General features: G+C 56.9%; 2 protein-coding genes and 1 long non-coding RNA gene across 4 annotated transcripts; 2 read left to right on the top strand and 1 right to left on the bottom strand.

Annotated features, from left to right (window-relative positions):
• The first annotated feature begins 62,602 nt into the window (after nt 1–62,602).
• On the top strand, nt 62,603–213,656 carry COL5A1 (collagen type V alpha 1 chain). Of its 2 annotated transcripts, none has more exons than XM_072778551.1 (66): nt 62,603–63,101; nt 98,416–98,583; nt 103,948–104,161; nt 105,200–105,362; nt 125,029–125,160; nt 125,929–126,066; nt 126,474–126,713; nt 127,666–127,824; nt 127,967–128,023; nt 131,538–131,579; nt 131,815–131,877; nt 138,173–138,247; nt 139,056–139,148; nt 140,502–140,558; nt 141,414–141,467; nt 141,813–141,866; nt 144,121–144,174; nt 145,389–145,442; nt 146,612–146,665; nt 148,515–148,559; nt 150,345–150,398; nt 150,878–150,922; nt 151,491–151,544; nt 151,770–151,814; nt 152,617–152,670; nt 156,791–156,835; nt 157,696–157,749; nt 160,916–160,960; nt 162,658–162,711; nt 165,031–165,138; nt 165,601–165,654; nt 167,583–167,636; nt 171,908–171,952; nt 172,078–172,131; nt 173,199–173,243; nt 173,722–173,775; nt 174,673–174,726; nt 177,892–177,945; nt 178,660–178,767; nt 180,022–180,111; nt 180,206–180,259; nt 181,544–181,651; nt 183,701–183,808; nt 184,669–184,722; nt 185,624–185,677; nt 185,783–185,890; nt 186,782–186,835; nt 186,925–187,032; nt 188,121–188,174; nt 189,028–189,135; nt 189,745–189,798; nt 190,059–190,112; nt 191,308–191,361; nt 191,957–192,010; nt 192,708–192,815; nt 192,917–192,970; nt 193,057–193,110; nt 194,025–194,132; nt 195,730–195,783; nt 196,545–196,580; nt 196,963–197,016; nt 197,661–197,916; nt 198,814–198,926; nt 201,731–201,799; nt 204,866–205,099; nt 211,287–213,656. In XM_072778551.1, the coding sequence occupies exons 1-66, from the start codon at nt 62,981–62,983 to the stop codon at nt 211,431–211,433; spliced, it is 5,520 nt and encodes a 1,839-aa protein (XP_072634652.1). In that variant the 5' UTR covers nt 62,603–62,980; the 3' UTR covers nt 211,434–213,656. The 2 variants fall into 2 exon arrangements, with proteins under 2 accessions (XP_072634652.1, XP_072634651.1); XM_072778550.1 differs by lacking the exon at nt 201,731–201,799 and adding an exon at nt 201,600–201,668.
• On the bottom strand, nt 156,159–162,676 carry LOC140605932 (uncharacterized). Its single transcript, XR_012008452.1, has 3 exons — nt 162,490–162,676; nt 161,242–161,399; nt 156,159–156,251 (listed from the first exon to the last, which is right to left on the bottom strand). It is a non-coding gene; the product is annotated as an uncharacterized lncRNA (long non-coding RNA).
• Nucleotides 213,657–226,190: 12,534 nt separating the features above from the next.
• Nucleotides 226,191–233,239, top strand: FCN2 (ficolin 2). Its single transcript, XM_072778549.1, has 9 exons — nt 226,191–226,349; nt 227,916–228,029; nt 228,971–229,024; nt 229,421–229,456; nt 230,193–230,225; nt 230,592–230,719; nt 231,186–231,315; nt 232,095–232,229; nt 232,728–233,239. Exons 1-9 carry the CDS (start codon nt 226,259–226,261, stop codon nt 232,973–232,975), a joined length of 969 nt encoding a protein of 322 aa, XP_072634650.1. The 5' UTR covers nt 226,191–226,258; the 3' UTR covers nt 232,976–233,239.
• Nucleotides 233,240–280,646: the final 47,407 nt, after the last annotated feature.

The raw sequence follows: 280,646 nt of genomic DNA, 5'->3' as shown, positions 1-280,646 counted from the left end.
GCCTGTGCTCAAGGGGGTGGGCAGCCACCTGGCAGAAGGTGGGGGTCACCGTGGGGAGCCGGGGGCAGGGGCACTTCCAGGGAAGCTGGGTCCGGATTCTGGCCCTGGGTGTCCTGGCCGCATACTTTGTGATCTCTCAGTGGGGACACTTTGTGGATTTGTGAAGGTTTCCATAATGCACGTCCCATAAAAAAAAAAAAAACAACAAGTTGTAAAACTTTCCAATGCATTTTTCTAAGATGCAAACCCTTAACCGGGGACCATCTGGATTTCTAGGTTGCAGGAAATTACAGGCCACGTTTGGAACATCCATGACATGACCGCCGCATCCATCAAACGCGGAAGTCAAGAATGGACACCTCTCTGCAACTGCAGGGCCGTTTCTTTTCCTTGAAAAGTCCCAAAAGTTTATTTTTAGCATCTGAAACTCATCTTTCCCTCCTAAAATTGAACTTCATGTTGCAAGGAAATGAGTGAGTGTGCTCCTTCCCCCAGAGAACCCAAGCTCAGCTGAAGTCACAAAGAAGTGCCTGAGGCCTCGCGGGCCAGAAGCAAGGCTCTCCCTCTGGGCCTCGCCCCCGGTGGGAGTCTTACTCTTACGAATGAGCGTGCTGTGTGGTTTGGCCTGATTACAGGCTGCAGACCATGCCTGGCACAGTCCACACACTTCTGTCCTGAGGAAGCTTTCCGGGAGGGAGAGCCCACAGGTTGCTCTGTGGAGACCCTCCCAGGGCGGTGAACCCACGGCCAAGGCAATCTCCACCTCCTCCACTTTTGGGGAGAGGCCTGGAGCCCCATCCATTAGTTCCTCCAAGGACTGGGGAGAGATTTGGTTGAATGAGAAATCTGCACCGTGTGCTCGTTCTGGTGGGTTCTGCATTCTTTCCTAGTGAAGTATTGTGCATGGAAAACCAGAATATATGGTCAGCATTCTTCCTATAAACAGAGCAATTGTACATTGTGGAGGAATTACTTTGCGATGACTGGGGGCGTTGCCATGGTTACCCTTCCCCCACCACTGTGGTCCTGAGTGCTGCCTACGTGGGACCCAGCAACCCGGTGCCCGGCTGACACGTGGCTCTGTAGGCACTGCCATCTTGCTCCTCTTTTTCTGACTGGGAATGTGCAGGAGTGTGGCTGTCCTATGTGACAGCCTGCCTTCGTGTGTCCTTGTGTCACCTGAGGTCATATGTAGAAGTCCAGGATGTGAAGCGGTCGGAGATGGGGATGCTTGAGGTGTGCCTGGGGCTGGCTGGCCTTCAGTGAGCCCCTCAGGGCTCCAGAGCACACGGTTGGGACCCTAGCAAACTCTCTGGTCCCTCCCCAGAGGGTCTGATTCTCACTCTAAATTGCATTTTAGTAAACTCATCTCGGGTCCATGCACATCCAGGTGGGCCTGACTTCACACACAGCGTCCACTTGTGCATGAAGGCTACCTGGAGTGCGTACATGGAGCGATTTTTTCACTGCTTTTCAGCAGAGTCTGGCTTGGGCCCATACTGCAAGTCACAGTCCAGAATCCCATACGTGCTCTGAGAAGCTGTACGTGCAGCTCTTTTTTCCAACGCCCCCTTGAAAGGGAGCCAGTGAACAGGCAATCCCCATGACTCTCTTGTACAACTGATTAAAAGCGTACTTGCCATATATCGAAATATGCCACGTAGACAAGCCCTCCTCTCCCGAGGAGTCACCTCAGAGACAGTGGACTTACCTAACTCCCCAGGGGTCCAAGTGGGGGTGTCAGAGCCTCTCCAGCCTCCAGGTCCTCCTCCCATTGTGGGCACAGTTGGGGCCCCATGTTCTCATCCCCCCTCACCCCTGTGAAGGCATGGACGGGGTCCCGTGTTCTACTTCTGCCATTGTGGGCACAGGTGGGGCCCTGCGTCCTTGTCTCCCCACCCTCCAACCCCCCCTACTATCCCCCCACCCCCGTACAGGCACAGACAGGGCCCTGTATCTTCTGTAGCTTGTCTTCTCTCTGGAACACCTGCTTGTGGCTCTGTACATGCTGGGTTTGGTTGTTCCTACTGAGATATGTCAAGATGCTACAAATGAAGAGGTGCTGATGGTTTGGGGGGTGTGCTTTTGGTTCCAACACCTTTGAGAGGGCAGAGAGAGAACTTGAGCCATGGTGCAGTCACGAAGGGAGTTGGGGCCCATCCCGCCAGCCCCAGGAGGGGCTCTGGAGGGGGATGACCATGGGAGGAGGGGGCTGGGTCTCACGTCCCTGTTTGATTGGTCATTAGATGTGAGCTGGCCCAGGGCGGGGTGTGACCTCACACAGTGAAGCTCCTTTGGTCCAGAGTGTGAGTGGTGACACTCCAGGTGGGTCTGCTCATGCAGAACAAGCGCCTTGGGCTGGAAGTGGGCATCTAGGGGTGCACTCTGGCATCCCCTCCAGGGCACCCCTTGTGCTGCTATTTACCCACTTGCTCCATAAGTCACATCCTTTCTGGGAAAAGAACTCAACTGGGGTTTGGGTTGAGCCCTTTTCTGGAAATACTTCACAGCAGCCTCCACCCTTGGTGGAGGGTCTTCCTCCATGTAGGCTAGTGACTCTGGCTGACAGGCCCGTGACCCCGCTGGTCTCTTGGCATGAGGAGCCTGAGGTGGTCATGGGTAAAGGTTGAGGCACTCCTGCTGTGTCTCTGGGAACCTGGCCTGGACCAGCTCCCTGGTAAATCACAGGGAGTCACAGGGGGTGGGGGCAGCCTTCCTTCGGCCCATTGGTTCTTAGACCCATGTGTAAGAACCTCCTCAGAGCAGGTTGTTGATTTGGGGTATGTGCTGTGCCCAAGGAGAGGGGCCCTTCCTCACTCACAAGGTGTCCTCTCCAAGCTGGGGCCTCCGTGGCATCTCCTGAAGGCCCTCTTATCACCCCCTCAGCCCACAGCTTTGGGCAGCGTGGCTGTGACTGGCCAGTGCACCCAGTGGTTTACACAGCCAGGGTGCTCATCTCTGCCTGGCTCTGCATTTGGAGACATCACATAGGAGCATGAAATCCAACAAGGTGGGAGTATTTACACCATGGAAACTGGCAAATGCTGTAACATGGGCCTGTCACCCTGTCCCCGACTGGTTGTTAAATACTCCCTAGCACAAAACAGCAGCGCCCACCCTGCACTTCCCGTGTTAAGTAGTGTGCACACTGGCATGCGTGTGTACGTGGATGTGCATGTTTCACAAAGTTGGCGTGCAGAGGTCAGGGATTTCCCAGATCGCCCTGTTTAGGCTGAGGTGGAGGGCCTGATTTGAACCAGGTGCACCTGAATCCAGAGCCTTCTCCCCCTCCCTGCCCCTGCATGTATATGGCTATGCTTCCCTCCCGCTGCTGGCACCACTACCTCTAGCCACGGAGGTTGATAGAGTTGGTTGCTCTGAGCCCTCCTCGCCTGGACAGTCTCTTTCATTTCTTGGAGGGAGTGCCCTGGGCACTGCAGAATGTCAGAAATTCTTGGGTTCTCACTGATTCCTGGCAGCCTTCCCATGTGTCCTGAAGCCTTGAGGCACAGCCCTGTACCTTGCTGAGCATTTCTGGGTCAGGGTCCTACTGGCCAGAGGGTACTGCTGGGGTGGGGCCGGCATGGAGGGACTGGGGACACTGGTCCCTTGGAGGAAGGGGGGGCGGGGTAGGCTCCAGCAGGATTGTTTGCCTCCAGAGTCCTTGGGGGTGGTTTGTGGGAGAAAGGCAGGCCCCCAGCCCCATGTTGGGCTGAAATAAAGTGGCAATAAAGTGGCAGATGTAGTATGTTCATGGGGCTAGCCAGGGATGCCAAAATGAATTCCTAAAATATAACATGATTCTTAATACTTCATGGAAAACATTGAAGTTGTCATTTGGGAGAAAATAAATATATTTTAAAAAGATTTTATTTGTTTATTCAGGGGAGACATACATAGGCTGAGACATAGAGGGAGAAGCAAGGTCCCTGCAGGTTGCTGAATGTGGGACTCGATCCTAGGACCCTGGGATCACGATCTGAGCCGAAGGCAGACGCTCATCCACTGAGCCACCCAGGGGCCCCAGAAAATAAATATTTTATTAGGCTCCTTTTTCCTTATTTTAGTGCACATACTTGCTTTACTTTTGACCATATCCTGGGGGATAGAGGTGAGCAGGTGCTTGCCCTGGGCAGGTGGGAGGCCTCTGAAGGCCCTGCCTGGCTGTGGGGGCTGCACTGGGGCTGGTGGATCCCACTGGCTCTTGCTAGGAGGCCTCGAGGGAGACCTCCCTGAACTGGCCTTCCCAGAAATGTTTCTGCAGGGACTCTGGCCGAAAGATTCTCTTCCTCTGCATCTTGCTGCTTATCGGATGTTTGGAAACATTCAAAGTGCCTGGGCCAAGTTTATATTCTTTTCCCACCATTACAAAAGAAGATTTCCTTTTTTTACGTTTTTTTTTTTTTTTTTAAGATTTATTCATTTGAGAGAGAGAGAGTGAGCGTGTGTGCACACATGAGCCAGAGGGCCAAAGGGGAAGAGAATCTGAAGCAGACTCCGCACAGAGAAAGGAGCCCAATGTGAGGCTTGCTCTCAGGGCCCTGAGGTCATGACCTGAGCCAAAACCAACAGTCGGGCGCTTAACTGACTGAGTTGCCCACGCACCCCTCAAAAAAGATTTTCTGTTGAATGACAATAAATAACATCCTCTGTAAACCACTGCTTCTCATCCCTGCTTTGTTTCAGGACCCTGCATCCTGGTGGCCTGAGGGGAGACCTTACCCCCTCAGCTTCTGATAGCAGCCCCTGCCCGCATTGCTGGCCCTCGGGACCTGGCCCTCAGTGAGCGGCACCTGTTGATCTTCCATTCAGTAAGCCTCGTGGGGTGGCTCCAGGCCAGTGCCGGGGTGGGGGGATGGGGGCCACGGAGAGGGCTCAGGTGTCGACATGTCCCTGGCCCCTCAGAAAACACAGTCTCCGCCACTGTTCGTGACACAAGTTCACTTTGCACCCCGGGACTGCGTGTGGCCCGTCCCCCAGGCAGGGAGCTCAGGGCCCACCAGCGCACACCTGCGCCCTCGACAGAACCTCGCTCTGCCTTGCATGGCTGTAGCTCCTATGTCCCTGGCACTGTCAATCTCTGCTTCTTGCGTGGAGGGAATGGATACCCTGCATGACCAGCAAAGCCACTTCTGTTTCCTGGGTGATGCCAGCAGCTGGCCAGGCCATGTCAAGCCGGCAGCAGACCCAGGCCAGGCCCTCTTCATGCTCACCTGACCTTCCTCCCAGGGCCTGGAGCCCCGGACCTTCAGGGAGGCATTTTCGGGCTGTACCGGGTCAGGTATGAGCACTGAGGGGCCGCCGAGTGACCAGGTGAGGGCCAGGTGCTCCACCCAGGCGCATTCTGCTCCATAGCTGCCCCGTCTGGTTCCAATTCGGGCACCTCCATCCTGCAGCCTCTGCCTCCCCAGACCTACTTTCCATTTCCACTGCTACCTTCCTGTCCTGGGCACCCGGAGCTCTGGGTCTGCACTTCTCTCAGTGCTGAGGGGCTTCACAGGTCCTCTCACCCATGGGAGCTTCTGTGCCCTGTGGTGCAGAGTGATGGCAGATGGATGGCTTTCAGGGCAATCCTGGCGATTACAGCAGTGGCCCCCGGGGCCTCTCCATGAGGGAGGGCTGTGGTGGACCAGCCATGTCTGTGGGGCACCTGGGGAGGGCAAGACCCCTGTCTGCTTTCTGTTGGCATCCCCAGGTCCCCCACTTCGTGTCCTTGATGAGGATGGCATGACGATGACCTTCGTGTTAGAGCTGAGGGACTGAGAGGAGTCACATGCCCTGGGGCTCTCAGCCCACGGTGGAAGGATCAGTCGTTGGGCCTGGGGGTGAATGTGGGTGGCGGGGCTTTCAGTGGAGACCCCTGGGGTCCTGGGAGTCGCCCCACAGGAGCCCCTGGTAGAGCACGCCAGCCCACGGCCAGTGAGTGTGTGCAGGGCCTAGCAGCTCGCCAGCCTCTCTCCTCCACCTGGCCCCGCTTCATAGGCTCCTAGAGGATGCATGCTCCTTATTTAGATCTGGAACCATCTTGTACACATTGCCTTTTCTGCATAAGGGGCTTATCTCCTTCATCCCATGAATACCCACAAGGCTTGGCATAGCCTCAGGACACAGGAAAACCATTTCTGTGGTTGATTTATCTTCCCTTATAAGTAGGAGCTGAGGTGACAGGGACACAAGCTGGTGTCCAGCTGGTAGAAAACTGAACTGTCCTAAGTGCTGCTAGGTCAGTGAGTCTGTCCTGCCTTTCATCTCAGGGAGCCCAGGCTCCTCATGGAGATGCACCTGGAGGCCTGTGGCTCTTCCTTGGACCCGTTCCCCCAGGAGCCAATGGCTGCTCTGGGTGCCCCTGCCGCCTGCCCTCCCCAAGCCTCCTTCAGACCGCCCCACTCCTGACGCTGCGGAGAAGAGCTCTAAGTCAGCCTTCCTTCTGGGGTGATTAAACAGATCGCTCTATTACCAGTTTGACTCACAGTCTAAAAATGTGCTCATGGCATAGTTGTGGCCACTGAGCCTGGTTTGGTGGGCCCGGCCCCAGCCTGCTGAGCCCCGACTCTGTGCAGAGGACAGCCTTTTCCCAGCACTCTGGGCCCCAGTGCCTTCCTGCCCACTCGCCACCCTCTTCTGTTTCTGCCCCGCTGTTAGCTGTGGGGTTTGGCCCGAGACCCTGGGTAGAGGGGGACAGAGGGAGGAAGCCATCTGGAGAGGAATCAGTGCTCAGACGAGAAAGGAAATTGCCCTGAGTGATTCAAATGACAAGCAGAAGGGGAACCTGGACGGCCAAGTTCAATAGAAGAGGCATGGGGGAGGAGCTGGGACCCATGCCCAGCCGGGCTCTGGGTCCTCCTGCCCCGGCCACACATGCCCTGCTCTGCTGACCCTGGGGGCCTGAAGGTCGGAGCTTGGCTGGGGGGAGTCCCATGTCTTCTGCCTCCTGGGATCAGTGGGCTGGGCAGGCATGGACGGGAACCCTGGAGATGGGGAGGGTCCTTCAAGAGCCGGAGGGGGAGGGCAAAGTGAATGTGACTAGGGTGCTCCTCCATGTCGGTGGGCTGCTGGCTGCCTCTCCTGGCTTGGCCAGCACCACCTCCTCCCAAGGGCCTTGGCTTTGTCTGCCCCATTAGCAGAGGCGAAAACAGGGGGCCCCCACCCTGCCCACATGCACATGCCCTGCCCCTACTGTGGCTTCCCGGAAGCCAGGGCTGGAGCCTTCACCAGGTCCGTACTGCTGGTCAGGGCCTACTGGCCATGCCTCGAGAGCTCAGTGACTATTCGGAGGGACGGACTCTGATCTTTGTAAGCTCTGCCTTTTAGGTTCTGATTTTGATGAGTCCTTCTGTCCATTTTCCTCTTGGGCCAGTGGAAGTGACTGGCTAGGGACTGGGAGTGCGTGGTAGGTGCAGTTGGCAGAGAGGATGACACGCCTTGCCTGCAGTCAATGGCCTGGCTCCATGGCCATCCTGGGCTCCCAGCTCAGCCCTGGGCCTAGCAACCTCTGCGGGCCCCCCTGGCATATGCAGACTGGATGGCTGTGAGGTCAGAGGCATACAGCCTTCCAGAGCCTCATCCTGTTCTAGAGTGGCTTCCCTGCTTTCAGAGCAGACAGGTACCTGCCTTTGATTTGGGGCAGAAGGAGATGTGGGGTCCTGCCCCTGGCACCACCCCACTGACCTTTGGGCAGAGTGTTGCCATGGCCCTGATTCTCATCCTAGCCCTGAGTGCAACAGATACTTCTTGGGTGCCTACCGAGGGCCACTCTGCAGAGTGTGGACCCAGTGTCCACATGGAGCCAGGGCAGGGAGAGCCGTGGATTCCCTTCTGCACTTTGCTCAGCTCCTCCTGGACTCCTGCCTCCTTGGCACCCCTCCTGGCATGTTCTAAGACATTTAGGGAGCCCCCTTGTAGCCAGGCCATGATGATGAAGATGGTGGGACTCTGGGACTTGTTGGACAGACACACAGCACAGTCTGTGTGTCCTTCTTTGTAAGATGCCGGGTTTCTGCAGCCCATTCCTGTGGGACCTCCCCCTCCCCCAGCTCATCCAGGGACAGATCAGAACTTTCTGGGCTGATGCAGTTCTGGAAGGTTCTAGACCCCTCGTCCTTATAGGAAAACATGCACACGGCAAATGCACTTGGTGATGATAGTGGTGTTTTGTTGTGACAGACGCTCTCCTAGCTTCACTCCAATGCGTTCATTTGCTGTGGAAATCTCTGTCTTCCATATGCGTTCTTGCTGAAAGCCATTCCAGGGAGAGGGGCACATGGGGGCAGAGAAGAGTCAGGAAGGGCCTTTTCTTCCCCAAAAATGCAGAGTGCCCTGGCAAGGAAGGGTATTCCTCCGGACTCGGGACAGGGGGGCAGGAGTGGAGGCCTGGAGGCTCGCAGGCCTGGTGGAGAGGGCCAGGTGCAGGTGATGGGATGTGCACGTCAGGTGACCCAGGGAACAGGTGGAGAAGGGGGGAGTGAGGGGATTCAGGTGAGGGTGGAGAGGGTTGGATAGGGTCTGAGGATGATGGCCACAGTGAGAACCACAGGTGGCCTAGGCCCAGCCCCAAGGAGGCAGGTGGGGTCCTGACAGAGATTGGAGTCCCAGCCAGCCTTGACTGCAGCCCAGCTCCCGGGGTTAGCTCTCATCTGCGACGGCAGCCACCTCCAGCTCTGCCCCTTGGCTGCCTACCGTTTAGCTGCTCCAGGGTCCAGCCTGTGTAGACTGGAAGCAGCTTCCATCAGGATGGCCACCGGAGTCTGCCTTGGGGAGGAGCATCACCCAGGCGGGGCATAGCAAGTCCCCGCCCCACCCGGAGCCAGCAGACAAACTGGAGGTGACTGATGCCCCAGGAGTCCGGGCGGCCTCCTTTTGTGGCCAGGGCAGACATCACCAATCCATGCTGGCTCATCCCTGCCCACGCTCCCTCTCCTGCCAGCCCGTGGAGCCACCCTGATGGCCAGTGAGGTGACATCCACTGGCTGTCCAGGCCGTGGATCCACCACAGTCCCGGCTGGTACAGCTACTTGGTGAGCACGGCACGCATGATGTGTGACCTTGGTCTCCGAGGACAAGCTGTGGAATGTGTGCTCTGGGGCAGGATCAGAGCATCGCCTGAGCAGGGAGCGGAGGTCTGGGATCCGGGCATCTGGAGAGCAGACGAGAGGTTGAGCTCATTCCCACGCTGGGCCAGCAGCTCCCCACGAGGCCACGGGAACGGGTGGGGCTAGAATTACCCAGAGGAGCCCAGAGGGCCAGTGGCCCTCGGGCAGTGAGTCCAACTATGGGGAGAGCATTCAGTGGCTGCAGAGGCTCCCACACGGTGCTTGCCTTCTTAGGTGCTCTGAGTACAAGAACTCTGGGACCTCAGGAAGGCTTCTCAGGTGTGTTGTGGGCAGAGGGAAAAGTCACTGTGTCCATCCCACTCACCACAACTGTGCTATGTGGCCTTGGCCAGGTCACTTGCTCTCTCTGGGCCATCGCTCCCCATTATGAATCTGCCATGTGCCTTGGTTCTTCCCTTAATGAGCTTCCAGTCTCACAAGGTAAACCAGAAGCCTGTGCAAGCAGAATGGTGGTCATTTGGGAGTCTCTCTTGGAGGACTTGCTGTGTGCTGGGCCCCTATCAGGAGCTTGGGAATAAGCCTAGCAGAGCCCACACTCTCTGGGGGTCCTGCCCACCCACCTGAATGGGTCAGTGACCTCACACTGTCTGGGCAGGGGCAGGGGTAGGGTTCGGGTGGAGTTTCCCCGATGTCTAGGATGGCAGGAGGTAAAGGGCATGGGGCCAGGAAACACTGCCCAGTGGCAGCTACTGTGCATTCACCACCCTCACAGCCTCACTGAGTCCTCCCAATAGGTTAGGTGACTTTTGTCACCCCACTTTATAGGCAAGGAAACCTAGGCCCATGTTGGGGGCATGACTACTTACCCAAAGTTGCACGGCTGGTGAGGGGCAGAGCACCTCTGAATCCAGGTTTGTGTAAGCCCAGCATGCCCTGGTGCTTTACCAGTGGGCCAAATATTTGGGGGTCCCTGGAGGGCTGGAAGTGGGGAGGGGGTCTCTCACCGATGGCGGCTGGATGGTGAGATGGAGGGAGAGCACGGCCTACGGTTGGGTGTGGGGCTAACGTTGCTTCTAGCACGGAACTATGTCAGCCCTGTGCTTGCAGAGACTCTGGCCCAGATGGCCTGGCAGTTTCTATATGTTATGTGTCTGCCTGAGAGCTGTGGCCTGCAATGAAACAGATTTACTCCCGAATGCTGGGGGCTCAGGAATCCCCCCGGGGGTACAATGTTCTCATGGGCAGGAAGTGAGCTGGAGCTGGGCTGTGCTCCTCACGCACCGTGATGAAGAGGTCTCCAGCCCAGCCAGCCTTCTGCGCAGCCACTTGGCTTGCAGATGTGAGCAGAAGACAGAACGAGGCCTGTGCTGGGGGCAGCGGGTTTGTCAAAGGCTAGATTCTTCTTCTCTTCTAGTCCCCTAAGCAAACCGCTCGTGAGCTGACACAGTGCAAGCTGGTCTTTAGCCGCCATATGCAGTCTGGCCCCTTGCATGTTTCTGAGATGATTTCTTCTCTATGCCACATTCCTGGGTGAGGACAGCGATTTCAGAGGCTTTGTGTGACCTGAAAGAACATGTTAGGAAAGGCTAAAAGTCAGAGAGCTTTTACAACCATAAGGTGGCTTCTCTGCCCTGGTTAGTGTGGCCTCCTGGCTGGGATCCTCCCACACAGAGCTGGCCCCTGGGTGTTGGCAAGTGAATGAAGCCCATGCTGGGGTGGGGGGGTGGGGCGACAGCACAGTGGGTGAGGTCCCAGTGATGGTGTGGGTGGCCTGGGTGTGTACCTCTACTGTTCAGAGGGTCATGGCCCTGGGCAACCAGAAGCCCTCTGGACTTTGGCTCCCACGCCCATATGGTTGTGGCGTAATGCTCGTCCAAGTCCAGAGCCTGACGTGGCTCAGTTGGGACTGAAACCAAGGCTGCAGCCTTGGGTTACACTCTATGCTCTTCCACGGGGGACCTCAGTGGTGGTGGCAGACCGTGCGATCCAGGGTTGGATCCCACCTGGGGACATGATGGAACCCTTGGAGATAGCAGTCCCAGGATTCTGGTGGGGGGCTCCTGTGGGGGCTGAGGGGCGCAGGAGCTGGCAAAAGAGGGTTAGCACCGTGACCTTGATAATAGCAAAGTTTTGTTCAGAAGCAGCCGGGGCAGACCCCGTTCTAGTGCATTTTGTGTCCTCTCACATGCTCCTCGTGCCAATCCACCAGCAAGTGGTGGTGTTGTCCTCACTTTGCATTGGAGTTGCTGAGATGCAGAGCTGTGGAAGCCACTTGGCCCAGTTGCACATCTGCCAGGGTTCAAACCTGGGCCATCTGGCTCCCGTGTCCCTGGCTGGGGAGGCCAGGGGGGTCTGATTCATATGGGATTTCAGATACTTCTGTTTTGCTTTGTTAGAAGTATGAGTTGAAGCTCATCTGCTTTTGCATATAAATGACCGATTCTCAGAGCACCAATTACTGAAAAGGTTCTACACTTCTCTGAATCGCCTGTACATCATGGTCAAAAATCAGATGAGTAGCACTAGAGAGCAATGAACTACTTGAGTATAAATCAAACAAAATATGTGCAGGATCTGTATGTGGAAAGGTGCAAAACAGGTGAAAGGTGTCAAAGATCTCGCCATAGGGAGATGAAAGAAAGAAGCCACAGACTGAGAAAAGTATTTGTGAATCTTTTTTTTTAATTTTTATTTATTTATGATAGTCACAGAGAGAGAGAGAGAGAGAGGCAGAGACACAGGCAGAGGGAGAAGCAGGCTCCATGCACCGGGAGCCCGACGTGGGATTCGATCCCGGGTCTCCAGGATCGCGCCCTGGGCCAAAGGCAGGCGCCAAACCGCTGCGCCACCCAGGGATCCCGTATTTGTGAATCTTATAGCTGATAAGGGACATCTCTAAAATATGTTGAGAAACTCCTACAACTCAACAACAAGGAAACAACCCAAAGAAAAACTGGGTGAGAGATCTGGAAAAACACTTCACTGGAGGAGGTGCCCAGCAAATTCACTCATGGAGAGCTGTGCACATTCTTGGTCAGCAGAGACTTGGTTCAGGCTATGACGGGACACCATGACACACCTATTTGAAAGGCTAAAATCCAAAACGCTGACAAGTGCCGGTGAGGATGTGGAACAGCAGGAGCCATCCCTCAGCTGCTGGTGGGAACAGCAGTGGTGCAGCTGCTGTAGAAGACACAAACTATGCTCTTCCCACGTGGTCCAGTACTCACACTCTGATTTGGTTGCAAAGTGGGTTGAAGGCTCATGTTCACCAAGAAACCAGCCTGTGAATGTTCACAGCGGCCTTCTTCATCAGCACCCAAACCCAGAAGCAACTGTGATGTCCATCAGTAGGGGGCTACACCAACCACAATGCAACCCGACAGCAGAATGTCATCGAGCAAGAAGGAATGTGCTATTAATTCATGCAACATCACAGATGAGTCTAAGTGCATTTTGCTAAGTGAAAGAAGCCAGACCAGAAAGGCTACATTTTGTCAGATTCCACTTACATGACATTCTGGAAAAGGCCAAGCTACAGAGATAGAAAACAGATTGGTGGTTGTCAGGGGCTGGAGTGGGGGAGCCACTCAACTGCACGGGAGAGGCATGGCGTGTATTGGGGTGATGGTGTGAACTCGTATGGCCCCCGAGTAGTGGATGCCACACTCCGCTTCTGTCAAAACTCATACAGCTTCACCACACTAGGAGGGAACCTTAATGTGTGAAGTTTTAAAAAAAATCAACCAAAAAGTGAGGGGATCCCTGGATGGAGGGGATCCTAACCATATTACAGATGCATGATAGAGCCTCTCTGAAGGGAAGGGGGGAAAGGCTCTGACCTAAGTAACTAGAAAATCAGAAACTATAGGGACCAAGGAGCCATGCGCAGACACTGCCCTAGCTGGTGAGGCTGTGTGTTATGGGGTGTGGGCACACGGTCCTGGAGAGCTGTATATACACAGTGGGAGTGAGCAAATCAGGGACTACAGTGGGCATGGGGCCTGGGCTTCTCCTGAGGGAGGAAATTGCAGACAAGCAAGGGGAAGAAGCCAGGGTAAAGTGCATGGTGCTAGATTGAAGTTGGGGCCATTGATACAAATTTATGTTAGCATAATGTACACGGGCACAGACAGACATAGACCTAATGATGGATGTGTGTATGTGTGCCCGCATGAGTGTGCAAGCGTGCATTCCCTGGCACTGTCAGCTGAGAAGATAGTGCCCAGCTCTGGTCTCTCACACCGCCTGCAGTGAGAGGAGCCAGGGCTCAGGCTGGGGCAAGGAGACATGAGATGAGCTGGGAGCATCATGCAGGGACAGAAGGTAAAGACATGCTCACAAAGCAAAAGTGGGGAGAGGGTATGTGTCAAAGGGACACAGGAGCCAACCTGAGACAGCTGGCAATGGCCAAACCTGGAACAGTTTGAGCCATGAAATAAAAAATGTAGAATTGCAGTCTAACCTGAATTATGAAATAAACATTAATGATTCCATACTGATATATGTAAATGGCTGAATAAATAAATGAGGAGGAGAGACGCATCTCCTGCATCAGAGAATTGCAGATTATTTCAGTAGAACTTCTATCTACCCCCACCCGCTGCAGCCTGAAATGTGGGCTGCATGGAGGGAGGATAGTCTGGAAAGGGAAGCGGTGGAAGGAGCAGGGCCACCAGCACCGGTGACAGCCATGGCGGTGGCATGCACCCCTGAAATGATGTGATGAGGACAGTGCCTGGCCTGTGTCTCCCTCCCAGATCCCACCACTCACCCAGCTGTGAGAGAAACCCAAGACAAATCTCAGTGGAAGGGGATTTTCTCAGATCCCTGACCAGTCCTCCCTGAAGCTGCCACATTCATCAAAAGCAAGGGAAGGCTGAGAAGCCGCCCCAGCTGGAGGATGTTAAGGAGGCATGACCACTACCTGTAATACGGTGACCTGGGCGGGATCTGGGGCAGAAGAAGGACATTAGAGAATCACTGCTGAACGGAGCACAGAGTGTGGGGTGTCGTTAATAGCACCCCATGTTGCAGTTTTGACCAATGGATGGGGTAATGAGTGTAAGATGTTCCCAAATGGGGACCCTGGAAGCCGAGCCTACCAAAACACTCTGTACTGTCTGCAACTTTTCTGGAAGTTCAAGACTATTTTAAAACTTAAAGTGCATCTTTGTAAAGTACTCAGGCATACCAGTGTGGCGCTCTTTCTCTCTCGCTCCATTATTCTTCAAGTCTACCCCTTTTGCCGTCACATGATCTCTGGCTCTGTACTGAATCCTGAAATCAAGCAGATGAGTCTCAGGAGGGCAGGGCCTGGAATGGCCTCTGGGTCCCCTGAGCACATGATGCTCTGCCTGCCACAGCCCTGCGCTTCTGTGTGCAGGCTCTGCACACACATTACCTGGGTCTGACTCCCAGCTGCCCTGCTGGTTAGCTTTGTGACCTTGGGCAAGTTACTCGGCCTCTCTGTGCCCTGGTGTTTCTGTCTGTCAAATGGGACAAGTATGGCACCTCTCTCAAGGTGCTACCTAAAGGTTAAAAGAGCTAACACGATAGAAATGCTGAGGATGGCACCTGGCATGTATGGCAAGGGCACCAGGATGCGCCAGCCCTTATTTTCAGGTTGGCACAAGATACAGGTGTGTTGGAGGAGTAACCAGACAGCATAGGATTTCTGCTTCCTCAGAACCACTTGCCACAGGATCTGGCCATCAAGCGGAGAGTTCTAGGGAGCGGGCCAGCCAGGTGCACGTGGATGGCGGCTCTCGTCCTTGCCCAGATCGGTGGTGCTGTGGCCACAGTCACCCTGCCTCGGGTATGAACCTCTTTGAGGCAGGGGCAGAGGGTTGTGGTCAAACACGCTCCCCCAGTTCTGTCACCTCATCAGAGAAGAAAGACAGGTGTTTTCATCTCTTGCTGAGCTTTTTGGTGATCCTTAAGAGTAATGGGAATAAAAATAGAACGATAAGGAGAAGGGGTACGGGAGCTCCACCAGGCTTCTAGATGCCAGAGAGGATCGTCCTTGGTGCGGCTTTCTCATTAATGGTGCCCTTAGAGTTGGCCTTACCGTGCTGTAGGGCATTGGGATCTTGAGGGATCCGGATGGAGCCACTAGATGGCCGGAAATGAGAATGCCTGTCAGTAAGCAGTGTTGGCAAGAACACAAGGCTTCAGGAACATTTAACCTCCCTGGGTGGGGGCAGACATGGGAAGGTGGGGGCTGCGATCCGGAGAAGCTGATGGTGTGCCTGCCCCATGCGCTGCACAGCCCGCCCGGAAGCGTGTCCTGGGAACTCATGCTCACGTATGCCGGGAGATTGGTGCCTGAGCTTCGCTGGAGCCCAGGCTCCCACCAGGAGAGTGTGGTGGGTTCACGCAGTGAAATGCCATACAGCAAAACAAGACCCACAAAACCCACACGCAGGCGCACGCGAATAAACTGAACTCCGTGAAACAGCACAGATAAACCTAAAAACCTAATTTTGAGGGGAAAAGGCCCAGACATAAAAGAACACTTACTGTGTGATTCCATTTATATAACATTAAAACATAGACAGAACTAAACTGTATTGTTAGGGCCACATAATTAGATAGTAAACCTAAGAGGAAAACACGGAAGCAGTAACCACAGGAGTCAGGGCGGTGGTTACCCGCCGAGGGTGCCGCGGCTGCTCGGCGGGCGTGGGGGAGGCGTCTGTGGCGTTGCTGCTTGTCTGTGTCTTGACATGGGTGGGGATACATGGATGCTCTTTTGCAGCTTGTGTCTCACAATTAAAGTAATTTAAGAAGTTAAGATATGGGAGGGCTGAGGCCGCTTGCGTTCCCTTGAACAAATGCCCTAGAACATAATTAGAGACCCTGGTGCCTCTCTTCAGAATGCGTCCCGAGGGGTAGAAGGGGTGAGGTCTCCGGAGCAGACGGAAGAGGGTCTGAATGCTGGCGCTGCTGCTTTGTATCACTAGGGCCTCCGGCAAGACCCTGAACCTCTCTGGATCTCGGTTTGCCGACCTCTTAAATGGGAACGAATATATGTACCAGAAAAATAATCAAAAGGACTGTACCTTGCCCAGTGTCTGGCACAGACTAAACCCTAACAGTGGCATGGATTAGCGTTGATGTTGCTATTTTGACAACTGTCTGAGGGGCCTAGATCCACGGATGGCCGCCACCGGTTCCTTCCTTCCTGTACATCGATGTCACCTCCCCGTCAAGAGTATATTCTGCTTCCCTCGAGTCTGGATGGCCTGTGAGTACGTGGGCCAGTAACGCCTGGCAGAAGTGATATCTAGGAACTCCTGAGTTCCTGCTGAGGGTGAGGCTGGAGGCTCCCTGGGGCTGCTGCAGAGGCTGGTCGCGGGAAGTGGCTCCCCGGCTCACACGGTGCCTTGCGCCTCGGGTGCATTGGGAGCCCAGGGAAGGTATTGATAGAAATAGGAACATCTCTGCCAAGTGTGAAGCCTGAGAGATGCCACAGCCGCCGGGCATGTTCTTAACCTAATTAGTTCACTAAAGGTTTCCTGAGCAGAGGCTCTGCAGCGGGCTGCTGCCGCCCTGGGGGTGCGGCATGCAGGCTGGGGCTCGGTCCCTGCACTTGCAGGTTACACCTTGCGGAAGAGCTCAGATAAGCTCCGTAGGCACAGGTGGGCGATGGGCCTCCTTCCAGGGCAGTGAGGAGCCACATGACCAGCCACTGTCCTGGGAGCCCCGTCAGTGTGAAGGGCAGAGAGACCAATGGGGTATGAACTCACAGCACGATGCCTCCACCTCTGCCAGCCTCAAGTGGGGTCAGGATGAATGAACACCCGTAGCCTTGAGCCCACCGTTCATGCACGAATGCTGGCTGCCTCACCATGCACAGTGCACCATGCACACCATACCCTTTTCGAAGGAAATTTGACACATTTTCCCAAACTCAGAGTGCTGGATTGTACTCATGCTATGGATGTCTTGTCACTCACCACCCAAGATCCATGCATGGAAGTGTTCACTTCAGTGTCGTTTATGACTGAAAGCCCCCAACTCCAGCTGCATGCCCATCAGTAGGGAGCTGCATCAGTAATTTCTGGTGCCTCCCCAGAACGAAATCCTGAACAGCTGGGAAGAAAGAATGAGGCAGTGCCCCAGGCTCATGAATGGGGAGACTCAGTATCCTAAAGACACCATGAGACTTACCTAATGTTTTGATTCAATAGGATGCCAATACAATCTCCTCAAGGTCTGCATTTGTTTCTGGTAGGCTGTGTCTTGCCGTGGGTGGGGATACATGCTAGGCTGCTTCTACCATGTGTTTTGCTGAGCGAGGGTCAGGGCAGGACTGTCACCAAAGCATGTTTGAAGAACAATATAGGGATCTTTTTGGCTTGGTACAAGCTATGACAGAAACAAGGACAGAGGAGCAGGTGAGTGGCTGGCTGCGCGAGGAGACTAGGCACACGGTGAGGACAGAGCCTGGCTAAAGCATCTGGGTGTTGGCATGGAAACGAGATAAACTGGCTTCTGACATCACTTTACTTGCCGGAGATGAGCCCCCACCAGTTGAACACCCGACCCAATGAGCACAACCTTAGCATCTCCAGGAGAGACAAAAAGGAAGTATTCGTTATGATCTAAGGGTAGGAAAAGATTTCTTACCCAAGATATGAAAAGGATGCACAGGCCAGGAAAATGTTCATAAATCAGCTGATATGTACAGTTTGAAACCTCTGGTAAAGGAATCCTGGGGGCAGGATGAAAAGGCTGGTCACAGAGCAGCAGAAGGTACTTCCCCATGCACATGATAGTGGGTTTGTGCCCAGGATGCACATGTACTTTCCATGTGTCAGTAACAACATGACCCTCCATCCAATAAGCAGGAAATGGGCAACATGTATGAACAGGAAAGTCGTGGCAGAGGAAATTAAAAAAAATCCATGAAAAGAAGTGCGACCTTCATATGAGTCTGAACCCTGTGAAATTGCCAAATCCAGTTAGTCTCCAGGACCAAATGTTGCCACTCCCCTTGGTCCTGTCACAGGAACCAGGCAGGCGTCAGGTCCAGGTCAGCAGTCGTGATGCACAGCCCGAGACGCTGCCACCTGCTGAGAATGGGGCACGGCAGAAGTGTTGATGCTCTGCCTTGTCATGGGGGCTGCGTGCCACACACTGTGAGGATGGTGGGTGTCTAGTTCACACCCACCGCAGATCCTTCTGGGAGAAGGTGGAATGTGGGAAGCAGCCGTGTAGCTCCTCAGATGATCATGCACGGAGTCCCCATGTGATGCTGCATTTCACTCCTGAAAGGAGGACGTTCCTTCCTGCACACACGTGTCTGTGAGTGCTCATGGCGGCATTGCCCATAGGAGCCGGGAGCTGGACACAACCCACATATCTATTAGCCGATTGATGGAGGAGGGGCTTGTGTCACATCCACATGATGCAACATTCCTGAGCTGTAAAAAGGAATGGAGCACCAGTGGGTGCTGTAACTTGAATGAGCCTGGAAGGCTAAGTCTCAGGAGGCCGTGTACTGGGTGATCCCACTATTACAGAAGTCCAGGATGGGAAATCTAGACAGGCAGAGGGCAGGTTAGTGGTTGCTGAGGGGTGGGGAGCAGGGGGCAGTCACAGCTAAGGACTGGGGGAGCTTCTTTCTGAGATCATGAGAATATTCCCAAACCAGCACTGGTGGTAGTCACATGTCTGTGAATACACTTAAACCCACTGGACTGGATGCTTTAAACAAACGACTCGTATGGTGTGTGAGTTACATCTCATTTTGTTTGTATTTGTTTTTTAAATATTTATTTATTCGAGAGAGAGACAGAGAGAGAGAGACAGAGACAGAGACATAGGCAGAGGGAGAAGCAGGCACCCTGCCAGGAGCCCGATGCAGGATTCAATCCTAGGACCTCGGGATCTCTCCCTGAACCAAAGGCAGACATTTAACCACTGAGCCAACCAAGTGTCCCTGTTTGGTTTTGTTTTTTAAACAGCCCCCAGGTGTATCACCCGCAAATGGCATAAGTAAATACCCACTCAGAGGGATGCTCTTAGGTGGTGGCCCTTTCAGTGGGCCACATGGATGAGTAACACAGCACTGAGCTTTCAAGTCGCAGACAACACACAGGTGGGCACGTGGAGCTGACCATGGTTGGCTGCCCCAGGTCTGGTTTGTGGGGAGTGTCCCCCCTGGCCTGCGTGGAGGAGACAGGGACACGGCATGGCTGGGGCCACCTCGTGGCCAGGTCCAACTCCTCCCAAAACCACCTGTGTGAGGCTTTGCACCACACAGCATGCGCATTTCTGGCAGCTTCTCACTTGGAAGCTGTATGGGATTATGAAGGTATCTGATCAGGGCTGATCAGACGCCGAGAGATCCCAGCTAGTAGAATGGGGATGAGTGTATTTGCTTGGTGGAAATAATCCTTCTTCTGAATTTTTAAACTCTGGATGACTTTAGAAAGAAAGACCTTAATCCCAGGTGTTCCGTGATTACTGCATGTAACTCACCAACCAAAACTTGGCGCAGCAAACCAATCCTGCGGTGGAGTCAGCGGATGGGACACGGTGGGCATGGCTGTCCCTGCTGCTTCTCACGTGGGGCCTCGCTGGGTGACTCGACAGTGGGTCTGGGGTAATTTAGAGGCATCTTGACTCCCAAACTGGTGGTCAGTGCTGGCAGACAACATCAGCTGGGACTTGACTAGGGCGCCTTCATGTGGCCTCTCCGTGCAGCTCTCCCAACGATGCCACCTCCAGAGAGTCAGCCTTGTCACCTGGGGGCTCGAGGCTCTGGGAGGTTCCAGCCTTGGGTGCCACATGGGTCACCCTCTCTACGCTCAGTTGGCTGCAGCTGTCTCGAGAGCACCCAGATTCACTGGGAGGGATGTAGGTGGCAAGTTCACACTTGAGAGGGTCTGTGGGGAAGGAGGTGTTCTTGTAGGCGTCCTCGATGAGGCCATCTGCTCATCCTGTTGGACACACAGAACCTCCAGGGCCCTGGCCCACGAGACGGATTATGGACTGGCTCTCTGTCCCTTCTTCTGCTGATGCTTCTGGGGAGCTATGCCATTCCCTGTCACACTCCTGGCCTCCATTCCCACAATTGAGCACATTAAAGGAGCAGGTTTCCAGAACCTACTGCTGCCCTGTTCTAGAAACTGTCAGAGGAAACACTAGTATGACTTCAAGATCAAGGATTTGCAGTAGTCACCAGGTGGGCGAGACAGCTGACAATTTGGATCTAAACGTTGGAACCATGGTGTTTGTGGGAGTCCCTGTGTTGCAGCCAGCTTCGGGCTCGCCTGGCTGGGTCCCCACTTGTGTGAATTTGAGAAGGTTCCAGTATGTCTCGTACCTGCCTTTTCTGTCCACAAGCAGCATTTGCACTGACATGCCCTTCCCTCTGCACACTTTCTTCTCACTGTTCAGATGGCTCGGTGGCAGTTCTATTGCCATTTCTAGCCCATGCCCCCACCTTCCTGGCAGGGGAGCCCCTGAATGCATAGCATCCCAAGTGTTTTCCACTGTCCCCGAGCCAGACGTCTGTGGAGCAGAGGAGGGAGCTCTGGACTGGCAGTCAGGGGATTGCTAGGGACTGCTATATGACCTAAGAAGTGCCTTCTCCTGGGCACTTCCTCACGTGTTCACTGAGGTCCTGGCCAGAGGCCTGCAGGACCAGCCCCCCACTGTTCCCATGGGCCATGGCTGTGGTCCTAGGCTGTCTTTCCTGGTACCTGAGATATGCTCCTCCTCTATCCACCCCCAGATTTTGGGGGGCGACTGGGTCATACGACCCTTGTCCCAGGGTCAGTGTGAGTGGGCACTGGCCCAGCTCCACTTTGTGTCAGGGAGTGAAAGAGGGTGGGACAAGTATGAAGGTTCCTGGTAGCCCTGGCAAGCCTATGTCCAAAACAAGGCATTTTATTATATTCTAATAAACATTGTTAGAGCCCTAGAGCCTCTGTGGCCCTGAGGATGTTACCCCAGCCAACCCTAAGACCGAGATGTGGGATTAGGCTGTTTGATAGAAATGTAAATAAATATAAACACCTACACACACTTCAAAATTGTCATTTGTAATCAGTGATCCCAATATTTGATAAAGATCCAATTTAGAAACCAAAGCTGACTCTGTTGATATTTTAAACATTCACTGTGAAGTCACGGGGGGCGTGTGAAGCAGCAATGAACTTGGAAGCAGGCAAATGTGCTTGTGCTAGAATCGGGCGTGGCGCTCTGTGCCCACGGCTCCTATCCTGTCCCCGAGTGCTGTCACCGACCTGTGTGAGGACCCCAGACCAAGTTCACTGTGAGACACTGTGGGGCCCAGGCCCGATTCTCACACGCACACACATGTCACAGGCTGCTCGAAGGCTTAGCAAGGAATTGTAGGCTCTTAAAACAATGTTTACTTTTGAAACATGAGTATATGGGAAATTCAGGGTATTTTGGCAAAAATCAATACCAAATAAAAAACCATCCAAAGGGTACTATTAACTCAAGAGACAATATATGAGGAAAAACAAAGGTGATTGAGGAATAAAGTCATCACTTGGATAAATGGCACACATGGAATACAAACCACAAGTGACCGAGACCTCGCGTTTTTAGATTCAAAGGTGGGTGACCAAGGGAAGCACGCTTGCCCGAAGTGAAATACCCATCTTCTCTGGCTGGACATCATAGCTGCATTTGGCAAAAGAGAAAAAGCTGTAAAAGAGGAGCCACAGGTGAGCGCCTGTGGAAACCCTGCAGCCAGCGGGGCCTGGGGTTGGGGCGGGTGGCACTCCGCGCTGCCCAAGGGGCTGCCCCTGTGCGCATCCGTGCAGCAAGCCATGTCAGCAGTGAGGACAGGCGCTCAGAGCGCGGGCCGCGGTGTTTCCTTCCTCCGAGCGCTTCTGTGGGTCAGGGAGGCAGACACGAGAGCAGTTCTGCCATGGATCTCTGGAGACCAGAGTCAGGAGCGGTCTAGCCCTCAGAACCACCAGCCCATGTGTCCCAAATGCGGGACGACGTTCCCACGAATCCACAACGGCATTAACCAGATGGACCACATGCCGAGGTTCTCAGAAAGCTCCATTAATTCTATGGCACTGTGGATGTGCCACATGCAGTGTCCTTCATTCTGAGCTCATGTCCTTGGCACTGTCATGAGATAGGAGTGATATCTGATGTGTTCTAAAGCTGGCAACCCTTAGGTGCCTTCTGATTTGAAAAAAAAAAAAAAAATCTCACTGAATGATAGGGTTCCTGAACCCAGCAACCCCTAAGCTAATTGGCTCCCATCTGGGTGCATAGGTGAGCACAGAGAGGCAGGGAGAAGGGTCAGGGAGTCAGCCAAGGACAGGTGGATACTGAGCTCAGAGCCACATGGCGGCAGTGTCCCTGTGCCTCCCCAGCTTTTCCCTGACTCCTCATTCTGAGCTGGGGGCATGAGTTCCGGGCAGGTCGATGTCAGCTCTCGGGTGGTCTCATCTGTTCATCTGGTGCCATCAGCACAGTGAGCAGGTGCAGGCTGCCCCCAAGAGGAGCCAGGGCAGCACCATCGTGGGCCAGGTTCCTCTTGGCTGCTCTCACTGCTGTGGACGCGGAGCTGTGGCCTCGGCCCCCGTGGCACCTAGGACTGTGGTCAGTACACGGAGAGGCTGCCTAGAGAGGTGGACGGGTGCAGAAGGATGAGCCATCTCCGACTTGAATTAACGAGGAGACTGGCCAATCTGAATTTTGGAGAAGGCTGAAAAAAACTACCGTAGCACAGTTTTATAGCTTGGAGTGTCTGCTGTCTGCCTGGGGAGGGTGTGTGCCAGTCATTGGAAGTTGTCCCCTGGAGAACTTGAAAGGAGCAGGCAAATAACTAGGGTGGATCTGTTCTTTGCCTCTGTATAAATAGTCAGGAGAGGTTTTGAGAGCATGTCAGTGTTTTCTCAGACTTTCTGAAGGCTTGCTTGGCGGCGGTGCTGGGGATGTGAATTCTCTGTGAGGAAAAGCTTTGTTCAGAAAGGCTCCAGCTTTGCAAAATCAGAATTCGTGAGCATTTGCAGTTTTTGTGGTGTTTGATCTTAAGTAATAAAGCTCTAGGGGATTAGAGCTGTAGCAAAGAGTCAGGGTTAAAAGTGATGGCTTTGGGGTCAGGACCACGCCCACTAGATTTCCTTGGGGGACTTGGCTGTGAGCAGGAGCAGCCAGGGGCTGCGGGGGGCTGTGGGGGTCATTCTGTCCTTAGGCGCTCTGTGTGGTGGCTGTCGTGGCTGGTGGTGTTGCTATGATTCCTCTTTCCTCTCGAACGGTGGCAGCTCATTAAGTATCAGAGTCCTCAAGCCTCACTTCATTTGGGTTCTGAGCCTGGGAGGAGGTGCATCTCTCAGGTCGAGCCACCTGACACGTTACGCCGCTTGGGAGGGGGGTCAGGGTCCTCACAGTCCAAACGAGCATCATCTTTGCCCTTAGCTGGTGCTCTCACTTGGGGCATGTCCTGAAGAGCCAGTTTAGATGGCCTCCTACATGGTTGTCTACACTGCATCTTGCTCCTGAGCCTCTTCAACTCCTGTCCTGTCCTTTTCCCCACCACGAGACTATCTCAGCGCTGCTATAAGAAATGACCACAAGCTCAGTGGCTTAAAACAGTTATTCCCTGATAGTCCTGGAGTCCAGACATCTCTTGGCTACGACCACTGGTGCTTTCTGGAGGTTCTGGGGAGAATATGCTTCCCTGCCTCTCAGCTTCTCCACATTTCTTGGCTCACGGCCCCTTCCTCCATCTTCAAATACATCCTCAGGTCCCTGCTTCCTGTGTCAGACCCTCCTCTGACTCTGACCTCCTGCTTCCCTCTTATCAAGACCGTTGTGATGACATGGGCCCACCTGGGCCACCCAGGCTAATTTCCCTTCTCAAATGGGAAGTCATATCTGCAGGATACAAGGTGACATCCACAGGTTTCAGTGATGAGAACGTGGGATTTGGGGGGCCGTTATTCAGCTGACCACACCCACCCATGGTTGTTCCCTTCCTCCAAGAAGTTCTCAGGACAGGTGGTGCGGTATGAAGGACATGCCCGTCCCCCCCACAACACCCCTGCATGTGCTGCTGGCTGAAAGTGAAGCCCTGGGGAGGTGGCCTTGAGGACCTCAGCATCCCTCCCTGTGTGCTATCTCCTTCATAGACATCTGCTTCCTGTTGGATCCTGTTGGATTCTCCTAGCTATTGCTGCAGCTGTGGAGTTGGGGAGCACAGCGCCCAGGGGCTGGCCATGTGCTTCTCCTCCATCCCTGCCTAGCTCCAGTGCACCTCACCACCAGACCCCTACCTGTTTGCAAGTGTAGATTGGAGGCTGATTTTCTACCTAGATGCATGGTGGTTATGCATAAAAGGCTTATTCAGCGGCATGGGATTGGTGGGGTCCTCTGGGCCCTCCCCCAGCTGTGGGCCTGGGGTTTGGGCTGTCTGTGGTCAGGCAGCTGATGGGAGTCCAAGAGATGACCCCGTAGTGAGCCTTCTTGGGACTTGGCAGTCAGGCACACTAGAGGAGCCAGGGAGGTGGTGGTGGGGGGAATGAGTCTCCTTAAGACTGTATAGAACCCAGGGCCCATCGGGGGGATCTCGAGTAGACCCCACAGCCATGGCTGTCTCTGTGCCTGAGCATGGGAATAGTGGATTGAAGCAGAAGGAAGGGATGAATAATAACAATATAAGTTGGACACAAGCCGGGAAGTGGAAGAAGTTATTTACAACACATAACTGACAAGGGGCTCAAATCCGAAACATACACAAACTCTGGCAAATCTGTGAGGAAAAACCTCAAGTCTCAGTAGAAAAATGGGCGAGAGACTTGAACAGGAACTTGAGAGAAGAGGGCATTTGGAAGGCCAATAAACGTCTGCAGAAGGGCTTCACCACACTGGCAGTCCCGAAGATGCCAGTTATGATCACAATGACAACTTACAGCCCATCCATACCATAGAATATGATTCAGGCATACAAAGGAAGGAAGTACTAGGTGTGGATGAATCTGGAAAACATGAGTAAGTGAAAGAAGCCAGACATAAGAGGTCACTCACTGTGGGATTCTGTCTCTAAGAACTATCTAGAGCACACCGTCTCTTCAGTCACAATGTCTTTGGTGGTTGCCAGGGGCAGGGGAGGGGGTGGGAAGGAACTGTGTGGAAGATGAGGGTGGTTCTCGGGAGCCACGGGGATGTCTGGAGTGATGAGAGCTAGACAGGGCTGGCAGTTGCCTAGCACTGTAGATGTGCCACATGCCGTGGGACCGTTCCCTGTTAAATGATTGGTTTTAGGTTATGTGCATGTCACTCAGTATATGGGTTTTCTTTAAGAACCACAATGACACAGTGCTCGCCCCACCCCCACCCCACCCGAGTAGCTCGAATTAAAAGTGACCAACATGCCATGTGCTGATGAGAGTGTGGAGCAACCGGAATGCCTGTACCCTGTGGGCAGGGCTGCAGACTGGTGCAGCCATGGCAACTCTGTCTCCTGAGGTCAACAATGTGCAAACCCGGGGACTTAGCACTTTGATACCCCAGGTACACCTGACGGAAGCGCATACACACACACAACAACACGCTTGTGCAAGAATGTTAATTGTAGCCTTTCCATGGTCGCTCAGTGCTGGAAAGACCCGGTGTCCATCCACATCAGAGTGAATTGGCACACAGCGCCCTTGGCATGGTCCGTAGTCCAAGTGAGCGCACCTGCTGTGGGGGCCATGTGCTTGGATCGCAAAGAGAATGTAGGGGAAGAAAGCTTCAGGCAGTGATAAAAAAAATCAAGAAAAAAAGCCCCCCAAAAGTGTTGTGTGATTCCATTTATACGTAGCTCAAAACAGGTATGTTTTAACTCATGGTGTTTGAAGTGAGGACAGTGTCACCCTTGGAGGGGGCAGGGGGACAGGGAGGACTTCTGAGACACTCCATGACATGTTATATAATAGGACCAGCAGACTCGTGGACGGCCACCGGTGACAGCAGGAGCCACAGCAGGAGCAGGCCGGAACCGAGCACCCTGTCCCTGCTGCGGTGGGGGGCTCATTTCCTTTCACCCGGCGCCTTTCTGCCTTCGTAAATCCTCACGGTAACTAGAGCCTGCTCCGTGGGCCGGGGGCTACAGGCGGGAACGCACGGCCCCTGTGCTCAGAGCTGAAGGCCCGCGGGGACAGCTGGACAAATAAATAACTAGGATATGTGTAAAAACGGTTTAAAGCTGACAGCTTCAGGGGAGCACCGGGTGGAATGGGCCAGACCTTCTGCATATGCCCAAGGATGGCTTCCATGGGCTTTATCCTTCAGCCCCACAGCTACCCTCTGGGGTGGATCTCCTTGGGGTCCTGCTGCCAAGGACAGGGCATGGGGTGGCAGGCGGGGCAGCTGTGGGCAGCATGGTCTCTAGGTCTCTGGGAGGACCTGCCCAGCCGCCCCCTCCTTCAAGCCCACAGCCATACCGAGTGTCCTGTGGGCAGAGCCCCATTTGCACTCAGCGGCCTCCCCTCCTTCCCAGGTCTGTGTATGGTTGGCCTTGTCTCGGGCAGCAAAGGCAGACGGAATCCGCGTCCAGCTGGAACACTGCCCAGCGCTGCCCTGGGGACTCCGAAGCTGTTTTTGGACTGTGGCCACACTTGGCCCCAGAGACACCTTCCATACCCCTGCCTGTCTCCCCGAGATCTCTGGGAAAAGGGCGATGGGGCCGAGAGGGTGGGGTACCCTCCTTCTCAGTGTGCTGAGAGGAGCCCTGGGGAGATAGAGGCATGCCATGGGGCCTGCGAGGGGTGCGCGCGGTCTTCCATGCACCGGCTGACAGCACCCCGTGGTCACCACTAGGATGAGGGGCTCTGAGGGGCCTGCCATGGACGTACTGACCCGGGTGAGGTTCCCATGTGGGTGTGCCACCTCCCCCAAGAACCCAGAAAGCCACACACAGTGACTTCCAAGGGACTGTGCCCTGCTTCCTGTGTGGCTGGCCTGGGACGTGGTGCTCCTCTGGGAGGTGAGGAGATGGGACGCCTCCCTGGTGGCAGGAAGCCGACTGTCCAGCAGGAGCGGCCCTGGGATCTCAGAGTGCAGGGCTGGGTTTCAGGGGCCCCGGGCACCCATGCTGTGTGCCCTTGGGCACTTGGTGTTTTTCTGGGGCAATGATCCCGAATGTTCACCAGCAGGTCGGGAGCCCAATGGGGGTGCCCTCTGTCCATCTCATAGGTGAGCTGAGCTGTCAGCACCTCGAGCCGAGCCTGTGCCATCAGCTGTGGAGGCCTGGAGCCCAGAAGGGTGGGTGGGAGGAGGGGTTAGTGGGTGCTGCGGTCAGGCCTTTCAGTTTCCCTCCTGGGGTGGAGACCCCACATGCTGCCCTCTGCTTGGAGACCACAGTCCCACTGAGTGTCCGTGGCTTCCCGTTTCCTCCACAACTCCTACGCAGGTCTCATTCTGTGGATTTTCCCATCAGAAATGACGTTGGAAGATGTTTCTAAAGCCCGACCTTCCACCAGGAGAGCAAACTTGCCAGATAGGAGCTGCCAGGCCTGGGTTCAACGTGGATTTAGTTCTGGCTGCCTGGGTCCTAGGTGCACCTAACCTTCCTGGCTGGCCACGGTCCCAGATCAGGTCTTGTCATCTCACCCGGGGTCTGCTTCCGACTGTGGTCAACCCGCGGGGTGAGTTGGAGTACAGGTTGGACATGTAGAGGAGCAGCAGGCTGCTGCACTTCGCTCCCTCTGCCCCCATACTGACGAGGCCTAGGAATGGGCTCGAGGTGGGGCAGACGAGGAGGGCAGCAGAGATGAGGTGGACCCTGGGGCTCTGGCTTGGGCCAGGAGAGGACAGAGGGCCCTCTGCCAGAGACAGACACCACAGGAGGGAATGGCACAGGGGAAGAGGCCCCGGGCACCCACAGGGTCTGTGAGAGGTGGGGCGGGCGCAGACTCAGGACAGGGGCTGGAGCAGGTGGACTGGGGACCCGAGCCTGTGCCTGCTCCCAGAGGTCACCCAGGGCATGGGATGAACGTCGATGAGCACCCAGGACCAGGCCTCGGGGAGTGTGCGGGGAGGAGACTCCCTGGAGCCCCAGGGCAGGTGGTTCCACAGGCCCAGGCGGGGCCCGTGTACTGGGCACTCTGGCCAGGGAAGCGTCCAGCTGACTGTATCAATCACGTTTTTAATTTCCCCTATTTTAGGATGCTTTCACATCTCTGGGGCCTTGCCGTCTGGGGAGAGAGCGTCCCTCCCCGGGGTGGGGAGATAGTTCCCTGGGACAGCAAACAACTCCCCTGCAAACACGCCTTTCACAGACCAACCAATCCGGAGCCCACACGCATGTCCACCTCCCTGTCTGGCTCCCACACCCGAGCCAGGACTCCCCCTGCCCTAAATCACCCGGGCCAGGGACCAGACAGCTAGGGACACCCGGGTGGCCCAGAGCCCGCTGGAATTATTCAGACCTGCCAGTGCTGAGCTTGCTGTGACTTGCGTCCTGGGTCTTGCCCATTCCTTCCCCGAGAAGCCACAGCGCAGGCTCTGGCCGTGCTCCCTCTGCTCCTTCTGCCTCAGGTCTGGTGCTTTGCCACGTGCCCTGCACCGTGTGGCCCCTCCTCTTAAAAACTGTAAGTAATAAACCTCCTTCGATGTCCTGAAGCCTCCACGTCATCACTTGGTCACCTCCATAGAGTCAGTCCTGGGTGGGTCACTGCAGGCCCCTGAGCCTGCCCCTCCTGGGCGTTGAGGTGCGGCCCCGTCCCTCGGCGGTCTCGCAGCTGCGGCCACGGCTGCCCCGCCCGTGAGCAAGTGCACCTGAACAGAGCAGCCCCGCGTCCACGTCCACGGTGGGAACACGGCCTCCCCGGCCTCCCTCCCACACCCCTGCTGGGCCTGCTGGGAGCCCAGACACTTACTGACTCTCGCCTGGTTTTGTCCTTAGTCTTTTGGCCAAAAAATGCCCCGGAATAATGAAGAAATCTATTTACAGTAGCGATATTCAGTCTGGTGCTTTCTGGAATGAATTAGCCACAGGAGAATTCAAGTGTTGTTGGTTTTTTCTACTCTCGACAGTACAGCGCGCTTGGCGGTGCGTTTGTGAATCTCTGAAGACATGCGAGGGCTCTGGCGGGAGCCCCCAGCACCGCGGCCCGGCCGAGCCCCGGCTCACGCCCTGCGTCCGGCGCGACCACAAAGCCGCCTGATGACCTTGAGATCACAGGGCGCCCGTCCCCAAGAGGCCGACTTTCAGGTCCCTTTAATTGTGACCTTCCCCTGCCGAACAATCCGCGTTCTGAGAGGGAGTTATTTATATCTGCTCCTCAAGGCAGGCGAGCAAGACGCCGGGCTGGCGGTAATCCTTGGGCCCTGATCTGCGGCCGACGCTTCAAACAGACTTGGGTTCTTAGAACAGAACAAAACTTTCTTGATTTCAGATGTTCACTAATTCGAACTGGCCTAGGGCCACGGGCGGTGCAGGGCCGCGGCCTTTGTCTGCAGCCGGCCTCCGCCCCCCATCCCAGGGCCTCCCTTTGGCGGGAGGGAGTGGGGGCGTCGGCCGCCGCAAGGCCTGCTCTCCTGCCTCCGTGGACGAGTGTGTAATGAGAGCCCCACATCTGTGCTGACTCACTGTGCAAACATCCTCCGCCTGCGGCCGGCAGCAAGGCCCCCTTGGGCTCCCGGGCCGGGGCCACACTGCAACACGGCCCAGGACGCGGCGCCCTGGGGTGGGGGGTCCCTCACAGAGGTGCTGGGCAAGGCCCTGAGCCCGCGGTCTCTGGTTCTGGAAGCCCCTCCTGCACTCTGCAGAGCCCCCGGGTTCCCTTGAGAGAGAGGGTCTCGAGGTCTGCCTTCAGGGTGTGTGTGGGCAGCCACGTTCCAGGCATGCCTTCCCCATCCTCACCGCACACTCCTGCTCTCCCAGGATGTCCCCCCGCCTCTGACGTGCCCACCCCTCCCTGCCCTGGCTGGCCCCCTGCACCCGGCACCACCCTGGGGTCCCCCACCATGGCTCCCTGCGATCCCGCCTTCCCTCTGCTCTAGCATCCTGCGGCTGCTGTCTGCCCCGCACCCCTGGCTCAGCTGCGGAACCCTGCCTTCTGCCTTCCAACGCCACATGCCTCCATCAGCTGGGCCACTGGCCTGGTCAGCGGGGAGAGAGGGCCTGGGCAGGGACTGTCCCTCCCCCTTTCCTCCTCCCTCCTTCCCTCCCTCCCTCCCTCCCTCCCTCCCTCCCTCCCTCCCTCCCTCCCTCCCTCCCCTCTTTCCTTCCTTCCTTCCTTCCTTCCTTCCTTCCTTCCTTCCTTCCTTCCTTCCTTCCCTCCCTCTGTCCTCCTTCCTTCTGCCCCTCTTCCTCCCTTTCCTCTGTCCCTTACCTCCTCCGTCCTTCCCTCCCTCCTTCCTCTTTGTCTCTTTCGTTTCTGGTTGGTCTCCCTAGTGTTTAGCATGAGGTTTAACATACAAAATGTGCTCCAAAATATTTGTCGAATGACTGAATCAGCGAAGGGATCCTGCAGGAGCTCCCTGAGGACTCTGCCCTGCATTCAGCAAATGTTGAGGACGCACTTCCTAACTGGCAGGTACGTGTGTTCTGTGCTTGGGAACATAGCAGCTCTGCCCCTCTCCAGGAACCCCAGCACTGCCCCATTCGGGCCACCTTACCCTCCTGGGTACCCCCTGCCTTGAGGTCATGCTCTGTGGCTTCCTTTTTCCCCAGAGTGAGAGTGAGTGTCCGGCTCTGATCACCTCATCACCCTGAATTTGGCTGAAATGTCACTTCCCAGGAAGCCCTCCCTTGCACCTGCCAGTTGGGTCCCCTTGCCATGCATCTCAGGGTATCCCGCGGCCTGGCTGTGAATGAACGGGCATCTAGAGCCTACCTGGTGCCCAGCATGGAGGCTCCCTGAGGGCCAGTGCATCTTAATTTCACCCACCCTTCTGTCCCACACCCTTCGTGCAGAAGACTGTGGCAAGCTGCTTGGCTCCCGGGAGGGCGCACAGTCCTGGGAACCTCCTGGGGTAGGCGGCCTAAATGATGGCACCTGAGAGCTGCCCCATGGCTAGCTCAGCGCCTGGGAGGCTGGATGAAGCTGAGATGATGCCCAGCCTGAGGCAGGCCTGGGGTCACATCCCTGGGCAGCCACATACCAGCCGTGTGACCTTGGCCAAGCTGCTTTGTCCTCTCTGGGTCTCTACCCCATGATCTGTAAGCTACAGGTAACCTCAGGACCTACCTGACTGGGGCTTGGGATGGCCCCAAGAACACATTCATGTGGGAGAACCCCAAACACACGGCCCCCAAAGTGATTGGTGTGTGCCTGACTCAGGTTCACTGTGGATGACTGTGCAGGTTGTGCACTGCACAACTCTGGGGATCTGTCCATAGACCCCCATGTGACTGGTGCCCCCTAGAGTTTACAGCGATCGTCTGCACCCCTCAGCGGTGACTGCTGAATCTTCCTGTTTCCATCCAGAGGCACCAGGGAGCCAAGCATGGTGCTATGGACCCAATGTCTGTGATGCTGCCAGCTTCACGTGCTGCAGCCCGAACCCCCAAGGTGATGGTCCTGGGGGGACTTTGGGAAGTGATCAGGTTCAGATGCGGTCGTGTGGGTGGAGTCCCTATGATGAGATTAGCATCCTTCTAAGCCAGGGAAGTGGACCGGCGCTCTCCGGCCACTGGTGAGGGCACAGTGAGGAGGCGACTGTCAGCTGGCCGGGAGGAGGGCTCTCACCAGAACCGAATCTGTGGGCACCCTGGTCTCAGGCTTCCAGCCTCCAGAACTGGGAGGAGTGATGCCAGGCCGGCTGCCCAGGCTGTGGTGTCCTGCAGCAACAACCTGAGCACACGGGTAGCGTGGCCGCGAGGGGCCCCCGTGCTGCCCGCTTGCCTCCACGTCCATGTCTGAAGGGAGCTGTGCACCTATTCCATAGCCCTTTGCTCTCTCCTCAGAGAAAGTCCTGGACAAAGATTGAGGAAATGGGACAGAGCTGGAGCCGTGTGCAGGTTGGCCCCCAGGGGTGCCTCAGTGTCCCCAACTGTAAGGTGAGACCAGACTCTCGCCAGGGTCTCCGTGTGTGGAAGCTCTGCCTCCGCCATCCCAGAGGAGTTGCGAGGGAGCACCCACCTTGCGGGCAGGGAGGGGACGCGGCCGTTGTCTGTCTCCCGGGACGCACCTGCCCCTCGGCCCCGTGCTCGAGCTCTCTGGGACAGACGGGGACGCCCTGGGGAGCTCAGCCTGACCTCGGACAAGCAAGTCCTCCCCTCTCTCTGCCTCCCCCTTGTCTCACCAGAGGAGGACCGCCTCCAACTCATTGGCTTGCCGGGATGATTCCACTCCATCTTCAAACTTCTCTGCCTTCGAAACCTATTCAAACAAAACCAAGATCCAAAGGAACGGACTTTTTCTGGCCTTTGATCCTGCTCCAGTCCGGGCTCCTGGGCTGCCCGCTGGTGATGCGGGAGCACAGGGCTTGGCCGTCTGGTCCCCGCGTGCTGGCAGCTGCTGCGTTGGGCGGCGGAAGCTCGGGTTAGGCCCACCGCCTGCCTTAGTGCCCCTCGCCGCGTAGGGAACCCGCGCTGTTCCTCCTGTGCCAGAGACGCTCCTCGTTGCACAGGATCGGCCAGTGCACTTGTTTGCTGTGGGATCGAGGGCGCAGCCGCTCAGTGTGCGTCACAGCCACGCCGGAGGTGAGCGGCCCGCCACATGTCTCCAGCTAGCAGAGCTGGACAGCAGCACCGCAAACATGATGGCCTGGAAGAGGGGACGTTGTCCTGTCTGTGCGCCCAGACCGGCGGTTCCAGCAGAGCCTGTGATTGTCATTAGTCTGCTGTCTCCAGTGGACGCTGCCAGCTTGTTCCCAGGTGGGGGAGAGAGTGCGGCCTCCAGGAGGCCGGGTGCCATGGGCAGGAGGGTCCCTGGGCACCAGGAGGTTTGGAGATCCCGGGGCACCCAGCCTGTAATTTCAGGGGTCTCCCTACTCAGGGGAGACGGTGAGCCCCCAGTTACAGTTCATTCTGTCCCATTCCCATGAGGAAGAGGGTGTAGCTGTTTTCTGAAACACCTAAAACATGTGGATTCTGCAGACACAAGTTGGCTGCTTGGACTGCGAGTTACATCATGCAGTTGTCTGGCTTGAGAGAGAGAACGGAAGAGACCGGGTGGGGGAGAGACAGAGACAGAGACACAGATCAAGAGACAGGGTGGGAGAGAGACAGGGGCAGAGACACAGTGAGAGACGGGGTGGGAGAGAGAGAGGGCAGAGACACAGAGTGAGAGACGGGATGGGAGAGAGACAGAGGCAGAGACACAGAGCAAGAGACAGGGTGGGAGAGACACGGGCAGAGACACAGAGTGAGAGACGGGGTGGGGGAGAGATGGGGCAGAGACACAAAGCGAGAGACGGGGTGAGAGAGAGACAAGGGCAGAGACACAGAGTGAGAGACGAGGTGGCAGAGAGAGGCAGAGACACAGCGAGAGATGGGGTGGGAGAGAGACAGGGGCAGAGACACAGAGTGAGAGACGGGGTGGGGGAGAGACAGGGCAGAGACACAGAGCAAGAGATGGGGTGGGAGAGACACAGGGGAAGAGACACAGAGTGAGAGATGGAGTGGGGGAGACACAGGGCAGAGACACAGAGCAAGAGATGAGGTAGGAGAGAGACAGAGGCAGAGACACAGAGCAAGAGACAGGGTGGGAGAGAGACGGGGCAGAGACACAGAGCGAGAGATGGGGTGGGAGAGACACAGAGGCAGAGACACAGAGCGAGAGATGGGGTGGGAGAGAGACAGGGGCAGAGACACAGAGCGAGAGATGGGGTGGGAGAGAGACAGAGGCAGAGACACAGAGTGAGAGACGGGGTAGAGACAGAGACTATAGTGAGAGAGACACTCAGGGAGACACAAACACGCACACACTCGCGCAGAGGGAGAGAGCGTGCATGTAAGGTTCTGGGGCCTTAGCAGGTTGCCCAAGATGCCACGTCCGGCTCCAGGGGTTTTCACTGGAAACCACCCTCCTGCCTGGGTCCTGTCCTATCTTGAGCTTCAGAGGACAAGACATTGTTTTAAAGATCAGAAGGAACCAGGATTTAGAAATCAGCCAGTCCCATCTGTGCCAGGTCTCAGGCTTCCATCCTGGGGGACTGTCCCTGGTGCCCCTGTGGTGGAGGAAGGCTCCTCCCTGGCCTGTGGAAGCAAAGGGAGATGGGAAGAGGAACCTCCCCGGGCGCCAGGCAGCCAACGGGAAAGAGGCCCGGCCATGCCGCCCACAGCTCTCCCTCCCACGCTGCTCCTTTGGGAGAGTGCGCTGGCCCGGCCAGCTCAGGTGCCACCATCCCGTCCTCTACCCTGGAGTTCCAAGCTGCAGACAGGTCCATCCCTCACCATCCAGGCTTCCTACCTCCCCGTGGAGGGTGACTGTGGGGTGGATTCTCTGAGGGAATCGTCTGGTGGCCATTTAGGGTGCCTGGCTATTGAGCCCGTCCATGCAGTGCCTCCCTGTCCCCAGCCCCATCTCTGGGGGGTCGTGGTGGTCCCATGTCTGAGCAGAGGTAGCAGTAAAGGTCATTTCCCTGGCCATGGAAACGGGCAGTATTCTGGGGCAGAGCCTCCAGCAGCTGCTTGGATCACTGTGGGAAGGTGTCAGGAGCTACGTGGAGCCAGGAGTGAGCAACAACTGCTTCCTTCTTGTTTTAAACCACAGAGATGTTGGGGACGCTTGTTTCTCGGCATAAGCGAGCTTGTTGCTAACAGATGCTGGCAGAAAACATTCTCTCCTTATTGGAAAGCAGTGAAGTGTGTCATAGGAAGGTGAAGTGACTTCTCAAGGTCACAAGCCCAATTAGTGACAAAAAAAGGCAAGGCTGTCTGACCCAGGCCTGGCCCTTGTCACCAGGCAGGACCCTGGGAACCACAGCTGGTCTAGGCTGATTTGTTCTTCATTTCTCGTGGGAAACATTAAGCCTCTGTGTAACAGTTGGGTCTTCACCGGATGGGGAAAAAGCCTATTCACAGAGGAGCAGAAATCAAGTCAGTCTTAAGAGTTCTCTGCAACCAGAAATGCCAACAGGGGCAACACTGCAGTGAGGTTGAGAGTTACAGGTCACGACCCTAAATTCTGTGCCCAGCAAGCTGTCACTTGCACAGAAAAGCAGCCTCCCCCAGGCAGTATGCCCTTCTGTAACAGTGCGCCTGGAGGGTGCCCCCCAGCTGTGTGAGAGCAAGTCGGGGTGAGGGCCTCAGGGATGAGCCATCCCAGGCAGACTCTTGCACATCTGGTTATAAAACTGAAAATGCACGCCTGTCTTCAGACGGTCCTTAAGGAAGTAAACCTAGTGATGGAAATTTCTAGACTAGACAGTGATCACGTGGCTTGTGTTTCGTAATGCCCTAGGACCTGGGTGGGAAGGGGAGGGTTCCTTCTCCCTATTTGGGCCTCAGTTTCTCTGTTTCCAAGAGGAAAGAGTAGCCTTTCGTGTCACGAGGGCCAGCCTGCCGGGAGCTGGATCACCGGGATGCCCTGCCTGGGGAGGAGACTCCCGGCCCCCTGGCCTCCCACCAACATCCTGAATGTTTTATGTGATAATTCACCGCAGGGATTTTGTGTGCCTGCTTAAGGAGCAGTTCTATTCTGGGAGTTTCGGGACACCCCTGGAAATCGTTTAGGACTGTGGAGCGGGAGGCAGCAGCTGTGTCCGTGGTTTGAGACCATCAGTGGCCGGACCCAATTTCTGGGAAAGGTGGGCTGTCCCACTGGGCCAGCCCCGCCTCGTCCTGGTAGAGCCAAGAGGGACCGTGCTGGCCAGCCTCCAGGATGGCCCCCAGGCCCGCCGCCGAGCCCGGGCGGCCCCCAGCCTCCCTTGGCTTTGATTCTGCAACTTTTTCCAAACCCGAAGCATGATTCACGTCCCAGACCAACTTGCGGAATTTCTGAAGACGAGAGCAGAGGAATCCGTCTGTGCTTCAGAGAGGCTCCCCAGCTCCCACCTTTGGGGGCAGCTGGAAAAAGAAGCTGGGAACACAGGCACCGCATTCCTCATGGATGAAGCACTGTCCCCAGCAGGGAGGAAGTGGTGGCAAACGGCCTGAGTGACTACAGCCTCTCAGTGGCTCCGTGAAGTCGCTTAGACTGATTGTGTTTGACAAGCCTGGTACTCAGTCAGGGCCACAGGACTGTGCACAGCCCCGAATACTGCCGTTGACTGACAGAGACCATGGGCTATGTCTTCTTCCTCACACTGTCCCTTTCCTTCTTAGCTGGAGGAGGACACCGCTGCCCCAGCTGGGCAGCCCTGGGACACAGAGATGAGGAGCCCCTGCCCTGCCCTGCCCAGAGAACTGCTGGGTGGTTTCCTCCTGCCCATGACTGCACACCATCTTCCCCAGAGCCTTTATTGTCTGGTGCAGACTCAGGAGGGATGAAGGCCACAGAGAAGCAGCAGCCTTTCGGGTCCTGGAGTCCTTGCTGGAGAAACAGGACAGCCATTGGGTTCCACACACAGAGGGCAGGGAGAGGACCAACCAGAGGAACCACAAGGAAGAGCCGCCGGGGGGACATGGGTGTGAAGGTGGTGGGGGCAGGAGGCTGTCTGTCCCAGGGACGGTCCACAGTCACAGACAATCCACTCGCGTGTGTGCCTGGCATCATCCTGGGACTCAGCAGACACTGGATGGGTGTTTGAGTCAATGAATAAGAGAGAGAGAGAGAGAGAATTCTCTGAGCAGATGCAATTCTCTCCTTCTCCCTAACTCCTTGGCCTCGTGACCACCCTTGGCTTCCCCCCACGCCTACTCTGGATCCGGGTTGCTGGCCAGGGTTTGTGTGGTGTGATATGGATCGTGGATGCACATCACATCGGTGACCTGCACCCGGAACTGGAAGAACGAGGCGACGGCACTTCCTGGCCTACAGGCCCTCCAGAGGCCAGCGTTGTATTAGGGCTTCCTTCCTCGCTGCCCACTCTTGGCCAAGGACGCCTTGTGTAGAGAGAGCTTGGGTGGCTGTCCAGGGCCGAGCCACTGCTTGCAGCTCGGATTTGCACGGGGTTTGTCTTGAACTTGGAATCCGCTCATTCACACCTGACTTCAGTTCCTCCCAGACCGGCTCTCCCCGTCACGCTCACACACACACCGGACTGGGATCTTTGGGGCCTGGCGCGCAGCGCGATACACGACACAGGTTGGCTGAGCGGGTCAACCCATCACATCTGCTGCTGGCACACTGCTTCTGTCAAGTCTCTGCAGTGAAATAGCCCTCAAAGCCTGGTTTTTAGTTTTATTTTTTTTTGTTAATAGTTAATATTTTGGGACACTTAGGTTCATTGCAAAACTGAGTGGGAAGTACGGAGATTTCCTGTATTGCCCTGCCCCCCAACCCCATGCACAGCCAACCCCATCATCTGCACCCCCCGCCCCAGCCTGGTGTATCTGTTCCAGTGCACAAACCTGCTCTGACTCATTACTATCACCCAACCACGTACCCTGTCGCTCACATCAGGGCTCGCTCTGGTGCTGCACATTCAATGGGTTTGGGCAAATGTATGATGACACATACCCACCCATATAGTGTCCACCCTTCACAGAGTCATTTCACTGCCCTAAAATCCCCTGTGCTCTGTGCTTACCCCACTGTCTCCTCAACCCCTGGCAACCACTGGCCCTTTTGCTGTTGCCATAAACACCCACATGCAGGTTTTCACGTGATCATAAATCTTCAGCTCCCTTGGATATATACCAAGGAGTGTGGTTGCTGGATTGTATGGCAAGAGGATGCTTAGCTTTGTAAGAAACTGCCAAAGTGTCTTCCAAAGTGGCTGCACCATGCTGCATTCCTACCGACAGTGAATGAGAGTTCCTGCTGCTCCACATCCTTGGCAGCATTTGATGTCGGCGCTCCAGCTCTGGGCCATTCTACTACACATGTAGTGCTAGCTCACTGTTTTGCATTTCCCTGATGACGTGTGATGTGGAACATCTTTTCATGGGCTCATTCGCCCATCTGTGTATCTTCTTCATGAGCTGTCTGCTCATGTCTTTTGCCCGTTTATTGTAACTGAAGTGTAGTTGACATGCAAAGTTATATTGGTTTCAGGCATCCCAACAGAGAGATTCCACATTTGCAGACAGTGACCACCACGAGCGAGGTGGCTGCCCTCTGTCACCATATACAGTAATTACAATATTATTTACTATCTTCCTTATACTGTGCTCGTCTGGCCATTTTAAATCAAGTGGTTCACTTTCTGATTGTTGAGTTTTAAAAGTTCTTTGTATATTGAGAGTAACAGTCCCTTATCAGCTGTGTCTTTTGCAAATATTTTCTCCACGTCTGTGGCTTCTCTTCTCATTCTCTTGACATTGTCATTCACAGAAGCAGAAGGCTCTAATTTTAAAGCAGTTTAGCTTCATTTCTTTCATTGATTGCTTCTTTGGTGTTGTATCTGAAAAGTCATCTCCAAACCCAAGGTCATCTGGGTTTTCTCTTATGTGATCTTCTAGGGGTTTTATAGCTTTGCATTTTATATTTGGTCTATGATCCATTTTGAGTTAATTTTTGTGAAAGGTGTAACATCTGTGTTTAGATTCATTGTTTTGCATGTGAGCATCCAGTTGTTGGGCACCATTTGTTGAAAGATTGTCTTTGTTCCATTATACTGCTCTGCCCCTTTGTCCAAAGCTTTATTCTTAGTATTTGATTCATCATGTGTCATATTCTTTGGATATACCATAATATATTTAGCCAGTTTTCATTTTGGATGTTGATTTTGAGTTTTTTAATCATTGTGCAGGTGACAGGCATCATGTCGTGTATTTGCCTTGAACTGCCATCCTTGGGGTGCCATTCTACGAGGGGAATTTCAAGGTCAAAGTATTGAAATACTTTTGTAGCTCACAGTACAAAATGCCAAATTGTCCTCTGGAAATCAAGAATCAGTTCACTATTAATGGGAAATGTCCATCTTCCCAAAGCTTGCCAACACTGGATTATTCCTGAAAAATCTGAAAGAGTCTTGAAGTTATACACTCTTCAGTGTACATTTCTGTGACTATTGGTGAACTTGAACATTGATTTCACAAGTCTGCTGAGGAATTTTGGTATACATTTTCTCCTCCTATCTCCCAAAACCTATGCTTTATTGATCTGTGAAACTCTTGAAAAGCAAAGGATATGAATCTTTGTTTCTCTTACAATTTCCACGTGTTTTACCCAGTTTATCTTTGCCTTTTACTTTGGTTCACCATGTTCTATTACAAACAGAAGTTTAAGTAGTTTAACATTTTCTTTTTTTGTCTTCTGCCTTTCTTTTTAGACTTATAAATGTCTTTCCCACCTGGAGACTGCATAAATATTGTATCCTACTTTTAATGTTGTTCTGTGTCTTCACTTTTTACTTTTGGCACTTTGATTCATCTGGACTCTGTTCTGGCATAAGATAGAACCCTAACTGACCATTTTTCTGAAGAAGTAACTAATTATCCAACCATTGGCTGCTCTAGGAAGAGTTCTTTCTATCCCACTGATTTGAAAAGCTACTATTACAGGGCCTATTTATAGACCTTTTATTTCATTTTACTGATCTCTAGTTGTGACATGAGAGGGGGCCACACATTTAAAGTATTGAAGATTTATATCATGATTTAATGCATATTAATAAAAATTCTCAGAGAAACAGAACCAATAGGACACATGTGCAGATAGATAAGTTAGATAACTATGAGAGGAGATTTATTATAGGCATTGGTTCACAACAATATGGAGGCTGAGAAGTTCCAGGATCTGCCTTCAAGAACCAGGAAAGCCAGTGGTATAACTCAGTTCAGGATCAAAGATCTGGGAATTAAGGGGCTGATGGTATAAGTCTCAGGGTGAGTCTGAGGTCCTGAGACACAGGAATGCTAAGGTCTGAGGGCAGAGGATGGACATCTCAGCTCAAGCAGAGAAATCAAAGTCTCCTTTCCTCTACTTTTTGTTCTATTAGGATCCTCTGCAGATTGGATGATGCCCGCCCCACCCCCACTGTGCATTTGGGAGGGTGATCTTTACTCAGTTCACAGATTGAAATGCTAATCTCTTCCAGAAACACTCTCAAGATGTGCCCAGTGTAATGTTTTAACAGGCAACTGGCATCCCTTAGCCCAGTCAAGCAGACATCTGACATTAACCATCACAGTGTGGGACAGTGTATGTCATCATTCAGTACTCTTTTTCCCAAAAGATCTTGACTACTAGTCTTTATTCTTTGAGATTAATTTTTAAATCACTTAGTCAAAGTTCCCTCTTAGCAAGAAAGAAAGGATTCCCTGAAGTAAAACAACTCTGTTTAAGCAGAAACCTGTGCATCAGAATGGGCCTTCACCACATCGACATCAAGTGAACATTAGCTTCTGTGTTATGGCCTTCCAGGATCCAGGGGACAACCACAGCCTGCCCAAGGAGATTCTAAGACAGCCCATCATTGGGACTCTAAAAGACTCATATCAGTTTGATTAGACATACCTACATGCCCTGGGGCAGTTGGAAAAAACATTTATGATGAATTTGGCACTGACTGGAGAAAAAAATTCTTCTTGAGAATTCATAAACACAAGCCAGTGCTTACATGGTTTGCAGCACAAGTTCACACTACCTGGGTGGTCCAAAGAGCCTCAACCTAAAAATTTAGCTTACTGTGGCCATGAATTGGCAGCACTTTGAAGTACTTGACAGAAGTGAGTATAAACCCTCTCTGAAGAAATTCACCTTCAAATCAGGTCTCAAAGAACTCTACCAAGTGAAACCACTTCAAGGGGTTGGGGTCTGTAGTCAAAATTACATTATACGGGATCCCTGGGTGGCGCAGCGGTTTGGCGCCTGCCTTTGGCCCAGGGCGCGATCCTGGAGACCCGGGATCGAATCCCACATCGGGCTCCCGGTGCATGGAGCCTGCTTCTCCCTCTGCCTGTGTCTCTGCCTCTCTCTCTCTCTGTAACTATCATAAATAAATAAAAATTAAAAAAAATTACATTATACATGAAGAAACATGGCCCCATGAATAAGACCCAACAGAAAACAAAACACAGCAACTGGAAGAATCACACATCAGACTTCACATATTGGAAGTAGGAGAGAAGAATTTATGTTTGATATGTTTAAAGAAATAAGTGAGATTAAAATAGGGGTAAAGAGAGAGTATAAAAAATTGACCAAGAAGATTTTTTGAAGATCAACTATAATCACTAAAAAGGAAAATCATTCCAACCGAAATTGCAAACTCAGTGAATGAGTTTAACTACAGATGAAACACAATTAAAGAATCAATAAGCTGAGAAATGGAGCTGTAAAAATTACCCTGAATATAGCACAGAAAGAAAAGTGGTGTAAGATCTTAGAGATGAGAGTGATGGGAATTGAGTGAGGAGACTTAACTCACATTTAATCTGAAGGAGAAGGGACAATATCTGGTGAAAACAAGGCTAAGAATTCCAAGAACCAATGAAAAACACCAATCCTCATATTCATTGAGCCTGTTGAATCCAAAGCAGGACAAATAAAATCCACTCTGCACTCAGAGACATAGGAATGAAAATGCAGAATACCAAAGAATAAAAGATCTTAAAAGGACTAAAGGAGACAACTTTATTATGAGGAATAACAGTTACATTGACACCTACCTTATCAACACCAATAGCAGATATCAGAAGAGAGTGGAATCATTACTTTTTTTTTGGGGGGGGAAGCTTTGTGTATACTGAAAGAAAATAATCTTTCAGGAATAAGGGAAAAATAAAAACATTTTTAGACAAACGAAAATTTCTCTATCAACAAATCTTCCCTAGAAGAGACTGCAGAGGATATAGTTCAGGTCGAATGACGGTCATCTCAGGTGGGAGATGAGACAGAAGGAGAAATAGTGACCAAAGAAAGTGGTACCTCTGTGGCAAATGTAATTAGACATTGGCTGTGCAAAATAATAAATATGCCTTACAGAGTTTTAAAAATTGTAATAATAGAAAAGTCAGAAAATGAGAAATGATTTGAAGTAGTGTTTTAAATCTTCATTGTTTGAAAATAAATATATTAATTGACTGAATTTTGATAAGTTCATTGTATATGTTAAAATGTTTAGGGAGCCATTAATAGTAGCAAAATTTATGTAACTACAAAGGGAAAATTGAAATTAAAATATATCAATAATAGGAGGGAAGTAGGAGAGAGAAGAAAAACCAGAGGCAAGATAAATACCAAATAAAGGACAGAAAGGAATCTACATATCAGTGATTAAAATGAATGTAAATGGAATAAAAATTCCATTAAAAGATGAAGATTTCTAAGCCCTGTTTTTAAGAAATCCAATGATAAGTTATTTAAAAGAGAGATATCTAAAACATGAGGGTAGGCCAAGTAAATATTAATAATAAAAAAATGACAGATTAATAACAGATGAGAAGACTTTAGACAAAAGAATCTTTACCAGGGTAATTTTCCCCCCAAATGCAAGAATTTGACGCTAGTTTAACTCCATTACACATAACCTTTGTACTATTGTTGCCATAAAGTCTGCTCTTTCCTGCATTGTCATCCCATTTCTTATAGTGTGTGAATACTAGCGGCAAACTCTTGAAGCTTTTCTCTTATTATGTGAAAACATCTTTAGGGGCACCTAGATGGCTCAGTCAGTTAAGTGTCTGCCTTTGGCTCAGGTCATGATCTCGGGGTCCTGGGATTGAGCCGAGTCAGGCTCCCTGCTCAGTGGGGAGCCTGCTTCTCCCTCTCCCTCTAGCCACCCCCTCCACTCCTGCTCTCTCACTCTATCTCAAATAAATAAAAAACATCTTTATTTTATTTCATTTTATGAAACTTCTTTCACCAGTTATAGAATTCTCTTTTGGCACTTTTCTTCTTCAAGCATTTTGAAAGTACCATTCCATTGTCTTTTGGTTTCCATGGCTCTGCTGAGAAGTCAGCCATCATGCTTACTGCTGTTTCTTTGAAGATTATGGGCTCCTCCTTCGTGCCATGCCCTGTGGGCTTCTTTTAAGATTTCATTTATGATTTTTGGCATTTTGACCATGATGTGCCTAAGAGACTAATAAATCAAGAATCCATATTGCAATTTCTAAAGTATCTAATTCACTGAGGAGCTGATACAGTGGACTGACAAAAAGATTTTTATGGAGACTTGTAAATTAATTCTAAAATTTAGATGGAAACACAAAGGGCCTAGAGTAAATGGCCAAAATAGTTTTGGAGAAGAAAAGGAGAGTTTATACTCCCCGAATTCAAGACTTATTATAAAGTTAACAATCCTTAGGGCATGGGGTTTTGGTGCAAAAAAAGACAGATCAGTGGAATAAAATAGAGAATCTAGAAATAGGCTTATATAGGACCAGCTGAATTTAGTTCAGAAAATGATAGACATTCAGTATCATCAGTGATGGGAAAGTGCAAAGTAAATTTAAAAAAAGAAAGTACACACTTTCACACCTACCATATGGGTAAAACTTATAAAAATATGAATTTTGGCAAATTGTAAAACAGCAAACATTCTTATAATTGCTTCTCGGAACATAAATTGGTTCAACTTCTGTGGAATAAGAGCATATAATATCATGTTGAGTAGGTACATACCCTGTGACCCAGTAAATCCACGAGAGATTGTGGCTTTAGGATGTATATCCATGAGCACTCACAAAAGAACTGCTTACAGTGACAACTTGTGAAAAATAACCCAAATACCCATCAACAGTGGAATGGGCACAGAAATAGGATTAGGTTCATATAATGGAGTCTTGCACAAGGGTGAAGATGAATGATAAAGCTGCATTCAACAAAATAGATGACTCTCAAAAATTAAAGTTTGGTCAAAAATGCAGGAGGTGGAGAAATACATAGCAAGAGTACACTCATCAATTTCAAGAGCATAGAAATCCAAGCATTTGGGATATAAGAATATGAGGTAGGTCACCTGGGTGGCTCAGTGGTTGAATGTTTGCTTTTGGCTCGGGGAGTGATCCCGGGGTCCTGGGATCAAGTCCCACATCAGGCTCCCCGCAGGGAGCCTGCTTCTCCCTCTGCCTGTGTCTCTGCCTCTCTCTGTGTGTCTCTCATGAATAAATAAATAAAATCTTAAAAAAAATAAGAATGTAAGGTAAAGTTATATGGTGCCATGGGAATGGTAGGATGAAATTTGGAAGTGGGTTCCCTCCAAGGGAGAAAGCAGAGGGCTGGAGAGGGTGCACGGGGTGATGTCTTGTGTCCTCCCCGGGGGTTGGGGTGTGGGTCTTTGCTGTACTTTTTTGTTATACATGACAATGACTTAAGAATTGTAATTTTTAATCAACCTAGTGTTTGGTGAAAATCTTTTTTAAGAAAATTGCAAAGATGGGAATAATATCCTAACATTCCTACCTGGTTTTGGCATATTAATCACTTAGCACAGTACTCATTTGATCTACTCTTTTTATTTGGGCTTTTTCCATGTAAATTCATAGGGGAGGCTGTTTGTCGTGAGGCAATGCTTTGCAGAAATTAAGGCCACACTCTCGTGTGTGTGCCCTCTGGGTTTGAACTCTGTTCCTGACTCACACCAGCTGTGCCTCGGTTTTCCTTATGTAAAGTGGGTGATAATAATTTTATTCATGCCATTCAACAAATAAAATGCTTCAGGCACTATTTGACCCATAGACGGCTCTTAATGCTAGTTTTTACTTTCCATTTGTTTGATTTCGACAGAAGGATTATGCAGGTGCATAAAGTGAATTGAAAGGCTTGCATTCCTTTTGTGGTTTGCAGCCATGTGGAGAGTCTGGGGTTGAAGAGTTTCTAGGATGGTAGGATTCCACTAAGAATTCCGAGTGTTTGAAAAAACTGTCATGAAACCGTCAGGGCCCAGAGCTTTTTTGTTGTTTAAAGTGTGGCTCAGACAAGCTCTTTTCCTGTTTCTTCCTGTTGCTTGGGTCTCCCACTTCCTGAAGCACACTGTGTTAGCTGCCTCCCCTATGTTTCCTTCCCATTCGCTGATCGGCTTGGGAGCTTGCCCTCCTCTGTGTTGTCCATGTCCTCCAGGAACACTGCTGTGCTAGTTTGAGGCAAAAGCCCATGTGTTACAACTGGATTTGGGGCCATGGCCCCTGGAATGGACAGGAGAGGCAGGCTTTGGGAGGCCTTGCATCTGCTCACTCCAGAGGGAGAAAGGGAAGAATCCATCCCCTGGCCCTGCTCCCTTCAGCCAAAGGGTCACTGTGGGGCATCACCACCTGCAGGTGGGGCTCCAGGTGGCTCGTGCTTGGCTCTGAGTGGCGTTCACAGCAGCATCCTGAGCCTTTGCCTGGACAGGAAAGCTGGAAGTGGGAGGTGGGAGCATAAGGGGCCAGCAGACAGGGGAGGCCCGGAGGGTCTTTGGCAGCGCCTGAGTCTTACCCCGTTCCGTGGCCCCGTCCCCATCCCAGCCAGTCATGGTGGTTGTGCTCCTGCTCCCTGGAACTGGGATGGGAATTGTGGCAGAGTGGCAGTCCCGGGAAAGATCTGAGCTTTTCAGACAGTCCTCAGAAAGACCTAGTGCTCTTCTGCCCCTGACACTGGTGTGATGCTGGGGGTAGCCTGGGGCCCAGGAGGGCAGTGGGGAGAGCTGGAGTGCGCCCAGGTTTCGGAGGTGCCCCTGAGCTGCTGAGTTGGCCAGCCCTGCAGCCTCCTACACTTAGCCCCTCCTTGCTCCCCCAGCCCCCGACATTGTACCCCTGGGCCCTGGGCCTTTAGCTAGACCCCATGACTGCCCACAAAGCCTCCTAGCAGCTCAGACCAGGGTTCCTACTCCTGAGCCCCGCAGAATGTCACACCCTGCTGCTTTGAATGAAATCCTGCAGCCCCTTCCTTCTGCCAGCATCACTGCCTCCAGAATTCCAGGGCCTGTCAGGCCTGCTGGTCCTCCCCCATGCCCGAGAGAGAGCCCATCTCAGCTTCCATTTCATCTCTGAAGACGCAGAAGGGAGCAGACCCTCCACTTCCTGTCCCTGTGGCCATGGGAGCCCTCGGACGCGTGCACTGCCCTCTCTCCTTCACCCCTGCAGGGCTCCCCTTTCCATCCTAGCACCAGTCGCTTTTATGAGCGTCCCGCAGGCCTGCACATGTGGGTCCCGGCGGCCAGGATGCCGAGCGCTGGCTCCCGCGCCTGATGCTCAGACCAGCTGCTCCGAGCCCGCCGGGCCGGCCGGAACCCTCCTTGGCTCTGCTCAGCCCTGCTCTTGGTTCTCCTGCCAGAGAACGGAGCCAGTGATTTCCATTTTCTCAAGTTCACCGGCATTTGTTTGTCCTCAGGCTCATTCACTTCCCTTCCTCGGGACTCTGGGACGTGCCTCGCCTGCCTGGCCGCCTGGCGACCAGGGTGGATGTGGAGTCCAGGTGGTTCCCGTGCAGGCGCCAGTCCCCAGCCCACCTTGCTCTGAGGGTGGCGTGGGTCAGTCCAGGTGGCTGGAGACACCCGCGGGGCTTTGGCCTCTTTGCAGGGGGAAGAGGGGCACACAGGTTTTGGGGTCAGTCCTGGGTCCTGCGGGGATGGTCTAGCAGCTTCTGAGAGAAGTGTGAGAAAGAAGACGCGTGAAGGATGTGTGGCAGCATGGGTCGAGGGCCTGGCAGGGAGCAGGGTGAGCAGGTGGCCGCAGCTGCACCCCTGCTGCCCGCTGGCTTCACCGCCCTGGGGGCCAGCCTTGCCTCTGGCTACTCTGTGTAGCACCCTGCCCTGGGTGGTGCTGGCCTCTGCCCTGCAATCTGACCAGGTGGTGGCAGGACCTCGCTGATGAGCCTGCGATCAATGGGGGAGTCGGGGTTCACCCAGACCTCATGGGGTACCTGGTGCCTCTTGTCTTCACCATGGTAGACTCTAAGGAATGGGGGTCCTCTTGTCTTCACCATGGTAGACTCTAAGGAATGGGGGTCCTGGCCCGTGTGTGGCCTTGGAACCCCCAGACTGGGTGCAAGCGTGAGGGCTAGAGGGACACACAGGGACCCAGTGACAGCATCCGTGGTGCCCTTTTGTCAGCTTTGACAGGTCATAGCACAGTTCCGGTCCCTCTCCCAGATGGAGCAGGATCACCCAGGTGTGGCTCACCCGGGTGTGCATGGCAGCCTCCTGCCTGGACCTCTGGTGTGGGGTAGAGGGAAGTCGACCTCTGGAAAGACAGACTGTCAGCTTTGGGCTCCCCCGCTTTACCAGGAATCGTCCCTGACACTTGCTGCGTTAGGAGGAGCACTGCTTCGTGGAGACCAGACCAGATTGGATCCTTCCTGAGGACAGAGGAGCCCAGGACAAGACTCAGCTAGGGAGAGGTGCTCCGTGCCAGCCCTGGAGGTCACCGGGCACCACCCACTGGACACATGTCTGTGGGTCACTGGGGTCCTCCTCACTCACAGGCTCATGAAGGAGATGACCCACGGGGCACGTGGGAGCCAGGATTTGAACCTGCAGCCGCCGGAAGCCGAAGCCCATCTGTTGCCCCTGGACAGTCCTCTCTGATGTGTAGGGTTGGGCTTGAAGGGGACTTTGGGGGTGGGCTCAGTAGGCTGGCAGTGCTGGAATTGGACTCTAGAACAACACCTAGTCCAGTTGCTCCTTTGAAGGCAGATAGATAGAGAGCCAGCCCAGAGCAGGTGACTGGCGTGCCAAGGCCTCCGGCCAGCTGGTTGCTGGGATGGTCCCCGGCCTGACTTGCGGTCAGCTGAGCTGGCACTGGGGTGCCCAGCCCAAATTGGGTGCTCCTCACCTGTGTTCCCATCACCCCCAGTCTTCTCCAGTGTGGTGTGCACCCCAGTTGGTCATGTTTTTAGGACACACTCAGCTCTTTATACCCACAGGGAAATCCTTTGCAAGGGGCCCTGTGTCTTGTCTGCACATTTTCCTGAGCAGGCGTGAGTGATAAGCAGAGCTGCGCTGGTAGATCCGTGTGGATCCGTGGAGCCTGCTGGGGGCAGAGCACAGTGGGGCTTGGTCAGGGCATCCCGGGTCCCTGCGGCCACCCTGGGTTTTGGCCAGAGGAACTCAGCCAGGGCTGCCTGGGCCTCGTCTTGGAGGCTGCCAGCCCACACGACCTCTGGGGCTCCACCCTCGCCCGCAGCCAACGTGTCCTGCCCTCGGATGAAGCCCTGGGCCGCTGCCTGCCTGGAATCCTAATTGTGACCCCACCTCAGCAACCCCAGATGGAGAGTCTAGTAATTGTGGTTCTCGGGACTCTCTCTGCTGACCTCCAAATACCAGTTCGGAAGGGCAGATTTATGGATGGGCGTGAAATTGCCATCTTGAGAGAAGGCACAGGCAGGGCTATAAATAGGGCAGCCCGTCCCCGGAGGGTAGGACCCTTCCTCAGGGGAGGGTGTCACAGACCAGTGTTGTGCCTGAGGGCAGGACAGCACAGCTGTTGAGCCAGGCCTGGCGGACGGACGTCCTGTCCTGACGGGATTCAGACATGCCAAGTGGCTCCTGTTCTGATAAGCAACGGCCCAGAGGCCTTCCTGACATCACTGTCACGTTTTTGGTGACCTTTCTCACCAAGTGGGATTACCCCAGGCCACTAATTAATCCGGCTCTATTCCTGTTCCCTTCTCACTGGCCTACAGACACCCCCTCCCTCTCCCGGAGGGAGAACTGTGTCTCTTCTCACGTGTGTCCTGGGACAGAGGCTGACGGGGCTGAGCCCCCTCCCACCATCAGGACAGGCCAGGACCCAGGACAGGCCACAGTTGCAGCATCAAGGGCTTTGGGGTGGTTGTCCTAGGAATGCTACCATGCCATCACAACGGGACAGATCCGCTAGCACAGCTGCAAAAGGGCGTGCTGGGGGGCAAGGCCAGCAAATATGGTGCACAGGCCAGATCCACCTGTTGCCTGCGTGTGGCCCATGCGCTACGGATGCTTTTCCATTTTTAGCTGCTTGGTTAGAAGAAGGAGATGAGGCCTATTTTATGACACATAAAAATTACATGAAATTCAAATTTCAAGGTCCAGGAGCAAAGTTTTGTTGGAACACAGCCGTACCCATTATTATTATCCGTGTCTGTTTTCACCCTACAACCATGGAGCTGCATAGTTGCGCCAGATTTTTAGATGATGCCAAATGTATTTACTGTGTAACCCTTTACAGAGAAAGTTCCTGACGCTTCTAGATCACGGATCTGAACTTGTAAGGGCCGTGGGCCTCTGAGCATCTGTAGTCATTCTCCTCGGAGAAGGTCCTGGGCACCTGAGCACACCCATACGCACAGCTGGAGGAGGGGTGAGACTGGCCAGAAAGGCCAGCCGGGGACTCCACCCAGATCCTGGGATGTCGGTGGCTCTCAACTGAAGTTCGTTTGGCCCCCAGGGGGCATGTGACCACGTCTGGATTGGCTGTGTTTTGCCTCAAGTGGGAGCTGCTGGCATCCAATGGGTGGAGTTGGGAAGGTGCTTAGGCCTGTGGTGCACAGGATGGCCCACAGCTGAGAGCCTCTGGCCCCATGTCCCCGTAGAGGCTGTGCACCTGCTGTGGAGAAGCATGATCCCCATCTGTGCAGGAGTCGGCGGACCTGTATCGGTGGGACGCAGCAGAAATGGCTCAAGGGGCAGCAGGGCCAGGGTGGTGGCCCTGCTATGACAAGCTGCACCCACCCACAGCTGTTCCCATGTGTCTCCTGTGAGCCGGGCCCTGTGCTCGGGCTCCAGGAGCGGGGATGAAGAAGGCTGGCTCATCCTTTTGGTTCATTCTAATGCCAGTTGGGGGACAGAAATCCACTGTTGAGGGCAGACGAGGCCCTGAGTGGTGAACAGCCCCGCACCCGCCATGGCTTCCTGCATGCCCACCGTCCTCGAAACACGGGTGCCTACGCTCCGCCCTGGATGGCCCCATGCACTCCTTGCAGCAGACAGCCCGTCAGGCCCTGGGCCTCCAGTCATCCACTTGGCAAGGCCTTTCTTCCTGGGAAAGCATCCCTCCCCCACCTCTCTCCCTCCCCTCCCTTTTTCCTCCCCCTCCCCTCCCCTGTCCTTCCTCCCTCTTCCCCCAACCCCCCTCCCTCCTTCCCCTCTCTCCTTCTCTCTCCCCCTCTGTCCTTCCTCCTCCCTCCTTTCCCCTTCTATCCTCCTCCCCCGTCCTTCCTCCCTTTCTCCTCCCCCTTCCTCCTTCCCTCTCTCTCTTTCCCTCTCCCTCCACTTCCCTCCTTCCCCCATTCTCCTCCTGCCCTCCCCCCCTGCCCTGCCCTGCCCTCTCTCTTTCTCCTTCCAGAATTAGTTTCAGCCTCCTGTGGACACACACTACTTTTTTTTCCAGTTTCTCAGGTGGAGGTTTTTGGGGTGCACTGCTGTGAGCTGCAGACTGAGCCCCTCAAGGGCAGGGTCTGTGCTCAGGGCCTCTTCATAGCTGCCATGCCCAGCCCTGGAGGCAGCCTGGGCTGATGTTCCACAGCCCTGTGATGGCTGAACGGGGGCCCAGAGCCGTCTGACAGCATGATAGGCATGTGGTCGTGTGAGAGAGGCTGGCTGTGGACGGGGACCACCGTGAGCTCCGGTAACTGGGGAGGGATCCTTGGCTGTGGCGGGCCTGCTGCAGGAGGAAGGGCAGGGCTGCCCTGGGCTGGCAGGGCCAGCAACAGACATTCAGAGCCCTCCTCTGGGTCACACTGATGAATTTTCCAGAACTCAAATGAATCCAGAGCGGACTTTACAAAGTCTGAATGGACAGAAATAAGCATCAGTTGTGTGGAGACCAAGGGCCTGACTCAAGCCAAACTGTATGATTCATTTTCAAGAAACTGGTTTTTGGCTCCCTTGCCAGTTCACTCTGTTTGAAAGTCATTTCCATTAAAACATTCTGGAGGGTTGAGGCTATTTTTCAGTGGACAGGGCTCATGCTGAGCTCCATGGCAATTACTGTGTTTCTGAGCCACTGGTTTTAGCGTGGAAATGACTACTTCTGTGCTTCTGCATGCCCAGAGTGCACGATGGTGATCTGGGGAGGCTGGGAGGCCCCCTCACCCCGCGGTCGTGGAAGCCTCAGAGATGCAGATGGAAAATGGACTGAGCCTTTAGGGCCAGCCGGGCCTGCTCAGTTGATGATGAACATACGTGAGGGAGATCTTGGAGCCAAAGCTCCACGAACGGGGGGCTCGTTCGTAGCTGCAGGGTATGGGGTGAGTCGATGGGTTTCAGTTGCCTCCTGTGTGCAGAGTGTCTATTAGCTTAGTATGTTACTCATCAGATTCACCCAAAGCTTCTTAAACATACAAATCCTGGGCTTTAGGATCTGGGCTCCACTGAGCAGAACCTCTAGGGCTGGAGCACGGGGCTCTGCATCAACCCCGTGTCCTGGGTGGTTGTGGGCCTGTTCAGGTTCTGAATTTACACTGTCCAGAGTCCAGTAGAACTCCATGTATATGGGCAGAAACCTTTTATATCTGTGCTGCGCCATTCGTGGCTGCTAGCTGCCCATGGCCACCGGCTGTTTGACGTGTGGCTAGTGCAAGTGATGAACTGGATTTTGATTCTAACTTGATTTTAATGAATTTTAATTTGACATCTCAAGAGCTGTGTGTCACGGGTGGTGGGTGGCATTGGGCAGCACAGCTGTGGAAGGACAGCGCTGGTTAGGCCCCGGGACCTCAGGAAGCACCATGCAAGGGTCAGGTGTAAATTTTACAGTGGAGACTTGTAGAGTGTGTGGTGTGTGCCCGGTAGGGAGAAATGCGCCATGTGAGCTGTTCCAGTTCATCTTCACCAGAACCCAGGAGGGAGGAGCTCAAGTTCAGAGGTGACGGTAAATTGTTAAGGCCACGAGACTGGTCAGGATTTTGTTTGCCTGTGTCTCCCACCATTTGAAGATTCCCACTAACATGCAGGAGTAAGATAGTTGGCTGTTCCATGTTTGGGTATTCAGATTCTCTCAGATATTCTTTTTTCAGAACTGGAATGGGGCTGGGGAGAGGGGAACCCAAACCCCAAACCTTGTAAAAGAGAATGGGATGAAAATATCAGCTGGCCATCTGGTCTACCTTTCATTGCGTCTATGAGAGAGTCACTGCCAGCTTTCCAGAAGCCTCCGGGATACTTTAGAAGTGCTGTAGCAGTGACCATGGGGTCTCAGGAAGGCCAACACCACCCAAGCTTACTTGCGGGCATTCTGCTCAACCTGGCTCAATATCTCTCCTTTTTGCACCTGAATGAGGCTCTCATACTCAGAGTCTACCTGCCTCAAGATTTGCGTGGCTCCAGCCATACCCTTTAGTCACAGCCTGGCCCTGCCCGTGGGGTGGAGTGTGCGACGTGCCCTTTGACTCCTCCACACTCCGGCCATTGGGAACAGTCTGTCCCTGCAGGGGATGGGAGCTGCCTCAGTGCTGCCAGATGCCCCCATCCAGGCACAGCTGCTTGGTGCCCAGAGTGACAGAGACTTTCCTGCCCATTGACTCACTCAGCCTGGAGGGTACAGCAGACGGGTGCAGAATCTCACCAGAGCAGTCGGTTTCAACCCAAAGAGGAGGAGGAAAAGTAGGTCAGCCATTTGAATGAGGCAATGAGCTGACCCCACAGGCCCTCCTCCTGGAGCTAATGCTTTCTTGAAGAGACCCAGCAACCACTCAAAGTCACAACTCCGTGTACGTTGGAACGTAAGCCTGCACGTCCCTTCTGAAGCAGTAGCATGGTTTCGCTGACCCTGGTCAAGCCTAAAGGTGGCCTCGACACAGAGACAATTAGTTTGGGTACCCTACACAGCAAGGGCGTCGGGAGCAGGAAGGTGATGACGGAGACTGGGAGTCGGCTGTGGCGCTGGGGAGGCTGGACCAAATCCCAGCCGAGATGCTTCCTCCTCCTCCCCAAGCCTCAGGTTTTGGGGAGGCAAAGGTGACAGTGTCCACATGCTAGGTTTGCTGCAAGAGTAAAACAGGATTTTGTGTCTCAAGTATCTTCATAGTGCTCGGCAGAGAGCAGACACTCAATTCTTGGCATCTTTTACTTGCACTGGGCCATGACTTTTGTGTCATGGGAGCAGCCATTCTACATGAGAACGAAGACTGACCCAGGGGCTGGGATCCCAGGGCGTTTCACGTGTGGCACCAATGTGGGGCTTCCACGCATCTTCTCATTCCTCCTCTGAGTTTCTTGAGCAGTACAAAAGAAATAATATGTTCGAAAGCACTGTATAGACAAGAAGCAAACAGAAGGAACTATTTCCATCCATTGGATAATACCTGTCATTTTTTTTCTGACTTTAACTTAGGATTGATCTTCAGATAAATGCATCATTGTCCCCTCCAAAGACAGTCTACCTGGTTTAAAATCCATTATTGTTTTAACATGTTTAAAAAGGAGACAAAATGGCATGCTTTGTATCTAGGTTGTCCTGTTGCTGATCTGAATGAAAGCCCATAGATTGCAAACCTGGCCCCAGACCCCCCTGGGACAGGTGACAGTGAGCCTTTCCATCCCTGGTGCCTCAGTCAAGGACGATGATAAGGAACCCACCTCCACGGGTGTTTGCCAAGGACCTAAGGTGATGACCTTGGCACTTAGCCCAGCTTTGAGGTTCTACAACTTGATGGACATAAGGGGCCTGTTGGTCAACATGCCTTGAATGCCTGGCACATGCAGATGGCCAAACAGGAGGGGTTGGGCACCCCTAGGATGAGAGTGTAGGAGGGATCCATTCCCTATGAAAGCATCTCTGAAAATACGCTGAGTATGGAGAGGCTCTCAGACCAGAAAATCCCCAGGAAGGGTCTCTGCGGTGCTAAGACACACATGGAACAATAGTAAAATGGTTTCCCCCAAACATCTACCCAGCGCTGCTTCTGTGCTTCTCTGGCACACATGAAATAGCTCCTTTTCCATGGGACAGTCCTTCAAACATCTAAAGACAGCTGTTTAGAAAAGGCAGCCTCTTAGGAAAGCAGATGGCCGCCCCACAGGAAATCTGGGCTTTTACAGTGGATAAGGGGAAGATCCTGCCTCCCATCCTCCCCTGAGGGCTGGATAGATCACTGAAAGCTTCTGGAGAAAGATGGTGGCCACCTTCTGGGGCTCAAGGAAGTAGACCAAGGTCAGGAACCGGCTTAGGGTTGCTGGCCAGTGGTTAATGACTGACTCTTTAAAGAGAAAGGCCCAGATGGGTGCTGTCTGCCAATTTCCAGGGTGTAAAAACTCCCACCATGGCCCATTTCAGGAAGCCAGCTGTTGGGAGTCTGGACACCCCAGTGCCAGCCCAACACTGAGCCTCTCCTCGAGTGTCTGCAAGTGAACAGATCTTGGGACAGTCCATCAGGGTCAAGAGTAGATTTTCCAGAATCTGCAGAAGTGAAAGAGAGGGGGCTGTCTGTTGGGCAGTGGGAGGGGCTCCCACCAGCTCTAAAATCATGACCAGTGCCTGCCCCCCGGGAGCTTCCCTGTTGGACTCCCCCATCCCAGCCATAGCCTGATGAATACTAGCAGATGTGGGCCTGATTTTATCCCACAGAATCCTCAGGACGGTTCTGGGAGGCTGGGATGAGGCACAGAGAGGTGAAGTGTCCTGGCCAGGGTGTGCGATGGCTCCCACGAAGCACTTCTGCTCCTTGCCTCTCTCTCCCAAGTTGGGGTAGGGGGTCAGCTAGGGTGCCAGGGGGCGGGGGAGGGTGCAGGGCAGCCAGAGGTAGCAGCGGAGGGGCAGTGGCCACGGGGGGGGGGGGGGGGGGGGGGGGGAGGAGGCGGGAGTGCGGAGGGGCAGGGGGGCCAGGACAGAGACCCGAGGTCCTCCCCGCACCTCCCTTTTTCTCTGTCCTTCCAGCCCCATCCCCTGCACAAAACTCACAGCTGTCCTGGGGTGGAGGTGGGGAGGCAGTTGAGGCTGCAGGAGGGGAAAGTCTGCACCAGGGTTTCTGCTGGTTCCCATTAAAACAAATCTCCTTGTTGACAAAAATAAAGACGCCCGAATCGACGCCAGCGTTTGCCCTCAGCCCCGTGGCTTTTATTCTCCTGCAAGGAGCTGGATCCCATGTTCCAAGCTGGCGCGGCCCTCGGGCTTCAAAGGGGACATTCCTAAGCAGGCAGGGGCTTTGGCTGGGTGCCCTGGTGAATGAAAGTGCCCCCCCGGGGGAGCAGCCGGAGATGCCAGGCCCAGGGTCTCATTAGCAGCTCACACATTCTGTTTCATTTTCCTCAGCGCGGAGTCTGGACTTCCCTGAGCTGAGACGTGGGACGTGAAGGCCGGGTGGACAGTGGTGATGAGCTCGGGCTGCAGAGTCAGCGTGTTGAGCTCAGGCGGGTTGGCCGGCCTGAGATGTCACCAGTGGGTGTCAGGCTCAGGGCGCCTGGATGGGGGACCCTGTGTCACCGGGGGCTCGGGCTGGGGGGAGTTCGGCGAGTCTCTCCTAACTTCGAGCTTTGGGTCTGACGATGGGGACGTGGGGGCCACCTGTCCAGTGTGTCTGAGTCCCACAGCTGCCACAGCAGAGTGCCAGGGGCAGGGGGGCTTACAACAGAAACTCATTCTGTCCCAGTTCTGAGGTCAGAGGGAAGTCTGCAGTCAGGTCCCTCCTGGCCCTCCCAGCTCCTGGGGGTGGCCGCATCCTCCAGCCTCTGCCTGCGTGCTCACACGGCCTCCCCCTTCCTTCTGGTGCCTCTCCTCCACGTGACTCTTATAAGGACACTTGTCTTGGACGTAGGGCCACCCTTTGCCTCTCTGAGCCCACCCTCTCCTCCTCCTGGGTCTGGTGCTATATCCCCAGTGCATTTAGGGAGGCCCAGGCCCAGTGCCTTCTCCCATATCCCTCACCCCCATTGGCCCAGGGAGGGGACAGGTGCCCCAGGAGTCACTGGGCCATGTCAGCTGAGGGGTCTGGGCACAAGCCACACCTGCCACCTGGTCTGTCCACCTCCCCAGACTCCCTCCCAGGTGCCCTCTGCTCTGGGCCTGTCCACGTGGCCGAGGCTGCAGGGGAGGGGCCTTCCTCATCTCCCCCAGCTTCTGCGGGCCCCAGACGTCCTGTGGCTCATGGCAGTGTCTCTGCATCTTGCCTTCTGTTTGTCTGTCTTTAATCCTCTCCTGTCTTCCTCTTCCAAGGACACTTCCATGGCATTTAGGGCCCAGCTGGCCAAACCAAGATGATCTCCTTATCTCAAAGCCCTTAACTCAAGCACATCTGCACAGACCCTTTTCCCAAATAAGGGCACATTGTAGGTTCTGGGGATTAGGACAAAGAATTGTCTTTGGGAGCCACTGTCAGCCTCCGGCAGCCAGACTCACTGGGGGTCCCCCTGTTAGCTCTGTACCCACGCCTTCTGCGTGCTCCTGCCCTGCCCCCCCCCACCCCCCACTCAGGGCCCCATCCTGGGCCCGTCCCCGCCCCGCCCCCCATGTCAGGGCAGATCTTATCTGTACCATTTCTGCTGGAAGGCAGTATGGGCAGAGCATGCATCCTGGGGTGGACGGGCCTGGAATGCGACCCCGGCTCCTCCAGCTAAGAACCTGATGGGTCCCAATTCCAGAAATGCTCTAGCTTGAATTCTGACCTGCACATCACAAGCATCCTCCCACTGGCTCTGCTCAAAGGTTCTGAGGAGCGAATGAGTTCGATCTCTGGGTTGGACTCCAGTCTGGGATACTCATTCAAACTTCTACATTCCCTTTTCTTTCCTCTTATGGAAGAAAATTTAATGTGGGAGCTATTTCCATTAAAAACATTGGTTTTAATACTAAAAATGAAAACAAATAAAACTGGACCCTACTGGAAAAAACAACAATCCCAGCCGGTGTTTGGCACGCCCGGGCAGTGTGCCGTCGCACGCAGGCTTCGACCGGGCTGCCCTGTCCTCTTGCCAACTTGAGCCCTGCCATTGGGGATGTCCCCTGCTCTCAGGCCGCAGGAAGCACAGGGGCTTTTCTACACTTGCATTGAGCTGCACAGAGGTGCCACTGACCCCTTGTTTCACACCACGGCTGGCTCCCATGGGTCTTCTCAGCCTCACCGGTGGGGCAGCAGCTCCAGCACCATGATGGGTTGATGGTGGCTCCTGGAAATAGGACCTTGTTTAAAAAGGTGACGGGCTGAGATCCTAGTCAGCCTTGTACACCCAGAAGACCCTCTGCTCCAGGCTTCACGGACATCTCCACCTTTGCCTCCCTACGTGGGGTGTCATGTGCTGGGGAAGATCCAATCAGGTCCCGTGTGGGGTGCCACCACAGGCACCCTGGAATTGCTATTTGAATCTGGGGAGCAGCCCGCTAACCACTGGGTAGCTCTCTTTACCTGTACAGATGCTTCTTTGTAAGAGCTAACTAAAGAGATGTTTCCAACTGTATTTTTCCTGGGCTGCAAACCCAGCTTTTATCTATATGAATCCTCTGGGAGGGTAAGAAGTCCAGCCAGTCACAGCCTGGAAGATGTGTATCCGCATTGCACTGTCTGGGTAATTGCAAACTCACTCTCTGTGTCTAGAGTCTTATTGGGTGTCCATCCTGGACTGTTTCGCTTGGAATTTCTATTATCCTGCAAAGTTTTCTTGGCCCCTGATAGGAACATTGAGGTTCAGTAAAACCAGGCCTTTGTAAGCATGACACCGAAACCAAGCACAGTGAGGGGCCGCTCCAGCTGATTCAGCCAGGGTGGCATGGCTGGCCGGTGCTGGGCAAGCACCCCTGCATGCTCTGCAATGTGCACTGCCGCTCCAGGAGGCGGCCCTGCCGCTGGGGAGAACCCCCTTCCTGGTCTCCGCTGACGCCCTGAAGCGCTGATGGAAGAACTTCAGCCTCCTGCAGGCTAGCGTGTTTGGTCTGAATGATGGCACCCGTGACCGTGACTGTGACTGGTGTGCTCTTGTAGAGTGGTGGTCCTGGCGCCCTTGGGTCCTGAATGTGAGCTCTGGAAGCAAGTAGTTCCCAGAAGGAGCAGGGCTCTGGGTTGGTTGGGGTTGGTGGGGTGGGTAGGGGCCTTCACTTCTCAGAGCTGTGGAGGTTTGGATGTGCATGGAGGAGAGCCTCACGGGGAAATCATTTGCATAAACCCATGGAATTTGAGGTGGAATGAGGGGATGAGGGATGAGGGGATGAGCCCCCCCCCCCCCCCCCCCCCCCCCCCCCCCCCGAGCTCTGAGTGAACACCGGGGCCAGAGCACAAGATCCTGATTCCCTGTGTGGCTCTTTCCAGAGCAGCCCCACATGCGGTCTGGTCCACTCAGTGGATCAGACAGTGGGTTGGCCCAGGGATGCCAATATAAGGCCCTGAGGCTGGCCTGCTGGAGCTGGAGGGAGATGTGTCCACGGCCATGTGGCCTTCTGAGGCCTGGCTCTCATGATGCTCCAGTGCACCTGCTCGCCCACAGACTGTGGCAAAGACAGTGACGTGCTCCTCTGCACGCCCTGCGCATTTTGGTCCAGGGGTCCGGAAGCAGGCCAGCGACACCTCTTCACAGGAAGGGTAGGGAAGGAGAGAGGAGGATCAGAGAAGGACTCAGGAGACGGCTGTGTCTCAGCCTGTGTGCTGCCCCCCACTCCTCAGCCAGTGTGGACGGCGTCACAGACTAGACGCTCAACTCTGTGTTGCCAAAGGAGCGAGATCATTGGCAGGGCTGGACCAGCAGCCAGGGTGAGATACCATCGGAGGTCCCTCCTGCTGAGACACGGTCCCACCCCCACTCCCATGGGCGTCAGAATGCCCCTATTGTTCTGGAAAACACAGTGCCCTGGATTCCTCCGAAAGGCCCATAGACTGGGATTGCTGAGGTACTGTGGGCTGCACTGTGCTCCCTTCATTCCTGTGTTGAAGCCCTGACCCCAACACTCCTGAAAGTGACTGTGGTGATGGGTCCTTTAAAGAGATGATAAGGTTAAAAAAAAGTCATCTTCATTTAAGGTGAACTTATTCAATATGATGGTCGTCTTATAGGAGGAATTTAGGACACAGGAAAAGGAGGAGGATGGCGGTGGGGGAGGGGTAGAAGGCCCTCTACACCCAGAGAGAGGCCTCAGAAGAACCAGCGACACCTTGACTTAGGACTTCCAGCCTCTGGACCCACTGTGAGAGAGTAGTCTCTTCTATTTATGCCCCAGCCCCTGGCACTTTGTGATGGCTGCCCCAGCAGACTGCCGACTGGGGGGCCTGTTGTTGGGCCCATCAGCCCTTCCTGCCCTCTTCCACTGAGTCCTCTTTGAATGAGGAACACGTTGAAAACAGGGTGATGATGGGCAGCCCGGGTGGCTCAGCGGTTTGGTGCCGCCTTCAGCCCAGGGCATGATCCTGGAGATCCGGGATCGAGTCCCACGTCGGGCTCCCTGCGTGGAGCCTGCTTCTCCCTCTGCCAGTGTCTCTGCCTCTCTCTCTGTCTGACATGAATAAATAAAATCTTAAAAAAAAAAAAAAAGAAAGAAAAGAAACAAGATGATGAAGGACATGCTGTGTCTTTGGCCTTTAAAGTGGTGAATTTTGCTGGTACTTGTTCAGAGGTTACCCTGGGATTAATAGTACCAGGCCCTGGTGTGGAGGGAGAGCCCGCCGGGAGTGGCCCAGCGTGCCGAGAGCCACAGCCGCACAGTTCAGTGGAGAACTCACTCGTGGCTGCCACTGGGGTCCTAGCCGAGTCTGTGGCTCCCATCTCGGGTCAGCACCTACAGGTGAGGGATGCAGGTTTGGAGAGTCCTCCTCGAGCAGCCAAAGGGAACTCACCCCGGGGATACCTCCAACATCTGTGGGTCAGTGTGGGGGCAGCACTAGCCACTCACTGTGCTGGCGGCAGTCCCCCCAGGTGCCCTGGGTTCACCTTGATGCCAGCAGACTGTGACCTCTTGGAGGGCAAGCAGATACCTGGGCTCCTCCCCCCTTGTCCTAGGGGCTTTGAGCTTCCACCTGCAGAGGGGGATGGGGAGAAGGAACCCTGCGAATGGGCCGGCCATTTCCCAGCCAGGCAATGACTGTGGGAGGCTGAGCAGCCCCTAGACGGCGGCTGAGGGCTTAAACAGCCTGGGGAGGGCAACACCCAGTGCTCACACGGATGCTCTGTTGAGAACCATGACTCTGCTGCCTACACAGTATGTGAGGAGAGCTTACAGCGACGGGAGGGCAAGCTGGGTGGTTGGATCCCAGGTGCAAAATTCGGTGCACAGCTGGCCTGTCCCACTGTCCATTGGGCACCATGGGAAGAGTGGCTGGGTGCACAAAGCCCTGGATGGTGGTGAGTCCCTCCCATGACTCGAAGTCCAGGTGCCGGGATGGGCCAGCCAGAAGATGTGGGAAGGCTACGTGCACACAGGTGGCCACTCCCTACACTGGTGGGTGATGGAGTCTCTGTGCTGCTGTCAGGCCCTTGCCGAAAGGACCCCGGCATCTTGCTCACTGCAGACTCTCTTGAGCCAAGAGCAAAATAGTTTTCACAGGCCATCCGTTTCAATCCATTGCAGGAGGGCCGGGGCAGGGATGCTGACCTTGGGGTCAGCTACCACCAGTCACTGCTGTGTGAATCTGGGCCAGGTGATCAGCATATTTCATGTCCGAAAGGAAGTCTGCATGTGAATTCTGGCTCCACCACAGATGAGCTGGTACTTTGGGTAAGTCTCTGACCCTCTTGGGTCCCCTATGGGGCGGCTGACCTCACTGTGCCCATGGACATTCAGATCATGACCCAAATAGTCATGTTGTTCTCCTACAGTCCTGGGCTGGCAGGTCAGGCCACTCAGTTTGAGAACTTTTCTCTGAATTTCTCAGAGATGGGATGGAAACTTGCCTCCCAACCTGGCTCCAGGCTTGGATGGAGAGGAAACTCACCTTTGTCAGCTTGGCCAAGACATCACACTCCTTGCTCTTCAGGGATAGGATCAAACCCATCTGGCCTGTCTGCTCACGGCCACGAGCTGCAAGGCTTCTCATTGCCGAGAGGCAGCCTGGGTGGCCAGTCGCCTGATGGAGGCCCGCGTGACTGTCTGAGGAGTGCCCCGTGTCCTTGCGGAAAAGCTGGAACTCCTTCCTTAAATCTGTACTATTTCCTGGTAACCAAGCCACTGACCTATGGCAGCACCCCAAGTCGTGGAGGGAGGCTGGCCTTCCCACTGGTGGGGAGCACTCTAGGGGCCAGACAGTGCTGGGGGCTGTGGTCTCAGGAGTGTCAGGTGCAATGTCTCATTAAAAGGCATAAAAAAAGGACCAGCTTCAGCTTAGCCCCCCGCACCCCTCGTACATAAACACATGCACACAACACACACACACACACACATAAACACACACACACACACACACACACACTTCCCTTGATCATATATATGATTTATGGAGGTTGGAAAAAAAAAAGGGAAAGAACGTGTTGCTTTACTTAATGTGTCTTGTACCTCTCCCCCCATCTTGTCCTCTCTGTGTACTGTCCACATCTGGAGGGGTGCACCTGGCAGATAGGAAGCTGACTGTGAAGTTGGGGGCAGCCACCTGCCACCTACCTCAAGAAGCAGCATGTAGCTAACTCCCAGCAAAGCTAACTCCCCCATCCTTGTCTCTAGAACGGTGGAGGTTAAGGGGATTTGGGGGAGTCTCCCACCATTCTGGAGATGGAACTGCAGACCGGGGCGCTGGCCCCAGCCCTGTCCCAGCACCAGGGCAGGAGCTGTTTGCTCAAGGAGGTGGGGGTGGGACAGCTCTGGGGCTTCAAGTCCTTTCATCCACCTTCACCTCTTCTCTTTTTCAGAACCCGGGCTAAAGCTCTCCCAGAAGGGAAGATTCCTGGGGTGGGGGTGGGGGGGCTGATGGGAAGGGCAGCCCACTGCCCCAGGGGACTGACCTCCCCAGGCCTGAAGAAGTAAAGGCAGGTGTCCATCAGGAGTCCCCAGGGCAGCAGGTCCTGACCCCTCGCTCCTTTGCCCGCTGTCACCTCCCCAAGGGGCATCTTCTCTGGTTTCCTTTTGTGGCAGAGGGGTCACCAGGAGTAGGCAGGAGCGAGGAGAGGGGTGGGGGTTGCAGGCCGGCTTCGCCTGATTAAGATCCCAGATGTGCAACCTCCAGGCTCACTCAGGGACCCTTGGGGAGTCAGACCCTAACTTGGGCTCCCACGCCCAATCTGTGGCGAGGGGGAAGGGGGGAAGGTGGAGGGCGGGTCCTCCGGGCGGGATGACAAGTCGGCCACAGTCTTGGGCGCCCCGATCTGGCTGGAGTGGAAATTCAGTCTCCACCCAGAAGAGGAGCTCGGAACTCCTCCACGTAAAAGAAAAAGTTGGGCTGCGCTGCAACTTTTTTTTTTTTTTTTTTTTTGTAACCCAAAGTGATCGGACTCGGGGCCCCTCCGGTGTGGCTCCGCGGAGAGGGCCGGGCGCTGGCACCGCGGCGGGAAGGGTCCGGGGCGCGGGGGGGCCGCAGGGCGCGTCGGCGCGCGCTCCCCGGGAGGCTGAGGCCGCCCCCGCCCCAGCCCCGCGCCGCCCCCGCCCCCAGCCCCGCGTCGCCCCCGCGCCCGCGCGCGCCCCCGCGCCCGCGCGGCCCCGGGCCGGCCCCTTCCTCGCCGCGACTCGCCCGCTGGCCCCACCCCCTCGCCCGCGGCGCCCAGTGGGAGGCGGGGGCGGCCCGGCCGAGCGCGGCGCCGGGCTCTGATTTGCTGCGCGCGCGGGGGATCGACAGCCGCGGCGGGTGCCTTCCCGGAGGGAGGGGGGGAGGGACGGGGGGAAAAGCGCAGGGCGCCCGAGGCGAGGTCGGCACTCCCCGTCCCCGCGGCTGGCGCAGGACCTCACTCGAGCGGAGCGCCCACGGGGAGCGGGTCGCGGGGCGGCGGCGGCGGCCAGGAGGCGGCGAGAAGGAGCCGGAGGAGGCGAGGAGGCGAGGGCGCGAGCCGAGCGGGGTCCCGGCCGCCCCGCGGACCAGAGTCGACCCCCGCCCGTGGGCGAGCGCGCCAGCCGGCCTCGGCCCGAGGGAGAGCGCGGCGCCCGCTCCCCATGACTCCCTAGGGCGCGCGGTCCCGCCGAGTCCGCTCCCTGCCGGGCCGTGCCCCGCGCCCCTGCGTCCCCGCGCGCCCCGACCCGCGCCCCGCGCCCCGCGCCCCGCGGCATGGACGTCCACACCCGCTGGAAAGCGCGCAGCCCGCCGCGCCCGGGCGCCCCGCTGCTGTCCTCGCCGCCGCTGCTGCTGCTGCTGCTGCTGCTGTGGGCGCCGCCTCCGAGCCGCGCAGGTAAGGCGCGGGGCGCGGGGCGCGGGGGCGCGGGGGCGCCTGTCATCCCCGGCCGCCGCGGGCCGCCCTCCGGGTGCCGGTCCTGGGCGCCGGGCAGCGGGACGCGCCGGCACGGGACCCCGCGGCCACGGGGCGTTGGGGCGCGGAGGGCTGTCCACGAGGCCGGCAAACTTTGTCCTGAAAGAGAGCTGCTCCCACATCACTCGCGCCGGGCAGCACAACTTCCTCTCCTGAAACCTGGGAAGGGTCGCCCCCTAGAGTCACAGCCCGTCAACTCCGGCCGGGCTCCTGGAGTCTGGGGACAGTGGTCCCTGGTAGGGGAATCCCAGAAGCTTGAGCTTGAGCACCCCCCCTCGGGGCTTGCACTGCCCCCCCCCCCAAACCGGGCTTGCACTGCCCGCCTCCAGGCTGGGTCTCTGCTTTCCTAGGAGTCTTGCAATCCTGGCCGCGAAGTGCTGTGGGATACTCGGGATACCCAGGAGCCCTGCTCCTAATCCCACCCCAAAACCTCCTAACCCCTCCGGAGGCAGTTTTTCTTGGGTTTCCCTTCCAGAGATGGGGGGCGTGGAGCAGAGCCAGGAGATGGTGGTGGAGGTCGGGCAGAGTGGCTCAGATGGTGCCCAGATGGGGCATTCCTCCTGCCAGAGGTCTGACTTGGAAGGCGCCCTCTCCCATGGGGAGGCTGGCCGCTCGCGACTCCCTCCAGCTCAGCCTTCTGACGGGACAGTGGATTCTGAGCATCACCTTGGTGGTTACCTGTGGGATGGGCCTTCACACATCAGAGGCCCCAGAAAACCCTCTGAGTCCCCATTAACAGGTGGGGAGGCAAGGCTCATAGCTGCTGCTGTGAGGTCAGGGAAAGTGGGGGGTACAGGGGTGGGGCAGTGGGCTCAGCTGGACCAGCTGGCCCTCCTGCTCCACCGCCCACCCCTTTCCCTCCGCCACTTTGTAATTTGAAGCCCTGTGGGAAGAGTCACTTTCTATGTTCCCCTTGCCAGTTAAGATCCTCTCTCCCTTTCTCCTGGCATGCTGAGTGTGCGGTGGGCCAAAGGGGACGAGCAGGAGTCAGGGTGTGCGGCCAACAGGGGGGCCGGGGGAGACAAGGGGTGCCTAGCCTAGCTCTGGGAACCTGGCGCCCTATCCCCTTGCTGAGCTAACGGACTTGGCAATTCTCCCTGGGGATCAGTTGAAGGTGGAGGACAGTCGTGGTCTCCGGGAAGGTGGTCTGGATTCCAGTAGGGGATGTGGTCAGGGGGCCCCATGGTGGCCTTAGCCCCTTCCTGCTCCTCAGGTGGGCTTTCCCATGTGCCGGAGCACACGAGGGAACCCTTCCGGGGAGCTTCGACCCCACGCAGCTGGGGCTGGGTGCTGGCTGGGGAGCGCGCCCTTGCCAGGTTTGCGCTGGCTCTGCCCCTGTGGTCCCGCCCCTGCCTGGATCCCCGCGTCCCCGAGGGCCACGGCGGCTCCTTGGAAGCGGAATCGCGGCACAGGGGTCCAGGGGTTGCACCCTTGGCTTTGGTCCGACAGTGCGCAGCGTGTGAAGCAGCCGCTGTTCTGAGCGGGTTCCCAGACGGTCCCCACCTCCCAGGCTGGGAGCGGTTTTGAAGTCCCGGGCAGGGCAGCGCGTGGCCAGGGCGGGCGGCTGCGCACCCCAGATGCGGGAGGGAGGCGGGCGGGAGCCTGTTCTCTCCATTTTGGGACGCGCCAGATGTTTTCCGAGTTTTCTCTGAACATGGCCCTTTTTTCCTACCGTCTCCTTGGCCAAGTGTGTGAAGGAATGAAAAGTAAGATTGCATTTGGGGCCGGTTAAGATTGTAACGGGCGGAGGGGAATATGTGAAATGAAACATGACCCCAATATTTGGAAATTGAGGTCATCTCCTCGGCCGGGCATTGGTCGACTCCGGTCACGTGACGGCTTCTCGCAATAATTTTGTGGGAAGAGTTGTCCAAGTTTTGTGGGACTTGACAGGTCTGAAATGGTTAACTTTCCTCTGACTCAATCAAGTTGGCTGGAAAGACACCCTTTCCATCCGTTCCCCTTCCCCTCCTCCCCAGGAGGGAGCAGTCAGTGGGAGGAGTTCGGGAGCCAGGCCTGCGCGCCCCCCAGGAGCCCTCTCCCCCATCTGGTCCACATTTCAGCGGCTGGAGGGGCGGGGGCTGCGGTCGGTGCCCCCGGCCGTGACCACCCAGCAGTGGCCGCGGGCAGGAGAGCCTTCCGCTGTGACGCTGCTCCAGGGCTGCGCCGGGGTGCCGGCCACAGCCTGCCCCGTACCCCACCCTTCAGATATTTCTGGACCTCCCCGCGGCCCCGCCCTTAGCCCGGCACAGCTGATGCCCGCCCCGCCCCGCCCCGCCCCTGCCCTCTGGCCGTCTGGCCCCGCCTCCTCCCCATCACTGACACGCCGGGTGGAGCCCAGGGGGCGGGGAGCAGATGCCCCCTGCCCTCCCCCGCCCTCCCCCGCCCCCTACTTAATACCAGGACAGCGGGAGGCCAGACTAGCTTGAGCCCCGAGGGTCAAGAATGAGTCACCCACACCGGGAGGCACCCACACGCTGGAGCCCTGGGCTTGCACTTAGGGAGCGAGGCGGGGTCCCTCCCCGAGAGCTTGGCTCGCGGGCACCCTCGTGATGGATGCGCTGGCACCTGCCGCCCTGGGCCCCCAGCATCTCAAGGGACCCCTACCCCAGTCGGCGGGATAAGGGACCCCAGGTGCTGGGCCTTGAGTGCCCTTCTCTCCGCTGCAGGCGAGGCTGCGCCTCGGCATTTCAGACGTAGGGGGGAAGCGCGGATACCCCTTCACCTCCATTTACCAGCACTCCCCAGGGAGGCCTGTGCCCCAGCAGCGGGCTGGGGGTGGGGGGGTGGGGGGCGTCCACCATCTGTGGCCCCAGGGTGAGCCACAGTGTTTCAGCCCCTCCTTCCCGCCCACCTGCCCACCTCCCTCCACTCCTTCCTTCCTTCCTTCCTTCCTTCCTTCCTTCCTTCCTTCCTTCCTTCCTTCCTTCCTCTCTCCCTCCTCTCTCCTTCCCTTTCCTCTTTCCCTCCCTCTTCCTTCCTTCCTTCCTTCCTTCCTTCCTTCCTTCCTTCCTTCCTTCCTTCCTTCCTTTTTTCTTCCTTCCTCTCTCCATCCCTTTCCTCCTTCCTTCCTTCCTTCCTCTCTCTTTCCTTCCTCTTCCTCCCTCCCTCCCTCTCTCCCTTCCCTCCTTCCTTCCTCTTTCCCTCCTCCCTCCTCCCCCTTCCTCTCTCCCTCCCTGCACTCCTTCCTTCTTTCCTTCCTTCTGCCCCCCACCCCTTCCCTCCCTCCCTCCCTCCTCCTCCCTTTCTCTCTCTCTCCCTCCACCCCTCCTCCCTTTCCTCCCCTCTCCCCCCTCCTTCCTTTTTCACTGGAATGCCTTTGAGAGGGACCACATTGACTGCAGTCTCTACTCCTGTTCCTTCTCTCCCTTTCACTCACCCTCAGGACCTGCCTGGACTCTGGAGGCCTGGCCTGGAGGGTTATGGGAGGACAGAGGTGCAGGGGATGGGGTTCCTCACTGCAGGACCTCTAAGTCTTCTGGGAGGGGCACAGGGCTTTGTTTCACTGTTCATTTTTCTGCCAGGTATCTCTTTAAATAGTCTGGGGCCCCATTGGGAGATCTGGGAAGCTTCCTGGAGGAGGTGATGCCAAACTTGATCTCCGTTTTCTTGTTCCCCTTCCTTGGCAGGTGCCCTCATGCACCTCTGGCTTGGTTCTCACCCACCCCTCCTTCTTGGCAGGACATCCCAAACTCTGCTGTGCTGTTTGGTGTTCTCTGGGGCTGCTTCCTTGGCTGGAAAGCCCCGCATTAGCTCCGTTGGCAGGGAGCCCCCAGCTCTGCTTGTCGTGGGAGGGCTGTGCCAGCAGAAGTGGCTGCTGTGAGAAACATGGGGTCTCTGCAAGGGATGAATGGGGACCCGGGGGCTTCCTTAACCCTCTCTGCCCCTGCGTGTGAGGCTGTTGCTCCAGAGTAGTTGGATGAGTTCTGCAGACAGGCCGTGGCTGGGGATGGGGGGCTCCTGTGCTAGGGAACAAGCAGTTAGGCGCAGGAGGGGGTATCTGGTGGCTGAACCCCAGGTGCAGCATGGCTAGTTGGGGAGGGGCCTGTGCCAACTGTGTGTTTGCCTCTGAGACCCACTCGAGGTGGCTGGTCTGGGCCAGTCACCCTGCCTCATCTTTCCTGTCTTTTCCGGCTGGTTGTGTGGAATACCTGATGTAGACTGAGCCCCTGAGTCAGGAACGACATGATGTGGCTGCTCTTCTGGATGGTGTTTTTGCAAAAGGAATGGAGCATGCTGTTGCCACAGACCCCCTGTTGCCATCCCAGGAGCAGCACAGCAGAGGGACATGTGGCTGTCCCAGGAGGCACTAGGCACTAGTCCTTGGTCCTTGGACAGCCACACCTCTCCATCCTTCCCACAGGGCTCTCATCCCCAGGCTGGGTCCTCTCATCTGCTCCACATCACCTCCTGGGCCATTTGCATAGGTCCCATGAGGCAGCATATGTGAACATGCTTGACAAGAGCCCCTTGGAGGGCTGGACACACGTGTATGTGTTTCTGGGTGTGTGTGTCCGAGTATGTGCACGTGTACGATGTGCAGATTTGCATGGACCGCGTGTCCATATGTCATGTGTCGGTGTGTATGTTTGTGGGTGTATGTATGCATGTGTTTACGGGGTTTCCCGGTCCCTGGGGTGTCTGGGGAGCCTGGGGTAAGGTGACATTTCTGTCCTTACCATGGACCAGTGGGAGACACAGAGATGAACCGTGGCCAGGGGGTCTGCTGGGGACCCATGAGGCTGGGGGTCCTGCGGCAGGGCAAGTAGGGTCCTGCTGGGCCTGATCATTTGATGCAATGTTTTTACTCACATGAGGGTGATGTGATACTGTAGTTTCTCTTTCCCCCCTTATTTTGGCTCCCCCCATAGAAGCCACTCCTCTGTTGTCTGCACTCTGCCAAATGTTCCTTTTCAGGTTTCTGGCCTGGCTCAGCTTGTGGGGATCCTGAGATCTGCAGGTGGAGCTAGCTTTGGCCCTTCTCACAGGCAGACCTGCCTCTGCTGCGGGCACAGCATGAGGACCAGGTGTGGGTGATGCTCAGGGCAGCCGGGCTGGAGCCACACAGCCTGGATTTAGACCCTGGCTCCACTCCTACCAATGGTGCATTTAACACCATTGTGCCTCAGTTTCCCCATCTTGAAGAAAGGAATGATGATCATAAGTCCCGCAGGGTTCTTTGTGTGGGTTCAATGCATAATGTATGCAGAGCACAGAGTGAGCCCAGTTACCACCATTTGTCCTGCCCAGACCCTGACGCAGCACGAGGCAGTGGGTATGGGGCCCAGGGCCGAGTTCCTGGCCCTGCTCACTGGCTGGCTGTGTGAGGGACTCCTCTCTCCTGCGGACAGTGTCACATCAGTGCCTCCCTCGTGGGAGAAACAGGAGAGGTGATACAGAAAGTGTCCCCTGGTGAGTTTATTAGACCACTTGCCAGGACTTCTGTGGTGTTGAGGCTAGGCGTGGAGATAGCTTCCCTTCCTCCCAGGCCACCCCCACTTTACAAGGAGGAATTGGGGTGCAGGGATGGGAACTGATCTGCCCCCATTCCACCTCAAGGACTCCAGTTTTCTGCCTCTGTGACATGCCCATGAGTGACCACTGGTGCCCTGGATATGTTTGTGCTGGGGTGGGCGCAGGTGGGGGCTTTGGCAGCTCAGATGCTGCCTGTGCTGCCCCAGGTGGCTGGAAAGCCATGTACGGAACAGATGAATGCACACTTGGATGTGAGTGGGTGTGTGTGGCTGGTGGTGTGGGTCATGGGGGTCACACAGTCTGAGGCATCATCCCATCAGCTTTGACTCACCCAGTAGTTTTCTGGCAGATTCCCCAACCTAAGTAATAGCCCCACATTAGAAGTAAATGTCGCCATTCTTTGGTGATTCAGGCCTAGGAAACGGGACCACAGTCTGACCCAGTTTCTCCAAAGTTTCATGCCACAGAACTCCAGGGGGGCGCTGCAGTGTCTCTGTGCATGGTCTGGGGGTACCTTTGTTTTCTGTTTCCCACACCTGTGATCCTATGGGGGCGGCACTCATCTGGCCTAGTTTGCCTTGCCAATAGGGATCCTGATGACCTCTTTACTATTCTACCCAATGCCACAAAATGCCATCAGAATGTGTGCATGCAGCAGAATTGGTCTCACATGGTAAAACTTGGAGCCCGCATTGGAAACAGTGATCTCACAATGACAGAGAGTGAGCGTTTTAACGTCACTGGGAGGCGGGAAGCAATCTTCTGGAGGGATCTAGAGTGGTGGTGCATATGCCCGAAGTGTTGGGGGACCTCCAGTGCGACTCGGACCTGTGCGGGGCATGGGGCACGGGTGGCAGGTGCATGGCTGAGCGGCAGGTGAGCGTGCTACAGGCCGCGGGAGCTTCCAGTGCGGTGGGGGCATCAGACTCCCGCGCAGGTGATTGGGTCCAGTGGAGGGCAAGGTGGGAGGTGCTTGTGGAACATTCACCAGCAAGGGCTGCCACCCGCTCATCAGAGGCTAATCAGAGGGGAGGCACCTTCCAGCCACGGCGCTGGCCAATCAGAGGCCAGGCTGCTCTGTCAGACTCTGCTGTCCTGCCCAGAGCGAGTTAGAAGGGAGGCGGGGGAGGCGGGTGTCCCTCCGAGGACCAGACGGCACTTTTCCAGGTGTGTCCCCCTGGCTCCTGTACATCTTTAGGGAGGCCCTGTCCCGGGGGTCCCTGGAGCACCTGTGGTCCTCCCTCCGGCCCTGCAGCGGGTGGGGCTGGTCCCATCCTGCAGAGGCAGCCCACGGCCCCCTGGCTCCCAGTGACCAGGGCCCTCAGGATGGTGCGGGACCATCACAGATGCTGGTGTGCCAGGCGAGGGGACTTCGATGCTTGGGGCTTTGTTTCTGGGTGGCTGCCCTGCCCACGGGGGGTCTTCTGGGAGCCTTGGCCTCCCTGTCTCCTTTGTTTCTGATGCTGAGCTGCTCAGTTCCTGCTACACCGAGCCAGGCCGAGGGTCAAGGCCTTCTTGGGGAGGACAGCGGGGCGGTTGTGCACCCAGTGGGCACCTGGGGCCCTGGACTGCTGGGAGGGCCAGCAGGGAAGGGCCACCTCTCACCCAGAAGCTCAGTTTGGTCTCAGGAAGGCCAAGCTGTATTGGGGCTTCTCCCATCCTCCAGGTCTTGGGGAGAAGTGACCGTGACCTCCTCTCTGTTCAGTTTCTTCCTTGCTTTACTCTGTTCTGTGTTCTCTGGAGACGGTGTGCAGTGCGAGGGGAGCTCCAGCTTCCTCCTGGGGAGGGAGGTGAAGGAGGTGGCCTGGGGGGGGCAGCTCCCCATGGGGACATGCTGTCCTTCTGAGGAGAGTGCAGCAGCATCCCAGCTGGTGTAATGCAGTGGAGGAAGGGACCAGGCTTCTGTGCCTCTTAGGCTGAAAATGCTCGCATCCCAGGGCAGGGGTGACTAGCAGTTCCTAGGATGGAAGTTCCAAAACAGGATTTCCGAATGGAATCATTTTCCAGGGATGTACTTTGTCATTCAGATTTATAGTTGAGATAAGGGCTGTTATCTCAGAAAGCGCTGCTTGCCAGTGGCTCCATTTCACTGACCGCTGGAACCTGTGGATCCTCCTTAGGCACCTGGTGTGGTGGGGCCAGTGTGGGGTGGGCGCCGCTGGGTGGATGAGTGCAGCGAGCGTGCTCTGGGGGAGGAGCTGGAGTCAGCCCAGAGCTGGGGAGTGTTGGGGGCAGACTGGTGCTCCCTCAGGGTCATCCTCCTTCCCTGGAACAGGTCAGTGGCAGGTTTCAGCATAAATGATGGTGGGGACACTTAGGAGCAGAGATGGGCCAAGAGGGAAGAAGGGGCGGCAGGCGCTCCCCTTCCCTGTGTCTGCCCTGCTTTCTTTGGTGTGGCCCCAGTGATCAGGGGAAATTTCAAAGGTAGCACCACAACTCCCACAATCCACATGGGCTGGGCCAGCGTGTGCCCACTGCTAACCCACTCCTCTCCACCCCAACGACTGTGACACTGACCATTGCGTCACACTTAGCTGGAGACTCTGCTGGCTGTTTCAGCCCAGGACTTCCTCTCTGAGGTGTGTCTGTGTGGGAGGGAAGATGAGCATCCCCACCTGAGGGACACGGAGATGAGCAAAGAGTTCTGTGTCCTGGTTCTTAGCTCCCCTAGGGGCTGGGAGGGCGGGGAGCCTGGTCCTATGGTCTGTGCCCAGTGCCCAGGCTCAGCGTGGGTATCTAAGCACCGAGGAGAACCTCACAGTTTCCCCATCTGTGAAATGGGCATAAACCAGTGCCTGTCTCCGAAGCCTGCTGGAAGGATGGGAGGAAATCAGTCAGGACTTGCCTAAGGACTGTCATGGTGCTGGTTCTGGCAGTTATTACTGCTGGGTATTGAGTGCTGGATGTGAATGTAGGGCCTCTGTGTTGGTAGTTACTGGGGGAGCTCATTCAGGCCTTGGAGCTGAGCCACTTGGGGTTTGGTAAGGTGCCAAGGGAGAGAAGGCATCACCCATCCTTGTCCTCTTTAGGCCCAAGGAGGACGGGCTGGGTTCATGGTGCAGGCTCTGGGCTCTCCACCTGCTGCAGGCCCTGAGTGGGATATTCCTGAGACAGGAGGACACTGGGTGCACTGGTCACGTGAGGCTCTGTGTCCCCCGGGCAGTTGGGGTGCTGGGGCCTGAGAGCAGAGGACAGCGTGTGGCCAGGAGAGGCTCAGCCTGACTGCAGGGAGGCCAGAGGCCCCGCCCTGCTGCCCGGTCACTGTCACTTCAGCTGGAACAGGGTTCCCCCGCCCCTCAGGGATGTCCCAGCCCCAAGGGCTGGTCCCGAGGCAGCAGCTCTGCAGACATTTTGCAGAAGGCTGGGGCTCTCTGGATCTGGGACCCTGGCCTGGTTCCCTGGTGCTTTCTGGGGTTGACTGGGAGCAACAGAGGTGGGGGGGGGCAGGTCCAGTTTCCTGTGAGGTGAGGCTTTGAGTGGGCTCAGCGGGGGATCCCCAAGAAAGAGGATGGGAGCAGCACCTCCTCTGGCTGCCCCTCTCCATGGGAGGCCGGCCCCCATCCCTCCTGCAGTCTGCCACTTCTTTGACTTTCGAAAAGGAGGTTCAGGAGATGAGGGTGGGAAGCACAGATGAGTCAGCACCCAGGGAATAGGAGAGCGGCTTCCGAGGCCCAGAGAGCAGGGTGGGGGACTCCTGGCTGTGTGACCTGCAGTGCTTTGCTGGACCTCTCTGATCCGAGTTAGCTTATCTCCAAATCGGAGACAATAGCACCAGGCAGGAGGGTGGGGGGGGGGCAGGGATTAGTTCTGGTGACCTGTGCGTGAACATCGAGCCCTTAGTGGGGTGTCCTGCATCCTGTGTTCAGGGCAGTAGGGCAGGCGGAGTCATGTTAATCCATGGTCAGAGTTGTCACTGTAGTCGTTAGCATGTCACAATAATATCATATCGTTATTGTTACTTTGTGTCAGTTGTTATTACTGGCAGAGCTGGGGAGGCAGGAATCGTCAGGGAAAAGCGGGAATACAGCTTCTGCTTGCAGGTGCAGGGCTTAGCTGGATTGAGAGGCGGCTGGCCAGCTAGTGCAAAGGGCCCAGCTAGTGACGGAGGGGCGCATCCAGGAGGGGTCGGAGTGCATTGGACAGATGATACTCTCCAGGGTGGGGGGGTGCTGTCCAAGTTTCTACTGCACTGAATACCCTGGAGCTACTTCGGGCCCATTTCCTTGGCCTAGGGTGGGGGGGGGGGCAGGGGCCAAGACCCCGGCAGCGGACATGCCCAGCGTCCTGGGGAAGGAACTGGAGGTCATTCTGGGAGTCAGTGGTCTGGCCTCTGGCCTCAGGGTTGTTTTGCTGACTCATCAACTCAGAACTGGAGGGCTTTGGGGTTCTGGGGGCTGAAGGCTGCTGAGATATAGAGGGACCAGACCCCTGGGGTGGGCTTTGTTGCCCAGTGTCCTGCAGCTGGGAGGGGAACCCGGTGGTCTTGGATCTCCACCATCAGGGGGACGGTGCATGAACCTTGTGGATTCCTCCTGGGATTCACGGCCTGAGGCTCTCAGGTCTGTCCCAGGGTTCCTTCCATCCCAGGTAGGTTTGATGGCCATTTGGACACCCACCATCCTGTGCAGGCTGATGGTACCCGGAGTGGAAAGTGCTGGAACCCAGCCTCCAGAGTCCATGGTTTTCACCTGCATGCCACAAACTGCGGAGCTTTCCAACTTCTTAATGCTTCCTTGCTCACCAGAAATACAGTGAAAGCTGCTTCAAAGTGAGGACACTCCCTGTGTTCCTCACTTGGTGGCTTCCCTCTGCATCTGAGCCACCAGGATCTGCCCAGGCAGAGGAGCGTGCTGGGGGCAGTATAGGCCAGGCCTGAGTCGGGTCTTCCGGCTCTGAATCAGCTCAGCCTTCCCCTCCCTGCAGTGCCCTTGGCCCTCCATGTGGACAGGCCCCCAGCTCCCCTTCCAGAGCCTGTCCCATTATACACAGCAGGCTGGCCCTGGAGCAGGGTCTGCGGCCACGGGGAGGGCTGCTGTCCAGGGGCTGGAAGGCACAGGTAGGGGGTTCTTCTTCCCCCAAGAGGGCTGGGAACAGGGGACAGGCCATTTGGCCTGAATGGCCTACAGGCCCTCGGGCCTGCCCACTGTTCTGGCCGGCTACAGGTCAGCTGGGGGAGAGTCAGGCTCTGGGCCGGGCGGGGAGCACTTCTCAGCACCCCACAGCCTCCCCTGGTGAATCGAGTTAGGAAGAGCAGGAGGGAGGCGTGCTTGCTTGCGAAGGGTCTTCCTTCTGTGTGCCTTCTCCTGAGGGCTTTCTCACTGTTTTGTGCCGATGACATCCTCCCAAGGTGAAAGGCCTCACCTCTGTTCTACAGGCCAGAAGACTGAGGCCCAGGAAAGCCCCGCCCTAGTAAGTGGCAGAGTCGCACCCTCTGAAACAGCATCTCCGTTATGGAGATCTGATTTTGTACAGCCTCTTGGGAACAGGCTCTGCGTGTGGAGTCAGAGTTCAGAGGGCAGACCTCACAGCGGGCAGGAGTCGGGGGTGGCTTTGGGCCCCATGTGTGGTGGGGAGGGCAGTGGGGAGTGGGAGTTGGTGAAGCCTGATGGTCACCGGGGATGACCTCTCTGCCTGTCATCTGTCTCCCCAGGTCCTGGTGGGGGTGGGGGGTACCGGGTCCGAGTTCAGGATGCAGCACCCCCTTCCTGAGCCCCTTCCCCTGGGTCCTGGGTCCCACGGCGTCCTCCCCATGCCTCTGAGACAGGCTCTGTGGCTCTGTGTTTGGCCGAGGAGAGAGTGTTTGTAGGAGGGGGTGAGCTGCCTGGGTCTGAGTCAGTTTTTCCATCTTAGCGGGTAGGAAGGAAAGGGGAGAAAGGATCACAGCCAGGTAGGTCTTGCCTGTTTAATATCAGTGGACACACAATGAGAGAGACCTGTGGGGATCTGGGCCAGTAAGCCAAACGTTGTAAAAGACCAGGGTGGGGTCACCCCCAGCAGTCGTGCCCTCTCTCCAAGGGCCCCGTGGGGGTTGAGCAGCCGGTCTGATGTCCCGAGAGCTCAGCTGGGGTGGCTTAGCTGCAGCCTCTCCTTGGCCAGGGGAAGCTAGGCTAGGACCTGACCCACATCTTTAAACCAGCAACATTGCAGTCAAGGAAAATAAAAGCCCTGTGAGAGAACCAGGGCCCCGAGGCCTGATTTCTGAGCCCACCCTTTGCCCATCGCCTGTGATGGATCCGAAAAGCCAGAGGCAGTGTGCAGACTTGCCGAGGACCAGGAGCAGAAGAGTTCTCCTCTTGGTTTCCTCTTGAAATGGGTCGCGAGTCCTAGAGGATTGTTCAGTCCCTCAGAATCTTTGCTGCTTGGGTCACACACCCACCCCGCTGTGCAGGCCAGACAGTGTGACTTGGAAAGATTTAGGGGATCTCCATTTATTTGAAACCGAGGGAGTAGGGCTTGTGTGTGTGTGGTGCTGGGCAGACTTGGTGGCGGGGCCACGTCCAGAGGCCCCAAACTTCACGGCTGGGTGTGGGGGTGGTTCAGCCAGAGCCTGGGCTAGACGTGCAAAGACCCAGGTGGGGTGTGCGGGGCTGGTGCTGCGGCTCTCCAGGTTCGACCTTGATCTAATGTGCCTCAGTTTCCCCATGTGCACAGTGGAGCTGAGGATGCCAGCCTCATGGGTTTCAGGAGGCAGGATTTAGAGCAGAGAAAACGGGCGGGGTCTGTGGGCCTCGTGGCCTGGCACAGTGCCCGGGGCGGTCATAGGTAGTCGTGAGGTCGAACCAAGAGCCCCTCACAGACTCTCGGGGTGCTGGCCAATGTGTTCTGAGCTGGATTTCTGAAGGCAGGTGGGTGGGCATGAAGGGGCCCGGGCTATTCTGGGCGGGGAGGAGGGTACTGTGCCGGCTGGCAGAGGCAGGGACTCGGGACGGGGTGACCCCTGAAGGGGCTGGGGGAGGGAGGAGGCGCAGGATTTGGGATTTGGTCCTGCTGGTGTGGAAGACCGCCTCCTGTGGGTGCTCAGGCAAGGGACCAGGTCCAGGAGTCTGCTGGGTTGGGGTCTGTGGCCCGAGTGCCTACCGGATCGCCCCACGCTGATGTCAGTCTGCACTCAGGGATGTGCCACCAGGCTTCACGCAGCAGTCTGACCATCCCAGGTCTCTTGAAGGATCCCCAAGCAAATGACCAGTTTGTGGTGGGGTGTGTGCATGCGCGTGTGACGTGAGCAGGCGTGAGCACCATCCTGCTGGTGTCTCTGCTCCCGGGAACACAGAGCTGGCCGATGCCCCAAATGCCTCCTGCATTCTGGGGGCTTTACGCTCAGAATTGCTTGCTCCATCCAACAACCCCGGGGGCGGGGTGGGGGGGTCAGTACTGTGGCGCTTTGTCCGGTGACTCAGCTAACCAGGGGCAGGCCTGAGATTCCAACATGACTCTGAGCACCCTGGGCCACCTCCTCCTGCCAACCCCCTCCCACTTTGTCTTCTGGATAATTTCCCAGCTGCCACTCGGCTCCTTAGCTGCCATCTCTCCAGATGACCCTCTCCAGACCTACTCACCCCAGGCTCCTTTAATTCCAGGATCAATCATCTCCATCCTGTAAATAACTTCCAGAAACCCTGTCAGCCCTGTTTTGGAATTCCTTAAGTGCTATGAGCTCTGCTTGCTCTATCCAGACCACTTCTCTTCTGGGCTCTTCCCTTGAACCACTTCTGTTCTGCAGAACTTCCAAGTGAGCGATGGGGTGTCACCTGGTGCCTTAAGGGTACTGCCTCCTGCTCCCCCACCCTGCCTGGGAGGCCGGGATCACGGACACCCCGCTCCAAGCCGCCTCCCCGGCACGGCTCCTTTGGCAGGGCCTGGACGAGCTCCTCTGCGTCCACCCCTGGTTCTCACGGTCTAGCCCTCCCTGGGCTGAATTTAGGCCCCAGCGGAGGCACTGGGCTCTGGGCATGTGCCTTTCTCCATAAACATTGCAGCCTGGTCAATATCTTGGCAAGAAAATAAAAAACAAAAGTCCTCCAAAGAGGGGTAGTCTGGTGTTTTTCCAGTCACTTATTAAAATATTTCCTGATGTGATTTCTACAGTAGTATAAACAGCCAGTGAGGAGCTGCCCCCCCAGAGTGGCCCCAACACCCGTGGCTGGTCTGGGCAGCCCATCTCTGGGGCATGTCAGGCTCCAGACTCGCGCATTTTTCTCTGACGACTCATGCTTGCTCTCCATCTTGCTGCGCCTTCTTCCCCTCTGTGATCCCCAGCGCCTTGGGAAACTCTGGGCTGCAGTGTCCCGCCCAGATGGGCCCAGCTGTAGGCTCCGCTCCCTCTCGGAGGAGCCTTTCCCAGACTGGCCAGCACCCAGTGCTGTGTGTCCAGGGTCCCCCCAGGGATGCGCCTGCCCCTTCCTCGAGCTGCTCTTCCAGGAGCCACTCTCTACCCTCATGTCCTGTCCTGTGGCTCCTGGGCCCTCATGTCCCTTTTCTGTCCTGCTCCTGGCCTCCGCCGTCACAGGTCTCCAAGGAGGGGCAATGTGGCAGCTGCCCATTTGGATGGGAGAGAGATGACTGTCACAGAACACTCTGGCTCAGACCTGGTGCCCTGGATCTGGCGTTAATCCCATGTCCACTGGGCCGCACAGTCTGTGTCCAGGTCTGTAATTGGACTCCGGAGCTGCTAGCAAGGGAAGGGCCTCATGTGTGTGTGCAGCACACCTGCTGGTGTCCTGCCTGTGGTGCTAGGCTGCGGTCAGAAAGGTGCTGGCACTACTCTCTCTGAATAAACTTGGGGGATACTGTGCAGCCTCCTGTGGCATCGAAGGTATTGTGTGCAGCTTTGCCAAGGGGGTGGTTGAAGACAACCCCTTCCTAAAATGTAGTTCAGCATTTGCTGAGCACCACTGTGTGCACGCTGCTGTGCCCAGTGAATCTGATGCAGGGCCCCTTGAAGGGCACACAGCCTGGCCTCAGGGGGAAGGAGAGGAAGTCCTGGGCTCCTGGTCCCGTGGTCAGTGCACGGCGGCTCCTGGCTTGCCTCCGTCTAAGCAAGGCTCGCCTCCCTTGTGCTGCCCCATCCTGACACCCCAGGAGAGGGAGGGCAGTGCTTGTTGAATGCTGGGGACACTGGGATCAGAGGTCACTTGAGGACCCCCGCTAATGGCATGGGCCAGGTCAGGACCAGGCTGGCCCCTGACCCATCTGGCTCCGTGTCCCCTGCTGCCTCCTTCCTGAACTCTCCTGGGTTTGCACAGTGGCTCCGAGGGCATGTTGGAGCCAGGCTGCTAGTTTGCCTGAGTGGGGACTTGGGTGTGTTGACACTTGGGGGTATGCTGATGCTGCCCAGGGCTTCTGGGGGACACGGTGCCGATGCTCAGAGGAGAGGCAGGGCCTGGAGGTGTGAGGGGAGCCCCTGGCAGGCCGTGCGGGGAGGGGTGAGTCCTCTCCTTAATGTCTTCCCCCTCTCCTTTTTTGTTCTTTAACTATGTATGTTTTTAAATGAAAACGGATACGTTTTCATTATAGTCATTTTGGAAAACACAGAAAAGTATACAGAAGACAATAAAAATCACCCAAACTCAACCTCTGCTGGGTGTGAGCAGGAAGAGTAAGGGAGAGAGGGGAGCACATGGTGGCTGGTCTGGAAATTAGGGCACCTCCACGGAAGGGGGGGGCTCGTCCCCACCCAGCATTCTCTCCCTGAAGGCGAAGGCCCTGGAGTTCCGGCCCAGCTCATCTGGACTTTCTTCCTTCGCTTTATAAGGACAGCATTCTGTTCTCCGTCATGACTGCTGTAAAAAGCCAGATTCACTGGCAGTGTCTTCCGTGGTTAGACATTGGGTCATTTCCATTTTTGATATTATAAGTGCCTGCGAGTTCGTGAAGCAGGCATGGCTTGAATATTACCTGAGCTGCTCTCCAGCTGCTCTGGGTAGGAGGGAGGGAGGGAGGGAGGAAGGGAGGATGTGTCTGGGAGCACAGAGACACCCCCCCCCCCATTGTGGGACATGAAGGGGGCTGGGTAGCCTTGGCTCTGTGGGTTTTTAGGCACAGCACCCGTAGGAATTCAGGGTTTGATAAAGGCAGCATTCATGTTGGCTGGGAAAGAAAGGATTAGTCATTGAAATGGGCTGGGGTAGAAAAGACACCACCTGGGAGAAGGAAGCTGGACCCTGCCTTCATCTTGCACCAAAATGCATTCCAGATGGAGCAAAGATGGGAACTTTGCAGATGAAACCCTGGAGCTACCAGAAGAAACTGTGGGAGACTGGGTGTTACAAGCTGGGGGTGGGAATGCCGTTCCCGGTATAACAGAAACCCCAGAAGTTGTAAAAGGAAAAAAGTTTTACTCCATTAAAAGTCAAGAGTTTTCCTCAGGCTAAAAGAAAACCCCAAACAACCAATCAGTTAAAAAAAAAAAAAAAAAAAAAAAGGAATAGGAGCATGGATCACGGAGAAGGGATTGATGTGCTGCAATACTTAAAACTCCTGTAAATCAATAAGAAAAGGCCAGGAACCTGCCTCTTCCCCTGGCAAAATGGACAAAAGACACATATAGTTCTTAGGAAACACAATACAGATAGTTTGTAAATGCACAAGATGATGCTTACTCCCTGGAAAAAGGAATGCAGGTAAAAGCCCAGGGAGATCCCTCCCCCTGCCCACCCCACCTGGCCAGATGAGCAAGGAACAGACATTGAACAACACGCACTGTTGGTTCCAGGCGGTGAGGGGAAGTGGGTGTTCTCGAAGGTCCCCCTTCTATGAAAGACAGAGGCAGTATCTCCCTGAATATTAAAATAAAATGCATGTGCTCCTGGACCTGGCAATGCCGCTGGGTCTTGACGTTTTCCCTAATGGTACGTGCACACCTGTGTGTGGACACCTGTATGGCGGGGGAGCATCGTGTGGAAGTGGCCTGGTCCCGCCATGGGGGCCGTTTGGATAAGAACATCCTGCAGCTAAGAGAATTCTGCTAAGAGGATAGGGCTCTCTTGGTTTTGTGCATCCCGAGAGGGACGGGTCTCCCAGGTACTTTAAGGAAGAGAAGCGAGGTGAGGAGTGCTTCCGTGCTGTGAATCCACCTCTGTGAAAAAGGGAAAACACGTGTCTGGGCTTAGCTATCAGAGATGATGAGGACGGACACACGAGTGTGGGGACTCGTGCTTTGCACCAGAGCGGGCAGCTGGGTGCCGGCGTCCTGTGAGCTGGGCGGAGGGCTCCTTGGAGTGCCTGGGTGGCTGCGAGGTGGGCAGGTGTGCTGCTGACGGGCGGGCGGGCGGGAACGTGTGGGCTGGCTGCGCTGCGAGCCTCGGCCTTTCCTGCTGGCAGGCAGCTGCTCTGGGCTGGAATGCCTCGGTCAATTGAAAAAGTTTGTGGTTAAAAAAAAAAAGGAAAAAAAGAAGGAAAGAAATGAGCTATTCAGGAAGGGGCTGAACAGACGACAGGGCATGTAATAGAGATCTTTTGACAGTAGGAACATGTGAGTGTAGAAGAGCCGAAATTGTCCTCCACAACCCAATCTACTTGTGCAGGTGGGGAAACTGAGGCTGGTGATACCTCACCTGGAGTCCCACAGCAAGTTCACAGAGTCCATAGACATTGTCTGTTTTAATCCTGAGGTAGATGCTGACAGTGCACATTTCACAAGCATGGAGGAGTTGCCCTGCCCTGCCCGGCTGAGCGCTGGGTCTGGGATTCAGGAGGGTCCTGCAGTCCCCCAGCACCCCACACCGCGGGCGGCGGGGCCTTGCCCCTTGCAATGCCCACCTGGGGCCCGAAGGCTCGTGCATCCTACCTTCTGTGCAGGTGGCAGCAGTCATGCTGTGAATGGCACCTGCCCCCAGACTGTCCTGCAGATGGAGCTGGGCTGGGTCCTGGGCATCCTCAGGCTGGGGTTGGTGGGAAAAAAGAAAACAGATGACCACAGATGTGACAGCTTTGACCTGGGAAATGTTCTATGTGATGGTGCTTGAGCTCGTATGTGGTAGTGCAATGGTGGGTGTGGCCCTTGACCTCCCTTGAGCACCGTCCTGCCTGGATGGTCACCCACTGTGTCATCTCCCCATGCTCCCTTGCCAGGGCAGGGCATGGTCTTTCCAACTGTCCAAAAGCTGGGCCATCTGCTGTCACTCGGCTTGCCCCTTACCACAGTTCAAGTCACCAGGGTCCTTGGAGTCTCACTTGCTGGCTGATTCTCTGCTCACCCCTGGAAAGCCAGTCTGGACATGAGGCTTTGGGGGGTCCTCAGCTGGTGAGCCAAGGGAGGGGGCTTTGTGGTGTCAGAGGACAACGGAGAGTCCTCTGCCCTAGAGAAGCTGATGCCCCCACTTGTTCCCCAGGGCCCTTCATGTCTTGTTTCTACAAGATCACCACTGGGAGGTCCACCTTGGTCCCCAAACTTCAGCCACTAGTATTCTCACAGGGGAGTTGGTCTGTCCTGGTGGAGCTCAGAGCTGAGACCCCCATGTTCACTCACTCATCTGAGAATGGCAGGGTGTGCCAGGCATGTGGGCTAATCATGGCCCCAGATGCTGGACACTAAAATGAGCATGGGCTCCCTGCCCTTGAGCCCCACATCTGGGTGGGATTGGACTGTCACAGGAATCTGTTATAGGTCTGTTTGGTTGAACCATGGGGAAGTGGCATTTTATGGGCCAAAATGGCCCAGCAGCCATTTCACGTGGTTTAATCTAGTTCTCCCAAGAGGGAGCACAAAGGAGGGCCAGCAGTTCAGCGTGGGGGCCTAAGGACACCTCCCTAGAGTGACTGTCTGAGCTTGAGGTCTACAAGGTCAGTGGGGACTCACGAGGAGTGGTGGTTGGGGCAATAGGATTGGAGGTTGGAGGATTCCAAGTACAGGGAAATGGAATGTGCAACCCCCTTCATGCTGTGTGACCTTGGTCTTTGAATTTGGGGGCTGGTGTGACTGGAGCATAGCAAGAGCACAGGGGCAGGGGAAGGAGTGGCAAGAGATAAGGCTTTGGTGCCTGTAGTTCAGTTTACGTTGGCAAAGGTGAATTCCTATCTTTATCCACCATGCATCTACACATTCACCTACACAGTGTGCCTGCCCACTCATCTGTCCACCTACTCATCCATGCCATTAACCCATCCACTCATTCCCTCATCCAACCAGACCATCAACCCATTCCTCCATCCACCCATCCATCCAGACCATCAACCCATTCCTCCATCCACCCATCCATTCAGACCATCAACCCATTCCTCCACCCACCCATCCAGACCATTAATCCATTCTTCCACCCACCCATCATCCAGGCCACAAATCTGTCCACTCATCCATCCAAACCATCAACCAATTCCACCACTCAGCCATCCATCCAGACCGTCATCCCATTCCTCCACCCACCTACCCATCCAGACCATCAACCCATTCCTCCACCCACCCATCATCCAGACCATCAACCCATTCCACCACTCAGTCATCCATCCAAACCATCATCCCATTCCTCCACCTAACCACCCACCCATCCATTCAGACCACAAATCTGTCTACCCACCAGACCATGGATCCAGACCATGAGTCTACCCCACCCCCCAGCCCCCATCATTCCTTCCATCATGGCACTGGGCTGCCCTCTCTACCACACCACATTCCACTTCCACGTCAGGGTGATATGACCCTGCAGATGTCCACTCTCACTCTGGGGCTCCTTGAGGGTGAGGAGAGGCTGACTCACTTTAGCTTCTGAGCGCTTACTTAGTATAGTTCCAGGCACAACTGGATTCTCTGGCTGTGTGTGCCGGCTTGAATCAAGAGCCTGGATGCTTCGGGCCGCAGCAGTGGCGCACAGTGCAGCCAGGATAACAGTGAGTCACTGCCCATGTGTCAGGGGTTCACTGAGGAAGGGGGCCCATGGCTCTGGACTCACTGGGGAGGTGGGAGGTGAATGGGCTCTTAGCGGAGGTGGGAAAAGGATGGTGGGGGAGCAAGGGAAGCTGTGCAGCTGACCGTGAAATGTCAGAGAAACTCTGTCTAGGGAATGGGGAGGTGGACTATGTTTCAGGATATTCGGTTATAGATTCAGAAATTCTACTAATTCCCCAAATACCTTTGTTAGCTTTTCTCAACTATAAAAGTAAAGCATACTTATTATGGCAAATTTGGGAAACATAAAACTGCCTTTCACTTTTCTGTTCTTAGTCTGTTTGGACTGCTATAATAAAATACCACCGACTGGGTGGCTTCTAAACCACAAAGTTTTATTTCTCATGGTTCCGGAGGCCCAGAAGTCCAAGGTCAAGAGCCAGCATGGCTAGGGGAGGACGCTTCTTCCGGTTCAGAGCTGGTGCCTTTTCACTGTGTTCTCATGTGGTGGAGGGGGTGAGGGAGCTCTCTGGAGCCACTATCTTTGGGGCTGACGATTTCACTGTATGAATTTGGGGGAGGGAGGTCATGAGTATTCAGTGGCACAGCCCTCACGCTTTCCCCTTTCCCTGGCTCAGCTCCGGTAGAAACAGGGTTGCACCTGCCCTGGTCACAGACACTTCCCGTGTCATTACCAGCTGTAAACATCCCCATGGCCCCCACCATTCACTGTATACTTGCACTGGACTTTACCTCTCTGCTCCCCTCGTGTTGGACTTGGGGTGTTTCCAGTTGCTTGCTGTTCTAAATAACACCTGGATGAACATCTTTCTGGTAAATCCTTTCTGCCTCTCATTATTTCCTTGGGGTGGATTCCTAGACGCTGACTCATGGCATCAGAACAGAGGAATGTTTTAAAGCCTTTTTATTGCGGAGGCCATTCCAACCAGCAGCAGGCACTTGTTGCTGGAGCTCCTGTGCCTTGGGCCACATTACCCTGGGTACCGACCCCAGGTGGGCCCATGTGATAGAGTGGGGAGCGGGGTGGGGGGGGTGGGGGGGTACCCGCCGCTGTGAGCTGGGCATTGTCCCCTGTGCTCCTGGGGGGCAGCTGAGCTCTGTCATGTAAAGCTCGTGACCTGGCTGGGCTGCCTGGGCCTGTAGGGCTTTGGTTTCCTCATCTGGAATGTGGAGCAGCACTTCCTATCCCACAGTGTATCCTCAGAGCTGGGTTCTTTTTCTTTTTTTTTAAAAGATTTTATTTATTTATTCACAGAGACACACAAAGAGAGAGAGGCAGAGACACAGGCAGAAGGAGAAGCAGGCTCCATGCAGGGAGCCTGACGTGGGACTCAATCCCAGGTCTCCAGGATCACACCCTGGGCTGCAGGCGGTGCTAAACCGCTGCGCCACCAGGGTTGCCCAGAGCTGGGTTCTTAATAATACTTATGCATCATGTACGTTTAGAGCACTAGTTGTCTCCTCCCACTTAGTCCGAAGACATAAGGGAATCTCCTGGGACCAAATGGACAATTAATAGATGCTCATTGTCTCTCCCTATGCCCCCTTCCTCTCTGGTTGTCATTCATTTGCTGCGTCCCTGCCGTGGCCCACTGAGAAGACAGTGGTATTGAGTCCTGCTGACCATAGGGTCCCCTCCCCACCAGGCAGTCACATGGAATGAGTGTGTACTGGAGCAGCGGTGAGGGGGGCGGGCTGGGGCTGGTGTTGGGGGTGCCACCAATGGATGGGTGGATGGGTGGGAGAGAGGGCTGGCCTGGGCAGGGACAGGCCCAGGTGTGAAGAGAAGGGCCTGCTTTCATTCAGGTAGTCTCCTAGATGAATTCTTGCTGATGAGCCACCCAGTAGCGAAGGTGGGCTTCATGTAGACCTGCCCACTCTTGTACTTTGCCAGTGTTTGGAGGTAGTGACTGAGCCCAGGGTTGTGGAATCTGTGGAGCCTGCACTTGCCACCCCTGGTGAGGTAGGGGTGGAGGTTGGAACTCCACTTCGTCAATCTGCCAGGCATGGGCCCAGGGAGTCCAGTGGAACTGGGGGTGGTAGGCTCAGGGGTGAGGGCTGTGCAGGCCAGTTCTGAGTCCTGCCATCACTTTGTGGTGCCTCCTTTGGGGGAGTTCAGTAGTTTTGCACAGTTCTGTGATCATTTGGTGTCCATGTGGCTGGTTTTAGTCATAGTAAGTGTGTTCTGAAGACTTGCTTGGCTCTAGGAATTTAAAAATGCCTTCTGGTCCTGGGGGAAGTAACGTAACATATTCCTCCAAAGGTCAGAGTGACCCAGTGCAATATTCTTTTACTTGGATCATATAATTGAATAACATAATTTCAGAGCCGAATCCTAGAATCAACAAAACCGCACTAGGATCTATCTGTGGCCACGCTCTGGACTGTGTAAGGAGCATTCAAGCGGATATGCAGGGCTTGACCAGATAGACACTGGCTTTAATTTGTAACAGGAAATATTCTTCTTAATTTCACTTATCACATTGTTTGCTTTGTGATATTTAATAGGTGTGACACCATCTCCAAGGGCTAATTTTCTTCTGTTTCTAAAGTTGTCTCTTCCAATGAGAATTTTAAGGCAGCCAATGTCCGCGCTGGAAAACCAGTGAGCCAGCAGACACATTTGCCTTTTGTCCACGATTCAGTCCGGAAGGACAGGGGTGAGCTAGACGTGGGCCTTAGTGGGGGGGTGGAGTGGGGGGGGTGCAGAGGCATGGTGTGGGGTGGCTCACTCCAAATGTCAGACTCAAGAAATGTAACATTCCTGAGAAGTGCAAACACAGTTTTGTTTTATAAGGTTAAAAATTGCCTACTACCAAGGCAAAGGTGAAAAGAAAGCTCTGACTGTCTTGCAGGTTTGGTTTTAGGTGAACATGGAAAGAGGACAACTATTTAATCATAGTACCATTTCCTGTGGGACACTAATTGGCATTTATGATTCCATTGATTTGTTATAAAGGCAATACACACCCGTCCTAGAACTGTTGAAAGCTACTAAACAGTATAAGGAGGAAAATAAAACGAACCATGATCCCTTCCTTGTTTGAACCATGATTGTGGTGATGGTTTCTTCTATTGAGTGTAGCAAAATAAATTACCAGTGGAACATTTTGATATATTTATTTTCCAGTATTTGTTTCATGCCCGCATTTACAAAATTGGAATTACAGGTTACTTTGTAATAGCTTTAAACTTAAAATATGCGTAAATCTCAGTAAATGAGGAGTAAAAGGGAATTCCATCAACCTGATAAAGGACATTGATGTAAAATCTACATGTTGATTTCTCTGCTCCCTGGGATCAGGGACATGGCGAGGACACATGCTCCCACCTTGCCTATTCAACATTGTATGGTGATCCTGGACAGTGCAATAAGGCAAGAAAAGGAAATATGAGGCATGTGGGTTGGAAAGGGAGAAGTGAAACTTCCTTTACTTGCAGGCCACATGATTGTTGATGTTAAAAACTCTATGGGCTTTACAAGGAAGCATCCAGAAGTAGTAAGTTTAGCATGGTCACAGAAGTCAATGCCAATACAAAAAGTCACTCATATGTCTAGAGCGTAAAGATGAACAGTTGGAAATAGAACTTTAAGCTGCCACTGCTGGGGCATTAAAAATACAAAACACTTAGAGATATATTTGAAAGATAATTGTGCACTGGAAATTGTAAAACATCATTTAGAGGTATTAAAGAAAGTCTGAAGAGTTGGAGAGGTATACCATGCTCATAGACAAGAGGATTTAATATTGCGAAGGTATCATTTTAATCCAAAACTGATCTAGAGATTCATTGTAATGCCAATTAAAATCCCAGAAGGCATTTTTGAAAAATAGACATTGGCAAGTTGATCCTGAAATGTACATGGAAAGGCAAAGGACCTAAAATAAAAAAATAAAAAAGAATTTTGAAAAAGAAGAATTTAAAGGGCTTCTGTTATATAATTATAGGACTTACTATAAAGCTACCATGATTAAAGCATTCTGGTGTTGACATATAGACATGTAGAGCAAGGGAACAAAAGAGAGTCTATAAATAGTCTCACTCCTATTTGATTTTTGACAATGGTACTAAGAAATTTCAGCGGCAAGAGGGTAGTCTTTAGGACAAATGGTGCTGGAACAACTAGACATCCATTTGCAAAAAAAAAAAAAATAAATAAATAAACCTGTATCCTTTACTTCAAATCATATATAAAAATTAGGTTGGATCATAGGTGCAAATGTGAGATTTAAAACTACAAAAATAAAATAAGAAAGAAAACACTCCCTTCCTGTTATCTTGAGTTAGTCAAAAATTTCTCAGAAAGTGCACAAGAAGTATGAACCATAAAAAAATCGACACATTGGACTTGATTGAATTAAGTGCTTCTGCTCTTCAAAAGACACTGTTAGGAAAATGAGAGGGTAAGCCACAGATTGAACTAAAATGTTCGCAAAAACACACATGTAATAAACACATCTAGAAGAGATAAGGGAATGTTGTAGCTCAACAGTGAAAAGACAGATGACCCAATTTAAAGCCAAGCAGAAGAGTTGAACAGACATTTCATCAAAAAAAAAAAAAAAAAAAAAAAAAAAAGTGAATGGTGCATTTGCATATGGAAAGATGCTTCACAGCTGCAGTCATCAGGGAATTACAGATGAAGCCCACAAGCGGGTACCAGAGCACACACAAGCATTGGCGAGGATGTGGAGAAACTGTCATACATTATTGGTGGCAATGCAAGCTGGTGCAGTCACTTGGGAGGACAGTTTGGCAGGTTTTTATAAAGTCAATCATACTTCCCAGGGGGCCCAGCAATTCCACTCCTACGCATTTACCCCAGAGACATGAAAACATATGTCTGTGGAAAGACACACGTGTGAATGTTCACATGCTGCTTTATTACCCCAAACTGTGAACAACACAAGTGCCCATCAGTGGGGAGATGGCGAAGCAAACTGTGGTTGACCCATGTGGTAGAATACTTGACAGCAACAGCCAGAGTGGGCACATGAGCATTGTGGGTTCAGAAGTGTTATGTTAAGTGGAAGGCACAGACACAAAAGACTATATGGGATGCGATTCTATTCATGTGGCATTTGAAAAAAGGCAAAACTATATATAAAAGAAAAGTTAGTGGTTCTTAGAGGCTGGGGGTGGAAGAAGGACATAAGGAGATTTTTTGAGGTGATAGAAATACTCTATATTGTGATGGTGGTGGATGGTTACAGGACCACACATTGGTCAGATTCTCTGGGCTGTACACTTACAAAGAATGAGTTTTTTTTTTAAAGATTTTATTTATTCATTCACGAGAGACACACACAGAGAGAGAGAGGCAGAGACACAGGCAGAGGGAGAAGCAGGCTCCATGCAGGGAGCCCGATGTGGGACTCGATCCTGGGTCTCCAGGACCACACCCTGGGCCAAAGGTGGTGCTAAACCGCTGAGCCACCCGGGCTGCCCAAAGAATGAGTTTTATTTTATTTTATTTTTTAGTTTTTTATGATAGGTACACAGTGAGAGAGAGAGGCAGAGACATAGGCAGAAGGAGAAGCAGGCTCCATGCACCGGGAGCCCGACTTGGGATTCGATCCCGGGTCTCCAGGATCGCGCCCTGGGCCAAAGGCAGGCGCTAAACCGCTGTGCCACCCAGGGATCCCAAAGAATGAGTTTTAAAGAATGAATTTTACTACATGCAAATTATACATCCGAAACCCTGACTTAAATTATTTTAAGTCACATGGTCACAGAAACCAGCCCTGCCCCATTCAAGAGAGCATAGATAGCATCTCTTACTGGGCACTTGTGTTAAAGAATTTGTGGCTATTATAAAACTGGACCCTTGAAAAATGTGTTTTGGTATTTTGTGTGTGTGTGTTTTTTTAAGATTTATTTATTTATTTATTTATTCATGAGAAAGAGAGAGAGAGGCAGAGACACAGGCAGAAGGAGAAGCAGGCTCCTTGCAGGGAGCCTGATGTAGGGCTCGATCCCAGATTCCAGGATCACGACCTGAGCTGAGGGCAAGCGCCCAGCTGCTGAGCCACCCAGGCATCCCTGTTGTGGTTGTTAATACAATTATGCGGGTTTTCTGAGGCTGTATTGAGCATTTTTCATAAGTGGGGGTGTATATAGAGACATGAGCAGATGTACCCTTTTACCTTCTACATGTGCTCAGCCCCTGCCCAGACAGAAGCCCCTCACTGTTTGGCTGGTATTTTTCTGGGCCTTTCTGTGCGTGCATTTACATGACATGGTTTCAAGTTACGTAGACAGCTTTTATTTATTTTAACATGAAAGGGATGGCGCTCTGTGAATGTTTTTGTGATTTGCTCTTTTCACTTAGTGATATGTCGTGGCTGTCTGCCTGGGTCAGGCCAACAAGACCAGCCCCTTCCTGTCCAGTCTCTACAGAGGATTTCAGCAGGCAGCTTGTTTATTTTACCAGCTCCCAGCTGGTGGGCTTTTACCTGGTTTCCATTCTTTGCTGCTCTAAATGACTCTGCCTTACACCTTTGCAAGCTTTCTGTAGAATTCAGCCCTAATAGAGGAGAGGGGATCAGAAGGTCATTATGTATGTGCTTCCTAAATGGGCTGCTGTGAAATTGTCCCTAAAGGGTTTTCTCCCTTACTGGATTTATCTTGAGTCCACAGAACACACATCTCATCACTTGTATGTCTGTTGGTTCTGTTCAATGGTTGGTTGGATGGTTAGTTGGTTGGTTGGTTGGGTGGTTGGTTGGTTGGTTGCTTGGGTGGTTGACTGGTTGGTTGCTTGGGTGGTTGACTGGTTGGTTGGTTGGTTGGTTGGTTGGTTGGTTAGTTAGTTCACTGTACTATGCATCTATTCTGGGCTAAGCTCTCTCCTCCCACTGTGACTATGGGTGACACCCTTCTCTCAAGGAGCTCACAGTCCAGGAGATGGTGGGTCCCTTGGGGCACCTCCTGCCAGTCCAGTGTGGAGATGGCATGGTGTGTGCAGACTGTGGTGTGGTGCTGGGGTGTCATGGTTAATGACGGTTAATGCTCTCCTTGAGCTTCATGAAGGAAATGGGTCTCTTGTGGACACGACTGTGACTTGTCATGATAACTCTTCAGGGAAGGAAGGAGCCTGATAATCTAGTGTTGTTGGTGCTACTGATTTTGGCTACCATTCAAGGCTTCCTAGGAAAGCCAGGTCCTATTATACCCCTTTTATAGCAGGGAAACTGAGGCTCAGGGTGGTGGAGCTGCTGTTGGTTTTGGGATATGCTAGCACCTGATTCCGTGGTATGTCCATTTATTTAGTTCTGAGTCTTGATATGCGGGTCATGGCCACATGCAGAAAGGCCATGCACCTTTGGTGTGCAGGGCCAGTGGGCTGGAAATGCTCAGGCCAGTGCAACTGACATTGTCTGGACTCTGGAATGTTGGGAGGGTTAGTGCAGAAATGATACAGACTTTCCACGTGTGCTCAATGCCCAGTAGACCCCAGAGGATATTGCTGCACAAATGAGGCCCCCCAGCACCCCAGTGACATTTCATGGAGCCCGTGGTGAGTCTGTTCTGGGCTGGTACAGTTTTGGCCCATGCCCGCCCTCCCTCATCCGCGAGGCACCCTGAGTGCTCCCTGGGTGCTGGGCCTGGGCGAGGCTGAGGATGCAGAGGGCCCCCTGCCAGTGTGACCCCAGCTGGCCCGATGGCAGCCAGCCCACCCTCTAGGCCTCATGGAAGCAGGTGGGGCCCTGCAGAGCCTGCGCCTGCAAACACAGCCAACCCCAGCCCGGTGGAATGTGGCGCTTGGTGCCATCCCCCACCCCTTCCCTTCAGAACAAGGAGATAAATTACCTCTGAGGAAACTAAGATTAATCATCTGGTTCCCCATCACGCCTGCAGGCTCTGCTCCTGGACCGGCTCCTGCTGGCAGCGCCTGTGTGCGCCCAGCCCTGGCCGCCTCCTCTGGCCCACACCATCTCTGCAGCGGCCCCAGGACTCCTGCCCATGCCCTGTTCCATCAACGGCCGTCCCATGGGGTGGGGGACACATGTCTGGTCTGGAGCACCCATAGTCTTTGGCATAATGGGAGCCCAGCCTTCTCCGTGAGGCCTAGCTGCGCTCTGACATCCCCGTGCTGCCCTGCTTGTGGGGGGATTACCCCCTCGTGTGGCCCCAGGCAAGCCTTGGGGCGGCTTCTGTGTGCTCCCATAGGATGTCTGCCTTCCTGTCCGCTCCTCCTGCAGGCCTTCTTCCCAGTGATGTGTGTGTTGAGGCTTCTCTTCTCGTCTGGAGGGTCGGCAGGCTGGGCCACATGTGAGCGCCCTCGGCCTGGGTGCTGGCATGTACATGTGTTTGGGCCCCGTGAGGGCACCTGGCCAGCCAATGGCCACAGCGTGGGGTGATGTGGAGGTGCCAGAGTCCAGACCCTTGGGTCAGCCCCAACTAGGGGTGTAAGATGAGGGTCATAGCCTAAGGAGTGAGTTTCAGACTAGTCCCACCCCTCCTGGGGCTGACCAGCAGGATGACCCCCCCCCCCACGCAGTTCCCCCTTTAGGAACATTGTGTTCCTAAATAGGGTGGTGTGGGTGTACAGTGGGCACCTGGGGCCTTGGCTGCCCTCTCCCTGGGTCATGGGGGCACACGGCGGGCACCCGGGGCCTCAGCTGCCCTCTCCCTGGGTCATGGGGGCACACGGTGGGCACCCAGGGCTGTAGCTGCCCCCCAGGCTAGAGTATGGGGGTGCATAGCGGGTGCCCGGGGCCTCAGCTGTCCCCAGCCCCTGCCAGGCTCACAGTGCTTGCAGCCCCAGGGTGTCACCTGTTGGGAGGCCCTTGGAGGAGAGGTAGTAGCTGGTGCCAGCTCCGTGACACTGCACCTGCCTCTCCACCTGCTGCTCTCCTGTGCTCTCTGGAGTCTGTGTGCATCTTGGCTGCTATCACTCCTCACTGATTCCCCATTTCCTGGGCATTGCTGGGCAGCTGGGTGGCCGGCAATGACAGCCCAAGTGATCTGACCGGACTCACACCCCTCCAGGGCGACAGGTGCAGCGTGAACGGGATGCTACAGGCATTTGCTGGGAGGAAAAGGCTGGCTAGGCCGCTGTGATGGAGCTCACAGGCCTGGGGCTTCTCCCAAGGCTGAGCTGTGGCCTGGGGGGCTTCTGGGCCCCAGGAGGATGGAGCAGAGATAGAGTTTCCTGGCAGCAGGGGTGGGTGGGGTATGTGGGCTGAGGGCATCCTGCATCTGGCCCTGACCTCCAGTGGCTCTGTGATGGCCTCCAGGTCACCTCTGCTCCCTGCTGTCTGGAAGACCTTCTTAGCTCATCCTTCCCTCGCCTTGACAACCCTTCACCCTCAGAATGCTGCCATGAAGGCGCAGTGAGGGGCAGGATTGGGCCATCCTCCTCGCCGCCTGAGAGGCTCTTGTGGTTGCTCAGGGAAGGAGTATGGTCCTGCCCTCCTCCCCACACTCTATGGGGGTGGTTGTAGGGGGCAGGGGAGGTGCTTGGTGTTGTCCAGCAGTTCCCGCTCAGGCTGGTGCCGCCCATGCCATGGGGCCATGCATGCCCCAGGCCCACACCCACCACCATCCCAGGGCAGGCCACCCTCGCAGTATCCCTTCCCTTTCACAGATGGTGACAGGGAGCCCCTGGGTTGGAACCCACTTTCTCCAGGGCCACAGGGCTTGTGGCTGGGGGAGATGGAACCAGAGCCACATCCACCAACCCTTTGGAGGCCCCTGGGGAGGCGGCATCAGGTAGGCCTGTGCTGGCCATCCAGTCCGGGAGATAGATGCTGCGCCAACGATTTGCACAAATAATCACACACAACAAAGCTGCCTCCTTCAGTGAAAACATCCCCCAGAAAGCCCTGAGCTCCTCCTTAGAAACTGAGAAACAGGCCTGAAGCAGTGGACGAGCCTGGTGATGTTGAGCATCGCAGGGAAGGCTGAAGGGGTCCTGGCTGGAGGGGTGGGGCCGGCAAGTCCCTGCCAGTTGCGGTCTCCATGTCATGCAGGCCCTTGTGTGAGGCATGCAGGGTGAACAGAGCCAGGCTTGAATCCAGCCCCATTGAGCTGCAAAACTGCCTGCGGGGAGGCCAGGGGTTCTGAGGCCACGTGGGGGGCAGGTCCCTGGGGGTTTGAGCATGGTGGTCATGCCGTGCACTGCGCAAGCCCAGGACTGTGTTCTCAGGGACTGTAATGGAGTCATCCTTGCAATGCTGTGGCCTTGGTGGGGTGGCGGCCGGTGAGAGCCAGGCTCCCTGGGCGGGACCCTGACGTTGGCAGAGGAGCTCATTCTCAGTGATGGGAGCCACTGAAGGGTGGGTGTTCAGGGACCTGTCTTCCCAGTGTGGCAGCAAGCCCCGCTTGCCCTGAGGTGATGGGCCAGGGCTCTGTCTCTGCCCCCCACAGCCTGGGCGTAGGGAGGGGAGCCTTGGGAGATGGCCTGTTCCAGGCCCGTGGTGCATTTGCTACCCACTGCCCTTTTGCTTTGTTCCCATAGTTTGGTCACTGAAGAGGAATGTCAGTTCCAGCCTCCAGAGGCTTGTTTTTTCAACCTGCTGTGCTGGCCTCCTTGATGGGGCCATGGAGGGCTGGTGGGGGTGCCTCAGCCCTGGGGCGGGGCGGGGGTGCTCTGCCCACCCTGCTTGCTGCCCTCCTTCCCCCCTCCCCACCTCCACCCCCCGAAGCAGAGGGGGTACCTGATGAGGACAGAGTGAGAGTAGGTGTGCCAGGTGTGCTCCTGCAGGCTGCGGGGGGGGGGGCATTCCCCCCGACTCCAGGCAGGGGCCACCCCGGGTGGCAATGGCCTTGAGCCTCTGCCGGGTGCCGGGGCAGTAGGGGGCCCTCCTGAGTTCTGCAGCCCAGGAGAGCCTATGGATGTGGCACAGGAGCTCGATGTTACCTCCACTAGTGGAAGGACGCATCTCCAGGAGCTGTGAGGTCCCCACACGCGCTGTGCTTCAGGGACCCCGACGTGTGTCACCGACGTGTGTCACCCCAAGTGGCAGCCGGTTCAGGACCAGCATGGATCAGAAGCTGAGGGTGGCCCTGTCACAGCCCCAGCTGGCCAGTCCCCTTCTCCACACATACTTTCAAAATAAAGGGCCCTGCCCCAGGGTATCTGTGATCCTTCTAGCTATGACATTAGACAGTTCTGAGGGTTCTGAAGGCATAAACCGTGGTGGTCATTTTGAGAACTCTTGTATTTTCCTTTGGTGATGATGTGGACTCCGAAGCATGCAGAACCCCCTCCCTGGGCACATTCTGTCAGGGGCACCCAGCAGCCTGTAGGCACTGGGCAGGAGTAGGCCCTGGTCTCTGTCAAGAGATTGGTGTTGGAAATGTGGGCAATGGCCTTGGAGGGAGAGCCATGGAGTTCTGGGGCTGGGGAGGCCTGGGGGCCCCAGCACAGGGACCGAGCCCCACTGGGTGCCGAGGATGCAGGCTGCGTGCCTCACACCTCCCGGCAGCCCTGCCTGGGGCCTGTGGTCTTGAGTGTTTGTGCACGTGTCAGGAGGCCACAGCCTTCCTTCACCTGTGAAGGCTGGTGTGCAGACAGGGGCTGTGCAGCTGACCCTGGGGCAGAGACCAGCCCACACCAGCACCTGTGCCCAGAGATCCCCGAGCCCGGGGGCTGACGGAGCCCGTCCCTGTGGGGGATGCTGCTGATGGTCACCTGATGAGATAAAGGTGCTGTGGTGCCCCCACCCATCCTGCCTGGGCCTGGGCTCTGGTGGAAGCCTGCGACCTGAGAAGGGACCCAGGGCCCTGGGGGTCTGGCAGGTGGATGGGAAGACATTGGCAAGGACACCCTGATGGGAGAGTAGTGGTGGGCATGGCTCTGACTTGGGGGCCCCGGGACTCGGGGGACGGAGGTAAAGGTCCCCTCCCAGGGGGGTTCCGGTCATGAGTGGAATCCAAGGGCACGTTATGGTTCCAGGCCTGGAGAGTAGGTTCTGATAACCCCACCCTCCTCCCTGAGCCCCGGAGGCGACAGTTAGCCCTCGCGCCATCTGGCCGTGGACGGACAGAGCCAGGGCCTCACAGGAAGTCTTTGCCAATAGCAAGTGTTTGAGAAAAGCAAATAAATAATAAATAAATAAATAAATAAATAAATAAATAAATAAATAAATAGGAGAGGACTTTGAGCCCAAGGCCGGCTAGCGAAGGCAGCCCTGGTGTGCAAGGTGGGGCTGTGTCCCGCCCTCTCGAGGCTCGCTGGCTGGGTGACCATGTGACCCACTGGCAGTTGGACCCTGAGTGTCCTGGGCATGCTCAGCTCATCTTCGGTGGCTGCTTTGGTGTCTCGTGTCCTGCAGCCGTGAAACGAGGGGTGTGGAGTGCCGCCATTCCCGATCCACAGGGGCCCCAGGTAGCTGACTTTCCCAGTGACTGTGCAAAGTGCTTCTGGGGGTGGCGGAGGTCACCCTGGTGTCGCTGGTGGACACGTCGCCCCTGGCCGTGGAAACGTTTGGCTCCTTAGCCCACCACTTGTAAGATTTGTCTCTGGCGCCTCTGCATCCTGGTCGGGGCCGCTCACTCCTGCACGGGCTCATCGGGAGACCCCTTGGTGGGTCCCTGCTATGCTTCTGTATTTGGGGGTCACTGCTGTGGCTCCTACGTTTCTTTCCTGGGTCCTGGTGCTGCCTTGTGGGGACTTGGCACCTGGAGCTCAGCCACCTCAGTGCTAGGACCCTGTGTGTCCCTGAGCCTCACTGCCGGGGGGGGTCTGGGAAGTGCGGTTTTCAGCTCCCCAGGCTCCGCAAGGTGGGAAGGCACGGGAGCCTGAGTGGGACCAGGGTGCCTGCTGCTCCCAGAATGCGGTGGCCCGGGTGTGGTGAGCATGGCGTGGTCTCATCCTGGTGGCCTGCTTTGCACACTTGGGTCGGGTGTGGGGGCTGCATGGCTGGTTCCCTCTCTGTCTCCACCGGCGGCTGGGACATGCAGGGGTGCTGCCCACCTGGCTGTCATGGAGGGAAGAGGAGGGAGGGCTTGCTGCTTTTCCAGGGAATGTGCCAGGGCAGTCTTTGTTGCCAGGGATCCTCTCACCAGCCTTGGCAACCTCCTCCCTGCTGGGGTAACCTCAAGACCTCCTCCCTGGTGGGGTGACATGGGGCTCAAACCCAGGAGCACCTGTCCCTCAAACCAGTGCTACTCCCAGCACCATCCTCATCCTGACAGAGGCTCCAAGGGCCTTGGTTTCTCAAGAAACCTCCTTTTGAAGGGGAGGCTCCTATGTCAGTGGGAAGGAGAGTCCACGGAAGTCCTGTCCTGCCAGATGCCTCCCAGGCCCTTCCCATACCTTCCATAAAACTTGAAGATTTTTTTTAGCTCTGGCACAGGGAGCCCCTGGCCAGCAGGAGGGGTGGCGTTTTCAACTTGTTTAGCAGAGGCCTGTAAACAGTTCCTGAGGCTTCTGGAAAACAGTTCTCTCCCATCAGCAATTGAGAAAACAGGTTTGCAGGCTGCCCATCTGGGAAGAGCATCACCAGCTAGTGGGACGGGAGCCCAAGAAACCCCAGCCGCGATCTGTGATCTCTCCCCTTGGCTGCTGCCTGTCTTGGAACTGAGTCTCAGAGATGAGCCAGAGCTTGGTGCCGTGTCGCTGTGGCAGGTGAGCCAGCGGCTGGCATGGCCCATCTCTTCCCACGGGCCGCGTCCAGGCCTGGGCTCTGCTGGGATCTGCATGGATGTCGAGTGGACAGGCACACTGTGAGGGCTGTGGGGAGCCTGTGGGCTGGGGGCAGGGGTCACCAGTGCCACACCAATGCTGTGGGGGGAGCTGACTATGCGGTGTGAGCTCTGGGCCCTGGGTAGGAGCTCAGAGCCACCCAGGAAAATCACAGAGGCCACAAGAAGCAGTGATTCTATCCACGAGTAGAGGTCCTGGGTCCCCACGCTGTCCCCTCCTTAAGGGTTCCCTCCCATCCTCATGTTCCCTCGGTTGCAGTGACAGGTCTGCAGCCAAGCTGAGCTGTGGAAGTGACTCTGCTGGGGGCAGAGCTCTGGGATCTGGGTGCCCTGGTGCCTTGCAGGGAACCGTGGGTGGGGGTGCATTTCGTGGTGAAGGAAAGCATCCCCATGTTCTTGGAGCCAGACCCAGGAGGCTGTCCCGCCCATCCCAGCGCGTCACCGTGTGGCATTGGCACCTGCCAGGGCACCATCCACTGCCCTGAACGCCATGGCCCCTTGCGGGCATGGGGTCTCTGTCAGGGCCTTGCTGGACAAGCAGTGGGGGTGCACAGGTTCGGGGTCCCCACATGCCCCACTCTCTGCCCCCGATGGTTATGCTGAGCTCCAGGTGCAGCAGCTGGCTGCAGGATTCCCGGGACCGGCAAAGGGGAAACCGACACTGTGGCGGGAGGGGTTGTTTCTCACCTCAAATCCTCCACCCATGTTAGACAAGCAAGGCTTTCCTCTTGAGCGAGTCTCAGGCATGTAGTCACCCCTCTGGGGAGGAAGGAGGGTGAGCCAGTGAGCTGGAGAGCCTGTGCCAGTCTCGTGGTCGCCCCCCGCACTGGGTGCTGATTTTATAGTAGCAGGTGTTGAGTCTAAGCCAAGCTGACCTAAATGTAGGGAGGAACGTGCTGGCTAACGTAGAGGTTCGTTCTTCAGGCACGGCTTGATCCAGGGGCGCGAGCTCTGTGGCAGGAGCCTGTCTCTCTCTCTCCCAGGAGAGGGCCGCCTGCAGCTCCCCATTCATAGTCCATGTGCGGGACCAGCAGAGCAGAGAGGATTGCTCTTTCCTGGAGGAAGAGGCCCAGGATGGAGCCCTGTGGGGCCTGGGCCACTTACGGGCTACCCGGGCACCAACCACCTGGGATGGGAGGTGCTGTGCCCTGATTTGCCCCGTGGAGCTGGAGCTCACATACCCAGTGGTGGGGGCGGGGCCAGTCATCAGCCCCACCCACATCCCACGCAGACAAGGTGGGTGCTGGCCTCTGGGCTCCCCATAACCCCAGGGCAGTACCTGCTGCTCACAGGGCCTGTCACTCCAACTCCCCAGTTGGGGTTTATTTTCTCTGCTGGAATGACTGGGGCTTCTTGTCTGTAGTAATGGGAGCCGAGCTTTTCCCCATGAAATGGCCTTTGTTTAGGGCAGGTGTGTGGATCCCAGGCCTGTAGTCCTCAGAGCCTGGAGGTCCCCGCTCTCCCCACTGTGAAGGAGGGAGCCAGGGGCACGGGGAGGCTGTCTCGTCTCTTGCTGAAGGAAGTGCCCTGGCTGCCATTGGAATGCCCTTGGGAGCTGCTGCCCTGCCCCCCATGGAGGGTTCGGAACTTTCTGGAAGGGATGCAGGGACCTGCTCCTCCCATGTCCTTGGTTCTGCACTGTCTTGCTTGTAAGCATAGGTCTTCTAGGGGAAGTGGAAACTGGCTCCTTGCTATAAACAGTTACGGGAAAAATCACCTTTTAATTGGATAATGATGGGGGGTAGCATGGGCTCTGCGGGCTCTGTGTCCTAGTCACACAGGATGCGCTGACCCCGGGACCCATACAGCAGAACCCACGAGCCATCAGTGCCCCTGCTCCAGAAGACCTTCTTCCAGGGTCGCTCCCATCAGCAGTGGGGTCCTCGCGGCTTGCGTTCGGGGCGGCTTTCCCACAACCGGGCCAGGGGAGGGTGACTGGGAGCAGGAGTTGGACAGCACCGGCCAGCGGAGGATGCAGAGTGGAGGGGCCGTATCTGCAAAGTTGGGGTGGGGGCGGCTGTGGGCTGTTGCCAGCAGGGGTCTCCTCCTGGTGTGTGGCTGTGGCGGGAGCTGGGCCGGAGTGCGGTTCTGGGGACCCCAATGTGTGCCGCCCCATACCCCCGAGCGCCTGACCCCTCGATTGGTCCTGAGCTGGTTCCCATTCTCCTAATCTGTCCGGGTGCTCCTGGGTGGGTGGCAGGTGCCATGTGGTGCTCCTCACCTCACCCATAGCTAACCCCCCACCTCCCTTTGCCATTTCAGCTCAGCCAGCGGATCTCCTGAAGGTCCTAGATTTTCACAACTTGCCTGATGGAATAACAAAGACAACAGGTTTTTGTGCTACGCGGAGATCTTCCAAAGGCCCAGACGTCGCTTACAGAGTCACGAAAGATGCCCAGCTCAGCGCGCCCACCAAGCAGTTGTATCCTGGTAAGAGACGTGTGTGTGTGTTCAGGCAGGTGGGTGGTGGGTGGTGGGGACAGGTGTGCATGTTCTGTTGGAGGCAATGGCTCCACCTCCCACCTCCAGCCCAGGCGCAGAGCTGGAAGACTGTGTGGTGGGAGAGGCACGTGTGGCTTTGCTGGAAGCCCTTCTAAGAAGGCTGGTTTGGTGTCATTCTAGTGAAAACGGCCCAGTGGATATCACCCCGCCCCCCCCACCCTGGAGGTGGGCATGTGGGCCTCATCTATTCCCCTGGCTTTTCCCAGGCAGGTGTATCTCCAGCTGTAGACAGGCTGCCAGGACTCCAAATGCAAAAAGGTGATGCATGGTTCTGCTGTGACGAGGTTGAGAGAGACCCGGGGTCATGGGAAAGGAAGCGCTCCCACACAGAAGCTTAATTGGGGCAGTGACATTAAGAGACACATGAATCACACGTTGGGGCTCCCAGCAAGAGGGTGCAAGCTTTTAATGAGAAGCAACTGCCAAGGGCCAGATCTCTGCTTTTAATTATGTGCCCGGAGTGGGGGGCAATGTTGGCTGCTAAGATGCAGTGCCTGGTTGTCCCCGTTGACCGGCTGTGGACGCTCTGTGACACCCCCTCCCCATACCCCGACCCCCTCAGGGCTTATCTGGATGTGAGTAATAGCCAATGATTGATCACCTCTCGCCTCTGCCTTAAATGAGCTTGTTCTGGTTTAGATCAGAAAGGGAGCAGGGGACCAAGCAGGTATGCTCACCTTCGGAGATGTTCTGTAATTAGTGGAAGACCTGGCTGTGACCCCGACCTGTGACCCCGACGTTGGGCGGTAGCGGTGTCTCTGTGCTCCCACATCCCCATGGGGTCCCCAAGGACACACTCTTTCGGGGCAGTTTATTTGCTTCCGGTGCCCCTTGCACTCAGCCAGGCTTTATTTAATTTTTTGAAAGATTTCATTTATTTATTCGAGAGAGAGAGTGTGAGATTGAGCAGAGGAGGGGGAGAGGGAGAGGGAGAGGGAGAAGCAGACTCCCTGTGGACTCAATCTCAGGACCCCGGATCAGGACCCGAGCGGAAGGCCGATGCTTCACCCCCTGAGCCGCCCAGGTACCCATCAGCTTGCTTTTAGTCCATGGGGCCCTTAGGAGTCTGTTTCCGAGAGATGCTGGGTTGGCCCTTTCCAAGAAGGTCACTGGGGGGTACCCTCATTTGGGTAGATGAGGTCAGTGGGGGGCACAGGTCGCCTCCGGACCTCCCAGGAGTGTACTTCTGCATGCCCAGCCGCCCTGGGCTGCAGACAAGGTCACTCCCCGCAGATCGCCTCCATTCCCCACGTCCCCAGAACACTTCCTCCCCTTTGGGGCTGAGCCTATGTTCCAGAATCATCCGCCAGGTGCCTGCTCTCATTTCTGCCTGGAAGCTGCCCATGTCCTGCCCCTCATTCCCCATCCCAGAGAGAGGGCATCGCAGAGAAGGGCTCCGGGGGGCGGCTGCTTATCTCGAGGCAAGAAATTGCATGATCTCAGGAGTTAGACTCATCACTGGGGATCTAGTCCGGATCCCTCAGCAGGCAGACAGGATGTAGGTTTGAAGCCTTCGTTCTCCTTGAGCTCTCAAATCAGTGACTCAATTAGACACTGAGCGTGTAAACGCACTGGCAGGGTCTTCTGGTCACAATTAGCGTGTGGAGCAGAACGGGTCCCGGCACAGCCAGTGCCTCGTCCAAGCCACATAAAGCTGGAGGTCACCGCGGGCTGATCTGACTAGGAGTTTCTACGGGGTCCCCTCTCCAAACCCCACAGTGAGTCCTCAAAAGCTGCCAGGGTTGTGCCTCCAGGTCAGGGTGGTATGATGTGGCCTCAGGTGTGAGGAGGCACACAGCTTCTGTCCCTTCTCTCTGGGAGCCTCTGAGGGATCCGGATGCCTGTCGGCCTCCTCACTGTGGGGCCCGTCTCCCGGGGCCAGGGTGGCGTGGCTGCACCTTAGCAGCCTGTGTCTCCTGGAAGGGTTGCGTGGTCAGGTGGCCACTCACTGCAAGGCCGGGGCACGATGACTTGAGTTGGGCATGAACGTCTCTGAACGACTCTTTGAGCAAAGGGAAGTCCACGTCCAGGTGACTGTGGCCATGACAGGAAGACCTCAGAGTTGTCCAGTTGTTCTGGAGACACGGGGACCCCCTTCACAGGCTCACACAGGAGTGCTCGGCGGCCAGGGCCAAGCAGCTCTTTGGGAGCCTTTGTGGGGCTTGCCCTACCTCCAGAGGGGTGCAGGTGGGCAGCTCAGTGCTGCCAGATGGAGACATGTGTCCTCCCTGATTCCAAGACAGCTTCCTCATCTTGCTTACAGCCAGTGGGCAGGTCCTGAGGTCAGCGGGACCCTGGAGCTCCCGTGCACCCATGGACCTTTCCAAACAGTTGGCACTGGTGGCCCATAAGGATTAAGGCAGAGCCCAGAACTGTGATGCTTTGTGGGGAGAGCATGGCACTGCTTGCCTGGGGGTCCCCTGGCCTTGCCACCCTCTGCCCAGGGGCAGGGGACATGGTGTCAAGGGAAGATGGGCCTGATACCCTAGGAGATGCCATCATGGGCCCTCGAGAATGCAGGAAGCCATGTGTCCCATCAGGGCCGCCCCAATTTCCTGGATGGGCATCTGCCCTGGGGCCCAGTACCGGGTGCTCCTGCAGCCATGGAACCGGCATGGCCACATCCTTGCTGCCCCCTCTGAAGACTCCAGAACATGGCAGGCTTCCCCATGATCACAGGCTTCCTCTGTGATCTCCTCTGTTCTCGTGCTTCAGATTGGGGTCCTCTCTCCATTTTGTCCTCTACCTGGCAACCTCATGGCCACAGAAATGCCCTTCATGTTCAGGACCTGAAGCAGGGGTGGGATGTGACCACAACCCCCCCCCCCCCCCGCCACCACGTCCTTAGGCCTTTGCCCCAGAACTTCCCTGCAGGTGGGCCTGGGCCCCCACATCAGCTCCTGTCCAGTAGAACGTCCCATCCAGGAGCTGCTGGCTTATGGGACTCGGTTTAACAGTTGCTTTTATTAAGCTCCTACTGTATACCCAAACTGCCCCAGTGCCCTTGAGCCTCAGCACAGTGAGAAGGAAACGACCTCAGGAAGCAATTGGGCCTCTGCCTGAACCTGCCTCTCTCCTCTATGACTTTGAGAAATCAAGTAGGAAGAGTGGGACCCAGACACAGTTCCCCTGATGGCCCAGACGGTGTGGGTCAGCATCCGGCTCACGTCATGCCTGGCCTAGGCCATCTCTGGAGTGACAATTCAGCCACTGTTGTTTTGCTAGCAGGGAGATTTGTGTCAGACATAATGTACTCCCTCAGGCGCTCTGAGCTGAGATCTACCCCCAGGGATGTGTGAACCCTGGGTCGTGGCATCCTCATGAGCTGGAGAGAGTGGGCCGTGGCCGTCCCCAGGCCGTGCTCCGTGCCAGGAAGGGGGCACCCCCTGTCTCTGCCCTTCTCTGTATTTAAGACGGGATGACAGCTGTAGGGGTCTGAGCTGGGGATGGGGCAGGTGACCCTAGAGATGAGCGCTGCCCTTGATGTGAGCAGTGGCCTCCCCAGGGCCTCAGGTTGACACCCCCCGCCGGGCCCTTTGGTGCCCTTTCACCCCCAGGGACCCAGTAGGGTCCCGAGGTCCTGCCCTGGCCTTGCTGCAGAGTCTCCCCTTTGGTGGTTCTGCTGGTGGCTTCTCTGACTCCTGTACATCCCCCATTTGGAGGATGGTGCAGAGCTGGTGGCTGTGACTGCTGATCTCTGCACACCTCTTCCCAAAGGCTTCCTGTCTGTATGGAAGGGTGGCCTGGGTGGCTCCTCAGGGAAACCAGCCTGTCCCAGTGGAGGGAGAGGCCAGGGCACCCCAAGTGACAGATGGACAGATGCAGCCTGAGCCCCGGGCAGGGGGCCCTGGGCCTCTCCCTGAGGGTGTCTGAGCTGGGGCTTTGGGGCCTGTGGGGCTGACTTTTCAGCGGCCTTCTTTCTCCCCCTTGGGACCTCACAGGAGTCCCTGAGCTGGCCTTGGAGGGCCAGTCGGTCTCCCTGTAGGGGGCAGCTGTGGCCTCTCTTGCCCTTGGCTCGCCCTGGCAGCCCTCCCCACTCTGGGTCCTGCAGAGGTCACAGAGGTCACACTGCCCCCTACCCCCACCCCCAGGGGAGCCTTAGGACGCCCTGGGCCTGGTGCCTGGGGACCCCCTGGTCCCCAGCATGTGCCCCTCCAGTGAGCAGCAGCCGAGGCCAGCTGCCTGGCCACATGGCACTTCCATCAGCAGAGGGCGCCCACGGATAGCGTCCCTGCTGGAAGCTGCAGGGACCCCAGCTCTGTTGCCCCCCGGGCCTCTGCCTGGCTGCTTGACCTTGTGAACAGTGGGTCTGATAACAGGGTCACCCCTTCCCCAGGCCCATTAGCCCGGTTCACAGCCCCTCTAGAGTGAGGGTGCTCGTGCCGACGCCTCTCCGGGCGCTGCTCCTCCGGGCAGGTTTGCAGAGTGTCTCCAGGTGGTGGCTCCCCTGTGGAAGGAGGGACTGGCCACGCTCTCCGCCCCGCCCCCCCTCGCCACCCGGGGCCTGGGCAGAGCTGCTGTCCTCGCCAGGGGGATGGATGGGTGGGGGATAGGCTGGGATTTCCCGTGGTGGTGGCCGAGGCGGCGCGGCCGTGTGGGCAGGTCTGGGGTATGCACTCGGCGGGCTGGCCCGGGTCTGGCAGTTCATGACTTTGTGTTGTTTCTGTCTTGAGTTGTAAGGAGCATTGCCTGCCATTAACATACGGAGTTTGTCTTTTTTTTTCTTCCTTTTTAAATTTCCTTTTGATTTTTTCCTACTTTAAAAAAAAATTTATTTGAGAGAGAGAGCACTAGCCAGGGGAAGGGGGCAGAGGGAGAAGGAGAAGCAGGGAGCCCCATGCAGGACTCGACCCCAGGACCCTGGGATCATGACCTGAGCTGAAGACAGATGCTTCACTGACTGAGCACCCCCAGTCATCCTTCTTTCTACTTTTCTTCTGTTTTGTGTATCAGCCAGGAAATGTGGTCCCTGCCTCGGACCTTCCCTCCCTCTACTCTCTCTCCCGCTATTGAGCTATAGGAACTGAGGAGTTGACACTCAGGGCTCACTGCTGGAAGGACCGCTCAGGTTTGCACTTAAACTGTGCCTCCAAGAGGGTAGGCTTGGTCATGTGGTGCTAGGGAAGGGCTGCAGGAACAGTTTAATTAGGGGCAGGTGTGCAGTAGCAGATGGCTGTGCACCACCATATGTACCACAAGTTGCCAGGTCCCCGAGCTGGTTTGTCTGTGGAGCTGTGGCTGGGTGTAGTTAGAGCTTCCCGACTGACTTCTTATCTCTGTCTACCGTTACAGCGTCTTCATTTCCGGAGGATTTCTCCATTCTAACCACTGTGAAAGCCAAGAAAGGCAGCCAGGCCTTCCTGGTCTCCATCTACAACGAGCAGGGCATTCAGCAGATTGGCCTGGAAATGGGCCGCTCTCCGGTCTTCCTCTATGAGGACCACACAGGGAAACCAGGCCCAGAGGATTACCCCCTCTTCAGGGGCATCAACCTGTCGGATGGCAAGTAAGTGGGCACTGCTCAGTGACCCAGTCCTCTAGCTCCTGGGGTTCTGGGCAGGCCAACTGAAGCCTGCTGGCAGGTGAGGGACCTTATGGCAGGATGTGCTTTATGAAAAGCAGGATGGTGCCACCATGTCCATAGGCGGGCACCAAGCAGAGATGGCACTGGGCTCAAGTTCGGGGGGCCAGGGTCCTAGTCTTAGGACATGCTCCCTGCCTTTCTTCTCCCTGGGCCTCTGCTTCCCCTTCAAGTGCATTGAAGTATCTCAAATGCTAGACTCCTAGTCTCACAAGCGACATAAAAGATTGTGCAGTTGTATCCCACTCCTTCTAGGGTATGGACCCATTGGATGTGTGGGCAAATGATTAAAAAAAAAAAAAGAAGAAAAAGAAAAGTCTTTCCAGAATTTCTTTGTTGGGGATCTACCTAAATGCTGGGAGTATGAATGTCAGCTCTTTCACGGCTGACATATCTGAGGCCATGTGCGTGATCCTGGAAGCCCCTCAAGAGGTGGTTCCTTCCATCCATCCTTTCATCCATCCATCCATCCATTCATCCTTCTATCCATCCATCCATCCATCCTGCCATCCATCATCCAACCTGCCATCCATCCATCCATCCATCCATCCATCTATCCATCCTTCCTTCCATCCTACTACTTCCCAGCAAACCCCACCTTCTCCAGCCACCTGCAGCTCCCCACAAGGTTTTGGGGGGTTCACTGAGACAGAACCATGGGATACCCCCTGCTCTTGGTCTGCTGGCGAGCCTGCATTCAGGGTGGCCCCATGAGCTCCCAGGTCCAGACAGGTGAGCTTGTCTGGGAGGCGAGAGGTGGAAGGCCTCCATAGCCTGAGTGGGTCTCCCAGTGGTACACCCTGTGGCTGGGATCTGCGCCCAACCTGGTCTGATGGCAGAGGCTCAGTTCAGAGCTTCCCAGCCCCACCACGATAGTGCAGGAAATAGTTGTTTGCTGCAGGTCACCTGCGCTGGCGTTCTGGAACACAAGCCCCCCCACTCACCTGGGCCATTCCATTGCAGGTGGCACAGGATCGCTCTCAGCATCCACAAGAAAAATGTCACCTTGATCTTGGACTGTAAAAAGAAGACCACCAAACCCCTGGACCGCAGTGATCACCCCATGATAGATGTCAATGGCATCATCGTGTTTGGCACCCGGATCCTAGATGAGGAAGTATTTGAGGTGAGGTGGAAGGGAGGCTGTCCCAGGGCCTCCTGGGATGTGCGCTGGTGAGTGGTCACTTGTGGATACAGCCACCATGGCTGCTGTTGGCTGCCTATCTCCTCCTCGGGGACAGCTGGCATTTCAACGTGGCCTCTGTCGCTGTCCCAAGAAGTGTTTGTAGCCTGTCGGAGTGCAGAGGCTACATGAGGACGGCAGGGTCCCCCCTCATCTGAGGAGTCCAGGGACGAGCTTGGCCAGGGCAGGGCTTTGGTGAGTGTGGCCCAGGGCTCGTAGACACATGTGGACTCCTGACTTCTGGTATCTGAGGGTCGTCCCGGAAAGGGGTCAGCTGCAGGTAGGGGGACAGTAGGCCAGAGCTGGGCTGGGGGTGGGAACCACCAGCCTTCGGAGGTGCCCTCCCTATGCCTTTGTGCAGCCTGGAGACTGGCTTCCCAGGGAAATGCCTCAGGGACGGGGAAGGGGGCTGAGCAGAGTGCACCTGGAGCCCCCACTTCAACCTGCAGTCCTACATTTGTCTCCTTTGAAGATTGGGGTTCAGCGTAAGACAGCATTATAGGACTCTGTCTTACCTGAAGGAGGTCACCTCTGCAGAGGACCAGTGGTTCCCAGATGCCCCAGGGGAGCGCCCTGGAATCACCTGGGGACCCTTGAAAGTTCAGATGCTTAGGCTTTGATCCTGAGGTTCCCAGGCCTCAGACATGCAGCAGGGCCCTGGGATCTGCATTCAAGAAGGCTCTTCAGGTGGCCTGTGGTCCCTCTGGCTTGGGCGAGGTGACAGCCAGGACCCCTCCACTGGACTTCTTTCTTTTTCATATTCGGGCTCTCTGGAAGGAGATTTGGCTGCCCCCAGGGCACCATGGCTAAAGCGTCTTTGGAGAGCACCACGCTGGATGGTCTCTGAGGGCTGTCCCAGCTCTTGGATTTCATCCTTGGGGTCCCCAGGGACAGGAGGATGGTGCAGCGTTTCCCCTTGACATTCCTGAGCGCCAGCATGTGCTCCCTGGAAGTGCGCACCCCCTTGGCCATGTTTGGGAGGCCTGCCCTCTGCCCATCAGCTCTGTGCTCACACCTGACATGGGGTCTCAGATCTATGCACTCCTTGGTGAATTGAGACCCGTCCCAGGCTGGACAGGTGTTGAGTGGATCCCGGTGCTCTGTGGGGGCACCAGAGGGAGAGAGTGTGCACCCATGGTTCCCATTTCTATTCTAGTTATAGCGACGCCTCTGAAGGTTCCAGGGTCGGTTGGTGGGGATGTGGTCAGGCCATAGCTTTGTGCAGGTGAAGAATAACTTTCCCAAAGTCTCACGTTTCTGAAAAGTCATCATGGGGCATGTGGTGTGACCACGAGACATCTCAGGGGGGCGGCTGGCCCAGGGCAGGCCCTCTCCTCTGTTGCATGCTGGATTTGGGGCCTCCGGCAAGTTGCTCTAGTACTTCTTAGCCTCAGTTTCCCCGCCTGTGCCGTGGGATCACGAGTGCACTTTGTCACATGGCTGTGGCTCACTGCGTCCCTCAGAGTGAGTGCTTGATAGCATTAGCTGCTGGGTTTGGATTTGAGATCAGCTCCAAGGCAGGTGGAAAGGCAGGACAGAGCCCAGTAGGTACGATAGACAAGTGAGGATCAGAACAGCCATGGCTCCCTGAAAACAGGGTGAGAAGGCTGCAAAGAGAAGGCTGGGAGCTGGTGCATGAAGGTGGGTCCAGGGTCTCCAGTGGGTGTGGCAGGCCTGAGTGTGGCAGGCCTCGGTGTGTTCTGGGATGCAGGGAGGGATGGAGCCCGGAACCTGCTGGGGCTGCCATGTCCTGCAAGTTCTACAGATCCTCCCTCTGGGCACATTTCTGACCAGACTTGCCCAGAAACCTGGGATGAATTATTGCAGGATGGTTGGGGCTGTGAAAGCCACCTGGGGTGGCTTTGGGGCTCTCCTTGGGGAGCTGTCTTGGGGAGTCAGAGGCAAGGGGTCACACAGGCTGGGATTGAGTTATCGCCAGTATAGATCCCTTGTGGGTGACAGGATCCAGGTGAAGCAGGGGACGTTGGCGAGCTTTAGGACTACCACCTGTATGATGTGGGGACCGGTAACAGCATTGTGAGGGATGTCGGGGGGCTCACTGGGGCCCATGTGTGAAGCCCGCGCGTGACGGGGAGCCAGGGTCACTGCGGACATACTGCCCATGTTCCTGTTGATTCAAGTCCTGGATCCGGAGGCAGGAAGGTGTGCTGGGGCTGGGCCGTGGCATTGCGGGCTTGAATTAATTTCCTGCGTGGTTGCTTTTCTGTGCTCAGTGACATCTCTAATTTCTGGTGCCTCTTGAGTGCTCACGTGTGCCTGTTACTGTACAGATTCAGGAATAAGCTGTGTCTAGCTTTATGAGAATCAGGATCCTACAGCAAATCTTGCTTCCCTGGTATTCTGACCGAGCCCGAAGGAGCTGTGTTCCCAGGAGCAGAAATACGGACACCGTGTTGCCGTAGGGAGGCACTGGGAGAGGTCGGGGTCCCAGTCCCTGCCATACCGCTTACCGCTGGCGGATGTGGGGTGGGCTGCGTTCCCTGCCCCAGACTTGGGGTGCCCGTCTGCGACACAGGTCGGCGGTCATGTACACCCTGCAGGGCGTGGGAGAGACACGGCACAGGCTTCTCACTGTGGCTGCGGATGGAGACTGCAGGTCGGGAATGCGTTGGGAAGGGCTGGCGTCCTGTCTGGGCCCAGGCGGCTGCCAGGAATGGGAGGTTTTGTGGATGGCGAGGTGTTCATGCTCTGTGGGAGCTGTTTTCCCAGACCCGGGCTTTCCTGGCTGTTAAACCCGCTCACTGTGGAAAAGGTGACCTTTCTCTTGCAGCGGAGACCAGGGATAGGGGGGATGCGGTGGTGCCTCAGTGGCCTCGGAGCATTTTGTCTCGCTCTTCTCTTCCCGAAGTAGTGATGGATGGAGCTGGGTGTGTTGGGCTTCGAGGCCCACCCGCCCAGGGTCTCATGGCAAGGAAGGAAGAGGAATACTTTTTTTTTTTTCTTTTGAAACAGAAGTGACTTCACTCTTTCCACCAGATTTCAAATAATGGCCTTCCCCATCTTCTCTTGGCTTTTCTAGAAGCTCTTCTTAACGGGGAAGGGGGGCGGCACTGTTGAAAAATATTTCTCCAGCAGCCTTGTTCCTGGAAGGATGCCTTCCCCTCATTAGAAGCTGCTTTGTCCCACAGCTCCACAAGGGCCTGGGTGAGCAGGAAGGATCTGGGGTGCCCCGGGGAGTGCCCATCCGCACCGGCGCACACCCTAAGTACCATGCATGCACCCTGAGTACCTGAGTACTGTTCCCAGATGGAGGTTTATGAAACTCCAGGGAGCCTGTTGGGGCACCAGGGGTTTTCCTGGGGTGCATGAGGCCCCACAGGGGCCGCCTTGTCCAAAGTGAAGTGCTGTCCGGGGTGCAAGGCTGGCACAAGGACCATTGGAGCCACGGTGAAGCCTTCCTCCCAGCAGTCACCTGGGGCTGCTCCACTGGATGGGGAACAGGACGTCTTGGTCCCTCCGGAAGCCATCCCAGGAAGGAGGGAGATGCATACAAAGGTCCCACGGGCCTCGGGCCCCCTCCACTTCCTTTCTGGCTGATAACCAGGGGCCCTTTGCTAAACCTCTCCAAGCCCACGTTCTCATCTGGAAAATGGGTGAGTAGGCTAACGCTGTGGATGGAATCTGTGACATGCTGGCACCCCCCGGGCCACTGTAAACCTCGCTGACCCAGACCCTTGGTGGTCGGAGCCAAGGCCATCCTGAGGCCCCTCTGGCCCTTGGTCACTGTTCACCTGCCAGAGGCCTCACCAATGGTTGTGAGTCACACACACTGTCTATGTGGCAGCTTGGGGTCACTGCCGTCCCTTCCCTCCTCTTGTCCAGACTCAGCTTGCAGGTCCAGTGCCAGGACCCTGGCCTCAGAGATAAGGGTCTCCAGCTTGGCAGGCAGGGAGCCCATCTGGAAGGGCTGGCTGAGGGCATGTACACCTGAGCTGGGGTTAGCGCTCCTGGGCCCTGCCATCCCCGCCCCACTGGGGCATGAGCTGTGAGTGGCTGTCCTTGACCCTACTCCCTCCCCGGCAGGGCCCGCCCCCTGCCCCCTGTCAGGCGGCCAGGCCATCCTAGGGGTGGGGTGGGGTGAGCCAGATGGGCGCAGGCTGGCTGGCCTGGCTGCTGCCTTGCCGCCCGGCTCGTAGATCCCTGGCCACATGTTCTGAGGTGCAGAGCACACTGCAGGGCTGCTCTGGGGTGCTGGGCCACCACTGTATCCTGGGGCGTTGTGTGTCCCGCGTCTGTGTGCTGAGGTCCCGGGGCCTCGCTCCTGCCCCCCTCCCTGGTGGACTGAGGGCCCACTGTGAGGGGAGGTCGGGACTGTTGGTCAGAAGTGGGGTCTGGCGGGCCTCCCCGTGCAGGAAAAAGTCTTGTTTTCCTCCAGGGCTTAGGAACGAGCTTTGTGTTTTTGGAAACATGGGCGAGAGTGCCAGGGAGAGTGAGTATATCTGGCAGGAGGTGGGAAGTGGTTGTTTTCCTTCCGTGGTGGAGCCAGGTGGGAGGCCAGCCAGGTCGGTGCTGGCCTGTGGGCCCGCGACCATACCCACCAAGTGCTCTGCCCTTCCATCAAGCCTTGCCACTCCCGGGATGCTGGCACCAGAGAGGACGAACAGCCTGTGGAGGTTACCCAGCAAAGCTACAGGGGAGCAGGGCTGGGTCCCGGATCTGTGGTTGCCGGGAGCCTGACAGCCCTGCCCTGATGTCACGACGCAGAGCGGGGTGCCACCCTCCCAGCAGCCCGTGCCTCTCTCTCTCCCCCTGACCAACGAAACCGGGACCTCAGAACCCTGGGTCCCCCCTTCCCCAGCCAGGGAATCCCAGGGGGCTCCCGATGATGATGCTGGTAGGAGCTTGTTCCCATGGGCACATCACACTGCCCTGACCTGTGGGGTCTGTGAAGGCCCAGAACCTTCCAGGAAGAGCCAGCACAAGCTGCTTGCAGGGTCACCGACAACCTGAGCTGGCCTTCTCTCGTCCCCCGGCCCCTGCTCCAAGACACAGGCTGATTGGGGGACCCGGCGTACCCCTGCCCACCCCGGGCTCATCTGCGGGCCTGGTACTGGCGGCTATTCCACATGGAGGGGTCTGGAAGGTGGGGCTCGGCCAGGGGAGGAGAGGGCCTCTGTGGTAGGAAGACCCTTCTCTTCGGTGGTTCACGGGGGAATGGGAGGGAGGCCCACCCCGGGGATGTGGAAGGGGACGGGGGATGGGGAGCCAGGGAGTTCTGGGCCAGGAGCCAAACCCACTTCTAAGCTGTGGTATGTTTCAAGGGGCAGCAAGACCAAACAGATGGTAAATGGGCTTTCTGTGCAAACCCTCGGGTGCCGGCGGGACAGAGATGGCATCACCCCCGAGCGACGGTCCTCCTGTCTGTCCACCCGCCTTTCATTTGGAAAGACAAGGGGTTTACCTCATCCTGATTCCCATTTTCCAGAGGCCTGGCTTTTCCACTGACATGTTCTTTCCTGGAATCCAGCTTTCCTGGGGCAGGAGCGGGCTTCTGCTGGGCAGGGCTTTCTCAGCCGTCCACAGGGCAGCCAGGATCCCTGTGGGGGTGCAGAGCTGCCCTCCCCTGATGGGCCCAGGCTGTGACCTCTGAGCCCTGGGCCTTTCCAGGGGCCATCCTGTCACCTGCCACAGGGCTGCACGCAGGGGATGCAGGGCTGGGGAAACCATGTCTGGTGGGCTCTGAGCCAACAGACGTGTAATCAGTCAACGGGGGGCGGTCAGAGCGTGAGGAAATGCACAGGGATGGCAGGGCGAGCAGAGCATCTGGGCCGTGACTTGAGAGGTGCAGAGCTAGTTCCAGCACCTGCCCTGTGCCCTGTGGCCCCAGGGGCTGCCTGCTGGGGGACCTGTTGTCTCTGTGGTGCCCCGTGCCCTGTGACCCCGGAGGCTGCCTGCTGGGGGGCCGGTTCTCTCCGTGGGCACCAGGGCAGCAGCATGGCCCAGCTGGATCTGAAGCACCTCCCTCCTGTGCTTTGTTGTTCATCTGTTCCATCAGCATCCCTACCGTCATTTTGACCCAAATTTCTCTGTGGAAAGGAACCCGCAGAGGTGTTCTGGAATGTGCTTATCCTGTCCTTGGAAGGTGGCCGAGAGCGGTGCATCTGTGGGGCCGGTGGGACCCAATCCGAGCTCATACTCAGGCACCAGGCGGATGTGACATGGGGAATCTGCCCCTGTGCCCCCCGCATCCCCACCAGTCAGCGGTGTTCAGTCTGGCATCCCCTGCACCCCCTGTCCCCATCCCCCCTCCTGGTCCCTGAGTGTTTCTCCAGTTGGTGTGGCCAGTTAGACCCATGCTGGGAGCAGGAGGGGCCAGCCTCTGCAGCAGACCCGGCGGGGACTGTGGCTCTGTCTGGAATACCTGCCAGCACGTTCCATTGCTCTGCTGTGAGACTGGTGCTACAGCCGGAGCCCGCGCCAGATGTGGTCCTCCTGTCTGTGCCCCAAGCCCAAGCTGTGCGACTGCGCAGGCATTCTGAGCACAGGACTCCATTCCTGCCCTGCCCTGCCCTGGCCAGGCTGGCGTGGTCCAGCGTGTAGGTCCTCTGACTGGCATGCAGGACAGCAGAGGAGGGAGCCTGCCTGCATGGCACGCTGTCCCTGGTCTAAGCCCGTGTACCCTGACTTTAGATGGGGCCGTGGGCCTGAGGTAGGGCCCTGGGAGAGAGGGCCACAGCTCACACCTCTGTGATCGCAGATTGTGCATCCTGGGTGGGCCCTGCAGCCGCCAGAGTACAGTGTCCATCTGACTGTCCCCAGGCTCACATCTCCCCAGTCCCTGACTTTCCTTAGTGTCCCTCTCAGCTTCCCCTAGGAGCACCTCCCTGCAGTGTCTGGCCATGTGAGGCCTTGCCCCGTGCCCACCCAGACAGCTCTCAGGTGGGGATCCCCGGGGGTGCAGCAGGGGCAGGAGTAGGCGAGGTCAGAGTCTCTTAGCCAGGTCTGCGGCGCTGCCCACGTCCCAGGAGCCTTCCCTAATTCCTGGGAAGGGCAGGGATACTGCAGTTCTCATGAGTCTCCACAATGTGGTGGCTCAGAAAGATAGAAATTGAGTCTCTCCTGGTCCTGGAGGCCAAGAGTCTGATGTGCGCTCCCTCCAGAGGACTCGGGGGTGGGGGTCCTTCCTGCCTCTCCCAGTGCCTGGTGGCCCTGGCGTCCCATGGCTCTTGGTTCCATCCTTAAAGCTCTGATTCCATCTGCACGTGGCTTCTCCTCCCTTGTCTGGCTGCTCCTTGTCTGTCTTCTAAGGAAGGACACTTCCCAGGGGACTTAGAGCCACCATCATCCAGGACAGTCTCACCTCGAGACCCTTAACTTCCTAATGGCTGCAATGACCCTGTTCCCAGATAAGGCTCTGTTCCTAGAGTTTGGGGGTTCAGACTTAGAGCTGTCTTTTGGGGTCCCTATCTAGTGTGGAAGGGGGTTCACCCAGGAATCCCTCTAGGGCATGGGTGGTGCTTAATTAAGAGCTCTTCTCTGGGCTTGACCATTTGGTTGGTTTCAAATTGAGGCTTTCTTGGGCTGTTGAGTCGGGTCTGGCCAAGGAGGCAAGATGGTAACCTCTTCCCGGCTTGGACAGGCGACTCACTGGCCCATGAGGACAATGTGCAGGGCTTTGGAGGTATATTTTTATCTCCAGTTCAGGTCCAGCAAGGGCTGGGCAGTGGACAGTGCTGGGCCTGGACTCCTGCCTGGTGTAGGTGGCCAGCAGCCTGCTGGCTGGGAGTCAGTGACCAGCTGGGCGTTGGGCGGGATGGCTCTCTAATGGAGGCGGGCGCTGGGTGACAGTGGGTCTCATGTCACTGATGTCTTTGCCGAGGGGCTTCCCTGGATTATGCCTCGAGTGGTCGGGGGGTTTGGGGTGGGGACCAAGCTCTGAGGATGTGCCCCTGGAGCTGGCCTGGGTTATGCTGGGTGCCCATGATCCCTGTTGAGCAGAGCAGCTGGGATGGGCCGTCCCTTCTATATGGGGTGGGGGGGAGCGGTGGTGGCACCTAGGATGGGTCAGGGAGACCCCACAGAGTCAGGCAGGCCCTGCTTCTGCCCACGTGCTATGGGGCCTGGCATCTCCTGCTTCCTGGCCTGAAAGGGCTTCTGGTTTATTCCATGGAAACTGTGAGCAGCAGGACCCTGTCCCAGCCTGGGGGGCTGATGCAGGGCCAGAAGCCCAGCCTTTGTGATGTGCAGAGCCTGTGGGGAGGATTGGCACCAGGGTTCCAGGGAGGGAATGCCATTTCAAGGTCATCTGCAGTGCTGCGGCGGTATGGGTACAGGTAGGCTCATTGGTGTAGGGGAGGAGGATCAATGGCCTTCCTGGAGGGGCAGGGCATTGCAGCCGATGCTTCCAGATGATGCTGATACTTCCGGATGGAGTCCTGCTGTATTGCCCATGGTGGTGCGTGGCAGTGGTTGAGGAGAGCCCCCTTGCCTGTGCTTGGAGCCACCCGTGTTGGTGACCAGAGGGCAAGGGGCCACGCTGTGTGTGTAGAGGGGACTTTTTCCTTCCTGCTGCCAGCTGTCAGGGCCGTGGGGAAGCTGCAGCCTCACCCTGGCTTCCACTGGCTGTTGGCCCAGGTTTGGGCTGGCCTGGGACTCAGTTTCCTTGTGCAGCAGATGGGGCTGCCATTGCGAGTGTCCGGGGAGGTGGTGCCTGACGACACTCCCAGCCCAGCCGCGCTCCTCATCCCACGTGCTGTTGGTGGGCCCGCCACTGTGCACATGTGTTGCCATGAATTGCCAGACTCTCTGCACTGTGCTGGGGGACACGAGCTGTGCATGTTGTGGTCTCAGTGATGACGAGGATTGTTACTGGCACTACCATCCCTGTGTCACAGGTGGGAGAGTCAGAGTGGGGTGGGCAGGTCTGCAAGGCCAGCCGGCAGGTGGGGGAGCTGGCATCAGCCCCATCCTGCAGACGGCCCATCCACAGGCTGCAGTCGTGGAGGTGTTTGGAAGTTCTCAGTGCTGGGAGGACAGGTGCCGTGAGGCCTGCATCTCATCGCCCCTGCGTCCAAGGAGCCCGGGCAGCAGCTCGAGTGAGGAGGCTTGTCCAGAACCCCCAAGGCCCTGGATGGGGCAGTGGCTGTGCCTCCAAACCTACTCCCTGTGTTCTGTTTGGAAAAGCAAATCACAGTAACGGCCCTCCTGGAGTTAAGGAGGGTGCCTCCTGCCCTGACTGCCCATAGTCTCATCCTGTTCGTGGCCCCGACGGTTCTTCATAGCAGCCCAGGACGAGGAGTGTGTGCCATGTTGGCTTCTCAGTGCTCATGGGCTGCCTGGGTTCCAGAGAGGGAAGGCCACCTGCCCAGGGTTGCACAGCAGGGAATTGCAGGGCTGGACTTGGTGCCCAGGTGTGAACCCTGTCCTGGATCAGAAGGATATTCCAATTTCCCTGTGAGTTAGCCGCACTGACCCAGACCGTCTCTGTCGTGTCCAGCAGTGGATTTTTTTTTTAAGATTTTATTCATTTATTCATGAAAGACACACAGAGAGAAAGATGGAGACATAGGCAGAGGGAGAAGCAGGCTCCAGGCAGGGAGCCTGACATAGGACTCGATCCCGAGACCGTGGATCACACCCTGAGCCAGGGACAGGTGCTCAACTGCTGAGCCACCCAAGAGTCCCCCAGCAGTGGCTTTTTGCAGCTGGGGGTGGGGTCAGGTTGGGCTATAGCACAGGACCCTGGCTGGAGCCATGGCCCTGTTGGTGCCTGGCCCTCACCCTGCAGCCTGAAGTGAGGGTGGATTGTGGTGCAGCGTCCTCTCCGTGGGGGGAGTGCTGGTCTGGGGCATGTGGAGCAGCCCGGCCTCCCAGCGACCCTCATAGCAGGGACAAGCGTGTTCTGCATGCAAGTGCATGTGCAGAGGGACCCCAGTTAGGCCTGACTGTCATAGATGATGCCAAGTTACTTTTTTGGTTGACAGAGGAGTCTCAGAAAGGTCTTTTAAGCTTGGACCATGCTCTGGAGCCAAGGAAATGAAGTTCAGTGGAGGATGAATGTGTTTCTGCATTTGGGTTCAAAACAGCCAGCTATGCCCGAGCGGACCAGGGGGATGGTGGCGAAGCATGTCCGGTGGAGAAGATGGAGGGGTCTGTGCATGCCACGTCCATTAGTGACTTCTGTGTGATATGGTGCTATGGTGATACATTTGGGACAGAGGGCTGGATGGTGGCTGGCGTGGACCGTTCCCAGTGGGGGCTGAGCTGAAGAGCTGGGGTTTGAGCCCAGGGTGGGCAAGGCGGGGTGGAGAGATCTGGTGCCCAGGGGTGGAGAGACTCATCCAGGGGGATAGGGACCACATGGTGGCAGAGCGAGGACCCCAGAGAGGCTATGTGTGGTTGTGAACCTTTGGCATCTACCTCCTCTGCCTGGGCCCAGCTCTGGGGCCACCCCCTCCAGGATGCCTTCCTTGACAACCACCCCCCCCCCCCCCGCCCCAGGAGCTGGTCACTCGGTCACCTGGGCTGCCTCCTGAGGAAGCACTAAAGTCTGAGACTTGCAGCCAGAGATTCTGATTTCTTTGTGTCCATAAATGTCATGATGGGGGTGCTAAAGACGCTGAGGGAGTGAGTGAGAGAATGGCTAATCAGACCTTCCTGTAGGAGACATTGAAGAGACTTGGTCAGGGTTTGAGGGCTGATGGCATGGTGGTGGTAGTGCTGGTGTTGGTAGTAACGGTACTGGTGTTGGTGTTGGTAGTAATGGTAATGGCGGTGGTAGTAACGGTGGTGGTGGTGGTGGTAGTGATGCTGCTGTTGGTAGTGATGCTGGTAATGGTGGTGGTAGTGCTGCTGTTGGTGGGAATGGTGATGGTTAGTAATGGTGATGGTGGTAGTGATGCTGGTGTTGGTAGTGATAGTGGTGGTGGTGGTACTGCTGGTGGTGATGCTGGTGATGCTGGTGGTGTTCATCTGCCCAGGCCCCCCGGGTGCCAGGCCCGCTGAGTTTTCCCTCACGTACCATCACACTCTGTCCACAGGACACTTCCGCCAGGCAGGCCTCATCATTGTCTTTCACAAATGAACCAATGGAGGCCTATCTCCAGGCCCCACAGCTGGTAGGAGAAAGATCCAGCACCCCAGCCATGGTGATTGGCGCCCCGAGCCTCTGTGCTGTGGTACCTGGGGCCCATGCTTTTGAGCAGTTTGTCACAAAGTACATGTCGCTCATCTCGTGCTCGGAGATCTCCCCATGCCCTGTGGTCACTCAGTGTCCACGGGCTCACTGCTTTGAAAATCCAGAAGGAGGGCAGCCCAGGTGGCTCAGAGGTTTAGTGCTACCTTCAGCCACAGGGCCTGATCCTAGAGACCCGGGATCAAGTCCCACGTCGGGATCCCTGAATGAAGCTTGCTTCTCCCTCTGCCTGTGTCTCTGCCTCTCTCTTTCTCTGTGTCTCTCATGAATAAATAAAATCTTAAAAAAAAAAAAAAGGTCCAGAGTGGGGAGGAAGTGACAGCTTCACTGGTGTGCTGCCCAGGGGGCAGGTGTGGACCTGTGTGGCTGGGCTGGTGGCTAAATGTCCAGAGTGACGTGTCCAGGGCCACACCGCCGGTGGCGGAGGATGTGAGACTGGGCCCTGCAGGGAATCTCAGGGGCTTTTGAGGAGGCAGGCCTAATAGCCTGGCCCCGGCCACTGGCTCTGCTTCCTGTCCCTCACTCTGGGGATGGGCTGTTCCCTCTCTGAGTTCACTAAGCTGACCCTTCGGTCACTGTGGCCAGTTTCAGGGTCTGATGAGGCTGGGACTTGATACCCTACCCCTGCCACTGTGCCTGGGGCCTGTTGTGGAGATGTGTGTGTGAGCAGACATGACCCTAGACACCCTGCCTGGTGGCACAGGTGGTAACTGAACCAGGACCAGAGGTGGCCATGTAGTGGGGAAGGTCACAGACTGGGACCACTGGCCAGGCAGCACCTGGAGGGGAGCAGGAGCAGTCTCCTGCCACGTGGACATATTTGCAGTGTTAAGCTCACTCTCAGACTCCATGGGTCCTCCAAAAATCATGGAAAAAGTTGTTTCAACCTCCTCTGGCTGGGGGCCTTTCTTTTCCAATGCATGTGAGTCACAGGTGAGTAGTCACATAGGATTTTAAATGTGGCTTATTGGGTCCCAAGAGCTTGAACAGAGAAATACCGGTGACCTTTTATGTGTGAAGTCTCCAGGGCACCATGGAAGGGGCTGTAGGAGGGCACCCTGGCATCCCCTGGCTGCTGCGTGTTGGTCACGGTGGCCGGAATCCCAAGGCTCCCCCGGGGAGGTGAGCTTTGCCAAGTGGACGATGGTGCTTCGTGCCTGTGTGCATCCCTGGAGCTCTGTGTGTCCCTGAGCTGAGTTACTTGTTGGCAGATGCCGTCCTGCCCCCGCTCCTGTTCAGAGGCTGGGTGGGCTCCCCTCTCCCAGCAACCCCGAGCCTGGTGCTGCTTCCCTCTCAGATGTGCAAACTGTGGCTTGGTGCCTTTTGGGTTGGAATGGAAACACTGTATGCTAGTGTCCCCACTGCCTTCCTCCGCTGTTCAATGAGAGCCGACCGAGCTGGGGCCCCTGTACGTCTCCACGGTGCAGGTGGCTGCGCCCCAGCGGGTAGTGGAGGCAGGGCCAGCTGCCCTTTGGGGATGACCTGGGAGTTCTGTTGAAAGGAGAGATGCTGAAATCCGGGCCCCAGGAGGGGACGGAAGGTGGCGTGTGACTGGAGGGGCAGCCGCATGGATGCGCCAGGTGGGGATGCCCCCTCCGTTGGGCAGACTTCGACTTCTGGCTCCACAGCCCCCCAAAGGCTGTAGAGCTCTCCAACAAAAACTTTGCAATTTCCTCGGCTCACAGCAGAAATGCAGGCTGGATGAAATCTCATTATCGGAAAAGCAGAACCGACTCCCTCAGCAAAATGCTTGTGGCTCAGTGAGCGCCAAGGACAACATGAGCCCTGCTGCGTCCGAGTGCCTGATGCCGGTCTGTCCCCAGCAGGAGGAAGGCCGCTGATTGTCACCTCAGGCATCGAGGCTGTGCTGCGGAGCAGAGTGGCCTTGATGACCACCAGGCACCAGAGCAGAAGCTTCCAGGGGCTGGGCAGAACTTTGCTGACCTAACAGGGGGCAGATGTAAGGCATGTAGGAGGAGAAATCGGTGATTGGCATCAGAGCGAGGGAGACTGACAACAGTGAGCACGTGCTTCCCTGGCAGGGGGTCTGGGCCACCGCCAGGTAAGCTGCGGGCCTGGGGCCCAGGGGTGGACTCAGGTGCTGCTTTCACCCTGGAGGCTCCTGTGCCCTTGCACCGGGCACCGGGGTGAAGCCACGATGGCTGGACAAGCAGGACACCCCACTTGAACTCCATGGAGGCCAGGCTGCTCTGGGGCGGCAGCTACAGCACAGTGATGGGAGCCCCTCACTCTGTACCCTTGTGAGAAAGACCCCGCCTCTCTGAGCCTCAGTGTGTGCATCTGCAAAATGGGGATAAGAGAAGACACAGGATGAGGCCACCTGTGTGAGTACAGAGGAGCCACGACGAGGCACATTGGAGCATGCCGTCGTGGGGAGGGGGCCAGGGTCTCCCACTGCCGCCCTGGGACTGGATGGCTGTTGCTGAGGGAGGGGACCAGGGCGCAGGTAGGACAGCTGCCTGGCCAGTGTGGGTGGGAGCACGACGCCCACTGCCAGGCCATGAGTGGGGCAAGTGCCCTGTGCTTCTGTGGGGAGGCTGGAGGGCGCTGGAGGAGCTGCGTCTTTGGGGGGCCAGGGCTTTGTGCACAGCGAGGACAAAGCTAGGCAAGGCTCTGTGCAGGGGGAGGGCTTCTCCTGTCCCAAGGGTGGAGGGGCCGGTCCTCGGGCGGCCTGGGGGTGGAGGGTATGGGGAGCAGTGTGATGGGGCTGCGAGTAGGGAGGCCTAAAGCCAGAGAGTGCAGGGGGAGACTGGTATGGTGTGGGAACGCTCCATGCACTCTGGCTGCTGTTGGGGAGGTGGCGGCGGCGGCTCAAGTGTAAGAGAGCGGTGGAATGCCACAGGAGTGAGGAACACGCAGTGGGTCCTTCTGGAAAGTTCCTGGACCCCACTGCCTCAGTTTCCCCATCTGTGAATGGGGGTTGTGGGGAGGCTCCGGAGAGACCACCCAGGAGGTGCCCAGCCGCAGGCCTGTTGCTACTTCCTTCAGAGTAGAAGGACTCTTGGCCTTGGATCCTGGAGGCCACCTGCCCCTCAGGCCCTGGGGCCCACGGCGGGGGGACCTGCCCCCCTGACCTCACATTCCTAGTCTGTAAGGTGAGACCATTTACTACGTCTAGAGTTTTGATCTTTATAGCACAACCCTGTAAACCCTTTCTTAACCAGCATCTTATGGGGCAGCCTGGCATGTAAAACCTGTTGGGGACCCCAGGCTCCTGCGTGGGACCCCTTTTGAGAAGCCGCAGCAGGGCTGAACTCCCAGGTCCCTGCATCCCGAGGGAGCCCAAGGGGCGGGGAGGCCATGGGAGCAGGATGCCCAGCGCTCCCAGGTGTGCCCTGCCAAGAGAAGACCCCACCCCAGACGGTGAACAGCTCTTGGTTCTAGTTGGGTAACAATCTTGGTTACTGATGGGGTTCACAGAATCACTGAATCGTGAATCTCTAGGCCTTAGAGGGAGCCCTGCAGCCTGGCAGCTGACCTTTTCCTGGCTTGCCACTCCCGGGGACAGTGGGAGCATGGGCCATCCCAGGGAGTGGGCCTGGGCCAGAGTGGGAGGCCCCCTCCCCGCACTTGGTCACTCCTGGCTGCTCCTGCACACACACACACACACACGTACAACCCCAGACAACTCCAGATCTTGCAGGTGGGCCATGAATCTTGGAGTTTGGGGGTTGCTAGGCTAGTGTCAGGGCAGGGGCAGCGGACTCACCAAGGTCAAGGCCAGGCTGGTTGAGGGTTTCTAGTCAGAGTCCCCACCCCCCTGACCCCAGAGGACAGCTGGGTGGGAAAAACCCTGGGCTGCCCTCACTGCTTCCAGGTGGCCAGGGAACCTGCTGGCAACTCTGACCTTTAGCCAGCCTCATAGAGCTGGTGTTTGGCTTCCGAGTGCCCCAGGCTGGGTCCTGAGAAGCTGCAGACCCAGGGCTTTGCCATGTGTACTCCTTGTATCCAGGGTGGGGGCATCCCAATTCGGACCCTGGCTCCATCCAGCCTCCTGCCTCATTCCCCCAGACACAGACACAGGGTGGTTCTGCTGACCGTGCCCACCGGGCCCAAGGGGCCAAGTCTAAGTGCAGTGGGGGCCTTTGTGCCGGGCCCCCAGCATCGCCCACCAGCAGCCACTGAGAAGGGCTTTGCTGGGAAGGGGGACCCACGGAGTGAATCTTGGGGTCTGTGGTTTGGAGTTTGCCTCATATCACAGGGGGTGTCATGAAAATGCTCTCAAAATAGTCACAAAGTTGTGAGCATTCATGTGTCGTGTGAAAGACAGCGTGAACTAGCTTAGAGCCAGACAAGGGGTGGGCAGTCTCCAAGGTGCTGGGTCACAGCTGCTGGAGGCCCCTGGGTTGGGAAGGATCCTCAGGTTGTGTCTGGTCCCTGGGGGATAACATCTCTGCAAAGAGCACATGGGTATTCGACACCCCAACCTAAAAAACTGCGTGTGCAGGGAAGGGGTTGGCAGGTGTCCTGGATGAGGGGCCTCGGAGAGGCTCGGACTCACCCCTCCACTTCCCCTTCTCACCGTGGCACAGGCGATGGATAGATCCCTGCCTTTTAAGAGATGTGCCCACAGAACAAAGGGGCACATGTTTTTGGTGTAGAACCCCCCTTGGGGGTTTGTGGGAGGAATGATTTTCAACAAATGTAGGTGTCCGCAGAAGAGGGTGGGCCCTGGGAAGGAAGGGGGCTTCATGCTCTCAGGGCCCTGTGGCCCGGCCTGCAGCTGATCATGTGATTGCATGTTCCCTCTGCGGTTTGGGGAGTGGGCGAGGCAGGCAGGGGGCCAGGGCTGGCTGAGGGTCAGGTCAGCACCTACTGCGTGCCGGGTTCCAGAGCACCAAGTGAGTCCACAGGAAGTGCCCGGCCCTCCCTCCACCTGTTTATGGATGCTTATGCCCCAGCCTCTAGCATTGCTTGCTGTCTGGTGCCGGGGGCAGCATGGGCCATCTCGTGGAGGCCTGTGAAGCCTGGTTCTGGGCTAGGTGCCCTGGGTCCAGAGACACAGATGTGTCACTCATTGCCATGGCCTGAGGACTTGGGCTCTCCGTGGAGGCAGACCCTTTACCAGATGGCTGTGGTCCCATGTGCCGGCTGCTTGACTGAGGGGCACACCAGGTACCGGCAGCCGCAGCTACACCCAAAGACCCCTGAGCCTCTTCTTCCTTCCAGAGACTGCATTCAGAGAACATATATTCAGATGTCAAATTGCCAGTCGAAAGAAGAAAATATTTTATTTGAATTGGATGAAATTTGAACTAGAAGCCATGTTGCTTAATGAAAATGTGTGTTTTTGATTCACTATTCCTGTCATATGGTTCTTGTCTGCTGGAGAGTTTACAACATGGATGGGCCAGGAGCTCTGACATCCAAAAGGAGAGAGAGAGAGGCAGAGGGGACAAAGAGGAGGGAGAGAGGCAGGGAAAGGGGGTGACAGAACAGACGGAGGGAGGGAGGGAGGGAGGTGGGCAGTTCTGCCAGTCACAAGGATGAGCACACCAGAGCCTGGCGAGGGGAGCCCTGCTTTGGGTGCAAGAATGTTTTCACAGGAGTCTCTTCAGAGCCCTCTGTGTGGAGACAGGTCAGCTTGGGGGAGTTGTAAGCTCCTTGCCCATCCTCAAACCCAAGTTGGGAGGGGGGCACATGATTTGGACCCGTGTCTCAGGGATCAGGTAGGATGGGTCTTTTCTGGACCCTGAGCCTGTCACCCAGTGGTGCCACTGAGTCATCCCCACTTTACCCCATCTCTGAGCCAGCTTTCCCACAAAAGCTTTGGGAAGCCAGGGAGGGTAGTGATCCTGTCTCTCAGAGCAGCTGGCACTTCACTTCATGGACCCCGGGAGGCCATCTGGGGATCCACACTTAGTGACTTTGAGTGGCACGTCCTCTCAGCCTTCCACTGTCCAACCTCATCCAGGGTCCAGCACAGAGAACAGCTCACACACTTTTGGGCAAACAAAGGGCAAGGAGGGCATAGCTTCCTTTCTTGGGAAGGAAGCACCACCACCTTTGCAGAATGAGCACCACCCCTTTGGTGGTGCTCACGGCTACCATGTTTCTCTTGCTTCACTCATGGCTTTGTCTTGAGGAGCAAAACGTGCCTTTTGTTGGATCATGGGAGAGAGGGTGTGCAGGAGCAGGGGTAACCTCGGGTCTCTGGACAGAAAGGGATGGTGGGACACAAGGGGCATCAGTGACAACCAGATGAATACATGGTCTGGGTATGCATATTATCTTACCCACGGGGCACAAGCCAAGTGCAAAGATTTAGAGAGAGTGTGGACACTGCTAGGCAGTGGTTCTGGGCCATGGCTACGTCTCTGTGTGTGATGCAGGGACTGGCACTTAATAGGTGCTCAATAATTGCTATTGGATGAATAGATGGATGGATGGTAGATAGTGAATAGTTGATGGATGGTGGATTGGTGGATGGAAGGATAGATGGTAGGAACATGGTGAATAGATGATGGGTGGTGGATGGTTGATGGATGGATGATGGCTGGCTGGCTGGCTGGCTGGATGGGTGGATGGGTGATTGGATGGTTGAATGGGTGGTGGATGGATGGTGGATGGATGGGTGGATGGTGGATGGATAGATAGATAATGGATGGGTGATGGATGGATGGATGATGGATAGATGGTACATAGATGATAAGTGGATGATGGATGGTGGATGGGTAAATGATGAGTGGATGGATGGTTGGTTGGGTGGATAGATGGTGGATGATGGATGGGTGATAGATGAATGTGGGTGACTAGATGGATGATGGATGATGATGGATGGATGGATAGATGGTGAATGAATGATGGATGGTGGATGGATGGATGTCATGTGGATGGATAGATTGATGGTTTGATGAGTGGTGGATGGATGGATGGATTGATAGTGTATGGACATATGGATGTGCATGTGGCAGGATGAACTCTGCCAAAGACCTCAGTGCCTGGCACAGCCCCTAATTATCCTTTACTGGGCACCATCTTTAATGACCTAGTCTCAACATTGGGCATGTTTGTCCATATTCCTTCTTCTCCTTGAGCCCAGCATGTCGTGTAGTGATGGATACCGTGCAGGCTGCATTGAGCCCCACCTCATCTGCTGTGTGACTAAGGTCACCAGGCAGGTGACCTCAGGGCTTCAGTTTTCTTAGTTTCAGATGGGAATTAATAGAACATCCTTCATAGAGTTCTTGTGGGTCCAAAGGGAGGCACAGCAGGCAGTTTCTTTGCCCAGTACCTGATCTATAGTAAACACTATTTAAACATTAGTCATTAATAAAACCATTATTATATCAGGTTATATCCATCTGATTGGGGCCCAAAGATCCTCTGCCAGGGAGACGTCAAACATTTGATAACATTCATGAGACCTATGGTTCTTGTTCCCATTTGTTTGTCTGCTGTTGACACATCTTGAGGAGAAGAATATGGAATAGAATTGTTGCATACTTTTCCCATCTGACATAGTGGGACTGTTGGCTGCCATGGCAGTGAGCTAGAATGATCAGTGTGGTTGGCAGTGTAGGCTCATCCAGGTGGTAGCACGTGTCTGTACTTGATTCCCTTTCATGGCTGAATAATATTCCAGGGTATAGATGGACCACAATTCGCTTATCTATTCATGCATTGATGGACATTTGGGCTGTTCCCACCTCTTGGCTGTTGAGAATACTGCTGTGAGCATGGGTGTCTGTGGACTTACTTGAATACCTATTGCAACTCTTTCTTGAGTGGATTGTTTACCTGTCTTAGTTCATAGGATTGGACTTTCTGGGTCATGTTGTATTTTCTTCTTTAAAAATAAGTCCCATCCCACCCCATATTTAGGGATGACAGGGAAGAAGGCAGCATATCTCCAAGCCCCCATAGTTTAGGGTGCAGTTTGTAGTTTTCATTTATCACTCACAGTTCACAAAAACTCTGAATACATGGCTGGCACCTGGCAGGTAACCAACAGGTGTCTGATGAATGGATAGAAGGGTGGGGGGGGGATGGACAGATGGATGGATGGATGGATAGGTGGGTGGATGGAGGGATGGATGGAGGGATGGATGGATGGGTAGGTGGGTGGATGGAGGGATGGATGGAGGGATGGATGGATGGTTGGGTAGGTGGGTGGATGGATGGATGGATGGATGGATGGATGGATGGATGGATGGATGGGTAGGTGGGTGGATGGAGGGATGGATGGATGGATGGATGGATGGATGGATAGGTGGGTGGATGGAGGGATAGATGGATGGATGGATGGGTTGATGGGTGGGTGGGCAGGCCATTCTAACTTGAGTGATTAGAGATAGCAGCTCCCTGAGAGAAAGGCTGGTCCTGATGACAAGCTCCCCCCAGGACGTGTCTGGGCTACTCACCACTTGCCTCCCAGATCTGCATGTGAGTCCCCTGTGCGCCACTTATTCAAGGGTTTTTGTCCTTTTCCAGGGTGACATCCAGCAGCTGCTCTTTGTCTCGGACCACCGGGCGGCTTACGATTACTGCGAGCACTACAGCCCGGACTGTGACACCGCTGTCCCCGACACGCCCCAGTCACAAGACCCCAACCCCGATGAATACGTGAGTCAGCGCCCCTGGTTCATGGTGGGCTTGTATGCAGACTCTTGGAAAGGGGGCAGGTCAGGCGGGCAGGCAGGGGTGGAGGGATACAACCCCATTTAAAATAAACCTGCCCGGCAAGAATCCGAGGCTCATGGTCGATGAGGCCTCCTCACCCCCTTGCCCCACACAGGGCAGCACCTCCATTAAGCCTACTGGCAATTCTCTGTACCATTTTCAAGTGAAGATCCTCTCCCATCACCCGGTCACCAGGGACTTCCATCTTCTGTCACATTCTACCTGCTGTTAGGACCCCTCAGAAAAAAGGAAGGGAGGCCCTCGTGAAGCCGAGGTGCTGTGGCCCAGGCAGGTCTTTGAAGCCCGGGCTGAGTCCCTGCCGCTGAGGCCCCCTGGCCTGGCCCCTGTCCCTATTTTAGGGGTGACACCTTCTCTGTCACTCTGGTTTGGGGCAGGGGACTCTGAGTGACAGCAGCATTGCCACAGCACCCTCTAGTTGGGCTGGCCGTCCTGGCCCTTGGTTGTAAAGGATCAGAATGTCTGCTCCCTTTAGGAGTCAACTTTCTCTGAAGGGGACCTGAGCCCCTCATCCCCTCCCTCATGCTTCTCATGAGGCTGACTCAGCTTCTTGGGGCCATAGGCAGGTTCGTGCCTGGAGTGGGGTGCGACTTTCTGGGGTCCACTCTTCCTGGCTGAACCTAGATGGTGAGGACAGCAGCTGGGCTCCTTGTGGGGTCTCGCCTTCCTCACATGGCCCCCACCTGCTTTCAGTACCCGGAAGGAGACGGAGAAGGTGATACTTACTACTACGAGTACCCCTACTACGAGGACACAGATGACCCCAGCAAGGAGCCTACCCCCACCAAGAAGCCTGTGGAAGCTGCTAGAGAGACCACGGAGATCCCCGAGGTCTGTGCGGGTGGGCTGCTGGGTGCTGCAGACCACGGTAGGGAGGCTGGGAGACATGGAGCTCAGCAGGCCACCAGGGACCCCGGGGGCTGGTGACCATCTGTGTGTCATGCACCCCGGGGGAGGCTGGGCAGGGGGCTCTCCACCTGCCATGCTGCCAGGAGATGTGGGTGTGAAGGGGAGCGTGTTGCTCTGGGTCTAACTTTTAAACCTGGAGATACAGTTCACCTTTTTGGTGCAGGATTGGGGGTTTTTAGGGGGTTTAGGCTCTGGGCTGCACTCCCTGTGGCTGGCCATCTCCCTGCATGGACGGCAGCCTCTGCGCCCGAGGTCTGCGGGCTCTTGGTTAGCCACGAGGCCATGCTGTGTGTCCTCTCATGATTCCCCACTCTGTCCCCGGCCCTCAGGAGCAGACCCCACCCACCACGGCAGCCCCTGCGGTGCCTGACATCAGTGAGGGGGCTGGGAAGGAGGAGGACCCTGGCATTGGAGACTACGACTACATGCCCAGTGAGGACTACTACACACCTGCCCCTTATGATGACATGAACTACAACGAGGGCTTCGAGAACCCCGACCAGTCCCCTGACCATGGCGCAGGGGCCGAGGTCCCCACCAGCACAGTCGGCACCACCAATGGCTCCAATGTAATTGCTTCTATTCCGAATGGGCTTGGGGCAGGCGCTGTAGGGCTGGGGGGCTCGGGGCTCCCTCTTTTCTCTGCTTCTGACCTCGGGGGTCCTGGGGTGGCTTTCTGGTTCCCAGACCCCCAGACCCCGGCCCCCAGGGGTGCTGAGCAGCCTTGGGGTCCACGGTTCACTGAGCACATGTCACTGTTTCTGTTTCCCATGTGCAAATTGGGTGGAATGAGCCCCGCCCACCCAGACTCTCAGGGTTCAGGTGGGGATGGGTGAGGACATGCATGTTTGCAGCATCTCTCTCTGTGGCCTGAGGGGGCCAGCAGGACAGGGGTGGGAGCTGAGGGTCTGGACCAGCAGAGGAGGCACGGGGCCCACTCATGCCGGATATGACCGTGGGCTTTCCTACCTGGCTCCATGCCTCGTCCACTGGCCTGGGAGAGTTTCGTCTCCTCCGGATCCCAGTTGTTATTCACAGGGTGGCACAGGTCGGCCCCTAGGGGTTGTTGGCAGGTTTTCAGATGAGGGAGGAGCTTAGCACAGTGCACTGCACACAGCGAGTGCTTCAAAGTAGGCATTGCAGGATGCCAGGCCCTTGATGGCCACAGAGCAGACACCTCTTTCTGATGGGTGCGACCCCCTCTGTCAGTGGGATAGGGTAGGGGGCATGTCACCCCAAGACGCAAGGCCCTGGGCCAGGGCACCTGACAGCACACCGACTTCCCCACAGTGTACAGCCCTAGCTGGCCACGGGGTCCTGTGGGGCTTGGGGTGAAGTCTCCCTGTGGCAAGAGGATGTGTGAAGAGGCTGCTGGGGCCCAGGAGCTGCCCCAACGCATTCGACCTGGCTCCAAGGAGGCCCCGTCCCTGGCATCCCCGGGCTGTGGGGCTGGGGAGGGAGGAGGTCTCTGTCCAATGCCGCACTATCCTCCGGTGACCCCTCTTGTCCCCTCCTGCCCAGCCGGCCCCGCCTCCTGAGGATGACCTGGAAGGGGAGTTTACAGAAGAAACCATTCGGAACCTGGATGAGACCTACTACGACCCCTACTATGACCCCACTGTCTCCCCGTCGGAGATAGGGCCGGGCATGCCTGCCAACCAGGACACCATCTACGAAGGGGTGAGAGGCCGCGGGGTCACCTTCCACTGGTACCTTTGGAGCCTGGGGAGGGCGGGCTGTGAGTGGCCCCTGCTTGGTGACTGCAGGGCCTTCCCTTTCCTCCTCTGCTCATCCTCTGTCCACCTGTGTTTTGTGAACCCAGATCGAAGGACCCCGAGGCGAGAAGGGTCAAAAGGGAGAACCTGCCATCATCGAACCAGTAAGGCATTTTCTTATCCCCTCTCTGAGGTCATGGGGCTGCAAGACATGTGGGTCGTGCAGGTCAAGGCCTAGCCAGTGGCGCCGTTCATGGACGCTACACGCCGCTTGTGGCCGAGGCTTGAGCAAAGGGGCTCAGGTGGGGGAATGTTCTAGGCCATGACGGAGGCGCCCCTGCCTGGGACTCCAGCTGGTCAGACCTCTGTGCTATGCGCCTGTGGTCTGGGCACCTCGTTGGGCACCTGCTGTTGTCTCTGGGATGAAAGAGCTTGTGTGAAGGAGGGGAGCCCCTCTAGAGGGGTCAGAGGGTTCACAGGGCACCTCAGATCTAGGCTGGGCAGCACTGGGGGTTAACTGTGGACCCAGCTGCTCCCAGGCCCGGTGTGGCCACCGTGTGGGGTACATTGGTGGAAGCCAGCAATGTGTGGCAGGCTGTCCGTAAAGCCGTAGCCGGGGAACTCGAGGAACTCACCCTGCTGGGCGCGGCGTCACAGAGAGTAGACACGATGGCTACTGATGGAGTGGGGGGCTCATGGTCGGGGCCCAGGAGCCGCTTCCTGCTGCCATGGGAGCACGGCTGGGAGCACTGGGGTCCACCCCAAGGCCCGAGAGCTGCTGAGGTCAGGCCCTGACCAGGCTGCGAGGCTCCACGTGATCGGCGGGCGGGCCGGCAGCTGCCTGTGGTGGTGAGACAGTGCGCGCCGGGCGGTGGCTGTGGACATGACGGCGGGGAGGGCCTGGCCGAGGCCCACCCTGCCACGTTGTTCAAGTGCCGGAGGGAGGAGGCCAGTGGCCTGCCCCGAGGCCGGTCACAAGGCGGAGCTGGGCTGAGGGGTGGTTCCTGGTGTTGCAGCCCGGGACAGGACATTGTAGATCCCAGGACCTTAGGCCCCTGGATTCCTGGGATGGGGAATTTTGTGGCCTCCATCCTCCCGTGGTCCTGGGAAGGTGCTTTTAAAGCCTCGACCTTGGTCTCCCCCAGAGAGACCCGAAGCCCCATGGCCAGGGCAGACGGGACGTGGCCCATCTCTGGGGTAGAACACCCAGCGGGCAGAGTTTCAGCAGCGCCCTCGCGGCTTGGCTCTATGCCCGGCCTTGCAAGCATCCGGAGGATGGTGAAGGCAGCCCGTGCGGCTCTGTTTTCCCTCTGGGACTGTCCAGGGGTGGGATCTATCAGCCCCACGGGGCTGTGGCCTCTGGACACACGTCCTTTCTCAGGCTGAGAACATCCCCTTCCGGTGCTCTCTGCGGGTCTGAGGAAGATGGCTTGTCTGAAGGTGGAGAATGTGGGTGCAGGAGAAGGGTGAGCCGGGGGGAAGCACGGTGCAGCCAGCAGCTGGGGAGGGGATGCCCCAGAAGGACAGTGGGTGTGCTGCAGCTGGTATAGGGTGCCCTGGCCAGAGGTGAGCTAGCCTGGTGTTGCCTCTCGCTGGCCTGAGCCTGGCTGGTCTCACTGACCACACGCACATTTCCCCAGATATCCTAGTCCCCAGATGGACCTGCTCTTGACTCAGGGTGCCTTTTATGGGGTCCAGCACAGACAGTGTGTCTACACAAAGTCTGCCTCATGTCAGGGAAACTGAGGCATCTGGACGCAGCTCGGGGAGGGCTCCCTTCTCTGGCCCTGGCGTTCAGCACTGCCCCGCCCCAGCTCATTCTGTGTGTCTGCCAGCCCTTGCTGGGCCCCTGGGGACACTGTGTAAACAGTTGGAATCTCTCAACCCAGAGATGCCCTCAAAGTCTTAGCTCCATAAACAGATGGCCGAGGCCTGGGAGCCGGCTGGCGTGGGCCTCGCAGCAGACTACTGACCGCAGAGGACGGGGTGGCCGCTGCTCTGTCTGTCCCCACCCCGCTCCAGCACCCGCCCTCTGGGAAGAGGGGCTTGTCATGTCACTGGAGCCCTCGGAAACCAGCTCCTTCTTGCCCTCCGAGCCGCACCTCCTGTCATTCAGCAGCCGGTCAGCAGCTCCTGGAAGGGGCAGCCGCCCTCTCAATTGAGGGGATTCGGGTTTGTGGGTGTCCTGGGACCCCAGGGACTAATCCTCAGACTCAGTGTCTTGTGTCCCCTGGTGAACATCCCGGGCGGCACACGGATCACCGGCTCTCTTCTCCCCTGGGGTTTGAAAGAAACACTTTTGTGCGTGCTCTTTGAGGGGCAGAGGCACCTGCGTTGAGAGCTGTTTTCAGCTGGGCCACGGCTACCCTGCCTGCTGAATTCGGGGAAGGCGTCTGCACCCTGGTGGTGGTGGGGTATGTGTGTGGACTGGCCTAGCACCCCAGAGAGGGCCACCGCTCTCCCTCGTCAGCTGAGCCTTTCTCCCTGCGCTGGGCCCGTTCGTCCCGGCGTCTGGCCTCCTTCCCCGGCCTCCATGGACACCTCTGGCCCAGCTTCCATGGAGATCTGTGGCCAATGTTGCCCCAGCTCCCCGAGAACCATGCCAGCATGTCTGGGAAGACACGGCAGGCCCTGGGGCCCGCCAAGGCCAGAGCTTGATCCCAGCTCCATGGCCAAGCCTCCCCAGCTGCCTTTGTCAGAGGAGGCATTTTGAAAGCTGTTTGGAGGAGCTGTCTGTGTGCATCCTGAGCACACGTAGTCCTCTGAGTGCACATCTGTGTAAACACGCCTTCGTGGTGGCAGGGAGCCCTGGAGGGGAGGCTGGGGGTCGCAGGACCCCACGGCCTGGTGCCCCTCTCCCGTGTGGGTCTTTGAGCCTCGGCTGGGTGTGCACCTGTCCCCCTTGGGAGGCTGTCCCACATGTCTCAAGAGCACTGTCCACTGTGGAAGGACTGAGCACAGCAGCTCACACCATCCCTGGAGGGAAGCAATCTATGTTTCCTCTGCTCTGGGGGAAGTGGGGGCAGGAGCCCCCTGTCCTCGGCCATGAGTGTGGCTAAAGCTAGGCCAGGCAGATCCTAGCTGGTCCCAGGACGCCCAGCTCCCTCTGCTGCTGCCTTCTCAGCAAGCAAAGCCCTGCAGGGGGCAGGAGGCCCCTGCCCTCCTGCACGGTGGTACATTATCTCAGAGGCCCCTCAAGTGGGTGTGAGACACAGAGGACATTGGAGGTGCCTGGCCCTGGTGTCCACTGGGCAGGAGGGAAAGGAGTCCTGCCCTGGGAAGGGGCTGGAAGTGGGGGCGCCCCCCGGTCAGGGAGCTCTGTCTGCTGACCCTTCTGCTACCCACATGGCCTCTCTGGGGTCCAGGCTGATGGGGTGGGAGGCAGGAGGCCTTGTCCCCACTTGGGGGTGAAGACCGTAAGGGTGGGTGGGGGCCAGCAGCAGGGAGAGGGGCTTGAGGGGGAGGGCGGCCGAGGGTCCCGTGGACTTGGCAGCGTCTCCCTCGTGCTCTGGGCTGCTGGTGGGCATGCATCCTAACTGTGGTCCTCCTGGAGTCATTCTTTGCAGCCACTATGGGGTGAGCTGACCTCTCATGGGGTCATCCTCACCAGCAGGGTCTGCTGGGATCTCAGGAGCCATGGGTCCTGGGATCTCAGACACCATCTCCTGTCTTTTCCAGGGCATGCTCATGGAGGGGCCGCCCGGCCCTGAAGGTCCTGCAGTGAGTGTTGTGCTTAGTTCCCCAGGCCTGTGGGAGGTGCTGGGGGTGGTGGGGAATCAGTGACACCCCTTAAAGGGCCTGGATGGAAAAGAGGGGGTGCTCACTGCCCTTTGCAGGCCCCCCGGGGCCCAGCACCGTCTGGGCCCATCTCCATCCTTCCAGAATCAAGGTGGGATGGGGTGTTGCCCTATGGCTGTATCTTTGAATTCTGTCCTGACTTTGTTTTTAATTCCAGGGTCTCCCAGGACCTCCAGGAACGATGGGCCCCACTGGCCAAGTGGGTGACCCTGGAGAAAGGGTAAGGGGTGACTCTGCTTGCTGGGATCACCTGCTCCATGGGCTTGTCTGTGGGCTTGTCTGTGGGTCTTCCACTTTGTGGCTGCCATGCTTATATGTGCAGAGGCAGCCGGTGCGTCAGTGTCCATCTCCACCCTGCCCCTGGCCTGTCAACCTCTCACACCACCCCCCTTCCTATGTCTGTGTCTATGGATGTTTAGGGAGCTTGACTACTTCCTGGCCCTGTGCCTGGGAAGGTGACACCTGCAAGGGCAGACCCGGCCGGCCCGAGTCCCACGGAGGCTGTTGTGGTCGGCTCACAGAGGGCCCTGCAGCCCGCGTTAGCATAACGGAATTGACAGTGCTGTGAGGGTCACGTGGGATTAGGATCTGCATTGACCCTTCCTTCCTCAGTATATGAGCTTCATGGGACTTGATTTCCCCGCATTCCGTCTTCCTTGTTGGAAATCAAGCAACAGTATGGGAGAGCTTGCTCTGGGTCAAAGGGACCCATCCCGGGGATCCCCCTGGTCATAATGACCTGTCCTGGGGTTACCCCTGGTCAAAGGGATGCATCCTGAGGTCCCCAGATCAAAGGGATATGTCCCCCAGTCAAAAGGACCCCTCATGCCTCCCCCCTGACCATCAGAGAGACTTGTTCTGGGTTTCCTGGTCAAAGGGATACATCCTAAGGTCACCCAAAGGGACGTGTCCCCAAGTTAAAGGAACTCATCCTGGGGCCTCCTGGTTAAAGGGACCTGTCTGGGTTCTCCCGGTCAAAGGGACGTGTCCCTGAGTCAAAGGGACCTGTTTGGGCACCCCCTGGTCAAAGAGACATGTTCCCAGGTCAGAGGGACCCATCCTGCGCCCCCTTGGTCATAAGGACACGTCCCCGGTCCCGATGGTCCTGGTTGCTGTGGAGCCATTTGGGCAGAGCCCACAATTTCAGTGTGACACCCCGTGGAGCTCTAGGGTACTGCAGCCTCAGGGGCTCTTGTCCAGCGTGGCTTGTGTTTTGTGTCGGTTTTTCCTGCCGGTCTGACGAGTATGGACGTGAGCACAGTCAGATCCAAATCTAGTAGCAGATGACTAAGCAGCGGACAGGAGAGACCAGGGGCGTGTGTGCGTGTGTCCTAGGGGACGTTCATCCCCAGGGCTGGGCACATGGCCTGGAGAGCATGGCCTTAAGGGTGTGGGTGGGTCAGTGGCTGGGTCAGTGGCCAGGTCTATGGCTGGGTCTGGTCTGTTGGGAGGTGGCTGGGGTCTGCTCCCAAGGCAGCCTGGCGGGCAGCCAGGCTCTGGGGCTCCAGAGTGGTGCTGGAGCCAGGGGGCGGGGTGCCCCGTCCTGTGGGCAGGTGAGCACTGAGTGCACCTTCCAGATGGCATTGATGAGGGTCGGCAGCAGGTTAGCGCTGCAGGAGGCAGTGGCGCTCCTCCGTGTGGCCGGTGACCTCTGTGGAGCAACATTCCCAGCTATGCTGATTATCTATAGCTGGTGGCTCTAAGGGCACACAGAAGGTGGGTCTTCCTCCGTGGTGGAGTCGGGGGGACCGGGATGGCCTTCCCACACCTCCTGGCCCCTCCCCTCTGCCTCATGGCCCCAACTGCAGACGTGGGGGCCGCTGCTCCACCCCAGCTCCAGGACCAGACAGCTTGGGTTCTGCGGTCTGTGCCCCAGCTTGCTCTGGACACCATGTCCTCAAAGGTCTGTGTGAGTGGGGGCGACGGCCAGGGGCATCACGGTACCTCAGGACCCCCGTTGAGCATGACTGAGTCCAGGTGTCAGCAAGGGAGGAGCACACGGTATGGTCCCAGAGGGGCAGGAGGAGATGCTGTCCATGGTGTGCACGACACGGTCAGTTTGCCTCTGTGCCACTTACCGCTGCAAGTGTCCATCCCTCCGCCCACCGTCCAGCGATCACACAGTGCTGGGCATGGTCTAGTGCCGAGGACTGTCCACTGTCCAGCGGTCACATGGTGCCAGCCATGGTCTAGCACCAAGGATGCACTCTTCCCCACTTGGTCCCTGCCTTTGGGCTGAGCCTGGACAGGGCCAGTGGTGGGTGGCCAGCTGGGGCTTTGTGTACCCCAGACCCCTGACAGTGGAATATCATTGTTTTAAGCAACTGGTGTCTCTTAGGTTCAAGCCCAGATCCAGGAGCCTGGGGACTGGGCATGGGGTCAGCAGAGAGACCCATTCCTCTAACGTGTGCTGTCCCAAGGGTTGGAGGGAAACCTGCAGCCCACTGGCTATCCCAGCACCTTTCCAGGTGGAGGTGGGAGCTGGTTCAGGAGCTGAGCACTGCCCACCGCTCCAGGCCCTGCTTAAGCCATCCTTGTCGGAGGAGCTATCCCTGCTCACAGCTCAGCTTCCTCCCAATGCCCAGCTTTCCCAGATGTCTGCTATTTAGCTGGCAAGGGACCCCGGCTGCACAGTCAGGATTCTACACTGACACCACCAGTAGGGAGACCTCAGAATCCCTTTGTGGGAAGTGGGAAACTTCTTCTCCATCTTCTTACGTTTTGTGATTGGGGCGTGCAAATTAAACTGACCAAAGACCGTGTTGATAGAAGAAAAGGCACATGCTTGTATTACTATTTTAAGTTTCACACACATTCTGAGCATCCCAGAAAGGCAGTGCGAACTCAGAGAAGCAGCCTGACCTGAGTGCTCAGGTTCCGTTTCAACCGAGGGTGACCCATGGGGGAGCAGCGACTAGCAAAATACGGGGTGACTAAGGGAAGGGAAAGGTCATTTTGGTAAGGTCTGCTTACGTAGACTTCTGTCCGTGCTGGCTCCCAGTCCCCGGTGGTGGGGGTTGTCCTCCCTGTCCTGGTGCGGAGGACAGTGGGGATACTGGGTGCCATCTTCACGAAGGGAAACGTACGCACTCTCCTTCTAGGAGGCTGGGGGGCGGGGGCAGAGGACGTCCATGGATCCTCGGCTGCCTTTGGCTCAGAATAGTCCTTACAGCAACATGGTGTGTTTTGGGGCAGCACATCCTGATCCCCTCCACCTGCTTGGTTGGCCTCACTTGCTTGTCTATATGGGAGAGGTCTGGAAGGATCCTGCCCTCCCCCGGGTTCCACCGTCCTGGGATTCTCCAGCCTTTCCTATTACTAATTATCAAGTAGTTCTTTTTTTTTTTTTTTTTTTTGAAGGTCTATTCATTTATTTTAGAAAGAGAGGGAGAGAGAGAACTCTGCTCAGCACAGAGCCAATGCAGGGCTCAATCTCACGACCCCGAGATCAGGACCTGAGCCCAAACTAAGAGTTGGTCACTTAACCAAATGAACCACCCAGGCACCCCAATTAGTAATTAGTTCTCATCTAACCTTGACTGGCCGAGCCTGGCTTCCCAACTGGTTAGATGGCCGCCAGCTCCCCCAAGCCTTGCCCGTGGGTGGTGTCACAGGTGAGAAGGGACTTGAGCCATCACCCCATCCATGCCCCCTTGGTGACAGATGGGCAGGCCCAGCCGTGCGGGCCGAGGGGAGGCAGGGCAGGGCTGGAGCTGGTCTGGCCCCACTCTCCTGGCAGGCGGGCAGGGACGTCCCCATTCCTTCCTCAGGGGCTTAGAAGGAAGCCGAGGACAAGAGAGCCGGGTGTCCTGAGGGCACTGGAAGATCCCTTGGGAGAGGAGGCTGAGTGCTCCTGGATTCAAGACATACATCTCCTATCACGATGCTTCATGTCCAGGACGGAGGCCCATTCCTACAGCGGTGCCTCCCTCCATGCAGAATGGGATGCACATCGTACCCTCGGGGCAGGAGTGGCAAGGGAGGCCCACGCCATCCGTCCCTGGCCGCCTTGTGTGCTCCAGCAGCCCCGCAGGGTCTCACTGCCCCCCACCCCCCGGAAAGCGTGCTTCACAGGTGCCCCTGGCATCCCTGGCACCACCGCTGTGCCACCATGTCCCCTCCTGGCTGGCTGGACTTCCGCCCAGCACCAAGGGAAGGACGCAGGCTAGGCCGCTGCACTATGACAGGCAGAGTCCATTGAGGACTGTGTGAAGCTTGAGCTTCGCAGGAGCCATTTCAAGTGCCGTTGCCGCGGGTGGCGAGGCAGGTTGGTTTCTTTGCTGTCCCCCTGTCTCCTGGGGATGGGCGTGCAGGTCTGCTCTCCCCTCTCCCTGAGGGCTCCGGGGTGTCAGGACCTCTTATGGGGCCACCGTTCAACCCCCAACAGCTGGTTGCTCACATGTACTCCCCCCACCCCCCACCGCAGCCAGGCATCTCTGTGCCTGAGCTCCCAAGGCAGGTCACAGATGGGGTGGGCCTCCCTTGCCGCTGCCGCCCAGCTGGGTAGACATGCATCCGATTCTGCAGGGAGGGAGACTCTCGTCCCTTGGCATCGCTCTGGTTGTGGTGGAGAGGGTGCCTTCCAGGGCCTTCCCAGCCTGAGCGGGGCTGCAGGCCCAGCATTGTGGCTCCGAAAGAGCAGGGAGGGAGGACACACAGCAGGAGGGTCTTTGGGAGCGGAAGGTGGACAAGGGGCCGCCCCCCGCGTGTCCCAGCTTCCAGTGCCACACGGGTGCACGCAAACCATGGAGACACACAGGGATGGCGTCTGTTCCCTGGGAGACATGGACTCTAACACCTGAAGTTGGGGTTTGATTTGGGACCAACTCCCAGGCTTAACTCAGCAGCGGGCAGCACCTAGGTTTCCAAGAGGAAAACTTGTTCCCGATGTTTTCTTTTCCATACCTACTTCTCATCTTCTGAGGATTTTTTCCGATATGGCCGAGGCAAGGGCCGTGCCCGTGAGCAGTTCCTTGACACAGAGGTTCTGCTTGCAAGGACTTCCCTGAGACAGCTGTTCGCATGGCCCCCACCACAGGACGTGCCCTCAGAGGGCAGGCGGGGGCAAAGACGAGCCCCTCGTGCGTGGGAAACTCTACAGCTGTTAAACAGAATGAGGCCAAGTTCATAATAGGCCGTAGTGGGCAGGGAAGAGAAAGAGCAGATTGCAGGACGGGGTGCTGGGGGGGGGGGTGGGTTGGAGGGGGTGACCTCCTGGCGAAGGAGAGGCATCCCCTGAGGCCCTTGCCGCGGAGACCTGTGGGCGCGCTGTGTGTCGCCAGCCATCGTGCGTGCTGCCCGCTGTCCCTACAGGTGCAGAGCTCCAGGGCTGGGTCCTCCTGCGGGGAGGAGAGGGAGCTTTCCCTTTGCATTTTGTATAAATCATGTTATACAACAGCTCATGAGAGCGTCTATAGTAAAATAACCAGAGAAGAGAGAAGCAGGTGTTTGTTCAGGCGTGGACTGTTCTGGGTCCTCTGGGATCGTTCCCCGAGAGCCGCACATTCTCCGTCTTGGCTGGGAACCGGGACCTGATCTGTCTCCCCCGCCTGGAGCATCGCACCGCTGCTGTGGGCGCTCTTGCCGGAGCGCGGCCGAGCTTGGTGCAGAGTGCTGGACCCAACACCATGGCTTGTCGTGGGGTATGGCTCGTGGGGGTCCCTTTCCATCCGGAAGAGGGAGTCAAGCCTCCATCTGTGTGCAGAGCAGATCTGCACCCCAGGCTGGTGGGAGTCTGCCGGGATCTATGAAGGAGCCATGCTCATAGAATGTTTTGGGTTTTTTTTGAAGATAGAGTGTCATACTCGTTTTACACTTGTAGAGTCCCGCGAGGCCAGGGTCAGTCCGGAGACTCTGCAAGGGGTGTCTGCCTGGATCCTGCCTCAGACCAGATTGATGGGGTCTGTGGGGGCCATGGTGTCATCTCCATGCACACGGGCTCTTGAACTTGCTCGAGAGGGGTGTGTGTCCTGTGCACGTTCCTCGCGTCTGTCCAGCAAGCGGACGCTTAGACCGCCTCCTGTCCAAGTGACCACATGCAGCGTCGGTGGGGGCTGGGTCACAAAGGGCACCTCACTGGCAGGTGGAGGACATGGGCCTTGGGGGCCAGGGGGCGGCCTCACCTGCTGGCATGCAGGCCTGGAGGACACATTCCTGGATGGTAGAGGCCCTGGCTTGGTCTGCTACACTAGTCCTGGAGTCACCTCTGTCCCTGCAGTCCCCGGATTGCAGTCTCCCTCCTCTCTGCTCCTGCAGATCCCTCTGGGTTCAGCTCAGAGCCCCTTTGTCCTCATCCCTTTCCCCCTAGAAGCCTTTCCTCATCCTCAGCCCATGGCCAGTGCCCCTCCCTTCCCTGCACTTGGCTTCTGGAACATTCCACGCCATGGGGTCTTGCTTTTCTGTGCTTGCCTCCTAACTTTCCTCGTGAGCTGCAGCTCTGACCTCCTTGTCTGGACATAGCCCTGGTCCATCCCTGTTGCATTCTCACCCAGCTGCCTTGGGTCCTCTGTCCACAGGGTCCCCCTGGACGCCCAGGCCTTCCTGGGGCTGATGGGCTGCCTGGCCCTCCCGGAACCATGCTCATGCTGCCTGTGAGTATCCTTCATTGTGGGGGTGGGCGGCTGGGGTGGGTGGGCTCAGGGCTCGAGATGTGGTGGAAAGGGGGCCCTGAGCTCTGGGTCCGAGGGGGCCATCCCTTGCCACGGAGTCACTCTGATGTGGGCCAGCCATCTTGTAGAAATAGGCTCCTCTGGAATGGACCCTGGTTGGTTGAGGCCTCCAGCTCTCTGCAGGCGCCCAGGGCTGTCCTGTCTAACAGGCGGGAAGTCTGGCTCTGCAAGGAAGCTGAGTGGCATCTGTCCGTCTCCACTGCGACCTCCATGTGAGCATGCTACCGGCCAGTCCCACCTTGTGCCTGACCTGCCCTTGACCTTGTGGTGTCATGTCCTTTACTAGGAGCCCAGGCCCAGGAGGACAAGTGTGTGGCACTTGCTGGCACTTGGACATCAGTCTTCTGGCTGGTGACCCGGTGCTGCCCAGGAGGCTGGGCATAGCTTGGGGAGACCCCGTGTGAAGCCAGGACCTTCCTGGCTAGGCCTCCCCGCTGCAGGCATTTGCACTGGGCCCTTGGCTCTTTCTTGCAAGAGCTAGGGGCTGCAGGGTTGCAGAGTGAGGTGCTGCAGAAGCCAGGAAGTTTTTCCCAGACTTGGGGCAGGTGTCCAGGTGGCCCCAGGGCTGAGGCTGGCAGGTGGAGCTAGGGCTGTATGTCCCAGGAGGGGCCCGGCGCCAGATGCTGTCCAACCAGACTCCCCCAAGGCTCTGCTGTCACCTCAGGGGCTGGGGTCCAGCGTGGGCACCCTCATCAGTGCCTCCGTTGACCTTCTGACTTAACACCCACAGTTCCGCTTCGGAGGGGGTGGCGATGCCGGCTCCAAAGGTCCCATGGTGTCGGCTCAGGAGTCCCAGGCTCAAGCAATTCTGCAGCAGGCTAGGGTAAGTGGTCCCTGCCTCCCTGGTGCCCTGGGGTCCAGGGAGGGGTGTGTGTGCTCAACTCTGGGAGATCAGGATGCTGAGGGGACATGCGCTTGTCTAGCTGGGAACCCAGGCTAGCCTTGGGAAGGGGCAGGGAGGTGTCTCAGGGCTCGTCCATGCTGAGGGACCAGGCTCCTGGATATGGATGTGCAGGGGCCACCTGCTGTTCCCCATGGGGCTCCAGGGATGGAGAGACCTGGAAGTGGCTCGCTGCAGGGAGTGGGGCTGAGTCAGAGCCCCTGGGGCTCCCAAGGAGTGTTTGCTCCCTGACTGCTCCACTCTGTAAATCAGCCGAGTAGTGAGCCGAGGTTTTCATGGATGATGCTTCAGATTGGAGACTGCAGATGACAAGAGCAAACCCCGGTTCTGTGGGATGGGTGGTGGGTGATCCTTCCGTGGAGCATTGCCTCTAATGGGGCAACTCAGGACGCTTCTGAATAATCCCTTGTTTGGACAATATTTATGTGGCTCTGGCGCAGCGGAGGTGATGTTAATGATCAGAACGTATGGATAATTACAGGATGGCTTGAGTATTGAGCTGTTGCCGTGGAATAAAGCATCCGCGTGATGCAACGCAGTGCCGTGCGTGACGAACCCCATCGCCTGCGGCTGGATTTACTGGCTGGGCCTGCCCGGCTGGCCTTTTAATCTGAGTGCTTTAATTGAAGCCAAATGGATGATGGGCTTACAAGATTTTATAATGCAAACAAATCTTTTCCAAAATGAAAATGGCACCGTGCAGGGGCTGGGGGGTAGGGAACTGAGTGCCAGAAGAACTGAGCAGAGGAGATCCTTCAGGAAGGGGGATTGGGCTGGGCTGGGCTGGGGTACGTGGGAGCTGGGCCCCGGAGCTGGGCCCTGGGTGGGACAGGACAGGTGGCGGTCAGGGGTGCCCTAGGAAGGTATCCACGTGAGGTCTGCAGGTGACGGTGGCTCCAACAGCTCGCTGTTCCGGGACTTACTTGTTTTACCCACGGAGGGCCCCCAGAACTTTCCCCAGCTGCTGGAGGGTGCCGGACGTGTCTCTGGGGTGGGGGGAAGTGTGGTGCTGATGTTGAACATGAGTGCACAAGGGTGTGGATGCTGGCTGGGGAGGAAGGAAGAGGTCGGCACCCAGGGGGTGGAGTGATGGTCCCCACAGGGGGGCACCCCACCCCCGGTTTCTACCCCCACCTCCCCCTCAGCCTTGGTCCTGGGTTTCTGGAGCTCCATCCACCCCCCTCCTGCAGACACCCACGTTGGGCCTTCCCTGCCCGGAGGAGGCTCCCCTGCTAGCACCAGCTGTTTCTCAGCCTGCCCCGTTTTCTCTTGCAGCTGGCACTGCGGGGGCCGGCTGGCCCAATGGGTCTTACAGGGAGACCGGGCCCCATGGTGAGTCCTTGGTGGGAAAGAGTGGGGGAGTGTGGTGAGGGCTGGGGCATCCTTTGGGCTCCCAGCTCATCCAGAGAGGGCACACTTCAAGCTCCTATCAAGCACTGATTCTATCAGCGGCACCCCAGTGGGCACTGGGGCCCCGGGTATGGGTGGGGTGGGAGGCTGTGGTGGCCGGGGTGCTGGGAAGCCTACCACACCTGCTCTGTCCTTGACCTAGGGAGCCCCAAGCCTTTCTTTCTGACTGTCTTCATCCTTTACAATCATGTTTCCAAAGTTGGGAGTACTTCGGGGGCAGATCTGGGATTCCTTGCGCCGCCCCCTCCCCAGCTGCACAAGCTGTGTGGTGTGTGTGTGCCCAGGCACACTCAGGGTCGGCAGACGAGGTCCCTAGGGAGTGCGGGTGGCCTTTGCAGTTTGCAGGGAAATGGAGGATTTAAATGCGCCCCCCGACCCCCGTTCCCTGGGGTGGACTTGGCTCTCTGCCCTTCCCTGTCTGTCCTGGCTCAGGGCTGCTCCTGCCCCATCATGGCCTGGCGATGCCCACGCATTGCCCTGAGCTGGGGGCTGTGACGGACCCCAGTCATTGTTCTAGAGATAGAGAGACAAATGCTTGTGAGGGCTTCGTGGTCCTCATACCATACGCTCCACTGACCATTTTGTTTAAAACCAAGAACACATCCGCGTAACTGGGCAGTTAACTGCTCATCCCTCGGGCTCTGTCCAGGGCAGGCAGGCTGGGCTCCGGGGGCTGAGAGCTCTGTGGGTTCTCAGCGGGAGCCCTGCCCCATGGGGCGACCCCCTCCCTGGGGTCTGTGTGATGTGCATTCCTTAACCCAGACCCTGTCTCCCTAGGGCCCTCCGGGCAGTGGAGGTCTGAAGGGCGAGCCGGGAGACATGGGGCCTCAGGTATGTAGGCACCTGCCCTTGCTGCTTGGAGGGGCACCTCCTGGGCATCAGAGGTGGTGGCCACCAGAATGGGGGACACAGCGCTGCATTTTCTCAAGGAAGCCGGTGGGAACTGTCATGGTTTTGTGCAGCATATGCCGCATGTGGGCGTGTGGCAGAAATAGCTGCGGGGACCAGGCTGGCTGTGCCCTGTTGGGCTCTCACTCGGGCAGCAGGTCCTGTGCCCTGCCCGGAGCTGCTTGTGAGCCGCCTCTGCCGGCTTGCTGAGCATGGGACCAGGCTCTGCTCTTTCCTCTGAGGAACATGGACGCAGCCTGACCCTGTGCTGTCTCTGATTCCTGACAGGGTCCCCGAGGTGTGCAGGGCCCGCCTGGCCCCGCCGGAAAGCCTGGAAGAAGGGTGAGTTTAGCGGCTCGGGGACAGCAGCTGGGTCACGCTGGGGGGTGGGGGTCTGTGGTGGGTCTGCTGGTGCCTCCGGTGCCAGGCCTGAGGCCTAAAGCCTGGATTCTCCACTCTCCTCTGAGGGCAGCTATTTTCAAGGCCCAACACCCTTCCCCAGGATGGGAGCTACACCACAGGTGCTCTGCATCCTGGGGCTGGTACGGCTTGCCCACCTCTGCTGCTCTGGCCTCTGGCCTCCGTCCTGAGCACCTTAATTTTATTTATCAAACATTTTCATGGAGGCCTTTGGGAGCAAGTGTGGAGAAGACAGAGTGATGGGTGGACCTTACTTCCATGGGGTGGCCTCGTTTCCCCAGAAATGGCCTTGGCCTGGGGGGAAAATGGCCCAGTGGATATCTGGACCCCCGACGACTTTGGTAGGCAGGGGGTCTACTGAATGGAACTAGTTTGTTTCCATGTGACTGTGGCTGCTGAACAGGGTGTGCGTTTACAGGTTAGTATGAATTAACGATCCCCATCCAGACCAGCCAGGGAGAATCTGATGGGCTCATGTCATGCTCTACTGAGTGGGTCTTTCCAGCCAGAGGAGGCTTCTAGGGGGAAGAGAGGGCTTGTTCCTAGGGTGTCCTTGTCCGGCTGTCCCTTGGGGCTGCCCATGCCCCTTTGCTTGGACAGTGTGCAGGTGGACAGGGCTCCTCGGGGGGCGGGGGGAGGCTGACAGTAGTCATGAGCCAGAGTGATGGGGGCATCGTGCTCGTGTAGCTGTCAGGACATGGGTTCCGATGCGTGGGGGATGCAGGCCCCAGGCAGGGTGGGACCCACATCTCCACACAGCCTGCTGATGCCAGATTTGGGGACTCTTGGGTGACAGCCAGGGGTTCATCTTGGATCCGATTCCAGAAAAGGTTTTATTTCATTAAAGGTTTCTGTGAGTCTCTGTAAATGCTTTGTGTCCTGTGTCCCCTGGGGATGGTTCCTGGGCAGGCAGGAGGGTGACAGAGGGATGGAGGGGCGGGGAAGGCGGAGAGCCGGTCCTCCCACAGCTGACGGGGTTCCTCGGCCCGGGGTGAGAGCACCCTGTCTGCAGGAGGAGAGGTGGCAGGAAGCCGGAGGGGCTGCACTGGCCTGGCTGCTTCTCTGGCTGGAGCCCTGGCTGTGACCGTGGGAGCAGCTGCGTGTCCTGCCAGGAAGCCTCCTTTGGTTTCTGAGTGTGTGCATACCTGTGGCGCCCCCCACCCGCCCTCATTGGTCCCCCCACCCAACCCCGTTCCCCTGGCTTGGCTTCTGCATTTTGCCCTCGAGCTGCGTTGCCTGGGCACCTTTCCTGAGGTGACGTTTCATCCCTGGCAGCTCCACATAACCTTTAACCCCGAGGAAGACAGACCATCTTCTTGGGGTCCACCCTGGTCCCTGGCTTCTTTCCTTCTCTGCTGCTGCCCTGTCGCCCCCATTTTCCAAACTTTCTCTGTGCTTGGTGGTGAGCGGCCCAGTGACAGCCTCGTTTGACCAGGGGCTCACGGGACACGGGGAGGAGAGCGGGTATTGATCTGGCTCAGCCCTTCACACTCGGCTAGCTGACATTGCTCATTAGTGAGTTGGCACCTGGCTGAGTCCCTGTCCCTGGCCAGGTGGCCTCAAACCTGGCGGGGCTCTATTGGGGTGACCCTGGGGCCTGCCCTTCATCCTTGTGGCCGGCCGGGTGGGGCCCGTGGGCTTGTCCCTGGCAGTTTGCTGGAAATACCTGGAGGTAACAGTCCCAGGAGCAGCCTCCATGGATGCAGCGTCTTGCTCACAGTGGGCAGCTGTGTGGCTTTCGTGAGACAAGTTCTTTCGTAGTCGCTTGGACTAATCCTAGGTGCTTTGCTTTCTGAGACTCTCCAGCCAGCAGTCTGGCTTCTGGATGGAGGAAGGGAAGTGAGCTGCGTATTGCGGCTGAGGCATGATCTCTCGAGAGCCACAGACCCCCAGACTCCCAGGCCCATGGGCGGATGGACAGCGTTGCCTGGCTGCCCTCCTGCCACATGGTCTTACCCCCAAACACAGAGAGGCAGGTAGTATTACCTCTATCTGGCACTTCAGATGGCAAGGCCCAGGAGGACTGGAACCATATCAAGAGGCATGGAGCAGCCCCAGGACCCCAGGCCTGGGTCCTCCCGGCCAGCCTGGCCACATGGGGCTATGTGGCTCAGCTTAGCCTCACCGGAAGCCACCACTCACCAGTCCCCATGACAGCTTGCCTCCTGTGTTCCAGGGCCGAGCTGGGAGTGACGGAGCCAGAGGGATGCCCGGACAAACTGGCCCCAAGGTAGGCTACACTCACCACCTCCCTGTGTTCTGGGACCATGGCCGCCATCACTGTTGTCATGCTGGTGACGTGGCCAACGTGTTGGTTACATGGTGGATGTAATTTTGGTCACAAGTAATGACTAATGACATTCATGCTCATCTGGGGAGGGGACCTGGGGGGTGAGGAAGGCTCTGCATGGATCCGTCTTTCTGATGTGTTGGCATGAGGACTGACTGGGCTGGTGGGGTGAGTGTCACAAGCAGGTGTGACAACTGCAGCTGGTTTGCTTAGGGGGCAAATTTGCTCCTTTCAAGAGAGTGGTGAATGTAGGGGGGCAGGGGGCATCCCAGCTATGGAAACCATGGACAGGCAACAGGATCCCACATGGGGGTCAACACAGGAATGCCAAGTGCGCAGGGCAGGGGGTCCTCTTGTCCAGTTTTGGGATGTCTGCCCCTCATTGCAGGGAGCGAGTAGACACTGCATATGGGTCACTGCAGGGCTCGTATCTTGGCTCTGGGAGAGCTGTCCTGGGCAGTGTGTGGTGCCAGAAGAAAGGCTTGCTTCTCCAGGGAGCACACCATGCTGTGGATGGTCACCTGGACTGGGTGGAGATGGGTTACCAACCCTGCTGGGTGTCCGAGACACCTGTTCATGCTGTAACTGGTGCGGACAAGCTCAGATGCTCCCTGTGCATCCTGAGCTCACATGAGGCTCTGGTCTCACATCCCCGGGGTGGCAGGATGGAAGAAAGGCTTCTTGGGTCACTCCCAGTAGACCATGGTCTTCTTCCAACCGACCTGAACTAGCCTGTGCTCAGCCTCACCCCACATGGTTTTGCGATGGCCATGAGATAGGGCAGGGTGGCCAGGGAGCCAGGGTAGTGCCGGCCCATCTGCTGGGTAGTATGTGCGCTGAGGGTGTAGTGGCAAACAGGACAGGCACACGTGGAGGTGCTGCCGTGGTCACTTGGCCAGCAAGACTCAGAGTCTGTGGCCCAAGGACAAAAGTCACCTCTGTGTTTCTGACCTTTGTTGGTGTTTGTGGGGAAAAGAGCCTGGGAACCTGGATCCAAGGCAGTGGAACACATGGTGTGTGGAGGCCGGTGGTCACCACATGTGAAGTTCCTGGGGCCCGGGGTGCACTGACACTGCCTGAGCCGTGGCCGAGGGACAGCAGCTGAGCTGTGTGCATGGCATGGTCTCTGAGCAGCCTCTCTGTCCCTCTTGCAGGGTGACCGTGGCTTCGATGGCCTGGCTGGACTGCCGGGAGAGAAGGGCCACCGGGTAAGTGTCCTGTCGGAGTGTCCCTGGTACAGAGGTCCCGGTGGAGTCCACACAGTGGATGTTATTTCTAGACAGCTGGAGGGCTCTGGCGTGGGGCTGCGTGCCCTCTGGTCTAGGGGGTCACTAAGGAGACTCCAGGGTGGGGGAGTGGAAACCAGTGCTGACATGATGCCTTTGTTGGTGGGAGGTCAGCCCAGAGGAAGCTGGTTTCTTCTCTGTGGCTTCTGATGGAAGAGCCCGGCAGGCCTGGCACCCTGGTGGTGCTGATGGGCGAGGGGGGATCCTTCCTCAGAGACGCCCGCTGCCTGATAAACGGGGCCTGTCATGCCCTCGGTGAAGTGATTTCTAAGCTGCCAAGGACCCTTTGCAGCATCAGTGGTGACTTGGGGCAGCTGGGCATGACCCACGTGGTGCAGTGATAAGGGCGGGCCACATGCTGTGGCCGGCAGCCCTGGTCTCTCTCCGTGTGATGGCCTCGTGCCGCTCATCGGACATTTTCTCCCTTCCCTGCCCTGTGAGAAGCAGACCATGTCTCTTCTATACTTCAGCACATAGCGGACACATGTGCGTGTGTGTACACGCATGCACACACACGTTTGTTGGCTGTGTCAGGGGGTTTAGCCATCACGTCCCAGGGGGCGTTGAGAGAGGGCTGCAGTAATGTACCAAAGCTGCGTTGTCCACAGTATCCAACCATGACATGGGGACTGGACACAGACAGCCACCACGTTGGGGCCAGTGGGATCCACGGATGTGCATTCATTGAGCACCAGCTGTGTGTGAGGCCTGAAGTGGCCAGGGGTGGGAGGTGGGCTGGTGCTAACCCTTAGGACACTGGCTGTCCAGGGTGGTAGCTCTTTCTTGGGGGATCCAGTGGGCTGGGGGTATTCTTGCTTCCCATAGAGAAGCGGGCAAGGGTTGCTCAGGCCCCGCTGCCGTGTCCTGAGGTCCCAGGGTGCTCCATGTCCGTGGATCTGCCCGGCCCTACTAGAGCCAGTCCAGCAAACCGGCCTCCCCACACCAGTCTCCCAAATGGCCTCCTGTGGCCCCAGAGTCTCCATGGTCTCAGGATATCCAGTGTCAGAATCACAGGAAGATGGATGGGCATTTGGGACCATCATGTGCGGCTGCTCCCGAGTGCTTGACACTGACCCCTCTTGACTTCTCAGGGTGACCCTGGTCCTTCTGGGCCACCGGGACCTCCAGGAGACGATGGAGAACGGGTATGTACCCTCCTGCCTGCCCCCTCGGGGGGTCTGGGCTAGAAACCACTGGGAAACGCCAGTAGCTATGCGTTTGGCCACCAGGCATGAGGCTAGGGGAGGAGGGGTTGTGGAGGGCAAAGCCATGGGATGTGGGGACAGGCCACACGCCACTTCTGAGATAAAGCAGGTGAAAATTTGTAGCTTGACTGTTGGTCCTGTGCTGCGTGGCGTCCTGGATCTGCTTTCACTTGCCACTGGTCGCAGAAAGAGGGCCCTTCGGGGAGGCAGATGCCCAGGTCACCATGGAGGAGGGGTGTCAGGAGAGGTCATGAGCTCAGGGTCTCAGCTTGTCTCATGGTCCGGGGGTAGGCGGGGGGGGGTGGCGGAGCCCGGAGATCTGGGGGGTGGGTGGAGAGTCTGGGACAGACCATCCTTGGTCTGGAGGCCGGTTGGGCAGCTGGCTGGGTGTGTGCAGTGGGGAACAATGCTGTGCCCGAGTTTGGACCATGCCTGGAGCTGGGCCTCCCCCGGGGGCTCTGCAGAGTCCCCATGTCTGTCAGGTGTGTCTTCCTGGGGCTGCAGGCTCAGTGTCAGACCAAAGCACAGTTATCCTGAGGCAGAGGAGCATGGGAGTGGTTAAGCCCCCCATACACTCCAGCCACTTACACTGTGTCCCAGGTATTAGGGGTGTTTTAGGGAAAAAGTTTGAAGCCCTGTGAATAAGAGGAGCAGGTGAGGCATAGGAAGGCCAGGCCCTGGTGGCCACCAGCTCTCAGATTGGTCTTGTCAGGGCACCTTCTCCTATCTGGGCCCCCACGCAGCTCACTGCACCATGAGAAAGGAGGGGAGGGTCCTTCTGGGTGTCTGCACCTCTCGAATCAGAGGAGGTGTGTGTGTGTGTGTGTGTGGATACATAGCGTATGTGCTTGTGTGTGAGTGTGCAGGGTACTTATGACTGCATGTGCATGCACAGTATCCACCCGTGCAGGCCTGGCTGTGTGTAGGCGCTCGTGTGTGTGTGCATGCGTGTGTGTGTGTGTGTGTGTGTGTGTGTGTGTGGTGAGGAGAAGGGAGCAGTGTGTTGATCGAGAGCAGCAGAGTACTGACAAGCAGCTCCTGACCTGGGACTAGTGGAGCCTCAGCAGCATTTCCTTCTCCAGCCAGAAGGAAAAGACTCATCTTGGTTCCTCCCCCAGCTGTGTTTAGGGCCCTGGCAGAGAGGTTAGGGTACCTTGGGGTTGGCCCAGGGGATCTGGTGACCGTCTCTCACTCCTTCCCACCTCAGCTCTGTCACTTGTGTTCCAGTCTGTCATTTACCCCTCTTCTCTCCCCCCTCCCTCCCTCTCTCCCCTCCCCCTCTCTTCCTCCCTTGGCCCTCCCTGCTCCTTCCCTAACACCTGTCATCCCCCCCTCCCTCCCTTCCCTGTCTCTCCCCTCCCCCTCCCTCCCTCCTTCCCTATCACCTGTCATCTCCTCTCTCTCCCCCTCCCTCCTCCCTACCACCCTGTCCTATTTTCCATCTCTTTCTAGCTTTCATCCCTCCATCATTCACTCCTGTCCTTCCCCATCAAGGTAACCAAATCTTTGCTCCCGTGACTCCTCCTGTGCAGCCTTTTCCTCATTGGAACTGTGGTTTGTACCATCCTGAGCAGAATGTCCCAGGGCCCCAGATCCCACCTTTTCCCTGCAGCTTTATGGGAGTGAGGACATTCAGGCCTTCCCAGCAGGTCCCAGGGCTGGTAAATCTGGCATAGGCTGAAGTGGCCCCAGGACAAAGCATCCTTCTGCACAGCCTCAGGGAACATTGTCTCTCTGTCTGGGCTTCTAGAACTTGTCCCTAAAATCTTGCCTCTTTTCTCCCCAACAGGGTGATGACGGAGAAGTTGGGCCCAGAGGACTGCCTGGGGAACCTGTAAGTCTTGATCGGGTTCTGTCTCAGCATGGAGATGGGCTGCCCAAGGAGGCCAGGCAGGGCAGAAGCAGGGACCGACCCAGAGTGTAGATTAGAGGGGGGTCAGCCTTGGGACAGACACATCTGGGGGATTCTCGAGGAAGGAAAAAGAGCACATTGGAAAGGCTAGTAGGGCAGATATGACCTTCCACAGAGGAAGAAGCTGAGGCTGGAAGGGCTGTGATTGGGACTCCAGGCTGCAGGCATGGTGGGTGTCCAGGGCTATCATGGTGGGTGTCCGGGGTCATCATGGTGGGAGTCTGGGGTCATCATGGTGGGAGTCCAGAGCCATCATGGTAAGTGTTCAGGGTCATCATGGGGGGTGTCCAGGGTCATCATGGTGGGAGGCCAGGGCCATCACAAGGGGAGTCAGCGCCACTGTGGTGGGTATCTGGGGCCATCGTGGTGGTGTCCAGGCTGCAGGCATGGTAGACACCCAGAGCACACCAGGCACATGTCCAGGGGCAGTTGCAGGGACTGATCAGACAGTTTGCCATCCCTTCTCATGTCTACACATCCCAGAAATGGAGCCTTCCATCAGGGTGGCTCTGCCATGGCATCAAACGGCTTTTTTCCCCAAGCCGACCTCTACCCAAGTAGAGGGTCACCTTCATTGGTGACAAAGAACACCATGGTTACTTTTCGAATGTCTCATTTTGTTGTCCACGTCGCTGTGGCCATATGCATCTAGTGATGTTAATTGAGGACACGTACTGTGAACATGGCACAGAGAGAGAGCCCAGGGTTGTGCTCACACGTTTACTGGGGACTAAATTATACCCTGGATGACTGATGAGCCCCTAAGGAGAATCCATTACCCAGTCCTCTCCCTAACACGCACCTGAGCGATACCTCTGGGTTATTAACTCCTAGAAAGCATTTACAGGGCCAGGTATTTAAATAATGAAGGGAACAGTTCCATGGCAATGAGCAGGGGAAGATTCTTCTTCCATGGCCTCTGAAGAGCATCCATCAACATTAAGGGTGCTCATGCCTTGGTTAAGGGCTGGGTGATCCCCCAGCAGGTGAGGCGGGTGTGAGTGGTTCATGATGGGGCTCCTGCATGTGGTGAGCAACGACTCTGCTATGTCACCTTTTAAATCTCCTGATCCGTGCTGGAGTCGGCACTGCCTTGAGACTGTGTCCCTCGGCCTGCTCATGGGGCTGTGCCCCCATGTACCCCTTGCCACAGGAGAGGGAGAGGCTGAGCTCTGGGTTCTTGTGGTATCCCAGAGAAAACCTGAGCCCTGTGCTTAGTCTCTGTATTTGGTCACCATGTCCCCATCAGTGTGTCCTCCCTCCACCTTCTGTTGTCAGACATGCAGCCGCATGGAGGGATGTGAGAGGGAGCAGTAATGAGACAGGGACAAAAGTGTGCCATGCAGCAGAGCATCTTTGTGGCCTCTGAGGGGAGAGCTTTTGTGTGCACCTGCCCTGAGCAAGGGTGAAAGAGCCCCCTTGACTTGAAAGGCTCCCCTTGCTCTGAGGGTGCCCTTCGATCTCCTGAGCCACTGGTTAATTCTGGGCTCCTGCCTCTGCTTCCCAGAGCCCAGGTGGAGACTGGGGTGGGGTGAGGAAGTGAGGCAGGTGAGGACAGTGTGCTGGCCACGCCTCCCAGGGAGATGTGGACACCTGTGTGGCAACAGAGGCTCTGGGAGGAATGGGGCTGCAGGATTTGCCACGAGGCAGGGCCAGAGTGGGGATTCTTGACCAAGTGTGAACAGTCCTTGCTCTTTCCTCTTGCAGGGACCGCGTGGTCTGTTGGGGCCAAAGGGGCCCCCAGGCCCTCCTGGACCTCCGGTAAGGCGTGTCACCTTGTACACTTGCCCAGGGCTAGTTGAGGGGGGGGCTCTGATGCTCCCAGGTCGAGGAAGCCCTCCTGCAGGTGTAGCCTTGAGCATGGAGACAGAGGCCAGCTGGCTGTAGGGCTCTCTGCTTTCTCATGCGGCACATGCCTTTACAAACAGGCCCCAGATGCCTTGTGTCCCCCTTTGGAGACCTTGCAGCAGCTCCTGTGAAAGATCTGTTGGGAGGCAGCATGTGGTCCTGGCGGGGCTCTGTCCTGGTGGGTGGCTTCCCTGGGCCTGCCCTGCCTGATGCTGGGGCCTGGCAGCTCCACTGACCCCAGGCCCATCAACCCTTGCCCTTCCCCAGAGGGTGTGCCATCCCCAGACACGTGGCCAGGATGCCAAGGCGGGTCACGTGGGGTTCTCCCTGTGAGCATCACGAATTCTTTAGCATTCTGTCTTGTTTTTTGCTTTTCTTTCAATCTCATCCAGGGTGTAACGGGTATGGACGGCCAACCAGGCCCAAAAGGAAACGTGGTAAGTCCCGGGGGTCTGCCGCCCGGCTGTTGCCGACAAACCGGGTGGGGATCCGAGGAGGAGGCCACGGCCCTGAGTCCCGGCCCCCACGGAGCCAGCCATAGGAGAGCTCGCAGCCATGGTCCCCTGGCCATGCTTGCTGCCGCTAGAGCCAGGCCACAGCTGCGCAGGCATAGAGGGACCTGCCTTCTCCCTGCCCTGTGCTCTCTCTGGTGATGAGCGTGGACTATGAGCCAAGCCCATGACAGATAGGTCCCATGACTCTACTGGGGGACTTGAGTGCATTTTGCGGAACGTTCTACCAAATGGAATACTTTCTGGTCCGTTCCTTTCACGGGCTCCTTCCTGGTGGCCATCTGGCTGCACTGGCAGAGACAACTGAGTGCTGCTGGCATCGGGGTCAGCATGGAGGGCCTTGCAGGTGCCAGGGCCTGGTTCCCCTCTGCCGTGGGGCCACCTGCCTCCTCCTGCCTGGGCATGGTCCTCTGACACTGCTGTTGGGCGTGATAGTACGTTGTTCTCCTGCCGGTCCCCTGGAGTCCCCATCCCTTGCTTCTGTTCCCTCTAGGGCCCCCAGGGAGAGCCTGGCCCCCCGGGACAGCAGGGTAACCCAGGCGCCCAGGTAAGCCAGCAGCAGCGGGCAGTGGGCGGGGCAGGTGTTCGGTGGGGTGTCCTGGGCCCTGTGCTGCCAGTCCCGGCCAAAGGGACCTACAGCCTGGATGTGACCTAGAACCGAGTCGTTGGTGTGCAGATGAGGGGGAGGGTGCTGGGGGGAGGTGGACAAGGGGTGGGGAGGAGTTGGGAGCCAACTTCCTTGACCTTTCCTGCCCTACTGTTCCTCTCCTAGGGTCTCCCAGGCCCCCAGGGTGCCATTGGTCCTCCAGGGGAAAAGGTGAGTGGGCTGTACCAATGTAGGGGGGGTGCCCCACCTGCCAGAAGGGTGTGTTCCTGCCAGAAGGATGTGTTCCTGCCCCTGGGAAGCTCCCTCTGCCGGAGACCACAGAAATGCTGGCCCTCCCACCTAGGGAGGGAAGCTCAGCTCGCTGTGCACTGAGAAGATGAGCTCAGGGGAAGATGGGGGATCTCTGCCTTTCATTGATCATAAATTCACTCAGTCACCCATTCACTCATTGTCTGACTGTGTGTGAGGGTTGCCAGATTTAGGAAGAAAAAGAAACGCAGGGCACTCAGTTAAATTTGAATATTTGTCATCTGTCTGACATCCACATTTAACAGGGCATCTGTTTCCTTGTTGTTTGCTTGTGTTTTGTGTTTGCTAACTCAGGCAACCCTGAGTGTATCCTGGGCACCTGCTGAGTCCTGGGGGCTGGGGGGAGCCCCAGGGCCACGCATACATCTGCAGGCAGAGCTTGTGCTCAGCCCAGGTGCTTGCCTGGGCAGAGCTACTTGTAAGGCGTGGCTCTCAGTAGCACAGAGTGCCGGGCACTTGTCATCACTCAGCGGGCTGATTCTGCTCCTGTAGCAAAGCCTGCAGGCCCAGGAAGCCGCAGAGGGTGAGGGTCCTCCCGCTCTGGGTGCACTGGTTGCTGGAAGCTTCTGTGCCTCTGAGCATCCCTTTCTACAAATGTTCTTTGAGCAGAAAAGTTGAGATGTGCCCTCAGAGGCAGGTGGAGGGTGGGGCAGCCTAGTGGAGGGGCAACCCCAGGGCTCACGGGGTCTCTGGTTTGTTCCAGGGTCCCCTGGGGAAACCAGGCTTGCCAGGAATGCCCGGTGCCGATGGACCCCCGGTGAGTACCCTGCTCGTCTCACCCCTTCACAGCCACCCGCCCTGGGGGTCCCCCAGGCCTGCAGCTGCCCCCCTCGCCCCTCGTTTCCTCTCTCCCACCTCCGAGAATGAAGACCCCGCTGATTGCGAGCTTGCTTGCTCAGTAGTCACTGGGCTTCGAACACTTTTCCCTAATGAGCTCCAATCAAGGGGTGGAGACGGCATGAATAGGAGTGTGAGTTATTTATTGGGGGTGCTGCTTCATGACCAGAACCAGCCTGCATTGTTAACTCCCTGGAGGGCTGGGCTGGGCTCTGAGCCGGGTGCTGTGCCACTGGTTTGAAGGGAAGGACGACGCGCGTGCCGAGGGTATTTTTAGCGATCCCACACTGAGAAGGAGGGTATTCACAAGCACGGGCGCATTTTCAAAGTGTGAGCCCAGCTGTGGAGCCAAATTGGGTGGCGCCTCGAAATAGCGAGCCGGTGACAGGTCCAATCTGTGGCTGAGCTGTGTGGGAGGGAGGGGTGGGGAGGTGACATAGGGTCAGTGTGTGTTACAAGTATGTGTGGATTCATCTGCGCCCATCGCCCTCTTTGCAAGTTGCTGGTGGGATTTGGGGATTTGGGTTATTTTTAGAGGATTCAGGTGATGCTGCCTACACAGCCTGTTTCCAAGGACAAGCTGGCTGAATTACCTGTTTCAGATACGGCGTATTTTATTGTTCTAATCACGCCGTTAAAAACTAAGCAGCTCAGTATGTTGACAGCGAATTGGTGACTGTGTAAGGCACAACCATCCTCTTCCCTTTATGGTGGAGTGTGGTTCTGTCCAGGGCATCACACGTCCGTCCCTGCCCTTCCTCCTCTGAGCCGACGGCTCGCAGGCCTACCACGTGCAAGCTGCCCTGGGCCTCCTGTGGCCTCCCGTAGCCACAAGCCTGCGAGCATGGACACAGCATGTCGCTTACCTTCTCTAACTTATATTCACACTTAATTTCCTCTTCTGATTATAAAATAACACATCTTGTTATGGAAAATTAGCAAAGTAAATGGAATGACAACGAAATGAAAACCACCCTGACACCATCTCTGAGGCCCAACCCGCTGATAGCAGGGCGGCGCGGCTCCTCGCGTGCATTCTGCTCTCCAACCCCCGCCCTCCCCTGTGCATCTTCTGTAGCATTTGGTGTGAGGCCCTGTGGGTCTTCTGCAGGGGCTCACGGGGTGATGGTGCCGGGGGTGAGGCACTCTGTAGACCCCCACCTCCCTGACCTGACTGCTTCTTCCAGGGACACCCCTGCCCCGTCCCCACACTGACACTTCCTCCGACTCACTAGGCACCTCAAAGGGTCCGATGTCCTTCTAAATTGTAAGACCCCTGTCTGTGGGGCCCATGGGCTGCCTCTCCTGGACTCTGCCCTTCTCTTCTCCCAACCAGCACTTAAACCTGAAACAGGAACACATGGTAGACCCGTCTGAGTGTGTCTGTGCCGGCTGCACACCGCAGGTGCTTCCCGCTACAGGTGCCGAGGGTGACTGGTTGTCTCCTGTGAATTTGCAAGAATAGAGACATTGAAACACACTCTAGTTATGGAGGCAGCACACTGTTGATCATCCTTAAAGAGAGGGTTTTATTTCCTCCTTCCCTCGGGTTGGTTGGGTTTGGCTTCAGCTACAGAAAGGAAGGTTGATTTAAAGCCTTTCAGAAGGAGGGAGTGTTTCAGGGCAGATGCGCGCCTAAGCACATTGTTAAATCATCCTGGGGAGCTCAGGACGGAGAGATGGAGACATGAATTATGGTTCGAAGGAATATTACGGAGCCAGTAAAAACCGACTTTGGGCAAGTATTCCGTGACATGAGAAAAGGCCCACTACTCAATATTAAATTAAAAACACATCACGCGATGCCAGTTTAGCATGTATGTGTGCAGAAGATGGATCAGAGGGGCCATATCACACAATTAGCCAGGGTTGCTGCAGGCGGTGAGGTTATTAGGGCCTTCTTCTGCTTTTCCTCTTGCCTGAGGGAGGGTCTGTGGGGAACATATATTACTTTTTTAATCAGGAAAGTATCAAATACACATAATTTAAGCTTTATTATTTTTCCATTATACAAGTAATGCTCCTTACAGAGTACTGCAAACGTGTAAATGCACAGAAAGGAGGGGAGATAGTCTGGCCTTGTGCTGGGGAAAAAAAAATCAATCTCTTGTTTTGATGTATTTCCTTTCAGTGTTTTTCTGTTCCAATATTTTTAGTGAGTCTGCTTTATAAAGCTTTCCTCCCACGAAGTCACTCTCACTCTATACATCTAAGTTAAAATGCACCTAAAGAAATTGGGCCCCAATTCAAATAACGCTGATAAATTATGATGATTGCGGATGCATGTTGGCCGCTTGCTGCGTGGTGGGCGCAGTTCTGAGCGCTCTGCAGACCCGCAGGTGGTTGTGGCCACCAGGTGAGTAAGGACGTTACCATGTGGAGGGCATGGCTCTCCCCCCAAGGGGCCGATGTGGGCTCTGCCCTTAGTGTGTGTGTGTACTTGGCCGGGGCTTGAGCACCCACAGATGCCCTCCCGGTGCCCTTGTTTCCTTAATGGAAACATGTCTGTGGTCGATGGAAGCTGGACTAAAATCCCACCAAAGAACCCACATGGCAGAGAGGGGGCAGGATCCCTTCCCTCCCGGTCACCCCAGGGCAGGACACCTTCTCCTTGGCACTGTTTGGGTCCAGTGCGACCACCAAGAGGTGCTGGCCCCATGAGCCTTGTTTCTGAAAGGCAGGATGGTGGGCAGTGCATCCCGCTTGGGCCAGAGCAGCAGGTGGGGTGCCTGATTTCCCTCAAAGATGGCCCCCGCCAGGCTCCCCGTGCCCTGAGGCCTCCTAAGGGCACCCCACCCTGCAGAGGAACTTCCATACCCTCCCACTTGCTTCTGCATCAGGGCAGGCCATTTGCAACCACACTGAATCCAATTGCACAACTAATCAAAATAAAAAGGAGGACCCACAAAATCACTGATTCAAAGAGATGAGATTTAGGTCCCCATAATTCTGCTGTCTAGTGTTGCAGAAATAGAGCCCTCAACGTTTAGAACACTCGAGCTGAAGGAGCCATTGACACATGAGGAAGTGGAGGCCCAGAGAGGGCGAGTAACTGCCCCAACCAAGGTCACACAGAGGGTCAGGTGTAACCAGGACTAGAGTCAGACGCTTCCCTCACGGCATCCTCACCCTACCGCATGGCCTCTTTACTGGAATCTGTGGGGTATTTCCAGACAGTGAACTGTTTCTCTTTCTGCTTTTATTATCTCTGTTTCCTCAAAAGTAAAACTCTAGTGACCACCCTTGGTTGGAAAAGTCAGAGAGCTCGCATTTCTGATTGGGATTGGTCAGGGCTTGGACAGATGGGGCAGTGACCCAGGGGACAACACCATTTCTGCTGGGCCTTGGCTCCGAACCTGTATCATGGGAATAGGTCCTCCCCTCAGGCTGCATCAGCTCAGAGACTGGGGTCCTCCCTTCAGGCTGCACCAGCTGGGAGGCTGGGGTCCTCTCTTTCAGGTTGCACTGGCCAGGAGGCTGGGAGGCAAACCACGTGAAGACCTGGGGACATACAGGGACCCCGAGTCACATGACAGGATGTAGCCTCTGTCCTGGCACCAGCCTGACTTCCCTCATGTCTCCCAACACAAGAGTCTGTGTCCTGCAGATAGCGTGTAGCTCGCTGGTCTGGGAAGCCAGGATATCCAGACCCCTGGTCCCGCATCATCCGTCCTCATTCGGAACAGAATCCTTCATTCTAGGAGTTGTTGAGCAAATGCCTGGTGGTCACCATCCCCACTCACCTGCGCTTGGGGGTGGGCTGGGCACTAGTGAGTCGAGTGACACCATCGTGCCCAGATCCTACCCGTGGGCTTCCAAGAATGTTCTCCTCCATGCCAACAGGAGGTGTTGCTGGGCCTGCCATGGATGTCACATTACAGATGGTGCCCCTGAGGGTCAGGGCGGAAGGGCTGGCTTGGGCCCACATGGCTGGGAGTGACCTCTGTGTCCAGCTGCCTGATGGGGGTGTGGGGGAAGGAGATGGGAGACAGCTGTGGGGGGCGGCCAGCAGCTAATGCCCACCTTCTCTCTCCTGACAGGGGCACCCAGGCAAAGAAGGTCCTCCGGGAGAGAAGGGCGGCCAGGTGGGTTCAGGAGGGAATGAGTGGGGGGCAGCTGGGCCCTTCCTCTGGTGTCTGTGCCCGGGGCACCCAGCCTGGGGGAGTGGGGCCTCCACCCCTTGAGGTCCTTGTGACCCCTCCACACCTTTGGTGACTGCACACAGGGGTGTGGGCATAGCCATCACTTGGCCACACAAAAGCTGGGTGATTGTGCAGGTCCTGGGCCAGGGGCTCCTAATGACCCATTGCCATTGTTTGTTTTGGGTCCAGGGCTTGGGAGTTTAAAGGTAGGTTGGACTTGTCTGCTGCCCTGTTGGTGGCGAAAGTCCACATGCCTGCCTTCCTACTCCTGGCTCCCCCCAGGCCCGCACCTGCTGGGTGGGCTGGGGCAGAGGTCAGCCCCTCTGGGTCAGAGGCCCTTCGGCTGTCAATGCCACCCCTTCCCAGGTGGTCAGCCCTGTCCCCTTCTCCCAGCCCGAAGCTGTCCCATGTCATCCAAGGTGCCTCTACTGGGAATGTGCTGCTCTCAGGGCAGCCAGGCCCCCCAAAGCATCAGAGCCCTCTGCCCATCTTGCTCGCTGCCCCACTTGCACTCCCGGACTGGTGGGCTATGGCCACAGTTGGATTGGTCCGTGGTGTTCTTACTCCTCATGGGACGCAGCCTGTGCTTTTGCCTTGCCCGGGGCTGGGTCGAGTGGGAGCAGGTCCTGTGTGTCTCCTGAGGAGGCTGATCTGGGCTGTCCCCTCTGCTCAGAGCTGGGGGAGCTTGCTGGCGGAAGGCAAGTAATGCTGACTGTGCGGGGAGGACCCAGGAGTGCACCAGACACCACCGCCATGCCTGCCCACCCAAGTCAGAGCTAATGGCATTTCCTCTTTGGTTTCAGGGTCCGCCTGGCCCCCAGGGCCCAATTGGCTATCCAGGTCCTCGAGGAGTCAAGGTGAGATTCTGGCCGCTTCACAACTTCCTGGAGGTCAAGGTTGGGATAGCAGGGCGCAGTAGCCTGGTTCTCCCACGCTCGTGGGGAGGCGGGATCCCGGGACAGAGGGCCTGGGCAGGTGGGGCAGGGGCCACCTGGGGCCAGGAGGGGCTGATCCCAAGCAGGGGACGTCTCTCTGGTGCGTCTGTGACAACACAGGCAGCAGGACGGCGGCTGTGTGTCCATCCGTGGGGACTCTGTGTTAGTTGTCACCTGGTGCCTGCTCCCTTCTAGCCCCTTAGAGCTGCACAGCTCAGCCACAGTGAGGAGCCTGGCGCTCTTTCCCAAGGAAGCTCAGAGAAGTAGTTCCAGAGCCCTTTGCACGTCTAGAGTGAGAGAGCCTGTCCTCCTGGAGAACACCAAGGCTGCCTGGGTGGCTAGGGGAAGTTCGTGGGAGATGTCCATTTATCCACAATTGTGTTTCTGCTGCCGAAAGCGTCCCAGAACCTGGTTAAACAGGGCGCAGAGCTCCAGAGCAATACCCAGCACACAGGCCCCGGCTGTTCAGCTGGAGCTAACCGTGTTTACTTTGAGTTGTGTAATGTCATCTCCACTCATGCCACTTTCTTGACTGTGTCGGGCACATTTATATGGAGAGGGATGTGCCCTGAGGAAGGTACATGTGCTGGGTGCGGGTGGGGCTCTGCTTTCTCCAAGAACAACCATGGCATGGCGTCTGAAAGCTCTAGGTGGTTCTGGGGCTTGCAAAAGAAGCTAATGGAGTCTTTCCTTCAAAATGATCTTAACTTGATGTGAAAGGAAATATATACACATGTGTGCACACCCCACTAGCTCAGTCTGAAGAATTCACATGAACACACCCAGCAGCACCTGGGCCCCATCCACACCGTTTCCCATGCTTAATGTTCTGGAGCCTTCTTGCCCATCAGAAGTGTGCAGCTGGCCTGCGATGTGGAGGGCGGAGAACCCACGACCTCCGTGCTCAGTAATTTGTCCCAAGTTAGCCTGACATCGATGCCTCCATCAGGACTCAGACCCAAACCTGCGTATTCTGAGCCAAGTGCCCCATGCCGGGCTCCAAGTGGCCCCTACTGCATTTCCCAGGGATCATGGCCTTCTGAGGGCCCGAGCCACCGCAGACAGACTTCCTGGGGCTCAGGGGCCCTAGGTGGGAAGCGGGCTCTTGCAAGCATGCCTAGAGAGTTTCACAAGGATGATTGTTCAGCAGAAATGCTGATTTTGTGAGCTCTGTGCATGTTTACTTTACAAATTCTTGTCGCATAGCAAAAGTGTCTGCCAGCCCTGAACGTGGCTAATTGCATAATGCTGTGTCTGTGAGCTAAAAGGTGTTTGCTTTAAAATGTTTATGGAGGATGCTCTTATCTTGTCTATCTGATTAAAATTCATTCACGCCACGAGCGATCCAGTTAGACTTGGAAGTGGAGAGTGGGAGGAAAAGCAGAGCTCAATGCTCTTTTCATGGGAGAAATAGATTCTCATTCCCTGGGGTTTTGAAAATGTCAGCAGGGTCCGCAGCCTGGGGGGCAGCAGACCCCCAGGGGAGGTGACAGCATGGGGCGGACAGGTGGTGGCCTGGCTTTTCTCCACCAGGTCCTGCCTCCCTTCTGGGACAGCACCCCTCTGTGTGCTTTCCTGTCCTTGCTGAGGGCTAGGCTGCTGCACAGTGGAACCCACTGCCTCCTGAGCCTGCAGGGGCAGGTGGGCGAAAGAACCTGAATACAAGTTGTCTCTGGGCCCTGCACAAAGCCCTGTCCCTCTCTGGGCCCCATGCATTCTGGTCCCTCCGTGCTGGCCCACTTCAGCCATAGCAGATGCTGCAGTCCAGGGTTCTGAACCAACCAGGGCCTATTCGTGCCCCCTGGGGGACACCCGGAGACATTTTTGACTGTCCCGATTTGGCAGGGGTTGGGGGTGGTGGTGAGCCTATGGTCATCTAACTGGCAGGTGTCAGAGATGTTGCTCAATACCTCTGCTCCACGTGGGGCAGCCCCTGCAACAAAATGACCCAGCTCAGAGACCTGGCCTGTTTGTCTCCTGGCCTGCAGTCCCCTAGCCTCTGACTGGGTGGTAAAATGGGGGAACATTAGGTCTGGAAGGATGTGGGTAGGGGAAGAGGGAGGAAGCTGTTGCCAGAGCCCCCAGGCATCAGGATTTCAGGGCAACAGGGCCTCCCCTCTGCCCTGAGGTATCCGGCCACCTGGGTGGCAGGTGCCTCAGGGGAGGCCGTGCAGCCTGGGCCAGTCCCAGCTCCAGCTTTTCTGAGGGCCCTCTCCTAGGTCCCTGGAAAGAGGCTCAAACTGCACAGTCTGTGCAAAATCTTGCCACAAGAGGGCAGTTGGCAGCCTGAGGGTCCCCAGGAGGCTGGCAGCTTTAGCTGGAACAGAGATGGGAGGCCCAGCCTGTCTCGGGTCCTGTGGGCAGCTGGCCCCTGGGAGTCGGTAGTCAGTGTCTGCTTCCTGCTCAGAGGGCTGAGGTCGTGGCCCCTTAACTCCATTCCACAGAGGGCTTTACCTGGCCTGGGTGAGGTGCTGGCTTGGGGGAGGGGGTGGGGGAAGGGGACATGTCCCTCCCTTTCAGTTCTTATTGGCACAGAGATGAGGTATGTCCTGAGCTGACTATTGGTGGTGGTAGTATCATTGTTATTAACTGGTAAATAACGAGATTATACCTGTTATCATTTATCGTAATAATACAAAATGACGATTGCCAGACAGCACATCGCTGTTGTCTATTGAGCACCCACTCTGTGCTGGGGCACTGTCCGGGGGGCTTATCTGGTGTTCCCCTCCCACTAGCAGTAACAGGGTAATGCTTGTTTTCACCCCTACTTTCCAAATGAGAATACTGAGGCAAGGGGCACCCGGGACCTGAGCCAATCTGCCTGATTGCAGAGCCCAAGCTGAGGCCTCACGTCCCACCTGCTCCCCAGACCTCAGAGAGACAGATGTTTCTGGAAGAGGGTGGCCTGGGGGGGCTTGCGTGGGTGCAAGGATGGAGCCCTTCCTTGGAGACCGGGAGCACAAGGGAGCTTGCCTGGGTTGGGGCGGCCAAGCACTTTCCCTCCTTGGCGTTTGGGGCTTAGGCCTTTCCTTTCAAGAGCTCTGGGGAGGTTCTGACTCACTCCTTTCCCTCTGTGTTTGCACAGGGGGCAGATGGCATCCGCGGTCTGAAGGGCACGAAGGGAGAAAAGGTGAGTGTCCTTTCCATCATGTGGCGGTGGACCAGTGCACGCAGCCCAGCCCGGGTTAGGGCAGGTGGCTCCCTTGGTGACGCGCTAGCCCCGGCGGAGGCTGCTGAGGCCTCTGAGGTCGGGGGGTTTGGCACGCCCCAAGGCCCAGACTGTTTGCCAAAGGAAGAAGAGGTGGATGACGACCCGCTGTGGGTGCCCCACCTGGCGGGGCTGAGGGGCTGGAGCTTTGAGCCCCCCACCCAAGGCCAAGGCTCTGGCCCAGCACACAGCCCGTGACTCACCTGCAGAGGCCAGCGGACGCCCCACTCTCCAGCCCCGGTGGCCACCTTGCAAGCTGCCACAGAGCTGGGTGCAGAGGGGAAGGGTGTCACCATGGAGCTGGGCACGGGTCCCTCCTGCGCCATCTGCCATTCCTGAGGTGGCTCTTCAGGTGGCTGCACTGGACAAGGAGGACATGGAGGCTGGACCCTCCATGCTATGGTGTTTGCTCAGCCCCCCAGCCCCCTCTGCTCTCAGCTGGCTGCCAGGTGGAAGGAGCGGACGCACACACGTGCTGCCTCAGTTCCCCCTGGAGAGTGGCCAGAGCAAGGCAGACCTCTGAACCCTTGTTCTGGGGCCTCAGAAGTGTGGGGACCAAGGCCCATCAGGGTCAAGGCCAAGCACACCCCCCTGCAGGGCAGACCATGTCCCCACTGGCCGGTCCCATCTCCCTGCATTCCTGGCCTGTGGACCCAGGCCCTGCGGCCTGTCAGAGGGGCCTACCCAGAGCCCCGCGTGCCCCACTTGTCACTTTGACCTTTAGCCAGAAACAGGGCTACTGGAGATAATATGGGCTGGGTGGCACAGGGAGGGCCTCTTCTCCAGGAGGGCCACTGCACTGTCCTGAGTCAGATCTGGGGTGAGGGGTGAGGACCCGCCTCCTGGGGCCTTGGCACTCTAAGGCTGCTGTAGGGGCGTCCCTGGCATTTAACACAACAGCGGAGGACAAGTCCCATAGCCTGGGGATGTAAGGCTTCTCGTCCTGCCCCAGAAAGCTGCCTCCCTCTGGGTATGAGCTCCTGGCAGCCTGGATGTTCAGGGCAATGAGATCCAGACACTGGGAGTGAAGGGTGAGCCAGGTGGCCCTGTGCCAACTCCCTGAGGGTCCTATGGGTGTCTCCGTGGGGACAGGAGTGGACAACAGGCCACTGACATCTGTGAATCTCCAAATTCGCACATGACAGGAACACGTCCCATGGCCCAGAAGATGCAGGGCTGTATTCACTGCAGGCCGGCCCCGCAGCAGGACTGCCTGGGTCCCAGGCCCTTCCCTACCCTACAGCTCACTGGTCCTGTCCACCAGGCCAGCCAAGGCCTGCAGCTTCTGTGGGGCGTCTTCCCCACGTCCCCCCTCCTGTGCTCACTGGTCAGCAGTTACTGGGCCCCAGCAATGTCTGGACCGGGTGGTGCTGAGGATGTGGGGATTGAGCTTGAGCCCCAGGCTGACTGCAAAGGGTGAGGGCGATGCCCTTCATGAGGGACACCCTCACCTGGCACGTCCAGGGCTTGTGTGGTGGCCCAAGGTGGCGCTGGGGGCCAGGGTGGATGTCGGGGCCAGGATTGGGGTGGGGTGGGTGCTGAGTGTGGGGGGCCAGCCATCCGAGAGGCAGGCTCCTTCATGCAGCCCAGGCACTGTCTCGTCCCTCATCCCTCCTCAGGGTGAAGATGGTTTTCCTGGGTTTAAAGGAGACATGGGCATCAAGGGTGATCGGGTAAGTGTCTCAAGGGTGTCAGGGGCTGGGGGCTGGAAGGATGTAGGGGGCCAAGGGCAGGGCCTGCTGAGGGGAGGGGCCAGTGAGGGGCGGGGCTAGAGGAGGGGCTGTAGCAAGGGACCCATGGAGGTGCCGAGCAGGGGTGAAGGCTGGAGTGTTTGGAGCCACAGAACAGCTTCTCCTAACAGAGGTGACCCCTCTGTGGGGGCTCCTGGCCTACAGGCAGGGACAGCTGGGAGCCAGAGGCCTGGCTCTGCATATCAGCCAGAGGCCTGGCTCAGAGCCGCGGGGCTCTCCTCTGGTGTTCACCCCCAGTTACCAGGGTCACTGTGGTCACCTGGCCCCTCTGCCCCATGCCCTCACCTGCACTGGGGACAGTGGAGACTTGTCCTGTTCCAGTGACACCTTAGCAGAGCAGTTCATTTGGCTCAGATGGGTGGGAGCATTGCAGGGGGATAGGCGGGAAGGGGCTGCAGACGAGCCCTCTGACCAGGGAGGGGGGGGGTCCCTGCCCACCCCCATGGCATGTCCGCCCACCAAGCATTCTTACATATTTTTAGGGCCCCAAGCAGCTCCTGTGTTCCGTAGCCTCATCCTGGGCTATCGGAATCTGCAACAAACCAGTTGTTTTTAATGAATAATTCACCTCAGCCGGAGAGGAAGCGGGTCAGTGCTGGGGGAGGTGGGGGCTTACATGGCAGGTGCCTGACAGAAAGCTGCTGGCTGTGTTTTCATCTAATTGAGGAGAGGGTGATGCAGATGATGCTGGAGGAAGCGTCTGGGTTCTGGGCCTGCTGCCACAGTGGTGCGGGCACTTTGAAGCTCCCCCCCAAAACTTCTGAGCGAGCCCCGGCCTGAGCAAGAGGGAGTGAGGTGCCTGTGCCGCCTGGTGGGTATGGCCACAGCAGCAGCTGGACGCACACCTGGACGGTCAGCTGTCAGCCGGCGGGGCTGTCACGCGGCCACTGTAATTATGCCCTGACAAGGCGGGCCTGCAGGTGCCTTTTCAGAACACGCCGGAGCCAGAGAGCCCCACACGCTTGGCGCTGTGTCCCAAACTAAAAAGGCAGAAGCAATCTTGGCTTCTATCAAAGGAGGAGGAATAAAAGAGAGAGATTCATTTCACAGTAATGTCCCAGTTATATTCCTGCTAAACGCAGCCGTTCTAGAACTTTCTCCATGGTGACAAGACTCCCACTCCCACATCTGAAGGGCTTCTCCGTTTGGCTGGTGAAAAGTCCTTTTTATTATGCCTCTGACAATGCGGTACCTGCATTTGGGGTCCCTATTACGAGGATGCTTTTTCAGAGAAGATCGCACAAAAGACGTTTGGCAGTCACATGCCAGGCTCCTGGGGACAGGCTGCTGTTGGAATTAGGTGAGGGTGGCAGTGGGAGCCAGGTGCCTCCTTCACCAGGGAGCTGGTGTCATCGGTCTTAATTTCCCCCAGAGAGAAATTTCTGCCCAGCACTGGTACTTTCTAGTGGTCAGCCAACATGTGAAAGATACTTTTGTTGATTGAGAAAAAGTGCTTCTTAGGGACCAAGGATTTGGTCCTGCAGACAGACACATTGGACCTTACAAATAAGGAAGTTATTGGTCTCTCTCTGTGTGCTGAGCATTTTTGTGGTGGGTGGCACAGCTGTCCCACAGCTGCTCCTGGAAGCCAGAGACCAGAGGACACTCAGCAGTGGGCAGAGAGGTGGGCGCTCAGATGCTGGGCTGGCATGCTGTGTTGACGTCGGCAACCCCCAGCCCCTTGGGCTTGGGCCCAGGCCTCCCCATTCGTATGATGGGGAGTTGGATGGGGCCGTTTTTGGGACCCTGCCATTTGTGGGACACATCTGTGGTCCCCTGTGTGCCAGCCATGCCCAGATAGATGCCCAGCCAGGGGCTGTGGTCCATTCCTATGCCTCTTGGGGTTTCAAGGGAAAAAGCATCCCCCTGTGCATGAGCTGTTCTGCTGTATTTGGGAAAGTAGCAATTCAGAGCAACCAGTGCAAACCAGTGTTAACCAGTTATCTCAGCCAAAAGAGACTCATTTGGAGAAGGTACCTGGAAGAGCCACCCACCTCTGTGCAGAGGGATGGGGAAGCCGTTCAGCAGAGCCCTATAGCTTGCTGCACCGTGCTTTGCTCTAGTCTGACCCAAGCGGGTTCCATCTGCTTGAGGCCACCTGGTGGGCCGAGCCATCTGAGTGGCTCCTACCGCGAGATCTTACCTGGGACATGGACTCTTAGGCACAGAACAGCCGTGAGTGTCATGTGGTGGGGAGTGAGCCTGGGAGTCTGCCCTCACCTTCTTTTTTCTGACTTGCAGGGGGAGATCGGCCCCCCTGGTCCTCGAGGAGAGGACGGCCCCGAAGGCCCTAAGGGTCGTGGAGGTCCGAATGGCGACCCTGGTCCTCTGGGACCCCCTGGGGAGAAGGTATGTGACACGGGAAGCTCCACCACCTCTCAGGGACAGACCTTCCAATGACCTTGGATGTCCAGCTGGTGACTCAGTGAGGCTGAGACCCCCAGTTGGGGATGGGGGAGGTCTGATGCAGGTCCTGTCCCATGTGCTCCCCTGGCACCCTACCAACCGTCCCAGGGAGATTGTCTGTTGACAGGTCGATCCTTTTCTTGTTCTAAGCTGGGTCATTCAGAGCACTTGGCCAGCTTCCTGGGGGAGTGCCTTCCTAGGCTTTCCCAGCGTGGGGTCTGAGCCCCGGCAACCATGGCAAAAGTCCTTACACCTGCCCTGCCCTTCACCTCCGCCCTGGGCTCTCGGAGTGCCCAAGATGTCCTCTCTGTCTTGCCCCTAACCCTAGCCCTAACCTTAACCCTAACCCTAACCCTAGCCCTAACCCTAACCCTAACCCTGACACAACTACTACTTTTTCACCAGGGAAAGCTCGGAGTGCCAGGATTACCAGGTTACCCAGGAAGACAAGGGCCCAAGGTAATTTATGAGCATGGCCGGTGTTCGGAGACCCCCTCGAGGCTCCTGCCCTCCCTGCCCCTCTAACCGACTCTGGGGGTGCTGCTGTGTCTCCCCCACATTCTGCCCTGCTCACAGCCTTCTGCCTTAGTCCGGCTGAGTTGGAAGGAGGTGCCAGCACAGTTAGTGGAGCCTTTCAGAGAATGCGGCAAAGCCAGGCTGAGCCCAGGGCTGCGCGAGTGGTCCCTGGCACCTGCACCCGCTACTTTCTCCACACGGAGGACCCGAGAAGCCTCGCTCACCTCTGGTGCTTCACCCTGGGGATTTGAAAGTTATTTGCTCATAACTGAGCCTAAAAGAGAGATGAAACCTTCCTTATATGATATCATGTTCTGCCTTAAGTGAAACAGCTCCTCGAGGCTTTGGAAAGCATTTAAGACATTATTTTTTTTCAAATCTCACCTTTTATTATTCATGGCTCTTCCTTAAAAAATACCCAGCCGCCTGCACTAGAGACATAATTAGTGGTGGAAGAGAGCTCCTGTCTCTCCCATCTCTCCTGCCTCCCCAGCCTCAGCACTCTCCAGACTCCCAGGCTCAGTCTTATTAATGGGACGGGCCCTGTGGGCTGGCTGCACTGCAGGGTATTCCCATCCTGGCTAAGGAAATAGCAGCCCTTCCCGTGGAATGCTAATATCCACCCCTAGGGCCTGGACCCTCGCCCTGTGTGCAAGGAGGGCAGGTGGCGTGAAACGGGAGTGTGTTTCATGTCCAGCAGTGGCACGCCGAACGTGGCTGTGATGTGCCCACGGCATCTTGGAGAAAGACGGGTTGATGGATCTTCTCTTCTGAAGTGCATGTCTCCTGGGGGGTGGGGCAGAGAGAAGAGAAGTTTGGGGGTATGTGTGGATCAAGTTCAGGCAGCGTCCTTGGAAGGCAAGGGTAGAACTTCGAAGCTTGCCTGGCCATTTTGAAAGTCCTTGGGAGCGCCTGGATGCAGCCCTGTTACCCAGCTCCCACACTGAGCGCTGTGGGACCTGAAACCAGGGGTCTTCGGCACAGTCTCCTGCCCCGATTTGCAGGTGGGCATAGGGCCGGGTGGGCCATGCTAGGCCCCTGTGAGAAATGCAAGGCTGGGAAATTTGTGAGCCTTTAATGTTCTAAGCACATGTTCAGGTCAGGATTTTAAGCCACATGGAAGGTAGAGGCCCATTGACAGTAGTCACCACCTCCTGAGTATGTGGGGGGCCAGGGGGCACCTTACAACTCACCTAGGAGGTGTCTGAATATTCACCACAACAAAGTCGTGAGTTCATCTTTTGTCTATATGCACCTTGTAGGTTTCTAGAATGAACTAGCTGTTAGTTGCTACAGTCTGCACTAATTTGCATTGATTTCCGATTTTACAAGTTGCCATGCTTTATTTAGAGGTGTTCTGGGAAGATAACAAAACATGACAACAAGGCACGGTAAACAAATATCATAAATGCGAGATTTGCACATCATCTCCAGTTCATCTCTATGCACCCTGTTCTTCCCAAATACTAGCGTTATGAAGACATGGGTGTGGAGAAAGGGAGAAAGGAGAAGCATGGTTAAGACAGCTTTGGTTTTTAGATTTGGAGTCTATGAGATGTTCAGGAAATATTTATTGAGTGGGTGGGTGATGATGATGGGTGGGTGGACGGATCAGTGGAGGGATGAATGGATGAGTGGATGGGTGGGTGATGTATATATGGGTAGATAGGTTGGTGGATAGTTGGATGGATGGGTGGAGGGGTGGATGGATGGATGCGTGAACATCTAAGTGTGTGTGGGGGTGGATGGGTGTGTTAGGGGTGGGTAGTTTGTGTCTCAGGCTGTGTACTGGAACATGCAGCTGGCACATGCAGCATAGCTCATCCCCTGGCCCAGCTCTCATGCTTCTTCATTAATTTTCTCTCTTTCAGGGTTCTATTGGATTTCCTGGCTTTCCTGGTGCCAACGGAGAGAAAGGTGGCAGGGTAAGGATTGCCTGGCCCCTTGTCAGGTGGCTTGTTCTGCTGCCTTGGTATTTAAAGGGTATACTTTCTAGTATGTCTTGTTTATTCTCACCCACTTTGCTGCCAAAACTGCCTTCCAGACAGCTGACCTTTAGGTCAGGGGCTTGGACTCTAAGCACGGGAGACTCTTCCCACACATGGGGCTGGGTGGGGTGGGGGCAGGAAGGGCAGGAGCAGGAGAGGAAAACATGTGGGGGGTGGGTAGAGAATTCTAATAAACACCACGCACGACCCCGACAGCTCCTCAGGTCATTAGTGAAACCCAGATTCTTCCCTTTTAACCCAACTGACTCTTCCTCCAGGCTAAGTTTAAAAGGAAAGGAAGGGGGAAAGGGAGCTTTCTTCTACTTTGTATGTCACCTGCCCCGTGGGTGTGAATTCAGGAAGCCCCTCTGCCCTGTTACTGCCCAGCTGCCATAGTCACGGCGCACCTGCCTGGTGCAGTGCACAGTGGTTCCCTCTGTCATCACCATGAACTTCCACATTCTGGGGGGCTGGGCTGGGGAAGCCATGCCCCCTGCAGCATCTTGACTCCCTGGTGGCCAGGCCTTCTGGCAGGAAGATGACATAGTGCTGCCAGAGCACTGCCCCCTGAGGGACACGTGATCCAGGGGGTCATCTTGGTCCTGCAGCTCTGAGCTGGGTGTCCACAGGCATGTGGGGACACAGGGGCTGGTCTGTGAGATATGTACAGGGCATGCCTTGTTGGGCACACCAGGCTTCCGAAGAACTGCAGCCTCCGCGTGTGCTATGCCAGGCCCAGCCCACTGCCCTGAGCCCCATGCTGGAGCTCCTGGCACAGGTGGGGGCTGTATCCCATCAGATCACCTGCTCCAAAGTGTCCTTACCATGTCTGAGCAGAGACCATGAGCTCTCCTGAAAACAGAGACTTCTAGCCACCAAACCCGTGTGAGCAAACTTTTGTGCCCAGGGGGCCACTCTCAGTACGAGCAGACGTGTGAACACAGGGACAGGATTATCATCTGGATCTGGGTCTGGAGCTGGCTCTCTGCCTGTTAACTCCACATATATCCTGTCTGTGTCTACATCTGTGCGTGTGTCTCTGCGTGTGTCTCTTGCCCGTCTATCACTGTCACCATCCGTGTATCCGTCATCTACCCACCCACCTACCTACTTACCTGTCTATCTGGTTCTTCCTTCCAGGGAGAGTCTGATGGATGTCTTTAGGGAAGGCTGTGTTCTAGAATATAGAGGCCACGGTGAAGTGTGGTCTGGGGCCCGGGAAGTGTGGGGTGGCGAGGGGATGGCTCCGGTGTTGGTGGAGGCCTCATAACCTTTGACACCACCCTGCCGTGAGACTGTCCAGGAGGGGTCATGACATTCAGAGAGTTTGGTCTTATGATTTGACTACAAGTCCTGCCAGCACCCTAGGGCCACACTCTGGTCCAAGCCCCATTACCCTCACCCTGCCCCTTGAGCTGCTCAGCCTCCCACCCCTGAGCTCAGAAGGCCGGACAGGTGCCTGGTCCCCTCCTCCACTCTGAGCCCCGGTGGGCCATCGTCCATGTGTATCAGTGCCATGGGTCACCGGGGACACAGAGGAAACACAGGTGGTTGGAGAGCGGGGCAGTGTGGGGCCAAGGGTTTGCTCTTGTGGGCTTGGGCTTGTGGTTCCCAGGCTCTGAAGCATGGACACCCCGAGGAAACCATCTACGCCACGAATTTCCAGGGATTTCCTAGCTTGCATGTGGCAGCCACCTCGGTGGGTGTGGGACCAATGACAAAGATGTCCACTTATACAAAAGGGAATGGCTTTGGCAAGGGCCAAAAAGGACTGGTGAGCACGTCCACTCCTTGTGGGAGAGAAAGAGTCCCTGTGCTGCTCCTGAGACCCAAGCGGAGAATCTGCAGGAACATGGTGAAGTGTGTCCCTGGGAAGTGTCCGAGATGGCCCTGCACATGAGCCAAGCAGCGGACTGCTGCCGTGTTACGTGCACGTGGACCAATCACCGCTTGGCTCCTGGGCTTCCCACGCCCCGGTGCCCACGGGAGACTGAGGACCCCTGTCCCCACACGGGAGAGGAACCCCGATTACACACGTCTGCCTGGCTCCCCTCCTGAGAGAGATGTCTGTGTTCTGGAACCTTCCCCAGGAAGGAAGGAGGAGGGATTGTCTCCCAGCAACAGTGACCTTCCCTGCGCCCCAGTGCTTTTCACCCCTGCAGTGATGGTGGCAGTCCGGCTGGCTCGCCGCCTCTTCTAAACCAGCTTGTGGGGTTGTTCTCAGCATCCTGTCACAGCGTCTGTCCATCCATCCGTTCAAACAGCAATAATTGAGCACCACCTCAGTCCCCATGTCCTGGATGCTCTTGGGGCCCTGAGGACACAGCAAGAGAAGCCCAGATCCCCGCCCTCGTGGAACTTGCCTTCGGAGGCAGGGGCAGTGAGCAAATCTGAGGGTGGTGTGTGCTAGGAGAAAAAGCAGGGGGGCGGGAGGGCGGGTAACTGCAGAGGGAGGTAGGGGTCAGGGACAGGTGCCCGGGAGGAACGACCGAGGCCTGAGTGGGGGGCAGAGTGGGCGTAGGGCCAGGAGCCATCCCAGGGGCGAGAGGATGTGCAGGTGGTGGAGGCGAGCAGGGGTGGGGTCCTGGGATCAGAGCCCCCCCCCACCCCTGTGGAGCACGATGCCACTTGACTGACTGGCACTGGCTGCATTTGAAACGTCCTCCCCGAGGGTTTCAAATGGAGGTCATCCAGATTTAGATGAGAATCTTGGGGAGGGTGGTGAGAAGCAGAAGTTCCTGGTGTGGGTGGAGCCTGCTCCTCGCCTATCCTGAGCCATCCGCTGACCAGGAGGGTGGCCCCAAGGGGCTGGTGGCTGAGGGGGACTAGGAGTCCTGAGACGCCACCTGCGTTTGGCTTCTCTGCTGGAGTGTGTGCCTCCCCCATGGGGATGTGAGGACAAGTGCTCATAGGCGAGCTGTCGAGGGGACTGTGGAGGGGTAGGGGGCACCATCTCTGCAGCAGCGTCCATGCCTCTTGGCTTGGGTCAGATTACAAAGAGGACCTGGGAGGCCCCAGTGGACCACGGCGGGGATTCTCCTGCTGTCTGTGCCAGGGTGGGTAGTCTCTGTGGGAAGACAGCGGGCCAGGGACCAAGGGCAGGGGTTTGGGTGGAGGCTGGGGTGCGGAGGCATGCACCTGTGTGCACCCACAAATGCCAAGAAGCAGCCGGTACCCAGCCCTGGCGTCGACGCTGGTGAGAGGCTACCATTGGAAGAAAGCAAATGCTTTATTAATTTTTGTATGCAAATATTTATTTGAAGCCAAAGGATATTGCCGTATAATTAAAGCAGGGAAGCCAGAGTGCATTGTTACAAGGCAACATAATTATCTCATCATCATACGCTGTTTTATTAAATTCATTTCAAGATGAGAGGCTGCAGAAAAGCCGTTTTGATTCTGGCAGCAAACAAGTGAAAGATGGTGAGAGGCAGCGTATCAGGTGGCCTTTAGCGACACAGCCCTGTCTTGGGCTTTATCGTGAGAAACTGTCATAAAATTCTGGAAAATCGGTCGAGAGGCACGGGGACACTGGGGTGGCGTTCAGCCCACTGCTTCCCCATGCCTTAGGTAAACTGCATTTACCAGCTCTCAGAGCTTTGCTTCAGAGGAAAAAAAACCACGCATAGCATCTGTTTTCCGTGGTTTGGAAAATGCAAAACAACGACAACAAGAAAAAGGAGTCCAAATTCTATTAGAAGAGAAGCAAATGGCTTTGGGTATATGATTTATATATCGAGTTGCAAGTTTGCTTGTCTGCGGAGCCTGTTGAAAATTTAATGGCTAATATTCTTAACTGTAGCAAAAGTAAATTATGTATGAAAGGGGTTGACGTTCTTTTCTTCTCTTGCAATAATGACCCACTCGCTCCCCCCACCACCACCACCCCCGCCTCTGGGAGAGAGAGGGGGGATGGGGTGGGGTGTCGATGCTTGCAGAAAGGAAACCAGATAGGAAACCGGATAATGGTGGTAAACATCCATCAGACTGCAGGAAGAAAATTGGATTTCTACAGGCCTGTGTAGGAATACAAAGCTGTGGGTGTTGAATGTGCGGTGAAGTCTCTCAGCCTGAAAAATCTCCCGTGGAAGCCAAGATAAGGGCAGCGGGCCTTCCCTGCCCCTGTCTTTGAGTGCTCTCCCCATAAGCCACCCAGGCCGCGGCAGGTGTCTTGAGGGACTGACCAGCCCCTTCCTCTCTGGTTCTAGGGCACGCCTGGGAAGCCGGGACCACGGGGGCAACGAGGCCCAACGGTAACCACCCTCTGGGCTTCCAGAAGCGGGAACACATTGTGGGGAGCACACTCGGTGGGAGGGGGTGGGAGGTCCCCAGGGCGGGGATGATCAGAGCTCACCTTTCCTCTGTCTTTCCCCTGCAGGGTCCGCGGGGTGAACGAGGCCCCCGGGGCATCACTGGGAAGCCTGGCCCCAAGGTAGGTTTTTGGTGTATTTTGTGGTGCTGCCTACCCACATATCGTGTACCTGCGGGTGACACATGGCCTTTGCATTTGGAGAAACAAACAAAAAGGACTTTTGCTTGAGGGTATTTAAGAAGGAGCTGGCTCAGCAGCCCTCAGACGGTCAGGTTGCATCAAACCCTGTGCCTTGGCCCCGAGAGCAGAGGCAGAAAGGGCCAACCCTACTGGAACCTCTGAGACAGCGGCCCTGAGGCCTCCAGAGGCTGGGCCCTTCGGCCTGTGCACAAATGCCAAACCATCTGGGTACTCACCATCTAATTCTGGTGGGCACGTCCTATTTCTTTTCTTGAAAAGGGTTTTAAGTTATAGAGAGATCTTTGCCAGAAATCAAAAGAAAGTCCTTCCTGCCTTAAGGGAGAGCCTGAGCCTGCCTCCTACATCACTCCCTCCTGCCAAGAGGCACGGCCACCAACTACCCTGATTATCCATGTGGCCTGCCCTGTCCTATCGGGTCACCATTCCCAAATGCATCCCCTCCAAGGACGTGGGTCTTGCTGATTGGCTGGGGTGCAGAGCTGGCCTGCCCCCAGGCTACCGGTGTGTGCACACCAGAGGCCACGACACATTTGTCCACGATGAGCGCCGGGGTGCGTCACATTCCCGGACACGGACTTAACTGTCCTACTAGAGCCACTAGTGCCATGGGGCAGCCGCTGTCACAGCTGTGGGGGCCCGGGGACAGAGGCCCGTGTCCTGTCTCCATGTGAGTGTCCAATACATTTCTTGGTGGCAGCACAGACTTTGTCCCCTGCAGGGGACTGTCCTCAGGGAAATGTCACAGCCCTGTAAACAGCAGCTCAGTGTCTGACGTGTGTGAAGAGGAGAGGACAGGTGGCCTTTGGGAGCAGGGATCGTGGCTGGTGCTCTCTGCTCTCCAGAGAATCCGGGTGACCGCACAGGTGCATGTGTGCCATACGTGGCTCTGAAGTCCCAGCAAAGCCATGGGCTGGAGTCTTTCTACCACAAGCAGTACTAATATGGATAATCATAAAGCTCTTCTTGCTCTTTCCGTCCCTCCCTAGGGCAACTCCGGAGGCGATGGCCCAGCAGGCCCTCCGGGTGAACGGGTGAGCGTTGTGATCGCAGGGCCCACCGCGAGCATCTCTGGGCTTGCCTTGAATGTCCCTGTCCCTTTCTTCCTGGAGGCGGCTGGGGCGAGGGAGTCATGCCTTTGACTCTGCTGGAGGAGAGGGTTTCCCTGACTTGAACATGGGTCAGTGGTAGCTGTCACTGGGTGTCACGTCTCCTGCCTGTTGACATCAGCGGCCCCTCCCTGTGGCCCTGGTCTTGGGGCTCAGATATGGCTGGGATGCATGGGAAACTGTGAGCCCTCCGCCCCCTGCTGACCCCCTGAGCTTCCCGCCTGACCTCCTGTTACATGTTGGTAAGGATAGGACTGGAATGGATGGAGAAAGGGTCTAGGGGAGCAGAGAGAAATTTTGCTCAGAGAACCAACAACTTGGGAGGCCAGTGGTGGGGGGCGGCTGGGCCCCTACATGGAAGGGGAAGGACGTCTGTGCTCAGTGGGCTGATCTCTGTTCCCAGGGACCCAACGGACCTCAAGGACCCACCGGTTTCCCTGGACCCAAGGGCCCCCCTGTAAGTAATGTGTTTTCCTTGTTAGGCGGGGATTCTGGGGGCTCCATGCAGGCCCCTCCCGGTGGGCCAGTAGGCGGGTGTCATCTGGGAAGCTGGCTGCAGAGAGCTGCTTTTCAGAAGCGTGGACCTCTCTCTCATTTAGACCAACGTGGCCTCCTAGGTGGGCCCAGTGTGAGCATCCTGGGGCCGCTGGGCCATGTTACCACTGACTTGGTCACTTAAAACAGCAGAAATGTGTTCTCTCATCCTCTGGAGGCCAGAAGTCCAAAACCTGGGAGCTGGCAGGCCTGGTCCCTTCCGGAGGCTTCAGGAGAAACTGTCTCCTGCTCTCTCCTGGCCCCCGGGCTTGCTAGCCGTCCATGGCTTGTGCTCTCTTCTCTCCATCTGGCCTCCACCCTCACGTGGCCACCTCCTCTCTGGGCTCCTCTGGGTCTTCAAACCTCTGTCTTGTTATGGGGCCATGTGTCACTGGATTAGGGCCCACTCCAGTGCAGTATGACCTTGTCTTGATGACATCGGCAAAGCCCCAGTGTCCCAAGTGACGTCACCTTCACAGGTGCAGGGGGTTAGGACTTGAACCTGTGTTTTGGGAACACAACTGGATTCAGAACAGGTGCCATATCTCCCTGGCGGTCAGCAATCAGGACAGGACAGCCCTGGGTCCCCATGCTGCCTGCCTCAGTATCCCCCCCCCGGGCGGTGAAGCGTGGCCCTCAGGAAGGCTGTGCAGGTTCAAGAGGTGACACACAGGTGCTGTGACAAACCATGACTGTTGCAGAAATTTTCTGTGAAATGAAGTAGCAGTCACCTGCCCCCCCACCCCAAGCTGGCATTAAATCCCAAAGGTGCGTGCTTCTCAGAACCCACTGAAACTTCTTCCTTTGCCTCTTTCTTCAGGGCCCTCCAGGCAAGGACGGGCTCCCAGGACACCCTGGACAGAGAGGAGAGACCGTGAGTACTGGCAGTGCAGGGACAGGGGGACAAGGGGACACAGGCTGGCGACCTCTCCTGCAGCCCCACATGTGGGCACTGCCTCCTCTTCCTCAGGAAAATCCTCCTGAGTGTGGGAGCTGCACGCATTCAGATGGGAAGGGAGCAGGAAGGGCTGTGTCCTGCTGTGAAGCTGCAGGAGGGCCTCGGGCTTGTACTGGTCATAGCCTCGTCGCTTTGGGCACTTCTGGCCTCGGGTTGATGGCAAGGGCTGGGCAGGGGGGCCCTTCAAGGAGGCAGGTGGGCTTGCAGCTATGTTCTCCATCAGCAGATTGCTGCCCCACACCCACTGCCCACCTTCTCCTTCCCTTTAGAAGAGCCCAGAGCAGGTGGTATCTGAGCGTTAAAGATCTCGGTGTTTTCAGTTGGGACAAAAAGCATTTTTCAGAAGTAAGATCAGTTCCTGGTCATAAGCACCATTTGGGATTTGAACCAGTGCACTGCGTCTACTGCAGGCATGTCCTGGGAGGGGGTTGTGGTGAGGTACACCTGTGACCTTGAGGCCCCCAGGTTCAGACAGGTAGGGCCCTTTTGTCGCCAGATGGATGGTAGAGGTTGCTGGGAGGCCCCTTTGGCCCTGCAGCCAGTATTTTTATGGTCACGGATCTCTGAAAGACAGTCACAGCAAATGGGGGCCCTGTGACCAATGAGACCTTGAATGCCAGATTTAACATCTCAGTACTTGCTCTAAAAAAAAAAAAAAAAAAAAAAAATTTCCCTTTGTCCCTCCGGTTCATTGTGATGAAACCTCTTTTAATTATACCTTCCTGGTGTTCTGTTGCTTGGCGCATGCTGGCTGATAAATGCAGATTACCCTGTTCTTTTGTTTATAGAAAAAATTAAAACCTTTCATCTGAGCTTTCGCATATGTTTCTCTAATGCTGTTCTGAGGAGGAGACAAGATAGAAGGTTTTGCCAAGTGTGTGCTTTTCTCCCTCTGACTTCTCCCAAAGAGAGGCTGGTAGAATGATTAAGCTCCTTGTCTTTGCTGGGAACAGAGTACAGGGACTTTCCAGCTACCTGTGCCGGGCCTGGCTGCCCTCACGGACACAGGAACATCCCGTCCCCAGACCGGCCAGGACAGAGGTCTCCAATGTGGGGCGTCCAGACACATCCTCCAGAGAGGTCTTTTGTCAGGTGTTGACCTTGCTCTTTAATAAGAAGTGGATACATAAGAGGCCGATACTTCTATTTTTTTTTCCTTTTTTTATTTTTTATTTTTTTTATTTTTAATTTTTTAATTTTTTTATTTTTTTTATTTATTTTTTATTGGTGTTCAATTTACTAACATACAGAATAACCCCCAGTGCCCGTCACCCATTCACTCCCACCCCCCGCCCACCTCCCCTTCCAACACCCCTAGTTCGTTTCCCAGAGTTAGCAGTCTTTACGTTCTGTCTCCCTTTCTGATATTTCCCACACATTTCTTCCCCCTTCCCTTATATTCCCTTTCACTATTATTTATATTCCCCAAATGAATGAGAACATATAATGTTTGTCCTTCTCCGACTGACTTACTTCACTCAGCCTAATACCCTCCAGTTCCATCCACGTTGAAGCAAATGGTGGGTATTTGTCATTTCTAATAGCTGAGTAATATTCCATTGTATACATAAACCACATCTTCTTTATCCATTCATCTTTCGTTGGACACCGAGGCTCCTTCCACAGTTTGGCTATCATGGCCATTGCTGCTATAAACATCGGGGTGCAGGTGTCCCGGCATTTCACTGCATCTGTATCTTTGGGGTAAATCCCCAGCAGTGCAATTGCTGGGTCATAGGGCAGGTATATTTTTAACTGTTTGAGGAACCTCCACACAGTTTTCCAGAGTGGCTGCACCAGTTCACATTCCCACCAACAGTGTAAGAGGGTTCCCTTTTCTCCACATCCTCTCCAACATTTGTTGTTTCCTGAGAGAGGCTGATACTTCTAGATGTGAGCCCAAAGTCCATTTCTGGGCAAGGGGTTCAAATCTGATTCCATCCTGAGCCAGCAGCAATGGTCCTACCCCCGAGGCAGACGGAGAGGCCCTCCTTGTGTTACACACCAGCTCCTGCTCCCCTTGGGCACTTCCGCCATGGCCCACCAAACAGAGGTGCCCTCGACCTGTCCACCACCCCCTGTAAGACGCTGCCTTTAATTAATTCTACTTGAAAAAATGGCCATTTCCATGCATTGCATGCAACTCCCCCGGGCCAAAAGAGAAGAGCCCTCTGAGAATTTGCAGGGATGCTGAATCTGCCATGCATTTGCATGGTCCAGCGGCTAAGCATGAAGTTTCATATGCCAGCATGGTGGCTGTCCTCACGGGGTGGCAGGGAACCGCCCTTGCCTATCAGCCACGTGAGCCAGTCTGCTTGTCTCCTGGGTCTTGCTGGGGCTTACAACTTCTGCTAATAGCTTCCTGGGCGTCACACCTGCACATCTCCGCCAGTGTTGCATGGCACCTGCAGATAGCCTCTCCTTGGTATATGCTGTGCTCTGTAGATGCGCCCAGAAATGAAGCCTTCCTCTTCGCAGTCCACTTTCTCCTTGAAGGAAGCGTGTGTAGCGTGGCCAGCATCCACAGTGAAGGCAGGGCCGTTGCCCACGAGCAGTGGGCAGGGCAGAGGGAGAAATTGCTGTGGAATCAGGCTCAGGGCACGCTCACGCTGCCAAGTCATGGAAGCAGCAAGCCCCCGCTGTTTCCTGATTTCCACAGATGCCCAGGGGCTGGTGAGGTCACCTGTCACGCAGCAGAGGTGTTAGCGACACACGCGGGACCGTCTCACAGAGCCGCTAATGAGAAACAGCCCAGAGGTAGCTCCCGAGTCGAGCTTCCGGAGGCTGAGAAATGGCACCGAGTCTGCTGGGAAAATGAACACTTAGTGACATTATAAAGATTAACGGTTTTAAAATATATTTCTCAGCACAAAAACACGGCGGCGGAAACCAGCTAGTGAAGCTAACTTGTCTGGCTTCATTATCTTCATGAAATTAATGCACAAACAGAGCAGGAGAGCTGGGCCCTCTGGAGTGAAGTCGGGAGCGTGTGCAATTTATTCGGGGACGTGGCGGGCGGTTGGGGTGCAAGGCTTCTGATGGGAGCCACCCGGCCACCTCAGGCGCTGACTCTCTCCGCAGGGGTTCCAAGGCAAGACCGGCCCCCCGGGACCTCCAGGCGTTGTCGGCCCTCAGGTGAGTGGCACCCCGCCCCTCCGTGTTTCACTGGCAGTTGGTGTTGTGTGCCCACGCAGGAACGGGAGGAAGAGGTCCCAGGATTGGGAAAGTGCAGGTGTAACTCACAGAGAATCCTGAGCCCCACAAGCTTGTTGACATTCAGAGCTGAGCTTTGCATGGGGAGCCAGATGGGGGCACGGGGGAACCGTCTGTTGAACCATCAGCGAGCACCAAGCAGGCAGAACCAACACGGCCCCTGGGCAGTTGGGGCAGGCTTCCTGGGCAGGGCCCCGCCGTACCTGTTCCTCCCTGCCCTCCTGCCCTCCTGCCCTGGGCTCTGGTCAGGGCCGGCCCCTGCTTTTCTGCAGAGCAGACTCGTGGCTTTGAGCAGCAAAACCGGGCAGCAAGCTTGCACCTAATGTAGTGGTAAATAAGATATTGACCCGCTGTGGCCTGGACTGCAGGCAATGTGGGCACACTGCCCACCTCTCAGGTGGCGATCTGGCCACCTTCCCTGCATGTGGCTCCACGTTACATCCTACCCCGTCCACTCTGCTCTTTTTTCTGACTCTTTATGGGAAGGAAGAGATTTGTGAAGCAGGATGAGGTTTGGTGAGCATGCAGTGGGCCCTGTGCCTCCACGGCCCCGGCCGTCCCTGATTTGGGAAGAGAAAATTGCTTCCTGGCAAGTCTCTTGAGAACTTTTGTGGCTGATACCGACTTTCCTCACAGGGTCCCACAGGAGAAACTGGTCCGATGGGCGAGCGTGGCCACCCTGGGCCCCCAGGCCCCCCCGGTGAACAGGGGCTCCCAGGCCTTGCTGGGAAAGAGGGGACGAAGGTGAGTTAGTTGGGCCTTCCGTGCCAGCCTGACTTCCCAACAGGGAGTTTTCTCCTGCTCTAAAATGACTCAGAGTAAGCGATTTCTCAGACAAATGCCCTTCATGTCAGTCTGCTCCCCAGACCGCAGGCTCAGCCCCACTTTCGCCTGGTCTGAAGGAGCACCTGAACTGACTCGCCACAGGGATGGAGGGTGACGGGGCTGGGGGTCAGCCCGTCCTGGGCCTTCTGCCCCCGAGGCCATGTCTCCCATCACTCAGCTGCCACATAACGTGCTCTGATACTTCATGTCTGAAGATAATTGAACAGAAAGTGACCCATTAAAAACTTTCCCATAATAAGAGGCGTGAGAATAAATAATAAAAGTAGGAAGCGGATGCTTTTCTGTCCTACCTCTTAGTGTGGATCCTGCCTTCCCTTTTTATTCCTCAGGGCGCCACCCCCCGAAGCCAGGGGGGTCGTAATTCCCGTGTATCGGCTTGAAAATGGCGAGCCACCTCCCCTTGCAGCTTCTCAGTGAGGGACACAGCAGACCCAGCCCTTTGGATGAGCACACGCACAAGAGTAACCCTCACGATAATGAGGTAGAGCCAGTCAAGTAGAGTAGGGCAGTTGAAAAAATTGCACAGTTATGTAGGTGCACTGAAACACACGTGTGCCATATGCACGTGTGCATGAGTGTGCGATGTGTGTAGACGTAAGCGAGCATATATCCCAGTCACTGAGAGGCTCTCTGAATTCGGGAAGGAGGCCGAGGGCATGCTGGTTGGAGAGCCCCTCTACTCCCATGTTTGGCCCCGGAGAAAATTCTAGAAGATATTTGGAACAAGTATCCTGGGTGATAAGTCCGTTTGGAGTGATGCTGCCAATGTTCCTTTACCTGAGAAGTCATGAGAAGCCCCAAATGTATGAAACAGGTAGATGTGGAGGCAGATAGCCACCTGGCCTCAGCTCCCACTGTGGCCCCAGAGAGATGAAGTCTGTGCCCAAACCACATGCAGCGCCAGCCCCGGGAACCTGCCCCAGGCGTGAGCACAGGTGGTGTTTCTGTGTGTGGAGCTGCTGGTGAGGAAATCCAGTCACAACTCAGAAGTTCCTTCTGAAGCCGCTGCCCAGGCAGTCTAACCTGATCCCACTCTAACCTGATCCCAGAAAGATCTGGAAGGGGAAGACCCGCCCAGTTCCCCACCCACCCTGGTCTCGGGCATTGCTTGGAAGGCATCACTTACAAGCTAATCTATGGCTCTGATTTCAGGGTGACCCAGGCCCCGCCGGCCTGCCTGGAAAAGATGGCCCTCCTGGGTTACGTGGCTTCCCCGGGGATCGAGGGCTCCCTGGTCCAGTGGTGAGTGAGGGGCCAGGCGGGGTCGGAGCTGGACACTGCCCAGCCCGCGGGCCTCTCCGCATGGTGCCCCGACCTCATTCTCGTTGCTCTGCAGGGAGCACTTGGCCTGAAAGGCAGCGAAGGCCCCCCCGGCCCACCAGGCCCCGCGGTGAGTGCTATCAGTCGCACAGACGTTTTATCCCTTCCTCTTTCTCAAAACCTGGTCTGCAGACAAGACAGGGTGGCCCAAGGGCCAGGAGAGCATGCACATCAGCCCTGCTCACTATGGGTCCCCGGGGGACAGTGGGCAGGGGCCCCGAGCTGGCAGCCAGGGTGACAACGAGCCAAGAGCATGACCAAAGCCAAGAGACATGGGTGTGGAAGGAGGGCCGCGTGGTCCTGTCGAGGAGCGGGGCGCATGCTGATGTGCTTAGCGTAGGTCTGGGCAGGGGCTGTGGGGACCGAAGGTCTCTCTCACCCCTGAGCCTGGATTCGAGAGTCAGGTGACCTGCACGGCCCGGGCTGCCCATGCAGAGGTGAGCCGGCACAGGTGCAGGTCCGTCCCCGGAGCCGAGGGTCAGAGGGCTTCCAGGGTGCTGCCTGCTAGCTGAAAGGCCACCCCTCCAGCCTTCAGAGTCCAGCTATGAGAGGTCTGATGATGCAGTGTCCCCAGAGCCGCCTCTGTGGTCTGGGAGAGTGGGGAGCCGCGCTGGGGCTGTGCCGACAGACCCCTGTTCTTGGTCGACACCTGATGGAGATGTGACACCTGCTGTACTTTCCGTGGCCCTTCAGAGGGGGAGCATCTCACAGCCCCGACTGCTTCATGGATGTGGGGCTCTGGGAGCTGCCCCCCAGCCCCCGGCTGGGTCTGGGCGCAGGCCACAAATGGACCCCACCTGTCCCCAGTTGAGTCACGGACCATTTTAGAGAGATGACAGTTGGGAAGCCAGGCCTTTCTTTGAAACGTTGCCCGTCCTTCCAATAGAGCCTGGCACAAGATGGTGGCCTCCCTCTGTGCTGACCCTTGAATTAGGCCAGGTTCCCCCAACCAGCGGTACCCCAGGGACAGCGCCTCCCCACCAAAACATACAGCACAGGGGAGCAGGGCAGAGAGAGCCTTTTGTGGGCAGCAGATCCCACGGGGAAGTGTGGTGCCAGGCCCTGGAGTGGGAGCCCAGAGGGCGAGGATATCACCCCGGCGAGCGCTTAAGGAGGCCGTGTTCTCAGACCTGGGGCAGGAGAGGCAGGCGTGTGCTTGGCATTGCAGGAGGGGAGAAGCTGGGAGAAACCCAGAGCCTGAGCACTGGTCGGAGTAGTCTGTGCTGCCCAGGACCCTGGGAGCTACCGAGGGCTCTGGAGTGAGGGTCAGCAGTAGGACCTGGTAGCACTTTGGGAAATTGAATCCATGCATTCAGAGAGCCTCGGAAACAAACTGTTTTCTTGCCCACCCCAGGGATCTCCAGGGGAGAGAGGCCCGGCTGGTGCCGCTGGGCCCATCGGAATCCCAGGGAGACCTGGGCCCCAAGGACCTCCAGGGCCGGCTGGAGAGAAAGGAGCTCCTGTGAGTACTGGCTTGGGGGTTCAGGGGCCCTCCCCACCTTAGCCCCCTCTGACCTGCCACTGGCAGTCGTGCCCCAGGGGTTTGTGGGATGGGGGAGGTGGGTGGAATGAGTGCTTGTCCCCCAGGAAAGCGTGTGTGTTCCCAGCATCCTCACTGAGGTCCCAAGGGTCAGTTCCCAGTGTTGGCTTGCTTCTATCGGGGGAGTCACCTGAGCTGGAGGGGTGCTAGGGAGCATCTTGGCCAGGCACATGCACACGGAGGGCGGAGCTGTGACCGTCCACACATGGCCTTGGCCTCGGTATGGGCTCTGGGTGCCGTGTGTGGATGGGTCTGTTGCCTGCTGTATACCCAGCTCCCCTAGCCGGCAGGAGCCAGGGTGGTCTTTGCGTGAGAAGGGTGGGTGTTTGGGGTGGGAGCCCCCTCCACTGGTCTAGGGGTGGGCATGGAGAAAAGATGGGCTGGGAGGCAAGTGCTGGGAGAAGCAGCTTCTTCCTGGACCCCCATAGCCACATTCTCAGTGACCATGAGTGTGGCCCAGTCACCCGTGGAGGCATCATGAGACCTCCCGCCCCAGCCTTGGTGTCCATGAAGGAGATCAACAGGTCCCTTCTTGTCCAGACACCTCCTGGGAACCCGGTGGCTACCCTCTGCCAAGCACTTTCCCCCAAATAACCGCAAAATGCCCCGACACGCTTCTGCCTCGACCGTGTTCCATGTTCAGCTTCCATCACACGGTTTTGCAAACTCCCACCTGCCCCGCATTCAAACAGCCGTGGAGACAAATTTCAGCTCCATCCTCCCTTTTGCATTCAGATGTCAGAAAGAGCGGAGTTCTAGGGGAGAGGGCAAACATGCACATAGATGATCTCTGACCGAGTCAGGGCACCCATGCAGATAAGTTCCTGTCGGAGAGACACAGTCTTCTCAAGGCTTGGTGGTTCATGGGTGGAAAGGGCCTGGATGCCTTCCCTGGGCGGGAGCTCCCACTGGAAACCGCCAGGAATCTGGTCAGTCTGCTATAGGCCATTCTAATGGCATCTAATCATTTCCACTGAGACCACTGGACATCAATCCAGCTGAATTTGGTGCCAGAAACCCACCTTCTGTGGGGCATTGGATACATAAAGCGCACACAGATTCGGGTGGAAACAGTTGGGTTTGTTGCTCCAAGAGACTAAACACTTGAGCAGAAACCTCTCAGAGTTGTACTGTGCACTTGAAAGCTGGTCATTCTCCCCGAATGGCTCGAGAGAGAGAGAGCAAGCCAGGTATCTAAGCAACCTGACCAGTAATGTCGGACCAAGGATTCTGGGCACCTTACTTAGGGTAGACGTTTATATCTTACCCTAAGGCAGGAGCTAAGTGGAGGGGCAGGCAGTGAACCATGCAGGCAGGAAAGGATGAGCCAGGGTGCTGACATCCGAGTAGGTACCGGCCGCCCCAGATCCCGAGGCGGAGTGCACATTTCCTCTCCTGTGCCCCCTCCCCAGTGCATACCCCCCTTGTTCTGTGCTCTCAGAGTGATCCCCAGACTGGCAAAACCGAGCAAAGCAAGAATAGGGAGGACGTTTGAGCTGACCAGGGGCATTTTTAAGGGAAATGAGTCAAAATTACAAGAAAAGAGAGATGGGTGTGTGCATGCCTACTGGGCAGGGGGAGTTTGCAGAGAATTGAAAGGGTAGGAACATTGGTGGAAGCCTGAGCTCAGGTCCTCCTGGCTGTTGGCATAGATGATCCCACACGCAGTCTCAGGAGTCCTGCTGGCTGGGCTGAATCCTGGCTCTATGTTTCACATGCTGTGACTCAGTTTCCTCATTTCCAAAAGAGGAGGCCTTTTTTGGATGGGCACAGATGAGATGCAGTGGTGCACTGGAAGCAGGTGGCATGGGGCTAGACTCTGAGCTGCCCTCTGCATAGCTGGCTGAAATCTGTTAGGACTGTGGCGAGGGTACCGACCCAAACAGCGGGCTCCTCCTCTCTGGGGCGATGAGCTGGTGGTGGGATGTTCCCATGACAAGCTGTGTTTGACCTGAGATCTCTTCCCTGTAGGGTGAAAAAGGTCCCCAAGGCCCAGCTGGCCGAGATGGCCTCCAGGGCCCTGTGGGGCTCCCCGGTCCAGCTGGCCCCGTGGGCCCCCCTGGAGAAGATGGAGATAAGGTAAGGAGGGTTCACACAGGTCCTCTCGCCTGTGGACAACGCACTGTGCTGGCAACTGGGTGACCCCTGCCTGCCCTGCGCGCTCTGCGTGCACAATTTCAGTAAAGCCCACAGATCTGTGGTGACAGATGAGATCTCTGGTATGCCGGGTGAGGGGGCGGGGGACACTTAGAAACTGCTTCCATGCCCCCCTCCCCGCCAAGCACTCTGCTGTTTGCCCAGGACATTGGCCGCTAGTGGCTGGGGCGAGGAGAAATCCTCCCTGCTCTCCAATGCTCGTAGCGGTTCCGAGTGCAGAGGCTGATGCAATGAGGCTTTAGTCCGTATCCATTTTTCAATGTCTCCCCTTGAATCATCCCAGCTCCCTCTCATGAAAAATGTGGCTGCGGGAGCTTATGTTTTATCTCTCATTGAGTAAAGACAGTGAAATTTAGCTCTTTGGTTTCACTTTCCATTTATGATGACTCTCCAGTGACATTTGCAATGTCGTCACCTGTGCGCAGAGGATGCCGCCTCTTGGGGCAGGAGATGGCTCCGTGCAGCGGGCACTGTAGGCTGTCGGACCCCTCAGGAGCTCCATAGCTCCGCTGTTGGTTACTGTCCTGCTAGGCATGCCCCCGCTTGACAAAGTGCATATTTTCACCAGCACCAGGGTCCTATAGGGCATGAGATCAATGGCTTGCATTCACTGTTGCATTTGAAGGGAAATCTACCTAATTTATGGAAATGTCTCTTCCTAGGAAAGTTCTTGGGCTGCCCCAGAAGGGAGATTAATCCCAATGTCTGAGAAAAATGAATTATGGGGAGCAGCTAACGTGCAGGCAGTTCAGGGCTAACGGACTGTCCTCCTCTTCCCACAGGGAGAGATCGGGGAGCCTGGACAGAAGGGCAGCAAGGGGGACAAAGGCGAGCAGGTACGGGCCACACACTCACTGCTGGTGTTAATGCTGTTGTTGTCACACCCACCAACCATCCAAGCAGGATGCAACCACCGGGCTTCCTTGGGACTTGTGTGGGGGTGGCATGCACCTTTGCATTGATGCACACGTGTGTCCATATCTGAGGGGACCCCTCCTCACGGACAAGCAGAAGCACTCGCAAGTTTCCTAGAACAGAGCTGGGGGGGTGGGGGTGTCTTGTCTGGAGGTTTGGGGTTCTGCAGGCCTGGGTCACGGCCGCCCTGCGGTACTCAGGCTATGAGCGCCCTGCTAGAGCAGGGCCTGGACCTGTCCACTCTGAAGTCCTGGTGTGTCCTTGGGGAAGGCCTGTCACCTGGTTGCTGGCCCCGTCCTCAATGTGGTGACATGTGTCCGCTCTACTGCATAGCTGGGCCTCTTCCCGGTGGCCAGTGATCCTCTGTGTCAGGGGACCTGCTGTCCCTGGCTGGACACACTCCCCGGGGGCGGTGCTGCCCGGTACCCGCCTTGCCGTTCTCTCTTACTCGCTCCATGTGCCAGCAGTGCACTGTGCATAGGGACACGTGGGGGCTGGTATGGCACTGCCAGGAGTGAGCTCTGGGATCGTGAGTCCTGCATGTGTGAGCTGCCTGGTGTCCAGCCTTGTTTTTAAAACAGGGCCTGTGGGACCCCGATCCTGGGTGTGTGGTGGGAGCTAAGGTGACAGTGGCCATCCCCCGCCCCCGCTACCCGTGATGACCCGCGAGGGCCTGAATCCAGAGCCTGCAGGTAGCCTACAGCCGGCCACCCACACATGGGGGCTGACCGGGCCTCAGACTGTGGACCTCACACCGACCAACCCTCTCCCTCCGTCTCCGCTGCCATCTGAGAAGCAACCGTGTCTGTCTTTTCCCCACAGGGTCCTCCCGGGCCCACTGGTCCGCAGGGCCCCATCGGACAGCCTGGCCCCTCGGTGAGTACCTGCGCCCGGGACCTTTGGCCCATCCCCAGCCCCCCCACCCCGAGCCCGCGGGGTGCCTGCAGCTGCTCCTCACCCATGCCCCACTCTCTCCTGCAGGGAGCCGACGGCGAGCCAGGCCCTCGCGGGCAGCAGGGCCTCTTTGGGCAGAAAGGTGACGAAGGTCCGAGAGGTTTTCCTGGCCCCCCCGGGCCAGTGGGGCTGCAGGTACCTGCAGGTTTTGTGTGGTGGCAGCGGCTGGTCTACCTCACAGGCTTCCACCTCTGTGGAGCCTGCCCCACTCTCCCCTTCCTGTCCCCTCCTCTCCCCTCCCGTCCTGACATCATGAGCATGGGGAATCTAAGACTAAGCTTTGGGGGCCTCCCAGGGCTTCCTCAGGAATCAGAAGCAATGCAAGTTCCCATGATTGCAGATGTGTCCATACGTGTGTCTCTTACCCAGCGGTACCTATCTCCGAGCTCCCTGCAGAGATGCAGGAAGTGATTGACCAGTTGTAAACCTGTAAAAGGAAACTGCCTGCCCTGCGTCCTGCCCAGGAAGGGTGGCTTTGAACGCTCAGGCGCGTTTCATCTCCCTGCCTTTCTACGCGTGTGTTCATGCGCTCGTGTGCACATGTGTGGTTTTGTTTGGCTTTTGCAAAACCTGAATCTGGCTGTGTGTACAGAAAGTTTGTGCAGCTTCTCCCGTTTCCCTTTACGAGTTGTGTTCAGTGTTAGTAAATATTCTTTGGACGTGTCCCTTTTTATTTATTTTTCCAAGACATGATTTTTAGTCACCGCATAGCGTGCCAGCATATGGTGGTGACATAATTTATTCAGACATTTCCCTGCTGTTGGCTCATTAGGTTTTACTGTTTAATGGGACACTGCAGCAAGCGCCTTGGTCCATAAATCTCCAAGTACTCTCTAATGATTTCCTTGGGCTGGTTCTGAGACTTGGCATCATGGGGGTATCCTCATATTTGGCTGGACGCTTAGAAGCACATTCGGAGGCTCTTGGGCGCTTGCTTGGCGCCATGGCAGGGAGACCACGAAAGCCATGTGGGGACTGGGGTGGTGTGACACTGACCCACTAAGTGTCTGCTGTCTTCCTGCCCAGGGTCTGCCAGGACCTCCTGGAGAGAAGGGCGAGACTGGGGACGTGGGCCAGATGGTAAGTGTGACCAGGACGCACCGACTGCCCACTTCCGTTTTGGCCATGGTTGGCATTTTGTCTGTGCTCAATGGTTCTTCTTCCCCTAGGGTCCCCCAGGTCCCCCCGGCCCCCGAGGACCCTCTGGAGCTCCAGGTGCAGATGGGCCACAAGGGCCTCCAGGTGGAATCGGCAACCCCGGTGCCGTGGGAGAGAAGGTGACTCCTGGCCCCTTGCCGTTGCAGTGTCTGATGTGCGAGTGTGTGTGTGTGTGTGTGTGTGTGTGTGTGTGTGTGTGTCCAGCTGTGGATACAGAGACCCGCAGGGTGTTGTCGGGCTATTCCTGTCGAGTGCACTTTGACACTTAGCAGATCTGCATGGTGGAGGTGGGAGTTCTGACCCCTGCCCACCGTGGCCTTTGCAGAATCTCCCAGCCATACACCCAACCAGCAGAACTGGCCCTGCCCCTTCTCCATGACCTGGCTGATGGGTCTACTTCATCCCTGGAAGTACTGGGGTGGCTCCATTGACCGTTCCCCTCATGGTCAATTCCTTCTTCTCAAAGTCTAGGGTCCCCATATGATCTGATTCATTCTAGGGTGTGGGTCCTGGGGATGCCTCCATGAGCGTGGCGGGCTTCTGTGTGCGCACACATGTGTGCATGCCTGTACATGCATGTGTGCGGTGGGCAGGCCTCCACTGCAGTGCCTGTGAGCATGACCCTACCTCCTTGGGATAAGAGGAATGAAACCAATGTGCTTCCATTCACTGGTATTCCCTGTACACAGTTTTCACAGCTTTCTGACGTCAGCCTGTTAAATTGGAAGAAGTCCTCCATGGCTGGTCATTTTTTATGATACGAGAATTACAGACAAATGTATCCTGCTACCACCATAGATTAATGATGCCCTGCTTCTTCTCAGAGGTGTCCTCCTTCTGGGGCTCCTGCCTCCGCCCAGCATCCCAGTACCCTCTGCTCTCTGTGTCTGCCTGGCCCGTCCCTCCTGTGTGGTCCTCCCAGCCCTCCCACTGGCTTCTCGTGATTGCCCCCCATAACTTGCTCAGAGCACCATCCATGACATTCCGTGTACTGTGGTCACCTCCTTCATGAGACCATCAGAGCCCACTGGCATCACTTACCCTGATGTGGATGTGACATGGAGCCCCAGGGGCTGTCAGAGTGCAGTGGATGCTCTCATCCTGGGCTCCCCACCTCTAGGGCCCGACGCAGGAGGATTTGCTAAGTGCTTGGAGCTTGGGCCACTGATCTCCACGCCGCCATAACCATGTCATGTTTCCTCCTTAGGGTGAACCTGGTGAAGCTGGAGAGCCTGGCCTGCCTGGAGAGGGGGGCCCCCCGGTGAGTGGGCTCGCAGGGAGGTCACCACCATGGACCTCTATAGGGTGGGAAGCACACACTCTGCCTCAGTTTTCTCATCCATGAGATGGGAGCCACGTCTCCCCTCATGCTTAACTCATGGAGTTACTGTAACAAGAGGGAGTGAGATGGGGAGTGAGCAAGTGTGTGTGTGTGTGCACACATTTGAGTCTATGTGCAAGTGCGAGTGTATACATGTGCAAGCATGCCTGGGTGTGTGAATGTATGCATGTGTGCAAGTACAAGTGTGTGCATGTGTGTATGTGAGCATGCCTGTGTGTATGTGCACACACATTTACACATGCACGTAGGTGTGAGTGCCATGAGCACCCATGAGCCAAGACTGTGAGTTGCTCTGCTGTCTGTGGTGTTCCAGACCTGCTCCTGGGCTGCCATGATGTGGGGGCAATTGTCCCCTCATCAGCCCAGACCTGGAGTATCCTGACCTTTGCAGGTCAGAAGGGCATTCTTTCCAGGGTCTTGGGCCCAAGAAGTATGACTCGTGGACAGAGGTCTCCTGGGCCTCTAGCTGCTCCCTCCACCTGCAAACTGGGGAGTGGCCAGGTGGCCTGAGTCCCCGCAGCCCCTCCCACCTAGAAGCTGAGTGTTGTCTCCAAAGGCCCTGTAAGCCAGTGGGCTCCTCAAGCCTGCCTCGTGGTGCCGGCTGGGCCAGACCACATGGGGAGCTGCTGAGGGCCGGGGAGCACGAGCACCTGCCAGTCCCCACCTGGCCCAGCCTGTGGCCTCGTCAGAGCATGCACTATCCCATGCATGCCAACGAGGGGGCACACTGGAGGCCTGCTCTGAGAACATTGACATTGGCCTTTCCCTCCAGGGACCCAAAGGAGAAAGGGGTGAGAAGGGCGAGTCGGGCCCTTCTGGTGCAGCTGGACCCCCTGGACCCAAAGGCCCTCCTGGGGACGATGGTCCTAAAGGCAGCCCCGTGAGTAGCTCTGAGATGCGCCAGCACCATGAAACTCTGGGGGCTCTGTGTTGGGTTATTCTCACTCCCACTGGCCGTGTACTAAAGCCTTCTGACTGTTATGGGGCTTGGAGTAACGTCTCTAAAGTTTAGAGGTTTTCACACCAGCTGCCAAGCCAGAGCCGTGAGGGTAGGAGGTGTGGGGTGTGAGGCTTTGGGGGCTCCTGTGAGGACCCCGGGAGCTTGCTGAGATGCACTGTGTGAACGGCGGACTCTCTGGATGCCGCCTTCCCATGGCCTGCCCTGGCTTGGCCCTGGGAGGAGGTTCTACGTGGCACGTTCTAGCTGCCTACAGGTCTAAGCTCCGGCTCAGCCTGAAGCTCTGGGAGCAGGAGTGGGCATGGCACCTGTCCTCTGCGTGCCTTGAGAGTGGAGCGCTGAGCCCGTCTGGCTTGGTGTGGTGTGGCTGGGATGGCACGGTGCTCTCCAGAGGGCTTCTGGGCCATCGGGTGCCCACCTGGTGTCAGGACCAGGAGTGTTGTAGAGGCTGGGTGAGGCAGGCGTGTAGGGGTGCGGCAGCAGCAGCTCCATTGCTGAGGGCCCAGATGTGCCTGTTTTTGTTTCTTTCAGGGCCCTGTTGGTTTCCCTGGAGATCCTGGTCCCCCTGGAGAGCCTGGCCCTGCGGTAGGTGTCCCGGGCTGCCGAGCCCCCAACCCCCAGGCCCTCCACCTGCCTTTGCCAGCCCGATTCTTTCTGGTTGTCTTCTATGAATTCTCTTCGGGGCCCAGTGCTTTCCCAAATGGCACCCCTGGTGGTCAGGTGGAGAGAGCGTGTTCCCACAGCGTTGACTTGGATTCTGGGGCAGGAACGAGGGACATGGTGGGCGTTGGCGTGTGACTCAGGTGCCAGCAGGAGGCAGAAGGAACTCGGTTTTGTTCCCACAGGGTCAAGATGGCCCCCCTGGTGACAAAGGGGACGACGGTGAGGCCGGACAAACGGTGAGTCCACTCATGACTTCCAGGGATCCCACACGGCTTCTTGCTGGAAGGTGCCGGGCACTCTTGGGGTTTGCAACTTGCTTTGTTCATTTCTTAGAAAAACCCAAGCCCTGTAAGCTTGTAGGATCAATTCTGAACAGTGACAGGACTGTGAGCTCCCTGCTAGAGGCCAGGGACAGGTGTACCAGTGGTTAGAGTCCAGGGACAGGTGTACCAGTGGTTCAGGACTCACCGCCACGGAGTCCGTGACTGCCCAAGCCTACCATGAAGGTCAGGCCTTATTCCTGCCTGATCAGGCCGGTGCCCTCCTCCAAAGGGCTCTGCCCAGGCCAGCCCTTGGGCTGAGATTACTCCAGGCCTTACCTCTCGCACCCGACACTGAGTTTCTGCGACATTGCTCACGCTGCACCAGCCGGGTAGACAGCTGCTGGAGGTTTCCTGTCCTCAGGCCCTGGCTGGTGTCACTGGTGTTAGATGAGCAGAAGCAAAGAAAGCTCAAGGGCCCAGCTCTGAGGCCAAGTCCCCTGAAAGATGCCCGAGGACCCTGGCCCCCTGGCCCGTGACTTGGGATGACCCTCATCCTCCTCGTGCCTCAGGTCCTCTTCTGTAGAAGGGGGTGTCTGCAGGAGGTGGTGTGGACGGAGCCAGCTCCCCGCAGAGCCAACATAATGGCTATGTGCTGGGAAAGTGCTCTTTGAAAATGTGACAGCATGGGGGGCCCATGACTCAGTTGGGTAAGCGTCCATCTCTTGGTTTCAGCTCAGGTGTGATCTCAGGGTTCTGGGTTCAAACTTCGCGTCGGGCTCCACACTCAATGAGGAGCCTGCTGGAGATGCTCCCTCTGCCCTGACCCCTACTCATGCTCGCATTCTCACATGCCCTCTCTCAAATAAATAAATAGATCTTTAAAAAAATAAAATAAAACGTGGCAGCACCGGTACTATGAGCCAGGACTCCCCACACTGCCCCACAGCCGCGTTGAGGGCAGAGGTCAGGTACAGGATGATTTCACCTGGGACTTCTTGCGGCAGTAGCTCCCCCCCGACCTGGGACAAGAGAGACAGCCTCAGCGCTGGCCCAGGACAGTACACGGGGGGAACTGTGTGTTTGGTCAGCCTCACGCCAGTGCAGACCTGCCGTGCTGCTGTCTGACCTGCCCTAATTCCCGAATTCTGTGTTCTTTCCCCGACACCAGGGATCTCCAGGCCCCACTGGCGAACCAGGACCGTCTGGGCCTCCAGGAAAAAGGGTAAATGATCCTGCCCGCTGCCCTTGGCCACCCAGCCCTCGTCAGCCCCGCTAGCTCTGGGTGGCCCTGGTAGGGAAGATGCTGCCGTCTGTGGTGTGGGCTCCAGCCCTGCCACATCCTCAGACCCCACACCCGCCAGGTCCATGGCCCCCTGCATGGAGGCGAGGCCAAGATGCCATCAGTAATTCCCGTTGTGGGGAAAAGACACCTACAGAGCCAGAAAATGCCTCGCTCTCCAGCTCACACCTTTCCTGAAAATCAGAACCAAAGGGCCGAATGGTGCTTTTCTGCGTGTTGAATTCTTAGCCCTTGCCGGTGCTGCGGTGCAGTGGCCTGTGTGGCATGTGACCAGGAGAGGGGCCCCAGCACTTGGACTAACCCGGAGGCCCTTCCCAGGGCTGGGGTCCCTGAGACTCACTCTGAGGGCCTGGTCCTTTCTGGCCAGGGGCCTGGGAGCCCCCTCCCCATGCTGCAGGCCCTCCATGTCCTCCCTGCCTGCCCCTCCAGCCTGGGCCTCTTCTCCTCCCGACACTGAGCTCATCGCTCTGGCGTCTGCAAGCAGCTCCTCACGTGTTTTTCCCTTGCTCTGTTCCAGGGTCCCCCAGGCCCCGCAGGCCCCGAAGGCAGACAGGGAGAGAAGGGAGCCAAGGTAATGTGCTTCCCTGCCCAGCTGTGACTGCAGAGCTTCCGAAGAGTGGCTTGCATGTTGGCCGGGTTGGGTGGGAAGCGGAGATGTGTGCATATAGGAGGAGAGCCACAGAGGCAGCAGGGAGCGGGAGGCGGCTCAGGGGGAGGCCCGGCTCTCACTGCAAACCAGGAGGGCGGCAGCTGGCATGCCCCAGGGTGCACAGGCTGTCAACCCCTCCAGCCTGAGGGTGGGGAACGGGTGCTGTGCACTCAACCCAGTGCTTGACCTGGCCACGTGGCCACTGCCCCCGAGCCGTGCCCACTGAGGGGCCCGTGTCTCACAGCTGGCTTGCAGCCTGGTGCCTGGGGCCCTCGAGGGACTGCTCCCTGTGATGCTGCTGCCCCTGCCTGCCTCCTGGAGCCATCCCATCGGGAGCAGAGGCAATGGCAGGAGCCGTCCAGCCCCACGCCAGCCCAGGAATGGTGGCCGTGTCCACCGTGAGTGCAGGCCTGGCCGGAACAGCTGAGATTGCCAGAGACTGGGGAGCTCAGCTGGCTGAGGAAATTAGAGGGATGGAGAATTGGTCAGGACAGCTCCCATAAAGAATGTGGAGAATTTGGGGCCATCCCAGTGATCTGGGGGCATCTGGGGCGCTCTGAGCAGTGGTCCTGGGCCAGAGTGGCTGTGGCCTCCAGCATCTGTGTCCTTGCACCTACAGGGGGAAGCCGGCTTGGAAGGCCCTCCTGGGAAGACTGGCCCCATTGGCCCCCAGGGAGCCCCTGGGAAGCCTGGGCCTGATGGCCTGCGAGGGATCCCGGGCCCTGTGGTGAGTGGATGGGGGCCAGGGAGGGGGGCAGCTGCAGGGGAGGGGCGTGGGCACAGGGACCGGCCTTGTGGGGCTCCTGCTGAGGGCCTGTTGTGTTTCAGGGTGAGCAAGGTCTCCCGGGCTCCCCAGGCCCCGACGGCCCCCCTGGCCCCATGGTGAGTAATAACCCCAAGGGGCTCCAGGCAGTGGTGGAGGGTGGAGTTGGGGAGGAGAACTCTGATCCCTCTGCCCCCTCCTGCAGGGACCCCCAGGACTCCCCGGCCTCAAAGGAGATTCTGGCCCCAAAGGGGAAAAGGTAAGATGGGACTCGGCCCTCTGAGGCTGTAGCTCGGGGCCCCTCAAACATGTGGGATATCAAACTATCAGCCACTCATCTGGCAGGTGCAGGCTGGGGACGGGTCCTGGGAGGCTGGGAAACCCAACCAGCCTGTGCTGTGAGGGACCCTGGAGACCCATGTGGAGGTCCCGGTGGAGGGGTGTCCAGGGTCTGAGGAGTGGACGGCAGTCCAGAATGCCTCCCACAGGGAGAGGGCCGAGACCACCCAACACGGCAAAGCCTGTTTGCTTTCTCTAGTGGAGGTGTTTTTTTTCTGCTCAAGCCGATTAATTCACAAATGTAAAGCACACACACAAACCAGACAGTTGCATCTGAAGGACTGGGGACTCTTTCTATTCTAGCCCATGCCTGTCACCACTGAGCCTGTGAAGTACGAAAGCTGGAAAAAAAAAACCCTTCTAGAGCCTTCCTATGGGCTCATGTAAAACAAACACATGGAAAGTTATGTAGAGAGTTTTTATTGCCTCCCCCCCAAAAAATCCATAAGAAATTATTATAGTATCTCTGATCCTCTGTAACTTCACTGAAGTCTGTGGATGTTTCTGTGCACACATTGGCTGTACAAAAACCAGATGTTGCATATGAGACCCATGCAAACATCACTCAGGAAAACACCCTGTTACCACTTTGGTCTGTGTCTGGATTTGTGTCTTCCCGCCTCTTTGGCTAGGACATCTACAGAAGGCCAGCTGTGTCACACCTGCTGTCTTGTCACTTGGCCTGCCTGTCAGCTGGGTCCTCTGCCAGGACGTGTGGCTGGTGACCCCGTGGCTTCCCTTGTCAGGGACCCCCGCCATGTCCAGCCAGCGCACGAGGTTGGCGGTGAGGCACAGCCACAGTGAGCGCCCCTTCCTGCCTTTATTCGTCAACAGGGTCATCCAGGCTTGATCGGACTCATCGGACCTCCGGGTGAACAGGGTGAAAAGGGTGACCGTGGTCTCCCTGGCCCCCAGGGCTCCTCTGGCCCCAAGGGAGAACAGGTGCGTGAGGAGGTGCCCCCACCACACCCCAGCGCGGCTCCTCAACGGGTGGTGAGAAGCATCTGAGGACCTGGCCTTGGGCCAGTTAGAGCTGGAAGGATGTCCTCACGTCTACCATACCTGGATGGGAATGGCAGAGGGGACGACTCGCCCAGGGCACAGGGGGCTGGGACGCAAGTGTGGCCCTGACTGGCTGCCAGCCTCTCCCTCCCTCAGCAGTTCACCTGATGGCCAAGCGAGGGCCTCTTACCCAGCTGACTGCCCAGGTCACTGGTGAGGCCCAACCGTGTATGCCAGGCACGCAGGGCAGCACCTACTCCCTGACCACGATGGGCACGCCTGGCCCCAGACCTACCCAGCACTGCAAACCCTAGCCAGAGGGTTCGTCCCTGCCCTGCACAGCCAGCCACTGAAGTGACTCTGTGGTCAGCGGCAGGGCCACGTGTGCCGTGGAGGCGGGCGAGGGCATGTGGCAGGCCTACTGCGTCTGTGCCCTTCCCCACGTGAGGGCAGCATCCCAGGCACAGGTCACTGCTTCCCAAGGTGTGCAAGGCCCTTGACTCCGCCCCCCTTGGCCCACACCTGACCTGCAAGGGGATGGGACTCATGGGGCAGAGCCAGGGAGGCAGGGGATGAAGTAGGACCCTCACTGGGCCCCTGATGTTTGTAGGATGGCGTCCTTGGGAGCCCTGTTTCATCCACCACTGCACTGCTCTCCCCATGGCGCTGACCATCTCTCCTAAGTAGTGCAGTCCAGGGCCTGGTAGCCTGGTGACCTCGAGAATTAGGAAGATGTCCGGGGCTCCACCACCAAAGCACCTGTCCATGCCCTCACCACCATCCCTGCAGGGAGGTGCCTGCTTGAGAATCTCTCGGATTCTGACCATGATGAGCTGCCCCAGTTCCTCTGGGGTAGGGGTGGGGGGTGCAGGGTGGGGGTCACTCACTCTCAGCCTCCCTCTGCCCCCACTGTCACTTAAGCCCCAGTGGGAAGGTCGTGTGGAATCGGGGTTCCAGGTGAAATGAGCTTAGGGCGCCCTTCCACAGCAGGGAACTTGGTGCTAAAGCTAGCGAGTCTCTGGCGCATGGGCTGGCTGGGCCTGTGTGGACCGAGCGAGGGTCTGCTCAGAGGCTGTGAGCTCCGTGTGGGGCAGAGCATGTGGAAAGGCTGGGCAGGGTGGGCGGCACACACAGGGCCTTAGGACCCTGATGCCCTTGCCCCCAGGGCCCGTGCAGGGGTGAGGGAGGTGGGGGGTGGGGTGGTCCCAAGCCTGGCGCTGGGCGTGGAGCTTCTGTATTTCAAATCAGGATGTTAGAGGGGATGATGGCAGAAGTCCCCTCCCCGTGGCCCTGGAGACGCCAGATTCCCAGCCTGGCCCAGGCAGCCAGGCAGGGGTGCTCAGTGTCCTGGCGCACATTTGGGCCCCAGCAGGTCCTGCAAGGAGAGATGGCTCCCCATCGAGGCAGTCGGCCCTTCATCGGAGGGTGTCTGCTCGGGGAAAGACCACGTCACCGGAGAGCCGGGGCACTCGGCAGGCGTGTGCATCTGTGACCCTCCCCGTATGATGCTCCAACTGTGTTTTCTGCTCCTTTTCAGGGCATCACTGGTCCTTCGGGCCCGATCGGCCCCCCCGGCCCTCCCGGCTTGCCGGTATGTATCTGGGAGTGGTGGGTGGCTCTGGGTCACACTGGGGAGGCAGGTGAGCCCAGGCTGTGGGCCTCGGCGTGGTGGGAGGGTTATGGGATGGTCAGGAGCCCCCGGGTTGGGGCCCAGCACCGAGGGGATGCTGGGCCCAGAGTGGGTTTGCCCATCACCTCCACATCAGGGCCCTGGGTGACAGAAGCTAGGAAGAGGCGTCTCTGGGCCCTGGTTTCAGGAGGGGAGGCAGGCATTTCAGGGATCAGGGATATGCTGGGCCAGGTGAGGAGAGTTGTCCCCATGAGCCTGTAGGATGGCCTGGCCCAGACAAGAGGGGCTGGGGACCATCCATAGGGCAGCCCCCATGTTGCTGGGCCACCCAGCTCCAGAGCCGTCCCCCAGGGCTGGGAGCCTCCAACTTGCCCCTCCTGGACCTGGGCCTGGGTCTGCGAGGCCAAGGTGAGGCCATGAGACCCGACACCCTGCTCTTCTGACTCTCGAGGCCTAACTGGCTTCCCTACTGCGATGGGGGTTGGAGTCAGGATGACTGGGGTCGGATGGGACGGGACCCTTCTCTGCCTCCATGTGGCTGAGCACCAGTCATACCCCCTACCCTGTCAAGCAGGTGCAAGCATGGACTCCTAAGAAAGGGGGCTCGGGTGCAGGCTGGAGGTGAAGAGCCAGCCAGGCCTGAGCAGGAGCATGGGGCGGGGTGGGCACCCAGAGGTGAAGGGCTGCCTGCACACTGATGCTCTGTCCCCTACTCTCTGCAGGGTCCTCCTGGGCCAAAAGGTGCTAAGGGCTCCTCGGTAAGTGGTGTGCACCCCTCTGCCCTGGATGGCCCCTCTGCCTTGGATGACAGCCACCCTGGGTCCCCTTTGCCCCCTTGACCGGCGGTGGCACCATCTTCATGCTTCTCCAGCGCCAACCGTCCTGAGCCCATCCCCAGCCATGGTTGCTGCAAACGCTCTCACCTTAGCAGGATGGTGCCCCTGAGGTTTCCATGTGGGGCATCGGCCTCTCGCATCTGGGCCTGGGGATGGGAGGGTCTCTGCCGTCCTCCCCCTGGCGCAGTAGACTTGGCCCCTGGCTGTGTCTGTGCAGGCGTTGGGGGATCATCCTAGAGTACAAAGCAGGTTTAAGTCACATCAGGCCTCTGTAATCAAGGTCGGTTCCCTCTTTCTCTCCCAGGGTCCCACTGGCCCAAAGGGTGAGGCTGGCCACCCAGGACCCCCTGGCCCACCGGTGAGTAGCCTTCAAAGACTTGAAAGTGGGACTGGTGGCTCTCCTGGTGCTGAAGCAGTCATGGGAGCATTGTGTGTGCTGTATACCTTCCAGGACTTTGCAGAGGGTGTCCAGATGCCTCTCCCTGGGAGGCCTGGTTGGCCACAGTGGGGGGGAGAGTGCACGTGGGGGTATCTGTGTGTGTGGGCACCTGTGTGGGTGTGACAGTGGGCAGCACCCACCAAGGCCCCCAGCAGTTGGGCAGGGGCCATGATGAGCCAGATTGTGGGGCGCGCTCACTCCATGCATCCCCCCCCAGTTGAGTGAGCAGCCTCTCGATGCCTATCTCCATCCTTGGCTTGGGCTCCTACACCCACAGGCATTTGTGTGGCACCACCATACACAGCCCTAGGCTGGGCTGCAGGGGCGAGTGGAGAGCTAGTTGCTTTGAGTCCAGCTGAGGCTAGAACCCCAGGCCGCAGCCGGGAGGATGGGGGTGTGCATGTAGGTGAGGCCCGGCAGCAGGGACAGGTGTGCAGTGCTCAGGAGCAGCAGAGAGAGAGGAGAAGCATGCTGAGGAGGACAGGTGTCTGTAACCAGGACGTGGGGCTCCAGCTGCCCGGGCGCTGCTCCCACCAACACCCACCGGGTCCTTCCACACACAGGGTCCCCCTGGCGAGGTCATCCAGCCCCTGCCGATCCAGGCATCCAGGACCCGGCGGAACATTGACGCCAGCCAGCTGCTGGATGACGGGGCCGGCGAGAGCTATGTGGACTACGCGGACGGCATGGAGGAAATCTTCGGCTCGCTCAACTCCCTGAAGCTGGAGATAGAGCAGATGAAGCGGCCCCTGGGCACGCAGCAGAACCCCGCCCGCACCTGCAAGGACCTGCAGCTCTGTCACCCCGACTTCCCAGACGGTAGGGGTGGCTGCGTGCGGGGCAGTGGGGGAGGCCCGTGGGGCTCACAGTGGGTGGGAGGGGGCGATGACAGGGCTGCCCAGGCAGCAGGACAGACACAGCCTTGTGTCCCCATCTGGGCAGCATGCGGCCACCTGGGCATCTCCCCCTGAACCTGATGGAGGCAGCGCAGAACACGGCCAGGTCCTAGGAGGAGGGAAGGAGGGCAAGGCTTTGGGGTGGCACGGAGCCCGGTCCTAGTCCGGTCGTAGCCACCGTCTTGTGTGTAAGCTGTGACCCTGGGCCTCGGGTCAGCCTTCCACGGAGAGGGTCCTCCCAGAGGACGGAGTGGAAGAGACAGTGTGTTGCTTGCTCAGCAGGGCATGCCCGACATCGGGGTTGTCGTCAGGGTCAGGTTATACCCATGCTAACGTCAGTATCAGGGCGCTCCTTGGGACAGCCCTCCATCAAAGCCCCTCTCGTTCCTGTCCTCCCGTCCTCTGAGGCCTCCTGTTGAAAGATTCAGCCCCTTAGCCGGCTGTTGCCCCTGGGAAGTGTGGGTGTCTGTCCTCGAGACCTGAGGGGCTCCCAGGCCTCTCTCATCCCGAGTATGTGAATTTCCTAGCTCCACCCACAGCCCCTCTGCATTCCTGTCTCCCTGCCGAGGTGGCTGGGCCACCCTCCACTGCCAGCCAGAGCAGGGGCTCCAGGGGTTTCACCCTCCAGCTGGGTTCTCGGGGACGGGACTGTCATATCTTTATGTGGATGCAGCAAGGGCACTGGGCAGACCCGGGGGTGGCCCACACTGGTGGCCTGTGGGCCTGGCCCTGTGTCTTACCTGCTGAGCTGACGGCATGTGGCTCCTTCTGGAACCACACAGGGAGCAGCTGACGAATCCGCTCCCTGTCTGCCTTGCAGGTGAATACTGGGTGGATCCTAACCAGGGATGCTCCCGGGACTCCTTCAAAGTTTACTGCAACTTCACAGCTGGAGGGGCAACGTGCGTCTTCCCCGACAAGAAGTCCGAGGGGGTGAGTGCCTGCCTTCCCCTCACAGCAGGGCTGGGGTCAGAGTTGAGGTTTCTCCCCCGGGGGCAGACCCAAGGCATGGGACAGAATTGGCGCAGCCTGGTGCTGTGGCTGGTGAGGGGACGGCTGGCTCCTGGGAGGGCTTCCACCTGCCAGCCCCAGGTTGGGATTTCAACTGCTGGGTGTGTGGCTCCTTCCTACATTGACCTTGCAGGTCTGCCCTCAGACCAACCTGACACCCACGGGGACACCTTTGGGGCAAGCACACAGTCCCTCAGATGCATCTCTTAGAGGCTGGCATTTATCTCAGTTCTCGGGGTCAGCTGATGTCTAGCTGATGCTTCCTCCCATCTCTTCCGAGGGCAGCGTGTTTGTCCAAAGTGCTTGCGGTACAGAATCTTGGTCAGCGAGGTTCTGATGCACAGAGACTTGGTGGGAGGTAACAGTCACCTGGTGGGGGGTTTGTATGGAGGGGACAGGAGTGAATGTGTGTGGGGACACAGACATGAAGCTGGTGTGTGTGTATGTGAGTGTGTGCATGTGGATGGGCATGTGGATGGGTGTGCAGATGGGCATGTGTGCATGTGGACGGATGTGTGGACGGGTGTGCAGATGGGTGTTGTATGGGTATGCAGATGGGCACGTGTGTGCATGTGGATAGGCGTGTGGATGGGTGTGCAGATGGGCATGTGTGTGCGTGTGGATGGCTGTGTGGACGGGTATGCAGATGGGCATGTGGACAGGTGTATGGATGCGTGTGCAGATGGGCATGTGAGTGCATGTGAATGGCGGTGTGGATGGGTGTGCAGATGGGCATGTGTGCATGTGGACAGATGGGTGGATGGGTGTGCAGATGGGTGTGTGAATGGGTATGCAGATGGGCATGTGTGTGCGTGTGGATAAGCGTGTGGATGGGTGTGCAGATGGGTATGTCCCTGCATGTGGATGGGTGTGTGGATGGGTGTGCAGATGGGCATGTCTCTGCATGTGGATGGGTGTGTGGATGGGTATGCAGATGGGCATGTGTGTGCGTGTGGACGGCCATGTGGATGGGCATGTGGATGGTGTGCAGACAGGCATATGGACGTGGGCTGCTTTCCCCTCTGGCGCAGGACAGTGAGGTGGACAAGGCCTCTAACTAACTGCAAGATGACCGCGACGCGGTGCCCTCTGCGTGGGGCCTGCGCAGAGCTCCATGCACCCCCAGGCGGCCGGCTGTGCAGACAGGCTTCAGCTCGGGTGCGGAGGGGCCAGGCGGCCTGTGGTCGCAGCTCCTCAGTGGCCGCAGTGCCGACAAGCAGCTGTGCTGTGCAGAGACGCCCTCCCCTCACCCCTGAACCTCACTGTGACTGTGGGGGCTCCAGGCCCTTGGACAGAAGGCCGGGCCACAGGGGCAGGGGCCCCACCCTCACAGGCACGATTTGGTGACCCCTGTTTTATATGCACACTCCCCAACCCGAAATTTGCAACCCTTGGTAACCTGTGTGCCCAGCAACAAATGCCCTGGTGTTCAAAACAAGAAAAAAAAATTGCAAGCCTCGGGACCCTCCTGTTTGGCAGAGGCCCAGGAAGAGATTTGGGTGGAAAGACCCTATTTTCTCATCTTTTGGTGGCTCTCTGTCCCTGAAATGTGGCCTTGCTGCTGGGGAATTAGTGGGCACCCCCTGGAGCCCCAGCTGGTGGTGTCGCTGGGCAGACAGCAGGCTGGGGCACTGAGCGACCCCCACTGCTCCGTGTTCTTCCTCGGGCTCAGCCTCATGCACATAGGGACCCCTCCCCATCAGGCAGCAGGAGGGCGGGGGTTTAACTTCAGCTCCGTGCCGGAGCACATGTTATCTGAGTGCTGAGCTGGGCGGGTCGGGAAGCCCCGGCGAGAGGGCAGCTGGGCACCACTTCCTTCCCTCTCCCCTGTGTGAGGCCAGCTCAGAGGGGAGCCCAGGGGGACAGCACAGGGAGTCGGACTCCTGCTTTTCCACTGTGCATGACTAGCACTGGGTGAAACAGGGGGCCCTGGGTCCTGGGAGGCCCATCTGCTGTGCTCCCTGGCTCTGCACCTGCAATGAGTGGCTCCCCATAGCCCGCTCTGCACTCGGCCTGTCCTGGGGAACTGTGCCTGGACCCTGCACAGAGCAGACGCCTGAATGGGAGCCCTCACCTCCCGTGGGGGGACACATGCTCTCCGACCCTGTGACGGTCAGCTTCACGCTGCATCTTCAGGGAGGCTCCACCCACCGCACACTGGCACATAGGACACACGCATCAAATGAGATCAGATGGGATGGGAGGGCGGCCGCGTGTCCTTCCTGCCCCTCAGTGCTGTCTCTTACTGTCCTAAGTGCTGGCGGCCCCGGGAGTCCCTCCACCGCTCAGCAGCTATGAAGCCCCAGGCCCCGTACTAGAGGCTGGATATACGCAAATGGCCAAAATGCAGGCTGCTGGCCTGCTGGGTGAAGGCCTGGCTCTCCTCCTGTCCTCATCATGGCCACCAGCCTGTCCCAGGGCGAGCACCCCGACTCCGAAGGAGCCCCTCGGCCACGTGGGGGCGCGGCGCTCAGAGGAGGCCCTGCGGGCGGGATGCGGCGTGTTTGCAGGTGGTGGGGAGCACTCCTCGTGGCGGCGGCGGGAGAAGTAACCCTGTCCTTCTCTGTTTCTCTCCCACCCCCGCCCGATGTTTAGGCCAGGATCACTTCTTGGCCCAAAGAAAACCCGGGTTCCTGGTTCAGTGAATTCAAGCGTGGTAAACTGGTAAGGCGGCCCCTGGCGTCTCCGCGGTTGTCCTTCACATGCGCCCGTTTCGTATCTTACAGAGTAAAATGGCCCGCTGGCCCAAAGAGCAACCTTCTACCTGGTATAGTCAGTACAAGCGAGGGTCCCTGGTAAGTGGCCACCGGGCGCTGCCTGCTTGCGGGACGGCCGGGCTCGCGGCTCTGCATGGCTCTCATGGCCGCCGGGCACCGCACCTGCTCTGGCACCTCTGGCAGAGCTGCTCCACGGCACGTGACAGCCAGACTCCGCATCGGCGCCCACGCCCGCCACCCCTGACCAGAGTTTGTTTAGCCTGGGAGCAGGTGGATGGAGCAGGGGGATGGAGCCGGGGGCTGCTCTTCCTGTCAGGTCTAGGACAGGAGCATGGTGCTCAGGGCGCCCAGAGCCACCGCAGGACGCCGCCAGGACTTGGGACCAAAGACACCAGGGTTTTACACAGAGGGTTTTACTTTGCGAAGTCCTTGTGGGCAGGTCTTAGGGCTGTCCTTAGGGCCCACCTGGCCGTGGGCTTGTCCTACACCCACGCCACTAGGTCGGTCCCCGCATCAACTCCTGGGGAGCCAGTCTCCATAACCCGGCCCAGACATGGAAAGACCCTGGCATCCCTTGGAGGAAGCGGCGGTGGTGGTCTGTCACCAGCCCAGAGCCGAGCCCATCTGGACTCCTTCATACGAGGCCGGTGGCTGCTCCCACATGGTTGGGCGTGTTGCCCTGACTGTCCCAGGGGTTTGGTCCGGGCCCTTCCCTGGAGCATAGTGCAGAGCCCCGTACCCTCTTTCTAGCAAGTGAAAGGGCCAGGGGTCCAGGGTGTGGACATGTTGCAGGCACCTGACTTTGCTCCCTGCCTTCATGTCCTCAGATCCGGTCGTCCTGCCCCCACACGCTCTGGGAGGGGGTCCTTTGTCACCCGGAAGCCAGACTGTGGGAGTTCCGTGACTTCCCACCCGGCCATTGCCCACAGTGCGAGCACTGTAGCCTCACGGGGGGCAGCGGAGCACAGAGGCCACGTCCCCCAAGGACTCACAGTGTGGAGGCTTCCAGCTGGCCTTGGCTCTGTCCCACCTCTCAAAACCTCTTGCTCTTAAACCCTGAAGCACTTCCTGGCTAACAATGTCACACGCTCTCCGCGTTCTTGATTCCAAGTCGCTCTGGCTCTTGGCAGACACTCTGAAAGTCCGCGCTCACCTCACCACGTCTGTGGAGGCTTCCTCTTATCTCTCCGTGTGGACAACGGGCCTCTCACCTGCTTCTCCGCCTGCTGTCCCTCCTCCCTCCGCCCCTGTTGTGCTCACTCAGAGCAGTGGGCACGCAGAAGGACCTGCCTCGGACCCCGCTCAGCATGGGGCAGCCCAGGGAGCAGGGCACCCAGGACAGGTGCACTCCCCGGCGCCCCTCGGGGCCTAAACCCAGCACCTCACTCAGAACACCCACGTTCTTCCCAGAACTAGGGAGCCCACCTCCTGTCACTTGTCCCATCTCAGACTTTAGACGGAGGCGAAGGCAAAAGGATGGCCCCAGGAGGAGACAGTTTCCCCTTCAGGTTCTCGTCCTGCTGGATTTCCAGCTCTCTCTGGCTGTCCTAGTGGACAGGACATAGACGCAGAAGAAACAGGCTCCCTCTGTGGACCTGGCTGCTCTGGCCGCGGCCCATGAAGACAGTCCTGCAGAGCCCCTCTCCCACGGTGGGACAGTGGGGTCCCGGGGCTCAGCACTGGGGGTTTAGGTCCTTCTGTGTCCCGCACTGCTCGCTGGCCGGCCCCTGTGCATGCATGCTTCCCCAAGTCGAGTGTCCTCCCAGAAGGAGCACCTGATGGCCTGGACTGCGGTTGGTATTGGGTTTCCATCCTCAGGGTTGGACCATGAGGTATTTGGTCACTGTGTGCAGAGCTGGAGTGGCCCTCCCTCCGGGCCCTAGCGGGGACGGGTAGGGTTGCCAGCTGGGGCCCCCGTTCTCCACGCTCTCTAGTTCCACATACGTGTGTGAGCCAGCGGGCAGCGGGGACCTCGGTGCCTGCTCGTGTGTCTGGCACGGGCCTTGTGGGCTGGGGAAGGGCCAGCCTTGGAACGTGGCCTCGGACCCTGACATCTGCTCCTCCTGCTGATGCTCAGAAACCGCCCGAGCCTTCTGCCTCCTACGGGGCGGGGGGGGGGGGGGGGGGGGCTGCAGGGTGCTGCCTGGCAGGGGAGGGGATCGAGCCCCATCTGGGGGCCAGGGAGGCACCCAAGTGCCTGGGCCGTGTCCAGCAGCTCAGAATGATGCAGTCCCTGAGGTGTGGGACACCCCGCCGAGCTCAGCCGCCCATGTTGGGGGTGGGCTGGTGACGCTGGAGAAGGCTCTTGAGAATGGGTGCGTCATCTTTCCCTGGTACCCTGCCCTGGGCCTGCTCTCAGTGGGTCTTCTCAGGGAGGGTCACGTCCCCAGAGTGCCCCTGGCTGCCCCCTCTCGGTGTGGGCAACGAGGAGCCCCAATCCCCGGGCCGGGAAGGCCTATCCCGAGTGTCACCCTGTGACTCTAGGAGGGTGCCCGGTCACCCTAGCCCTCCCTCTGGCTCTTGGCCAAATGGCTCAGGACCCTCTTGCCGCCGGGTCGGCCAGGTACCCCGTGCCTCCCTGCCAGCCGGCTGAGTTACCCCCAAGACCCCCCTGCCCTCTCCATCTGTGGTTTTCATGGCTCCCTGGCCAGGGCCTAGTGCATCCTTGGCACCCAGAAGATGGTTTTCATCTGTTATCATCATCTCATGGGCGCCTTCCTTTGGTGGATCTCCAGGCACAGTGATAGGAACTATATGCCACGTCTCTGCCCCCAGGGTACTTCCCGTCCGGGGAGGGCTGCAGGCCAGAGCTGGTGTGGAGGGCCTTACAGCCCAGTAGGGAAAGCAGACAGCCAGGCTAAGGTAGGGAAGGACACCTAACCTGGGCAGGCTTCCTGCAAGAGGAGGCACGTGACCAGCCAGGCCAGGAGGGAGGTCTCTAGAAGAAATGAAGTGTGTTTTGCTCTGTTCCAGGGAGCCCTTGAGCGAGCCAGTGCATTCTGGCCTTGGGGGCGCTGCGTGTGCAGCACGTTTCCAGGGTGGCTCACACTCTGGAGAAGACAGCACGTGGACCAAGGTTGCAAAGGCTGGGCCATGAGTGGGGCCCTGGCCCCTCAGTGCTGAGCACCCCCCTTGTTCCCCCAGCTCTCCTACGTGGACGCCGAGGGCAACCCCGTGGGTGTGGTCCAGATGACCTTCCTGCGGCTGCTGAGTGCCTCTGCCAACCAGAACATCACCTATAACTGCTACCAGTCGGTAGCCTGGCAGGACGCCGCCACGGGCAGCTACGACAAGGCCATGCGCTTCCTGGGCTCCAACGACGAGGAGATGTCCTACGACAACAGCCCCTACATCCGTGCCCTGGTGGATGGCTGTGCTGTGAGTGACACGTGGCGGCCCGGGGGCGGGGGGAGCCTGCGCGGCGTGTGGGGCAGTGAGGGCGCAGGGGGACACGGGCACCTGACAGGAAGGGCCGGGAGCCGAGTCTGTGGCCCTGTCGGGCTGTGTCGTGGCACCTGTTGCAGTCCGGCCTGGAATTAGAGACTCTGTCCTTAGGACTCTCCCCAGGAACGGCCAGGATGCAGGCGGGTTCTGGTCCTGGGCGTACGCTGGGCTGGGCGGTGCTCCGCGGGTTCAGGGCTGGCCTCGGCTCCCCATGTACCCTGGCCACACGAGGTCGTACCCGGGCCCATCCACCTGCCGGGAGGGGCGGTTCTGCTCGCAGGCCTGATGGGAGGCCTGCTCGGCCCATACAGCCAGGCAGTGCTGGGGTTGCATTTGCTCTCCAGGCCCAGGCCCTGGGATGCTTGCTGTCCTCTGCACCCCAGCTGTGGCCTCCCAGAGTGAGGCCTAGGTCCCCCCTGAGGGTCAGCTCCTGGGTGCCCCCCGAGGGTCAGCTACTGGGTCTTCCCCAAGGGTCGGCTCCTGGGTGCCCCCCGAGGGTCAGCTCCTGGGTTCCCCCCCAAGGGTCAGCTCTTGGGGACTGCCCCTTGGGGCCTGGTATCTCCCAGGGTGGGTCTGGGCTGTGTCCTTATGTCTTGGGAGGTGTTTGGGGGGCCACTGGAGGGTGGAGGTTGCCAGGAGGCATCGTCTCTGTGAGTCTCTGTCGCATCCCAGCGCCGGTCCCTCTGTCCTTTAGAGCCCCTGCCCGAGGTGCCCAGGCCAGCCCCCACGGGGACAGGGCTGGCTCCGTGTGCAGGGCCCCCCACCAGGCCAGCACGTGATGCTCTTCTGTGGAAGGCTCACCTCATGGCCAGGCCATCCCAGCGCCAGCTGCAGACAGGGTCCATCCAGCAGACTTCCGGGTGGAAGCTTCTTCTAGTTCTGTTGGGAACTAGAACCTGAGCTTCTTCTAGTTGGCCCAGCTGTGCCACCAGTTGCCTTCCACCCCATGTTGGGAACAGAGCCACCAGGGCACAGGTTGGGGGTGGGCATGGTGTGTTCCAGGCCAGGGAGAGGCATCCCCAGCACTGAGCTGCAAGAAGCCTGCACTCTTGCCTCTGGGTCAGCGCTCCCTGCCACATGTTCCACCCACCCCCGCCCCCCGCCCTCCCTGGCCTATCACAGCATGCTCAGAATGTGAGTTTTCCCTACTGTCCCCTGTTGAGGCCCAGGGCTGTCCGGGCCAGGCCAGAAGGTCAGGGACAGTTCCGTGGGGCGTCGGGGTCCAGCAGGAAAGTGACTGCATGGAGCTGCTGGGTGGCCGCTGAGAGCAGGACCCCAGCTCACTGCCTGCATCTGCCCTGGCTGGGGCCAGCGCCTGGGCTGCCACCTCCGGCCCCGGGGATCCTCTGTTCCTTCTCATCCTGGATGTACCCAGTCCTCCCCATCCCGGGACACCCTCCTCTCCTCCCTGCTCCTGCACACCCTGGGTATGTGTGGGTCAGTCCTTTGGTCTGACTGTGGAATGTGTGGAACCCATCCCCGTTTAAAGCAGAGGAGTCCCACCCTCTGGGAAGGGATCCAGAAACACCCTGGGAAGTGAGGTGGGGGGTGCCACCTGCATCTGCTCGGGCTCCCGATGCGCACCCCACGCTGCTTTGAGAAGGTTGTGAGGCAGCAAGTAAAATTATCCCCATGGTTCTGCCGCTTACGTGGGGGAACGGTAATAGCACCTGCTCCATGAGACTGTTCCAGGAGTGCATCTCCTCTCACCTCAGAAGAGCTCGCAATTGTGTTCAGCCTGGCGGAAGCCCCAGAAGAATCAGCTCTTTGACTATTTCCGACTGCACAGCCCAGGCTACGGGGAGGGAGGCAGTGAAGGTGGAGATAGGAGTGTCTTTGGGGTGAGGCAGGACCTCGGGACAGGGCTCAGATTGGAGCAGAAGGGGGAGGAAGTGCCCTGGTGGGGCCAGGACGTGCCACCTGTGGTCACACCTGGTGACGGGGCTCACGAGTTCCCAGGAGAGGGGAACATTCCCCACAAGGGGTGCCGGGAATCGCGGGGAAAGGGCAGGCCACCCCAGCTCCCTGCTCCAGCTCAGATAGGCTCTGCTCTGGTGCCCCATCCCTCTTTTTCTGGACATTCCCTGTCCACATCTGAAGCCCCCAAAGTTCCTGGCAGCACATCCCGGAGCCCCTGAAGTTCCCAACAGCACATCCTGGAGCCCCTGAAATTGCTAACAGCACGTCCTGGAGACACCAAAGTTCCCAATAGCATATCCCAGAGCCCCCGAAGTTCCTGGTAGCACAACCCGGAGCCCCTGAAGTTCCCAACATACAACCTGGAGTCCCTGAAGTTCCCAATGGCACGTCCTGGAGCCCCCAAAGTTCCCAATGGCACATCCCGGAGCCCCTGAAGTTCCTAACAGCACATCCCGGAGTTCCAAAGTTCCCAGCAGCACGTCCCAGAGCCCCCAAAGTTCCCAACAGCACGTCCCAGAGCCCCCGAAGTTCCTGGCAATGGCATCTAACTCAGAGCCCGCCCTCCTGGCTCTGCAGGCACGTCAGTACAAGGTCGAGCTCCCATCTCCCTTAACCCAAGAGCAAATGGCCTCCCTTCTCTGGCCATGTCTTCTGGTGATGTGGCCGTGCTGGCAGCATGTGGCCTCCACGCACCAAATGCCACTAGGATCACTCCGGCCTCTGGGCAAGAGCTGCTGATTGGGGCTTCTCTTTATTGTGCAGAAGCAAAATCTGAAGTCAGGAGGGGTCCAGTGAGCTGCCCAAGGCCCTTAGGCTATGGCCAAACGGATCTCCTAATTCCTGTCCCCTTTCCACCATCGTCCATTTCTGGCATAGCTGCACCTTGAATGCCTCCATTGACAGGGAGCTTGCTCCCACCTGGGGCAGCCCAGACCATGGCCACAAAGTCTCAGTGTTAGGAAGCTCTTCTGGGAATTGAGCTAAAATCTTCTTGCTGTAATTCCTGCCTCTCTTTCTTGCTTTTGCCCCTTATGTCGTGCAGAGGGGACCTGGTTCCATAGTAGAGTTGCTCAGCCTTTGGGGCTGGCTGAATCTTTGGGGTGCATGGGGTTGGGCTGGGGACATCCTGTGCCTTGTAGGATGTTGAGCAGCATCTGTGGCCTCGACCCTCTGGATGCTAGTCCCCTACTTAGATGCCGCAACCCAAAAATGCCCTCAGGTATTGCCGTGTGCCCCCTGCCCCCACCCCGGGGTGCTGCCTCCTACCCAAAGGAGAAAGATTCAAGGGGAGCCCCAAGGGTTCCCGCAGAAGTGCTGTGGCTGTGTGCACCCCCTGAGGGGCCTCTGAGTGGGGCCCAGCCCTGTGCACAGACACAAATCACCTGGAAGAGGGCCTGAGGAGCTGTGCCACATAAATCCTGTTGTTTGGGTGCCCTTGGGGGCCACTGCTGGCCCGTAATGGTCAGTTAGTTAGTTATAAAGGTTTTATTTATTTACTCATGAGAGACACTCAGAGAGAGGCAGAGACACAGGCAGAGGGAGAAGGAGGCTCCCTGCGGGGAGCCTGATGCCGGACTTGATCCTGGGACCCCAGGATCATGCCCTGAGCTGGAGGCAGACGCTCAACTGCTGAGCCACCCAGGGATCCCTGTAATGGTTATTTATGCCTCTGGAATGACAGGGCAGCCTGATGCCACATGCCCTCTCTATGTGCTCTGGTGATTGCAGCTGCGGGGCCCCATATATCCAGGGGGACTGTCCTGGGCACTCAGCAAGCGCCGCCACCCCTCGGGGGGAGGAAGAGAGGCAGACGTGGTCCCGCAGAGGCTGGTTTGTGGGCCCCCTGTGGGAGGAAGGGGCAGCCCTGCAGCCGAGGTGGCTCGGGTCCCCTGGCAGCCCCTGCCTTCCAGTGGCCCTGATAGCCTCCAGGGCAGCCGTCGCTCTGGTCCCCTGCTATGTGGCGGCCAGCAGTGAAGACGGAGGCCACAGGGGCAGAGCCTAGGCGGGTGGAGGTAGGCGCCGGTCTGGACGGGGGAGGCGTGAGGCCACCCCTTCCAGTCAGCACGAGGGTGCAGCTAGGCCCCTGCCACGTTGTCCGAAAGTGCCAGCGTTCATGGCCCCGAGTTCCCAGTCGTCCCTGAGCTGTCCTTTAGGGCAGTGTCCCGCGTCACGATTGTCTGAGAGGCAGACTGTGTGGACCTAGAGCAATGCCGTCTCTGGGGTGGGCCAGAGCTCACAGTGCTGACAAGCCCCAGAGGACCTCATAGTGGCTCTGAAGCGCTGTTCCCAGCTTTAAAATAATTGCAGCCAGACCCAGCTGCGGGCAGGATGAGGTTAAGGCAGGGACGTGGTGGGGACGTGGCAGGAACATGATGAGGATGTGGCGGGGATGTGGCAGGGACAGATGTCTCCAGGATAAGGAATTTCCAAGAAGGTGTGGCACTCAGGGAAGTCGTGAGGCGGCTGCGCGCCAGTGCTCGGCCACCGGGGGCTTCTGTGTGGCAGGCCTGCTGGATGCGCTGGACATGAGGGTCTCTTCCACCACACGGCGGTCTGTGCTGCGGAAAACAGCCACAGAGACAGTTGGCTACCTAGCGCTTGTCACACACCGAGCACTGGAAGCCACAAATTCGTGTGGCCTGACTGTTCCTGAGGGTCGGCTCAGGAACTTGGGAGTGGCTCAACCAGGTGGCTGTGGCCCAGAGTGTCCCCATCAGCTCAGGCCGTGTAACAAAACGCCCCAGACTGACGCCTCGTCTATGGCAGCCACAGGCTTCCTATGGCCCTGGAGGCTGGAAGGCTGAGGTCGGGTGCTGGCATAGGCGGGTTCAGCCTGCTTGGGGGGGCTGCCCGCAGTTGAATTCCTGCGCTGGAGAGAGCGGCTAGCTTTCCAGTCACTGCCTGTCAGGCACCAGTCATGGGCTCCATCCACATCACCCAGTCCCCTCCCAGAGGTCCCGCCTCCAGACGCCCTCACATTGTGTACAGGACATCAACCCCTGGATGGTGGGGTGGCTGGCACTGTGCTGTGGCTGCGGGCTGCTATCCAGGGAGGGCTATGGGGCTGGGGGTGCTGCTCAGTTCCGGCCACATGGGCCCCCCAGAGGAGTGACAGGGGTATTGTGCCCACTGCCACCCGCAGAGTGGAAGCCACGTAGTAGCCACTCAGCTTCCTGTGGCTACCCGTGCACCACACACAGATCCCGGCACCCCAACCCCATTCTTCAGGGGGAACTAAGGCCCCCAGAGGCTCTGCGCTCCTCTTTCAGGATGTGGACAGTGCAGGGAGACCCTCTCCAGAGCCACAGGCCCTGAGAGTGTGACTCTGTGCTGGGTGCGAGGTAGACACAGCCGCTTGGGGTGCCTGTGCTGGTCTGCAGGGAGCATGCCAGCCCCGGGGACCCTCGCCAGGGGGTGTTGGTTAGAGGGTGGTGCCCCTTTAGCCTTGCATGGAAGGGTCCTGCAGGCTCAGAGCTGAGCTTGGGTGGCTCCTCAGTCCGGGACGACCCTGCACCTCTGCACCCTGTGCTCTGGGACAGGAGGCGTGCAGGGGAGCGGAGATGCCTCTCCTGGGGAAGTTCTGTCCCCTTTGTAGGGCTCACTCTCCTAATTAGCAAGGTGGGTCTTGCAGCCTGACCTGGAGTTGAGCTGGGGATGACCTGAGATGCTCACCTGAGCTGCAGGGGACTCAGTGTAGCATGCTGCTCCCTCCCTGCACTGTCCCTGGCCCTCTGTGCCTCAGTTTACCCAGAACTCCTCAAGACCAGGTAGTGGGTAAGGTTCCCCCCTGTCCTCACCCTCCTGCGTGTGATCGCCAAGGGCAGGGCTGGCCATGAGCTCTTACTGTCTCAGAAGTCCTCATTTTGAACGTGGAGCAGCCAGGATCCGAGTATCCCAGGGGAGCAGCATTTCCTGTAGCTGGTCCTGGCGGGGGCACCTTGGGGTGTCCCAGCTGGGCCAGAACTGTGCATGGATTAAATGGGATGTCATGGGGTGCGGTGCGGGGGCGCTGCCTGCCCTGGTCTAGCACATTTCCTCCCTCCTCCTGCCCAGAGACACGGCGCAAACCCACTTTCTCCGCGGCTGGTGGAGCGTGCACACGGGAACCCAGGAGCCAGGGCGGGTGTGGCGGGTGAGACTCAAACCCCAGAGGTGCCCCCATCCCCCTTTTACCCACGTGTGCCTCTCCTCTGCTTCCCAGACGAAGAAAGGGTATCAGAAGACTGTTCTGGAGATCGACACGCCCAAGGTGGAACAAGTGCCCATCGTGGATATTATGTTCAACGATTTCGGTGAAGCATCACAGAAATTTGGATTTGAAGTGGGGCCGGCTTGCTTCCTGGGCTAGGAGCCGTGAGCCCGGCCCCCAAGAGCAACCTCGTGACCTCAGCGCGCCGTCTGCGGGCGTCCTGGACAGTGAAGGCCCCTCGTCCCTCCCCCGACCTCGTCTGCGCCTGGCTCCGTGCCGGGCCAGACCCCAAACCCACAGAGAGCGAAGGGAAAGAGCCGACTCCCCAACCCCGGAGCCGAATCACATGACCTAGACGGCCCACAGCCACCGGGCCCCACTGCTTTGTCAGCCCCATCTGTCCCCACCATGCGCCACTGGGGCGGGGACGGGGCCGCATTTCTGGCCGCCCAGCCGGCCGATCCATCGCCTGCGTGGGGAGGTCACCAGGCCGGGCGTGGGGCTGCAGTATTTGGAGATCACGTTTTTTGTTTTTTTTTTTAATTCAACTTGAAGATGCGTATTTCCCCTGACCATCGAAAAAATGTTCAGAGGCAAACCTTGTAAAAAGGTCATCCCCACCCCGCCAGAGCCTCTGTTTTCAACTACACGATCCATTCACAGGCCCAGTGTCATTCTGCATGTGCCTTTCCAATGGATTAAAGGTGCTTTCGTTTTTGTGAGTTTTAAGTAAATATTTGTATTGTATTGTCCTAAGTGTTCAGTGTCCCCGACTTTCAATCACGCATGTCAGCCCGGCTTCAGTCCTGCTGAGAGAGTGGGGTGAAGGGTGGGTGTCCAGTTCTGGTGAGGAAGGAGCAGCCCCGTGCCCCACCTGGCCAGGGACGTGCAATAAGGTGGAGGTTCGCCCGGGGGCGGCAGGAGTGCACACTGCCGTGGCAACAGCGGAGCCCAGGGTGCCCGGGCCCCTTTTCAGACAATTTTTTGATTAGCTTTGGATTTTTTTTTTAATGGAGAGGAAAAAAAAAAAAAGAACTTGATGCTTTGCCTTTCCTACATGCACTTAGATTAAATCACAGGCATAAATTAATTTTAATTGCTTCCTTTTCCCGTTTTTCTACCCGCAGAGCCTGATGGGAGAGTATCCAGGGCAGGGAAACCACACTTTCTGTAGATGATAATTAAATGAAAATTGGTGCTTACTTTTACACTTCTCCTTTGTGGTGCTATCTGTTTTAAGATCTCCTTGCAAAGGGGACACTGGGGTGACCCGGCCGTGCGGCCTCCCGCCTCTCTCGGTCCCCGCCTCTGCCTCCCCGGCGCGGTGGGGACCTGCCGAGGACGGGAGGGTGGACGGGCGGACGCTCGCTCACCGCCTCCCTTCCCGTGGGGCCCACGTGTCCCTGCGCTCCCAGAGGGTGGCCAGGCCCGTTTCCAGGATTGGGTTGTGCCTCTGTGATTTGAAAACACACGCGCGCTATAAAAGATGCTGCCCACGGTGTCCGCGGCGTGACGATGAGCAGCTCGTACGCATCCGGTTTGCCGAATGTCTGGTGCTAATTTCTGTGTTTGTTCCAAGAACTGAGCTGAAGCCGCGTGTGCCGTCCCAGCTGGGCTGCCTTTGCCCGGGGGGCCTCAGCCGACGGGAGTCGTGCAATCAACTCTGTGGGCCGCCTCCCCACACGAGCAACCCGGGGTTCCAGCTGCCGGCGTCCTGGGCCGCGGGCCTCCCCCGCTCCGGAGAGCTCAGGGCTGGCGGGGCTTCGTGAGCGAGGGCAGGGGGCTGCCTGCCGTGGGCGGAGGACCCGAGGGGCCTGCGAGGAAAGGCAACCCCTTCACTGTGAAAAGCTGCCCTCGAGCAATGCCCTTTCCTTCCGTGACGGGAGGAGCAGGTGAGGACCGCGGGCCCTGCTCGGCCCCCTCGGGAGGAGCTGTGACCGTTCCGGTGCTGTCGTCTGCCCACCTGCCCGCCCCGCCTGGGAGACCGCAGCAGAGCCTTGCCCCCACCTTGGGCATCACGGAACCACCCGCTAGGATTGCCCGCATTCCCGTGGAAATTGAATCTTGCTGTCGCCAAAGAAAAGTCTGGCTCGGAGGTTCTTTGGAGCCCAGGATGCCGGCATGCGCCAATGACTCTCACATTTGTCTCTTCCAAAGCAAAGCCATATCCGAGGGCTGCCACGTGGTGCCCTGTGGGTGTTGTCTAGGTCATGTGATTCCGTTTTGCTTCCTCGTCCCTCCTGAGGCCCCCGTCACGCTGTCTTCCTCACCCTCTGGCCCCTTCAAAACTGTTGTCATTTGTACTGAAGTCAAATGTGTCCCGTTCTCCCCAGACCACTTCGCTATGGTATATTGCAATAAAAATTACTTCTTATATTTGCAGATGTTCTCCTGGTGTGATTCTTGTCCTTCCTTCTCTCTATAACTGGACACATATTGATGTAAAGGGGAAAATGATACATGGAAAACCCACGGGAAGGGTCCTGGGGCATTGGGATCTTTAAAATACAATGTCAGGTGACACCTGCCTGTTGCCTAAAAACCCCATAGATCTGTTCCGAAGTTTTAACTGTAATGCCCAGAAAGGGGCATTTTAAAATATTTGAAAACCGTGTGATGGGAAAGTGCTTGTAAGAGCTTCTTAATAAATACAGTTTACTGTTTCCACCGTACGCAGACGCGATTGGCTGTCTTCTTTTTTTTATATATAAATTTATTTTTTATTGGTGTTCAATTTGCTAACGTATAGAATAACACCCAGTGCTCATCCCGTCAAGTGCCCCCACCAGTGCCCGTCACCCAGTCAACCCCAGCCCCCGCCCTCCTCCTCTTACTCCACCCCTAGTTCGTTTCCCAGAGTTAGGAGTCTCTCATGTTCTGTCTCCCTTTCTGATATTTCCCACTCATTTTTTCTCCTTTCTCCTTTATTCCCTTTCACCATTTTTTATATTCCTCAAATGAATGAGACCATATAATGTTTGTCCTTCTCCGATTGGCTGTCTTCTTTTTTAAAATTTTTTATTTATTGATAAGCGACACAGAGAGAGAGGCAGAGACACAGGCAGAGGGAGAAGCAGGCTCCCTGCAGGGACCCCGATGTGGGACTCGATCCCAGGACCCCAGGATCACGCCCTGGGCTGAAGGTGCCTCGATTGGCTACCTTCTTAAGGATGAAGGGGCCTCCTCCGGCCTTGAACCACTGCGTGAAGCCAGGGACCACAGGGGGCCGAGAAAGGGGGTGCCCATTGCCCTCCAGGACAGGGCAGAAGGACAGGGGACAGAGCCGCTCCCTGGGGGGCCTGCAGGATGTGGGCAGGTGCCAACTTTGGGGGTGTCCCCTGCTCCTGGGCATCCAAGCCTGGGCGGCATGCAGCCCTCACCCTCCTCCTGGGCCCAGGCACGTCCCCAAGCCTCCCCACTCTGCTGTCCAGCTGCATGTGGGGATCGCACTTCTCGGCCCCTTGGAGCCGGGTGGGCTGTTGGCTCATCCGGTGTCTGACCCTGGCTCTTGGGTCTGCAGTTGGGGCTTCCTGTTGTGTGTCACTGGCCTTGTTCCCCGGGACAGCCGTGTCCCAGCAGACCCGGAGGGGGGTCCTTGGCCCACCTGGGATCCATTAGCAACAGAGTGAGAAACATTTCTGTTGTGTTAAGCAAGAGGACTGTTTGTTGCTGCGCCAAAACCCAGACCGGTGGTTTTCAACGTGCCGTCCAGGGACCAGCAGCATCCCCTTGGTGGAAGTGTGAGTTCTCAGGCCCGGCTGCTGACCTGCTGAATCCGACCCAGGGCGTCAGGTGACTGGCTGCCTGCTGGAGCCCAAGACCCCCTGGCCATCCTGAGCTTGATGGAATTGTCCCCGAAAGCCAGAAACTCCGCCTGGGAAACCGCAGTGTGGCTGACACAGGCGTGCAGCCTGGACTGTCGTCTGGGTGGAAGGGCCCCATTGCCAGGACAAAACACTTATTCTGATAGTCATTTGCCCCCCATGGCAGCTGACGGGCAGGCTCTTCCCTAGGGGAGATGTCAGAACTGGAAGGACAGTGGCCTGGCTGGCCACCCTTGCCACCCTGGAAGGTTCTACAGGAAGAGATGGGCTCTGGAAGGAGCCAGGGAGGACCCAGGCCTTCCAGGGCTGGAGGACACAGCCCTTCCTCGGGATCAGTGTTGACTCTGAGATGCGCCGAGGGACATGCCAGGCTCGGCCCAGCCTTCGCCCGTACAAGCAGCACATCCTTCTCTTAAACCCCAGCATGGACTGTGATGGCCCCGTTGAAGACGCAGGACACGACGATGTGCGGTGGGGCCTCCTCAAAGCCAATGGACCTGACGGCTGCTGCGGTCAACCCTGAGGGAGAGGGGCGGCCGCATGTGTGGGCGCTGTGGGCCCTGGCTGCTGGCTCATGTCCAGGGGGCAGGACGCTGGTTCCCCTCTGTGACAGGTGTCCTGTGGAGACAGCGTCAGCCTCGCTGGATGGCATCAGGGCAGGACTTGCAGTGACCCTGCGCCTGGGCAGCTGCCCCCAGTGCCCGAGGCTGTGCATTCAGCCTCAGTGGTGATGAGACAGCTTGCAGGTAGGGCAGGGAGGAGGCTGGTGCTGGAGACCCGGGGCCCCAGTGAGGCCAGGCTGGGCCCCCCCACTTCTCTGTGTCCCCTCCCTCCTCAAAACCTGCCAAACAGAAGCAGCTGCCACTCGGGTTAAGAGATGAGAGCCAGGGGGTGGGGCCGCAGCCCTGAGCCCAGAGCTCAGTGATGTCTGTGGGTGGGTGTCCCCAGGATGGACTCGGCACCGCTCTCCCGGCCGCAGGGACCCCTGCTCTCCTGCACTGCCATCCATCCCAGCGATTCATCAGCAAGAGCTCGCCCAATGCCTGCAGCCGCCACATGTGGGCTGGGCCCCAGAGTGGGGAGTCTTTGCTTTGGCGTCAGGAGAGGCGAGATCTTGTGGAAACAACCTTGGCCCGGCCTCGCTGTGAAGGGGTTGAGGCCTCTGTGGCTGTCCTGGGAGCCCCGTTTGTGTGAGGACCCACAGGAGCTGGGTGAGAGCCATCCTTTCCTGTGTCCACTCCTGCTGGGCAAGGGGAATGTCTGTCCCTGTGAAGGAGCAAGCAGGTCCTTGTTCATGTCTGGAGGGAAAAATCATCCAAGAAGTTCCCTGTGTTGGAAAAGTGTCCTCAGTCCCCTTAGCCCAGCACTGCAGCCCTGGATCCGAGGGAGGATGGTAAGGCTGTGTGAGTGCCAGCCTGGCAGCTGGCTTCTGTGGCTGCAGAGCTGGGCTCTAGGGCCCCAGGCATCAGGACATGGGTCCCTGCACACCTGCCAGGGCCTTTGGCCTCCGAGAGCGGCACCTGGTCCCAGCCTGCCTTGGGCTACGCCTCCATTTGGACACTAGGTGGGTCACCTGTGTGGATGGGCGTGGACACACCTGTCGTCAAAGCCAACCTGTCTGGCAGGGACCCAGGGGTGTCAGGAGCCTCTTGATACCCTGGGAGAGCCCCCACGCCTCCCGGGGGCAGGGAAGAGGGTGAGTGCCCACTCCCAGGGGCTTCCATTCCAGGAAGGGATTTCCGCAGAAAGCACACTTCCCTCTCTGATTTCTTTGCCCCAACCTCCCCCTCTCACTTCCAAGAGGTTCATTCATTCAGTGACAGTTGACTGACCGCCAGCTGCACACCAGGTACTGGGACCACGGAGGAGGAGTCCCGCCTGCTGGGACCTCTTGTTCTGGTGGGAATAGACGTGAGCAGATGTAAGGGAAAAGCCTGTCAAGGGATAAGTGGGAAAGTGCTCAGGAAAAGGAAAATGCATGAGGGATGAAGGTGTACGTTTCTCTAAGCGTAAATAAAAAAGTATCAAATGGGAGAGAGGACGTGCGCCCATGTACAGGGTGCAGTGTGTACATGGTGTGTCTGTGATGTATGATGCAGCAGGACCCACAATGGGCCTGCGCACTCGGGGTCGTGGGACCCAGGTGAGCGGCAACCGTGCAGGGACATGCTGAGAATGGTCAGAGTCTGGATGTTTCCAACTTGGAGTCCGCAGGGCTTGCTGGGAGAGGTAGGAAGAGAGCAGGACAGAGACCCCAAGGAGGAGGGGGACGCGGGCTCTGGGACATGACCCTCAGGCCCACGCACGGGCCGTCTCCGTGACCCAGGCTCAGATGCCAGCAACGCCCAGCTCTCTGAGCCTTTGTCTGTCCATCTGTAAGACGGGAGGGTCACCACTGCTCTATGATCAGAGGACAGGTGGCCTGTGTCCTTGAATGGGGAAGGGGCCCAGAGGGAAGGAGATGGGTTTCACAGATTGCTTCAGGCCGAGGGGGAGAGGGCAACTCGTGGTTGTGGGATGAAATGGCCCAGTCCCAGAGCGGGATGGTGAGGATGGGTCTGGGGTTCGCCCTCCACTGACAAGGGGCCTGCTATGGCCCCTGGGCAGGTAGGTGTGTTCCGCTAAGGCTGGCGGGGGGGACAACGTGGGTCCTCTGGTAATGGCCACACCTGTCTGCCCACCAGCAGCTGTCCTTTGAAGTGACCTGCACAATTTCCTAGGGATGCGATTCTGCGTGTAGCCCTGGGGGTGGGGGGTGGGACCCCTGCAGACACAGCCACGCCCATCCCACCCACCCTGACTTCTGCAGGTGCAGCTCCCACTCCCACCCTGCCCTCCACATCTGCCCTCGGCCACCCCTCCCACCTCAGCAGCCCCCTGGCTATGAAGCACCAAGTGGCCCGAGCCAGTATCTGCAATGAGTTCACATGCTCAAAATGAGCCGGTTTTTAGAGATCCAAGAAGTCACTCTGAATATGTGCATAAGGTCACATACAGCTTATCCACAAGGATAAAATATAGATACACAGGCAATGGGGAATAGACTTAAGGTGTAAAGCACAGTGCACGTAGATGTCGTGGCAGCTTTAGAGGTTTCTAACCGGACTAAAGCAGTCAGGAGCATTAAAGGTAATCACCTCGTCCAAGCCAACAGTCTCACCAATGAGACTTTACCATGAGGTCGATTTCAACGGAAGAGAAAACCACCTGAGGAGCCCCCCGGGAGGGGTGACAAGAAGCTAGCTGCGGGAGCCCTCTCCCTCCGGGCACTTGCCACGCACTGGGGCATCTGCACACCTGCCCTTGCTGCACCCAAGTTGATGTCATGCCCACGAGCCTCTTAGGCACTGGGGTCTGTTTTTGTGCCATAGGCAGGAAAATACCACTTTCCAGTAATCTCCCAGGAGTAAATACTTCCACAAAGGCCACATTGCACAAAACATCCTGCTGCTGCTTCTCTTCCCCCCACCCCCCCCGCAAATTGACAAATGATATCTAGTAGGTTTGGAAAAAAATCCAATTCCCGGGCATGTGTTGGGAACTGACGTGATCACCGGTGCAAGGATCTTGCTGACCCTTTGGGATCTTCTCCCAAATTCATTTTAAAACCCGGAAGCACTCTGAGGAGAGCATCTTGATAGTGTATTTGGAAGACTCCGGTTTCTGGAGACAGACTGAGAAACCACTTCCAGCATTTGTATTATTTATTATGACGTTAAAACTACTCCCCAAAACTTGGAGGTTCAAGTCAACTCAACCCACATTAGGTCACTTTCCCATGGTCAAGCATCTGGACACAGCCTGCGTGGGTCCTCACTCTGGGGCCTCACAAAACGGCAGGTGCGGTGTCGCCCCCAGCCAGTGACTCATCCAGAGACCTGACCAGGGAAAGATCTGCTGGGCTTACGCACATTGGGGGGCGAGCTTCGCGTCCTCGAGTGCCATTGGACTGAGGGCCTCAGGTCTTCACTGGCAGTTGGCTGGAGGCCTCTTGGGGCTCTGCATAGGGCTTTTCTAACATGGCATCGTGTCCTCAAAACCAGCAAGAGCAAAGGTCCGCCAGCCAGATGGAAGCACGACCTTTTGTAAGCTCATCATAGAAGTGATGTCCCATCAACTGCTATAGTCTCTTGCTTGGAAGCAAGTCCTCTGTCCCACCCACATTTAAGGAGAGGGTTCCCCAGTGTGAGAATACCAGGAGGTGGGAGACCCCTGGGGCCAGGGTGGGGTCTGCACACTATAGCGTTCATGAGACGTGAATGCAGATACGGATGTGTTGCTCCTCAATTTGTGATCTCGGGGAAGTCTCTTAGCCCCTCCTTATGCAAGAGGACAGGTCGGAAGTGAGATGCCCACGGCCTGGTTTCTTTGTGTGTAAAATAGAGGTAGTTGGTGTTTCCCCAGGGTGTAGGTCAGATGAAATCATGCATGGGAAGCACTTTGTGCCTGAGCCTCAGCACCAGTGTCCCGTAACAGCTCTGCATCCCCAGCATCCAACCCTATCTGTGCAACTCACCAATTGGTCTCATTGGCGTCAGGCTGCAGGGCATCGCACGGTGAGCATTAACCATCAAGGGACTTCTAAGTGTCAAGCCCCCCTCGGGGGTGCAGGCAAGAGCATCCTGCTTGCAATGAGCTTAGGTAAGTCCGGAGAGACCAGACTCATGGCTGGGATAGGTCTGTTCTGGGCAGGCTGGACTGTGCGCCAGGAGGAAGTGTGGCATCAGTTCGCCTTCACCCAGCTCCGGCCTTGGCCGCTGCAAATGCCACAGGGGTGAACACGGAGGAGCTGCAAGCCCTGCCTTCGGGTGGTGCAGGTGGGGGGTCAGTGTGCACGAGGAAACAGGGAACTCAGGGGTTCACTGTACATCGCCGGGGCTCCATTGCTTAGGAGGCATCCGTACACTGCCATAGGGGGCACAGACTCAGAGAGAGAGAGAGTCCCCACAAGTACCCATTGCCAAGAGGCTTCATGGAGGAGAGGATCTGGCCCGGGCCTGGATGGTTAAGTGGATCTGACTCTTAGGATCTTGATTCTTCACCCTCGGCTGGGCTGTGTCTCCCCTCCCAGAGGCTTCCTAGGACCTAAGGACTAGCACACAGCTGGCGAAAATCCTCCCACACCCCTAGTTGTGGGGAAGCGGAAGCAATGCTGGCTTCCCTAGGTGCTGTGGGCCTTGATTCCACTTGGGAAGTACATGAATCCCACCACATGCTCCCCTAGGCAGGCAGGCCTCCTGAGCTCGTGGCTCTGACTCAGCTCCCTGGAGTCCTGCCCACATGGCCCTCGTGATGGCCATGGCCATCATTTAGAGGGGTGCCTGGCACATCATAGAGACTGAGCGAGTGAGCGTTAGTCACGGTCACCCCACTGTGCATGTTTTTCAGAGGCAGAGGCGGTAAAACTTGCTGTAAGAGGCTGGCTTGGCCCAGACTTTGGTTCTGGTGACAACCAGTCAGGAGTGGCATGGACTGTCCCATCAGGGCTCCAAATCAAGGCTCACGAATGCCACAGAGAATGTGGATCTGGGGCTCTGTGTCTGGGGATGCTGGGACCAGGTGATGCGAGAGATGTGGAGCGAAGGAAGATGGGTTTGGAGAGGAGAGGTGAAGAGGTGGGTATTTCCACAGGTGAGGAGAGGGTATTTCTCCTTCATACTCAAGGAAAGCCTGTGGAGTCAGAGGCCAGGGCCCGGAAGTCCCTGGAAAGTGTTGATCCATGGTTCTTACTCTTGAGCCTGGATCAGAGTCCCCTGAAAAGTTTGTCCCGCTCGAGGCAGGAGTGGATACCAGGACTCCCGCATAGTCAGCGCCTCCCACACTGGCTCCTCCTTATTCTGACATCTGCCTTCTTGCTCTGGCTCAGATCCACCGAGCTTTAAGACTCCCACCTGAAATGCTGTGTATCTGACTCATAGCTTTCCATTCTCTCCTCAAATGCCACCTCCTCAGAGCGGCCCTATGAAACAAAGAGCTGAGAAGACTCAGTCTGCAGACTCCTAGTGTCTGAAAATCGGGAGACAGCTTACATTATGTTAACTCACCTGCCAAAACAAGAAGTTCCAGAGTACCTATGAAAACACAACTATTTAAGGACAATGTGGAGCGACAAGAGGCAGACCCTGGATGTGGGGTAAGCCAGAGAGAAGGGAGCCACATGGGGAAAATGTGCCATCCCCCGACTTTCTCCCGAAGGCCGCCCCCCCCCAGTCCCCATAATGCAGTGAGAGCGTTGCAGAAGGAGGCTGTCTGAGCAGGCTGGGAACTTGGAGTCGGAGATCTGGCTACAAAGCACTGGAGATGAGCTGGGAAACCCTGAAGATATGGAAGCCATGCGGGGAAGCCCCCAAAGCTGCTCACACCAGCCTGGCCTGTCCTTGGCTCACTGCTGGTCTGAAGAGGGAAGAGGTGAGGTGCTGGGGGTGCGGTGGAGAGCTGCTGGCAGGCTGGCACAGCTGAGCGGAGATGCCAGCACTACCCAGTACCAGGGGCTCCTTGAATTCACACGATGGATCAGAGAAACACGTCAGGCTTCCTATTGAAACCCCAGGAGACCAACCCTTGAGTAAAAGGCCTGAAGTTATCCCCTAGGATTAGGAACAGAATAGGGCCTCCCTATCCAGCCTTGGTCCCTTGTGGCCAGCACAAAGCTCAGCTCTCTTCTCAGGAAGAGCACGGAGTCCAGAGTCTCTGTAACATAATGTCCACAGTGTCTCACATAGACTCAAGGTTTACTAGACACACACGGGAGCAGGAAAACGTGACCTGTGATCAAGAGGCAAAATGTCTATAGAAGCAAGTGAACGGTGCCTCAGATGTTGGAATTTATAGACATGGACTTCAAAAATAAGTAGATAGATTTCATACAGCATATAAAGAAAGACGGATACCGTGGCTGGGGAAGGGAGGGATTTCAAAAGAGATAAGGAAGTTCTAAGAAACGAAATATCAGAAATAAAACAGTAATATCTGAAATAAAAAAATCCATTGGGTGGACAACTCTAAGAACACGTTGATGCTTTACTCCAAACCGAAATGTGGAAGACAAGGGTTACATAAAAAGTGAATAAAACCTTAATTAAGGGGAAGGTACTGAGCCAACTTGCACGAGTATAGTTGCTGTCAAAAGCTGAAAGGGGTAAGGGGCAAGGGGCCGAAGACTATATGAAGTGTTAGCCCAAAATGTCTACATTCAATCCGCAGCATGAATCTGCAGATCCGAGAACTCTGTGAAACCCACGCAGGGGCACTGGAAGGAAGATCATCCCCAGGCACGCTGCTAGAAGCCACAGGGGCCGGGGCCGGGAGAAGCAGGCTGCAGGGACGAGGCCGGGGAGCTTCTCCTGGCAGCAGCGGGTGGCGGAAGGATGTCCTGAGGTGCTAAGAGGTGGAAATTCCTCACTTAGAATACAATTCTAGCAAAGTCAGGATTCAGGAATGAAGGTGAAGAAAGGACACTTCCAGACAATCATAAGTGACAGGAATCTGTCTTCTGCAAACCCCCATTCCCCGAAGCAAGGAAGGAAGTTCTTCAGGCGGATGGGAAATGATTCCAAGTGGAAATGCAGATCCTGAGGCAGAAACGAAGAACACAGCAGAGCTGGCAAATATGCACAAAATGCCCCCCCCCCTTTGAGAGAGGCTGTCCAAAGACAATTGAAAATTTTAAGATACAAATAGAAATGCATTGTGGAAGCCCATAATGTCTGTAGCAGCAAAATCCACAACAACTGCAGGATAAAGGGTTGTGTGGCATTCCTATGTGAGTTTGTGGTGACCTGGAGAAATAGTCCCCCGAGGGGACCGTGGTGATGTACAGTGCACCACGTGATCCCTGCATGACCAGGGAATCCCACACAAAGAAGTAGAGCCAAAGAGTCAAGGCAGAGAGGTCAACCAAGGAAAGGGGGGAGAGAGAGAAGGATGTGGGGGTAGCAAGTCAAGAGCAAGACGGTAGGCAGTCAAGTGTTGTACTTTGAGTGGCGGGGGGGGGGGGGAGGTGGGGGGTGGGAGGCGGATGAGAACCCGGGACCTGGCACTATGCCCACTTAGGAAAAATGCATCTCCAGGGGTGGGTCAGGATGCGAGTCAATGAGTGGAAGAGCATCTTGGTCAAACAGTGACCTTGAACACGTGTCTCCGGGTAGTGTCAGTCCTTTGTCCCATGTGATCAGCAATACCTACTTCCCCCGCCCCGCCACCGACCCCCTCCATCGGCACATGACCAGGGGTCAGACAGGCACCGGCCACTGCAGGAGGCAGGGTGAGAGGGAGGCGTGGGGACTACCCGCCCCAGGTCTGAAGCTGCCCCTGCAGGGCCTCCATGCTCAGCTGGAGTGACGATGACCCTCCAGAGAGGGGCTGCTTGGGGAAGGTGGCAGAGACAGCTGCTGGAGAAGATGTGGGTCCCCAAGACGCTTCTGGGAGGGGGGATGCCCACCAGGAGCCCCCACAGTGCACTGGCATCGCTGTCCTATGGGAAGCCATGGAGAGTTCAGGTTTAACCTGCTTCGGGCTGATGGACCTTGTTGATGCTCTCTTCAGGTGTCCTTCCTAGTGCACTTGGCTTTCTCAAGCATATCGTATCCTATCATGTTCTCATGTATTTGTTTGTCTACTTATTTGTTTTCTGCCTTCCCAAGAGCGCAGGGGCCTGTCTACTTCGGTTCCCGTGGTGCCACAGGGCCTGTGCTATGCATAGTAGGTGCTCACTAAATAGCCCTCCTCTCTCTCTCGCTCGTGAGGCTGATCTGAGTGCAAGCCCTGTCCCCGTGCAGGGGGTGGGAGACAGGATAGAAGGAGAAGAACAGAGGGACACAGAGGGTGGCAGTGTGAGCATCCCAGGGACTCCAGGGAGCTGGATTCTAGCCCTGGCACTCAGGGTAACAGGCTGTGTGGCCCCTGGCAGCCTCCTTCCTTCTCTGGGCCTCAGTTCCACCATCTAGGACCAGAGGTGCCCCTGTGCCTGACCTTGCCCCATGGACGTAGGTCCCCCCCGAGATGTTTCACGGCTAGGTTTCCTTTGGTTCCTTGCATAGAGAAGGCCACTCGGTGCACTCCTGTCTTTACAAAGAATTCAAATGTGGTTTGTCCTCTGTGTTACGATTACAGCCTTGAAAGTCCAGTGATTCCTTCAGCTTTTAAGTTTGACTCACAAACCTGACTGTACACAACAGGCATGTTCCCATGACTCTCTTCAAGGGACCCATGAATAGTTCTTGTTGCGTTTGCCGACTTAGGAAGTTGGACACCTGAAAACATCATAGCCGTGTTCACAAAGCGAGTACGTCCCAGTTTCCATCCCAACATTTTGGTTTGTCTGCCTTTCCCGAAAGCTTCAAGGCATCAGCTAATTTTTAGAAATCCAATAAGGCAAATATATGAGCATGATGAACTTAGGGCTCTCTTCCCTGTTCCAAGGCTATAAACACAGCACCATTTCCACATGGAATCACCAACCGGTTCCATGAGTCAAGGTCACATTTTCTTTTCTTTTTTTTTCTTAAAGATTTTATTTATTTATTTATGAGAGACACCGAGAGAGGCAGAGACACAGGCAGAGGGAGAAGCAGGCTCCCTGCGGGGAGCCCGATGCGGGACTCGATCCCAGGACCCCAGGATCACGCCCTGAGCTGAAGGCAGATGCTCAACTGCTGAGCCACCCGGGTGTCCCTAAGGTCACATTTTCAATCGATTATCGGGTTGTACTATAATAGACCGAATTCTCTTAAATATCACCAATACTCAGAACACCAAATTGCCACGGAGTTCATTATGCTCCACTATCAGGGCTACGCACTTCTGTCCCTCGACCTGTTTACCCCCAGAGGGCAGCACACGTACCCATGTCTGACTCGCAGAGCCGGGCCAGGAAGGTAGAACGCGGTGGCTTCCAGACATGGCTCCAAGGGGCCGTCCTGGCTGTCTGGGTGGGTCCTGCCCAGGACTCTGAGAGCAGACCCTCCGCGGGTCCCCAGGAAGCCACCTCTTCCTGTCACTGGGGTGCGGCATCTCCCTGCCTGTGACCGGTCGGAGTTGAGGGCAACAGGATGTGCCACCCCAACATATGCCACGTTGGCTTGTTATTTTGAGCTTGAGGACACTTGAGAAACCTGGGAGGAGGCATTCCCTGGACCCTACATCCACCTGGAGGCAGCTCCTCCCATGGGGGCCTGGATGCCATCCCTCCGGGGGCTCCATCGGCCAGGCGGGAGGCCAAGGGTGACCCCACGCACAGGCAGCCGGTCACAGACCACCAGACCTTTGGAAGTTCCTCCAGAGCAGGGTTGCCTCTCCTGAAGCCATGTCCTCTCTCCGAGGGCCTGTCCCCCTCTTCTCCCTCGTCAGAGGGCACCTGCACTAAATTCAAAGCTGCCTGGGGCAGCTTAGTCACCATTTCCCCTGAGTGTCTCCCTGGGGGACCTGTAAGAACCACACCACCTACGGACACTGAAGTGCTCTCTAGGAGATCCCTGACACCCACGTGGTGTTGTCTGACATGGGGGTCACGATGCTCACGCCATGCCTGGAGGTCGACGTGGGGATGCAGACGCCCCTGCCTGGGTGTCAAGTGGCCCGGGGTGGCTTCAACGTGACTCCAACCCCTTCCCTGTTGTTTTGGTGAAGATGCTGCCACCAGGCTCACAGCCTGTTCTTTGGCCTCGTCACTGGCCCTGACCCGACCACCCACACGCCCCCCACCCCTTGGCAGTTGGTCGGAGGCCACCCCTCTTCACTCTGGCCAGTGACTCCTACAGACACTCTGCCCTCCCCTGCCCTTCTACCAGCCAGAGACGTGAAGCTGCTGTAGGCCAGTGAGCAGCTCTCCAAACCCTGCCAACCAGGGAAGGCCTCGGATTATTATCTCGCAGAGCCAGAGAATGAGGAGGGGCCCCAAGTGTTCCTTAGAGACAGGCAGGCTGGGCCTTCTCCACACAGGGCCTTGGGGTCTTCTCCTGGGAAGTGTGTCCCTATGAGGGGAAGGGAGGCCCATCACACAGGATGCTCGCTATCAGGGCGTGGGGCTGTGTCACTCTAGCTGGCGCCACAAGCCTCGGAAGGAAGTGGCCCCCCGGGGAAGAGAAATAAAGGCAGGGGTTAAGAGGGGGAGGCCACGGCCTCAGAGAGCCAGGAGCTCCCGCAGCTGCTCACACCAGAGCCATGCAGCGGGGCGGACTTGCTGCAGGACCTGCCGTCCTGGCCGTCACTGCCCTCCTGTGCACTGTGGCCTCGACTGAGGACACCTGTCCCGGTGAGTCAGACACCAGGCGAGCCGGCTCAGCCTTGATCAGGTCTGGAAGCTGGCAGCCTGCACATGCAAGCCAGGCCTGTGCTCAGCCCTCCGTGAAAACTCCATTACTCCTTGGGATGGTGCATTTTAAGTGTCGTTTCCCAGAAGAGGATGGTGGGCAACTCCAACCCCGAGGTGATGGGCCCAACCCCTGGCCCGCGCTGTCAGCAGGGGACCCTGCGGAGGAATCCTCCTCCGGGGCTCAGGGTCCATGTGCGGGGGCGGCGATCACAGGGTCCATGTGCAGGGGGGTGATACAGGGTCCACGTGCAGGGCAGGCAATCACAGGGTCCTGGGGACCTCACACCTGGCGCCGAAGGACCGTCAGGCTCTGGGGCAGGGGTGCCCCGCTGTGCCTCTGAGGGGGGAGGCAGAGCAGCCTCCTGCCCCCCTTTCCCTGACCTGGGCTCAGGAGCTGTTTACCCTGCCCTGCGCCCCCCGTCCCCACCCTGACCTGCCGGAGGTCCTGGACCAGGAGGGACAGAACAGGTGTGTTTCCAAGAGTCCAAGTGCCACAGCTGGTGCCAGACTCACCAGGGTCGGTGGGACGGGGAGTGGGATTAACCCGGAGTAGCCAAGAACCCTCGAGACGGGAAACATCAGGATCCTTCACTGGAAGATCACTGGACAGTAAATTTGTTCCCCTAAACACATTGTGTTTCCTAATTTGTCTAAAATTGCCAACTCTTCTTTATGAATGAGAAAAAATGAAGCAAAGTTTAAAATGAAGCCTACCGTGTTCTGAGCAGTGAGAGGAGAACAGAACAGCACTCCAGGTTGTGGCGGCTCCCTGCCCCCGGCCCCCACAGGACCCTGTGCTGTCAGGCACCCCCGAGACACCCCCAGGCCTCTGACCCGGATGTTTTTAGCTTCGGGATCCACACGATCAAATGCCACCAAGTAAATCAACCTCTGTTCCCAAATCCGAGGACCCTTGCTCTGTGTCCTGGGAGCAAACACATCCCTCTCCAGGGGACCCACAAGGACCCCTGGCGGCTCAGGAATTCTCTGAGCACCTGCCCAAGGGCTGGGGGTGAAATTTCAACATTGACCCAAAATCCCCGAGTTTCCTAGAAATATTTAGGGTTATTAGTAATTGAAAGTCCCCAGTGTTCATGCAGCTCTTTCTAAATGCCACGGATCCTGCTCAGATGGAAACATTTGCAGCATCTAAGGAATCCTCCCCCACAGCCCTCTTCCCATCCTCCTGGAGCCCAGAGGACAGAGGCCCGGGGGGGCGGAGGGATGTGCCCGAGAACACAGCACTGAGGAGCTGGGCTCCCCTTGGGCAGGGAGGACTCCAAGGCCATCTCCTCCCGCCTGACCAGCACCCATGGACGGGCAATCAGGGGGACAGAACACGTCTACACCAGAGGCGGGGGAACCCAGGTCCAGGCTGACCGCCCAGTGGTGCGCAGCGGTCAGCCCAGGCTCGGGGTCCCCTCGCAGGGCAGTCTGTCCGCAGGATCTGCTGGGGCCTCGGGCCCAGGCGGGGCGCACCCACCGACACTTGGTGTCTCTCTGCAGAGGCGAAGGTGCTAGATCTGGAGGGTTCTGGCAAGCTCACCATCCTCCGAGGCTGCCCGGGGCTGCCAGGGGCCGTGGGGTCCAAGGGAGACGCAGGCGTCGATGGAGCGAGAGGTAGGCACCCCGGGTTCGGGGTGGGGTGACCCAGAGCCTGCTCTTCTCCAGGTAGAGCCCGGGGTGGCCGTGCCCCCTGCACTTGCAGGTGGGGGCGCGGGTCTTGCCCTGCACACAGTGGGGTCAGAGCCACGCAGCTCTGCTGTGGGTGGAGTCGGATCCTCGGGGGAGGGGCTCATGATGGCCCGACCTCCACGGCATCCGGGGGGGCAGTGCCCACCGGCTCACCCTGCACGGAACCCACCGCAGGAGAGGCCGGCCGTGTCCCATGGGGACCAGTGGGACAGGATCTCCCGGGATGTGCCCTGTGTTCCAGGCGCTGACTAGACCATAGGGCTCTGTGGGGGCAGCTGGGCCGGGGCCCTGCACATAGGTCAGCGGAGCCAGGGGTCAGCGGTGGCCCTGGGGCCGGGGCTGCAGGTGACTATCTGGTCTCCACTTGGGCCTGGGCTTCTCCCAGGGGCTGCTCGGTGTACCCTAGGGCAGCTCTGTCCACTCTGGGGCAGCTCCGTCCACCCTGGGGCAACTCTGTCCACCCAGGGGCAGCTGGGTCCATCCCCGGGGCAGCTGCGTCCACCCCAGGGCAGCCCCATCCACCCCAGGGCAGCTCCGTCCACCCCGGGGCAGCTGAGTCCACCCTAGGGGCAGCTCCATCCACCCTGGGGCAGCTGGGTCCACCCCGGGGCAGCTCCATCCACCCCGGGGCAGTTCCGTCTACCCTGGGGCAGCTCTGTCCACCCTGGGGCAACTCTGTCCATCCAGGGGCAGCTGGGTCCATCCCAGGGCAGCCCCATCCACCCCAGGGCAGCTCTGTCCACCCCGGGGGCAGCCTTCTGAGGATAAGTAGTGCTGGGTGGACCTTACTACTTGGGTCAAAGAGCTCACATGGAATCGTTGGGCTGCACCTTTGTCCACGATGCCTGTGTCGTTGGAGTTTGCAGGAGCACCTGGTCCCCCTGGAGTCCCTGGGAAGGCCGGACCACCGGGACCCAAAGGTAACAACATGATAAAGAGTGAGGACCCCTGTGCGGGACCCTGGTCTGTTCATAGAAGATGAGAGAGGAGCATAGACAGAGGACGAGGAGTTTGGGAGAGAGAGACAGGGAGGGACAGAGTGGCAGAGTGACGGGGAGGGATAGGTCATAGGTCCATTTCCAAGGAACCTGGAGATCGTGCATGACCTGAGACCTTGGTTGGGGGTCCTGGGTCTCCAGTGACCTCTCCTTTGGGGGGGCAGGATCCCAGGCCTCGGGGTCCCCTGCCCTCCTTGGAGACCCTGACATTAGAAATCTTGGGGAGCCAACAGAGCAATGGGGACGTCCAGGCCCTGGGGCAGCCCTGCACTGACCATACCTTCTGTGTCCGGGTCCTTCCTCCTGTATCTTCTCCAGGAAACCAAGGAGAGAGAGGCGTGCAGGGGCAGAAAGGTGAGCTTGGGCCAGGTCCAGGGGCGCGTCCACAGGCTCTGGCCACGCGGGGCTCCCAAGGCCACAGTCAGCCTGGCGGCATCTCGGGGGGATGGGTTTCAGACCCAAGTTCCTGTCTCGTCAGGGAAATGGCAGGAAAGTGCCCAGGGTCTGGGCCAGGGCTCAGGGTGCCGTCCTGTCTGTGAGGGTCACAGCCCCGCATTCCCCCCACCCGGGACCCTAGTGACAGCCAGATGTCATTACTGCTGAGTGCAGACCTTCCCCCACTTTCCCTCCTATTTATGCTCATTTATGAAACGTTTATCAAACAACATGTGAGATACAAACTCCCAAACCCTGAGACCCAGTCGCGTGCTCTGAGCACCAAGAAAAAGCACAGGATTGGGGCACAGACCTGAAAACCTGTTGCCCCCAGATGTCTCCCCAAGCAGAGGCTCTGAGTCTGAGGGACAGTGGGTGGAGGTGAAAAGTCCATTCCTACCCCACTGAAGAGCCGGGGGCCCCAGGCACATGGTTCACCCGGTGGGCACCCAGCGCCCAGAGAGACCATCTGCTCCTGGGCCGGGAGGTCGGGCTGGACACTGCAGGGCCCTGCAGATCCGTCCCGGGGACTGACAGGCTCACAGCCCTCCCGCCCTGGGCAGACCCCCATTCTGCTTCCCCTGTATTCCTGGGGCTGCAGGGGCCAGGGCTTCCGTTTCCAGGCCCTGATGTGCATGTCCTCTCCTGCCCACAGGAGAGCCCGGGTCACCTCAGTCCTGCAACACAGGTGACCGACCGTGCCACTGCCCCCCCCACTCTTGAGCTGACGCTGCTACCCTCAAGGAAGGCTCCACCAGACGCCCCCTCCTCGCTCGGGTTCCAGAACCCAAGGACCCCACACTACAGCCGCAGGTCCCTCCCTGGGTGGCTTGGCAGTGGGCAGCAGGCCCCCGGTGATGTTGTCCAGAAGCTACAACGTCTCCTGCAGGCCAAGGGCTCTGGACTGGGCTGGGTGGCCCTGGGGGGACAGGACTGCCAGGGAGATCTGGCTGGGCAGCCTGGGGCTTGGTCCCCATCCAGGCCCAGGTCCCTCCGCGCCCGGGCCGACGTGCCAGGGCTTCCTGCCTGACGGCAGCCCTGGGTGCATCCCCAGCACCTCGGACCTGCAGGGAGCTGCTGACCAGGGGGACCTTTCTGAGCGGCTGGCACACCATCTACCTGCCCGACTGCCGGCCCCTGACTGTGCTGTGCGACATGGACACGGACAGTGGGGGCTGGACCGTGAGTGCGGGGCCCCAGGGAACCGCTCGGGGCGGGGGGCTCAGGAGGGGGATCTGCCTGTGGGTCCCCCAGAGCCCATGTCTGCCAGAGGGAGGACACTGTCCTGTGGCCTTTGTCACACTATCCACCACCCACCCTCAGGCTGACTGAGCCTCTGGTCCAGGGCAGGGAGGACCAGACAGCTCGTGGGGGGTAAATCCTTATGGGGGGAGTCCAGACTTTGGGGTGAGGCCCAAGGGAGCCCACACCCCCAGCTGTGTGGCTTTGGGCTTGTTGCCCACCCTCTCTGTTCCTCTGTGTCCCCCTCCTCCCTTGCGGGCTCTGTCCTCAGATCCTCTGCGGGACCTGAAATGAGACCCCGTGGCCGTGTCTGCTGCTCTGCCAGGATGCCCCCTGAGCTGGGAGGCCTCCCCCTGAGCCGTGACCCTAACAGGGCCCAGGGCCCTGACCCTCTTGCTGTCCACAGGTTTTCCAGCGAAGGACCGACGGCTCCGTGGACTTCTTCCGCGACTGGGCCTCCTACAAGCAGGGCTTCGGCAGTCAGCTGGGGGAGTTCTGGCTGGGGAATGAGAACATCCACGCCCTGACCGCCCAGGGTAGGGCCTGACACCCCCCGCCCTGACCCCAGCCTGGGCCCTGGATTGAGGCCCTTGTCCCTCATCCTGCAGGGGCTGCACTCTGACAGCGGGAGGCACTGGTTCTGCACCAGTCTGTGCATGGGGGCTCTACCTCTGTGCCCAACGTCTGGGGGGAACACGTCAGGGCCCCGGGGAGGCTTCATGCATCCAGGGCACCACTGGAGTCTAAGGTCCTGGGACAGGAGGGACCAGAGGCTTCTGGGGACCCTGCAGTGCCTGTTTGGGGAAGACAGACCGTCCCTCCTCCAGGTCCTCTGTCCCTGACCTGCGCGGGTCTGGGTGAGGGCAGCGTCCTGACACTCGGGCTCCTCTGCCCGCTGTGACCACTTGCCGCTGTCCTGGGGAGGCCGCCAGGGGTCCATCTGTCCTCCCTGCACGATCCCCTTGGCCATCCTGCTGCTCCAGTGTGTGACAGACTGTCCCCCGTGCAGGAACCCTAAGTGGCCCACGGCCCGGGGCTGTAATGTCACACCCTGCCAGGAAAATGTGCTTCATTGAGGTAGAACAGTGTCCTGTTCCCTCAGACAGAAACGAGGAGGGGATCAGGTGCCGTAGGAGGACGTGTGGGATGTGGGTCTTCATGGCCCCTCGTATAACCAAGGACTTTGTATCTGAACATGTGGAGACCTCCCTGGGATGCCAAGTCCATGCGGTCCCTGCACACTTTCTTGCATTCCCACCTCCTGGGGCTGAGACGAGGGGTCCCCGGCTGGGACCTGACAGCCCCTCTGCTCCAGGAACCAGTGAGCTCCGTGTGGACCTCATGGACTTCGAGGGCAACCACCAGTTTGCCAAGTACACATCGTTCAAGGTGGCGGGTGAGGCTGAGAAGTACAGGCTGGTCCTGGGGGCCTTCGTGGAGGGCAGCGCAGGTGAGGGTCCACCCGGGGCTCGGGGCCCTGCTTCCCCTTCTACCTCTGCGCCACATGGATAGGGTAGTGGCCGCCCGACATGGTCCTTTTTCCATCTGTGAGGATCCTGTCACCCATACCTGCTGGTACCCACAAAAACAACATGTCATGTCCAGTAACAAGTCCAGTGGTGGGGTGGGGGGACTGCTCTGTATGGCATCAGCGACACAACCAGAGAAAGGGCAGTAATGTGGTGGTTTCCTGTGGCACCCACGTTCCCACTATGTGATGCCTGGAGCTCCCTGGTGATGCACCAACTGTCCCAGGGCAGTGAGTGGCCTCCCTCCGAGGAAGGACGCTTGCCAGCTGGCAGGGACAGACGGAATGAGGGTACGTGCCAAGGCCACTGTACTAGAGAGCAAGCATCCCCTGGCACCCCCTAGAGTTGTGCAGTGCATGACACGCACACCTGGATGGGGCCGACCTGCCCAGACCTCGCCCCCACTCTCCCCCGTGCAGGCGACTCCCTGTCATACCACAACACCCAGCCCTTCTCCACCAAAGACCAGGACAACGACTCAACTACGGAAAACTGTGCAGAGCGGTACAAGGGGGGCTGGTGGTACTCTAAGTGCCATCTGTCGAACCTCAATGGTCTCTACCTCCGGGGGCCCCACGACAGCTTTGCCAACGGCGTCAACTGGAAGACTGGGAGAGGCTACAACTACAGCTACAAGGTGTCGGAGATGAAGCTGCGGCCGGCCTAGCGTGGGGCGCTCCATGCACACGGTGGCCTCAGGGAGGCGGTGCGGGCGCTGTCAGGGGAGGGAGCATGGGGTCCCCACCCTGCTCCCTGTGAAGCCCTGTTTCTCTGTTCCGTCTCCTGCACTAAGGCCCTGCCTCCCATCCCCAGGGGTGAGAGCAGGGACCCACCACGTCCTGCCGGCCATGCGTTTTCTCAATAAAGACATTTGCTTCCTTGTGGGGCGCTCGTGGGTGCCACCGCTGCCTGCACTGCCCTGGCCACCGACCATGCTGCCTCTGTTCCTTTGGTTGCACCCCCTGGGACCTGACCCGGAGGGGCCCTACTGGCTGAGGGAGGAGTCCCTGGGGGTCTTGGTCAGGAGTAGAGAGCAGGGTCTGTGGCTGGGCCCCCTGGGTCGGCATCCTTTGTGGCCACAGTCTGCTGTCCCACAGACGTTAAGCTGCAGACAGAGCTGAGGGACGGAGACGGAGACCCTGTAACCACGACCCCAGGTCTTAAAATCTTTCCAGGTCAGCCCTTACAGAAAGTGTCTGCTGACCTGGGCTCAGAAGTGACCCATCTTGTCCCAGACCCCAGCTCTGCCCACTGAGCCATACCACCCTGGCCTCCAGGTTCCCGCGGGGCTCACTCGGGACTGCCCTAGGCACCCTGCAAAGGGTGACCCTAGGCACATGGGTCCCTGACCATGATTGAGACTTCAGGGGGCCAGGTGGGAAGTGTGGCTGCTCTGAGCTCCCTGTGGAAGGCCTTTGCCCTGAGGGCCGGGCCAGGTCACCCCACACCTGGCCAGCAGGTGTGCGGGGCAGGGACAGGCGTCCTGGGAGCCAGCCAGGCCATCTGAGGGATGGCAGTGTCCTCAGCATGGGAGCCTCTGTCTGCTGAGCAGCCTGCCCAGCCGTGTCCCCCTCGGCCACCCACATGCTCTGAGGGGACCCCATCCTCAGCCTGGGTAGCGGGTCCCCGCATTGGCTGGTGCTTGACCCTCATGCTGCCGTTTGGGTCCCCCTAACCCCAAGGGACCACAGGGTGCATTGTCGTCTACTTTGCAGAGAATCTGGGAGGGCCCAGGGGGGAGCCCACCTTCTTGCCCCCAAGGGTCCCTTCGGGGGTCGGGGGGCTTCGCTGGGTGTGAACAATACAGAAGTTGGAGTATTCGGCGTGTGCGGCATGTGTGGCGTGTGTGGATCCCTCTGGCAAAGCCTACGTGGTTTTCTCTCCTTTCTTGGTGGGGGGGTTGCTGCTGCCTCCCTGCCCCTGCTCTGAGAGGACCCAGTGCAGGACCCCATCCGCAGCCCTGAACCGGGGAGGGAGGGCCGCATCCTGCCTGAGCCCTGGGCACTGAGCAACGTGTCCCCGCGCAGCCAAGCTCCCAGCCCTGGACCTTGACCTTGTCTTGATCTTGCAGCCCTGGAAACGGGGTCGTCCTGGGAGTGCTCTTCCTTCAGGAAGCCAGGATTTCCAAGAAACAATGAAATCTTGAGAAAACACTTAACCTCTTGAGTGCTGGGTCCCGCATGAGGAAGGCAAAAATAAGACCCTTGAGCCCGGAAACTCATTCAGACTGACAAGGCAGGAATTTTTCCTACGTTTTGTTCTAGAAATCTGTTTAATGGAGAGACAGGCTAAGAAGCAAGAAAAAAATAATTTTTATGACTATTTAACGTGATGCTTTGCTCGACTTCATTTATAAACTCTCTCTTGCTTTTAGGACTTGGTAAGATTTTAGAAAGTCTGTATAAAAATTCAGTCCAAGCTATTTGGAAGCAGGAGGGGCTCATGTTAAGTGACCTCATGGAATAACCAATTTCCCCTTTTCCCTGCACCCCTGCTCCCAGCTCCCAGGAGCCGCCCTTCCTGGCCTGGCTGCCCAGCTAGGGTCCAGCCTCAGTTTCCCCTCTGCCATTCCAATCCAGGTGGAGGAGCCCCTGGCCCCTCGGTGGCAGCTCTACCTGTTTCCCTCGTGACCCCCCACCCCTCCGGCTGCTGGGCTGAGTCATGGCTGTTCTGTTGGGGGTGTCGGGGCTCCACTGTGCGCACCCCGGGGTTGGAGGGTGGCACCTTCTCTGCCTGCATGGCTGGCTGCCCGCGCTTGCCGGGGGGGCTGTCGAGGGGCACAGCAGAACCCCGCTGCCTGTGGTCTCTGCAGTCGGAGGGAGAACCTGCTCCTCCCTCGCTGTGTCCCAACCCCTCCTCGAATAAAGTGGACATCTGGTGGCTGTGAGGGGCCCCAAACCAGCATTGTGCTCTCACCCTAGCACCCCACCCCCAAATAAAACCCTCTTATTCTGGTCTCTCCTTTCTCTCACCCAGGTTTACGAATTTTTCCAAGGATCCGAAATGCCTTAGAGCATTTACAAGAATAGGACTTGGAAGGGGTCATCTGGTGGGTTTTAGGCTCAGGCAGGTCTGGGTGGAGCTCGATACTGCTCAGCAGAAAGGGGGTGATGTCTTAGGCTGCATGAATGGGGGCATGATGTCTAGCATTGAGGAGGAGACGCCACAGTTTTGTCTACACAGCTCAGGCCACACCTGTGCCTTAGGTCCTGAGTGTTGCACTTCAAAGGAACTGGGGAGGGGGCATTGCCTGGGAATGGGGGCATGGAGCTTGCAGCCACACTGAGAAATTTCAGACAGCTGGGGAGAAGGGCAGTGGGTGACACACACGGCTTCACATTAGGAAAACAGCTGCTGCCCTGGGCTCCTGGGGCTCAGAGGTGCCTCTCTGCCCCCCGGCCCCCCCCGGGCCTCTGTCCTTTCCCAGTGGCCTCCAATCAAAGAGTGGGAGACTGGTCTGTCCTGGCTCACAGGGGCTGGCAGTGTTAGCGCTGAGCACTCGCTCTGCTGGGAAAGCATAACCCAGGACAAATCAGGATGGTGGCCACCCTGAGGACAGGGCAGTGGCTGATTAAAACCATTGAACCATTGGGAGCACCTGGGAGACTCGGTGGGTGACACCTCTGGGCTCAGGTCCAGGGTCCTAGGAGACTGCCCAGCCAGGAGTCTGCTTTGCTCTCTGCCCCTCTCCCTGCTCACGCTCTCTCTCTCTCATAAGTTAATAAAATCTTTTAAAAAATTAAATAAACAATAAAACTTCCTGGATCATTAGCAGCAAATAAATAAACCTGAACCCAGACCCCTTCCCAAAGCCAAGGGATGGAGAAGGCTTCAGGATTCCTGGGGCTGATCCCCACCTTCCCCTAGCTTCCCTGGGAGGGCTCTGCTCACCGAGTGGGGTGAAGGACAATGCCAGGCCGTACGCCCCTGGCCCTCACCCGATGGAAGGTCTGCGGGTGCAAAGCCATCTCTGGGGTCCGTGAGCATGCCCCCGGCCCAGCCGGGGATGACACAGTTTCCAGCAGCATGGCAGCCTCGAGCAAACCGTCCTCGCAAGGTCAGGCTTCCCTTCCTCTGTCCTCACTGCACCCCAGCAGAGCATGTGCAGACCCTGCGTCAGGCTGGCCTGGCTCGGCTGCAGTCTCGGGGGGCAGAACCCGGGGGCCCTCGTTGGCCGTGTGTGCACCCCCCCTTCGGTCAGCACACGGGCAGCCTTGCGCGGGGGTCCCCACGGCTGCCGTCCCCGATGACCCTGGACGGTGCGCGGTCTCAGCCACTCCAAGGGAAGCCTTTGCAAACCAGACCCTCCATCGTGGTCCTGCGTCTCTACTGTTCTTTAGCCGAATGGGCCTCATGGGAGGAAACAGCCTGGGGGGGAGCACGCAGCTGGTGATGAGCAGGATAAAATGGGAAGAGCAGCCCAGGAATTCAAGCTGGAAAGTGCAGAACATTTCTAGACCCCAAACGGTGAGAGATGGGATTTTTTTTAAAGCCCCCAATGGAAAAGACCCGTGGAATGGGCTGGGGACAGAGCGGCTCTGCCTTAACCATCACCTCTGTCCTCAAGCCTGAGAGCCCAGAGCAGGTGTCCCCATGATGACAGAGGCAGAGGGTGGGCACCTCAACCAGCATGAGACCCAGCGTGAGGAGCGTGTCGGAGAGAGAACACGGAGAAGCCAGCCGGCAGGGTGGGAGGGGGGCCAGGTCCCTACTTGCCCCAGCACTGCCTGGCCCCCAGGGGTGCCTGACCTGGACCTGGGACCGAAACAAGTCTGTCTTGTCTTCCAGCTCTGACATCGAAGGCTAAGGAGCTGGTGGTCACTTAACCTCGACAGAGGTGGCCTGGGTAGGGATGGACGGATGGATGGATGTGGGGAGGAGAGACAGGAACCCTGTGCGTGCACCCTCATCCTAAAATGTGACCTGGGTGTGGAGCCCACATGTGCCCCTTCCCGTTTCCCCAGCCATGCGCGAGCTGCTCCGTTTCGTTGTTGTCCCGGTGACTGATCAGCCATATGGGGAGGGGGCGGTCAATTATCTGATTCCTGGAGCTGCACAGAAGGCTGGGAGCACCCACCCCCCCTCCACCCACCCTGTTACATGGCAGCCGTCCCAGTCAGGAAGGCGGGAGAGGCAGGAGCCATCTGGAAATGTCCATCTGTCCCAAAGCAGCGAATACGGCCCTCCTAGAGTCCTGCGCCTTCCACCACCGGAGCAGCGTTCTCAATTGCAACCAGGGTTGAACAGTAAACCGTCAAATCTTGGGATCAGAAAATAAGGGGCAGCTGATCTGGTTCGTGTTTCCATACAGAGCAAGAATCGGTGGCTCCCCAGCCCCGGACAGACGGCCATGTGGTCTTGCCCCAAAGACCTGCAGGTGAGAGGCCGCTGCCGTGTTGGGCAGCCTGCCCGGTGCGGCCTGGAGCAGTAGAGCACCTCCCCTCATGGAGCTGGCCCTGCTCCCTGCAGAGCTCAGCCCTGGGGGGCAAGTGGACGTTCAAAGCCCCCAGAAAGGGCCGGCCCTGGGCTGCTGGCCAGGACCTTGGGGTCAAGGGCAGGATGCACACACATCCAGAGTAGAAGGAACAAAATAACCCTAGCCAACAGCGAGTGACAGGCTCGCACGAGGCCCTGGCCTGCTCGCCTCCATGGGAGGCCCGAGTCTGAGAAGCTTAGGCATCGTGAGCGGCACGGGTGTGGCACCTAATGTCCACCGGTCCTGTAGCACCTGCCTCCGGGCTGCGTCCTCACGAAGGTTGAGACACATTTGTGCTCAGTCCGGTTGTCCCATCTGGCTCCACCATCCTCTCCCATATAAGCTTTGCTGTGCCCACCACAGGGTGCGGGGCTTCCAGTCGCTTGCCCTCCAATCATCAAATGGTGCACAATGGTCCCCAAACCTGAGAGTCCCTCAGAACCACCTGGGAGGGCCTTAAAAATACAGAGTCGGGGGCTCATCCCAGACCCACGAGACCAAGATCTCCGCGGGCACGAGGGTCTGGGTTTGTGGACCACCTCCTGCTGCCTCTGATGGCGAGCCACGTGGGGAAGCCCATGCGCCATGGCAGGCGGCCCACAGAGGACAGGCCCAGTGAGCGTCTGCCAGCCTGCCTCCGCCCACCAGCGAGTCCCCAGAGCAGGAGGTGAGAGCGAGCCCAGACACAAGTAGATGCAAGCGCTAAGAATGCTGAGCTGGGACCAGGTCTGCCCGACGATGAGCACGCCTTGAACCGAGGTGCTGTCGTGGTCTTGGCGTTTCCCATGTCGGGTCACTAGGGTCACTTGCATCAAGAAAAGTTTAAATGCTTTGAATCAGCAGGCTCACTAGGGGACTTCTTTCTAGAGAAAACTTCACAGGTGCAGGCTGACCGTGGCATAGACGCATCCCATGCTAAGTCACAGATATATGTAAGCCCCTGCCAATAGGAGGATGACTGTCTCCTCAGATGAATACAGGGTGGCCACTTAAACAGGGTGACCAAGGGGAATAGCTGCCATCGGAAGGCACGGCTACAGGCACACACTCCTGTTCCCACAAATGCATGAGAAAACAGGGACCGGACTTCATGGTGAACTCATTACTAGAGTGAGACAAAGTCCATAGATTGTCCGAGGCAATGGAGGTGACCACAGGTGGAACACCCACCAGGACCTGAGGTCGTGGGGACAGAGTAGGTCTTTCCAGGGCTGCCTGGCAAAGGCTGGGGGGCTGAGCAGGGGTGGGGGGCTTCACCAGTGCCCAGGAGAGAGCTCGGCCGAGAATATGTGGACTGAAGCCAGGGTGGAGGGCAGGTGAGAATGCGGAAAACAGCCGGGAGCCATGGGCACGTAGTAAGAACATCACCCGCACGTGTAAGTGGAGCATTTGAAGCAGGGGGAGCGGATGGTGCGGGAGCAGGCCTCGTGCACGCGTCACAGCACAGCTGGGGGCAAGGGGCAGAGAGGAAACCCTCATAAACAACCCGAGGAAGAGGGTCATCCACCTTCAGAGGGGCAGCCCTAACACTGTGCAGAAATCGCGGCATCTAGGATCACGGGATGCACACTTTCAGGGGCTGAGAAAAACTGCCCATCTAGAATTCCACCACCAGGTAAGAGGTTCTTTGAAAGGGAGGCAGGATGAAAATGTTTTCAGGAAACTAAAGTGGACCTAATTTATCACCAGTGGACCTGCATCCAAAAAAAAAAAACACAACAAAACAGAAAGGGAGAAGGAATAAGATCAAGCCCCACAGGGCAAGGGTGCAGACAGGCAGTGCAAGGCAGAGGGTACGGCGCCATGGCACCAGCGTCCGTGTCCGCGGTGCTCCGGCAGGTGGGTGAAGCAGGGTCGCAGCAGTGATGACAAAAGGTAGGAGGGGATGTGGTTATGGGCTTGGGAAGAAGGTCTGCACCAGTGAAGCCATAAAAGGACCACTTCCCTTAGCTGTAAGAGGTGCTCAAGGGTCAGCACTGGGGGAGTAGGACAAGGACGTACGCTGACAGGCTGGTGGGGGCGAGTAATGAAAATGCCCGTGGCTACAGATGGGGGCCAGAGAGCAGAAGACAGGTGCTCAGGGTGATGACCCTGCCCCCTGGGAGCCTCGATGACCTGGGCACCCCCGCAGTTCTTGTACTCGTTTCATCCCCCAAACGCCCACATGGAGCAGATCCAACCAGCACTAAAATGTGCCAATTTGTGCTTAGAAAACTTTTCTTTTGCCTTTTAAAATCAATGCGTGGTTTCTGAAAGCCGCGTGATAAAACAACCGAAAGCGCAGCTCTTCCCCGATCTTTTCCATTTGGTCTGCAGAGCTTGCTTTTCTATTCCTAAGACCTGCAAATCTTTTTTTTTTTTTTAATTTTTATTTATTTATGATAGTCACAGAGAGAGAGAGAGAGAGAGGCAGAGACACAGGCAGAGGGAGAAGCAGGCTCCATGCACCGGGAGCCCGACGTGGGATTCGACCCCGGGTCTCCAGGACCGCGCCCTGGGCCAAAGGCAGGCGCTAAACCGCTGCGCCACCCAGGGTTCCCCAAGACCTGCAAATCTTAATAGTCAGCTTTTCTGGGGCCTTTGGAGGACTACAGGTTTAATTCATTAACTACCTCAACACTTCAGATCGCAATAATAATGTGCAAGAAGAGATTCAAATCCCCTCTTGGGCAGTTCAGTAGTCTAATGCACAGGATCATGCTCGTGCTAATTAATTTCTAGAAACCCGACTAATTTCACTTAGAAATGCAGTGACCCCAGGTCTCTCACGTATTCTAATGCCGTGTAGACACGCACTAAGATTTCCTTGCAATGTTGCAGGACCGAGTCCATTAGTTAATTACCCATCTGGGAGACGGGATTTGGGAGGCTCTCTCTATAACAGGGCAAATGCTTTATTTTATTTTATTTTTTATTTTATTTTATTTATTTATTCATGAGAGGCACACAGAGAAGCAGAGACATAGGCAGAGGGAGAAGCAGGTTCCTTGCGGGGACCCCAATGTGGGACTCAGTCTGAGGACCTTGAGATCACACCCTGAGCCCAAGGCAGATGCTCAACCACTGAACCACCCAGGCGTCCCAGAGAAAATTCTTTAAACGTAAGACTGAAATCTCAAACCTGTCCAGATACCTTAACTCAGTAAGTCATAATCCTATGACTTCTTGTATTCACGATTTCTACACTTAATGCAAGTCGTCCCAGGTTCCTAGGATGCTTACCTACTCCGGAATGAGAGACCGTCCCAATGAGCCTGATGACTTGGCTTTCCCAGGAGACTGGCGAGGACCTGGGGGATGGCTCGGGTCCGCGAGTGGGCTGCAGGGACTGCCCTGAGTCAATGACCCCCGAGGGGAGGGAAAGACAGACATGCAAGTCGCCCAAGTGCCTGGATTCTGGGAGTGTGCTTTTTTAAAGATAGCTTTAAACTGGGAACGTACTACGTACACACAAACCGTGAAAAGTGTTGCCCACGTATTTTGATCTCCGTGTAGCCAGCGCACAGTCGACACCCAGGAGAAGAAACGGGACGTGCCAGGAAGCACCACCTGCACCACGTGGGCCACCTGCGTCCCTCCCAGGCACCAGCTGCCGTGCCCCCCAAAGCAATCGCTGTCTCCTTGTGTCTGTTTACCACTGAGGCATGCGTCCCCGGCTACCATGGGGCCATCCTTACTGTTGGGAACAACTCCATGAGGGCCGGGGGGGTCCCCCCCGCACACCCTCCTGGCGCTTCTCTGGTGGCTGTCCCTAGGCATACGCGTGTGCTTCTGCGTGTGTGGCTGTGCTCCCCAGTGCGTACCGCTGCTCATGCCACCCCCGGGCTCGGGGAGCAGAATTGCCAAGTCACCGGGATGTGTGTCTTCAGTTCGCAGAGTTAATGCCGATAACCCCAGATGGGTCTACCTGGTTCCGGGCGCTTCTAGCAGAGTGTGAGGATCCCCCTAGAGCACAGCATCACCGGCCCACTTCTGGCCGGCCCACGAGTGTGTTCATAGTACCTCCTTTTGGTTACGATGCGCGTTTCCCCAAGAACTGATAAAATCGAGAACTTTTACAAAAATATATTCATCCCGTGGGTACCATCTTTTGTGATGCATCTGTTCAGATCTCTTACCCACTTTGGACTGAGCCGTTATACATTCTAGATTGATCCGTTGGAGCTCTTCAAGTATTCTGGATATGAGACAGTGCTTTTTCTCTCAATAGTTGGCCATAGCAGAATCATATGCCACCTGCCGACGGTTCCCCGCCCCAGTCCCCAAAACGGGTGGACTGTGTCACCTGACATGGCCAAAGGGACTTGGCAGACGGTGCTAGTTAAGGACCCAATGATGGGGGCCGGCCCTGGATTGTGCAGGGGACCCACCTGATCTCTTGTCCTTCCAGGCAGAGAGGCCTTCCTGGCTGTGCTCAGAGGGAGAAGCGGCATCGGGAGCGGGGTCAGACAGGGGACGTCACTGGCTGTGACGTCAGGGGAAGGAGCCTCAAGTCAAGGAATGACAGTGACCTCTAGATGCTGGAAAAGGTGGTGAAATAGGCCCCAGAAGGAACATGGCCCTGCTGGTCACTTGCTTCTGCCCAGCGAGACCTGGTGGGGGGACGTCGAACGTGGGGACGGCATTTCTGTCACTCTAAAACCACTATGGTTTTGGTAATGAGCCGCGGTGGTGGCAGAGAAAGCCACATATCCGTGTGACAGAGCGAGCTTACCCCTCCGTGGCTTCCCTTCTGGTCTCCGGGGGTGCTCTTTGATAAACAGGAGCTCTTGGTTTCAGTGCGGCTGATTGATCAACCCATTCTTTTGTGTCTGGTGCTTGTAAAACCCCAGTTAAGAAGCTATCACAGGTCAGAGGAGGGGACACTGCTCCATAGCCTCGTGTGGGGCTTGCTCAGCCCGGCCCACCCCTGGGCCGCAGGTGCCTGGGTGTGGCCCCACCTCTCGGGGTGGACCAGCAGTTCACGGGGTGCAGTGGCCTGCAGCACCCACTCTGCACCGGTGGAAGCAGAAACATGCCTATTTAACGTTTCTTCCTTTTTAAAGAGAGTTTCCTAGGTTCAAAGGGACGTTCCAGGCTGTGCAAAGATGCTGCAGAGGGAGGGGCTGCCGGAGACCTGGGGTGAGGGAGGGGGCTCCCTGGGTCAATTCATGGGGTTCCTGAGGCTAGGTGCTGCTCACCAGGGGGAAGACCCTTTGCCGTCTCTGGACACAGGGCTTGCATCTGCCAAGTGGGCACTCCCCACCCCGACCAAGTGAGCTCAGGAGCATCTGCTGAACCATAGCTGGGCAAATGCTCTCATGGACTGATTTTAAGAAACCGGACACCCCGCCCCCCAAAATCGAGTCTGTTGGAAAGCAAACTCTTAAAAACATCCTCTTGCTTCTGGGGGCAGCTGTGGGCATACATGTTGGGCCCACTGTTGGTGGGAAGGGAAGGGGCTTTGAGATGCTGGGTTTGCAGGGCGCTTTGAGATGCTGGGTTTGCAGGGCTGGGAGGTGAGGGGTGACAAGGGACGGGGGGCGTCGCTGTGCTGGTGGGCTCGTCATGGCCCCACCATTCACCTCTGACACCCTGTAGCTCTAACCCTAGCCTGTCTGTGACTTCCAGTTGATGCCATTCTCAGAGCTCTTGTGGGGACCCCCCCAGGTAGAGACCATCCAGGTTGGACAGCAGACATCCAGGGCTCCACAGGCTGAAGATCTCAGGTCACTGTCCTGGTCTGTGGTGGAGAAGAAGCGGTCCTTGTGGGACGGCAGAGAATCACCTGCTGGGGGAAGGAAGGGTGGGTGGGGGTGCTGGGAAGAGCCCTGCCTCCCTCATCTGGTTAGCATCCCCCTCACTGTGGAGGTGTGTCAGCTGAGCTCCCGTCCAGGCCTTGGAGAGAGAGAGGGAGCAGGAGGCATACGACCTGTCCCCCATGGTGCATTGTCCCCCCTCCCACTTCCCCAGGACCCTGACGACTGTCAGGACGGTCCTCTCTGCCTGCCTGTGTCTCTCCTCTGGCCATCGTCCCCTGTTGGGGCTTCCCTGCTCTGTCGTCAGCCCCAAGCGGGAAGCTCACTTCTGGATCTGCAGCCTCTCCCCTTCCAGCCTCCCTGTACCACCTACAAAATGGGACCAAGGGGCCCTGCCCTGTGCTTTCCTTGGCATCCCAAGTGAGGCCACGTGAGTCCAGGGTGCACACGCTCCAAGGCCCTCTTCCTGGTCTCCCTCCACCTGCATGTGTCACTCCGGGTTCCTCAGTCACACGGGCTCCTGTTGCTTGTGGTTCTTAGTGCCCACTAGAACCCCCAGCTCTGCAGGAAGTGCCTCCCCTGCTCATACCCCCAGGGAGTCCTTTCAGGGAAGAATGCCCAATGGGGCTTGTGTGCCCTGGAGCATAGCTCTGAAACTGGGCTCTGAGAACAGGGGTGAGGTCGGGATTTTGGTCCATGTGCCATGGGGATGAGAGTTGGGACTTGAGGCTCCACACAGCCCTGGGAGCAGAGCTGACCCTGTCACTGGTCCCCACGCTCACCGAGATGCAGGTATCACAGGAGAAGCTGGGATGGGGGGAGGGAAGCCCCAGCCCAGGGTCACTGAGGGCACACAGAGCCAGGATGTGAAGCAGGTCCATCCTCAGCCCCAGGGGGACCCTCACCTGCACTGCCCTCAACGAAGGCTCCCAGGACCAGCCTGTACTTCTCGGCCTGCTCGCTACCTTGAATGGTGTGTACTTGCCCTCGAAGTCCACGAGGTCCACACGGAGCTTGCTGGTTCCTGTTGTAGAAAGGTTGTCAGGTCCCAAAAACCTCCTGCTGCCAAGCACAGAAAGTGCCGTGTTTGGGTAAATGCTTAAGGAATGTGTGGGCTTGGCATCCAGGAGCCTTCGAGTGGGAATGTTGAATGTGAGAACCTCCCGGATTATGTCCTGTTCTAAGAATCTTCCCAGCTAGTCTGTAAGCCATGCCTGGAATTTTGAGATTGGTGTCCACTAGATGGAATGAAACCCGACTATTTTTAAAGTATAAATTCTCCTGCAAACACTAGCACACCAGCTTGAGAAGCTGTAATTATAGTTTTTTCTGCAAAATTTGTCCACCTCACCTGGACAGGTATCCAGAGCCTGGGTAACTGGTCTCGTTCACAGGCACAGAAGGAGCTGACCTGTGGACCCCAGGGCCCTGGCGACTCTACCCAGCTCCATGTCCTCTGTTCTCCTACATCGAAGAGGCTCCCAGCTCTTACAGGGCACAGAAACTAGCCCCAGTCTGGGCCCACAGTTTCTCAACTCCCAGGGGGATGCTCACTTCCTACTGGCTCTTTGCTTGCACCCCCGGGAGGTATCAGGTGATGCAAAGAGTGTTTCCTTCTAGGTGGGCCCCACCAAGCTCCCTGCTGAATCAGGCTCCCTTCTCCTAGCGAGGTCATCCTGTTGCCCACTGGGGAAGTTCCCATGACCCACCTGCTGGAAAGAGTCTGCTCTGTGTGTGGCTAAGGAAAGCCCATCCCCCAAATCCCTTGTCTGTTCCCAGCTATACCCAAACAATATTCTGATGCCCTGACTGGGGTACGAGGAAAAGTTGGCTGAAAATATCGTCCTCCCTTATCTGATTTCCAGAATATTCAGGGTTTGAGCCTGTCACTGGGCACTTGAAGTGAAGGCAGAGAAAAGAAATCTAAGCACCTATTCTGTACCAAGTGCTACTTATGCCCATCCCATTAGGCAGATATTACTGTTTGAATTTCACAGGTGGGGTGATTGAAATCACAGAGCTAGGCCAGACCTTGGTGTCAAGTTCATCTAATGCATTGAGAATCCCTGGGGCTGTTCATTACATCTGAAGGTGAGGGTATGTCTCGTCCCTGCCAATCCCTGGGGTCATACTCCATATCTTGTGCTGTGAATCCTGCTCAGCCTGAGCTTGCTGTGGGAATTCTGAGAAGAGGTTCTGGAGATGTGTAGAAACGGTCATAAAGAGAGTGGGTTGGCACCAAGAGGGAAGAGCAGAGGGCACACTCTCCCATAGTTTGAGATTTTCCTGGGCCAGGGTGTATGGTCTATGTTCTGATCACAGAAGTGAGGGGTGGCCAGACCAGAGAGTTCACGAAAGGAGTGGGTTGTCAAGGGGCACATAGGACCTTGGATCCATCTCTATGTGTATCGCAATAGACTATACTTTGCACGTTTTTGTGCAGGGGCTTCAGCCTATTAAGACAGAGGAAAGTGCAGGTTGCATGGCCCAAGGCACCTTTCAGCCTCCCTGACCAGGCAGCCTGTCTCTGCAGGCATAGGTCTGGATTTCAGTGATGTAACTTGGTCTGCTGGAAGAGAACTCAATTCAGGAGCACTCATCTGGCATGAGTCAGGATAGAGAGGGAGACAACAGGTCTACCTTCCTCAACCCTAACCACCAGCAGCCCCCAGACACCAGAGTCCTTCCTCTTTCTTTGCATTGCCAATAGGGTTATTTTACGCAAGATGTCAACAATACGTTCAGATATCAATTTAACATTCTTAAGGGTATGAGGGCCAAAGGATGCAAGCTTCTGTTAAATTCAAAAATCTTAAATTTGGATCAATAGAAGTCATTTGACTTTTGGAAATGGCACTCTGGGTATTTGGGGGCATTACCCTAGTAAGGGCAAACAGGCAAAATGTTAAAAAGAGATGTGCTTGAAGGCACAACAAAGGTAGCCACAAAGGAAAACCACAATGATACCAATAATTATCGTAAAGCATCTGGTGATGCTCTTGGGAGCAACAGAAATCTGGAGAGGGGAAATGAGCACTCAGAGCCTCTTTTTGCCAATTCCTAAAAGATAGCAGTGAAGCTGGCCAGTGATCTGCCAATTTTGTCGTGCTAAAGGTCAAAGGTGGGGTCCAGAGAATGAATTGGGGGTTGAGATCCAGAGGGCTGCTCTCTACTCATGAGGATGAATCCTCAATGGCCAGCCCTCACTGGGACCAAAACCTGCTCTGAGGTGTGTCCCAGGAAAAAGTCTCAAGTCCTGAATTCTCGTAAGGTCTCAATGAGATTGCTAGTGCCCTTGGGCTTCCAGCTGAAACCACCAAAAATGTCCTCTGAAGGAGAATAACATTATCCCAGGACCTACAATACTTCAGTAAATATATGTATTGTTTCAAATGAACTGTTAGAACACAGTCCAAAATAGCAAAATTCATGAGGGTAAAAGGCAGCATCTGTAAGAATAAACCAAAGCAACAGACTGTAGAAACAGATCCCCAGACACAACAGATACCAAAATGACAATTTGATTCATGGTGCAAACTGAAAAGGACTGTCAAAGATCGAGGACAAGCAAGGGTGCTTATAATCACCACTCTAGTCAGTACTTTACTGGACGTCACTGCCAGTACAGTAAGGCAGGAAAAGGAATGAAATGTAAAAGGATTGAGAAGGCAGACACGAAGCTGATATTCTTTTCAGAAGATACAATTTAGCATATGAGAAATTCAAGAGAAACTAAAAATTAAAACTTTAGAACGAATTGATTTGGCAAAAATAAGTTATAATTCTCAAAATTATCACAAAGCAATATAGAATGAAATTGTAAAAAAAAATTGCAGCAATAGCCACACTGAAGTTAAGTAACTGTGAAGAATGCCAACAAGATATGTGTGAATTCTCTGTGTCTCAAGCTATCAAATATGAGCTGAGAGACCCTATGGAACATCAAAGTAATGGAAAGAAGAGTTTATGTTCTTAGATTAGAACACCCGACATTATAAAATGTTAGTTACCTCCTAATTGATGTATAGAGTCACTGCATTGCCAGGTAAGTGCCCATTTTACTGTGAAATGAAGTGACAAGGTGAATTTAAAATCTGTAGAAAAGACAAGAGGCCAATAACTAAGATGTTCTGGAGCAGGAACAAAGAAAGATGGCTTGTTCTATCCAATACCAACAATAATTATAAAGACGTATCTATTTAAAAGTGTGGCACCTGCTCCAGGGTAAGAATAAACCAGCAGAAGGGAATACAGTCCTGAAACCTGCTCAGGCATTCACTGACCCCTGATTTATGTAAGTGGTGCCCCTACAGAACATCGGGAAAGGGGAAATTCTCAATAAATGGCATGAACTGCTGGATATTCATACGGAAAAACCAGAAGTCCAAGCTGTGACTCATGGTGACAGAACGGTGGGCCCACTGTGGAAGGTGAGGCAGTAGTTGTCGATGGTGTTGAAAGATGCCAAGCATGTCTGGCAGAGTTTTACACGGGGAAGCGCTGCCTGTAAAGGAGAAGTCTAAGAAGCAAGGTGGACATGAAGAACTCTTATTTCTGAGGACACATCACCGGGGGGGGGGGGGGGTGGAAAGATAAGCCCTGGAGCGGAGAGGTGCCCGCAACACGCAGAAGTGACAAAGGGCTCGCTTCCAGAATAACTCAAGGGACCCTTGGAAATCAACAACCGGGGAGGAAGTGGGGGAGCACCTTGTCCACACACTTCCAGGAGAGAGCAATTCAATGGCTGATGGGGCGGTGGGGGGTTGGGGGGGTGGCATTCTGCTTCGTCAGCCAAGAGATACAAATTTGAGCCACGGGAGATATATTCAGGCACACTCACAGAAGGGCAGAGCTTCCTCGAGAAGGAGGGCAGGGCCAAGCTTGGGGAGGCTGTGCGCGCAGGAGGGGAGCGGTCCTCCAGGGCCGCCAAGTGGGGCTACTGTGCGGTCACTTTGGGGACCAGCATCACCCCCTACAGCTGCACATGTGTTCCCACTCTGTGATGACTGGCTCTGGGAAACTCAGGCCTCCTCCACAGAAGGTGCGCGCCCAGGCACAGGGAGCACCTGCAGCGGAATGCTGCAGCTGAGGCACCACTGGCCCAATCCCCACAGCCTTCCTCATGCCCCCGCCCCTCTGGCTGCTGGGCTGGGTCATGGCTCTTCTTCTGGGAGTGTTGGAGGCTCCCCTGAGTGCACCCCAGGATCAGGGGTGGCACTCCCTCGTGTGGATAGGGCTCTACGGAAGCTCTGTGGCCATCCAGCATGGACTGGTCCACAAAGCCTTGGGCGCACAGAGTCCACAGCCTGTGACACTTTCAGGGACACATGAAAAGTTTTTTGATTTCTTTTAAAATCAGAAGAAAACAATAAGATTTTCCCCCAGATGATATTTGTCTCTGGACCTCCATAGTTGTAAAATATGACTTTTAGCATTTGTATGTCATGAAGGCAGAAGTGCTCAGGGCCCCCACAGGGGAGGGCCCCTAGGGTCTATGCTGGGTGGGGTCGGCTCTGCGGGCTGTTGGCTGTCAGGAGGCTCTATCTCTTCACTGTCACAAATCCTGAAGGTGACCTGACCTCCTGGCCAGCCCTCAATATCTTGCCCATCCCATGTCCCTTCTCCCCTACCCCGGCCCCGGGAGTCTGCAGGCTCGCTGGGCACAGGTGGCCTGGGCGGAAGTGTCCGTGGAGGACTGAGCCGGGCACCTTGGCTCATTGCAAGCTTGGTGTGCGACCTCACCCGCTATCCATGTCGCTGCGCCAAGGACTGTGGGCAGCTGGCACAAGGTCATGCTGCACAGAAGGTACCCCCCACCACAGTTTCACATCTGCCAAGGAAGGGGCTTAAAGACACTGCCAAGAGGTCCTGGTGGAAGGCCAGTGGCGGGGACCCATACCGGGTGCTGAGCAGCTGGCCCCACTTCTGGCTTCAAGGCTGTCGCCTTACAGAAACCACGCCTCCATCTCCTTAACTTTTTGCTCTTAGGGCCACCACTGCCTTCTCACTGCACTTTGCAGACAACACACTTTGAATCGTGTGTTGGTGAAAGACGCTGTAAACATCTTCCATTCTGTAAGCTCTCCACTAATTTTGCCCTGGTAAGTTTTCTGAGCTTACAATTTTTGCTTTTAAAGTTTTGTTGAGGGATCCCTGGGTGGCGCAGCGGTTTGGCGCCTGCCTTTGGCCCAGGGCGCAATCCTGGAGACCCGGGATCGAATCCCACGTCGGGCTCCCGGTGCATGGAGCCTGCTTCTCCCTCTGCCTATGTCTCTGCCTCTCTCTCTGTGTGACTATCATAAATAAATAAATTAAAAAAAAAAATAAAGTTTTGTTGACGAAACCTTTCCTGCCTCCCAAGTCCCAAAGATATGCTCCTGCATCTCGTTTGCTATCCTTCTCCTTCTTCCTCCCGTACCTGGTCCTTCCTTCCATGTGTGTCCTTGCCGTGTAAGCCCTGTATGTGAGGATTCACGATTATCCTCCCTTTTGTGTGCCCGTTTCTAGAACCATCTAGCAAACCCTGTCTTTCCTCCATTGGCCCTATGGTGCTACCTTCATGGTGGAAGATCCCACATATGAGTGCTTGGCCATGTCCCTGAGCTCTTGGCACCAGCACTGTGTAGCATTTGCTTCCCATCCTTGCCGCATGTGTTACTCTTGTAGGACAAGTCCGCCCTATTTACTCTTCTTTTGTAAAGTTGAGGCAGCCATTCATGGTGCTTAATCCCTCCAGGTAAGGCTTAGATCACCTTTGAGTTCTGCAAAACTTTCCATTGGGATTGCATTGAATTTGTGGGTTAATTTAGAGACAGTTGACATCATTATAACATAAGGCTATCCCACCAGGGAGCATGGTGGCTTCCTATTTATTCAGATCAGTTTCCACATCTCATATCAGAATTTTAATTTTCAGTTAGATTAATTCCTAAGTATTTTATGGTTTCTATTTACACTGTGAATGGCACCTTTTGAAAAATTATATTTCTAATTGATCATTACTGGAGAAAATAAATGGCATTGTCTTCCCTAGATCCAATACATCCAGACATATCTAGTATATCTGTTGATTTTACTGACCTTTTTTCTAGATAAATTATTCCATCAAGAAAAACATCGGTGACTCACTAAAACTGGAGCTGACAAAGAACAGCTCCCTTTTTTCCTAGAATGAGAACTCATTCTTTGCATGCACACCCATGCACACACCCATGCATACACACACAGTGCACACCATGCAGACATGCATGCACATGGACACCAGTGCATACCCATGCATACATGAACACCCATGAACACCCATGCACATACATGCACACATGTGCACACCCATGTGTGCACACCCCCATGCAAAAACAAACAGGCTCTCTCCTCTCCTGCAGAGTCCTGTGTGTCCTGGCATCATGGCACACATTCTGTCTGCTGTGCACGCCAGTACATAGGTGTGGGCTCCTGCCCTCCGGGAGCTCAAGTCTGGCTGGGGAAATACAGCATGTGGTTGTAAAGGATTACATTCTGTCCAGCATCTCTTTCTTCCAGCCCTGGGGCCTCATGTCCCTTCTCCTCCTGGAGACGTGAGCAGTGGGGGCCTACCAAACATGAAATGCAGGAGCAGACCTAGTCCCTGGCCCCTGATGGCAGATGTCTCTGGAGGTCAGGCATCCCTCTGCCAGATAAGCTCTGCCTCCTGACTGCGGTGCCCCGGAGCAGCCTGGGGCCAGGGCAAGGCCAGGAGACAAACTCAAGCTCCTGCCCCAGCTTCAGGCTTACTACAGCCTCAGGGACTAACCCCTCCTTCCTCAGAGCCTCAGTTTCTCTGTTTATAGTGAGGCATCTGCACCAAATATCCTTTCAGATCCTTGTTTGCTGAAGCTGGAGCCTCCGCCTTGCCCACCCTGCTGGCTCTCCGCTGGGACCCCAGGGTCACTGGCCTTCCTTCTGCAGAGTCCTGTGCCACTTGCGGCTCTATTTCTACCACTAAAGCCTCATGCAATGAGTGAGAGTCCCCCACCTGCGGTGAGGAATCTGCTTGGGGTAAAAGATCCCGGTTCTGTAGAGATTGGGTGCAATGACAGATGCCCTTGCCCCCCGGTGCTTTGTTTCCACCCTTGGGGCAAAATGGAGCAACAAGATTGCTCCGGATTGCTCAGGAACATGGAATGGGCAGCACCTGGAGACCCAGCCGTAGCTCCCGGAATACTGAGCCACCATGTGACCCAGCAATTCCCCTCCGAGGCATCCATGTCCCTGGGAGAGCTGGGAACCCGTCCATAGAGAGCTCATCGGCCTGTGTTCACGGCAGTCCTATCCACAACAGCCCAAAGGCGGAAATAGCCCAAGTGTGTGTGAGTTCATGGATGAACAAACCAATTGTGGCCTATCCATACGAGGGACTAGCTCCCGAGCAAAGAAGGCATGAAGGGCGGATGCCCTACTGCGTGGATGAACCTGACTACATGCTGAACAAAGAAGCATCACAGAGCACGTGCCGTGTGATCCCACTGATGTGAAGCATCCAGAACACACGGGGCCACAGAGACAGCAGATTCGCAGTTGTCACCGGCCAGGGAGAGGGGGACAGAGAGGGGACAGCCAAGGGCACGGGGTTTCTTTTGAGGTGATGACAGTGTTCTAAACCTGCATGTGGGAATGGTGTGAAGATGCCAGCAAGGGCAGGACAGGGAGGGGGGCTCAGGGAGCACGCATTCAATCTCAGGCTGTGGGGTGCTGGGAAGAAGGGCATGGGTAGCCTGCCGCCCAGGGCCTTAGATACAGGGGCTGGGCCTGAACACCTGGAAGGGAGGGTTCCTCTGCCACAGTGGGGTGGCTTCAGAGGCCCCTGCTTTCTGTGCAGCCCAGTCCACCTGGCTTCCTGCGGCTTATCTCCTCCTTTCTGGCTCCACCAGCCTCTCCTTGGCCTGCATGGGCCCCCCAGGCTGGCTGTGTGGCCCAGGCTGACCTATGTCCGAGGTGCTCAGCAGTCCGTGGGGGGAGTGGGTGCTAGGAGTGAGCCTTGGGGTGGGTTGCGGAGAGGAGAGAACTTGGCTGGGGTCAGGTCAACAGGGTGGGGGGCAGGAGCACCTGCTTGGGCAGAAGGGAGCCCTCAGCCGGCACCCTTTGAGTTTTCCCAAGATAATGACGCTGACGCTGAGTATCTGCCAGGCCCCTAGAGACAGGTGGCCAGTGTTTGCAGGGTAATAGTTTGTGTCAGAGTAAATTGGAATTTATATCTCAGGAGGCGGATAATCCCAGTTAGAACTCTCCGGCGTCCCCGGGGCTGGAGGACTTTGCCCAGCACTGCTCTCCGAAGCCACAAGCAGAGCCACAAGCAGAGACAGCCCTCCGCGGAGCAGCCCGGGTGCCTGCCTCCAATTATAATGCCTTAATTGAGTCTGCAATCCCCGAACACTGTGGAGAAAACAAATCTCACAGGGCGCCTTCCACCACGCCCCCACCCCCTATTTTCACAGGAATAGAGGTCATTTTCACCTTCTGGAAACTAGAAGAAACTCAGCAGGAGGTAGGAGGATTTGTTCTGTTCTGTTTTGTTTTCTGTGGTGCTTGCTTAGTTTTGTGCGCATGTTTAAAGCTTATGAGCTCACTAGAAAAATCCAGGTGCACGTTCTCACCTAAGTTAGACTACTTTGTAAAATCCCCAAGCCCTCCTCTGCTTTTTGTCCCCAGGGGCCAGTACCAATCTGATTTGCTCTTGATTGAAGACGCTGACAAGCGGCTGCTGGCTGGCTGGCACGGCAGCATGGCTGGCCCGGGACTGTCATATATAACACACGAAATGAGCCGCAGAGGGACCAAAACCAGGTTGAATGCACATATTATCTGCTCCGGAGCTCTGTTCCCGGAGCCACTGTTCACAGATTTGCTCTGCATGAATGAATGGACTGAAGCTGCCCATGACACGTGCTCACGCAGTAGATTTCATTTCTAAACTTGCACGAGGACAGGACTAACTTTGCAGATGGGCGCTACGGTGTGGGTGGACCATGTGACACGAGACTGGGATACACGCTGCTGCTAGGGCTTCATTATTGCACATTAATGCCTTATCTGTGGCCTCCAACATCCCATATAGTCACCTGGTGGAGCAGGTTCTTAGCCCAGTGGAGCGGGACTTAGGGCAAGAGGCTTTGGCCTGGACACACAGCCCTTCCATCCATCCTCTGAGCATCCCAAATCCCAGTCATCTCGGTGACAAGGGGTGGTGGGGGCTGGTGGATGGGTCTGCAGACATGTGCAGCACACGTGACATCCCTGCCTGAGCTCCTTCTCACCTCTTAGAGGACAGCTCTCTAGAGGGCGGAGAGACCCTCACCATGGTCACAGACAAGTCACCACCATCCCACCCTGTGACCAGGGAGGCACAGGATACTATGACTCAGCAACCCACTGAAAACTCCCAGGGAAGCCTCTGATTGGCTGGCCAGCAGCCAATCATCATGAGGGACAGATGTGGGGGCAGAGCTGCTGGGCCACCACCAGGGATGTGGACTGTCCCCAGGTCAGCAGTGGAAGTTCCACATCCAAGAAAACCCTTTGGTCTTGGGCAAACCAGATGGCTGGTCATTCAAAGCACAAGAATCCATCTAGAAATTTCCAAACCCGATTAGAGACTTGGGTGAGCCAGCTGGAATGTTTCTCAAATGCTTCGTCTGGGCAATTTCCCCACAAAGTAGTTCAAGAGGAGACATTTCAAGAGGGACGGGAAACAAGCACAGAGACAGGTCAGTCAGAGTGGGGCCTGTGGAATTTTCTTTGGCAGAGGGCAGAGCCCTGAGTCACCTGTGGTTAAGCTGGAAACCTGGGAATCCTGGGTGGCTCAGTGGTTGGGCATCTGCCTTTGGCTCAGGGTGTGACCCCAGGGTCCCGAGATCGGGTCCCACATTGGGCTCCCTTGTGTGGAGCCTGCTTCTCCCTCTGCCTGTGTCTCTGCCTCCCTCTTGGTGTGTCTCTCATGAATGGATGGATAGAATCTTTAAAAAAAAAAAAAAAATGGAAACCTTGTCCCTTATCCAGCGTGGTAGGCTCTACTTTAAGGCGTTCGGTCAAGCTGAATTGCACGCACTTTAGTCTCAGCTGCAATCGTTTCCACTCCTGAAAGTCCTCCTGAGACAAGTCAGCAGAGCGGTCATCACAGCTCCCAGTCCTGCTGGGCTCCATCCTGGGTACGGCACCCGTACCCTACCACCTCTCTTCACCGTCCCAACCCAGTGGGGAGAGATTTGCACATCTGCAGTTTGTATCTGAAGGGCCTGAGGCACAGATCACAGAGCCAGCTGCAGCCCAAGGAGGAGCAGGGGACCTGCGCTCTGCAAGGAGGAAGCCCCCTGCCTTTTCCAGGGTGCTGCCACTGTCCCCCGAGTGTCATCTAGAAGTCTCAGGGGGTGCCCTCCCTGTGAGCTCAGACTTCAAATTAGTTTTGTCTCCTTTGATCAAATCTCTCTGCTTTAGCTCAGCTGATAGGAGGATACAAAAGATGACTTGATTGAAACAACTGACACTCTCCTGTTAGGGCGATGTGCTTCGCCTTTCAGGGAGGGCCCCCCTTCCTTTTGAGCAGACATCCACTCCTAACTGGGAGTCTGAGTCAGGGAGGTGACTGCCTGATTCAAGGTCACGTCTCAGGCTCTAGGCCTACACCCCTGCCCTTGTGCCCACCCCCAAAGTTCCACGGGCTGCAGGAAGGCAGTGTGCAGGGTGCATTTGGGATTCTGGAATGTTGCCAGGCCCTGCTCTCCAAAGGGAGCTGGTTTTGTTTGGTGGTGCTGGTGGGCATGGTCCCGGATGGCCCTCCACCCCTTCCCTCCCTGCTGTCTCTGCATGGGCCACACCGTGCCACCCTGCAGTTGACAACAATGGATGTGGTCAGAGCGGGAACCAGGCTGCAACCAGCTGGGATTGCCGGCCCGGGCAGCTTAGTGTCTCCGCTGCCCTGCTTCGTGGCTGCAAATCCAAACCTTGGGCTTCTCCACCTGCCAAATGTCTGCGCAGGTCCCGGGAGGTCCACTGCGGCTTCTCGTGGCTCTGGGGCAGGAAGGGCAGGATGGAGTGCTCAGCTCCGTCACGAGGCAGGTGAGGAGGAAGGGGTGCTGCTACAGAGAGCCAGCAGCAGGGACACTCACCATGAGGGTCATTGCTCACCTTTCAAGCAGGTCCTGTGATTATCTCCAGTTTCCAGGGGACAAAACTGAGGCTCTGTTGCAAGATACTCTCTGCCACCACTGCCAGAAATGGGGTCACCCTGCAGCTCCTGGACCCGCGACTGGACCTGGTTATTCAACTTGCTTCTCCAGGCATCTCTCTCACCAGGTTTTATCTGATCTTTGAGACTAGTTCAATGTCCCCTTTCATATAAACCAGATGACAGGACATCTAGTTTGGAGAGGGAAAGGGGTCCCTGGGCGTGTTAACAGATGGTAAAGGATGCCCACTGTCCCAGGAAAACTGAGGCATACAGACCCTTCTTATCTACAGAGCATGTGGATGGCACTCACTCATGTGTGGGTGATTTTTTTTTTTTTAAGATTTTATTTATTTATTCATGAGAGACACAGAGAGAGAGGCAGACACAGAAAGAGGGAGAAGCAGGCTCCCTGTGGGGAGCCCAATGTGGAACTCAATCCCAGGACCCCGGGATTACACCCTGAGCCAAAGGCAGAGGCTCAATCACTGAGCCCCTGTGGGTGACATTTATAATTTAAGGACTTTGACCCATATTTACCCATGACGAGCCTTCAGAAAGGAAAAAGCAGGTGCCCAGTGGATACTGCTTCAGGAAGTGTCCACAGGCCCCGTCTCTGCCCCCAAAACACCCCCCTGTGACCAGTGTCTTATCCTCAGAATGTAGCGGGAGGGAGTCAGCAAGAAGTCAATGCCGGGACAAATCTGGGAGCATCCGCACTCACCCCTGACCCCTTCCGGAAGGCTCCCCCAGAGGCCAAGGACACTTCCAGCCAGCTCGGGGGCAAACAGGATCGGTCCTATTTTTAGAACCACAAATGAAGAGCCATTTCTGTCTTTCCCCCATCCGCCCTCACAAGCAATGAGGCCCCGTCTCCACCCGAGGCTGCTTTTTGTTCCTTCTCCTGTGAAAACGCTTGCAGAGCTTTTCAGCTGCTGCAAAGGAGAGCTTTGATTCTCCACGGAGAATCTGCCCCGCAGGCTCCCGAGGGGAGCTGGGGAAATGTCGCTCTGCCGACCATAGGTAATTAAGTCCCCGTGCAGTTATGGAACATGCATTATATGATGATTAATCCTTGGGATGGTGAGGATATTTTTCATTTTCAAAGCTCTCCTGGGTTGCTCATTAATCATCCCAGCACCCCTGGGGGTGGAAGTGCTGGCTCTTTCCCCCAAAAGCGGGGAAACTGAGTCAGCCTGCCTGCCTGCCTGCCCCCACACCTGTGGCCTTGGTGCAGAGTGGAGGCAGCCCTCGTAGGGCACTCTCTGGGGGCTTCTTGTCCACGTCGCCCCCGCTTGCTTCTCCAGCTTCTCCGGACACAAAAGCAGGAATCAGTAACAGTGTCAATTTTTTTTTTTTTTTTAACAATGTCATTTTTAAGGAAAAAGAAAGCCACCCGGCTGCTGGCTGCAGAGCTGCCACCGAGGCCTCCTTCCCTCTGTTGGTTTGCCTTTGTGCTTCTTCTCTCTGGCACCTGCACCCTCTGGGCTCACAGGCCCCCTCGGAGAGCTGATGGGCTCACCATTTCCTCAGCGAGCAACCGAAAAGGAAAGCGCTTTTAGCTCCTCCAGGGCTTGGGCTTCCCTTCCCAACTGGGACAAAGTGCTATAAATACCACGCAATCCTGTTTTGCATTCAAATTGTTGTGGAAGTTTGAGGCTGTAAATAATATTCTCTCGGTGCTCAAGACAGAATTATTATTATTTTCCCACCGTTCTTGGAACGAGTGATAAATTAAACATCTCTTTCGCTCCCCCACCCACGGCTGACAGGGCGTGTAGAGCCGAGAGTGTGCTGCACCTGTGGGGGTGGGGGGGGGTGGCGGAGTGGGGGAAGGGGATTAGAGGTGGCCACGAGGTCTGCAGGCTGGCAGGGGTGAGGCCCTGCTCCTCGCTCCTCCTCGCTGCTCCTGGCTCCTCACTCCTTGCTCCTCGGAGCCTGGCTTCTCTTTGAGGTTTTCTCCGGCAATCTTCCAGTAACAAAGGGTAGATCCTCAGGGCTCAGAGGTCATGGCACCCAGCTGGTCATTTTAGACAGGGGAGGGGGTGGGGCGCGACCCAAGGCAGAATAGAGCTTTGTGGAATGAGCCTCTCTTTTTGGACACTGTTATCGACCACAGTCTGCCTGAGGTCAGACCCATACCCCCCCAGGAGGCATCACAGATCCTGGGAAGTGGTATTTCCCCTGGGGGTGCTGGGGGGCTGTCCCAGGGTCCTTCCTGTTGCCAACAGAGGCCACGGGGGTCTTGGATAGAAAAAGTCTGCTGATCCGGCTCAGGCCTTGCTGCATGATCTCACTGGGAGTCTCGGTCTCCAGGCCCCGGATGATGATGTTGAGATGAGATGAGATGAGACAGGATGAGGAGAACCAGACCTCAGCGGACCCAGGACGACTCAGTGAGGCGCCCAGCACATGAGGCCCCGTGCAGAGTCAGCTCTAACGGCCGCCTCCTTCTCCACGGCGGCAAACCTGGTGCCCACTGGGCATCCCTGCCCCAGTGGAGGGTTGTCTGCTGAAGGCAGCGAGGACGTGGAGGGACCCGGAGATCTCAACCCCCCATAAAGCCTGTGGGTGCTTCTCCTGTAATGGCTGCAGAGCATCCCCATGGGGCCAGAAGGAAGCTGACTGGGGGACCTGCTTGAGGCGTTCTGGTGGGCAGAGTTGGCCCCCGGCGGGGGCAGGGTGGTTCACGCCCATATCTCTTCTGCTTCCACCTCTGCCTCTGCCTCCATCCCCAACCCCAGCGGTCTGGCTGTCCTGTCCTCGCCCAGGTGGGCACCAGCCAGGTAGGTAGAGAGCCTGTCCCTCCCTCCTTTCACTCAGGCCTCCCCAGACAGAATGTAGCCCCTATTCAGATCCTAAGTGGGTGTGGATGCTCAGATGATCCTTCCAAACCAGGCTAGAGTTGGAGCTGGTGAGGCACTTTGGTTCCCTGAGGCCTGGGCAGGGAGCCCAGGAAATAATTGGAGTGTGCCAAGCTGTCTTTCCCTGGGAGCCGTGCCCTCTCCGCAAGCAGCTCAGCGGGGCTCTCTGGTGCAGGCCCGTGGGGGCCTCTTCCGGCCGCCTCGGACCAGCCTGTGTCTGTGCTTCGCTCTCCTGCTCCAGGGCTATTGACCTCCCAGAGGGGGAAGGAGCAGAGCTGTGGGCGGCCCCTGGCTCCACGTCACCTTGGACAACAGTGAGATTAAGGCCTGGTGTTGGTTTCAGAAATGTGCTCCCAGGGCCACAGTGGAGCTGCTCTGTGGGACCAGGAGGGCCATGTCCCTCAAAGGGACACGCTGCACCCGTCCGCTCGTTCTGGAGGAATGGCTGGCCTCGTGCACCTGCGGGGGCGCAGGAGAGGCACCAACATCTACCTGTCATCTCACTCAGCCTGCAAGTTTGTGGCCGTGACCCTTTTAGAGAAGAAAAAACTGAGGCCGGTAGGCAAAGAGGGCTCCACCCTGCCTGGCCAGCACTGTCCCCCGAGGCCCCCCCTTGAGGGATACAGAGCTGTCCCCCCACCCCAGGTAGGAGCAAACCCATCACCAGTGTCCCTGAGGCAGGTGGCACTTGAATGGCCTGTAAACCTTGGGCCGATGGTCAGTGGCCGGGGAGAAGCAGCGAGCCCTCACCTGTCCCACCTTTTGTCACCGAATGGCCTCACCCTGCCCCTGCACTTATAAGATCTGACCCTGGACCTCAAAGAACATGGAGACCTTCTTGCACAAATGGGGAAACCAAGTTACAGGGTGAGAAAGGGGTTGACTCAGGCCACCCGGCTGGACACAGGTGGGCTGGAGTCTGGAGCTCTGGGTTTCTGCCAGAAGCCTCTGGATCCATTGCCTGGGGCTGCAGCGAGGAGGCTACTGAAAGGTAGAGGGCACAGAGCCCAAGGTGAGGAAGCCCCTCGTCCCACCTCTGCACCCACCCCCACCCCCCCGATGTGCTGAGCAGAGCCCTGGCCCGTCCCTGTTTATAAGACACACTAATGAGTCTCCTGCATGGACCAGGTGCGGGTCTGGAGACAGGGTCACCGGCAATTCAAGTGCACGAGGGTATGTGAACGGCCTCGCGGCAGGAGGACGGGGAGTGGGGGGCCGTGGCAGGTGCACAACCACCTGTGCAGCCTCACTGTCCCCGCTCCTGTCCCTGCTCAGAGTCCCCACTTCCCAAATCGGTCTTTGTAGGTGGTGTGGCCTCCAGGCCCCGTGCAGACCCTCCGCTGGCCGTTCAGGAGGACCGTTCAGCTATCCCAAATGCCGCTGCAGGGGGACCGTGAAAGGGTGGCCAGACAGCGTCTTGGGGACACGAGCCGTGGTGCTGTGGCTGAGGCTGGGCGGGCAGGAGCGGGCTGCATGTGGTATCTGACTTCCGCTATGCTAAGACAGCGGGTCAGGCGGTGGCACCCCAGTGTCCCGCACCCAGAGGCCCCCAGGGGACCCTCCTGGTTGGCAGCAGCCCAGGCCAACCCCAGAGGGGCCTGGACTCCCCCAAAGGCGGCCCTTTGTTCTGAGACCCCCAGCCTCCTTCTGGGCATTAAAATGTCCTTGCTGAATGAGAAGACAATTTGGAAATTCTGTCTCCAGCCCCTTCCTGGCCCCAAGTGTAAATCAGCTCCACAGAGGAGAAGCATGGGGTGCTGTTGGGGACTTCCATGGAAATAAATTTGGCTCCCAGTCTGGACCACTAGACCTTTCAGAGGGCTCGTCCCAGGGATGGTGACCTGGCTGCACCCAGCCACCCTTCGGTGCAGCAGCAGGTGCCAGGCCCCCCACCCTCCGTGGGGGGAGATGACGCACATACATACAAGCCCACAAGCACAGCTACACCCCCATGCACACACATGCACACGGCCTTACTTATGCACTCACACAGCTCATGGGCAGGCGCACATGCTCTCCCACCTGCACCCCTGTGCACCTTGGCCTCCTGGTCCGGTCACTCTTGCAGGACCTTCCCTGCTAGGCCAGGTGCAGCCAGGGTGCAGCCCACAGCTCCTTCATGCACTCCTCATCCAGAAGTGGCACTCAGTGCTCCCCAAGCCCAGCCAGCCCTAGCCTCGCCTCCATCCAGGGGGTGTAGGTCCTCCCCCGCCTGCTATGGGGCGTTGGGAGGATTGGGCAGCGCTGCCCGTGGTGATAAGTACCCCGCATGTGCGGCTTTCAATGCTTTGTCTTGCCGAGCAGCTCCCTCACCTTTGATGGCCCCATGGGGAGGAGGCAGGGTGGGGGTGCTGGACTGTCCTGAAGGATAATGAGCTGTGGTCTCAAGAAGGAAGGAGGGAACGAAGCACGCTGAGCACTGGTCAGCTGCCTGGGTGCACACCAATCCCCTGGCAGATTTCTTAAATCCAGATCCCAGACACCCATCCAAAAGCCACCGGCCCAGGGTCTGTAAGGCAGAAGGCTTTGGCTCCCTTGGAATATGCTAGAAGGCTCTTCCTGCCTCACGGCACACAGAGGCACCCTTGGGCCCAAACTAGCTAGATGCAGCCCCCACCATCTGCAGCAGACCCTGGTTTCTCAGGGAGCTCAGGGACCAGCGAGGGTGGTCCTGATGCCCGAAGTGATAGATCCCTCTCCGTAAGACCCAGCACAGAACAGGAACAACAGCTGCCCCCCTGCCCTGACAGGTGCGGCGCTGGGGCCTTTCTCATGTTTCTGCCTCAGGCTCGTTTTCCTCCTCGCCACCTCGGGCTGTCCTGCTGCATGATGCCAGCAGAGAAGACAGGGTGGACAGGGTGGACAAGATGGCTTCACAGAGGAGGACGGAGGTGGTCATGAAGGTCACAGGCAGCAAGCCATGGAGCCTCTCTTGGGCTCTACCACACCTGCCCTGACGCCCTCCCCAAGAAGGCAGCTGTGGGAATCACCTCTCAGCCCACGGGCTCCCCCACGGGACTTCGGCACCTCCACCAACTGCTTTGGGTGTCCCCAGCCATGACCCAGCCACAGCAGCCTGTACGTGTTGGCAGGTGCTCTTTTTTTTTCTTTTTTTTAAAATTTTTATTTATTTATGATAGAGAGAGAGAGAGAGAGAGAGGCAGAGACATAGGCAGAGGGAGAAGCAGGCTCCATGCACCGGGAGCCGGATGTGGGATTCGATCCCGGGTCTCCAGGATCACGCCCTGGGCCAAAGGCAGGTGCCAAACCGCTGCGCCACCCAGGGATCCCAGCAGGTGCTCTTAACCAAGGTTGCCTTGAAAGTTAAGGTGTCACCAAGAAACTACCTTTTTTACAGCAACCAGCCCTGGGACCTGGGGCAGTGTTGTTGTTCTTGACCAGACCCGGCCTCTGTCTATGAATTGAATGTTCTAGGATAGAACATCCAGGCCAGAGCCCAGCACAGGGCCGAGCAGGGGCAGCCTCAGGAAGAACCGGCACTGAAGTATGTGTCTTTCCTCACTATTTGCAGAGAGGATTCTGATCTTATAAATAATGCACACTCATAAGAATGTTGGATAAATGCAGATATCAAAGAAGAGAGTTGCAAACTACCCTGACTCTAACCCTACATGCAACCCTGCCCTACACCTACTCCAAGTCCTACCCCTAGCCCTATACCTACCCCAAGCCCTACCTGAAACCCTACCTCTAGCCCTACCCCAACCCTACCACAAACCCTACCCTACACCTGCCCATACACCTACCCAAACCCTACCCCATACCCCTACACTTACCCTTACATCTAACCCTTAACCCTAGGCCTCACCAACCCCAACACCAACCCTGCACCCACCGCACCCCTACCCATGTGCTTGCTCCTACCCCTCACCCTACCCCAACCCTAACCTAGGGTCGCACTCCTGCACTGCCCTCACCATTGTCCCCTCTCAGCTGGGCTCCAGCGCAGACTGTGGCTCCTACTGCTGCCTGGCCGTGGCTGGTGAGCATCCACCCGACTTCTGAGAAGCTTGGGGCCATGCACCTGCTGACCCCCTGCACTCACAGCTGCAAGCATCTCTCACCACTGTCTGCCTGAGCCTGCCCCTGACCACCTTGCGTAGGGGGGATGGAACAGCCTGGCACGTTGGACTCACACCCCGTGGCATCCCGCTGCCAGCTCACCGCGGGGCACAGGGGCTGAAAGTTTGAGTGGTGTTAGGGAGCAAGCAGGAGGGAAACGTCCTCCCTGTGCCCAGGGGCGGTGGCCCAACAGGTGTGTGGGACTGAAGCCGTGTTCGGCTTTGGCTGTGGCACCCAGGGGCAACCCAACACTGCACAAGTGTTGCCCAAAGCTGCTAGGGGCCTCGCCCCGAGTCAGAATAGTGCTTTCAGAGCCTGCTCTGCCTGCAAAGAAAAGGATACAAGTGGTCTCAAGAGAGAATGTGGCACCTCCGGGGCGCTCTTGCTGCAGTGTTGGATACGGTGTCCTGCGGTGGCGGGTTTCCCTCCTCCACCAGGTAACACTGCCTATGCCCTTTGGAGGCCCTGGACCAAACTCCACGGAAAGACAGCAGAAGCAACAACAGAATCTTCTTTCTCCAGATGGGCCCGGAGGAGGCCCAGATGCACAGGAGCCCACAGCCCCACAGACGGGGAACAACACCCCCACCGGAGACTCAACCTTAGGGAGGGTGCAGGCAGGGAGAGTGTGTGCCTGTGAGGCTGGCCTGCGGGGTCCAGGGTGCCACGTGGGCACAAAGGGGGATGCACGGCCTCCTGAGACTGCGTCCCTCTGAGCCCAGAATGGACGGGCACCCTCCTCTCCCTTCCTCCTCATCTCTAAGTCTCACTCCAGAGGCCGCCGGGGACATAAGTGATGGGACATCATCATCCCAGGGGGCTGGGAGCTGATGAGTTACCCCGCCTGAAGGGCTTTGTCTCCTGTTACCATCAGCAAGCTTGCAGGGAGGGCGATGCATCAGTGTCCGGGCTCTGCAAATCCTTCTGGAGGCTGGACCCGTGCCTGCCATTCTTTCCCTCATCCTCCATGACCTCCCCAATCTCTGGGCGGGTGCCGGGCTCACGGAGAGGCGGACACACAGGCTGTCCCCTACCCCAGGGACCAGTGTCCGGTCGCAAACACCAGTTCCTGAGGCCTGATTGGGATGGGGGACGGATCACCAGCAAGGGCATAGAGGTGCGGACTCTGGGATGCTGCACCGGGTCTGGGGACAGGTGGGGCTGCCCCTTGCCAAGGTGGCCATTCTTGCTCACTGGGGACCCTCCACGGCTCTCGCCTGTTACCCTGTGCAGTCTCTTCTAGACTTGTGTGTACTGAGGTGTTGCAGTTGGTCACTATCTCGTCCCCACGACAATGAGTTTGTGAGCGCGGGGTGCCCACCATCCAGTCCTTGGATCCGGTAAGCGCCACGTGTAAATACCGCGTGAGGTTCCCCGAGGGAAGACATGGGCACGTAGGGCCCTCCCTGGTAGCAACAGTGGAAGGAGGCACTGGTGACGGAGGTCTGGTGGAGAGAGGGCCTGGCCTGAAGGAGCTCCCCGTGGGGGACACGCAGGCATAGGCCCCGCAATGCAGCTCTCACGAATTTCCCTGGAGACCCGGAAACCACGCCGATGAGAACAATGGACCAGGACTATTCATGGCAATGTGGCTCACTATCTCCCCCAAACCGGAAAACCCAAGTGTCCGTCGACTGGTTGGATGGCGAACATTCCAACATGCATGGCGCAGCTGGTGGTGGTGACAGCTGTCAATGTCGGGCACACGCGGCTGGGCTGTGGGTGCACAGGGGGGCGGAGAGGCAGGGGCTCCAGGGAGCTGTGTGCTGAGATGCAAGTGGTCCACAGGCTGGGATTTAGGGTGGGGATCGCAGGAGCACCCACGACGGTCAACATTTATTACATTCAAATATGTACTTTTTGGTAATTTTTTTTCTCAATGAAAACAGGAAAGAAGACAGCTTTTTGGGGAAATCTCCATGTGCACTTGCTCCGGGGCTGTGCTCCCGCTCCCCCACCCGCTCCACCTTGCCTGCAGCCCCAGTGTGCCCCGACCCCACGTTCATGCCTACGTCCCGCTGGTCCCCTCAGGCTCTGGCCATGGGCAGGTGTGCAGTCTTTGTCAGTCTCTGTGATTTTAAAACCGCTTGATGAAGATGACGCTCCGAACCACAGCACGCACTCGTTTCAAGCGTATGAATGGGTGGTTTTGGGTGTTTCCACAGAGCCCTGCGACCGACCGTCGCCACAGGCTAACCCTAAGGTCCTCGTCACCCCGCAGAGCAGCCGTGGCCGATCCGCGGTCCCTCCCTGGGCCCCGCGCCCCAGGTCTGCACTCGCTGGGTTTGCCTGTCCTGGACGCAATGGGTGGTGGCTCAGCTGCCCCCCTGCTGAGGTCGGTGGGGGGTGGGGGGCCCAGGGCCTTTCCTGCAGGAGGTCGGTCCACTGCCCGCCACGTGGTTGGCCTGTCTGTCCACCTCTGGGTGGAATTTGAGTTGTTTGCACGTTTTGGCAACTGTGAATAGTTCAGCTGTGGACATTCATGCGCTGAGCTCGGCTCCTGGTTCAAACTGTCCTAGTGACTCTCTGGGCCCGGCCACAGGTGAGCACAGGGGCTGGACCAGGGGCTACCAAGCCGCATGACAGCCTGGGCACCACGGTCTCTGAGGGGCTTCGGGCCAGGACTCTGCACATTCCTGCCTCTGCCCGCCTCCCCTCGGGGCGCTCTCCACTGGGCCTTGGGTGGGTCCTCCTGGGCCCTGGGCCCAGACCTCCTCTGGTGGAGGGACATGCAGAGCCACCTTCCCCACCCTGACTCGGTTCCCGGCCCCCACCCCCCGCCCTCCTAGTCCCCCTCCCCACTGCTCCTGACTCAGTACTCAGCCACGTGATTCTCCCCCACCCCCCCCACCCAGAAGCGCCCAGTTCCCTCACTGGAAGTCCACCGAGCTCAGGCGTGAGGGCTGTACCTGGACCCTCACCTCTACTCCACTCATCTCTGTGCGTCCGTCCCCCACGGGGTGAGAGTGCCCTACATGCTTCTTCGCGATTGTTTTGGCTCTTCTGGGCTCCTTGCTTTTCCTTGTGAATTTTAGTTAGGATCTGCTTGTCTATTTACACACACACACACACACACACACACACACACACCAGCCAAAGATTTTTGTAGAGATCACACTGAATCTGTGGATGGATTTAAATTTGAGGACTATTGCCATCCTAACGGGGAGTCGTTCCCGTTGAGAACAGGGACTATCTTCCCACTTAGTTACATGGCATTCAGTTTCTGTCAACAATGTCGCACAATTTTCAGGGTACAAGTCTTGCCTTCCTTTTGCTAACTCTCCTTGGAGGTATTGTAGTCTCGTGAAAGTTATTGACAATGGAATTTTTTTATCTTCATTTTTTGATTGTTCACTACGAGCGTGTAGGAATATAACTGGTCTTTGTATACCGTTCCTGTATCCGGCTTCATCGCCTTTATCACTTAGGAGTTTTTAGTGGCGTATCCGTGTGGATTTCTGGGGATTTTCTGCTGATAAGATCGTGCCATCTGCGAAAGGACTTCGTTTTACTTGTTTCTTTCCTGGCTGCGATGCCTTTATTTCTTTTTCTTGTGTAAACTCTGTAGCCGAACCTCCTGTGGAGTGTTGGAGGGATGTGGTGGGAGTTGCCATCCTTGCCTGGTGCCTTGTTTTAGGGGAAATGTGTCTAGTGTCTCTGCATTGTGCGTAACCTCAGCTGTGGCACCATGGTGATTGTTAGGTGGTGCCCCGGTCTGCCAGCGGACCTCTTAGGGACCAGGCGTCTCCAGAATCTTCTGCTCTCCTCTGCTCCTTCACACAAACCCACCACCCACCTCTGCCCTTGCTTCTTCAAGATTTTGAACAACACTCACCAGCTGCTTCCTACAGGACTTTCTTTTTTTTTTTCAAAATAAAATCTGTTTTTTATTTTTTTATAATAAATTTATTTTTTATTGGTGTTCAATTTGCCAACATATAGAATAACACCCAGTGCTCATCCCATCAAGTGCCCCAATCCTTCACCTAAGCCGGGCCTCAGGGCCAAGCTGAGGGTTTAGTGACCAAGCCCTTAAGCAGAACCATCGGAGGCTAGTAACCCCGGGAGGGTTACTCCATCGGAGGACTGGGGGAGCCCCACACAGATGCCACAACTGGCCTTGGACACTCTTGTCCCTTGTGCTTGGAGCTGTCACAGACCCTTCAGGAGCGCACTGCTGGGCAGATGGATGGACGGATGGATGAATGGATGGATGGATGAATAAAGATAGCGTGTGCTTTCTGATGAAACAACTGTCAAGTGTCAGGAGAGAGAAATGGAAGTCTGGGAGCAACATTGACTCTGGCAGTTTTTGTTAAAATTCATGCAAAATTTACACAGTTAAGAAATAGTTCCCGAGCTCCTACGATGCTCTAGGAACCCGAGAAATGAGGATGGGGGAGGGAGAGGCCCCCATGAAGGCCCAGCTCTGAGCCTGGTCCTGGTGAGCTGGGCCGGAGGGCCCCTGCCACTTGTCCGCCATATAGCACCCACGCACAGAAAGGACCGTGGAGGGGAGGAGAGGCCGCAGGCCAAGTGGGAATTGGCAGGGGAGCTCCGTGCCATCCAGTCCCTGCTCCCATGTGACCCTGGTCCAGGGCTGGAGGTGGGGTGTGCACTGCAGGGAAGGCCGGTAGACGGGGAGCCAAGGGATGGCTCTGCGCCCCTGCTCCTACCACCTGCAAGTGCCAGGGTGGGGGGGAGGTGGGGATTAAGCAGTAAACATGACCACACGTGCTCCCCTTACCTAGTCACGGGGGCCCCAGGGAGCATGGCCACGAAGGTGCGCACACTGGTCAGTTAAGACTGAAAATCGACTTTGGACACAGCGGTAAGTAAAGCCTTCTTGCTGCCGCTGCACGTGTGGCAGGTGGTGCTGGGGGACTGCCCTCTGCCTGGGGGACCTCGGAGCCTGCGCAGTGCGCTGTCTCCACAGGCACCCCACCCTGTGCCACTGCTGACCCCGAGCCCCAGAAGCCCCCCATCCCGCTTCTGGGTCCCACCTTTGCCACCTGTCAGGGGCAACAGCCACACTTTCTGGGATCCTTCCTCCCCTTAAAATGTCAAAGAACCAACAGGATTGACAAAGTCCCTCAGGTTTCCTTGGAAGTGTCATTTTTCCTGGGATTGGGTTAAACCTTTGGAATGGGGGTGCAATAAGCCTCTCCATCATTGTGTGTGTGTCTCCGAGTGTACATGTACATCTGCATGTGTGACTGTATATCCGCAATCCTGCGGTGTTGCTTTGATGACACCAGCTGCCCTCTGCACACGGGGGGCTTAGTCTGCGTGCTCGGAAGGGCAGAGCCGAGTTCTGTGACTTTATGAGGTGTCCTTGTGTGATTCTTTCAGTGAGAAGTCTGGCTGGCCTCAGGCACTGTCACCGTCTACTGATGACTGCTGCATGCACAGGGACCATCTCTCTTCTCCCCTGGGATGAAGAACAGGGCTTCACTATACAGAGACAAGGTTTCTGAAGCCTTTAGTCAGAAAAGCAGAGTCACCAGCAAATATACTTAAAGGGGTTATTATAGGGTTTTGTCCTCCTGCAATTGTGGGAGGTGGCAACACGGGCTATGGGAGGCTCTCACATCCCTCTGCTGCCTGAAGCCAGCAGCGCATCCAGTCGGGACAGATGAACAGAAGTGGGGGAGCAGGGGAAGCCTGCAAGCTTCAGAGATGGATAGAGCCTCAGGTCTCCCAGCTGAAGCTTCACACCTGGCCTGGGGAGGTAGGGAGCCTGGGGAGGAAGAGTACAGGTGCCAATGCTGCTGCCTGCGCCCACAGGGGGGTAAGCGCCCAAGCAACAGTGTGCCCCAGCCTTCCCAGTGCAAGAGGAACACAGCCAGGCCATGGGCCTCCCCAGTCCAACCATCTCTGGGGCTCAGGCTCAGCCAGGGCATGCAGCCGAGGGCTCTCCAGGCCGTGGGGACACCCCTCAATCCTTCCCTTGTCAACCAGCATCTGCGTAAATCTCACTCACACAGACTTAATGCCCAAATAAATAGCAAAATCCAAGCTTATGCCTAACGTGAAGGTGCTCTCCTCCATAAAGCTGAAAACATGCCAAGGCCTCATCCCCCAGAGGGCAGAGTCCTTCTCCCTGCACTGGGGTGATGTTCATTCCTGCTGCAGCCAGGCACACTCCCCTTTTGAGATCCTGTGGCTTCAATACCAAGGGCATTCGGCATCTGTTACCCCCAGACACAGAAGCTTGAGCAAGGCACCTGGACCGTCTCTCGATTTCTGTAGATGGGACCCTGGCATGGCTTAGCTGGCTGCCTCTGGTGCCAGACATGGTAGGCACTGCAGGGAAGGACCCACAAGGCTGTGGTCTCATCTGAAGGTCAGATGGGGAGGGTCTTCCCACACTCGCTCACATAGCAGCTGACCTAAGTGGTGGGGCCCCTATGACATGGGCTTCTGTGCAGGGCTGCCCGTAACATGGCAGCCACATCTCTCAGCGAGAGGGCTGCAGAAGACAGAGGGTGAGAGGAAGCGGGGCCAGCAGGCGAAGTCATGTTTCTTTGCAGCTGACGGTGAAGGGCTAACCCGTCCCTTTTGCTGCTCTAGCCATTGGTCAGCCATTCCTAAGCCAGGAGCACGGCCCACACCCAAGCCCATAAACCTGAAGGTGCTTGCAGCCTGAGTTATATGTCAGATGGGCCCCTCTCGCCGCACTGGTGCACACACAGTCACACCTATATTGGTGTCCACTTTGGATGGGCACACCTCCTGCAGTGCTCGTGCATACAGACCCGTGCCCATATTGGCGTGCATGTCAGATGGGCACAGCTCCCGCCATGCTCATGCACACATTGCGGGCACTGTTTCCCTGTAACCAGTACACTGTGGCCTAACTTCTCTCTGACTTGCTTGACACAAAAAAAGAACTTTGCCTGTGAGGTTCTGCATGCTGAGAACTCACTCCAAATGGGGAATAATTGGCAGTCCAGTGCCAAGTACTGGTGGGGAGATGACACACGCTGTCAGGTCAGAGGGTTGGAAATAAAATCACTAAAAGTGGGATCCAGGGCAGCTAATGAGGGCACATCTGCAGCATTTTAGACAAAATCAGGATCATGGGTAAAAGCTGCAGCTTGCAAGATTGGGGCTGCTGCAGGGGCCTCCTTGGGTCCTCAGAGGCACCAGCCTCGCCCCGTGAAGGCCCATGACCTGCCACAGCCAGGCTGCATGCCAGCATGGTCCACGCAGTGCCCTCCGTTGGTTTGCTCATGGTCGTAACGGAGGCTTGAACAACAGAAACTCACTGCCTCCCAGTCCTGGAGGCTGGACGCCTAAGATCAGGGTGCTGAAGGTTGTTTTTCCCCTGAAGGCTCCCTCTGCGACTCGAGGACACCATCCTCTCCCTGTGTCCTCATGTGGCCATCCCTCCATGCATCTGTGACCTACTTTCACCCTTTTATGAGGACACAGGTTCTACTGGGTGAGGCCCATTCTAATGGCCTCATTTGAACTTGATCCCCTCTGCAAGGATCCTGTCTCCAAACACAGTCACATCCTGAGGTTCTGGGGGTTTGGATTCTGGAGTGGGGGTGGGGGGTAACTGTGTGCTGAGCTAGACGGGACAGAGCTGCCCTCTGGAAGCCCAGAGTGTGGTGGACATTAGGAGGGAGTGTGGCTGTGCCCAGAAGGGACAGAGCTAACTAGGCCTGGGGGGCAGCATGGCCCTGGGCATCCACCCCTCTGGGACTGGGGTAATGCAGGCTCTCTCAACACCCTTTTGCTGAGCCCTGAGTCTGCTGAGGCAGGCCTCAGTCCAGGAGGGAGGGGACAACACCAAGAACTAAGGAGAGGGAGCACCCAAGCTCTGGTGGGTGTATCTGGGTGAGCCAAAGCCCTACTTTGTCCGGGGAGGGCCTGCAGGGGCCAGAGGCCAGGCCTGGAGGACCCTTGCGGAGGGAGGACCAGCTGCCCTGTGCAGAGTGTGTCAATGTTAAAATGGCCCAGCTGCCTGTGCCTTGGAGGCCATCTCCGGAGATCACCACATAAGGGCATGGACATGAGTTAAAGTCATCGAATGGTGGCACCAGGAATTAGTCCAGTGCCCATGTACTCAATCAACACTTCCTGGGACATCGTGTGGCCCTGAAATACTACGCAGTTGTGGCAAAGTCACCATACGTGTCTACTCACAGGTGTAGGAACTTCACAACGTGGCTGAATGATGAGGTTAGGGTTCAATGATAAGTCACGTAATATACTCCAGATTCTGAAGATTCAAATGTTTATATCCAGAGATATAAGTCAGCATGGAGAAAGATGGAAAGGTCTTCACAAAAATTTAAAACGATATTAGAGTTTCTTGAGCAATCCTCCCTCCGCGAGGTGTGGCCTGGATGGACTCTGAGGAAGGGAATGTGGAAGATGGGATCTCAAGTGACCTGGGATGCTGTCACCAAACTGCGGCTTGTCACTTGCTCCCTCCCCCAGGCCTTTTGTTCTGCTTCAAGTGAGGACAACGAACCAGCCCAGTGAGAGGCCCACGAGGTGCGAGGAGCTGAAGCCTCCTTCCCAGCCATGTGGGTGCCCCATCAGGCCTTCAGATGGTGCAGCTCTGGCTGACCTTTGACCACCAGCTCCCGGGACACCTCAGGCAGGGCCAGTCCTCTAAGCTGGCCCTTGAAGACCTGACACACCGAAGCTATGTGATGAGAAATAGTTGTCAGCACAGCCTCCACATTTGGGGGTGATTTGTTACCCAGCAGTAGACAGATAATACACCATCTTTGCAAGGGGAGGGCCAGGACTCTGACCCTGCCTCCCCCTCAGCCCCTGTGTGTCCTCCAGGGTGGAATTCTGAGAGGCCCCTGGCTGGACCCAGGCAGCCTGACAGCAGGAACTGACCCCATGGCTGTAAAACCCCAAGCATGGCCTGTTGGGGCCGCTCAGGGGAGGTGTGTGGCACCAGGCCCGCTCGTTGTCCTCCCCCAGGCTCTCCTGATTCTCCAGACACCCCTCTGAGGAACTTCGTCTTGAACGTGAGCCTGGGTGAGTCATCGCAGCTGTTGCTTCTCTGAACCCTGTTTCCACCTCTGCCCTTCTATGCGCTGGGCACAGTGAGTGGCAGCAAGACCTGCAGGTTGAGTCAAGGGATGAAGGCCACTCTCTACCACGTGAGCCTTCTATGAGTCATATTTGTGGCTTTTAAAACCAGGGGAAGAAAATAAGAGTAATCGGGCTGATCCTGAAGCCCCTACTGTCTCTGCAATGAGCCGCCAGGAGCAGGACGGGAACACGTGATGCGACCATTGCCTGGCCGGCTGCTGGGGAGACCTCCGTCCACAAGCGAGGAGGGGGAGCCTCCCTAGGACGCGGGCTCTGCGTCTGCCCTTGCCTGCCCTCCCATCTCCTCCCGGGGGAGGCAGAGCTGGTTTACGTGTCCTGAGAAGGGGGCGGAAGTGGGCTCCATGCTCGGAAAGAAGAACTCATCCAAATGGACTGGGACCCGAGAAAACGAGCTTAATGGATCCAGCCGAGGAGCATTCTCTGTCACTGGACTGTCCCCGCTTGCTAATGGGCCTTCCTGGAAGGGCTGCCCAGGGGCTGCTCCTGATGCTTTGGGATGGGCTGCGTAGGCACTTAAGGGCCCGAGGCCATAAGAACCATTTCTCCAAATTTCCTGTTTCTTCATGACAAAAAGAACTCATTCCATTCGCCAGTGGGGTCCAGAGCCTTGCTCTGGGGGCGGTCAGCACAGCACAGGTTCCTGGTCTGGAACCTGGTCAGCTGTGCCTGGCACTTGCCCGCGGCAGCCCTGAGCGTGCAGGGCTTGGTGGGTGTTGTCACTGTGGTCTGGGCTGGACATGGCCCTCGGCAACCCTGGGCCCTGCTTTCATGTCTGGGCCCGGTTTCTCCTTTGTGACATGAGGCTGTGGGACAACTCCATGGGCACAGGTGTCCTGTGAGGGATGGGCCCGGGGGATGGTTTTGGAGCCATAAATACGCCCTAGAGCACTTCCCAGCCCCTGGTAGGGCAGGAAGGGTCACCTGTGAACCCAAACTCAGGTGAGAACAGGGACTTTGGGAGGAAAGCCTCTAGCCAGGTGGTCCCGATGACAGAGCCTCCTCTGGGGCCCCTGGGCAGCTGGTGTCCCGATGCTCAGGTTCCTCAATTAGAGGATGGGTCTGGGAAGTGGCCCTCCGTGGCCCCTGGATGCAGAAGCAGGTGATGCTGTAGCTGAGCAGAGCCCGGACTCTGGGGCAGGAGAGGCCTTCACGGCTCGCCTTACACACAGCTTCCTGTTCACTCTTTACAATCAGCAGATCATCAAGCTTCCGTGTTGTCAGTGATTTTAGAAGACAAATTAAAATGCTGCTCAGCCATACCTACTCCTCGTCGGGCCTGGAAAGAGCAACTGGACCCCGTGCCTAGCGGGCTCAGTCCCGGCCAGAGGGAGACAGGGCCACCGCCGGGTGCTGTGACGCCCCTTCTCTCCAGAGACCCCTCCCACAGAGACAGACTCTCTCCCTCACGTTGCAAAGTGGGCCCCATGGGCAGCGCCCATGGCTTGTGGTCGCGAGTGGATGCAGCCTCGGCACCAGCAGCCCACCCAGGACATGCCCCCGCCATGCTCCAGATCATCCTGCCACCTGCTCTCCCAGGGAGGGGGCTTCCTGGGGTGGGAACGATTTTCTCTCTTGCTGCTTTCTCTCTAGCTCCATTTCCCACAGTGCTAAATTTGGGTTTCTTTTCCTTAAAAAGCAGAGACGTAATTGGGACAAGCCTTTATCATATGGATTCCCTCTTCGTTGAGCTCAGAGGCACACTTCTACAAAAGCGATTGTTTGCTCCTTAATGGACAAGAGGTCGGTGGCTGCAGAGGAGACGACAAGCCCCATCTCAGCAGAACGTGGGCGATCCGTCTCCTCCCGCAAGCGCCTCCTTCTCCAGGGTCCCCAGGTGGTCCCCTGCCTGGCTTCCCGCCCACCTTGTGTCCTGAAAAGAAATGAAAACCAGATGGAGGTGAGCCGCAGGAGGGACGCTGGGGTACTCCAGGCCCCGGAACCTTCCATCTGGTGAGGGTGATGTGTGTGCTCCTGACCCCATCTGGGAAGGTGGTGGCAAATGAGCACTTCCAGAGACACTCTGTGCCAGACTGGAACCGCACATCCAACATTTGGGCCCCAGCATGGGCCCAGAGAGGCACCATGAGCTGCTCAAGGTCACATGGCAGCTGAGCAGCAGGGGGAAGCCATTCCACTCTCCCCACCACACCTCGGGGTCCCCTGGGCAGCCCCAGCACATGAAGGCTCCCTCCTGAAAGGCCTTCTCGCTGCCATAGAGACTACAGTTATGCCCAGGACCCAGGGCAAAAGGAAAGTCCCCAAGCCCTCTTCTCTATAGGCCCCAGGCAGCTGGAGGTCCAGAGGCTTCCCTCCCATGAAAGCCGCGTGACCTTCACTTGCCTGGAGACTGTCTCTGCATCTGTGAGAGGGGAGCTGGCTGGTTGTGAGCGTGGCTTGAAATGTGAACCTGGAGGTGCTTAGTAAGCCAGAGCCACTGACAGAGACTAAATCCTCATTATTCTGAGCAGAGGCGAGGCTCCAGGGCAGCCCTTCTGGGCGCAGACGTGGCCTGCTGCCTCCATTGCTCTCAGGCAGGGACAGGAAGAGCGGCGGCCGTCACTCCTGTGCTCCTGCCTCCCTGCCCCATCTGCAGCCCAGCGTCAGCCCAGGGGCACTGGGGCAGGGGGCAGGCGGGACCAGGCAAGGGGCTTGGGTGGCCTCCCAGGGCTGCATGGCTGGAGAAGCCCAGTGGGGTCCGGGAGGCCATGCATCTGGGCTGAAACCTCACACGGGAACAGGCAAGGGGGCGTGGGAACACAGTCTGGGCCAGAGGGAAATACATCCCCAGGGGAGTGCAGGAGCCCGTGAAGCAGGTGCAGGATCCCTTGGATTGAGCTGACAGCCGCCTGCAACCAAGGGCACCTCCTCCAGGGAGCCTGAGACCTGTCTCCTACATCCCCGATCAGCCATCCTGCACCTGCCCCCTCTCCCCTACACCTGTGATCTGCAATCCCAGGCCTTCAGACCTTCTCTCCTGCCTCCTGTTTGCTGGAGGCTCTGCCTGGAGACTCGACCTCTCTGGAGGTGGGGGGCCGGGGATGGGGGTGTGGCTGCCATGACTTCCTCGAGAAATGCAGGGGCCAGCCCTCCCGGTGTTGCCCATCTTCTAGGGGCGGGCCTGGGCCGGAGGTCTCCCCGACAGGGTTCTCTGTGAGCTGCCTTGCTCTCCCACTTACCGAGGGGTGTCGGCGGGCCGGGGGGTGCAAGCTGTTCTCCGTTCCCACGGCCATTCGTTACGCCCACAGGAATGAGCGTGTGTGCACCTGCGTGCCTCGATGGGTGCCTCCCTCAGGCTCCTGCAGGCTGGACTTCCTGCCGCCCTAGTCAGGCTGCTCTGACGCCAGGGGACCTGGGAGGGCTGTCCCCCGCCTTCAACTTCTGTCACTTTGCTTTTCGTGATGAAGTAACATAGGCATCTGTCTTAACTACTACGTTGAAATGAAGATCCTCCTGCAGACATTCACCGTGGCCTGAGGGCTGGAGGCTGCGTGAGGGTCTGGGGACCCTGGGCTGGGGCCCCCACGTCAGGCCTCGTGTCCATGACCCCCACACCGACCTGATTGGCAGCCGGAGCCCTGGCTGCCCTGCCCTGACTCGTGCCTGACCTCCGGGCCGGAGAGAAGGGCCGGCGGCCTCTCCGTAGGCTCTGCTATCGACTCAGAGGAGCAAGGGTGGGATCATTTGTCATTCAATTAATGGTGTCAGCAGAGCCATTATTTAAATGATCAGCCACATGTGTGATCAATCTTTAATGAAATAATAATTGTACTTCCCAGTCAATGAGTGCCCAGCCTCTCCTAAAACCTTCTTGGTATGAATAATAAATGGCAGTGGGTTCCGCCTGCAAGGGCCAAGTGGTGATGGGTTGATATTTTCAAGGCGGTTTGAGGCAAGCGTGTCTGAACCAGGGGGAACGGAAGGGCCGACCACAGGCAGGGGCTCCTGAGTAGGTGCCAGGACCTGCTCCCGTCCACCTAGCCAGCCCAGTGCCCCCCCCCCACCAAGGGCAGTGTCCCCCTCCAGGTAGATGTTCTGCTTAGGGATACTCTGGCTGGCCAGGCAAGGTGGGGGGCATTTGGGATCGGGCATCGGGGATGTGGGCATCGAGGTCCAGCTGCCTGACCTCTCTGTGCACTCCCGTCTGAGCCCCACCTGGAGGTGGGGTGGGGGCTGCTTTTGCTCTGACAGCTGTAGCATCGGGGCTGAGGGAGCATGGGGGGGAGGGCAGGAGACGCGGCCCCCACTGCAAGTGCGCAGGGGCGTCCTCACTCCCTGGCTGCTTCCCTGGCACCAGCAGCCTGGCTGAGAGTCAGTTTCCTCTGTCCAGAGGTCCTGGACCCTCCTGAGAAGCTGCTCCCCCTGCCCTGTCCCTGGTGCCCCCGGTGTCCCGTTGGCCACTGCCTCCAGCACACTGATAGGGTGCACCTGTCACCCTGTCACCCGGCTATGGGCTTTCTGGGGCACGGGGCATGTGTCTCATGCACGATAGCTCCCCAGTGTCTGGAACGCACCTGGCGGAGGAAGAGGACAAGGTGGAAACCTGCCGGAAGTTCTCTACCGCTTCTCTAGCTAAGCTCTAGTTTTGACGTGACCTAGAATGATGAGAGTTTTAACCCATTTAATCCCAAGTTTGTCTGACCGACCCATTGTCCCGACCCATTGCCCCGAGCACTGTCCTGTTCCGCCGACACCCTGAGAGCTCCTGGTGTGCGTGGGCCGACACCCTGAGAGCTCCTGGTGTGCGTGGGTGCTCGGGGCCATTCGCTGGAGTTGACCAAGTGGAGGCGGACCCTAGGGCCCTGCGCAGCCCGGGCCCAGCCCCCAGCCCCTCCCCGGTGTTTGCTGCCCCTCTTCTTCCCTCATTGCACCCGCCTTCCTGCCCCAGGGACCCCACTGGCCCCTCCACCCTCTGTCTCTCTCCTTCCCTATGATCACTGCGCCCACCACGCACCTACAGATTTACCTGCCCAGCTGGAGAGAGCCTGTGGGGGCCTTTGCCCTTCCCCAAGCCCCAGCAGTTTGTTTGCCTCCCATCGTGCTCAGGTACGTGTCCACCAAAGAGCTTTGTCTCCTTTGTCCCTCAGCGCTTAGCAGCGGCCCCCAGACCTGGCACATGGGTGCTGCGTGGACATGGGAAGGAGGCAGCTGCAGGGATGAGCTACAGGGAAGCTGCCTCTCCCTGGGGATGCTGTAGGTGCAGGAGGTGCTCCAGAGGCCCTGCCCTCCAACCTGCACCCCGACCCTCCACCAGAACGAGCCTCACTCCTGCCTGGTGAATCCCAGTGGCCGTCTGGACCTCTTTCTGCTCTTCTCCATAATTCTGCAAATGAACTCATCATAAGTCATTTCCCAAAAATGTACATTTCATGAATAATCACATTGACTTGATCGCATCTGCTCAGATGCTGTCAGCTTTTATAACCCTTGGGTATCATGACTGTAATTAAGCAGCCAGTCTGTGGTGCACTTGATGTCTCTCTCACCTCTGAGGGCAGCGGTCCCATCTGTCCCGCTCCTGCTCTGCCTCCCTGTGCCCAGGCCACTGCCTGGCATATTTACATTTGGTGAATAAATATTTGTGGAGAGGTTGTTTCCCACAAAACCTTTTCATGGCTGGGGGTAATTTAAAAATTAACATAGCTTCCAGCCAAGAAGGAGTAACAGGAACCAGATTACTCTCTCCCTCCTGAGATGGCTAAAAAAAACAAAACAAAACAAAAAAAAAATCAGGAAAAAAAGATACAGGACAAAAGATATCAAATGATGGTGCTCAGGCGTTTGGACATCAAACAACAAAGGAAATACACCCTGGAACATGTGAGATGAAGGAAGGAAGCCCCAGGACACTTGCACCTGCCTGCCTAGAGAGAGTTTTCAGGTTGCAGGCAAGAAGGAGGAGTCAGGTGGATCCCCGAGTTCTCGTGGAGTGGAGGAAATAAAACTGGGAGTTCGGGGGGCCCAGATGGTCACCATCCATGAGGCCGCCCACCAAAGAGGGGGTCAGCAGCAAAGAAGCATCACGGGTTTACAGTGAATCAGCATGTGAGGCCAGGAGGGTGGAAATACCTGAAAGGATCATGGGGAGTAGTCCCAGGGACACACCCAAGACCAGGAGTAGGGCTTGTTCCGACACCAGGAATCACAGGGCCTTGGATGGCACACCCACGGGAGTGTGGCCTGCGCAGTGAGGAACACCGACTCTGGAAGGCCCTGTTCTCATCTGGCAAAGCTCACGGAAAGGATAATATAGGTTCCCCATAACTTAACTATGTCCCAGAATAAGCTCAAGAACATTTATGGGATTATATATAGTCTTGAGCATCCAGGATGGTAAAATTCAGGATATCTGGCATCTAACCAAAATGTACCAGGCTTGGAAAAGTCAAGGAAATACCGTCCACATCAAGGAGAAAAATTAACCGATGGAAAGTGACCCGGAAATGACACAGACAACAGAACTGGAGAGGAAGGGGTGAGGACCATACAGTTAGTGTCACCGTATCCCTCTTGTTCAAGGAGCCAAGGGGAAGAAGGGACATGGCACATAGAGACACGGAAAATGTGAGGGAGCTGAATCAACACTCTCGACGTGGAAGCTGCAAAGTGTCAGGTGACGTACACCTCGATGGACTCGGTGTGAGAGCTGACACTGAAGAACAGACGCCTGGTGACTTTAGGGACACAGCCGTGGGAACGGCACAAAGTAAAACCAGAAAGAGAACGAGACAGGAAGCGCTCATGGAGCAAGGCCACCGTGGGACAGTCTAGCACATCTCGGCAGATTCGTGATCGAAGTCCCCGAGGGAGAGATGAGATGGGATGCCCAAAGGCATTCGAAGACTTAAAATACAAACAGTCTCTAAATGTGATGAAAACTGTAAACCCACAGATCCAAGAATCCCAGTGAATTCCAAACACAAAAGCCCTGAGCACGGCTACACCGACACAGTGGTACAGAGTAATCCACCAATTTAAATGCGCGATAGAATCTCGCAGGTCGCCAGAGCAAAAAGGACACGGCGCACATGGAAGAAGGGAGGACGGGTCAGATCTTTTGTCTGGAACAACCCAAGGCAGGGAAAAGCAGCATCGCTCGAGTCTGAAAGGAAAACAAGGCTGTAAGCCTGGAACTCTGAGAAGCGACTGACATCCATCACCAGTGAGCGTCAGGTGCACAGCACGGCGGCTTCATTCACGTCCATGTGAGATGAGGGCCACCCTGGGCTCGGTTGACCCCCCTCATCTCACACACACACACACACACACACACACACACGATAGGAAGAGAAGGAAATAATTTTCTCCTTGTGATGAGAATGCGTAGGAGCAACTGTCTTGGCAGCTTTCCTCTACGGCCAACAGCCCCATTGACCATGACCGTGACCAGTGTGCCACCTTCCCACCCCCGTCCACCAGCCCCCTGCCAACCAACCCTGGCCTATGAGAATCACAGATCAAATCTCATTTTCTGCCTTTGGTATTTTAATGTCACATAGGAGTGAGATAATATAGTCTTGGTCTAACTTTTTTTTTTTATCATAATGTCTTCAAGGCACATCGACATTGTTGCAAATGGTAGGATATCCTTATTTTTGCGACTGAATAATATTTTAGCATGTGTGTGCGCGCGCACCACATTTTCTTTACCCATTCATCCACTGATGGAAACATAGATTGTCTCCGTGTCTTGACTATCGTAGATAATGCTTCAGTGAACATGGAGGGAGGTGCGGATAGCCTTTCAAGGTAGTATTTTTGTTTCCTTTGAGTAAATACCCAGTAGTGCAATTGCTGGGTCGTAGGGTAGCTCCACTTTTAACTTTTTGAGGAACCTCCATACTATTTTCCAAAGTGGTTGCACCAGTTTAGACTCCCACCAATAGCACGAGAGGGTCCCCCTTTCTCCACATCCTTGTCAGCACTTGTTTCTTGTGTTGTTGGTTTTAGCCATTCTGACAGGTGTGTGAGGTGGTATCTCATTGTGGTTTTGACTTACATTTCCCTGATTATGAGTGATGTCGAGCATTTTTTCGTGGGTCTGTTGGCCACCTGGATGTCCTCTTTGGGAAAATGTCTATTTTCAACCGGATCAATTGTGGGTTTTTTGCTATTGAGTTGTATGAGCTCTTCATATATTTTGGAAATTAACCCCTCATGAAATATAAGGTTTACAAGTAATTTTTCCCATCCCATCTTTTCACTTTGTTGACCATTTCTTTTGCTTACAGGAGCTTTACAGTTTGATGTGTTTGTTCCCGCTTGTTTATTTTTTGTTTATTTTTTTGCTTTGTGTGATTTCCAAAACATCCACGCCAATGTGTTTTTTTTCTTGTTTTCTTCCAGAAGTTTTGTGGTTTCAGACATTACATTTAAGTCTGTAATCCATCCCGAGTTAATTTCTGTGAGCTGTGTAAGATAGGAGTCCAATTTCACTCTTTTACATGTGAAGATACAGTTTTCCCAGCATCACTTGCTGAAGAGACTTCTTGATTCCCTGTCAAATATTAGTCTGCCATATATACTTGGGATTTTTTCTGGGTTCTAAGTTCCATTCCTTGGGTCTTTTTGCCTATTTTTATTCTAGTGCCATCCTGTTTTAGTTCCTACAGCTTTATAGTAAAGCTTGAAATTGGGAAGTGTGAGGTCTCCTCTTTGTTCTTCTTTCTCATGATTGCTTTGGCTGTTTGGGATCTCTTGTGGTTCCATATAACTTTTAAGGTGGTTTTCTTATTTCATGAAAAAAAAATGCCATTGGGAATTTGATGGAGATTGCATTGAATCTGTAGACAGTTCTCGGTAGTATTGACACCTTACCAATATCGGTTCTTCCAGTCCATGAGCACAGATATCTTCCCATTTATTTGTGTCTTTCATTTCTTTGATCAATG

Source organism: Canis lupus, chromosome 16, assembly GCF_048164855.1.
Source record: "Canis lupus baileyi chromosome 16, mCanLup2.hap1, whole genome shotgun sequence".
NCBI lineage: Eukaryota > Metazoa > Chordata > Mammalia > Carnivora > Canidae > Canis > Canis lupus.
This window is presented reverse-complemented; position numbering and strand designations above follow the sequence as displayed.

Coding starts and splice junctions, on each gene's coding strand:
- FCN2 (XM_072778549.1), top strand. CDS start 226,259: ATGCAGCGGGGCGGACTTGCTGCAGGACCTGCCGTCCTGGCCGTCACT. Junction 228,030..228,970: donor AGGCGTCGATGGAGCGAGAG/GTAGGCACCCCG, acceptor TGGAGTTTGCAG/GAGCACCTGGTCCCCCTGGA. Junction 231,316..232,094: donor CCACGCCCTGACCGCCCAGG/GTAGGGCCTGAC, acceptor CCTCTGCTCCAG/GAACCAGTGAGCTCCGTGTG.
- COL5A1 (XM_072778551.1), top strand. CDS start 62,981: ATGGACGTCCACACCCGCTGGAAAGCGCGCAGCCCGCCGCGCCCGGGC. Junction 144,175..145,388: donor CCGGACAAACTGGCCCCAAG/GTAGGCTACACT, acceptor TCCCTCTTGCAG/GGTGACCGTGGCTTCGATGG. Junction 197,017..197,660: donor CAGGACCCCCTGGCCCACCG/GTGAGTAGCCTT, acceptor TTCCACACACAG/GGTCCCCCTGGCGAGGTCAT.